General features: G+C 42.2%; 3 protein-coding genes and 2 pseudogenes across 13 annotated transcripts in view; 1 reads left to right on the top strand and 4 right to left on the bottom strand.

The window, feature by feature from the left end:
- Positions 1-5530, bottom strand: part of LOC112825775 (general transcription factor IIF subunit 2 pseudogene) — a 7039-nt pseudogene extending 1509 nt beyond the window's left edge.
- Positions 5531-47213: 41683 nt separating this feature from the next.
- On the top strand, positions 47214-219704 carry ZNF827 (zinc finger protein 827). Of its 5 annotated transcripts, none has more exons than XM_025874262.2 (14): positions 47214-47702; positions 77741-78796; positions 87851-88023; positions 93581-94061; positions 109807-110040; positions 135804-136043; positions 138408-138465; positions 162076-162179; positions 200204-200341; positions 201809-201980; positions 203044-203210; positions 211374-211565; positions 211926-212103; positions 215700-219704. In XM_025874262.2, the coding sequence occupies exons 1-14, from the start codon at positions 47660-47662 to the stop codon at positions 216520-216522; spliced, it is 4059 nt and encodes a 1352-aa protein (XP_025730047.1). In that variant the 5' UTR covers positions 47214-47659; the 3' UTR covers positions 216523-219704. The 5 variants fall into 5 exon arrangements, with proteins under 5 accessions (XP_025730047.1, XP_073748408.1, XP_073748411.1 ...); XM_073892307.1 differs by lacking the exon at positions 47214-47702 and adding an exon at positions 49966-50056; XM_073892310.1 differs by lacking the exon at positions 47214-47702 and adding an exon at positions 49966-50056 and having other exon boundaries at positions 211926-212112; positions 215700-215804.
- On the bottom strand, positions 126302-127174 carry LOC112826109 (MICOS complex subunit MIC26 pseudogene; annotated as a pseudogene).
- CUNH4orf51 (chromosome unknown C4orf51 homolog) lies at positions 188762-265291 on the bottom strand. 6 transcript variants are annotated; one of them, XM_073892317.1, is made up of 6 exons: positions 264651-265291; positions 241304-241370; positions 239339-239396; positions 238834-238907; positions 236173-236339; positions 231386-233270 (listed from the first exon to the last, which is right to left on the bottom strand). In XM_073892317.1, exons 1-5 carry the CDS (start codon positions 264881-264883, stop codon positions 236232-236234), a joined length of 540 nt encoding a protein of 179 aa, XP_073748418.1. In that variant the 5' UTR covers positions 264884-265291; the 3' UTR covers positions 231386-233270; positions 236173-236231. The 6 variants fall into 6 exon arrangements, with proteins under 6 accessions (XP_073748419.1, XP_073748422.1, XP_073748421.1 ...); XM_073892318.1 differs by lacking the exons at positions 231386-233270; positions 236173-236339 and adding an exon at positions 188762-188864; XM_073892321.1 differs by lacking the exons at positions 231386-233270; positions 236173-236339 and adding an exon at positions 191885-192073.
- A 17323-nt stretch (positions 265292-282614) lies between these two features.
- Positions 282615-288358, bottom strand: part of MMAA (metabolism of cobalamin associated A) — a 22906-nt gene continuing 17162 nt past the window's right edge. For both annotated transcript variants that reach the window (XM_025874260.2, XM_073892316.1), the window contains 4 exons: positions 287843-288013; positions 285441-285526; positions 284249-284398; positions 282615-282978 (listed from right to left, as the gene is read on the bottom strand). In XM_025874260.2, coding sequence (XP_025730045.1) covers positions 282691-282978; positions 284249-284398; positions 285441-285526; positions 287843-288013 — 695 coding nt within the window. In that variant the 3' untranslated portion in view covers positions 282615-282690. The remainder of the gene's footprint in view (positions 282979-284248; positions 284399-285440; positions 285527-287842; positions 288014-288358) is intronic.

The following is a 288358-nucleotide window of genomic DNA, read 5'->3' as shown; positions in this document are numbered from 1 at the left end:
GCCAGATTAAGGCACTTCCCTTCTTTAGGATTAGGGCATATCCCTTAGGCTCTGATAATACCCCAGCAGATTAGGTTAACCAGTTTCTCCTGAGGGCAGGTATGGTTAAGAAGAATAAGATACTCTGGCATTATTTCAAAATCATTCCTTTTACCTTTCCTCTGCAGGAAGGATGAGGGGACTTTTTTCCACCCCGTACTTTCTATGAGAATTTGGTCAGGCTCTTGGAGGTAAAACGCACAGTATTGCGGAGGCCTCCTCATGACTGGGTACCCCTGGAGTATTTTAAGTCCGGTGCTTCCGACAGTTGGCAATTACAACTCGGGTTTTCTGGTTCCCGCTGAGGTTCCCACTCACTGGTGAATCTCTGCTCTGGTGAGCTGTATTTGCTCGTCTGACTCTCCAGTTATCGGGGTTTGCCTGGGGTCCTCTTCTCTCTTATGTATCCAAGAGGAGTTGTTGATATTTTAGCCTATTCGGCTTTTTACTTATTGTTAGGTTGGACTGGCAACTTCCAACCTCCTTATATGTGGAACCAGAAACCAGAAGTCTCCCCAGCTTTATTCTTAATTGTCAAAACTTGGAAGCAACCAAGATGTCCTTGAGTAGGTGAATGGATAAATAAACTATGGTACATCCGGACAATGGAATATTATTCTGTGCTAAAAAGAAATGAGCTATCAAGCCATGAAAAGACATGAGGAACCTTAAATGCATATTACTAAGTGAGAGAAGACAATCTTGAAAAGGCTATACACTGTGTGATTCCAACTATATGACATTCTGGAGAAGCAAAACTATAGAGACAGTAAAAAGATCAGTGGTTGCCAGGAGCTGGAGGAATGAGTAGGCAGAGCACAGAGGATTTTTTAGAGCAGTGAATCTATCCTGCATGATATAGAGTGGTGGAGACATGTCATTAGACATTTGTCCAAACCCACAGAAGGTACAACACCAAGAGTGAACCCTAATGTAATATGCAGACTATAGGTGATAATGACGTGCCAATGTAGGTTCTTCGATTATGACAATGACCCACTGTGCTTCACAATGTCTATGGTGAGGGAGATTGAACATGTATGGGGACAGGGGCTGTAGGGGAACTCTCTGTACTTTCTGCTTGATTTTGCTGGGAAACAAAAATCCTCTGAAAAATAAAGTTTAGTAATAAAAAAAATATCTAGAAGGTCATAACTAAATGGTTAACAGTGGTTCTCTCTAAGGAGCAGAATTCAATGGTGGGGAAGCAGAGAAGTTGTTGGATGGTGGATTTCCACTTTCTGTTTTAATTACCTCCTCATTATTTGAATGACTTTTTTTTTTTAAAGAGCATGCATTGCTTTTATAATGAAAATTCTCATTTTAGAAAAATCCAAAGGATGAAAAACAAATGGATGAAGAAATAAAGGAGACTTTCCATGCAGGCCTCTTTGGGGTCTCCATTGTTTTTGTTTTTATATTCTCTTGTCAGGAAGAAATAAGGTCTTGCAGGTAGTAAAAGTTAAGTGACATGATCTATGTAAATCAATTCCCCCAGTGCCTTGAATGAGCCACTTTTAATTCCTTCTTGCCCATTTCCAGTTTTTTCCCAGGCTCCATCTTCACCTTCCCTCCAATTCCTCCCCTTTGCTGAGCAGAAGCCTGAGTAAGTTTCGAAAACCCTCTTGCCCTCTTTTCAATATCTTGTCTGCCCTCCATTCCGCCACCATCACCCTCACCCCACCCCATCCCCACTGTACATTTTATGCGAAGAATGTATTCCTGGAGACCTCCTATAATTCAAAACTTCCATAATTCAATCCTGGTTTCCCCACAGGACTGAATATAAAGTGTATGCGGGGCCGGGGGGGGGGGGGGGAGGGGGGCGGAATGCAATCTTGGAGTGCATAAATCTGCAAATGTTGTAATGTATATTTGCTTTAAGATGGCTTTTTATTTTCCCTGTATTTTCTCTAATATTTTGAAGTGCTCTCTCTTAAATTAACACCACAGAGCATCATGGTGGTTGTTTGGCCTTCTCGATGGAGATTTAGCACATCTAAGTTCTGTTCCAAAGTCCCCGACTTGCCGAGTGTTTTACAGCTCTACCGCTTAATGAACTCTTGGGTGACCTTGTTATGGGCTTATAGGTAGGATATAAAGAAGATTTTAAATTATAATGGCAGCAAATGTTCAAATAAGAGAGGAGAAACAATCAGGTCTCTCCTAGGGGTTCCCACGCAGGTAAACAGCTGTGGTTCACCAGGCATTTACAAAGGACGGCGGTGGCTAAGGTGGGGCTGCTGTGTGGCCACAGAGCAAACCCCGTTCCCGACTACTCCGCCCACCTGCAAGGATAGTGTGTGATTCTGGAGGACGGTTTTTAATGGGGGGTGGGGAGGATTTAAGTTACCTTCAATTTGGAACGTAAAGTGAGACTGTTAATATTTTATACAGCACTAGTTCCATTTTACATAACTTCAATAAAATGCCCCACATGGGGAGAAAATGTCTTGTTTCTTAGCTTAGCATTCAAGACGCTTCTGGCTTCTACCTACATCTCCAACTTTGTCTCCTTGCCACTCCCATCCCCAGCCATGCTGACCCTCATTTTCACGCACCTCACTACATTTGCATTAATTTCAAATAGTTCCGTTTAGAAATGAAGATAATACAAATAAGCAAAAATAAAATAAAATCACCCATAATTTCATCTCACAGAGGTAATCATCATTGATATTTGGATGTGTTTCTTTGTGGTTTGGTGCTATCTACATGTACACAGAAATGAAAGAAATGTGTGTATGTGTACTGTGTGCATAATTTTTTTTGGCCGAAACAGGATGATTTGGTAAATATTGTTCTGGAGCATATTTCTCTCATCTTATAATGTAATTAACTATTCTTCATTATTTTGTTTAAAACTTGATAGGCTTCCACGATGTAAGTAAATGTTCCATAATAGATTGAAATAATGCTGGGTTTTTGACCACTTACTGTTTACGAATGTGAGCTTTTGTGACCAATGCTGAAATGAATATTCTTGTTGCTAAATCTTTGCAATCTCCATGACTATTTTTTAAAAAACAAATCCTTGGACCAAAAGGAGTGAAGATTTTCAAGGCTTTAAATACCCACTGCCAAACTGCCCCAGGAAGTTGGAAACAATCTGTACTCGCCTCAGTGATATCTGTGAGTCTCCGCGTACTTATCTGATGGGAGCATTCTTATTCATCTACCTGCCTATTTCAGAGTGTGATATAAGAAAACCCATAAAAGACACCCATAGTCACTTTTTATGTTTAAAAAAATCACTTCCTATAGGTAGGTATAGCATGCCTCAACGGACTCTGCTCAGTTGTCTTTCTTAGCCCAGAAGCTCTGAGAATGCACAGATTATGTATGCGTAAATCTTTCTTGGTACAGGACCACATAGAAACAGGCTCTTAAATGTCAAAAAGCATTTATTAAGTGGGCTGATAAATGTATTTCACTTGCAGGCCTGATGTAAGTTATTTGTCTTTCCTTGGTCTCCCGTTGATGGCTTATTTATAGAAATGGATAGCATGATTGAGTTCGTGTGTGTGTGTATTGTTTTGCCTTGATTGTTTAATTTTTAATTGATGGATATATGCTCCTAGCCTTTTGATGGGTGTATTTTATAAAATATTTAAAATCAATGAATTAATCTATGGTGGCTCAGGGACTGGATATATCAGTCTATTCTGGTGAAATGTAAAAAAAAAAAATGACACTCAATTATTTCTCATATCATTCAGTACTAAGTGACAGTGGCAAGGTCACGGTAAATACACACACTACAGGACTCAAGTTCATGTGGGAGATAATTGTCTCTTTTGATAGCCTGTTGCTGTGTCTTCTAGTTAAGGTTGTTGGCATTTTGCAATGAGTCTCACTCCAAATTCTTTTCCCTTTCAGGCATATTACTCACGTGTATTTTGCCCTGTGACTTCCAGGCAAGGAACAACAACAAGCAAGACAACAACAGTTCTTCTCTCCCTCCACCTCTCCCTCCTGGGATATCTGGCATTCTGTTAAGAGATAGTTAATCCATTAAGGGATAGATCCATCTGTTCCTCTAAGTCATCCACTTAGAAAATGGCCAGTTAGTTAATGAATATCTCATACTAAGAGTCTAGGAAAAAGTCATGTGGCAAAGAGTCACGACAATTACTATAAAATCACATTAGCAAGTATATATGCTCCTCCCTTTGGACACGTCTGAATCCTTCCTTCAAGTGCCAAAGGAAAACCCCTATGGGACGCCATTCTCTACACTGGGGCTATTTTTTCAAGGTGTTGGCTGCTGCCTCAGGCTCTTGGGAGGTGATTATTGCTTTCTCCTAGGTGGGAGGGACCGAGGGGCTGATAACTTCACAGCTGTAAGAGGAAAGGGAAAGAATTTAAGTGAATAACCCTTTCTCTCGGGCTCATTCAAATGGAAGAGGTCGCTACCTAGAAGATGTTACCCCTTCCTCACTCACACCATATTTGACGGAAATCTTCCCATCAAATGTGGCTTCTGGCCAGTTTGTCTCTGAGTTATTATAAATATTCTGTTCCTTTCCTTGGACTTTTTGCAGGTCAAGCCTAGTAGCTGCAAAGGGTGACAGTGAACAAGAAATTTAATTTCTGCACGGTGAAAGCAATAATGTGATTGGAGTTTTGTCATAAAAATCCCAGCACGGATCATGGCACCAGCCATGATCCTCTCTGCATATAAACATGTCAACATACCAACATGGGATCTGAACACCCTGCAGGTCCAAAGCCCGCCCCCCCACATCCTGAATTCTTAATCAATTATAGAGCGGTTGAAATTGATGATAGACAAACCATTAAAACAAAAATCCACCTTCACCTGAAAGTGCACTAAACACGGGCTGAAGAACTCCATATTTGCTCCTGTCTGGGCTCCATTGCTCTGGCCGTTTGCCAGAACTAACATATGCCCATCTTAGATGGAATATACTGCTTCCTCTCTTTACCTTTTTTTTTTTTCTATTTTGTTTTTTCTGGAAGTATCAAACATCTTTAGACTTGTTCTCCTTACCTATAAATCAAATGTTTGATTTAAAAAGCACCTGTGCCAGGTTAAAGGACTTGATAATGTGTTGAGGGAAGATGATGCTTGTGGTGAGGTGGCAGGGGAAGCAAATACAGCTGCCATTCTGAGCCAGCAAGTGTTACAGATGCCACCCTGACCAGTGAGACTTAGGTTTGCACTGCCGGATGAACTTGACTTCCCAGAAATAAAGCAGCGTTGGACAATTCATTGCCTACAAATGATCCTCTCTCAAAGAAGACTTTCATTCAATTACTGTTTCTTTTTCAGAAATGAGATTCACCATATCCAAGAATTTTTCTGAAGATCAACGATTCAATCGAAACAGGAATACACATTCCACTCAGGTCACAACATAGAGCTGGAGCCAAAGGTTAGGTACCAGTGAGTATGTACCATGGGCTTACCTTTTGTATTATTGAACGGACTCTGCTTCTGGATCTGTTCTGTCCAAGGTAGAGCCATCTTTTGTGAAATACATCACCACCAGAGCGCTTTGTTCTGATAATGTATTACTCTAATACATCTGTTGCTTTAATGATATATTAATGTAATACATTATCAGAGCAAGGACAACTGATGATATATTATGAGAAGTAATGGTGCCATTCAGAAAATGAAGGATTCAAGAAAAGATTCATTAGAATTACAGGATAATAGCCAACATATGGGACTCTGGAAACTGCAATCTTGGTCTGTTTTCTACTGGTTAGATAAACAGCTCCCTTGTTCCAGAGGCTGCCTCCCCCGCCCCCCCCCCTCCGCCCTTTCCATTCAGGCACCAAATTCCATAAAACATTGGTTGCTACATATTTTATAAACTCTTTATACATACTAACAATGTCTCCCATGAACCTGGGGTCACTGCAGGCTCATTGTATCCAGTTACATTGTTTTTACTAGGAAGTCCTCCTTATTTACCCCTAACCATAGGAAACCAAGTAACATTGACCTCTGGACAGTTAGAACAGCCTATCATCTCTCATTACAATAATCTGAACTCCAGTCATTGTTCAACATTAATTATTGCCAAGGCTATAGCATTTTCTTGCTACTTGACAGTTGATCTTCATCCTATCATTAACCTTAGGTCAATTTAATCCCAACCTCCATTTTCAGCACTATACAAACAATTTATTTTTGCATTTTTTTTCAACCACACAAAGACAAACAATGTCAGACTGCTCCACATTGTTTTATGCATTATGATGATTAAACATTTTTAAAGATATCCAGACATCAAAATTTGGAAAACACCAATCAACGAGAGTTCTGGAAATGAGATGTCATAGTGGTTTATTTTCCTGTAGACGAATTATATAAGGAAGGACTCGAGAGTATGTAAGTTCAGGACTTAAAATATATTTTCTTTGAAGATAATTCTCTAATATGAACCAAGAAGATTTATAGTCAGTGTCTACTACACAGAACTATCCACTAGAGTATAGAATACTATGCATTCAGTGTTCTTAAAGCCATGAACAGAAATGATAGCCGAATTCAGACAATTTTATCTGCCTATAAGGTTTCTTTTTTTCTCCTGGAAATCAGAAGTATGACTATAGGAGAAAGGAAGCTGGAATTCCTGCTGAGAAATTTATTTGGTGTTCTCTATTCTTCTTGACCTGATGCTTATATTGAAATGCCAGAAATAACAGTTTGACACAGCAAGGGCCATTGAAACAATAGTATTTAATGCATTTAACTGAAAAATAAGTAAGCTTTGAATAATCACAACCAATTGAAAATTAAAGAAATGCTTTGCAGAACTTCGGTGAGCTTTCCTCTGCAAAGTAAAATATAAAGCTAAAAAAGCTGCTGAAATATATAAGACTCAGGAAAGCATTAATTTTAAAATTTCTTCCAGGGGATAGACACTTTCACTTACAAAAGAGCTGTTTTATTTCCACATATAAGATGTTATATAAGAAAATGGTTAAAATCAAACAAGCAAACAAATAAAGTTGTATACATCAATATACCTTTATATGAATTTTAATTATTTCTGTGGCTTATCAAAGAGTTAAGATAAAACATCCAATGTTCTCTGTTATGACTTAGCAGGATGACAGGGTAATGGCTTTAAGTATAGATTTGTTAACAACTCTCCAGGCTGAACACTGGGCCCTTCCTTTGTCTCTCGCTGCCTTTACCACAAAGGAAAAACTGAAACACTTTGCCCTTGGCAGAAAGAGTGAAAACATGTACCTTTTCCAAAAGCACTTTTTTTTTTTTTTTGCAAGACTTAAAATGTGGCATATGAAATTCGAAATTCCAATTTGTTTCCACACAACTCTTAATGCAGAATGTAGGGTGACAGTACTTTACACGTGCAGGTGGGTATTAGCGTCAGGTATGTCTCATTATCCTGACCTTGAACAATAAAGGGTCTAATTTCAAATCTGCCTCAGTGCTTCAGAGTGATTCCCAGGGCAAGTTCTGTGACTACCTTCTGGACCATCGGTTATCACAAGACTCAAGGAAAGCGGGCTGCCCTTGTTCTGAATGTGTGTACTATTGCCAACAGCCTGCTCACTTCCAGGAAGGAATGAGGTCCAGGGACAGAGCGGAAAGGTCCCCTTTGTTGTTGAACTTAGGAATTGACAACAAAAGCAGGTAGGTAATAGGAAGTCTCCCTGCCATGCTGGCAGGCCAGAATTCTGCATCATGACCCAGTGGCCAGATTCGTCTGCAGTTCTGTGGGGGCTCATGCACAAAGGGACATAAGGCCAAGGCTTCCCGGAACCCTAAAGAGTCTGGAATGGGGAGATAAGCCTACAATTCCCCCCTTAGCCTTGGGAGAAAAGGCCTCTGCACACTAAGGTCTAGAACTAACCGGATGCTGGAAGACTCATCCTGTCACTCTATCATCAGTTCTTAGAAAATACAAATTTTAGAGGCATCTGGCTGGCTCAGTCAATGGAGCATGCGACTCTTGATCTCAGGGTTGTGAGTTCAAGCCCCATGTTGGGTTAGGGATAACTTAAAAATAAAAATCTTGAAAAAAAATAAAATACAAACATTAGCAGGAAATCCTGGGAAATGAGTTAGAAATATAATTGAAATACTGATATTAAATTGATCTACAACAACTCACCTTTATGCTGATTTTTGGCAGGGGCCTCCTCAAAACTTCTATTTCACAGCCAATATAGGCAAAATCATAGTCTGCTTTTCTTCTCTCCTCACAAATTCTCCGGCACCCTCAAAATTCAATCTAACCTGCTTTTTTGTAACATACTGGTGTGGGTATCTTGATGAGAAAGAAATACACATATGAAATCTGCAGCAGCCTTTCATAAAATATTCTTTAGTATAGATCATGCAAACCTGCCAGAAGCAGGTAGCACTTCTCACGACAGATGTTGTTAACAATTTCACCGGAATCTCAGAAACCTAATAAAAAAAAAAACTCTGAGTTCAGTTAATACTGAATTTTTAAGTTATTTAAGTAATTTCACAGTCAAATGCTGAGTTCTTCTATTCAGTGATGAACTTCCACATGGCATTAAAATATCTAAATTCAACATGTCAAATAAAAAATGCTACTACCAGGCATATGTCTGTGTCTGCACACCCTTGAAGTATGGGGATTTCAAGTGAGATTTGTCATCTAAGAAGTACAGGCAGCAGTCTACTTGAGCTTGTCTACAAGGGGGAAGCAGAATATTGGCATTCACCAATCCCCACTGCTGTCTTGGAAGCAACACTCTTAAAGTAAACAAGGAGTGATCTACACCTTGATGCGTGCAACCAGAATGTGTTATGACAAATTCTCTCCAAGATCAGGGACCACTTTTGTGCAATTCTGTAAAATGACACCCAGAACCAGGTGAGAAGAACTTCTGCTGACAGATTGGTGGTTGCCAGTTGCAGGAGGTGGGGGAGAGGGGTGGGTAAAATGGGGGAAGGTAGTCAAAAGGTAAAAACTTCCAGTTAAAAGATGAATAAGTTCTGGGGATATGATGTACAGCATAGTGACCACAGTTAACAATCCTGCATTGTGTGTTTGAAAGCTACTAAGAGACTAAATCTCAGTTCTCATCACAAGAAAACTAATTTGTAACTATATGAGGGGATAGATGTTAACTAAATTTATGATGATGATCATTTCACAATGTATACCTATGTCAAACCATCACATGCTTTACCTAAAACTCCTACAATGTTATATGTTAATTCTATCTCCAAAAAAAAAAAAAAAAATGGTGGGGAAAAAAGATCTCCCGCTGTACTAGCCCTCCTGGAAGGACCAACCTGTGATCTCACTCCTGGATGACTTCATAAATAAAAATTCCATACGCACAGCTTGGTTTAGGTAGACACTATAAAATATGATGGAATGGGAGTGGGAAAAGGGGAGGAGTTCTCAAGCCTATAGCTTTAAGGATCTATCACACTACAGGGCCTTCTTGCCAACTGTTGACAAAGAGCCAGTGTTGAAGGAAAGAGATGGCCCTCTTGCACATTGGGTAAGGTGATGAGTTCTGGCTGCCAATGAAACTGAGGTGAGCCAGACCAACAAAATTCTGGGATGGTGAAATTTCACTCAAGAGCGGACATAATAAAAACTCAACCTCTCATCAGTGCCCTTTCCCCACATTTACCCTCAGTCATCACATCCTAAAGCTCACATTATAAACCTGTATTCACAGGCCAACTTGGACACAAAGCTCCCCTTTCGTGCAGTCTATATCCCATTGTACAAATTGCAGGCACACAGTTTAACCTGCTTTCACAAATGTTGTTCTATTCGTTCAAACATAAGTTTGATATGCCATACACAGTAAAGCAAGTTAAACAGAAAAGCATGAAAGGACATGACGTAAAAAGCAAATTAAATGTAAGCTAATCTCTCAACAAGCTTTCACTGAGCACCAACTATGTAACCAGTTCAAATAAGCCTCAAACCGAATTCAAAATGAAGTTATGGACCCATTAAGGGTCTTGATACACATGTCCAAATTGCCCTCTAAAAGGATTCTGACACTTGGCACTCCCACAAGCAGGGTAAGAAAGTCCCTGTTTCACTGTACGTGTTGTATTAAATTAAAACCTTGAGTAAAAAGGATGTCACACAAACTGTATATTGCATAAACCCAATGTTCTGTAGCTTTAAATCCCTAACATTTTAGATGGTAGAGTATCTAGTTTATAGCCTAGAGGACAGACCCTCACAACTTAAAACAAGAGGAATAAGTTAGGTGAATGGTAAACGTAACTATTTTGGTTATCTTCACATATAAGCCAAGGTTCTTACGCCCACCTTTCATTTAACTCCAAAATCTATTGATTTGAAAAATTCCCTACCCATCCATGATTTTCATACAATGACAAGCATTATCTCCTCCCCCCACCCATATTCAGAGACCATAGCTCCATCCATACCCTGATGAAGTGAGTGTCTGTGTCCATGTTTTATTTAGCTGACCCAAACTCTATGGCCAAATCTGTTTGGACAAAGAGGAAATGCCTAAGCCCAGCTGAACCAATCAGATTTCTCCTACCAAAGTTTGTAATTGGAACACTTTAAGAATAAGTCTGAGCAATGGGTAACAGCCAAACTGAGTTCAAATTTGGCTCCCTGAAAAGTCCAAGCTGAAACTATGGGGGAGCAGAAGTTGAAGGGCAAGTGGGAAGATCTGCAATTAGATGAAGTGGAGAGACATGCAGAGAGAAGACAAAGCCAGCACTGGAGATCTTGGTGCCTGGTGACCTCTTGGTTCTTGTGAAGTCTTCCTGTACTTCCTGCACACCCCATCTAGATCTTTCTGTGTCCTTAAAATAAATGCCTTTTTTTTTTTTTTTTTAGTGAACCAATTTGGTAAGAACAGACCCTCTCCAAGTTTTCATCTTTCTACCCAATTTTAAGATACACGTCGCCCTCCTCCTCCCAGCCACTTTACAAAATTTCTAATATCATAGGATTTATCATACAATTGGTATGTATATTAAATATAATAAGAGTTTTCCCCCTTGAAAGGTTATTAGACCGATGGTGCATCTTGCATATAACAGCATCTCAGAACCTAAGCTTATAGAACATAAGCTTTAGGAAGTAAGCCAGGTTGGTCAGCTGCATGCTGTTTATTTACCCCCCTGCTCCCCAGCTAAAGAGATCCTAACACCTTCTAGACAGAGATATCTAGAGTTTATATATATATATATATCACAAATGGCCAGGTAATTTTAAAGATTTATTTATTTATTTGAGAGAGAGAGCGAAAACTCCATGAGGAGGGGCAGCGGGAGAGGGAGAGAGACTCCTAAGCAGACTCCCCTATAGACTTGATCTCACCACCCTGAGATCACAACTTGAGCCAAAACCAAGAGTTGGAAGCCCAACCAACTGTGCCACCCAGGTGCCCACCTCCTGCCTTTTCTTTAAAGATTTACTTACTTATTTTAGAGAGAGAGAGCCCAGGTAATTTTAAAGAATCAAATGGAAAGACAAGGCTTATTATGTTCATTTGAGTCCAACATTTTTGAGCTGAACCCACTTGTCACAAAAAGGTCTATAGAGATTCTCCCACCTTAAACTTAGTTAGGTATTACCATCACCATACCTAATTATATAATGAATTTTTTAAATCCTTTTTTTTTTTTAGATTTTGAGAAATTGAAACTTTCTACTTCGACCAACTGTAACCCATAGAAAACAGTAAAATGAAGAAATAAAGTTAGCTAGTTTTGACTATCATGAGAATTTGCCTTAGAAACATGGCGCTTTCCAGGTAGATAGACAAGGGATCTGAATTAGGAACTGAGTGCCACTCCATTATTAATACAAAAACCACACCCTCAGACACCCCTTCTTCTTTTAGCCCATCTTCCTCTTTCCCACTGCATTAAGAGGTCAAGAAGCCTGCTTTAATCTAAGGGTCCAGGAGTTGGACAGAGAGGACTGTCAGAAGCATGGAGAACACTCCACAGAAGATCATTCTTAAAGGGAACCACATGCGTCTGGCGTCTGTTTGCCATCTCTGTGGTAACTGGGTTTTATGAGTCCTAATTTCTGATGGGAACAAACAAAACTCTGAATGCACTCAGGGAATCCACCTGGTGAGTACTTTTGTTATTTCTTCATTTCTGTTTGCCTGCTTGTTGTGCTTCTTAATTTGTCAAACCCTCTAAAGATGTGTGGCGAAAGAACATAATTACATTTTTTTAATTACCAAAAAAAAAAAAAAAAGCATTCATACAGTATTGGCAGAATCATGCAAATCCATTTGCTCATTTCTATTTGAGCTAAAGTTTGATGTTTATTCACATAACCAAAAAGCTTTTTAATTATGGTAACAGAACGTTGTTTTCTACCCTGATGGATTGGGATAATCATATACAGTGATGGTGCTTCTTCATTTGCTTGCTCGCTGTCCTAAGGCTTGCAGACCTGAAACAAATGGAATCAGCCAGCACCAAAGTTAGAAAAAGCTCACCTTTTATTTCACAACCCACCAAAAGGCATAATTAAACAGAATATGCCGTCAAGTCCAAACATTTAAGATCACCACTTTCCCAAAGAAGATGAAAGAAACTTTCAAGTCATTTTTCCCTTTGGAACTTTCCTCTAAAAGATATATGACCTGGGATCATATGAAAATGAGCATTCCAGATTATACTGTTTGAGCTCGGAAACATTCCAAGTTGTCCTGAACCCCTAACCAGTGCTTTCCAATGTCTGTCTGCGTTTCCCTCGGTGGAATTTAGGTTGGTGCCACGGTTCCTGTTGAAAGCTCAGAGTTGAGCAATCTACAGCAGAGACCTTAAGATAATGTGATAGGTGCTATTTTAGGGTTCTGAATGGAGCCTTGATGAGGTAAAAGTCACAAAATAAGGCTTCAAGAGAGATGGGTGTTGAAAGTTGCCAGATGTGGAGGGCTCCATGATGAGCTGCAGAGAAGGCTCCACCTGAAGGATACACGTTCGCCCTTCCAGAAACCTCTGTGTCGGCCAGACAAAATACTCTGGAGGCCAGATTTAGTGTGTGGGCCTTCCAATTTATGTCCTCTACTTTAAAGATGGTTTCGGCCGTGGGGACAGCAGGCATAGAGACAGGAAGTTAAGGAGGGGAGGTTGAGAGGTCTGGGCAGCTGACTGTAGTTTCTCAGGAGGGGCAGAGGGTAAGATGACTCAGGGTTGGTTAGGCTGCAGGAGGCTTAGAAAACTCCTCGACTAACACTAGACTTTATGCCGGGCACCCTGGGAACCGGACACTCACTCTAAGCAGAGGGATGACTTGAAGGTTCACTTTTAGTAAGATAATTGCCGGCAGGCCTGTAGAGGAGACAGGCCAGATGCAAGAAGGCTGGTTGGTGATGTGAGAGACCAAAAAACTGAGAGATATTTCTGAGGCAGAGGAGATAAAGCTTAGATACGGGAGTAAGAGAGGGGAGAGATTAAGAATGATGCCAAGGTTTCCGGCTTTAGTAAGTGCTTAGGTAAAAATACGCTCATCAAAACTGAGGATCAGAAAAGCACTTGGAAGAGTGATCATTTCTGCTTGAGCTATACTAAATTTTAAATACCTGTGGTTTTAACCAGTTGGCAATATTTCTTCTCTTTCTCTTTGTGTTCTTTTGAATTTTGGAATGTTCCAAACTTCTAGAAAAGTTGGAAATAGAATAAAAAAAAAAAAAAAGACACACTTTATACCCCTAAGCCCTACTATGTCTAAGTAAGTCGCTGACCTGATACCCCATTACCTCCTAATTCTCCAGTGTATATTTCCTACAAACAAGAAAATTCTCCCACACAATTGGAAGATAAGCACAAGATTAGGAAATTAGCTTGATACACCACTACCACCTAAAGCCTCAAACCTCAGTCAAGTTTTGCCAAACGTCTCGTCAGTCTTTCTCAGCACAAGATTCCCGCGCAGAATCACAGGCTGTGCTCAGTTGCCGGGTCGCCTTCACCCCCTCCAGTCAGGAACAGGGCCCCTGTCTTTGCTCACTTTTCCTGTCCTTGACTCTTTTGAAGATTGCAGGTCATTTTGTTATATGTCCCTCAGTTTGGGTTTGTCTGGTGTTTCCTCATGATTAGATTCAGGTTATGCATCTTTGGCAGGAAAATCAATGAAATGATGCTACCTTCTTACTGCATCTTATCAGGTGACACATGATTTCAGTGTATCCCGTTACCGATGATGTTTGCTTTGATTGCTTGATTAAAGTGGTATCTGCCAGTTTTCTTCATTTTAACGTTACTCTTTTGCTTATATAATTAATAAGTAAATTTGCTGTTGCTCATCAAACTTGCAATTTATTCATTCGCCAGTTTATATCAGAATGGATTTGGGATTTCTTTATTCAATTGGTTATAATCCATTGCTATCATTATTTATTTATGTGCTTAAACTGTTCTAGATTTGGCCACTGGGATCCCCTTCAGGCTGGTTTCTGTGTCCTTTTGACATGTTCTTATCGTTCTTTGAACACTTCCTTGCTTTCTGGCATAAATACGATGTTCCAGACTCATCTTGTACTTTTCCTACCAGCCTTGAAATCAGTCATTTCTCTAAGGAGCCTTGTTTCCTTTTAGTGGAAAATAATATTTAGAAGCTGCATTCTGGGAGCTGGATGTGCTCATATTATTGCAATGTCACTGTTCCAGGCCCTCTCAAAGGACAGAGCTAGGGAATGTATTTGTGTATACACATCTATACACACATACAAACATAGAGATTCACACACACATTTATTTCTTTATAAGTCTACTTACATATATTGAAAACCATGAGTTCATACTGCCAACCCTAACATCATAGGGTTTGTTCTAATTTTCTCTTTCTCCATACCTCTAAATTCAATTTCCAATAGTGAAAAAGCTGGCTTTCTGGTTACTTGTGACCAAACCACCATATATAACCATACCCCAGCTCTCCTGCTCTTCCCTCCCTGGTGCAGATGCCCTCCCCAGGCCACTCAGCCTCTGACACTTCCTGCAGGACCACCCCTCCCCCATACTGGTGCCCTCCTCACCCCCAGGCTCTGATAGCCCATTCTGGAATGCAACAAATCCTTCCCCAACCCCTTCCCCCACCTTAGGTTCAGACACTGACCTTGTTCTGCCCCACCTAACAGCTTTAGGACCAAATTGTTCAGGAAAGGAAAGGAAGAGAAAAGAAGATAATGGAAAAGAAAGGAACAGAGGGGAAGGGAAGAGAGAGGAAGACAGGAGTGTTAAATAGATACACTGAGAAGCACTATGGCGTAGGGGATAAGACAAAAGGCTGGGTTCCAACAGGCTCTGCCATTTGTTTTCTGTGACCTTGAGTGAGCTCCTGTATTTTATTAGATATAAGATGTACATTTTTTAATTAAAAATTTTTGGTTAATTGGTTAATTGTAGATTCCCATGTAGTTTTGAGAAATAATACAGAAAAATCCCATGTACCTTTTACCCAGTTTCCCCTAATGATAGCACCTTATAAAAATTACAACCAGGATATTGACATTGGTACAATCAAGATACAGCACATTTCCCTCACCGTGGAAGTCTTTCATGTTGCCCATTCATAGCCACACCTAGTTCGCCCCACTTGTGGAGAATTTGTTAAAAATTGAATTAAACCTGTATGTCAGTTTGGGGGATATTTATATCTTTACTACATGGAAGACTTTCAGTCCATAAACACAGCCAGTCCCTCTATTAGTTAGGGTTTCTCCCCCTGTCATCAGCATTGTGTGCCTGTTGTCATATAAGTTCTGTTGGTGTTTGTTAGATTTATGCCTAAGTATTTATTTTTTAAGCTATTTTATATGGTATTGTATTTTAATTTTAGTGCCCACATACTCATTACTAGTATACAGAAACTACACTGTTGGTGGGAATGCAAGCTGGTGCAGCCACCCTGGAAAACAGTGTGGAGGTTCCTCAAAAGGTTGAAAATAGAGCTACCATACAATCCAGCAATTGCACTACTGGGTATTTACCCCAAAGATACAAATGTAGGGATCCGAAGGGTACGTGTACCCCGATGTTTATAGCAGCAATGTCCACAATAGCCAAACTATGGAAAGAGCCAAGATATCCGTCAACAGATGAATGGATAAAGAAGATGTGTGTATATATACAATGGAATATTATGCAGCCATCAAAAAGAACGAAATCTTGCCATTTGCAACGATGTGGATGAAACTAGAGGGTATTATGCTGAGCAAAATAAGTCAATCAGAGAAAGACATGTATCATATGATCTCACTGATATGAGGAATTCTTAATCTCAGGAAACAAACTGAGGGTTGCTGGAGTGGTGGGGGTTGGGAGGGATGGGGTGGCAGGTGATAGACATTGGGGAGGGTATGTGCTATGGTGAGTGCTGTGAATTGTGCAAGACTGTTGAATCACAGACCTGTACCTCTGAAACAAATAATACATTATATGTTAAAAAAAAAAAAAAAAGAGGAGGGTAGGAAGGGAAAAATGAAGGGGAGAGAAACCGTGAGAGACTATGGACTCTGCGAAACAAACTGAGGGTTCTAGAGGGGAGGGGGTGGGGGGATGGGTTAGCCTGGGGATGGGTATTAAAGAGGGTACACAGTGAATGGAGCACTGGGTGTTATACACAATGAATCATGGAACACTACATCAAAAACTAATGATGTAATGTATGGTGATTAACATAACATAATAAAATAAAATTTAAAAAAGAAAGAAACATAATTGATTTTTGTACATTTATGTTGTATCCTAATTCACTTATTCTTGTAGCTTGAATCTAAATTCACTTATTCTAGGAAGTTTTTTTGTACAGTCTTGGGATTTTTCTATGCAGACATTTATGTCATTTGTCAGTTAGGTGGTTTTATTTCTTCCTTCCTGATGGCTATGCCTTTTATTTCCTTTTCTTCCCTTATTGCACTGGCTAGAAATTCTAGCACTGTGTTGAATAAGAGTGGTGAAAGAGACATCTTTGTTCCCAACCTGGGGGGAAGAATTCAGTCTTTCATTATTAAATATAGTGTTAGCTATTTTTTGTTTTAGATGGGTTTGGGGTTTTTTGTTGTATATGTTTCCCATTAAGTTGAGGCAGTTTCCCCTATTCTATTTTTTTTAGAGTTTTTATCACGAGCAGGTGGTTGAATTTTGTTAAATGTTTTTCCCACAATTGATATGCTCATGTAACCTTTCTTCTTTAGCCTTGGAATGTGGTGGATTACACTGATTTATTTTCAAATACTGAATCAACCTCACCCCTAGAATAAACCACACTTAGTCATGGTGTATAATTCTTCTTATGTATCACTAAATTTTATTTACTAATGTTTTGTTATGGATTTTTGCATCTGCATTCATGAGAGGTATTTGTCTGTATTTTTATTTTTGTATTATTTTTGTCTGGTTTTGGTATCAGGATAATATTAGCTTCATAAAATAAACTGGATAATGATCCCTTCTCTTCTATTTTCTGGAAAAGATTGTGCAAAATAGGTGTTAATTCTTCTTTAAACTTTTGGTAGACTTCTATGGTGAAACCATCTGGGCCTGGAGCTTTCTTTTTTGGGAGTTTTAGAATTATTAATCACACTTCCTTAATAATTGCAGGACTATTCAAATTATCTTTTTCATGTTGGATAAGTTATAATAGTTTGTGCTTTTTTGTGGAAATGGTCTATTTCACCTAAGTTATCAAATTTATGTATGTGGAGTTGTTTGTAGCATTCCCTTATTCTCCTCTTAATGTCTGCAGGGTCTGTAATGATACCCCATTTCAATCATATATTGGTGATTTTTGGCATTTCTCTTTTTTTCATTGTCAGTCTAGCTGGACATTTGTTACTTTTATGGATTTTTTTAAAACCCACTGTTGTTTCTTTGATTTTTCTTCACTGTTTTTCTTTTCAATTTCATTCATTTATACTCTGTTATTTCCTTCCTTCTGCTTGCTTTAGGTTACTTTTGCTCTTTCTCTAGTTCTTGAAGTAGGAGCTTGGATTATTGATTTGAAACTTTTCCTCTCTTATAAAGTGTACATTTAGTGCTATACATTTCTCTCTCAGTATGTGCTATGTCCACAAAATTTTAACATGTTCTATTTTATATCAATTAAACATATTTTTAAAATTTCCCTTGAGACCTCCTCTTTGACCCACAGATTATTTAGTAGCATGTTGTTTAGTTTCCAAGTGTTTGAAGATTTTTTTGTTATTCTGTTATTGATTTCTAATTTGATTCCATTGTGGTTGAGAACCTACACTATATGATTTCAATTTTTAAAAATTTGTTGAGGTTTGTTTTAGAACCCAAAACATGGTCTGCCTTGGTATCTAATTTATGCACATACAAAAAGAATGTGTATTACACTGTTTTGGGGGGGAGTGTTCTATAAGTTTTTATTAGAGGTTGTTGGTTGTGACGTGGTTGAGCCCTGCCAAATCCTTGCTAATTTCCGTCTAGTTGTTCTATCAAGTGTTGAGAGAGAAGTGTTAAAGTCTTCAACTACAGTTGAGGATTTGTCTATTTTTCCTTTTAGTTCTATTGGTTTTTGCTTCATATATTTTGCAACTCTGTTGTTTGGTGCATATGCATTTAAGATTGTTAAGTCTTCTTAGTGGATTGACTCTTTTATCATTATGTAATGTCCTTCTCTGTTTTTGGAAATTTTCTTTGGGTTAAAGTCTACTTTATTTAATATAAATATAGCCACTTATGCTTTCCTTTGATTAATGTTTACATTATATATATATATGTATATTTTATATCTTTTTACTTTCAACCTGCCCACGTTATTATAGTTGAAGTAAGTTTCTTATGGACAGCATATAGTTGGGTCATGTTTTTTAATCCACTCTGCCATCTGCTGTTTTTTAATTGGTATATTTAGACCACGTGCATTAATGTGGCTATTGATATGTTAGGGCTTATATCTGCTGTTTTATTTTTTTCTTTCTCTTCGTTCATTCTTTTTTATTTCTTTTTCCTTTTTTGAGACTTACTGTGGATTACTTAAACATGTTCTTAGAATTCGACTTTGGTTTATCTAAAGCATTCAGAGCACATCTCTTTGTCTAGGCTTTTCAGTGGTTGCTCAGGGTATTACACTATATATACATAACTTAAGACAGTCATCATTGGTATATCATCATCGTACCACTTCAAGTGAAGTATAAAAACTTCAACCCCCTTTAAATCCTTTCTCCCTCCCCTGTTTATAATATAATTGTCTTAAAATTTCCTCTGTATACATTCAGAATTACATCAGAGAGTGTTATAATTCTTGCTTCAACCATCGAACATAATTTAGAAAATTCAAGGAGAGAAGGAAAGCCTGTTATATATACCCCTATTTTTTCCTTATGATGCTCTTTCTTACCTCCTGATGTTCTAACTTCCTTCTTTCACGGTTGTCTTTCTGTTTAGAGAAATTCCCCATTCTTTTAGGGCAGGTCTGCTGTGTTTGTTTTATAGTGTCCAGGATTTTTAGCTATACTAAGCAGGAGGAGTAGGAAAAATTAGGTCTAATCTACTCCATATCCCTAGAAGCAGAAGTCTTGAGATAGACATTTTAACCTTTCTAAATGAGGAGCTGTGTTTCTATTGTCATTTTTCACAGTGCTGCAGTCACAACATAGTGGTTTCAGTCTCTGTATGTGCAAGTGTGATCAGAGCTATTTATATTGATTCATTTTAATTGAGTTGGGTACCTTGCTTAAGCACAGGCTTTGCCTTTAAGAGAAAGGAAGTCACAGACCTAAAAGGTCCTCTCGGGGCACCTGGGTGGCTCAGTTGGTTAAGCGACTGCCTTCGGCTCAGGTCATGATCCTGGAGTCCCGGGATCGAGTCCCACATCGGGCTCCCTGCTCGGCAGGGAGTCTGCTTCTCCCTCTGACCCTCTTCCCTCTCGTGCTCTCTATCTCTCATTCTCCCTCTCTCAAATAAATAAATAAAATCTTTAAAAAAAATAAAATAAAAAAAAAATAAAAGGTCCTCTCAAAGAAAGTTGAAGGCAAGAGGATTTCTCCTCGTCCAAAGGTCCCTCCAAGAAGAGGAAAGGAAAGGAGTGGTAGACACTAAATGTCATCTGGAATAGCCCTCCATGAACTCCACACCACCCACCCAGTATACTCTTGATGTATTTTATGGACTTGTATAATAAAGAGGAGCTTGCTAGAAAGTATGGTAATATGATTGTTATTTCAGGTGTCATGAATGGACAACAACATCCTTTTGACATTTCAGTCAACAAATCATTTAAAGACCATCTGAGGAAAAAAATATGAACCCTTAGAGTTGTCAGAAACCTTCCATTGAGACTCTCTGGTCGGATCAATAAAGTGTCAGCATCAAAACTTGAAGAATGGGTGTCATTATCTTATCAGAAAATACAGAGACAATAGTGGTGTTCTCTCCTAAAACATGCTACATTACCAGTGCTATGGATAGCCCAGAGGATAACTTTATGTGGAAAACCATGGATATCAAGGATTCAGCTTTGAAAAGTAATTCAGGAAATTCAGACACTTATTACAATCAAATTCTTTTATTTATATATTCACAAGTGTGCTATGTAATAAAAATTACACCTAAATAAGTCTCTAAGAGCTCTTTCAATAAATATAAAATACAAATTCTAAGTGATAGGAAATCATTGTGCTATTGTTTAATTGGTGTCATTATTTTTCCCTAGTGATATATAAAATAAGGATGTATTTTATACTCGATAGCATCTTTTTTCGGTATCATGTTAAGAAATACAGGAAGTGGCAACCGTGAGGAAGACTGAGAAAAGAGCCCTGTAAGGTATGAAATAAGAGAACCAAAGCTGCAAGGATGGGAGTTTGTAGTCTAAAAAGAGAACAGTGGAGTCTCAAAAGTGGGGGATTTTTGACGATAACAAACTCTAAGGTACGGTCTTGGTAAAGGTTTGGGGAAATAGAGACCAAGGTCACTGACCTACAAGAGATTAAGAAGCTGTAAGGAAGGTATGGTGTTTAGTGGATCCTCACATGGACATTATTGCAACCCAGGTAGATGGCAGGAATTGGGATGGAGAGGAAGATAGCAGATAGGAATTCCAACTGCTTTACAAGAGCAGGAGAGTCATTTGGGGGTTGGAAGACTGAAACAGATAATGATGGGGAGAATTGGTAAGGTTGTTATAAATTTAGTTATGAATCTTCAGATTCGTAGGAGAAAATTTTAACACTGGCTGTATTATGGTAGACTAAATACACTGCAATGAAAAATCTATTTGATAGTCATTCATTTCGATACCAAATGAGATTCCTGTTGATAAAGAATCATGGATTATACTGAAAAGTTTTATCCAAACATCTGAGTTTAGCTATTTCAAAACTCCATATAATTAATATCTTGGACTGTTTTCTGGGTAAATGTGGAATTCAGCAGATAGCTTAGTATCTCAATGTAATCTATTGCCATTAGAAATGCCCAGATGGATGAAGATATATTTGCATATTGAACAATCATGCCAGATAGTGACTTATTGACTTGATGGTTGATATTTAAAGCCATAAAAAAGAAGATAAATATAGCATTTGAAAGTTTAAGACCATTCTATACTTACATAATATTCCCTTGCCACGATGAAAAATTAAACCATTGTGGGCTGGTAAGGAGATAACAAGTTAGTTGGACACATCATAAATTCACTTCAAACAGCAAAGCCGAATAAGTAAACTCAACTTTAGAAATGATCTCTTGGCTCAGACTTCAATAAACAGAGAAATGGCAGCGGGTTAATCCTTCACTTGTTGTAAGCCAAAGATAGAGATGTGGCCGTGATTGTTCCAGAAAGCATGTGAAAAAGTGTGCTTGTGTGAGGGTATTCATAATAAATAAATAAGGAGGGCATAGTCACCAAGATCAGGACAAATTAAATTACAGCATGAGGACAAAGGCAATAATTTAAGGAAATCCATTACTTATTAGAATAATCACAACTACTCAAAGCGTAGTAAGAGCTGGGGGCTCGGGCTCACTAGCTGTGGAACCTAAATCCTCCTCTTCATATGATTTCACTGGCTCTAGGGCAGGTTGCAAGGCAGACGACCTTTGGGAGAATCTAGCCATTGTATGCCCTTAGCATCAAGGGAAAGGTGGTCAGAAGAGAGATCTTGCTTCTCCAGAAAGAAAGCTGCACAGGAAATACAAGTTGAAAATGACACACGATGTAGTAAATGGATATTGAAGAAGAGCCATTAATGCCACATATTTTAGCACTATAGGAATAATCTTAGGGTGGGGAGATTTTTTTCCCCCAAAGAGTAATAAAAGATCCACTAAAAAAAACCATTATTGGTCACATGGAAATGAAAACACTCTCGGTATTAATTTTTTTTTTGAGAGAGAGAAAGACAGAGTATTCAACTTCAAAGCTTTTAAAGTAATACTGAACTCAATAAATACAAGTAATAAGACTAATGCCTTTAAGCTGGCTATACTGTGGTCAGTTGAGGAGAAAAGAGGAGACATGACAAAGATGGGGAAATGAAAGAAGGAAGAGAAAATAAGATGATCATGTTCAGTTGTGGCTTTTCCTCCCAAACTCTGCTCCCTTCTCAGCGCCATGTGGATACCTGGTGTGTGTGTGTGGGGGGGGGTCTATCTTATTCACTTATCCCACAAACAGCTCCCAGTCTCTTCCCCTGCCACCCACCACTGCACTTGTGTTAATAAAAGAAAGTTAGTCCACTTTAATACCCATCATCCGGCTAAGGGCACGTATTGAATGGAGCACTGGGTGTTATACGCATACAGTGAATCATGGAACACGACACCAAAGACTAATGATGTAACGTATGGTGATTAATATAACATAATAAAATAAAAAAATAAAAAGAAAGTTAGTCCAAACACTCTTCAGGGGCTTGCAGCTCCTAGTGTCCTAAGTTTGAGCAGACAACACTATTTTTAACTTTCCTGAGAAGTTCAAAGTGGTTAGATTTAACCTCCCCAACTCAGTCTGTTTTCATCTCTTCATGGCGCCTTTCGTTCTCCCCTCCCTTCTCAGGAAAGACTGCCCTCTCTCGTGTTCTAGCCTCACCGCTCCACCTTTGTCCTGAAGAGTTCCTCTGTGGCTCTAGCCTTTCAACCAGCTCCTTTCTCTCTCAACATGCACATAATGTCGTAGAAGCAACAATCAGAGAAAACATTTGTGTGGTATTTTTAGTATACAAAACGCTCTTGCTACATAATTTCCTTTGAATCCTTACAATCGGGCTAGAAAATAGGTATTATTGTTTTCCCACTTTTAGTTCCCTGAGAGGTGAGCTGACTCACCAACACTCACACAAGGAATGAGTGGCAGAGAGGGGACTCCAGCTCGAGTCTTCCAGCTTCAGACCCAGCGTGCTAGCCAGACCACCTCCTCCCTGGGATTGCTATTAGCGTGGCTTCCCAACTGGTGAGTACAGACACACTTTCCCAGCCTGGCCAGAAGACAGCTCCCTTGGTAAATCCTTGTGGAGTCCCTATAGGGTCCCTATGGGGCTGAGGGGTTGAGAGCCCCCAGGCCATCTCCTGCCAAGGCTGGTCTCACCCATCACCCCAGGATGCTTTACAAATATTACCATTTTCCACACGCCATGACTTGAACAAGGCTGGAAAAGGCTATCGGTGACCCGTCATCCTGTATTTTAGCGCTGAAAGTTCAACACCCCTGGCAAATCGAGACTGTCGATCCTGGGGAGAAAGTTCTGATCAGCTCTGTGTCCCTCCCAGGGTGCTTCCTAGATGCATCTTTTATTACCGTGTTTCAAATTCACTCAGTAAACACTTATTGAGCCCCTGCTGAAGTCAAGAGCACTACACCAGGCATCAGTACATAAAGATGAACGATCTGTGTCTCTGTTTTCAGGAGCTTGCAGTCAAGTGGGGAAGATGGTGTGTATTCAAATGAGCACACAAAGTGAAATGTGATAAAACAAAACAAAACAAAACAAAACCCTGAGTATTATAACAGCCAAAGGAGGAGAGAATTTCAGGGAAGAGATGGCAACCAATAGAATCAAATGCTGTGGGAACACGCAGAAGGATAAAGCCTATGAAGAGCCCACTGGATTTGGTGCCTAGAACGGAAATGAAAGCAATTCAGCTAAGACAGCAAGCACAGAAATTAGCAGGAATTGAGAACAGCAGCCAAACCATCCCCTAAAATGTAAGCCAGAAGACTCCCACTTTCAATCATGAAGAAGTAACAAGTACCAGACTAGTCCTCCCACCATAAACAACTAGAAAACTGGACAAAACATACAAATCAACATCAGCCATGGCACCACTGGCAGTTGGCATCACTAGAAGAAGTAAGTCCAGTAGAGCCCGAGCTTTCTGCCTGTAGGCATTTACTGGACCCTTGCTCAGGGAAGGGAACCTAAGCAAGACACGGTGCTCACACTAAGCCGAGGAAATGAAGATCAGGACCCAGGGTGATGGCTTCCTTACCTCCCTGCCTTTATTACACTTTTCCTCCAGAGCATGAATCACCACCTGACATTATAAATTTGACTTTTTCATTGTTGTTATCATCCACCTCCTTGGATAACTCCCTCCCCAGAATGTCATCTTCACAAAGACTGGGCAGAGATACTATCTATTTTATTCAGTGTTTTATCTCTGAAACAGTGTATGTGGTGGGTGCTCAAAAACTATTGTTGAATGATTGAAACAAAAAGGAAGTAGGTAGGGGTGCCTAGGTGGCTCAATCAGTTAAGCATCTGCCTTTGGCTCAGGTCATGATCCCAGGGTCCTGGGATCAAGCCCCGCATTGGGCTCCCTGCTCGGGGGGGAGTCTGCTTCTCCCTCTCCCACTCCCAGCTCATGCTTTCTCTCTTGTTCTCTCCGTCTCAAATAAATAAATAAATAAATAAATAAATAAATAAATAAATAAATAAATAAAAATTTAAAACGAAACAAAAAACAAAAAGGGAGTAGGCAATGAGGAAATACAGTCAGGAAAAACAGACAACTCTTTCAAGAAATGTATAGCTGAGGGAAGATGAGAGATAAGTTGGAACCACACAATGTCACAGAGTTTAAGGAAGGGAATCTTGTAGAGAAAGGGGATATCTAAAATATGAACATGTTTGAGGGATCCAGGTTGCATACGGTAGCAGGCTGATGGGCTGTAACCTCTAAAGAACCCTCTGAAGACTGGTGGCTGAGACGTTTGGTCGCGATGAAATTGTGGGAGACCTGGAAATTGCAATATGGCTGGAGAGAAACTTTGTAACTCCAGATGGTTTGGGTTGTCCACTGCTACATAACAAATCACCCCACATTTAGTGGCTTTAATTCATAATAACGTATTGTTTCCCACACTTCCTAATTTGGGTTGGGGAATGTCTAAGATGGCTTCCTCACTGATATGTCTAGAGCCTCAGCTGGGATCGTTGGAAGAGCTGGGAGTAGGCCAGGCCTCTCTTTCCCCACATGGGCTCTCATACGGCTAGCTTGAGCTTCCTCACAGCATGGTGGGCTCAGAGTAGTCAGACGTCTGGCTGATTTCTAAAAGGGAGGAAGTAGAAGCTTCCAGTGGTCTTGAGGCCTGGGTTCAAAGATCACAGATGTCACTTCCACCACACTCTATTTACCAAAGTAAGTTACTGCCAGCCCAGATTCCAGATGAGAATAAATAAATTGTACATCTTTGTGTGTAGGGCAATTTGAGTGTACATGGAGGAAAAACTTATTGGGAGCCATTTTTGGAGGCTGGCCACTATGAAGGCTTAGAAAAGAGCAGTCCTAAATGAAAACACAGTCCAAGATTAAGATGAGGTCACATCAGTGGTTCAGTAAAGAGTGGAGATTATAGTCTTCAGAGCCCAAGAGGTCAAGAAACTGAAGGGTTGTTGTATCATTAATGTGAATACCAGAATACCAATGGATGTTGGACATATATGGGACACAGATCTGAAGTCATTGAGGAAGATAGAAGTTTTCTCTAAAATGAGAAATGATGGCGGAAAGAATAGACAGAGGCTGGTGTATGTGAAAGGTAGACTCCAGAAGAGAAAGTAGTGGAGCTGTTGCCTGCAATTACCAGAGTTCAGGGAGGGGATCCCTTCTTCTCAGCCCATAAGCAAGAAGAGTGACTTCTGGTGGAGAGAGTTGATAAGAGATTGCATCATGACAGAAATCCTGGTTTCAGTTAAACTGATGAAATGGGGGACCAAATTAAAAATGTAAAAGAGATCAAGGGACTCCCCATGGTAAAAGGCACATGGTAGACAGATGCAATTGGATGAAAGGTAGTACTGGAATCCTGCTAATGGATGTGGGAATAGAGATTTGCTGCGAAAGCTGTGTAGGGAAGTATTTATTAGAGGGATAACATTAGCAAATAGGAAGATCCCTCACTCTTGCACTCATTCATTCATTCATTCATTCAAGGGAGAAGAGAAGGGTCGATGCTGGCTGGTGCGGATTGGTGTTAAGATTTTCCATCCTGTTGCTTCCAAGCTGGGAACCATCACTTTGCCTCCTTAGCTTCCTTTGGTTTGGGGCCGAGGGCAGGGGTAAAGGTGGAGGACAGGAGAGAACGTAAAAGACAAGGAAGCTTTGTCTCAGAAGTTTGTCACAGAACTTAATAGCAGATGCTTACGTCGTGATATCAGACTATGAATCCATGTCTAAAATTCTGAACACTATTTTCCTCCTGAGGAAGAGGATATCAGTATTTAGTACATAAAGTTTGTCAGTTAATTAAAGATGCACACTCTCTTTCAAGTGGAGGAAGAAAGCGAGGAAGAAGAAAGAAAGCAAGGAAGTAAGACATTCTGTGGCATTTTAGCTGGCCAAAACAAAGCAGAACTAATGTAGTGTCATTTCAAAGGTTTGGTTGGTTGATTGGTTGGTTGGTTATGTAATTTGAGCCAAAGGATTGCCAAGTATTTTACGTACATGTTGCTCTCTTACCCTGTGAGATAAATCAGCAGAAAACACAGCTCCTCACCTGGCACCTCCCACTCTCTAAAAAGGACATACTTACCAAGATCTTTTTTTTAAAGTAGGCTCCACACCCAGCATGGAGCCCAGTGCGGGGCTTGAATGCATGACCCTTGAGATCAACACCTGAGCTGAGATCAAGAGTCGGAGGCTTTACCTACCGACTGAGCCACCCAGGGGCCCCCATACTTAACAAATTCTAAGTTTTTTGTTTTTACAATGATATTTAAGTTTGGAATAGAAAGGACACCTTTTTTTTTTTTCATTAGGGAAAAAAGAAGATGACCATGAAATAGGGTATTTGCAATCTGAATTGAATTAAATGTTCGCATTTATTTTGATTTGTGTTTCTCTTTTTTTTTCTAAAGAGGCAAAATACTCTGATAATGGCTTCGTGGAACTTGTTCCTGCCTGGAACAGCCATTTGTAGGGTTGAGGGAAAACGCATGGGGCGATCATCTGTTTGATCTGATCTTAAGTGGTGTTCTGACTTAGAGTACACAGAGAGGTGAGCAGACCTCTCAATTCGATGTGGCCTGTGATTCAATGGATTTTCAGAAAACTTCAGTGACACAAACATTCTCTCTTCTCTGACCCCAACAACATAAGCTGAGAGGAAGGCAGGTTTGCTCCTGGAAGTGGGCTGTGGCTACCAGGGGAGCTGGGGAGAACCTGTCTCCCCTCTGAAAATGTAATAAAACAAGACACATACCAAGCTCCCTTGTCTAACACTTAAGCCCAGATAGAAAGTCATCTGGCATTTACCCAACTTCTCTAAGACATAGAAGTGACTTACTTAAGATAGTCCAGTCAGAAGTAGCTGTAGAAAAATCACCTACTCCTCCTCTAAAGCAGCGTCCCGGGAGGACCGACTCTTTCCCTTTCGTGAAGAAAGGGAATTCACTCCCCACCCATACCCACAACCAGGGCGCAAGCTGAAGCTGAAGCTGGGTTAAAACAAAATTCTTTCTTTCTTTCTTTTTTTTTAAATGTTTCAACAAAATGAACTTCTCCCTCCTCGTGTCTTAAATCATAGGAATTGCTTACATAACAGGACACAAGAATTGTGAGGAAGGAAATCTAATTTTCCTCCACATTTGCTAATGATCTTTTCTCATTGTCCCTGGGGAATCCAATACTTAGCATACTTCCCTGCAACCTCTTAGATCAAGTCCAGGCCTTTTATGCCAAACCAATCCATTATACTTTCCTTCTGGAGCCAGGAGCAATGGACATTTTTTTTTTTTTTTTTTTTGGCCACTCAGCGTCCATACACCCTATTTCTTAAAACTGTGATCAGGGGAGCCCACTCCACTCACTCTTGGTCCCTGTAGCTCAGGAGCATCCCACTGCCCTCCCCAGCACCCCAAGTCACTCTATGAGCTGACCCAGGCCAAAGATGGTGACTGCACCATCACACACTCTGCAGAGGTGCTGTGATTCAGCCAAAGGCAAGTAAATGGCCCAATCAGAGCGAATGAAACACAATGAGACCTAACAGATACTTCTGGGAAAGAGACTCTCTTTCTGCTCATGCCGGATTTGAGAGGACAAAGAGGTTAGAGCTGTGCCTCCACTTTGCTATGAGGGGGAGCTTAGATGAAAGCCACCCCATCAGGAGGAAGGAGCTGAGGAGAGAGAGCAACCCAGCCCGAGGACACCGCTGGAGCCGGGACTCCAGGAAGGCTTGAAGCAAGCGTATCCCTGGACTTTTCAAAGAGCCATTAAGTCTCTTTTGTCCTGAAAAGAAAATTTTGCAACCCAAAAGTCAGACCTGCTACTCCCAGCATCATTTCAGGCACCTGTTTCTGGATGCCTGCTACATTGATAAGCTCTCTGTCTTGCACACTAAAATTATTCTCTTGTCCTATCCGACAAATGTCCCCTGGAAAGAGCTCTGCATTTTGTTGAAGCCATCCTCATTCATTCTGTGCAATTCAATGTTGCAACATAAACTCTTTACACTTTTGCAGAATCCTCTGTATCTTTCTTTTTTTTCTTTTCATTCACTTTCAATTCAGGAACGATTTATTGAGTACTCGGTACGTGCCTGTAGAAGTCAGCAGGTGCACAGTAGGGGAAATGAGCAACAGAATAAAAAAAGACCAGTGGAATGGGAGAAAATATTTGCCAACTATCTGTCTGATAATAGCTAATAGTCAAAATATATAAAGAACTTCTAAAGCTCAATAGCAAAAAAATCTAATAACTAAATTAAAAAATAGGCTAAAAACTTAAATAGACATTTCTTCAAAGGAAACATAGAAATAGCCAATGGACATACGTAAAGACTCTTAATGTTGCTAAACATGAGGGAAATGCAAATCAAAACTACAATGGGGTATCACCTTACATCTGTTGGAATGGCCATTATAAAATAAAGCAAAACAAAACAAAACAAACGTAACAAGTGTGGGTAAGGACGTGAAGAAATCGAAACCTTTGCACACTGTTGGTGGACATGTAAAGTGGCACAGCCTCTGTGGAAAACAATATTGAGTTTCCTCAAAAAATTAAAAATGGAGCTACTGTATGACCCAGCAATCCCACTTCTGGTTGTTTATCCAAAAGAATTGAAATCAGGACCTTGAAAAGATATCTGCACTCTCATGTTCATTGTAGCATTATTCACAACAGCCGAGATGTAGAAACAACCTAATGTCTGTCAACAGTTGGATGGATAAAGAAAATGTGGCATGTACATGGAATGGAATTCAGTCTTTAAAAAGAAGGAAATTCTACAATATGTGACAACATGAATGAATCTTGAAGTTATCATGCTGAGTGGAAAAAGCCAGTTACAGAAGGACAAATACTGCATAATTCCACTCACGTGAGGTATCTAAAATAGGCAAATTCATCGAATTAGATAGAAATGAATTGCTCATCAACCCACTTCAGTTAAGCAAGATGAATAAGTTCTAGAGATCAGTTGTACAACATTATACCTATAGTTAATAATACTGTTTTTTACACTTAAAGATTAAAAGGGTAAATCTCATGTTAAGTATTCTTACTAAAATAAGAGGAAATAAGGTGTGAGGGATATGAAGCCTCAGCAACTGTGCAAGATCACAGAACAAGGTGTTGTGTACTAGGATCAGAGAATGTAAAAAGTGATAGAGGACACAGAGCAGGGGGGTGTGGTTGGAAGAGACAGGGCCTCCCAGCATTGTCACAAGCCTTTCTAAGATCTTCAGAAGGTCAGATATTTGAGCAAGAAAACATTTTCCTACTTCCTTCATGCTCACTGTTCAATCTCTTTGTACAGTGGAAGATGAAGTTTTGGAATATAGAAGAAATGTCTCAGATGCAAAATCCTTCACCACGGAGCAAACATTTATGAGCATCTACGGTGTGCCTGACAATGTGCTGGGCCCTGGGGACAGAGTACCTCAGCGTCAGAAAACTTATATTCTAGTGAGAGAAACAGACCAGAAACAAGTAAAACATCAGTAAATATCTAATATGATGTTAGATGCTTACACCAAAAGTAGAGCCAGTTTAAGGGATGAAAATGATTGGAGTTGAGGTGGTGACCTGTTTTAGATAAGATGACTAGAAAAAGCCTCTCTCAAAAAATACTGCTTTTGCAGAAACGTGAATTCAGTGAGGTTATAGGTTGGGTGGTGATCTGGGGGAAGAGCATTTCAAACAGTCGGAACAGCAATGCAAAGATCTTGACAAGGCCAAGTGCTTCATCGGCTTGACAAACTTTGAGGGGACCACAAAATGTTTTCATTTCTTTTAAAATCAGAAGGAAAGAAAAGAACTTTCAGATCAAAGGAAATGTTTTCATGTATAACATTAATATATTTATCTTTATAATGAAGTAGTGAAATAAAATTTATTATTTTATTTTTTTTTCAGTGGGAGAGCAGGCCCACAAAAGTCACAGAGCAGCCCTGGGCCCTGGAGCAGGAAAGAGCTGGACCTGCTGGAAGAAGAAAGGGACTGTGTGAGCAGAGGCGTCAGAGTGGAGGGACGAGGCAGGAAGTGACTTCAGAGAGGTAGGGTATCAGGGTAGGGGGGGCTCCGTGGGGATGGCAGGGAGCTGATATGCCAGAGACAGCCTCAGGTCCTGGTTTGGACTTGGGAGTTGGGGAGTGGGTAGCTAAAAGGGAAAGGGGGAGCAAAAAAAAGCCCCAGTGCTCAGAATTTCTGACACTTTGTTGAAGTCCACAATTGGAACACGGAACATTTCTGGCCATTTCGAGCAAGGGACGTCTATTGACTTTCTAACTTTTCAGCAATATAAACGAGTGACTTCAGATGGGTTACCAGTTCCTCCTGCATCCTGAAATCAGCTTCTGCTGCATCTAAGCTTGTTGCTTTCCTCCTGACTTTCTACCTGCTCCACGGTGGGGCACGGATAACTTCGAACAACGCGGAAGCACTTGGCAGTACTCAAACGCCATCAGATCGCATATTGTTATTATTCCAGTGAATACTAATAAGTAATAATGCTTCTGTCCACGGATGGACTTTGGCTTAGAGACGAATGACCTTTCTTGCTGGCTTACCTACCTTGTGTCCGTATCCAGCACTATCAGGAATCCCTCAGCTACAACCAATATTTCAAGAAGGATTTGTCACGCTGTGTTGTGAACTCATAAAGTTTATTGCACTGCTCGTGGTTGCTCCTTTACTAACACCAGTGATATTTAAAGCTGTTAACAGTGAAGGCCTGGCCCAGGCCTTGCTTCATCGCCCCTCTGCTGTCCTACATCCTGTTGAGACAATTGAGGTCATCTCCCTTCGTTAGTGCGCATTCTCATGTTTAACATGACCCAGCAGAACCGGAGCCTGGGCCGGCAAGCTAGGCACTCCCCACACCCCCCAGACTTTTCAAGGTCCTTTGCAAAGCTAGCCATTTGAGCAAGGAAGCCTTTTTTTCCACCTCCCTTCTTAGAAGGAAATCAGTTGGGATGCGTTAAGGCAGCGAGGTCAAAGGGCTCATGGATTTTGTCAGAGCTTCTTTAGGAAGTCACTTTTTATTGTGTTCTATATGGGCAAATACCAAGTGAGAAATAATATAAAAGGACCCCTGTATTTTGGGATTAGGGAGGGCTTTATAGGAAGAAGGACAGTTGGTTGTGTTGATACCTAAAGGTGGGAGGAGCCCTTCTTGGAAATTTAACTTTTAAGCTTTTAAGTCTACATTTATTGTTTAGTAGTAAAAGTGTCAGAAAAGGTGGTGGCAAAGCACAGAGGGGGGGAAAAAAGTTTTGTCTTAACTTTTCAATGCCTCTCATCTTTGAGCCTCATCTGATTTCTGATGGGCACAGCTTCCAAACAGAACAGTCCATGGATGAACCAGAAAACTCCCTTTGGTGCCTTTGTCAATTACAGATGAATTTTCAGAGAAAATGCAAATCCGCTCATGCCTGCAGTTCCAGAACCCGGAAAGAAATGGAAGTATTTCTTATAGATCAGTTTTGAAGACACCTGATCAGGGAGTCACGGTCCTGGAGGTCTCCCTTTCTCTGCCTTTCTCCTTGGAGGCAAGTAAGTGAGCCATACTAGTGATGCTGGAGACACAAACTCTGAGAGCCCAAAGAGAGTGAGATAAAACCTAACACTCGTGCCATGCCATGGGAGGCAGCCTCCGGAAAGTCTGCATTTGGAGCAGGGGAAGCAAGCTTCCTGCTCACCTGTGCACATGCACTGTGTTCTGGCCGGTGTGCAGGGCCCAGACAGACTGGAAGGACTCCAGGGGAGAGCTGAAAGGAAGACCGGCTGCTCTCGGCCAACATTTGGAGGATAGTCATGAAAAAGAGCAGACTGATGGAGTCCGGCTTCAGATGGCAGAAGCAAGAGCAGAGGGCAGAAATGCTAGGTTTCTTTTTCACATTTTTTATGGTAGTAAAATATACATACATAAAATTCACCATCTTCACCAATTTTAAGTGTGCAGTTCAGTGGCATTAAATACATTCGCATGGTCCATGCAACCATCACCACCAAATGTCTCCAGAATCTTTTCATCTTCCCAAATTAAAATGCTGTGCCCATTAGATGAAAACTTCCCATTCCCCCCTCCTCACAATGCTGAGCACTCACCATTCTACTTTCTGTCTCTATGCATTTGACTACTCTAGGCCCCTTATATAATATAAGTCAAATCGTACAATATCTGTCCTTTTGTGTCTGGCTTATTTCACTTAACAGAATGTCTTTAAGGTTCATCCATGTTGTAGCACATGTCAGAATTTCCTTCCTCTGTAAGGTTGAATAATATTCCGTTGTATGTCTATACCACCATTCAATCATCAATGGATGTTTGGATTGTTTCTACTTTTTGGCCACTGCAGATAATGCTGCTATGAATATGATGGTTCAAATATCTGCTGAGTCCCTGCTTTCAATTGTCCTGGATATATATCCAGAAATGGAAATGCTGGAGTATCTAATAATTTTAAATCAATTATTTGAGGATCTACCATATTGTTTTCCACAGTGGCTCCACTATTTTATATTCATACTATCAAAGCACAAGGGTTCCAATTTCTCCACATCCTCATCAACACTTGTTATTTTCTGTTTGTTGGGTAAAGGCCATCCTAATGGGTGTGAAGGGAAATGCCAGATTTTGATGGACTCTAAGAAGGAACTATTTCACAATAAGATCTGATTAGAGTCTGCCCCTTATTTAGGGTTGATAAGTCAGAAGCTAGCCTCGAGAAGTGCTAACCCACTTCCAGAATTGAGGGTCTATGAATCTGTAACATACAATAGTACTTGACGGCCTCATTTATTTTTGGGTTTGAGATATATGAGTAATGTATGAATTACAAGGATTTCTTGGGGGTTTTGTATAGACAGAGGGTAGATCACAAACTGGTGATCCCCAGATCTGATCCACAGATGTACTTTGTTTAGTACATATGTCCCCAAACTTGGAGATTTCTCAATAAATTGAGATTTCCTGCTTCTCCTGGGACATGGGAAGATATGGCAACAATGGGTCTGTAGTCCCTGGAGTGGAGACGCAGGAGGTGCCCTGGCTGCCCTGTTCAACAGCGCGCAGCCCACTCCCACACCAGCCCCTGTTGTCCATTGAGACAAGCTACTTAATCACAAATGAATGGTGAATTAAGTGATTTCTGTACTTAAAGAACTTTCAGTAAGTATACTTTGGTATATTTCAGTAAGTATACAAGCTCTTTGGCCAAAGCATGTGAAATGAGACATTACTGCATTTATTATTTTTTTCCAGTATTCATATGTTTAACTATTTTGTTAAATTTTAAAGCAAATTAACAGGATAAAGTCTAAGGTACTAGCATTAACATGTTAACAGAAAGGATCATGACTTGTCATTGTGGTATTTGTTCTGTGACAGCAAGGGCCAAGTTTCTTTTTTCATGCTTGTACGCCCAAAGCATACTTGGTGTAGGTAGATATTAGCCATACTATGCACGCAATGTTATTATTAAGTACTGAGTGTATTTTGGGGTGAGTTGAATGCAGTTGTCCAACATAGTAACTAACAGAGTGACATAGGTATGTAAAACAGTGTGTAATTAAAAGCATTCATTTAAGGGCACCTGGGTGGCTCAGTTGGTTAAGTTTTGGACTCATGATTTTGGCTCAGGCAGATCTCAGGGTCCTGAGATGGAGCCCTGCCTCTGGCTCTGCGCTCAGCAGGGAGTCTGCTGGAGATTCTCTTCTTCCTCTCTCTCCGCCCCTCCCCCTGCTCATGCTCACTGCTCACGCTCTCTCTCTAAAGTAAATGAATAAATCTTAAATAAAAAAAAGCATTCATTTATTCAAAGTACATTGAGACAACTACATTTGTCTCCTGACTTTAGTCCTTTCAAGGATAAAATTCCAAACTAGGATTTGGTTAAACGTTATCAAAATGTATATATATGAGCTTTGTTTAGTTTGGTTTTTTTTTTAATTAAATTTTATTTATTTATTTTTAGTCTAAAAATCCTTTTTCTGAATTCAGAGAAATTCCAAGTTTATAAATTTTTTTACTTTGTTCTTTCTTATTAGTTTTAAAAAATTTTTGCTTGCTTATCTGTTTGTTTTGGACACAAAGAAGTGTTAAAAGGGAAAGGGTAGTGCTCATTCAGAACTATACTTTTCCGTAAGACTGTAATGTAGACTTGAAAGTAATCCAATGTGGGTTATGATTTATGTCAGATGAATGCCAAATAATACTGGGTCATTTATTTTGTTTCAGGCACAACAATGGGGGTGGAGGAGGGAGAATAGGTTGGTTTAAAACAAATCAAATCATGAAAACCTCAATAAATGTTTTATAAGTGAAATTTATAACCGAATGAATGCCACAGTGCCTAAAATTCCTGCTATTAAAGTCACTGCTCTGGGATGAAGCATGGGGAATCCAGAAAGCAGAGGTAATATATTCAAACTTTGCCTCTAGTAGCCAAAGAAAATGAAAACTTATCCCATGGGAGTCTAGGGGGTAGAGCTTGAAGAGGTTTCCGGCAAAACTTCTTTGAGACCTTGCATTTTGACTTAAAGTTTATGCAGAGTTTGGACCTCATATAGCCCATGCCATCAGGAGTAGTTACTGTGCTTGGGGCTTCACACACCGGATTCATTGAAATCCCACACCAACCTCATAAGGTAAGGAATTTGCCGTCATTATCCCCATTTTCCATGAGAAAAACCAAGATACTTGATATATCCAAACATATCTTAATAAAAGTATGTCTAAAATTATTTGAATGTGAAATTAGTTAATTTCTCCCCAACAAATATTTGAGTAAAAGGAGCATTCCAGAAAGACGGCCGTGTTTATTCTATGATATCTTAGACTCTCTGGCCACTTTATATATATATTCCTCTTTGAAAAAACATGATAGCAAGCTATTTGTATTGCTGAAGACATCAGCATTAAGTAGCTAATATATTATTGTTAATGTCTTTATTTTTATTATTTTTTAATTTTATTTAAAGATTTTTATTTATTTATTTGACAGAGAGAGACACAGCGAGAGAGGGAACACAAGCAGGGGGTAGTGGGAGAGGGAGAAGCAGGCTTCCCGCGGAGCAGGGAGCCCGATGGCTGGGCTCGATCCCAGGACCCCGGGATCATGACCTGAGCCAAAGGCCAACGCTTAACTGACTGAGCCACCCAGGCACCCCCGTTACTGTTTTTAAATGCTTACATTTTAAATTAAAAGAATTATAGCTATATGTTTCAATATTGCAGACAATAAAAGAGAAAAAAAATGAACAGCTCTCATTATCCCATTGGCTATCATTTTTGGAGAATGAAAGCATCAGGAGGCCCTAGGAAAAGGGAGAAAACAGGAACAGGGATATTTTGAATGTAGGAAGGTGATGAGCCCGACCTGCTGGGAGAGGGTGGGTTTGATGGGCAGTGCAGCGGTTATTCTAGATGCTGAAAGGAACAGTGCTGCTGAGAGCACAGGGGGGCACCGAACATGCTGCTGGGGGGAGGGGAGAAGGACAGAGGGGGCAAGGGTATTGGGCCTGGTGGAAACCTTTCCCGCTTAGCAGTTTTGCTAAGAGCATGGGACTGAGATGGTCCTAGATCCTGGCGGACTGGGGGACGAAGACTTTTCTTTAGGCAGCTAATTCTGCTTGCTTTTTTTTTTTTTTTTTTTTTTTACATTTTTATCATCTGCTATATTGGTCAGCTAGAGTTGCCATGACAAAATACCATTGACTGGGTGGCTTAAACAATAGAAATTTATTTTCTCACAGTTCTGGTGACTGAAAGTCTGAATTCAGGGTGTCAGCATGGTCAAGTTCTGGTGAGGGTCTCTTCCTGGCTTTGACTGATTGATTGATTGATTGATTGATTTTTAAGTAATCTCTACACCCAACCTATGTCTAAACTCATGACCCCAAGATTAAGAGTCACATGCTCTACTGACTGAGGCAGCCAGGTGCCATTTTTTTCTGGCTTTTAGATGGTGGCCATCTCCCTATATCCTCACAGGGCCTTTCTCAGAGAGAAAGAGAGAGAGAGAGCTTTTCAGTATCTCTTCTTATAAAGGCACTAATTGCATCATGTGGGCCCCATCTTCATGACTCATGTAAATCTAATTACCTTCCAAAGGCCCCATCCCCAAATACTATCATATTGGGGGGTAGGGTTTCAACAAATGAATTTTGGAGGGACACAAACATTCGGCCTATAGCATTTAGTAATTATTTGCTTCATATTGGTCTGGGTCTATTATTCCTTCTCACATAGCTTCATTTCCTGTTCCCAGAGTTCTTAGCTGACCTGGAGAATTTCTGTACTTTAAAAGTTAAAAAAAAAAATCATCTCAGTTTTTTTTTTTTTTTAAGATTTTTAAAATTTGTTTGAGAGAGAGAGAGAGAGAGATAGTGAGAGAAAGCACAAGCAGGGAGGGAGAGGTAGAAGCCGACTCCCTGCTGAGCAGGGAGCCCAATGAGGGGCTCGATCCCAGGACCTTGAGATCAGGACCTGAGCCAAAGGCAGACGTTTAACCAACTGAGCCACGCAGGTGCCCCTCAGTTTTTGTTTTGTTTTTTTTTAATCATTTCAGTTTTATGGGAAATGACAAATAAGGGTTAATTAAAATAAGCCTTGGAGTTCTGTAAAATCTACAGTCAGGGATAATATTACTATTTGCTCAGCATGGTATTCCCAGTGGTTTGCGCAACGTTTTGCACACTGTAGTGCTTATTAAATAGTTGGTGAATGAATGAATGAATGAATGAATGAAAGAAAAGAGTTTGATCAGTCTATGTTCAGTCAGTGAACAGAATTCACCTCCTATGTGTCAAATAAAGAACCTCTAACGAAGGGACTACTTACAGAGGTATGGGTAAGGTTATGAGGAATAAACGAGGACTGGTGAGACCTCTAGAGACTAGTTATGGTGGGAAGCCATTACCACCTCTAGGACTGAAGGAACAAGGAGTGGAAATACTATATCCCAAGTCCAGTGAAGTCTGAGCTGTGCTCAGAAGCCATATTCATGGAAGGACAGAATTACAGCGAAGGCATCAAAGCTGGGAAAGAGGAAAGAAGAAATATCCCTATCCTCTTCCCCACCCCCCGTCTTTTTCCTACTACGAGTACCCCCTGCTGGCTGGACCGAACTGTAGATCAAGCCAACCAGGAGCTTGGGTGGTGCAGTCGCTTGAGGTCAGTTCCCGGGGCACAGAACAGGGCAGAGGAGGGAGGAGAATTGAGAGAAACAAAGGTAGAGGAACCAACCCGCAGAGGAACCAACCCGCAAGGTTGAACCACCCACCAACAATGTCCATTTCTGCCTGTCCCTGTTCTGGTTACTTTTAGAAATTACTTTGTTCTCTTTAGTAACGTAACAATTCCTATCTCCATGGGAGCTCACACTCTTTCAGGCGACTGGAAGCAACATTTCCTGGGGAGAGAAGCAGGGCATCTGGGTTTACTCCTTCCCTATTAGATAAAAGCTGGGAGTCTCTTGGCCTCTAGGGCATGATACATGGCCCATCTGTTCCTTAGACTTCTGCCTGATTGATATAGAGAGATCATTAAGGGCTGAAGTAGAATACTAGTCATTGAATTCAAATATCTATAGCTCCAAGTGTAAGTGGTCAAATAACAAGGTTTTGAGCAATTTCTTGCCTGAACCACGCCTCAGCTTCCCCAGCCATAGAAATGGTTTAAAAAGTTAATGTGAAAATGAATTAGGGAGCCCTTGCTGATACACTATGTTCTCCCCCGACCCCATATGTAACTATGTTGACACTCAGACAGAAATACTGCTGAACAAACCACTTACATTATGAAAAAGTCACAACAAAGCTTCCCATGGACGCCCTACAAAGAAGCAAACTCTCCAAGCACTTGGGATATGTAAAAAACCAGTCAGCAACCTAAACTTCTCTAAAACAACAAACGACCTGGCACAAATGAAGCTTGAACCTCCTGGGGTGCAAATTTCTAAAGGCATGACCTTTGGAAATTAAGTAATTCCTGCCATGCCCGTTTTCTGTTTTTTAGGACATCCAATAGGAACTAGATGGCCGCCAGTCCTCCGTGCTCCTTGAGAACCAGACAGATGCCAAAGGGAGTCTTGGTCTGTGAAGCTTTTACAAATAGAATGTCCATGGAGCAGCTCCTCTCTCTGGGTGTAACTCCACACTAATTTGTTAATCCATTCACCAGCATCTGTTTACCAAAAGGACACTTGCTGAACCAGTTGTGCTCAGATCCAGGGACAAGCTTGTATGTTGTAGTTTATCCATTCTGTTCCTTCCTGTTGTTCTCAGTGGTTTGTAGGTATAATTTTTTTTTTTTTGTCCTGAACATTGCACGAAGCTCCATTTTCCCCAGTGTCCCTCAGGTATGTAATTGTGAATGCAACGTGAAGAAGGATGAGGTTACAGGAGCAGCTGCTCTTAAGAGTGCCCATCCTTCCAACGTGAATATGACCCTGCTGACTTGCTGTCAGGGAGCGGGGGTTGGGTGACTCATGGTTTCTGCTTTAAGAGTAACAGATTTGAACGGATACATTGACATTCTTCCAAGGTACCTATGAACTCCACTGAAAGACTTTTGTAAGACAATTGGCCAAGGCTAAGTGTACCGCTGGCTATCACTGGAATGGGATCAAAAGTTGGGCTTCATAAACGCTCTTTTCATGAAGGTATAGACATTTTATTTTGAAATGTCTGCGGTGTTTCTGCTCAGAAGATGTGGCACCTCCTCTCTCCTGCTTTTTTTAAAGGGTTTTCGGTTTTTAATCAATAGTATCTATATTCTCAGGGCACCTGGGTGGCTCAGTCGGATTAAGCGTCTAACTTTGGCTCAGGTCATGATCTCAGGGTCCTGGGATCGCGCCCTGAGTCAACTCCCTGCTCAGCGGGGACTCTGCTTGTCCATCTGCTCCTTCCCCTGCACTCTCCCTCTCTCTCAAATAAATAAATAAAATCTTTAATAAAATAAAATAAATTTATTGAAAAAATAGTATTTATATTCTCAACACGGTTTATTTCTAAGGTCTGGGAATTTTTTTTTTTTTTTGGTAATTTTTAGTTTCTTTCTAGCCCCCAAAGTTACCCTTTGTTCATATTTAAAAGAACCTTCCAGAAGCTAGTTAAATAATAGCAAACCAAGTCTAATTTACCATGTCCAATATTTAAACACCCTAAATTTTTATGTTGTTATATCAAATGCTTCTACGTGCTGGTTTGCAAAATTGGTTTGTTTAAATCCAATAGGATGCGTCAATATGCTTCCACATTATCCTATGTTTGAGCTCTAGTTTTCTGAAATAGCAAACAGTCACTAGTCTGAGCCCAGCTGGCAGCATCATCCAACAATTCAGTCCCTCTAGTTCCCATCTGTGAAATACCAGGGCTAAACCATGTGATCTGCTAGGTACCTTCTGACCATAAAGTTCTGTGATTTTAATTTGAAGCTCTAATTTTCCCTCCTTATTATAGATATTAAAATACATGGGTAAATGATTGAAGAGAGGGAGCATATTAGCTAACTCCCATGGCATTATCATGTGCTGTTGTCTATGAAAGGACTTTTAATCCAATAAAAAAAAGGCATAGCCAACCGCTCAGCTATGGAAAAGACACCTTTGGAGCTCAAGGTAACTTGGCCTTATCTTCTGTGAGGTATCAAACCACATAAAATCTGGCAAAAAAATGGATGGAGGCCAACTGACATGACTACAGATGGAAGAGCTGGGAATCACGGAGGAAAGAGTATATAAGGGAAACCCACAGGAAGCTTTTTGATTGGCTTCTGTCACCAAAAATTACGATACTTGGTGTGTTATAGTTCTGCTTTCTGTTATTCTGATAGCATTATACCACACAATGCCATGGTCAAAAGTTGCTTGGCATGTGGGTTGGGCAAATAACCTTGCCAAGATGTCCCAGTGGGTGCCCCACTGTGGGTAGAGGGGGTAGGGGAACAGAATAGACAAAAGGAAAGATAGACATTGTGGTAGAGAAATTGAATCAGAGCTGATCATAGCCAGAGAGAGGGGCTAGGAAAAAAGCCCTAATGCACGAGGGGACTTGCAAGGAGACAGCAGTATGATTTGAGGCAGGTCAGAAGGTGACTGGGTCAGGCAACAAAGAAGTACATTAAGCAACCAGACAAATCAGTTGGAAAAATGCATGAAAGTGGGGAGCAGCTGCTTAGGGGAGTTTTCATCCGTATAGATTAAAAAAAAAAAAAAAAAAAGGACCCAGAGAAGCTAAATTGATAGAGATGCTAAGAATCCTGGCAAATAAGGCTTTAGAGACAAGAGATTTGGTCCCAATTGGGGTTCAAGTTTTGGCATGAATAAGGAAGGACTGAGCGACCCAATCATTAATGCTGACAGGAGGGACTAGGTGAGGGAAACTTAGATCCCAGGGATCAGGAATTTACCTAATCTAAATATGACTTGTACTCTGAGATGGTGCAGGGTTGAAAAACAATTGGTAAGATATTTAAGGGAAAGATCCCAAGTACATGAACTTGGACGAAAGACACCCAAAATGCTCAGAAGTGTTTCCTGTGCCAGGTTCTCTGTCAGGTCATATGCTTTTGAAAGCATGGTTTATCCAAATTGTGACAAAATTTGCTGATCCCAGCCAGGCCCTGGCCTCCTAAGAACACAAGTACAGATTACAGCAAATGCTTCTCTCTCTGTAAATGAGGGCTGGTCATCGTCACTAGACACTGATTTACAACACGTGAGGTCCAGGCCAGGAGAGACGCCAGACCCATTTCTCTGCTTTGGGACAAGCACTAATTATTTAAAATGTCAAATGTGGAGCACTTTTGGGGTAAAGAGTGTCCTAAGGCAGATAGCTCAGGCCCTGGGAAAGAGAGAGAGAGAGAGAGACCCTAGTGGTTTCACTTTCCTAAAGGGCCTGAGGCCAGAACAGGCTTGGACCCTGTGTTCAGGATAACCAGCTTCTCCACATGGCTGGACATATTCCAATAGGACTTACTGAACACCTAATTCTCCTCTGTGATGGTTGATGTTATATGTCAACTGGGTTGACTAAGGGATGCCCAAAGAGCCGGTAAAACATTACGCCTGGGGGTGTCTGTGAGGGTTTTTCCAAAAGAGATTACCATTTGAATCTGTAGATCAGCTTCACAAATAAAGGTGGACATTAACTATTTGTTGAGGGCCCCCAAAATAGAACAAAGTCAGAAGAAGGGTGAATTCCCTCTCTCTCTGATTGAGCTGGGACACCCATCTTCCACGGTGCTCACACATAGGTTCCTGTGGTTCTCAGCCCTTTTGGACTTGGACTGAATTGCACCATCGTTTTTCCTGGTTTTCATCTTGCAAACAGCAGGATCATGGGATTTCTTGGCCTCCATAACCATATGAACAGATTCCTATAATTCCTATAATAAATCTCCTCTTTTTTAATTTATTTTTTTGAAAGATTTTATTTATTTATTTGACAGAGAGAGACACAGTGAGAGAGGGAACACAAGCAGGGGGCGTGGGAGAGGGAGAGGGAGAAGCAGGCTTCCCGCCGAGCAGAGAGCCCGATGTGGGACTCGATCCCAGGACCCCGGGATCATGACCTGAGCCGAAGGCAGACGTTTAACGACTGAGCCACCCAGGCGCCCCTAAATCTCCTCTTTTATATACTTATATATATCCTAGTGATTCTGTTACTCTAGACAACCCTGTCTGATATAGCCGCTCTGTGTCTCAGAAGGGAGCTAGCTGGTCAAGAGGAGCCAGTCTTGGGGCACACAAAACCAACTCTCAGCTCCTGAAGCTAAGTGTGCTTCACTTTATGAGAAGTTGAAACATACTTACAATTCGATCCCCAGGCCTCTAGTAGAACACCCAGAGAAGGTCTTTAACTGCATCTTAATTAAATTCTAGGGCAGAAGTTCTCAAACTCTTTGGAATCAGGACTCCTTTATACCCTTAAAAGTTATCGAGGGCTCCAAAGAAGTTTTGTTTATGTGGGTTATGTCTATTGATGTTCACTATATTATGCATCACAACTGCAGAATTTAGAAAATATTTACTTATTAATTCACATATAATAGCAATAATAAACTCAATATAAGATAACACCTATTTACGAAAAATAACTATGTTTTTCAAAACAAAATTTCAGTGAGAAGAGTAGCCTTGTGTTTTATTTCTACAAATCTCTATAATGTCTGGCTTAGTAGAAGAGAGCTGGATTCTCATATCTGCTTCCACATTCAATCTGTTGTGATATGTTGCTTCGGTTAAAGATGCACATGAAGAAAAACAAACTTCATACGGATATGTAGTTGGAGGAAGGGAAGAGTATTTTAATAATCTTTTCAGATGATTGTGGATATTCTTCTTTGACACTACACCAAAACTTGATGAGTGGCTAGTTCTTAAAAATTACTTATGGTGTCGAATCTGAAACCATATCAATGAACTTTTTATACTCCTACACTAAAATTCATTGGTCTACCTTGTACATTGAATGGATCCTTTACTACACCATGAATTTGTAACACCACGTATTGGTCATTTGGAAAATATTGGTTCACTGAGTTATGCTGTTCCTCCAAAATGTTGACACAATATATAAAAGTCATATTCATTAACATCACCATGGATCACGTCAGAAAAGTCTATATTAGGAAGCTGTTAAACTCACAGTGATGGATACAAGTTATCTAAAATTCTGATTTTCACTCATAAGTACAAATATTGTCATTGCCAAAAAGCTCTGTGCATTGTTGTCCTTGAAGTTATAGGATTACTTTATTCATTTTTCTGAGGAATATCCAACTCTGCATAACTGCAGTTTGTCATTCTTTCAAGTAAAAATAATATTCCATGAAAAACGCAGCCATATCAAACAATCTCAGAAGTGATTTTCCTTGAGACAACTGATGTATGTCAGTATGCACCAAAAGTATGTTCTATGTACCTACCATTTTGTCACAAAGAATATTTAAAAGTCTTGTACTCAAGGGTCGAGATTTAATAAAATTAGTAAATTTTACTGCTCCATCAAGGAGACTTTTAAATGAATCTTCCTTTTTTCTCCCTCTAAGTGCATGGTCGTGGAGAATGACTACGAATACGTTTTGGTGCCATTGCCTTGATTCGAGCTGCTAAGTTGTCAGCATTTGATTCCCATTGCTTTTGCATCATCAGTAGAAATATGAACACAGATAAAAGGGCAAATAACATCTTAGTATTATTATGAAAATACTCAAGGACCCCTCTAGAGAGCACACACCATTCTAGGGGAAGTGCTCCCTCTGTCTACCCTCTCCAGCAATACTTGGGCTAGGATAGAATGTACTCCTGTGAGAGCGACCATTTATGAAACATCTTAAAATGCACAATTCTGAGAAAATCGATTCTAATCTCACATTTGAGAGGTGATGTAGATGGGGGTGGAGAGAGTACTGTAATTATTAAGATAAAATATTCTTTTTAAAAAAGATTTTATCTATCCATTTGTCAGAGAGAGAGAGAGAGCACAAGCAGGGGGAGCAGCAGGCAGAGGGAGAGGGAGAAGCAGGCTCCCCGCTGAGCCGGGAGCCCGATGTGGGGCTCGATCCCAGGACCCCGGGATCATGACCTGAGCCGAAGGCAGCCGCTTAACTGACTGAGCTGCCCAGACGCCCCAATAAAATATTCTTTTAAAAAGCTTGGACTGTGGGGGTGAACCAAGTGGAATATTCCAAGGTAATGACTGTGGTCAACAATAATCCAAGTTAAAAGTTCATGGCTATGTGCGTCCAAAAGGCAGGCATTCCCAGAATCATTTATTCATTTGATTTTGAAATCCATCATAGCAACTTCCAGCCATTTATCATCCGAATATTGTAGATTGGCCTAACATTAAAATTAGTTTGTGTTCTCTGAACATAGAGCCATTGAGGGTGAGATGCCAGTGCCCTTGAGGAGTGGTGAGGAGCAGACAGATACCACACTGAGATTTAAACAGAAATCGTTCTGTCCTTATTTCCATTTTCTATTGTTGTGTACTACTTCAAATAATTTTTGGAAAGTGGTAGAGGTATGAATAAATTCAATTAAAAATGCTTTTGGCTGTTGATAGAATACCCATATAATTAAATGTTGACAGCGTTTGCCCGCATGCCTTTAAAAGGCCGCAGGAAATGTACTCTCCTTTGAGGAAAGGCCTAAAGTGTGTCTTCGATTATAGTGTACCAAGCATTGTAAAGAGTCACAGCAATTCAGGAAAATAGTGGTGGTGAGTCTATGCAGAGTAATTGTCCTTCAAATCCTAGCCAGAAGTTCAGAGCATGCAGTGGTAGAGTGTTGTGACCGTTCTGTTTGCCCTGTTAGGTTTAAAGATCCTGCCTACTCAGGGCAATGAGTCTACTTGGAATGGATGGGCTCTGACTTATCATCCATATATTAATTTCAAGTCCAATGCTACTGACAATAGTCAAAGTCATGGTAAGTTGAGTTTGATTAGAGTTGGACGATCGTTCCATTTCAAATTATAACCCAAGGAAACTTAGATAACCAGTTTACTTAAGCCAACACTCAGGGAAGAATTGGTTTAAGAATGATGCTCCATTTTAAACTTGACTGCTCTCTGTTTTAGTTTTAGATTGAATTCAAGCAGGTGTTTCAAAACCTGCTTCGGATAGCATTACCGGTCACACACTGAAGGTGGATCTTTCCGGGAGTTGGCAGAGAGGGTTTAATCCTGATATTTCATTATCAATGGAAAACATTTTATGGGAGATACAACACTCTTTAAGCTTCTTGAACAAAAGTATGCAATATAAAGACTTATTGTTATTTTTAAGGGGGAAGTAGGGATTTATCCACCATGGCTGTTGTTAACACCACTCAAGTTGTAAGAATTAGCCTAGAACCTTCAAGAGGCATTAGCTAACTGTATAAGCTTACAGAGTGTCATTTTAACGTTCTGTATCTCCACCATGCCTCCACCTTCTTTGATGAAAAAGTCTATTTTAAAATTGGTAAGAAAATATTTAACATAATAAGATGATGAGTCAGAGTTTTTAAAAAGCTAAAAACGGAAGATGTAGTTAAATAATTCACCTTTTTATTTTTTAGCTACATCTGACTCATGACATATAATGTATTCTGCTAAGTTCAAAGTTTCCTCTTACAAAGAGAGTTTTATGAAACAACTCTTCTTCAGACCATTTTTACTTCAATTATAGTAGCAGGTTTTGGAGTTTAAATCATTAACAACCTCTGAGTGAACTTTTATCCAAATGACTGCAAGTCACAAAGAGAACAGTCCTCTTTTCACCAAGTACCTTTTGTGCTAGAGTGAGACCCATCCTTTTCTATTTTTCCCCTTTATGTCTCTCTTTGAAGACAGATGTGTGATTTGTAAAGTAATGAAAGTGTGTATCAGTTGATGAAAACTGCTATATTTGGGTTTATAATGCAAACTAGAATTGCTTCAGGGTAGCTTCACATACCTGCACTACAGTAGCAAAAAAAAAAGTAAATTTCAGAAGTCAAGATCTCTCTGCACTGTAGGAGTATCATGTAGCAGTTAAATCAACCACGGGGGTGACCGAATCTTATTTTTCTCCCCCTTCGTCAAGGGGATGTAATTTTCATTTCGGCAGCGTGTTTCAGTTTTAACTCCACTGAACATTCCAAAACTGGGCACTTATTCCATCAACCTCGTTATCGATTTCACCATATGCTATCTTTTTATTTTTTTTAAATTATTTTTATTGGAACGTTTTTGGAAGAGTGTGTGGGAAAGTGTAACCTCCACAAACTTAAGGTGATGGGGTGAGAGAGTAATTCTTGCAGTGAAAAAGCCTGAAGAATTTTATACAGAACAAAATGTAGTTTAATAAACAAAAGAAAGTTAAGAGAAAAATCTGTTTTCTTAAAAAAAAAAATGAGCCAGCGTAATGGGCTAATCGTTGTTTAAAGAGTGGGGAAAACTTTTTTCCCCCTAGATTTGGCGAATAGCGGGATAAATTCGAAGAACTCCATCCCACCCCCACACGCGCGCCCCCCATTCTTTCCAGACCGAGCGGTTGCAAATCCCAGGCTGAGTCCGCCCTGGGAGCCTTAGGGCACCTTCCTCTTTGCTCTGCGTGTGTGTGTGTGTGTGTGTGTGTGTGTGTGTGTGTGTGTGTAGCTCTCGCTCTTTCCCTCAGTCTGTGCCTCTGTGTATGTGTGTGTGTGTGTGTGTGACAGAGAGAGAGAGAGAGAGAGAGAGAGAGAGAGAGAGCGCGAGAGGAGAGAGAGAGCGAGAAAGAGAGAGAGCGAGAGAGCGAGCTGTGAGCTGTACCGCCGCCGCCGCTGCCCTTTGATCCCGACATTAGTGTTAGGGGCTCGGAGACACAGAGCGCGGCCATAGACACCGCCGCACCGGCACTCATTTATTTATACCTCCCATCACACACGCGAGCATAGGACACACACACACTCACACCTATTAGATCCGTTTCCATTGAAGAATATTACGCTCGGGGACAAGCCAGGTGCACGACCAAAAATTAAAAAAAAAAAAAAAAGGAAAAAAAGAAGGGAAAGAAAAGAAGAGAACCCCTCATCTGGCTCCAGGAAACAAGCTTCAACCCATTGCACACACCGGAGAGAAGGGGTTTCCCCCTGCCCGCCCGCCCGCCCCCCAACTACCTCCCCGCTCCTGCCAGTGTCTGCCTCTCTGCCCCCACGGGGGTTTATTTGATCTCACATTAACCAAGGAGGAGAATGTGAGAAAAGGGGGAAAATGCCCAGGAGGAAGCAGGAGCAGCCCAAGCGCCTTCCCTCACGTAAGTCATCCCTTCTCCACCTCCTCTCGTGCCATTTTCTCGCCCTCCCTCTCCTCTTTCCCCTCCGCAGCCTCCTCCGTTGTTTTCTGCATTAGTTTAGGGTTACAGAGGTGAAACTGACAAAGACACAGCCCGGGTTACTCCTCGTTTAGGTCTATGCTGAGGCAGCCATGTTGGTGATGATCAGCCCCGTGCCCTTTCTATTCTCTCTCTCTTTTTCTTTCTTTCTCTCACCCCCCCCTCTTTTTTTCCTTGAGATCGGGCTTTTTTCCCTTTTCCCTCCCCCTCCCCCTCCTCACTCCGGGTTGCTGGGGGGAGGGGGCAAGAGACGGGAGGAGGGGAGTAGTGTGGATGCCGGGTTTTTTTTTTTTTTAAATCGGGTAGTGGGGGGGGAAGGAGGTGGGAGAGGTTGGAATCTTTAAAAAAAAAAAAATTCCTTGTGGATCCTAGTGCCTGAGGGTGCGGGGGTCGGGGCGTGCGGAGGGCTGGGGGCCGTGACATGGCGTTTGGGGGTGTCGGGGCGAGGGCGCGCGGCCGCCCGCCGGGTACAGGATCCAGGGAGAGGTCCGTCTCCGGCTAAAGGTTGCGCCGGGGTTGGTCGGCCCCGGGGCCGCCGGCGGCAGCGGCGGCGGCAGGAGCAGGAGGAGGTGGAGGAGGCGGCGGCGGAGGAGGGGAGTCGGGGGCGGGCGAGGCGGGAGCGGCTGGGGAGGGTGTGGGGGCACCGCACACAAACACACCGGTACACACGCGCCGCCGGGCGGCTGCTCCCGCGGCGCCCAGGCGAGGGGGTGCGCCGGGGCGCGGAGGGCGCGGGGCGGCCGGGCGGGGGGCGAGGCCGGGCAGCGGCGGGCGGATGTGGGGTGCGGGAGCTGCGCCGAGGCGGAGGCAGGAGCAGGGCGGCTCGCGGCGCGCGAGGTCCCTGCAGAGCCGAGGGGAGGGAGGAGCAGGGCTCCTGGCCGCAATAAAATGCGGGGTCAGTCGGAGCAGACGGAGCCAGGCGAGACTCGGGCTCTCAGACCCCCCTCCCCGGCAAGCCTGAGCAGAGTCCAGGACTAAAGTGCATCACAACCCTCCCCGGCTGCAGCCACACACACCAACTGGAGACACACACCCGCCGGCACGGCCCGGTCCCCTTCCCCTCCTCCACCCGCGCCCCCGTCCCTCTCCGCCCTCCCTCCGGCTTTTCTTTGCTAGACTCTTAACTTTTCCCCCACTCCCTCTCCAGCTCCCGCCCCCCCCCACCCCAATCCTTCTCCGCTTTGAGTGTTCCGAGATGCTGCTAAAGCTAAAAGTGAAGGAGAAAGAAGCAACTAAAAATATCCCCCGGGGCCGCCCGGCTCCTTGAATGCAGGGAGGAGGGGGCAGGGGAGAAGGCGTGGGGCGGGGTGACGGGGAGGAGGGGACGCCGGAGGCGCCGGAGGGAGGGGTCGGGGGAGACTGAGGGTCAATTTCTCCTCTCTCCCCCCCCCTCACTGCTCCCCTCTCCCGGCGGTTTGGCGCTGCTTGGATCCCGATCCTGCAAAACCCGGGCTGGGGGCGGGAGCGGAGCCGGAGCGCCCGCCCGCCTGGGTGTCAGGCCGACGTGGTCGGTCACCTGAAGTTCACGGAGGGTGGGGGAAGGGTTAAGGTTATGGTGTCTCGGGCTCGGGTTGTGTGTGAGCTTGTGCGTTTCCGCTGCAGACAGCGCGATCGATCTCCCCCTCGCGAAATATCCGCGGCGGTGCCTGCCCGGGGGGACGGGCAGGGGGCGCGGGTTGCTCAGGCCGAGCGCCCCGGCGGCTCCGTGTCACCCGGGCCGCGGCCGAAGTGGCGAGCAAGGGCACTTGCAGGCAGCCCGCTCCGTAAACATTCCTCTTTCTTTCCCCTTCCCGGTACGCAGGAGTCGACGCACAGGGCTTGGGTTGTGCTTTTTTCCCCTTCCTTTAGAAAAAAAAAAAAAAAATGCCCCTGTGCAGTCCTTTCTTCGCCTGCCCGCTAGAGGTTCTGAGGATAATATCACATATGTAATATATATGCACATAAAATCACTCGCAGGCGGCTGCGTGTGTAGGGAAATTTTGTGCGAGGAAAGAGAAGGCGGTGGAGTCGGGGAGGGCGAGTTGGGAGGCTCCGCGCTGCGATTCACAGAAAACTCGCAGCAGTTGGTGGAAGAGTGTGTGCGTGCACATGGCCGGCCGGCCAGTTCCCAGCTCTTTTCGGGGGCGTGTGGCGGGGGAGGGAGAGGAGGCAGGAATCCTGGGGGGGTCGGGGGAGGCTTGCCCTGCTCGGACAAAATGGGCTTCAGTGTTCTCTGCGAACTTGCCCTTAGATGGCAACTTTGGGAGCTGATGAGCTTGTGTGCGAAAACCAGGGCGGTGAGGTTATTTGGTCATTTTCCTTTCTTCTCTTCTCCCCCTGCTTAAAAAAAAATGTTGGCGGGGTTAGAGGGAGGGTAGGAGAGGAGAAGGGATTTATCTGTTTTCGGCTCTGACGGAGATGGAGCGCCTTCCCTCCCGTTGTGTGTAGCGCTTTCGGGCAGCTGCAGGCTGCCCTGCTGGTGACCTTGACCCTGACCTCGTGCGACTACCCTCTCAGTCTGAGAGGAAATTCAGGCTCCATTTTAGCTCGTATGCTTGGTGGGCCTCTCCTGCTTGCTGGTGCCTGGTGATTAAGTTATATTTTAAGAGTGGGCTCTCCCACCCTGTTCTCTAATTGAATACTGTTATCCACTCACTTAAAAAAAAAAAAAATCAACTCCTTCCAGTCACATAAAGCCACTTTTACTGAAGTAAGAAGCAATTACCTTTTGGAAACACCGCAAATGTCCCTCCAGTTTTTAAAGGAAGCCTAATTTGCAAAGCTTTTCCACTTACCTTTGCATTGAATGGATTTTTGTGGATGTGTGCTGCCTGTTCTAAGCATGGTTTACACATGTTTTGTAAGCAATTTGCATTTGGACTAAGAGCAATTTCTGGGCAAATGGTGTGTTTTGCAATTCAGGCACAGTAACCTAAGGCTTCCTAACTGCTGAGTGAGTCTTAAAGAAACTTGCAGTCGCGGGGAGAGGTAATAAATACTGACTTCGGTAAAATTAGTGTAAATTAGTATTTAATGTAGAATATACTTGTAGTCTTAAATCTCAGTTTTAACGCTAAATTCTTTATTTGTTTATTTATATGTAGGGAAAGGTTTTTTTCTTAACCTGGAGAACCTTTTTGTATACAGTTAAAAAAATTTAACTCCGGGGATTATGGTTGCCCTAATAGATCATCTCAGAGTTTTAAGAAGTTATATACAGCATTAGATTTTAAACTTGACCCTAATAAAAGAAAGGAGAGATGTGTATAATTTTTTTTGGCGGGGGGGGGGGTAGAATTGGATGAGGAATGAGATGGGGAAACTTGCTTTTGAAACCAAAGAACCCTTCTGAGTAAACACAAAAGTGGCTAATAGCCACTATTGATCTAGAGAACCTGTGAGCACATTTAAAATTAGAAGTAGAATACAAATTAGATTACAAAAAAGAAACTTGTGAAAACTGAATCTATTGAAACTTCAGAGTGCTTTCTACTTTCCCATAGCCCCCCCGCCCCTTGCCTTTGCACTCCCTCATAAACCATAGACTTTATGTGTGGAATCTATTTTTTCTGTTATAAAATATAATACTAGCCAGGCACAGTGTGGATGGACAAAGTCCTCCCACTCTACAACACAGACACCAGGGAACCTGGAAGTTCCAGCCTCGAGTAGATTAGTCCTGGAAATCCAGACGAGCACTTGGTATTATCTGATACCGAGTCTGGGGTGCACCTCAGCCCCTGGCACGGAGTTTCAACAATTCCCCAGGCTGGGCTTCGGCCTGCTAAGGTTTCCTAGCTCCTTCTGTTCCACGAGACACCCATGGGACTGTTCAGGACCGAATTAGCTTTGGGGATGGGCGAGCCTTTAACCTGACACTACTAACTTTAAGCGTTAGATTTCTGATTTAAAATTCTACCTAGTCATTTCCTCCTGGGCCTCTGAAGTAAGAAAGAGAGAGAAAGAGAGAGAGAGAGAGAGAGAGAGAGAGAGAGAGTGTGTGTGTGTGTGTGTGTGTGTGTGTGTGTGTGTGTGTTATATGGGCCTCATACATATGCAGAAAAGAAAATGGCCTGTCCTTTAAAGCTGCGTGGTGATTCCACTGGCCACAAATCAAAAAGAAGTTTTGAACTAGTTTTTGGAGGAGACCTCCAACAAAGGGTGTTAAACCTAAACTATTTTTTGAGAAGTGGCTTTAAAAATTATTACTCCAAATAAAGCCTTTTCTTCTCGGCCTAGAGCAATATTATCATCTGGGAATTTAAATATGATTCTGCTGCTGTTGGTGGCTCTTTTCTAAAAGTTCTTTCTATCAACAAGGTCCAATTCCATGTTCAAAAAAATGTCCTAGAGACCCTTTGAACTATACCATGTGCTTGTCTGTAGCAGAATCCCAAACAGCATAGCTTAAAAATGTTTGTCAGTCTAAGAAAAAGGAAGAGGGGGAAAATGATACTGGGTCTGTTTGCCAGGCCTGGGGCTCAGCACTTTATGAACATGGTTACATTTGGGATCACTAACTGAGGAGGGAAAGGGTCAGGAAGGGCTTTCCCCTGTGTTTGTTACATCTGTAAAGCCTTTTACCTTTGACGCCATCAGCACTTTTAAGATTTCCTCATTAGCTGCAACTTACCCATGAACATGTATGAGTTCAGATCCTATTATATTTATCATTGGAAATCTGCCTGATGCCTATTCCCAAGGGGGAGCACAAAGGAAAAGTTAATAGAATAGTTGTTTTGCTATTCTCGTATTTTCATTGTTGACTCAGTTGTGGGTCAAGACCAGAACAGGTTATTGTGTTCTTCATTAACAAAACTTTAAAAACCTTCTCTTGCTTTCTAGTAAATGTGGGAAGCAAAATGACAGGAAAGCCACAGGAGCCCTTATATTTATATTTTTCCATGTCTTTATATATCTGTTAGAAGAGAAAGGGTCCAAGGTTTAACTCTTTCCCCTACTTACTCTTACTAATTTTTCCAGTGCCAAGGAACTTCCTCCTGACTATGACAGGAACCACAGGGAAAAATCTTGAGTCTGAAGCAATAAAATATTTCACTGTTCCTGTCAGGCAGAGCTAGATGATTCTGAAGTACCACGTAGCAAGCCAGGTTGATACTGAGTAATAAACGCTCATCTGTTCTCCTAAAAGAAATCCGTATATTCCTAATATAGTAGGTAGGGAACACTGAACTTTCCTGTTAAAATAAGGAAGAGAGTTCAAAATCACATTCCTTCTAATGCTTCAAAATGGTTTCTAATAAAAAAATTGATTTTTAATTTATCTATGTGCTGCCATCTCGCTCTGGGGATTACACAGCTGGTGTGAGTTGACCAGTCTCTGGCACAAAGTGTTAATAAATCATGCTGGAGAAGTATAAATTGGACAGCTTTCGGCCCGTATGAGGGCTGACTGTGCATTCGAGTTTTTAGAGCCTTTGAGTGGGCTCTATTAGGAGAGGTCCAAGGGAGGTGTGGAAAATCTCTGTCTTGTGGGGCTTGTAAAATTAGATGGACAAAGGCCTTGGAAACACCCAAGGGACGGTGTTGTGTTGGTGGAGCAACCAGGCAGGCTTCTCTTAGGGTCAAAAGGTGGCTGAAAATACAAGGAGCCCTATTAATGTCAAGAAGGTCCTGTAGGGAAGATTGGGTTTGAAATGTGTGCTGCCTGGCTGGGTTGGTAAGCCAGTTAGTGATCCCGGTCGTTGCGGTTCAGACTGTGTCTGGATGAATCAGTTTGACAAAAGAGAAAAACTCACCCAGGATCACTCACCCTGGTCACTTGCACGCCAAGTGGCGTCTTTGGATGCACCGGTGATAAGGTGTGGTGGAAACGGGGGACCCCCCAGTATCACTGTGTGAAGAAGTTCTGTTGGTTTCCGGGACGGTCGGCAGTGCCGTCTTTGAGAGCTGAAGGGCTGCAGGCTTCCGTGTGTGAAGTTGCCTCGTCCCTACTCCATCCTTTCTTAAGTATCCACTGGGGCGTTGGGACAGGAGGACCGAAATGCAGACACAACAGGCTGGAACTGATCTCTCTGTTCTGAGTGATGTATTAGTAATTTTCTATAATTTAATCAGACCGATCGCAGAACAAGGTAATGATGGTATGACCTACAAAAGAGGACGTTTGGGGGCGTTAAAGGCTTTCTAGCATAAGGTTTTATAACGCCATGGGCTTTGTGGCGAAGGAATGGATTCTGAGTCTTCTCTTGTTGCAAAGAAATCCAGACCAGGCCTCGTTATGGAGAAACATGTGGGGATTTTTTTTTTTTCCATCACACTTTATTACTACTGTATTTTGGCTCAGTTAAAGTACTCGAGAATCACATTTGAGAGATAGAGGTTATAAATGAAGACACTGTGTCCGGTTTCTGATGTATTCTTTTCTGTTCCCTACTTTGCTAGGTGTAGCTCAGTAATTCATACCATCTAGGGCCAAGTGTACAAAATACTTTATGGTTCATGGTCGCTGAAATGTCTTCTGTCATATTTTATAAGAAGCTAATGTGCATAGTACAGACCTTAGAAAGAGCTAAGAGTACTTGGGCCGAAGTTACTAGCAGCTTTCCCTCTTCTGTGGAGGAGCAAGTTTTGTATTTCTAACCTCTGTTTGTAAATTAGATTTTTTTTTTATGATATCAAAGAATAGTGTATGACTAGGTGCTGAAGCAGGGGCCTCTCAGATGACTCTTATCATTCCCTGAGGACCCACCTTTGGGATAGAATTGCTGTAGTAACAAGGTAGTTTCATAAAGTAAAATCAGACTGTGGCTTGAGACTAATCTTTAGCTTGCATGGGTGCATATTGCTGTTTATTTTATAAAAGTCAGCTTCACAGCCATGTACACACACACACACACACACACACACACACACACACACACACGGAGGCTGCACTGTAGCTAATTTTATAAAATGTACAGTGATACATGCCCACGGTCTGAGATCAGCATGTGGCCTTTAGCAACTCTGCTTTTGACCTAGGGTTATACTAAATGCAGCAGATTCTGTGTGCCTAAAAAGGATATTGTTTCCAGCCATCCATTCCCTTCTTATTAAAAAACAACCTCCACCACTGAAGTTCTGTCTCTAGAGTTCTTAAATGACTAAGGCTGAGGTGCTCATGGCTTCTGATGTTGAGAAAGTCCAAATTCAGCCAAGTTCTATCTATCAGCAAGGAAGAAATGCATGGGCCTTCTCTGAAACTTGAGCCTGAAAAAGCAGACCCTAAAATTATCTCTCTTTCTCTCTCTCTTGTAATTTCTGCATGGGTCAGACAAGTGGTTAGACCCCATTAGAAATGTGGTGTGGAGGAAAAAAGACAAGCAGGGAGAGAGAGGAGGGTCCCAGGCTGAGTTGTTCTGAGTGCTCTGAAGAAGTTGGCCTTCAAAGGGGACTGGAGAAGGCCAGAGGAGAATGATCGTTTACAAGATTGATCAGCAACACTCTGCTTCTGGGCTTTGGAGACAGGCTGCTATACTAGTGGAGGGTGATAGATTTTTCTAACGGTATATAGTGCTGGTGTCTTCAGTTGTCTGATAGTATATTTTAAAAAGCTTTTGTTGTTTGTAATGAGAGGGAGGAAAATATCATGTGATTTAGCATGATATTTTCACTATGTCTACTGTATATGGTACGACTTAAGTGAAAACAGAGAGCACACATACTTTTTAAGTTCATAGTGGTTAAGTGCACGGACTCTGGCACCAGGCTGTTCGTAACCCAGCTCTGGCACTCACTTGCTGTGTGACCTTGGGGAAATTACTGAACTTCCCTGTCTTTGCTTTCTTCATCTCTCAATGGTGATAATAGTTCCTCTACCATAGGGTTATTGTAAAGCTTGGTTGATAAATATCGGTATCGACATTGATAAATATCAATAATATATATCCACATAAAACCATGCCTAATTAGTGCCTGCTGCATAGAAAGAGCTGAAGAAATATTAACTCTTACTATGTATATGAAATAAGTTTCCATTTGCTTGGGTTGTGATTAGACTGCAGGCTTTTCTGACCCAGGATGTTTTGGTGATTTCTGTGTTTAAACATTTTTTTTTCCATATCTCTCATTAGAATGATGAGTAATAATATGATATGGTAAAATTCTTTTATAAGACTGTTAAAATAGGGCTTGACTAATACTTGTTTCTTAGGCCAACAATATTACACTAGACTTTTACTATCGGAACATGTTCTGTGTTTGTGATTTGACCTGAATTATGTCTAAACTGTGTAATAATCATATGAATTATGACTGGGTTTTACTGTAAAGTGAGGACAATAAATCCATGCTCACAGACTTATAGTGAGATTGAAATGAGAGAATAGGTATTTAATAAATGTTTATTTATTCATTTATTCAACAGTCAGTCTGCTGATTAAAATTACCCAGGGGAAATTTATATTGGTTTTTCCATGTGTTGTTTAGGTAATAGTTTAAATTTTGCACCAAAGAAGGAAAGGCAGGGTCTGCTGTTTCTAATTGCAGAGAACCAGTCCAAGAGAACACATTAAATTAATTTTAAATGGAGGATTCAGGGGTGTGTGTTTGTGTGTATGTGTGTTATGTTGTCTGTGTGTGAGATAGATCATATCAGAGGTTACAAGCTAGTGGCCTACTGATGTGTTTTGCCCTACACAGTATGTTTAAAAACTTGAGACAGCATTTGGAAAGGGGCAGTTTCACATAAAAATCCAAATTTCTAGTTTCTTTTGAAAACTTGGAAGAGCCAGCAGCACGGGGCCCACCTCCCCACATGGCAGCAATCTGCTGTCGTCGGTAGCGGCTGTCTCCCTTCCCCAGGCATGTGCTCGTCAGTCTGCCACAGTTCCTACCACTCTGCTGCCACGTCCCCGTCTGCATATACACCTGCCCACCTCCCTCATGTATATTACCTCCTGGCCCCAGCGTGCATTTGGATTAGAAACCGTTCTACATTTTCCAACATTCTGTGAGCTTTTAATTCATCGTTGAGGCTAAGGTATTGTAAACCTCATTCTGTGGCAGTATTAAGCAGTAGAGGGTGGGGATTAAGATCCTGGTACCAGATGCATGAGACCCGTCCTGGCTGCATCACATTTTAGCCGTGACCTTGGCAAGTGACTGCAAGTTGTCTGCCTGTTTTCACATCCGTACAATGGGGGAACATGTAGGCTCGTGTCTGGCACATACTTTGTGCGTGGTAAATGCCGGCCACGTTCATAGATGTGAGGTGTAAATTCATTTCAACTAAGGATCTCAGTAGGATTGCTCTAACTGCTGTGTAATCAATCAGAGACAACTATTGCTGCCTATAAGTTTCTGATCACCATTAGGCAGCACAGTGATTCTCAACCCTGGCTGCACATTAGAATCACCTAGGAGATTAAAAAAATGAAGACACCCCCCTCCCCCCAGCAATTTAAATTTGATGGCTCAGAATGGGTCCTGAGCATGGACATTCTTAAAAAGCTCCCTGAATTATTTGAATGGATAGCCAGGGTTGAGGACCCCTGAACTTACTGGAACTCCCACTCGGGGCTGATGCCATTTCCTCCCAAAAATAAAGACATGTCATGTTGAGCCTGGGCAGCTTATCGACGATAATTTGTTTGACTTTTAAAACCCTAGAAATAGCTCATTGACTCCCACTCCTCCAAGTTGAAACCGAGGAGAGGCTCAGGGAGGGACGTGCCTTAGGCAGGGGGCATGGACGCCAGTCTTTTCTCTAACCCTCTCCCTCCATGATCACGAGGGTTTCTCACTCGCTTTGTGACTTTGGGCCGGCCAGTGAACCTCTCCGTGCTTAATAACACCATCTTGTAAAATGGGTAATAGTAGGTTACCCACACCGTCTGTTTACTTTATCCTGTCTTGTTCACAAAGCATTTTCACCGATCTCATCTGCCTGTAAGCAGGCAGGAAGGACTCCTTTTCCCACCACTTGGACGGAAGTAGAAACTGAGCCGTGGAGAGGAAGAAACTAGCTTGAGGTCACCAGTGTCAGCACTGTCCAGGGTTGGACCACCTGCTGGTCTCCTGAGGCCTGCTGCGAAGCCTTCATGGGGCCCCGCACGTGGAGGACATGCCTGCACCACCTGCCCCTTTCTGAGACCTTCCCGCTTTAGGAGGAACCCTTAGGTGCTGATGGAGCATGTTGCTCTGTGATTCATGAGAACTTGTGCCACCAATAATATAGTTCTTTCCTCAAAGATTTATTTGACCTCAGGCTAAGCTGAGGGTAAGAGAATTAGAGTCACATGCAATGACACTTTCTGGGGTCTGAATTACGTGCTCCATATGGAGAACACTGTTTTCGTGTAATGGCCTAGAATTATAGTTGTCTTCTAATCTGGGCTTGTTTGGCCCTACTTGTTAACCCAACAGTCCTCTCCAGAGCATGAAACACAGCTGTATTTGGAAGGAAACAAAGTGTGGGACACCCTCTGCTTCAGGAAATGTTCCTGAAATGTGCTACATGATTTCTCTCTTCTAGGGGAAAGCAAACCTCAAATAATCACGTACTGGATTTTAATCTGACCTTAAGAAAGAGAGGAACCAAATTATAGTGAGCTGTTTTCTGACATCGCTAGGAAGAGAGTAATGTCACAATCTAGAAGTGGGGTTTGGGTTGGCTAGACCACTAGATCATATTTAGAAAGAAATGCTATGCACCAAAGGCTACTCGAATACTTGCTGAGAGGTGAGAAAATATATACAAAAAAAAAAAAAAAAAGAAGTACAAGTATTTTAAATAGGACTTGAGTGTACTCCATGAGACTGGAACCTAGAAATCACAGATATGAATTCTGGTTATTCATTCATTTGTAAAAGTCTATATTGGCTCTTAATGGCAAACATAGTGCATGCTTCGTATAAATAATGAAAACTATATAGAAGTGTTTAAAGTAAAACGTGAAAGCCCCCTTCCCCAACTTGCATCCGCAGAGATAACCACATTCATAGACAACAAGCAGAAAGATAACAAGCAGCATTGAAAATTCCGCCTTCATTCGAAAAATGGATGCATTTCAGCAGAGTTGGCTGAGTTAATGCAAGTGCTGAATTCAGAACAGGGGTGGCAACACTGGTCTTGTAAACTGATCAGATCACATCTGTACCTTGAATGCCAGATTGGGTGCCCTGATTTAAGGGGGGAAATTGATAAAACTACTCACCAGGAGAGAGGCAACTAGAATCTAGGCTTTTGAAATCATCATCAGAGGAATTAATTATTGTGACAATTGGGAGTTCTTCATTTGAAGCTAAGTGTGAAGAGAGATAACAGTCATGCCTGGTAACTACATTCAAATATATAAAGTCTGTCAAGGGATAAAGGGAGTAAACTTACTCTGAATTGTCATTCCTCCTAAATTTGTAGTTTGTGTCTGATAACTGATACTTCATTGATTGATTGATTGATTGATTGATTCACTCATTCGGCAGTAACTGAGGGCTTCTGTACCAGGGAGTAGGGACCAGTGGAATTAAGGAGAGCACGGTCCCTATTTGCGAGGGGCTCGAGCCAAGGGGGCAGAGAAAGAGATGGAAACAAATAATTAAAATTTGGCTTGAAAGGTATTTTCGTAGATTTATGAAATGCTGAGCAGGAAGCAGGGACTAGGACCAAGAGGGTAGAAGTTATAGGGAAGTAACTGATTTTTTTTTTTGAAGATAAGGGACTATTGAGTAAATACAATTGTGCAAAAAATGAAACAGAAGATCTTGTGTTTACAGAGAAGCTGGTTCAACCACCGGCAGGGGTGATTTTCTGAGGACTTCAGGTAAATAGGGTGGGATGGAAGGAGATATGTTGAACTTTGAAATCACTTAATATTATGATAAAGAATCCCATAAAGCAAATGTTGCTTTGCTTTGTTTCTGTCACAAGGTCAGAGATCCGTTCCTACCACAGAGGAAAAGCGCTCTCGAGACACTGAACTGAGAGCCTTTTCAGGGAATAAGGGTATATGTCAACATACGTGGTGTTCCATTAGCACAGTGAGGACATGATCCCCTGAGAGTTGTAGTCCCTACTGGGTGCTCATTCATTAAGAAGAAGTTTTGAGCATTTACCTGACTGGTAGAAATTGTAGAGAAGGCAGTCCCTGCTGACAGTTCTTTCAAATGTTGACACAAAACAATCACAGAGGATAAGCACAAATCAATATGCTAACAAGTGCACGACAATATAATATGAATTAGATGTGTAAATGTTCGAGGAAAGTCGGAGTGAGAGCGATGGGGAAAAGATTCCTGGAGAGAGGTGACACTTCAAACGTCCTCGAGGAAGGGATGGATTTAGATCTTGAGACTAGAGGAGCGAACATTGCAAGCAGAAGAAATGGCATTAGCCAAAAGAGGTTGAAATAAGCCAAAAGTATGTGGGAGACACTAAGAGAAGAAACGTAGCTGAATCAGAAGGGTTATATTGTTGGTGGAAGGATAGGAGGTAGGAAAAATGTAGTAGGAGCTGGTCCAGATGATCAGAGATTATGCTTACTAAATTTCGTAGTTTGGGTACAATACAAAATCAACTGTGAAATGTAGTAGTTTCTTTCAGTGTGATAACAAAGGAGATGGAGGATGGTGGCTTGAAAGGGGGGGGAGCTTTTTTAAGTGGGGAGGGCTGTTCAAAAACCAAAAATGGATGAATGGTACGGATGCCGCCTTGAAGGTGTCTCGGAAGACCTGCCAGTGATGGGCTTCTCTGGGGCCAGTGCTCAGTGCTCAGTGCTGCAGACCCTCAGCCTGGGCTGCCCTGTGCCTCTTGCCCCTTCCTCACTTCTTTGGTTTTCCTTGGCAAGGAGAGCTCTAATGCAGTGGCCTCCCTTTGGAGGTCGTAAAGTAGGTGCTATTTACAAAAAAATAACACGGCTAACATTTATACACAGATAATGAAGCATAATGGTAAAAGGGACATCTGTAAACCGACTGCCCAATCTAACACATTTCAACTCTGTCGAACTTCTAAGGTGCTCTTCTCCTGCTACCTGTTCCCGTTATGCTCAATTTTCTGTTTATCATTCCCCTCGCTTTACCCTATTTGGTTTTGCTCGTCTTTGGGATTTGTAAAAATGGTAGCACACGGCACGCATTCTGCACCTTGGTTTTTCACTCAACCGTTATCTTGGTGAGCTACAGCCGCACTGACGCTTGTAGCTGTGGTCTCCCTGGCCCTGCTCTTGGGTGGTACACAGAAGAAACACACTACAATGGACGCACGGTCCGTTTCTCCTTCTTGCTGTGATGAACAGTGCTGCTGTGCACGGGCACGTGCAGATCACTTTGTCCTGAGGGACTGTTAAGTTCATAGGGTAGGGGATATGGGTTTTCTAAAATTTTAGTTCTTACTTGCAAGCTTGAATTTTATCATTGGCTACAAGTACGGTCAGTCTTTTCTTAAAGTATCAGCCTTACTTTGTTCGTTTCCAAGAAATAGTGTGCCAGATACCCAAATTTGAATGACCATAGTTCACCGGTTATTCTTTCATTAAAAGTGATGTTCCCTGAAAAGAGTGGCTAGTTCAGCTCCCAACTGAATCACAGATTGGCTTTTCCTCGAGATAGCCATCACACTTCAGTAATGGTAGAAGTGCTTCGTGGACACATTTCATTATGTATCATATTAAAAAGATGTTTACTCAGGGTCAGTCTTTAATAAAATTAGTAATTTTCACCGCTGCTTCATCAAAGTCATTCTTAAGTGAAATGGACAGGGCTGCTTACTTTGGGGGCCATGCGCGAGCGTGCGTGCGTGCGTGTGTGTTTCACTGTGAGTTTGTGGCAGTGAAGAATACAGTGATTACTAGGATGGTTTGGTGCCACTGCCTTGATTCAAGCTAAGTTGCCAGCATTTCACCCGTCATTGCTTTTGTATCATCGTTGCAAATGTCAATAGAGTGAAAAGGGCAAATGACATCCTAGAGTTATTATGAAAACAGTTTTGCTCTTGAGGACACTTAAAAGGGTCTCAGAGACCACTAGGGGTCCGCAGACCACACTTCGAGAACCAGTATCTAAGCTGTCTACATAGGAATGGAAACGCAACTCTTGGTGCTTGTCTCTCTTCAGCTTTACTTGATAATGTTGTAATGCCACACTTCGTGAATACTGGCACCAAACAACCCAAAAGGCAGAGAGCCCTGAAGACAGGGAACCCTTTGCTCACAAGTGTTCTCAGCTTCTGTGCGATTCCTTTGAAGTCTCTTGTTCTGTCTGCAAATGGGAATGAAAATATGTATCTTGCTGTATAATAAATCTGTTTTGAAATAAAAGTAATGTTTTAAATAAAATTAGCAGTTAATATTTTTCTTCCTCACACAGACATCTGTACAACATCGTTGGTCTGTGGAGACGCTTGAGGCTTCCCCTGTGACTTGCTGGCATCCCTGTTAGGGAAGGAGCGCTCCACTGGGTGCCACGGCTAGCACGCCTTATCGTGGCGGGTGCATCGCTGCGTACGACAGATGGTCATGGGTTTTGGGAGTATTTCTGGGCTTCTTGTGTTCTCTCCCTGGGCTGATCTCCTCACCAACCATTAACCCCCTTACCCAGGACAGAAAGCTGAGTGCGATCCTAGGTGCCATGTTCTGCCTTTCCTCCCCCATCGGACCAAGGCTGTTGGCTCTGCTGTCGATGTGTTTCTGGAATCCATCATGCCCGCTCCCTGCCGCTGCTGTAGTTTATACCCCTAGTTTCTTCTGTGAGGATTCATATTGTTTTTCTTCTTTTTGCCTCAGTGTCCTGTCCCCTGCCCTCTACCCTGGCCTCTGTGGAGCCCCGTGTTCACACTGTTACCACAGTGGGCTTTTGGAAACACTCACATATTTATTTAATATCTTTTATTTTTTTTAAAGATTTTATTTATTTATTTGAGAGAGAGAGAGAATGAGAGATAGAGAGCACGAGAGGGTGGAGGGTCAGAGGGAGAAGCAGCCTCCCCGCTGAGCAGGGAGCCCGATGCGGGACTCGATCCCGGGACTCCAGGATCATGACCTGAGCCGAAGGCAGTCGCTTCACCACCTGAGCCACCCAGGCGCCCTATTTATTTAATATCTTTTAGACATCTCCTCAAGGGATAAAGTTTGCTCTTCTTAGCAAAGTATAGAAGGTGCTTCATCAGCTGAGCCTCCCTTTTTTGGCCCTGCTATATACCCTTTGTTTCACTCATACTGAATTATCTGTTTTACAGACCACCATGTTTGTATTTCCTTATTTTGGAACTTTTTCTCCATTTCTGGGATGTTTTCAACCCATCAGATTTGCCTGATTACCTTCTACTTATCCATTAACACTCAGTTTTGGGGGAAGCCTTTCCTGCCTCCCCTCCTCCCCAGCTGTTGTCCGACCTACTGGGCAGTTTAGGCATCCCCTCCTCTGGTTCCCATTGGTCTCTCATAATACCTCCCATGCCACACTGTAATTCCTTATTCTCTATGTTCTTATTGACCATGAGCTTTCTAAGGGCGTGGACTCTTCCTTACTCATTTTTGTACATTCTTGCATGTAACAGTACCTGGTATATAGTAGGTGGTCAAATATTGTTGAATAAATGAATGAATGAAATTAAGAATGGGTCACAGGATCAAACAAATAGGTGGTGTCCCATAAACATTGTTGAATGAATGAATGAGTTGAACGAATGAAGTTCAGAGTGGGTCCCGGAGTCAAAGGGTTTCAGAGGTAGAAGGGACCTTAGAGAACATCTCCTGTTGTCATCCTCTCTCAGAAATGAGAACATGATTTGCCTAAACTGTACAACTGGGCCGAGTGGGAGGTGATGAACAGTGCCACAGACATTCACATGGATGTGGCCTAGAGATGCCTCAGGAAAGTCATGTGCTTCCAGAGGACACTTGCCAAGGAGAGCAGAGGCCATGGCCTACACCACAGGGGGATACCACAGTCGAAGTGCAGAGAGAACTTTTGTGGTTGGAAGTCTGTGGCACATTCCAGACGGTAGAGTCTCCCCTCAGCTATTGGCTGGTGCTTTCTCTCTGTCCTCAAACTGTGCCAAGACTGTAAGATTTTCCTGATGACTGGGCATATTCTACATCTGGATTCCATGGTCCTAACAACCAGAAGTTTCCTGTCCTCTTTGGTTGAGGTGATTGTGATATAGAGCTGGGTAGCAATATCAACAATTTTGAGGTAAGCCCTACCATTTAAAATCTAATGTTCTCTCATCTGAGATTTCTAGGTGCCTGGGAAGGAGGGCAAGGGGCCACTATTATTCACTAAGTGCTAACTCTGTGCCAGGTGCTTTACTTACATAATTCTGATTTACCTTTGCAATAACCCCATGAAATAAGAGGGAGAGATTACTTCTCTCTATTCTATAATATTCTATAAATGAGAGAATAGGCCGTGGATGGATGTCGGGCGGGTCTATTAGGAAGCAGAGTGGGAGTGTCTGGTGTCTAAGCTTGTGCCTTCTCTGTTTTGTCATGTTGCTTCAGCTTCTAGAAATGGTGTTTTGCTCTGCAAAACCTATCGTGGCCTTATTTTATTAATTTGGTGAATTCTTGAAGTTGCATTTATTTTATGTACTTAAAAGGAGGAGAAATCGTAGTTTGCTAGTTTAATGTTGTCTGTGCTTTGCAGTTCACAAATGCTTTGCCATCTCTGCAGGACCACGAGGTACAGGAGAGGGAATATGTGTTATTACCCAGCTTTACAGATGAGGGATGGAGTGATGGGAGGCAGAACGTTCCACATCTATCTGGTTCATCTCCATATTCCTAACACTCGCTCTATGGGTTAGCATTTAGTAGGCTTTCCTGTTTTTGTTAATTAAACATGAGGAGTTATATAGCTGGTAAGTTCCAAATTCAGACGGGAATCCAGGTCTCCGAGTCTGAACTCCGAGCTCTTTCCACTGCTAAACCATTCTGTTTTTCCTGAAGCCCTGATCTGCGGGACTCTGGAACACTCTGGTAGGGCTATCTGGTGGATTTCCACAAATCTAAAAAAGTACAGTTGGACCCTTAGAAGAGCTCTCTTGTTCTTGTTTCTTTGCCTTTAAATACTTCAACAAAGGATTTTAAATAATTTCCTATCTACCTGACACTTCCTAATAAAATGACTTGAAAAGGATTGATTATCCAATAATGGATTCATAGAGGATTAACAGCAGGAGAATACCTGAGATCATTTAATACAGTATTTTTCAAAATTTAAAAAAAAAACAACAACAGCAGAACCCTTGTCTTTAAGGGGAGCCCCAGTATACAGATAAGAGCAAAGCCAGGTTGTGCTGCTTAAATGTATACTAAGGTGGGAGGTAGGGGTTGATCCATGGTACCATGCTCTTCCTGGAGTTCTCGAGTTTGTTGACAGTATGGTTTATAAATCACTGATCTGTTCTTACCCCTCATATTATAGTGAAGAAACTGAGACACAGAGGTGCTCAGTGACTCACAGAGGTGGTTGGATTAAGATGATGATGAAGCTTGTCGCTATGTATCAGAATGCCCAATATTGTTTTAAGCACCGTTCTGCTTTTATTATAAAGAAAAAGTAAAGTACCTATTCTTTCGAGTGGGGGTCAAACTCTGACCTGTTTTTGTGCAGCCCCTTGAGCTAAGAATGGTTCTTACATTTTTTAAAACAATGATTAAGACAAAAAATAAGCAACAACAAAAAAACAAAGAATATAGGACAGAGACCATACGTGCCCTATAAAGCCTAAAATATTTGCTGTCTGTCCGTTCTCAGAAAAAGATTGCCGACCCTGCTTTATTGGATTCTCTACTGCTGACAGTAACATGGAAATACCAAAGGAATTTGGCTTTCTCTAACTTCAAAATATGTAGATTTAAAAACAAAGCCTGATTAGTTGAGTGTATTTAACTAAAAGCTTTTCAAACTTGTATTCCTCAAATGAACTTCTTTAAATCACCCAACACATTTTCATCCTTCTTTTCAAATACCAGGTTTTGGTGGAGAATAGGCTAGTTAACTAAGTTCTTCAAACATGCAGGAAACATTGCAGCCCGAGGGCTGCCTACAATTGTATGAAAAGGAAGTGGTGTGCACATTTAAATACAAAATTAGTGCATTTTATAGACCCCCCCAAAAAAGTTCAGAACAAGAGGAACAAGAGTATGAGTGATGTGAATTCCTCCTGGTCACTTCGGGGCCATCCTTATGCATGCCAGAGGGATTTTTATTGTCTTGAGCCTCTACCTTAGAGTTGAGCCTCTACCTTGGAGTTGAGCCTCTGTTTTGTTTTTGTCTTTTTTTCTTTTGTTGTTGTTATTTTTTGAATTATTTTTTTTTCTTTTTTTAAATTTAAATTCAATTAGCCAGCATATAATACATCATTACTTTTGGATATAATGTTCAGTGAGCCTCTGTTTGAAGGAAGGATCAGTAGAGCACATTTCCTAACCTCATCCTTACTACTCGATGCATTTCTGGAAGCATCCGAGCTTTGTTGGGAAGAGGAATGGATATTAGAATATGGCTTATGGGGATAGACAGCTAGAAAGCAGTGCCAGGTCTTTCAAGTGAAAGATCTAGGGAAGGTTTCTTGGTGAAACCCCAAGTGGACATGCCTGTGGAAAGCTCCCACCCCTGGGAGTCGTCAAAGAGAATTAAGTGGGTGAAACCATAGGACTCCCAGCTGTTGAGGTGAGGGTCATCTAGCTACAGGGGACCCTTGGAATTGCCCCGGTGTGTTGGTTGGTTGTGATATTTGTTGTTTTCATTGTCTTTGGCATCATTCACTTCTTGTGTGTGTGCCAGGAGGTGGGCAGGAAAATAAAAGGAGGTAACAGATAAGAATACATTTGACCACTTGATAGCAGCTGTAGCACAAAGCCTGGTCAGAGTAAAGGTTAAAATTGTTGGCCTAAATCAGTGTTCAAAGTTAATTGAGTTAGGGTTGTCATTGTCATCAGTGTCATGGATTCGTGTGGTTAACTAAAAAAAAAAAAAAAACAACACAAAAAACTCCCAGTTCATTACCCCAATATCCTTTTGCGAAAATGTGGTGGGAACGGGGCAGGGTGGGTGTTGGAGGCTGCTTTCTCTATAGCTTTTGTTTTATATGTACTTATGCACTAAATAAAAAGCAATTTATGTCCTCTCCTTTGGTAAATCTCTCATCCCCAAAGGCTCATTTTCTTCCAGTATAGACACATATTTTTAGTAAATAAAGGACTTACTGTGTGAAATTTTCCTTTGGCAGGCAGAATGATTATGAGCATAATCTGTTTCATTACAAGGTACGTGATGTCAACGCTTGGCAAATGTGCAGGGGAAGAAATGTATCATTTTATGTATAAGCTAAGATTTCAATAAGTAGCCATTTATCTCTCTATAGAGTGCTGTTCATAGACGACAGAGTGCATTATTATGTTATTAGGGCTTTTTTTGTAGTTAAGTTCTTTTTTGATCTATTAAGAATTTCCTGGTGATTTCAGTAGTTTGGTAATATATTGTTCATCTTATAACAGGTATTGGTAATGTCGGGATGAAAACATTTATACAAGAGGAAATAAAAGTCGAGGAAGCAGATAATCGACCAATTTATCAGCCTTAACAGACAATTTTTCTGATAACGCCATGGTAGCCATGGTAAATTTACTTCTGATTGCTTGAGGGGACAGATTCTATATGCTTTTTGTAACATGGAGGCGCACGCAAGGGTGAAGGAGCAAAGGAATCAATCCGTGGACTAACCAGTAGTGTTTTGGTCTCCAGGTTGGCCTTTTGGCCAGTGGATTCATGCTGTATTTTGAACTATCCCTTTCTTACTAATTTGCCACAACATAGGTGGTGATGAGTGTCTTTTTTTGTCTGGAGATTTTGAAGTAGGTCTAGTAACAGAAGCCTTCTCTTACCTAATGTCTTTCTCAAAATCTTTCCTTTGAACAAAATTTGGTTAACATGTAGAGGTAGGTAAAAATAACTTAACAGTCTGCTCACCGTCCTTGCAGCCTCAGAGGACTTCACGCTGAGCAGCAGGGTGGTCAGTTTTGTGCGGTAATAACCAGCTTGGATAAAAACTACAGCACTAACCAAGGCTACAGTTTAGAATCCGGAGGTGAGCAAATCCAGAAAAAAAAAAAAGTTTCAGGCCTTCATTCAGGCTTACCTATATATTAGTTTTCAGGGGCTGCCGTAACAAAGTATCATGAACTGGGTGGCTACAGAAATTTATTGTCTTACTGTTCTAGAAGCCAGAAGTCCCAGGTCAAGGTGCCGGCAGAGACACAAGGAAGACACCGGAAGGATCTGTTCCAGGCCTTTCTCTTCCTTGGCTGTGACAGTGTCACTCCAGTCTTCCCTGCGTGCATGTCTGTCTCTGTGTCCATATTTCCCTTTTTTATAAGGACACCAGTCATAGGGGATTAGGGTCCACTCTAATGACCTCATCTTAACTTGATCATCTGCGAAGGCCATCTTTCCAAATAAGGTCACAGTCACAGGTCCTGGGGGTTGGACTTCACCGTTTTTTCCCAGGGGCACAATTCAAGGCATGACACCAGGTTTTCATCCTTAGTTTGCACACATTGTTAATAAGCTGGGTGATTGTTATTACAGCTATGACAGACAAAGAGCCACACATTTAGAAGGAAGGGACTCAGCTCTGAGGGTGTATATATTTTGAAATCCCATCAAAATAAAACTTAAAATGTTGATGATTTGAAGGTACTGTGGTACTTTTTGGTCACCTGAAAAATTACTTTTTTGTCAAGCTACTCGTACTGTTAGATTTCCTGAAGATTTGGGTTTGAACCTTGCTTTGTCACTCATTAAGTGTGTATGTTGGGTAAGCCATTAACCTGTGGAATCTTGGTTTCCTGGTCTGTAAAATGAAGAGACTATGGTCTACCACATAAAATCATTGTGAGGATAACATTTGCTGATGAATATTAAAGCATCTTTAATAAAGCACCCTGTATATTTTTAGTGCTTTATGCATGATTGTTCGTTCATTCAACAGATGTTTGTTGGGAGGCTCCTGTGTTCCACGGCTGGTTCTAGAATTCACTCGTTCACTTCATGATGATTATACCATGATTTAGTAGTAAAAGTACTGGCCTTTGTAGTGAGACATCTGAGCTCAAGTCCTGTCTATGTTAGTAAATCAACCATGGGACCATGGGCTAATCACTGGATCTTTCTAGGCCTCTGCCTAGAGACTAGCCATATTGACTAAGATAAATTTCCAAGGCTTTTCCATCTCCAATTCAGACACAAAAATTCAAATTTAGCAAATAGAGTTACAGTTCTGAGTCTCTTCCAGATCCATGGTGCAGTCCAGGGAAGTTACCTTCTGTGATTTAGCTTTTCTTTCTGAAGTGAGGGCAACAGGACTAGTACTCTCTGTTTTCTGTTAGTAATAATAGTAGCAAAGATAGCCACCCTTTACTGAGCTCTTGACACTGTGCTAGATACTTTTCATAGATCCTTGCTTCCCTCCATAGGGTACATGTTTCTCCAGAGCAGGTGGGAATCCGGAGAAACGTGGTGCATCCCTGCAGAGAAGAAATTGTCCTCAGTGGCTTGTAAGACACACCCGCCCGTAGTATTTAGTAAGAACAAGCGTGGCTATAGCATAGAGTAGAACGCGGGATTCACTTGAAATGTTAAGCCAAGAGTCAAAAGAAATTGGGGGCTTCCTGGAGGGGGCTTCAGCTTGGGTCCCTCGTTCCCCTGGGCTCTTTTCTTGGCCGCTAGGGAGACTGGTGGAAAAGTTTGCAAAACACGCTCTTTTCCCTATTTCATGTTTGACTCATGTGAGACAAACAGGATTATCATTTGTAATTTTGAAAATCGTTCTCGTTTCCAGTACTGACAAGTGCTGCCTTTCTGATGGTTAAGTGCATTCTTCTTTCTCATTCATACATTTGACAAATAATAACTGAGCACCTGCTCTGTGCTCCATACCATTCTAAGTGCTGGGCATACAGCAGCAAACAAAACTGTCTCTTGTGGAGCTTTTAGTCTAATAAACAGTGATGTTGGAGGCGAGACCTGAGGAAGTAAAGGAGTCAGCCCTGTGGCTATTCGGGGGAAATTTTGCTATTTATTTATTATTTATTAGCAAGGCAGAACAGTAGGAGATGAGGTCAGAGGCATACAGATTATGTAGGACCCTGAGGGCAAGGTAAGGGTTTTAGATGTTATTCTGAGAACCCTGAGAAGCCATTTTGGAGGCTTTGAGGATGAGGGTCCTGCAGTGTGATAGAGATTTCTAAAAGCTTACTGCGGCTGCTGGCTGAGCAGAGTGGGGCAAGAATAGGAAGGAAGGAGGCCAACTGGAAGGCTACTGCCTCACCCCCAGGTGAGGGATGGCGGTGCTGTATATCAGGGTGGGAATGGTAGACATGGTGAGAAGTGGCAAGATTTGGGGTGTATATGGAAGGCAGAACCAACAGAATCTGCAAACGAATTTGATGAGGGGTATAAGAGAAAGGGAAGAGTCAAGGCTGGCTTCGGGGGCTTTTTGCTCGAAGCAGTCATAGGGATGGAGGAGTTGCCATTTGTGTTGAGATGGGCAGTTTTTGTTTTTTGTTTTTTTTTTGAAGATCTTATTTATTTATTTGTCAGAGAGAGAGCGAGAGAGGACGAGCAAGCACAAGCAGGGGGAGTGGCAGGCAGAGGGAGAAGCAGGCTCCCCCTGAGCAAGGACTCTGACATGGGACTCGATCCCAGGACCCTGGGATCATGAACTGAGCCGAAGGCAGATGCTTAACCGACTGAGCCACCCAGGTGCCCCAAGAGATGGGCAGTTTGAGGTTGGGTAGCTCCTCGGTCACTGGAAGATCTGGCAACTTTATGTAAGGATACTGAAACCGGCTCAGATACTGTTGGCAACTCCCTTTGAAGATAAGGAGTGATGTGTTCATTTGTGTTACCTTTGTTTTGCTCGGGGACCTTTACAACAATACTTGGAAAATACTGTTGGGTGCAAAGTGTGCGTCTTGACCCAGAGGGCCTCTCGGTGCTATCTCAGTCTGCGGACTCTTACCCTCTCCAGACTTCCTCCCGTTTCCCCCGTGCCCTCACGGCACCTTTTCCCCAGCTGGACTGGTGACAGGAGTCTGGTTGTCTTTTCCACCCTGGCAGTTTTAAATAACTAGCTGTTCTTAAGTTTTTCTCCTGGCCCTGCTGACAGGTTGGGTACCCTGGGCATTGCGATATTTTGCTAATTGTGATCCCTGAGGTTCTGGCCTGGGGGGCCGATTGCCCACCCGTGTGTTTCACTCACACCGTGGCCTTGGAGCCCCGAATCCTTGAGAGGTCTCTTAGTGTGGGGGATGTGCTGAGGCTTTCAGGCTTCAAAGGGACAATTTAAAAATTGGCAGGTAGGACCAGCCTAAATGAGGCTATGTTTTATGCTTAAAATCATCAAATTGGTTCAGAACAGCCTGATGTGCAGCTTGCCAAACCTTTATTAAACAATACAGAGGGCATCGTTCTTGTGTTCCTGGTGCTTCTTCCCTCTTCTTTCTTCTGTGACTCACATTAAGCCAATCATAGAACCCACCCTCTGGCTTCAGTGTTAAGTCCGGAGAGAGCGGAACCTGACCTCCAGCAGGCTCATCCAAGGGAAAAGACCTTTCTCTAGGTGGTACGTGGTTGAGAGTAAAAACCCAGAACCTGTACAGCCAGGTTTTGGGCCTCCAGGGGAAGGTGGCCTGAGAGGAGGAGGTTAAGCTCTGAGAAGAGATGAGAAGCAACAAGAGAGAGAGCCCTCATGGTGCGTTGACGTCCTCTCAGCTGCTACCTTCATTGTGCGCCTCTCTGGCTTTGGTATAGGGGCTGAAAGCCCTACCTGTTGCTTCATGCAGTCCTAGTAATCACTACAACCACAGGGGACCTAATGCCCTACTCTGGACAGATCATCGAGCAAGCAATGACCAACTCATGGTCCCACCTCAGGCATTCATAATCTAATGGTCCGATTTCAAAACGAGCGGGTATGGTAAGAAAATTGGTAAAGTCTGCCCTCTAACAAATCAGTAGATGGTCTGGTTTTTAAATGTGAAGAATTAAGAATGTAAAAACCGTTTCATGAGGTTAGTTTCACTAACATATGTCATGTGAATATTAGCTTATTCCATGACAGGGCTATTTCCTGTTTGATAGATTCGGAAGAGCAAGCCCTCCAATACGTGAATTTCCAGTGTCACCTTTAAAATCTTCTTCATCCCTTCGAGGTCCATTTCCAAAGCCATCTGCACCATTGGAATTCATTTATGAATACACAGGTCTTTCTCAGACGCTTTGTGACGGCACCAGCCATTGTGCTTCGGATGCTTGGGCAACCCTCGCTCCCTGATGATTACAAGCCGTTGGGCAAGAGACTGCTACATCCTGAGGCTCCCTGTCGCGGAGAACAGCTCCCTGAACCATTGTAAATGCTCAGGAAATGTTTGTCAGATTAAGTCAATTATTAGCATTGGTTTTGCTCATAGCTTCTATACAGAGCTCCTCAAATCACTTTTTTTACACACCGCTTTTGTATAAAATTGCATGGAAGAGTTGGTTGTACGATTTGAAGTAGGTATTACAGGTACAAGTGGTTAATACCGATAGAGATGCGTGACCTTAAAATTAAATATAGATACTTAGCTATCCATGTGTGCTAGCTGCGAAGGAAGGGCACTTGGAAGAATTTTAGGTGTAAATGAGCCAGACAGTTAGTTGGTAGGTCAATGAACACACCTGTTGTCACAAGAAGGTGTTGACTGCCAGAGGATGGACCATGAGTCAACGCCATCCCAGGCGAGTCCTAAGAATTTAAACCTTGTTCTCCTCAAACCCTGCTGGTTAGATTCACGGTGGACCGACTGGTGGGATGGGTTGTGGGTAGCTTTAGAAACGGGGCTTTTAGATTTCCATCTCCACTTACTTGAACCTCAGCCAAAAGGCATGAAAATTAATAGGTGTCTCTTTCTTGCGTTTTTTTTTCTCCCTCTTTTCGCTCCCTATCTCTCTGATCGAGGATCTTCTGAGTTGATTATTTGTCCAATTAAATGCATCTGATTAAAACTGTCAAACCGAAAAGGAAGTGATTTGGGGGGAAAAAAAACAACAAAAACGCAGCAAGAGCTGTGGATATCGAGTTACTGATTTTCTGCTTGAGAACTGAATTATAAATAAATGTGTTAGGTAGTGGAATTTTGTTTTGTTTTCCCCAAAGGAGAAATATTCACCACATGGAAACATAATTTATTCAGCATAATTTCATTCTGTAATTGTACCATTTCTATTCTTAATTCTTTGAGTTTATGATTTAAAGTGAAAAACACCCAAACAGACTGTTGTGTAAAATTGACAGGAATGAGTGTGAACCTGGCTGTCAGAGACATAGGTTGTTGTAAAGTTAGCAATGGAAATAGCTTCCTATTCTGGAGGTTAAAAATAATGTATTTAGAAGGAAGTTATTTACATTGGCCGTTGAGAGGCTTCCCCCGGAGCCTGAGTTGGGAAAGCTGTGAACCGCACAGTCGGTGTGCGCAGGAAGCGTTTCCGGGACGGCGGCGGCGTGTGGGGCGTTCTGCGGTGAGGGGGCCATGATTCGGCGCTGGGGACAGGCAGGAACGTGGAGCTGTCTCGCTGACCAGGGGCTTCTCGAATGGTGAAAGAGAGTCCAAAGTCAAGCCCAGCTTGTTCTGGGAAAGTTTGTGGTGGCCAACAAAGTAATCCCCTCGATTGCAGGAATGCTTTGTTTTGAGCTTCTCCAATGAGACCATCTTTCCTCAGAATGTAGTGCGGAAGGTGCTAGGGGGTCCCTGCCCACCCCGCTGAAGCGGAGCTCCCGGTAACTGGACCAGTGCAGCCTTCAAGGACGTCTCCTGCTTGAAATCGAATGTGAAGTACAGAGCCGCCCAGCAGGGGGAAGAGAATTCGTATTTGTGGGAGGGAAAAGCCTTGCGGCTGCTGTAAGAACAGCATTATTTGTTTGAGCCTCTTAGGACAGTGCGGCAACCTCTGCAAGTCTCCACTTCTCTTGCATTCATTTCTCTGAAAGCTTTCCCCCCCTCCTTCCGCTTGACCTCAGGTGGTGCCGGAATAATTTCAAAAGTGGTTCTCCTCGGGTTTCTGGTCTGGCTCCTCCTAGGCCATGCGTTAACATTATTTGGTGATTTATTACTTGAATAGCCTCAATTGTAGTAGCAGCGTCTTCAGAAAAGCAATTAATAGAGTGTTAGGAGTTTAAAAATATTCTTTACGGACCCGAGTTTTCTTGCGTTCCAGAAGAGAGTGTTATCTCGGCCGTGTCTGCAAAGGACCGAGGATTGGATGGTTGAGAAACATCCAGGTATTTTAGAGGACGTCAACTGGTCTGTTTTTAAGAAATGCTTCCGTTGGCGTGTTTGGGGCTGCTGTTTGGCAGGGTTGGGAAAGTTGCTCTAGATGCAGATATCAGCTGTTTGTATCATTCAAGAACGTTTGGATCTCCTTATCGCGGCTTGATAGGATTAGAGCCTGAATGGACGACTTTAGTGTTTTGACGCACTCAGCTCCACCTGAGCACGTTGGGAGGGGGAATATTCTTGCTCACTGAGGCTGTCCAGGGGGTAGGAAATTGAGCTTTGCATTTGGGGCTTTGCCAGTAGATGTGCTGAATTCTTGAGGCATTTCAGTCAGTATTTGACCACTGCAACAAAGAAGCTGCAGGGAGGGAATGGAGAGATTAGAGTATGGGAATAATGGATACTTACCTCTTCATGGTGTATCTCAAGATAAAGAGTGAATACTGTCCTTATCTCTGAGAATTCTCTCGCTTCTTTCTGTTTCCAGACAGGGGAAGGATGGATGACTGCTGGGGGTGGGAGGGCTGCTGCTCCAAGTTCACTAGAAGTTGCCATTCAGAGGGCATCTGGCAGTTGGGGCAGTGGGGCAGTGCAGAGAAGCACTGGCCGGGTGTTGTGAGATTTGGGTTCTTGGTTCAGACATTAGCAGTAGGTAGCTTTGTGTCTTTGATCCCAGCAGGTAGTCCCTCAGAGTGTTTAATAGTCTCAGTGAAATGACAAGCCTGGCCAAGTCGTTATGATTTTTTTTTTTTTTTGGTTCTGAAAACCCCGGTTTTATGTACCCTGTTCTCTGACACTTATCACATTGGTTCTAGACCAGTCTTGACTATCTAGAGCTTTTCTTGTATGACAGGAATGTAAGCTGAAAGTATTTACTTTCGAATCCTTTATTTTCCTATGTTCATTTAGTGTCAATAAAGATCAGAGAAAGAGACTCTTTGAGGAGCTAGTCACCTGCTCTTACTGTAGTGATTTTTAAATCTTTTACTTTTCTTACTATTTACAGGATAGTTCCCATGTGATTTTTCTGAAGGATGAGATATTTAAACTGAAATCAGGAAAGGTGGTTTGCCAAAGGAACTTAAAATTAGCCCTGTTGTTGAAATTGATGTTGACGGCTTGGTGTTTGGTAAAAAGCATCTCTTCGAGAAGCCATTGGGGAGATAAGTAGTTCAGGGTCCTACCGGTTTGAGCAAAGATGAAAAATGTTGAAATCGAGTGGGAAGAAGGAAATGTGGCAAATCACAAGGAACCAGACTGTTTTTAACAGAGAAAATTCAATTTTATCTGCCTTTTTTCAGCAAATTCCATTTGATATTTTACATTTTCTTGATAATTTAATAAAGAATCTCAGGAAGGAGTTGCAGAACTTTAGCTCAGTGAAAGAGAATTTGTCATTTGTGACATTTCGTCTCTAAATAGCATGGGAAGATCAATGTATTAGCTTGTAGCTCAGGCATTACTAGTTCTAGCTATTTCTATTCAGAAAAGAAACAGCATGTTATATAGCAAAACTTGACACAATGGGGAGTTTGGGCTCAGTCCCTAAACATCACTGAACTCTGCTGGGGTCCAGGCATTGTGCTAGGCACAGTGGGGGACATGTGGATGATAAAACTCCATTCCCTGCCTCCAAGGAATACCACCACTTACTTACCTTTTAGAAGATACACCGATAGTAGACAGGTAATTGAGAGTGATATGTAATCAATAGAAACAAAACACAAGAATGTGGGCTCTGCATTCAGAAGATGCACAGAATCTGGCCGCTTCTCGCTGCCGGCAGTCACCTTGAGCTGAACTTCACACTGTCATCCTTCACCTGGGTTCCAGCCTCATATCTGGTCTCCCTGCTCCCACCCTTGTGTCTGCAGCCTCTTTTCCACACAGCAACCAGAAGAGTCCTTTGAAAATGTAAGCTACATCATATCAAAGCCCTCCGTAGTTCCCAATTTCACCAGATGCAAAAGACCTTTCAACAGTTTACAGCCTTGTGCGGGTCTGCATAGCCTCGCTGCCTCACCACACACTCCCAGCCACCCTCGCTCTCCCCCCCCCCCTCACGTTATTTCTCTGACTTCCTCTCCTCCTGCTTTGCCTGCTTTGACCCTTACTCTTTCCACTCAGCCCACACTGGCCTCCTTGCTGCATCACAAACACACCAGGCATGTTCCCACATCAGGGATTTTACAGAGACTCCCTCTGCCCGGAACGTTCTCCCAGAGGTAGCTGCCTGAACAACTGCTCACTTCTTCCATCTTTGCTCAGATGTCACCACCTCTGTGAAGCCCCATTCTGACCACCCTGTTTAAGATTGAAACTCACCTCCTACCGTTACCCCCCAAACCCCCTTGTCCTGCTGTGTATCTTTTTCCGTAGCACTTATCACCCTCTGGCTTACTCTATGACGTACTAGTTTCTAAGTTTTGTGTGACATCTATCATCCTCCACTGGGATGTAAGCTTCAAGAAGGCTGGATCTTTGTTTTGTTCAGTGTGGTTCAATCTAGAATGATCTAGAACAATGCCTGGCATGCTGCAGGTACTTCACAATTATTTGTTGAATAAGTGAATGAATGAATGAGAAGGAAAGATTAATTTTGAGAGTTCCAGGGAGAATCACAAGGAGGAAACTTTTTAGGTAGGAAGTTGAAGGATAAATAGACAGTCAGGTTTTCTGGGGGAAAGAAAGACATTCCTGATAGAAGGACTATCTTGAGCAAAGGTGGAAAAATGACAGAGCTCATGGGTGCTCTTGGATGGCAGGGAGTCCCAACTGAGCAGTGCTTGGGGGGCAGTTAGACTGGTAGTGGTGGATAGATAAATTAATGGATGGCAAATCATTAAAGGGGACTCTCAGTAGAGTGAGGGAACAAATCCCTAATCATTGCCTGTGTCAGGATGGCAAGCATGTTGGTAATTGGAATCCACGACTCTCAAGGAAGTAGCATGTATAACATGGGAGACATCATCAGTTTAGGGAATCAGTTATGTGACTAGTGTTTGCTAATGAGGTCTGACTTTTGTATAGAACTTGACTGTCTGCGAATCACAGTCACACGCTTCTTACGATTTAATCTTCCTAACAACCGGGTGAAGTTGTAATATATAACAGCAGGTATTATTTACATTTTTGGATGAACTTTTCAAAAAAATCAGTTGCATCTTCTATCACGCCAGCTAAGCGACTTGCCTGAGGTCATGGAATCAGAAAGTGGGGAAGCAGCTTCCCACTGTCTTGTGCCTCACAGACAACATTTTCCCACCCTGCCAGGCCAGCTCTCTAATTGTGATGCGACACTAAAGATATCACGCTGGGTTTTTTTGTTTTTGTTTTTTTTTAACAAGGGAGCAAAGCTTCTTTCCATTTCCCCCACCACTGAGAATAACGGTCTCTTCGTGCAGTTACTTTTTTACAGATGCATTCCGCCCCCCCCCCCCCGCCATTTCAGCTTGTCTGGAATAATTATAGAAAGATGAATATGTTTCGTAGGTGGGTATGTTTTTACCTTTGCTTGTTTAGTATTTTACCTTCTTTCAGGCTAATGCCAAGACCGTCTGACTCAGCACCTGACATTCTAGTAAGGTTGTTGCTGTCTTTCTTGTGGTTGTTGCGGGGGGAGGGGAAGAGGAAGCATGTTCAACAACGCCATTTGAATGTCTTCAGACTTGCTCAGTGCTCACTGGGGAGTAAACCTGATCTTCTTACTTCCCCCAGATGTTAGTAGGCTGGAAGAGGCTGAGGGAGAGCTCAGTGAAGGAGAGCACTGGTATGGAAACTCTTCAGAGACTCCGTCAGAAGCATCCTATGGAGAAGTCCAGGAGAACTATAAGTTGTCTCTGGAGGACCGGATCCAGGAGCAGTCCACTTCCCCTGACACCTCCTTGGGAAGTGCGACCCCCAGCAGCCACACCTTGGAGCTGGTGGGACTTGACGGTGAGGTCCTGCGAGACTCGCTGCAGTGTCAAGACCACCTCTCCCCTGGCGTGTCTTCTTTGTGTGAAGATGACCCCCCAGGCTCCACGAAACCCTTGAGCAGCAACCTGAGGCGGCTGCTGGAGGCCGGTTCCCTCAAACTCGACGCCACAGCCACGGCCAATGGCAGGGTGGAGTCCCCGGTAAACGTGGGCTCGAATCTCTCCTTTTCGCCACCGTCCCACCATGCCCAGCAGCTCAGTGTTCTTGCCAGGAAGCTGGCTGAGAAGCAGGAACAGAATGACCAGTACGCTCCAAGTAACCGTTTTATATGGAATCAAGGTAAGTGGTTGTCCACCTCAACCACCACCTGTGGCCTGTCCCCGGATTCAGCCATCCTCAAACTGAAAGCTGCAGCCAATGCTGTTCTGCAGGACAAATCTCTCACCAGGACTGAGGAGACCATGCGATTTGAGTCCTTTTCCTCCCCTTTTAGCTCGCAGTCTGCCAGTTCCACCTTGGCAGCCTTATCCAAGAAAGTCAGCGAGAGAAGCTTGACTCCTGGTCAGGAGCACCCACCTCCGGCCTGCTCTTTCCTTTCCCTGGCTTCCATGACCTCCTCGGCCGCCCTCCTGAAAGAGGTAGCAGCAAGGGCTGCTGGGAGTCTTCTGGCTGAGAAATCGTCACTGGTGCCTGAGGACCCTCTACCGCCACCGCCTTCGGAGAAGAAGCAAGAAAAGGTCACCCCGCCGCCTCCGCCGCCGCCTCCCCCGCCACCTCCCCCTCCACCGCCACAGTCCTTGGAATTATTGTTACTCCCAGTTCCTAAGGGAAGAGTTTCTAAACCCTCCAATTCAGGTATGGAATCTTTTATTTCGGTCATCATGTACATTTTTGTTTTTTTTTTTCTTTTTTACTGTAAATTGCCATGTCTTCTTCACTGCTTTATTCGGTTGGGCTCCCCATCGGATCTGAGGCAGGAATAAAAAAGCAGGAGCACAAGAAAATACTTTAAGTAAGCAGTGTAGTGGGCTTTCATGTATGTATTACACAAAGACTTCACAAATAGCTTCATTTTTGAAAGGTAATGAATAATCTTAAGAGACGTACAGTACTCCTCCCTTTCATATAAATGATCTTTTTTTTTTTTTTCTTACCAAGTGCAGGCTAGGTCCATACAAGACATATTTAATGGGAGAAGATCAAAGCAGCTCTGTCATGGAGTGCATGGCATCACTGAACATAGGGGGAGAAAAAACCCCGCTGCTTTTGAAACAGTGGACAAGGGAGAGCCCACCCTCCTGCTGCCTCCCATCACAAATGGACTTTTGTATACAGTAACTACTCTGCCCTAATTTATCACACTATACACTTTTATGTTAGCATTTTTATTATTTTTGTGTGTGTGTGGAATTTCAGCCTTTCCCACTTATCCTGTTCTTCTGTAATTTCTTGTCATATAAGAACTCTAAAGAATATTGTCATTCAGACATAATCAAAGCATTTCCTGCAAATGCTTTTTTTAAAAAATTCAAATCCAATCAGATTCTGAAGGAATGTGCATGTGGAAAATTTGAATCATAAGTTTTTCTTGTGAGGGCAGTCTTTCCAAAGGAGAAGTCACTTGTCTTACGGAGCCTTGACATTCACAAGTTACTCATCTGAGGGAGAAATTTAGTCACTTGTGTTCTCACGGTGGAAGCATCACTTCTTGTACTGGTTTGTTTTTAAATTGTGTGTATGATAAATTCATGGTACTGGGATGGATGTATGGAGCTTCAGATGTCTCCTGAGGATATCCTGTCAGATTGGAACAGGAAGTAGGCTATGTGTGTCCTCATCAGTATAAACACTGCCGTTGTGTGTGTCTAGCCAACTCTTGATTATTTGCAGCCACATTGATGAAGAGTGCTTAGAATGGCAAATAATTGAACGATCGCAGCTAGCATCAATTTGATGCACTTATGACAAATTTCCATTTAAGTTGCTGAGTGGGCTATATGGACTAATTCTAATTATTTTAAAAATTTGTGTAAACAGCAGAATAGAACTAGGAGAATGGATATCAGGAACTTTTATGACTGTGCGTGATCCAGACCATTCACTACAGAGTTTCTGAAGTGTCCATAAAAATCCTGAAATGTTTATCAATTCTGAGTTTCATGTCTCCTCAGTTCTTACCTGCCATCTGGTGAAATAGAGAGAGAAATGGCTAAAATTAGGAAACCAGGAGGAGAGCAAAGGGAGCTGGGTAATTTTGCAATGGAATAAATCACTCCTCATTTAGAGAAGTTTCATTTAGGGGTAGCAGCAGAAAGAGAGGTATGGCTGTATATAACATGTAATTTTATAAATATTCTCCGTATCTGGTTATTGAATGAACGTATTTATGGTGTTTACACTATAAATCCATCCGGACATTAGTTACTTGGAAGAGCTTATACAAAATTAATAATCAATGTTAGTTGTCTGAAGACTCGGAAAGAGGTAACTGATTAAACTGTGGCTCCTGAAGGCAAATCATAGCAGCTTGATCATTGTGAAGTGTCTTGGGTATAATGAGCAGCATCGGTGAAGTATAATTTTTTTTTTTTTTCACTCAAGTGCTTAGATGCATGTAAAGATGTTAAAGAGGTCATGAACTTCCGGTGCACAGGAGACTTTCTGCCTGTTTTGTTGTAGGATATATACCCAAAGGAAAAGGTATCTTCCCTTTATGGTTTAAGTGCACTTAATTCATGCCAACATCTCAACGAGCTTCTCAGCAGGATTTTACATGGAGACCTATCAACAATCATTTTTTTCTTTTCTTTTTACTGAATTTCTTCTACTACCGAAACCCTTATATATTTTAATCGACGAGTGTTCAAAATGATCAGATTGAAAGAGGGGAGAAAGGAACTTTCTGGATTGCGTCTCTGCAACCCCCTGCTGGCTGACTGGTACCCCTGGCCACTGTTCTCCATGTGCCTCTGGGCACCATCCCAGAGTTGGTGAAGCAGCTCCACTGACGAGTCACTCATTTTGTAAAGCTCACACACACGGGAAGAGCGCTGTGAGGACAAACACGAGGGCTCTTGACATAGTCCCCCCAAAAATGTTCCATGTATCCATGTGGACACATCCTAAATTCCAGTTCTGTGTCTGACCACGTGGGTTGTTAGTAGGGAGTAGGGTGGCTCTTTGTACTTCTCAGTTAAAGCGAAAGTTAGCTTCACAGTGTGCTAGCTAGATGATGGGTTAAGGAGAAGTTGATGGACTACTTCCATTCTGTTATTTATCTTCATATCGTGGAGAGATGATTTGGTGGCTGTTACCGATTTTTGAATCTGAGGAGTGGAAGGAAAGGTGGGTCTTCTCCATCTGCCCCCCCCTTCCCTTTGTACACACTATACTGTTGGTTTCAGGGCAACCCGGGGCTAGATTCAGATGTAATTTGGCTTTACCGAGAAAGTATTATGAGAATGTGGTGAGAGCTGTCACCCATGTTTCTAAACATCTCTCTCTTTACTGTTTTTTTCCTTTGCCTTAGAAAGAAATCTTCGTTGAATTCGAAATAGATAGGTAGGCTGGCTTCTTGCAGCAGAGAAAGGGTGTCTGTCACCTAATCATTTAAATAAACAAATAATAATTTGCAAAAAAGAACCTTAAAAATAACAACACACCATCCTGATTTCAAGCAGGGCTTACATTTTAAAGCTGTTTCCCAAAATGTTGCAAAAAGGGCACAGAAAGTGGATTCTGGAGTTACAAAGAGATATGTGCTCGAAAAGCCAATCCTGTATTGAGTAATTTAGACACCAGCATTTCTCTGACCTTCTTTAGGTCAAGGGAAGTCCAAACCATGGGGAAAAAAAAAAGTGTCTTTTAGGTCTGACCTTATTCCTCCTTTTTGAACAGGATTCAGTTGTTGCCAGGTCATGGTGTATTTAATTCCTTTAAAGAGTCCACCACTCAGTAGCCTTTCCCCCCTGCAAGAGAGACGTGACACTTGAGGAGGAGGTTTCTTTCATGTGACCCCGCGCCCCAGCACATGCCACACTGTTCCTCTGAAAGGGGATGTGAGAGAGAGAAGATTATGTCCGTTTGCTATAAAGATAAATGTCACACATTGACTCAATTCTCTTTGAAGCTACTGTTTGTTGCCTCTCAGAATAAAATAAATGGTTTTTATTTTAAAGACAAAGTTTCTTGTAAACGGCCACCAAGATTCCCAGGATGCCAGGCTCCTAGTTAAAAGAAATAACAAGGAGAGTTTCAAGAGAGAGGGTCTCTGAAACATCTTATTTTACTGAGTAAAATTTAGATATGCTTAGAAGCAAGCTGGTGTCATACAACTGAAGGCTAAGAATATTTCCTGGGTCAATAGAGAGAGAAGTTTTCTGGGTACTGTTTTCCTTCATATTTACGTGATGCTATTAAAATTTATTGCAAAGCCATAGAAAGTCCAGAAAGTGAGGTAACCTCCTCCTCTACTCCCGTTAGGTCCATGGTTACTAGAGCCATAATCTGGGAATGATCACAAGACAGGAACTTGTTTAGAAAATTCACTTTTTAATCAAGATTCAGAACTCTCTGTCACTGACCTCAGTTCTATTTTCCCAGCGATTTAAACTTAGACTGCCTCTAGTCTAGATATACAGCTATCGAAAACTTCTTAGTTTTATTGAATACTTAGCAATCATTAAAATATGCATTAATAACATCAAAGTCAATAACAACAGATAAATCCAGTGATATCCATTGCTAATCCATAGTTTTTTACACCCTGAAATAGCATTTGAGAGACATGCCCATGAAATTCTATTAAAAGATATTAATTCCCTATATCTTGTTTGGAAGGAGGATGGATTATCCTACACAGATGTGCACTGGTGGGTTGATAGGCCTGGAGTGGAGTTGGTGATGAGGGTTATGCATACCCAGGGTCACCTGGCATCTTGAATTCCTTTGATGTGTATGGTAAGGTGTATATGCAGATACTACCTGCAGAGGACTTGCAAATTAGCTCGATTTTCTGCGAATTGCTACATAGGATCTAATAAGAGAAAGTTTAATTTCAAGGCCTACAAAACAGTTACATTGGTTTTAAAAATTCCTACCTTGAGTTCAAGCAAGTAAGTTAATGAAAGCCTCCATGACTTCCCTGCCCCCCCGCCGCAGTGATATGTGTTGTTGTTGTTTTATGGATTTATATATAACAGCAGGGTAGAAGACCAAACCAGAAGTGAAGATACTGGCTCTAATCCCAATTCTGCCACTAACTAGCAGAGGGATTTTAAGCCTACACCTTAGTTCAGCTTCCTCATCTATAAACTGAGCTAGTTGGGACTGATCTCCAAGAGTCCTTCCTGTATTAAGATTCCTTGCTTTTCCTTTCTTATTCTTGAACTCTGTCTGTCAACTCAAAACAAACGTAATTTTTTTTTCCTATTTTTTGAATTAAGTATCTTGCTTCTTAAAATTCACCTTCAAACCTCCCACAAGATTATCTCTGCCTTGGGTAGATCTTGTCCATTGTAAATAGTCTAAACATTTTCCATTGTACCTTACTAATGGTGTAGTCATACTGCCTGCATTTTAAATATCAGCTGCTCCAAATTCATTTTGGAAATAGGTGAGATGTAAGTACATGAACATCTCTCCACACCCATTCATTTGAGACATGTATCGGTGTGCTATGTGAAAAGCATGCACTCTTGGGCTGACACTGCATCCACTGGGACTTGCTGGCAGCTTCCTGTACCCTTTTCTTCCATTTCCAGCACTCATTTCACTTTTTGATACTCTCTTGACCAAGCCCTTTCCAATTACTCTCATTACAGTCCAACACAGATTTATTGAATTGCACATCATACCCAGCACTGTCTGGGTGCTGGAGACACACAGGTTAAGACCTCTAGCCTTGCCCCAGCCAATCCCCCCTCCCGCCCCCTTCCTCCCCTTCTGTCTTTTCCACCTCTCTCTTTTCCCTGCTGAGCTGAATTTGACCATCAGAGTTGTGCCTAGTCTGAGCTGGACTCTACCTGAGGAGCACAGTGGACTCCTGCTCCTTTATTTTCTCCAGGCTCCTGTGACAAACCACCATTTTGGGCCAGGCCCTGAGCTCCCTATTTATGTGATGTCAGTTGTTTAAATTTACATCTGCTCTCCTGTGAGAGCTTTGGAAGGTATGACTAGAGCCTATCATCACTACTATTATTGCAACAGCTACTACCAGTAGCTTTCATTTACTGTGTGACAGGCATTTTACACACATTTATTATCTCTCTTATTCCAATAATACTGTTGTCTGTGAGGAGAATGTATATTCTCCAAAGAAGCAAAGTAGCAACTATCCATGCCACTGGGTCTGTTAGCATTTGGTGGGATTTAGTTTTGTTTGTGGTGATATTAACCAGATAGTGATCTATTTGGGGGAAATTGTTTATCAGACAGTTGTAAACTAGGTGAAATAATGAACATTTCAATCCTATTGCCTTAAGAATGTGTGGTTCAGTCTGAGGAAGTGGTCATATTTCCTTAGGCTCTAAATTTGAGTGAAATTTACAGCTGTCAGTTCCTTGAAAATAGTTTGGCATACAAACTAGAATACATCCTTACTTCCTCCCTTAGACAGGGAGGGCATCCTACTAAAATACCAAAAAATGTTTAATAAATAAAAATGCAGATGTACCAGGAGAGATTAATGGCCAACTTTGAAAATCGATCATTGTATTATGGTTATTTTTAGCATTTGGCTTCTGTCTTCTTCTGTTCCTGCTGTGATCAGTTAAAATTTTCAAACAGTTATAATAGTGTAGTGCTTCGACACATATCTTGCTGTTAGTTTCTCTTCATTATGAGTATTCTAATTCTTTTCCCAGTCAATGCAAGGACACCCTAATTTGTACATGATTCGTGTGTCTTTTGGTATTAATTAAAACAAAGGAAGAATAGCTCCAAAATAAAATAGATTTACATGAAATGCTAATATGCAGGATTTAATGTAGTGTGCTCTGTAATACACACTAGAGGGCGGGGGGGGTTGTCAGAAAAATAAGGAAGATATTGGTCATATTAAGCAAAGTGGGGTGTCCGGGGGGTGCTGGCCATGTTCCTTTTGTCAGTTAATGCCTTTTTATTGCCTTCCTGTGAGGTGCCATGAAACCTCAGATTAGTGGAGGACATCTCCGTTTTTCTGTCCTCTCCCAGACAATTCTGTAAAATTAGGCAGCTTGCAGGTTGAAAATGGGGATTAGGGGCAGCCTGTTTGTGTATGTCTTTCTTACTATTTTGATGTTCTTATAACCCCAAAGAGACATCATTATCATTTTCCCCCCTCTGGTTTATGACAATAATCTCACCTAGAGGCCTGGTTCAGCTTTTTCCCTCAGATCTATTGTTCAATGTGTAGTCTTTGTGATCAAGATACCAGAGTGGAAGAAACGACAATGAAGGATAGAAAATGAGAGGCCAAATTAGGGGTAGGACTCCAGGTCAGCAAAAGCAATCAACAAAAAACAGCAGGAAAGCTAAAGGCAGGTTAATTAAAAAAAAAAAAAAAAATGTTTATAGGCCTCTACAAAGTGTGTTTGTCCTAGAGCGAAAGAACCCTCCATCCCCCCCCATCCCCCAATCAGAAAAGGAAATGCTTGGGACGGAAACATCACAAGTAGAATTTCCAGACTTGAAGGTATATTTTTAGCAGATTCTTTTTCAGGTTGCTTGTTTAGGGTAACCAATATTGCTTATTATACCTGTCATAGTAAAACAGAATTTTTGGAATGCCCTAAGTGTATTCCAGAACCCTTCTGGTGTGAGCCATGATAAGTGGTCCTTTGCATACAGAGACTCAGTTGACTCGATGAATAAATAATAAGATGATTTTAAAGTTTACACATGAGAATATATCCTTTTAAAATTATAAAAGTAATGTGCACGTTAAAAAATCCAGTGAGTATAGAAGAATATAAAATAAAAACAAAAGTTTCCCTCTCTGACCCCTTCCTTTTAATCCCCAGTTCTTCAAAGGTAACTGCTTAATGGTTTCTTGGGTATGCTTCTGGAGCGTTTTCATACAAATAAAAGGATATCATTTTTTGTTTCATTTACTCATCCCGTTCTTTCTACTCTGTCTTTTTTTGCTCAAGCATTTAAAAGCAAATCCCAGACCTCTATCCATTTGCCTGTATTACCATGTATATTATCTCCAAAAGAGAAGAACTTTAAAAAATAATAACCACAGTACCTATTATCACATCAAACGGGATCAGCGATGGTTTCATGATTTTGTGGAACACCTGGGTTACAATCAGTATTCCTTCAGTTATCTCGGAAGTGTCTTTTCATAATTGCTTTGTTCGTGTCAGGATCAAAATCAGCTTCACACCTTGTATTTGCTTGATATGTCTCCATAACCACGTCCCTTTCCCTAGCGCCATTTCCTTGAAGAGACTGTCATCTGTCTTGTAGAATTTCCCACATTCTGGATTTGGCTGATTCTGTCCCCTGGGCATGTGGGTTTACTCTGTTGTTGCTATTTTAACCACCTGTATTTCTGGTAAACTTCTAGTTATATAGAGTCTTGATTAAATTTTTTGTATTCCTAGGAATACAGGAATACAAAAAATTTCATAGGTGGCTTATCAGAAAGCCCACGATGTCTGTCCCCTTTTCAGTGATGTTAAACTTAATGAGTGGCATTAAGTGTTGTCAGCTTGATCCATCCTTTATAAAGTTTTCTATCAGCCTGTCACCTCACTGTATTAGCAACAATTGATTCTCATTTTTTTAGAAAACAAAAATAGAATCTGCCTAAATATAGGTTCCTATCTTGCTTTATCCACTAACTCTAATATCTTGGGTGTGTTTCTATGTCAGCATCTATAGATCTAGTTCATTTTTAAAAATGGCCTCATATATATTTTTTTATGAGTGTATTACGACTTATTTAATCAGTTTGGAAATATTTCTGATCCCTCATGATGAAGGAAGGAAAGTCTGAGTCTTCAACTCTATTGTTTTGATTTATTGTATCCCCCAATTGCAGAAGCTAGTGTGGCACTGAGCAATAGAAATTGATGAACCAGAGGGTAGCAACACAGTGTCACAGTGGAGACCCTTTCCTGTGGGAATGGAGAAGGAGAGAGTTATCTTAGCTTTCCTTGGGGGAAGTAGTTGGTTTGTTTGCTTTCCTGAAAAATTGAAGCACTTGTGACTGCCTTGTTGTAGCTCTTCCCCAAGCGGGTGGGTGGTGGGGCCCAGGGCAGAAGAAGGCAATGGATCTTGTTAGTGACAACCAGAGGGACAGAAATAAGTGGGTGAAAAACCCTGACCTTAAGAGCCCTTGATGGCCAAATTGGCAGTAGCGTTTGCTCAAGACGTAACTAAACAAGTCAACAGAGGGATCCTAAAATTTGTCTCCGTTGGAGTTTGGTTTGTGAGGCTTATGATGGCTGTTTGGTTTTCAGTGTGGTGCAGTGCATCATTCCCTGTCCCATTTGATTTGTCTTTATTTCTTGCTGTTTTCTAAGTTTAGGAATTCAAATATGGCCTCAAGTCTGGAGGTTTCCTTCAGGAAACAAAGCCCCTGAAGTCAGGCTTTTCTGGGCTGAACTAGACCAGGCCAGGCAAAGCCCCTTTGCAGACACCTTCCTAGGTGTGGGATGGCCTTTGAAAGTAAGACCGTCACATGGCAGCATGGTCAGATTTTGAAAGATGGAACCCACATGGAAGTAATGAGATGAACGTGGGTTTCTACTTGAAGAAAAGCAGTGATAAAACTTCCTGGTGGATAAAGTCTTGGAATTGCCCAGGGAAAACACCAGATCATTTTTAGTGCTCTTTACATGGCAATGCATGTGAATTAGTGCTGGATGCAGTGTACCTTTTTGTTTTCCTCAATTTTTCTTTCTTTCTCCCTCTCCCAAGCTTCAGAAGAGGAAAGCGGAAAGCCTTTCCAGTGTCCGATATGTGGTTTGGTTATCAAAAGGAAGAGTTACTGGAAGCGGCACATGGTGATTCACACAGGTTTAAAAAGTCATCAATGTCCTCTCTGTCCATTCCGCTGTGCTCGCAAGGACAATCTCAAATCCCACATGAAGGTAAGCCACCTGCGGACGGGCCTCCCAGAGAGGCAGGCACAGCCTGAGCTCTTGCACACGGTCGAGTGCAGGAGGCTTCGAGGCAGGAGAGGGGCCATCGGTGGATCCTACGGAATGTAGTGCTCACTGTCTCGAGGTCGGGTGCCCGATGAAGCATGTGGCGAAGGGTCTACCTTTTAATGCTACTCCCGTCCTTTTTAAAGGCAAAGAGAAGCTTTGGTATCCAAACAATAGACGTAATGTAGGGCCCTTTCCTATTGGGGAGCAGCAGCCTACCTTGGCCTTGCATGGCAATGCGTGTCTGGGACACTGGGAGGAAGACTTAGGGAAGAGCAAGGAGCAGGAAAGACCAGTGCAGGACAGGCTGCTGGACCCGTGCCCCAGAGAGGGGTCCACCCTCTTCTGCTGTTGCTTTGCTCTCCAGCTGACAAACCCACAGGAACACCCAGAGGCTCCTTATAGGAGGTGTGAGGACCTTGAAAGACACCTGGGCTCTAGCTTTCGCCCTGTGTGAGGCTTGGGGGGCTATTCCTGACAAGACTGGGTCCTCCCAAGGCTGTCTGTGTGTGTGTGCTGTCCTAACTCCCAGGATCACAGTTACCAAACATTTAAGGACGTTGTTTTCAGTGTCTTATTAAAAACAACTCTGTTTCACTCTTACGTGAGATGGAGAAAACTTAGTCATCTCGAAATCTTTCTGGCAGACCCCATTACTAATAAAGGTTTTCTCTGAAATCCAAGGAAGAAAATCACGAGATCAAAAGAGCATGGGCTCTTGAATTTGATAGACCTGCATTTAAATATTATTGTGCAACTTACTAGCTAAGTGGCCTTGAGCAAATGAACTTTGGGCTCTCAATTTTCTCATCTGTTCAATGAGAATGATAATGTTTATCTGGAAGCGTTGTCATGAGTATTTTAGGAGATAATGTTAGCAAAGTTATCTGACACAGAAATGTTCAATAGTAGTCATTTAATTTTGATAACTGTCTTTGAACACTTTTATTTTCCCATTGATATTTTCAGTACGGCTTGGCTGTTGACATTGTTTATAACGTTTTTACTTTCCTGCCATAAGAAGCGTAGTGTATGTACGTAATCAAGATATTTGCTTTTATTCAAAACCTTGTAGTCTACTCCGTCTGAATAGATCAGTGATGACTGTATAGAATTGTAGTTCTAAAAAAGTGTGCTCAGACAGAACCTCTCCTGATTTTAGGTGATAGCTTAGAAGATTAAAAAGAAAAATTAAATCCATGATGTAATTTGTATTCTGTCATTTGCCTTTTTCTCCTGGGATTAGCTTGCCCTTCATCTTCAGAATCCATTGAACACCAGGAGTTCTGGTTGGTTGGATTTTACTGAGCCTACTTAGTTTTTCCATTCCCCTCCTCATCCTCTATCACCTCTTCCCAAAGCAAAATCTCGTATTTTATACCTGCAAAATGGATTTCATTAGCAGGGTGAGACTTCAAAAGGAATGCCTTTAAAACTAAAATTTGTTTTCGTTCCTGTGTCCTACGCTGTGTTTAGAAATCAGGTCTGGCAAATTTAAAGCTTCAGTGAGCAGAAAACTTGCATCTAGCCTGACACCTTGTAAGCTTGGTTTCAGCTCAGGGTCACATAAAACAACCTATTTATAAACCCATGGAAAAAAAAAAAAAGCTGGGTTTTCAATAGCAGGAAGTACTGACCCTGAAACTACAGGGAGATGAGTTGGGTGCCTTGATGATACAGACGGTCGGCCATGACAGTGTTACAGATGAGAGCTGCAAGGGCTTTGCGGGTCGCGGGGTCTCAGAATGCTTTCAGAACAAATCAATAACCGGTACAATAAAGCAGTTGTGTGAAATTACTACTTTATTCAGACTCATAGTGTCCTAACCTGTTGAGCTACGACTCTGAGCTTTTGATAAGGGAAGTGTGAGAAGGGCTCATGCAAGTTTAATTTTATCAAATGGTGTACTCTTTCTTTTCTCTGTTCTCCACCTCACCGATGGGCCGTTTTCTTTCTTTAAAGAACCCATGCTTTTGTTTTGATTGGACGTACTTTAATTTTGAGACATTTTGTAAACACAGTCTACGTAGGGGTAGAGTTGTGGTGGTCTTGTGACTAGACATCTTCTGCTGCATTCACCAGGGACTAAAAATATGAATGGATTTTCTACAACGAATCCAGCCTGTGAAGTGGGGGCAGTGTCACCTATAGATTAAGATCTCACACTGAGTGCGGGGTCAGAAAGACCTCAGTTAGAATCTCAGTACCACGACTTTTAGTAGCTGGGAGACTTGGGGTGAATCATTTAACCTCTCCCAGCCTTCATTTCCACTCGTGGAGATAATCATCCAATCTGTCGCCTGGAGTGCGGAGTCGTTATAAGGGTTAAATGAGATAATGGACATAAAGCAACTGAATACAGTGCCCAGCACAGAGCACACCCAGGAAATGCAGCTAACTCGGTCATTTTCATCCAAGAGTTCTCGGAGTTAGCGTTTACATTTGGAAATAGAGTAATGACGTGGGATAAAAAATTATTCTAAATTTTATTGCCTTTTTCTTTTCATGATAAATCTTTAATGGTGACAATTTAGGAAAACCGGTAAATGGCAAGAATATAAAATTGACCCTCGATCCCATCACACAGAAATAACCATTATCATTCTAAGGGATATCCTTCCATATTGATGCTATCGACTTAGTTAAGACGAATTGGGATTCTACTTCATTTGTTCAACAAGGACAGTATTTACTGTGTCCCCACTAGGTGCTGGGCACTGTACATTTTTTTTTTTTTTTAAACCCGCCTTTTCCTCCTCCGTATATCTCGCCAGCGTTTTTATGGGCAGCTGAGGAAGGAGCTTGTAAATGCCTCCAGCTTCCTCAGGGTTATCTTAGATTTCCATTAAGTCTTTTACAACTTTCCTGGATGAGTGAGCATATAGGAATTAAATACGAAATTCATAAGCCAAGATGGAACAGAAAAGGTGGGGACTGTTAAAGTAAAGCACAGTGGTGAAGTAATGGCAAGAAACTGGGCAAGGGTCAGAGCGCTGAGTCCTGCTGGTCTGGGGCCTGCCACTTAAGGGCCTGTGACTCCTGAGGAGGCTCCTTCCCTGCCCAGCCCGGTCCCCTAAGGGGGTGGAGCAGGTGTGTGCCAAAGCTTCCTCCTGTTCATCCCACCACCACTGAGAGATGGACCTTATGATGTAACAGTGCCTTCTATTTCCCACCCCTTAGGTGCTCTCGCTGCAAAATGACCAGTCCATCAGCATATCTCTGTGTGGCCTGGAGAGAATGATATACTTTAGATAAGCGTTTCTTCACGTTAGCGGACTTCAGAGGGTTTTAAAGCCAATGTTAGGTTAAAGAGATTAAAAATCATCACAGAAAGTGCTTTTCTGTCAGGACAGAGGGAAGAAACTCAGCAGTAGGACATAGGGAATACTTCTCTCAAAGGCCCAATGAGACATCTCGCCCCTTTGGGAAGGTGCAGCTCACATAAAATGACAAGTTCGAGAATCAACACCATGGCCCCTATTCCTCCTTTAAACCTTTAAACTGATTTTTCCACAACTAAATATAGCAAGGCCAGGATCTGGTGGAAAAGAAGCCACGTAAAAATACTTGCGCACAGACGCTTTTCAGTCCAGGGCTCCCTTTCGACTTTAGAACTTGGGCTCCCTCTCTGTCCTTTTCCCTCTTCCGGAAGCTGTTTCCGGAGCTTCTGTTCTCGGATTAGCTCCTCTCCTCTCCCGGGTCCATAGATGTAAGGACACTTCTGAAATGGAATCTGCCCTACCGCACTGCTCCCGGGACGACGGAAGCGTTCCGCCTCGTGACCTTTACCACCTGGTTCCGGGCATGCTCTAGGCAGCACCTGTCAGGGTCCTGTGGGGCTGTGACCCGAGCCCCCAAGGTGCCCTGCTCCTGCGGGAATTGGGTGGAGGAGATGGTGGGGAATCTTCACGATTCTGTGAGAAAGCAAAATGAAATGATCAGCTCCAGACTGAAATCCCTTTGTTGTGAAAGAACAGAGAGAGGTGATGTTAACGACCAGTGACAAACGCGTCCCGAACCCCCCAACCCCTCCCGACCTGGCAGAGGGGAAGCCTTTTAATGAGCAAGGCCTTGCTGCAACTGAATTGAAGTTTATATGGTTATTTCTGAGAAATGCATGCTTTGGGGGACCCAGAATCTCTTCGGCTGTTTTTTTCAAAAAGCCACAGTGGGGTGCTGTAGCGACAGGATCTCACCATTAACTTTTAATTTCTTTGCTTTTGTTGGTCACTCAACATTATTTAAAAGTATGTTTTGGCTGGTGAATAATGCTTTTGGATTGCATTCAGAATGCGTAAACAGCTGTAGTAAAACTTGCTCTCTTGGAAAGGAAGCCTACGCAGAGGGGCCAGGTGGTGCGGTGAATTAACGAACTAGCCTTTAACCTTCGTTAGACCTGGGTTCAAATCCCGCCTAGGTCACCCCTGGAAGATGAGGTGTCAGTTCTGTTTTGGTTTTGAATCCCAGTCACTTGCTTGTCCAGATCCCACAGCTCCCCGAATCATTTGGCCCAAATCTACACAATTGGCAGTTTCTACGCAAGGGAGGGGCAGTCCTGAAATAGCAGGGTGTAGCAGGTCAGCACTGAAGTACATTGGCAGAGCTCAATGGGGAAGTTACGAGCTGACGAGCACCTGCCAGCTCGAAGCCTGGCTCAGTCTAGTGATTGATTTCCTCACTTTTTCAAGCACTACATTTGGTAGGGACAGGAAGGAAAAAGCTTCTTCCAATTTTTTACAGGTACTGTGCCTGCAAGACTGGAACTGGATTTAAAAGTCTGCACTCTTTCATTGCAGACAGCAGAATCTGGAGCCCGATAGGACCACATTTGGAAACATTGGTTTCATCTTGCCGAGAGTACTTGGTGGGGATCAGACCTTGGTTTTTCTCGCACTCTACTTTGCTTGCTTCGTATGTGATTTTGCTCAAGCCACTTACTCTGGGGTCTCAGTCTCCCTGTCTATGAAACGGGAATACCCCGGAGACCTCATTTTCCACATTCTTAATTACCTAGAGAAGCGTTTTGAAAATTGAAATTACGTTTGCAAAACAACTAATTCTCTGAGTGACAATAATCGGGTATGTGCAACTTATTATTACCGTGAGAGGAATTACTTGACAGGTTGCCTCTTTTGACCCCCAACTGGTAATTATGTAAGTTCGCACTGTGCTGGGTTTATATTTTCTCTGAAGACCCACCAAGATGAGATGACTAGAATACTAGGAGGATTCTCCTGAAAACAGCCTCCATTGGCAGACAACATCCTCCGTTGTGAGTGTGGCTCTAATCATGGGCTCTTAAGCTACGTGGACCCGCGTTATGTTTAGGGACGGACCTCATTACCTGGAGCACGGTAACAAAATGCTGCTCTGGTGATTCTGTTTCCTGGGCCAGCCCTTGGTACTGTGAGGAAATGGTTGTTGAGTAGTCTGGATATACAACAAGGCATTTTCCGTAAGCACATGGTGGAGAGCTCATTCTTCTTGCTTCTTCGTCAGGTTCATCAGCACCAGGACCGGGGAGAGACCTTTCAGTGCCAGCTATGCCCTTTCACTTCCTCACGCCACTTCAGCCTGAAACTCCACATGCGTTGCCATCAGCATTTCCTGAGGACAGAAGCCAAGGTGAAGGAGGAGATCCCAGACCCAGATGTCAAGGGATCTCCCCACCTCAGTGACAGTGCCTGCCTGGGGCAGCAAAGGGAAGGAGGAGGGACAGAGCTAGTGGGGACCATGATGACGTCCAACACTCCAGAGAGGACTAGCCAGGGTGGGGCTGGCGTCTCGCCTTTGCTGGTGAAGGAGGAACCCAAGGAAGATAACGGCCTGCCAACCTCCTTTACTCTGAATGCTGCCGACAGGCCGGCCAACCACACAAAGCTGAAAGACCCCTCCGAGTATGTGGCCAACAGTGCGTCAGCATTGTTCAGCCAGGACATCTCTGTTAAGATGGCGTCTGATTTTCTCATGAAGCTGTCAGGTACTTCAATAGGGTTGTATTCTCTCTCACTCTCTTTCTCTCTTTCTCTACCAGGAGTCTCATCTGTAAAGTGAGCTGGTAGTACTAGATGATTTCAAGGTCTCTTTAAATTCTAATCGTTTGCACTTTCATAAATTTTCTCCTTGACTTTTTTTGTTTTTGTTTTTGTTTTTCCCGGTCCTTTGGAAGTAGGCATTGCTGTGGTTTGGGGCTAGAAACAACAGGGCTTGTTGATTTCCTTCCGGTTTTTCCCCTTTATGGGTTCTTGTTGTGGGGGACAGGTCACATGGTGAGCCAAGTTGGTGAGAGTTCTTTGTGTGACCTTGGGCCATATTTAACTTGTCTCTGCATTTGGTTCTTTTAAAGTGCTCGTATGGAACGTCTCATTTTGCATTATGCAAGTTTTTTATTGCCTTAATTTGAAAGAGTTTTAAAGGATATATATACAGAGACTACTGTTAGGAATTATAGTTTTAAAATTTGTGCAAATGATAAAGATTATCTTTACATTATTTTTTCCACTAGAAAAATTTTTATTGTAACAAAATATGCCTAACATGAAATTTACCATTTTAACCATTTTTAAGTATACAGTTCTTTGGCATTAAGTACATTCCTGTTGTGTAACCGTTACCACCATCAATCTCCAGAACTTTTTCATCATCCCAAACCGAACCTCATACCCATTAAACAAGAATTCCCCATTCCGCCCTCCCCACAGCCCCTGGGTCTACTTTCTGCTTAGGCCCCACTAGTCTACTTTCTGCTTCTATGAATTTAACTACTTTAGGTGCCTCATGTAAAGTGAAATTAAAAAAAATGAACAAACAACTTTTTAAAAAAATATTCTTTCCCATCTACCCCACTGCCTTTTGGAAAGAAGATGAAATATGTTATAAAAATTTATTATTAATTGACCTCACGTTCATCATCAGATTACACATGGTGTTTCTTTTTGTTTTTGTCCTTTATTTTTCCCCAATTTCTCTGATTAAGTTGTGGAGTTGAATAGGGGGTGTGGCAATCCTGAGGGAGCGCTGTTTTTCCTGACTGTTTGGGAATGATAAAACATGACATGGGATTGTGCTGCTACATGTTACATTTTTAAAAGTATGATTTTAAATTGTAAAAGAGATGCGGTGGGTGGGGAAAGGTCGGCTGAGAGTTGGTTCTGTCTTTCAGTGAAGATGGCAGTCCCCACGATGATTTCCAAATGCCATTTCAGCTCTTTGGAGATTGACAATACCCTTTTAAATGGAGAATAATTGGTCACCGCCTTCCTTTAAATGGACTGTGAGTCGCATTTCACTAAATGTCATTGCCAGGTGAATTAGAGGTTCAGCTTCACTCGCTTGGGAGTCCCTTTGCTCAGTGACACTTCAGTCAGGTCTCTTGGAATGTCCCCAGCACCCTAGATCTTTGCCCCTCAGGAGCACACAACACGAGTTGGAAGAAATGAGGAAAGGTAGGGGACAGGAAATGAGGTGTCAGAAATGACCTGGGGAGTCAACTGGGGCAGGAAATGTTACAGCCAGGAGCTCCATCCCGCCAGCCCACAGCGTGAGTGCAGAGTCCTGCGCTGGAAATGGTCAGATCACGGGAAGGGAAGTGGATCTCCCTGTGGCCTTGAAGAACATGGGAGGGTGGCTCTCTCCTCTCCTCCTCTCCACCCCTCCGCCTACCTTCTCCCACCCCAATCTAGGGGAAAATGTGCTTGTAGAGTCTTCGAGTTTTATATTTAAACATTTTTGAAAATGTAGGGAAATGCATGATTCTAGTTTTCCTTTCGCTGCTGATCCTTTAGGCTTCACCTCCGGCAGGGGAGGGGGCGTGCAGGGTGTGCATCTCTGATTTTTCCTGGATGGTCTCTCTCAGCAGTATTGTAGCAAAAAGGGCTCCTTTTCTGGGCTCTTCTAGTGCACTCCCAAGGGAGGGAATGCAAATGGTGTATTCAACTGGTGTGGTTTAATCATGGGATGTTTCCTTACTTAACAGACCGGGGGAGACTAAGGGGGGGGGGGGGGAGGGACAGTGAGTAGCTCTTAGTATGGGGTTACTGCCCTTGCTCCAGGACTGTAAGAAGTTTTTAAATCTGGAGGAAGGGGAGAGAGGATGAAGGAAGGATTGGTCTTCGTATAAGATTACTTGGTGTATGATACACTACTCCTGCTGGGCTCAGGCTGTAATTAGCTCCCGACCCAATCTCAGGGAGCATAGATAAGGCCTGCTGAGAGCCCGCACTGCAAGCAGGAGAGACTCAAGAGAAGCCAGTCGGGTAGGTTGGGGTGAAAGACTGCACCAAAGCCTCACACTGTGATCTGTTTTCTCAGTTAGTTATTGATGGGACTTGTTTACAGTTTGGCAGTGGGAGTATTTACTGACTGATCAATTGGCATAAGAAAACAGATAACAAATGCACACTATTTATGCAAAAGGCCCATGCAGCTATTTTCTGGTGGCTTAGTAGAGGTCCTGAAACCTGACTTGTATGCACTGTTACCTAGCAACCTGTTACAAAGTCACCGGGGAGTGAGATGCATCGGTAATTTTTTTTGTGTGTGCATATTTGGATGTAAATGTAAACTTGGTGACTGTGGCGGTGCAGCCCACAGGAGGAGAAGATATGTTAAAAGGAAAGGAATACATTTTCTGGAGGGATTTTTTTTTTCTTCTTTAATTTCCACCAACTCTCTGGTTGGTCGGGCCTTATCATTTATAGCTGCTGTCACTGGGGTGCCCTACGTGGCCGTGTCTGTGAATATGATCCTGGGACCCAAAGGCCAGATCCCAGGGAGCTGTGGCTGAGTTTCTAGCTCTTGCCATCCTCAGCTGCAGTACAGTATGTGCTTAGTATCAGGCCTTGTCCCTCGGCGTCATAACGGCGCCATTGTTCTTGCAATGAATTTTTGAGCTGGGCTCTGTGCGTGCACCTGCTGGGACCGTAGGGTGCAGCTGTTTGTGGGCACCAAGTCTGCAAATCTCTGTGCCAGCCACATGACTGCAGAATTGGAGCACAGTGACAGATTCAAGCGTGCACATACCTACTTGTTTCCCAAAGAGAGAGACGGAAAACACTTGATTCTTTCTTGCTTGGTTATTAAGGGAAGTCTTTCTTGCTCCTTCGACTAAAACTAAGCATCGAGATGACTTCATGGAACCCAGTGGGATTAAAAAATCGCCGGTAGAATGCTGTTTTCAACAGACTCTAAATCCTTCTCCCACCCACCCACCCCCCAACCTCCGTTTTAAGGTTTTTCCCAGCCTGTGTGATTGTGAAATCAAACCCCTTCCCCGATCTATCAACTATTCCTCTGCTGAGCCCACACTTAACATTCTGTAGTCCTTCAAGATTGATGGTGCTCCCCGAGAGCCGAGGCTCCCAGGCTCAGCACCGGAGTTGATTCAGGGAAGAGGATGAGGAAGCCCCGGCTGCTGGCGTTCTGGGCTGATGGAAAAAATAATTTTGTAAACTTCGCTCAGGGTTTCAGCCTTGCAGGCAGGCCTTGGAGGGCTGCGGCCCTGTGCATTTGCATATTTCTTTCTTGGGAGCCAGAAGACCCCGGGGCGGATGGTGGAATGTCAGAGCAGGTGATCCAGTGGTCACATGACCGGGGCATGGGGGTGGGGGAGGCACTCAGCCGTGGAGCACCTAAGTTCCGGCTGCTTCTGAGCCTTCTCTCCCGTAACTAGCAGCAAGTGTAAATTCAGCGGCCCATTATACTTACCTGGGGAGTTCCTTAAAAATGTCAGGGGCCCAGCCCCATTCCCAGAAGTTAGGATTTCATTGGTCTAGGAAAGGGCCTAGTGCCTAGTGATTGGCATTTTCTTTAAAATCCTCAATGATTCTCATACGCAGCTGGGACTGAGGCCCGCTGATGTGGAATACGCACTTGGTACCTGATACAGTTTTTTCGGTGCAGCTGTGGTGGTGTGGTACTTTGGGGTTTTGTTTTTGTTTTTTTCAGTACAGCTCTCCTTCCTTACTTTCTATTTCAGACCATGAAAAGGGGCCTAGTGGGTGGTGTGAGATGAGTCTGAGGCATTCACCATAGGTCAAGGTTGACATGAATAAGAGGCCTGGTTGAGTCATGGCCACTGAGCCCCTTGTTTTTCCTTGTGGGGCCTCATGACAGGAGAATTAGAAGAAGCATCTTAGTGTGTTCTCCCGTTAGAACCAGAAAGTCTCAAGACTCATCTAGAACATCAAGGGGCTGGGAGTGTCATCATCAGATGCCTGACTAAAAGTTGCTTGCAACGGCCTTTACATCATCTCTCTTCCTCAAAGCTACACTTTTCAAGATAGAAAATTTAATTCTAACTCTCCACATTGTAACCAAGCAGTTGACAGAAACTTGGCGCCTCCGTTGTAGGCTGGGAATATCTTTTTGTCCCTGGTTTTCCAAAATAAAAGATACAAGTCATTTCAACTATTTTTAATTTGGAAGCTGGCAAAAAAAAAAAAATTCATACTGTCTCCCACATTATATTAATTTTGTAAAATGAAGTCCAGAATAATTTTAACTAGAAGAGATGGCATTTTTAAAGGAGTGACTTACAAATGGGTACAGGCCGAACCGTTTCTGATTTATTAGGAGCTCTGCTGTAACACAGCAGTGGCTTTCTTGGGCCAAGACAGGTGAGTTGGGAACCGTGTTTGTGTGCTGTCTTGCAGTTTCCTGCGGGCCTTTGTTCTTCACCTTCCATCTATTTCACACAGTTTTTGCATCTGCAGTTACAATACAGTGAGTCTGTAAATGGCAGCTGCCCTATCTGGTGAAGTTTGTTTGGCCGCTGGAGAAGGAGGGATAAGATGCGCTGTAAACCAGGTAGCCCATATTGCCTGGGGGCTGGGGCTCTGACTGGCTTTCAGTACAGCATCTTTCCACATGAGCCTTCTTGTAAGTAAATGCCAGCCAGTCATGCCGTAAGACTCCCATGCCAGTAGCCAGGGGCTCCCACTTCCCTTCCCTAAATGTACCTTCCCCAGTGGTTTTATTTTTAACAACCTCCCTTTACACCTTCAGTTGGCCCCTCTATTTTATCTTATTCTTACTGTTTTTTTAAACATTTTATTTTATTTTTTTAAGTAATCTCCACACCCAACATGGGCCTCAAACTTACCACCCCGAGATCAAGAGTTGCATGCTCCCCTGACTGAACCAGCCAGGTGCCCGTCTTTCTAACCCTGCCCTGCTTTTCTCATGATGGGCACGCACTGATCACGTGACTGGAATTCCTGGTGTCGGAAGCAGCCTTTAGGGCCTTATCCATGCGGGCAAGCCTGAATGCCCTTTTGAAATCCTGGATTTTATTGACCCCAGTGGCGATTCATAGGAGAGGGAGTGTGACTCCTGTTTTTCAATGACTTGCTACTCCCTGAGACAGGGACTGATCTGAGTTCACAAAAGGAGCGGGACAATGGGGCTTGGGGGTGTACACCCCTGTACTGAAACTTCTGGGGGCCCTTGGTGACATCTACTCATTGTTGGTTATTTTTCCTTAACAATCACTCATATGGATATAGTGCTTACTCGGTGTCACGTTAGGATTAGCATTCCCAGTTTACAGATGGAAACCGAGAAACAGAGGTTAAGAGACTTGCCCAAGTTTGTGCTGCTAATAAGTGGCGGAACTGGGATTCTAATCCAGGGGGCCTGGTTCCAACATTCCCTCCTCCCCCAGGCTGCCTGTACCCCAGATCACAAAATAAGGAGGCAGCGCGACTGAACTTGGCTCTGTTCTTTGCCCTGGTGTGCTGGTGCGGAGTTAAGAGTCCCCAGCATGGAGCCATTCTCTGAATGCTGTATGTTAGACACCATTGAAATTTGCATTAATTCTTTTAGGCTTTTCAGGAATTACTTAGTGCAAATAGTAATAACAGTAAGGCCAACTAATAGTTCCGTAGGGCTTTACAGCGTATGGCATATTTCCAAATACATTGCCTCATGACAAGCATGTAGACAAAGACCAAGACTCAACGAGATTAGCTGTAAAAAGGTCATGACTGGAATTCAGATCTTTTTTCCTCGCTGTGTTGGATAGAGTACACCTCATTCTAGAATTGGGCTGAGAATAATTTTTGATCTTGACAGATCCCTGGGAAGATTTATCAGAGTCTATGTTCCTGCAAACCTGAATCCAAGTCATTTCCTTCCTTCCCTCATTAGTATATTTTCTTCTACTTATTGCTGTTTGTTACTACTGTTACCACTTACTAATCAAATGTGTCTATAGCAAGCCGGGCGCTGTGCCCACAGCTTCATGTAATTTCTCATTTAACCCTCTTAAAAGCCCTAAGGGGTCACTAATATTAAACCTGTTTTACAGATGAGGAAGTTGAGGCTTCAAAGGTTATAGCCACAAGGGAGAGAGCAAAGATTCATCTCTGCCGAGCTGCACAACCTTGGCTCATGACCACTTAATTAGCTATTACTTAATTTTTTTTTCTCAGTTGAGCGAACTGTCTTTTGACCTCCGTCTACTTCACTGTTTATTTTCCTTGGCTTCAAACCATGGCATCATTTCTAATGCATGCTAATTTGGTCACTAATCTGGTTAAATTTTTTGTATCTTGAAAATATATCTATAATCCAGCCCTCTGATGCAGCCTCTCCTGGCCGTCAGCTCACACCTAGCAGCTTGCCTCTTTAGCTCCCTCCCTGGTGCCTTCTCCACCCCAGCGTCCCCCTCAGGCCCTCCAATGCATTCTAATGGACTCTTCTTCTGATACCTCTTGTATCAGGCTCTGCCCCTGCCTGGCTCATTCTTCCAGAGGAACTGTATCCTCACTGCTCTCCAGAAAAATGTTTACCGTCTTCACCAGCTCGAACCCACACCCTCTCATCACTGTTTCTCTGCCTTTACTCATGTCGTTCCGGGGGTCTGGTCATTTGAACTGTGGAGTTCCATGCAGCTTCCTCTTGTTAGGTAAAATGGGGGGAAATCAGAACTTTTCGAAAAAGAGGAATAATGTTCTTAAAACTAAATGAACTGTTTTCAGGCTCCTGTGACCCACAAGCGGTTCTGTATCTTTGTAGGGAATTTCTAGCAATGTTGGGGCCCATTCCCGTGACACCCTCTCCGACTGTTTGGCCCTATGCAAATGCTGGTCATCCTTCAAAGAATATTTTGGTTCCCACTGCTTCAGTAAAACCTTTTCCTATTAGTCTGGTCTTTACTGACAACTCTCTCACCCCCTGTGAATTCCAGTGATATTTAGAGTCTTTATCACCCAGGCTGGTGGTTGTATTATTGCATAGTTCATTCTATTCCTTGTGTATGATTAGTCTGGTCTCTTGAGCTATTTCAGGTAGCTATGGTGTGTATGCGGGGTGGCAGATAATGTTTCTTTTGTAACATCTTTATCTTTATGCCATCCACAGTGCATTCCATGATGGATTATAAAAAAGATAAGCCTTTAGTCATATTCTGGGAGTCAGGTTGTCTGAGGTTGTGATATTACTTCACTTAAAATTTGCAAGTGGCTCCTTAGTGCTATAAGAAAGAAGATGAAGGAGAGTGGTGGTCTGTGGAAAGTAAGCAGGCTGTTCAAAGGGCACCTTGATGGCAGAGTCCCTTGATGTCTTCTCATGTCCCATGTTCCAAGCCCTCAGCTTGGAGGGCCTAGTCTAGGAACTGGAGTCTGTCACACTGTTAGTTAAGTAACAAACCACTCCACAGTTTAGCAGCTTAAATTAATAGCCATTGATTGAGCTTATGAATTTGTGGACTGGCATTTTGGGCCAAGAAGCATAGGGTGCTTCTTTGGGTCTCTCCAGGCATAAATCTCAAATCCGTTTCGACATGGGCTAGGGGCAGACTGGTCTAGGATAGCCTCAGCTAGGGATGGCTTCTCCCTGTTCTCTATGGTCTCTCATCTTCAGTGGGCTAGCCCAGGCTCATTCATATGACAGCCGGGCAGGGTTCCAAAGGAGAGAGCAGAAGTGCACGAGGCCTCTGGAGGCTAGACTGAGGCCCAACATCATTTCCACCACCTTCTATGGACCAAAGCAAGCCACAACTCCAGCCAAGATTCAGGGAGTGGGAAAATGTACTCCACCTCTTGATGGGAGGAGCTGGGAAGTCACATTACAAAGGGGTGGGGCTTCAGGGAGGGGAATTGCTATGGCTTTTTTTTTTTTTAACTAAGCTCTACGCCCAATATGGGGCTTGAACTCACAACTCCAAGATCAAGAGTCGCATGTTCTACCGGCTGAGCCAGCCAGGCGACCCCTGTTACAGCCATTTTATAGCCTACCACAGCTCAAGAGTTCTTCAGGCTCTCTGGGTGTTCCACAATGACAAAAATCATTTAAAAACTGATGTATAAACCAGAATGTCGGCATGGTAATTTAAAATGACAAGTGTAACAATCAAGAGGAGATGTCATTTGGGGCAGATGGTCACCAACTTCCCCGAAAAGTGTTGGAAATATATTATCCAATCTTTAGGTTTTCTTTTTTCTAGTCTCAAATCACTTCATGCTGTTCATACATACAAATCACTTCACTGCTGTTCATACATTTCATTCGTTGTACGTGTTAATAGAATGAATTTAAAATACAGCTTTCTTTCGCATTTACTCATGACTTGATTGGTTTTCCAGGACTTGTCCTTCCTGCTTTTGACAAGGGAGATATCCTGTCTGTTAAGCGGATTGCTACAGATAGTGACTTTTGCTCATTATGTGTTGATTTTGCTAGTTTAGTTCACGGAGGAAAACCTTATTTATTTATTTTACAGTTCTGGAGACACCGCTCATTGTTATTACCCCCGATCCTGCCCTGTTTTGTTTTCCCTTTGTCACTGTGTATACAGTGATGGTAGCTGTGTTCAGGGACCTGTGTGGTCCTGATTGGAGGACATTGATACTGAAATGTGGCCAAAGATTAGCCCAGGTGGGGATTAGTGAGAAATAGGAGATGGTTCAAACTTCACCAAACACTAATTATAAAACTACTTAAGGCAAGTTAAGTAGGTTACCTTATTAGAGAGCAAGATTTAAAAATTATTTAGCTAATGTTTTAAACATTCTATTTGAATATAATATGCTTAACATCTAAAAGCAATGCTCTACTCTAATTATTATTTAATTACATCTTGGCTTTCCTTATAATTTAGAAGGCAATTTATGTTTTTTCTCACCTAAAGTGTATCAGGTTGTCAGATAACCCCCCGGTCCTGCCAGATCATACGTATTTACATAGACTTACAAGGGAACTTGTGTAGTTATTTGTAATATGGGAAGTTGAGCTCCGATTCCGGTTCCATCATCAATGAACTGTGTGATTTTAAACAGGTCGTATCATTCTCTGAGCCTGTGTTTACTTATCGTGAAATGAGAGAAGTAAAAACAATAATGGTTTTCACTTCGTTTTTTTAAACGATAAACTCATTTTTCCAAACAAAATCTTAAGTGCCGACTCAATATATAAAACATATAAAATGTGTAGTTTTAATGGAACTTTGTTTTTTATAAGTTCACGTTTGTTGTATTTATTTATTCAAAAAATCCAGCAATCAGAGCAAAGTTGCTATTTGATAAGCACAAAGCATGGGATTAGCGTTATGATGGGGGGAGGTCGTATAGCAGCATCAGCCTCTAGTATATTTCTAAATTTATTTTGCCGATCACAGTTTCCAGAAATACCATTTATACGGGGATGTTGTAGCAAAGAAGAGTAGATTTGTAACAATTCACCTTGTAATCTCAAGATGCCTTTAATTAAATTTATTCAGCTGCTCGAAAGAAGAGCACAATAATGAAAAGTTTTTGCTTCAAAGTCGACAACATTTAGCAACTGCTCTCATTCCTTGTCATATGATCAGAAGCACACAAAACGAGCAATATGCAGTAAACCCCCCTGTCATCCTTTTTTTTTTTTTAAAGATTTTATTTATTTATTTGACAGAGAGAGACACAGCGAGAGAGGGAACACAAGCAGGGGGAGTGGGAGAGGGAGAAGCAGGCTTCCCGCCGAGCAGGGAGCCCGATGTGGGGCTCGATCCCAGGACCCTGAGGTCATGACCTGAGCCGAAGGCAGTCGCTTAACCAACTGAGCCACCCAGGCGCCCCGCCCCCTGTCATCCTATAGTAACTACTTCAGTATTGCTCCATTAACTGGTATTTGGACATTTATTTACTCTCTCTAGTCTCAGATTCCTCAACTGCAAAATAGGGGTAAGAGTAGGGTTGTTGTGAGGATCAAATAGATTAATTCAAACAAGTTAACACTTAGCATACTTCCTGGCCCCTATTAAGTGCTTTATAAATGATAGACCCAGACAGAACTATATATCTGCATCTGTCTGCCGGTCTGTCCGCCATGATGAGAAGCTTCACCAAAGCAGTTCCACTTGAACCCACCCTGACATTTAATGGAAGGTAGTGGTTCTCAACCACAGGTGTGCCTAGGACACAGCTGGCGGTGTCTAGAGAGATTTTTTTGTTTTCATGATGGGGCAGTGCTGTTGGCAGCTAATGGGGCGAGCCCAGGGATGCTGCTAAACATCCTATGATGCACAGGACAGTCCTCCATAGCAATTTATCCTGCCCAGAATGTCAGTGGTGCTGAGGTTGAGAAAGCCTGATTTAAGGCACGCATGTCGACTCTGGTAGGACCACAATTGTACAGTTGTTCATGGACACACATACACAGGCCTAAATTTTTTGAAAGATCAGTGCATAGCCAACCACCTCCTTATTAATGACATATTACTAGAATTCTAGCACTCCTGTGATAACAGGAGGAACTGCATTACAGGTGAAACCAACTGAATTAACTTGTCAACCCAAGTAAATGTTAGTGGTCTCCATTAGAGCACACATGAGGGTACATATTTTTAAATTAAATTTTCGATTGCCTTAAATAATCTTAAAAACTTAAATTTGAAACAGAACATTTGTTGGGACCCCGGAAGCTTATCCTAGGATTTTTGGAAACACTGTTTGAGAACCACCCATCTGTGGCCCCTTCCAGGTCCAAGAGTCTTTGGCTCTGCTTTAGGGTGAGGTAGGAAATAACATGCTTAGTGGCCTACCTTTTTCATGTAGCATTTCAGCATTCACAAAATTGCTGGATTCTGAGCTGAAAGAGGTCTCTGTCTTATTAAATGTCAGGAAAGTGTCATCTTCCTTTACCAGAGGGAACGGACGGAACAGAGCAGAACAGCCACGGTGCGGCCCGTTCTTCCTCTTTTACCTTTTTAGTCAGATCTTCACAAAACTCCTTCCTACAGAAAAGGGACGTTTTCTGCCCTTTACCTCCAGGTTATGTCCCACCTTTCCCTTTCTCACTAACAAAGGCTGGTTCACTCCATATCACTTATTTCCAAAGCCCATAGTCCAACTGCTTAGGGTAGCATCCCTCTCAAAGGCTCTTGGAGAGAAAGGAGAGAGGCTGGGTGCATTTTCAGCCAGAAACCCTGAAGTCTGTGTCTCTGTGATTGGGGAGGGGTTGGTCTGTTAACCTCTTGGGACCTTAGTTCCCTCACTCATAAAATGAAGATAGTAGTAATACCTATCTCCTGTGATCTATGGTAGGATCTATGTTAACTATGCAAATGCTAGGTGTGTGCATTATTTTTAAGGAGGTTTATAGAATAATCCTGGGGGGAGGGGGTACTTAAAAGGGATCTCAGCATGAACTGATGACACTTTGCTCTAAAGAGGGCTTTTTTTTTTTATCAATTAATTAATCCTTCCCCATATTTAGAATTGGAAACTTGGAGTCATTTTATCCCAGTGGCTTTCCCATTTGTTTCCCATACGAGCCTTTATCTTGCATCCTGTATAAATCCTCAAAAAGTTGATTTGTTTCCTTTAAATGGCAGCCCAGCTTCATTGAGTGCGTGAACTTACAGATATACATAATTTATAATCAAAGTGGCTCAGGTCCTAAAATGTTTGAAACAAACAGAGAAGGGGCCTCTTGATTAGTGGGGTTTCCTCCTTGTGTTGAAAGTGGAGTATCTGGAAACTTGAAAGAGACATAAACAGAAGTCAAAGTAAGGGCTGGGAAAGTCTCTTACAAATGGAACTCCATATGTGCACAGATCTTTGTGTTAGTAAGAATGAAGTAAAGACTAGGCTGTGAATTGTAATTGGTTCCTTTTTTCTTAGCAGTTTCCCCAAAGAAAAAAGAAAACATCTTTAATTCCACCTTTTTCTGTAGAAAGAGAATGGGTTTTTTTTAAAAGTAAGATAACAAAAACTATGACAATTATTCAGTCATATTAATCTTAAAATATAGGCTTTATGCACTGTTTTTAGTGTAAATATTTCTGGTATTTAGACCCAGAGTGTTTGGGAAATTAAAACTTGGGCAAATGAGTGTTTCCCACAGGTTTTTTTGTGATCCGTTATTAGCTATATTTACATTTCCCCAGCACATTAGTAGTTTTATGTCATTCTTGACATTGTCAGAACGAAAACCAGGTATGACATGCCTGCAAATTTATAATCCAGCAACATGCTAGCTTGCTAGCTTGCCTCTTGTTTTTTTAAGTGTCTTATTGAAGTTCTGTTAAGTCTGGTTGTACTAACAATGCTGAATTTTTTTCTCAAATCTTATGTAACATTTATTGTGACGAATACTTCTAGAAGCTACTTATATCTTCAGAGAGCATCAGCTTAAGGTTGCTCTCTCTAGAAATTGGGATTTGCTTCTAGGGCTTCAGTAGTTTCTTATCTCTTTCCTAGCCTCACCTTAGAATTTTAAAAAAGTTTTAAAATAAAAGATACAGAAGCATTTTAAAAAGTACATAACTTTCTATTATTCCTTCCCAAAGAATCAAAGTTTCAGGCTTAACAGAAAACACACCACTTAATTATTCTGTTGTGACTAACTAGGATGCTTTTGGAAGAGGATTTTATAAAGGGTCTGGAAGAAAGGCATAGGGCGAGAGAAGCTTTAGGAGGTGGCCAGCAACACCCGCCACCCTGCACCCCCACCACCTCCAGGAAATGGTTGAAAGGGGAGAAATATGCTAAATAAACAAAGTCCTCTTAGGATCTACCTTCCTTGCTGAGGTCAGAATTACATGATGATTGCTCCAGAGACCATCATTATTCTCTTTGGTTCAGATTCTGATGGCACTGTCCCCAAAGGGCCAAATTTTATTTTATTTTATTTATTTTTAATTTTTTTAAAGTAATCTCTGTGCCCAACGTGGGGCTCGAACTCATGACCCTGAGATCAGTAGTTGCATGTTGTACTGACTGAGCTGGCCAGGCACCCCGAAGGGCCAGATTTTAAGCACTTTTCTGAAATGTACTCCTCCTTTAGTAATGGCACAGTCCAAATGAATAATTATCACAGACACCTCAGCAAGTGCTATGGTGTAGATAGCAAAGCTTTTATCTCCAGGCCTTATTCCCAGTCTGAGGATCAGATCCAGGAAAAACACTTCTGATTGCCTTTGGTGGAATATTTTGGGATTCGTAGTTTTTGTTTCCCACGGGTAATAGTAAAGCACCATCAGATGTCACTTAATTTGTAGACAACATATTTTATTCATGCCATAGATATATATTGAGTGCCTGCAATGTGCCAGGCACTGTTCTAGGCACTCAAGGTACATCAGTGTTAAAACAAAGATCATTGCCTTCTTGAAGCCTACCTTTGAGTTGGGGGAACAGATCATAATGGTTAACATAATAAATAAGAAAATTATATGGTATGTAACTAGTCTGCTTGGGCTGCCATGACAAAATACCAAAGATGTGGTGGCTTGAACAAAAGAAATTTACTTCTCACAGTTCTGGAGGCTGGAAGTCTGATAAGGTGTTGGGAGGATTGGTTTCTCCTGAGGCTTCTCTTTTTGGCTTGAAGATGGCCACCTTCTTGCTGGGTCCTCCCACAATCTTTCTTCCGTCTGCATGCATCCCTGGTATCTCTTATAGGACATCCATCATACTGGATTAGGGCCCCACCCTCATGGCCTCACTGAACTGTAATTACCTCCCTGTCTCCAAATGTAGCCGCATTGTGGGTTAGGGTTTCAACATAAGAATTGGTGGGAATGGGCACAATTCAGTCCTTAACCAGAAGTTACCAGGTGGTAAGTTTTTTGGAAAAAAAGGAAGATAAGAGTAAGGTAAGAGAGATTGGGAGCGTCATGGGGTGGGAATTGCAGTTCTGAACAGGATGGTCAGGATAGACTTCATTGAGAAGGTGGCACTTGAAGGTCAAGTTTACATTCAAGTGTTGTTATAGCAGAGGGACCAGAAGTGGAGGACTGGTGTGGTGGAAGTAGGTAAGGTGGAGGCACAGAGCGGGCAGCTCGTGGAACTAGTTCTAGTCCCAGCTCTGCATCTTTCTGGTGGTAAAACTTCCAAATGTCACCTCAGCCCTCCAGAGTCCAATTTCTAAATATGCTGGTCTGTGTGAACTTGTGATTCCAGAATGTACACCTTTAGAGGGCACAAGGGAGAAAGGACTTCGTGCTTGGGTACAGGCTAGGGTAGGTGGTGAGCAACAAGTTAGAAGTGCTTACTTTGGAGATTTATTTTCATCTTCTTATTTGTTAAGCAGGAATGGGCTTTGGGTTCACTCTCATGAGTGTTCCTAAGAATTCTGTATTAGGATGAGATCTTCTTTCTCAAAAGACATCTGATATAACCAACCTAAAGTTCCTACTGCATGGCCCATTAAAGGGGAGCAAGCTGCCCGGGAAAGTGGCCGGCGGTGGCAGAGGATACTTGTCCTCCTTCATGGTCTTTCCCAGGGAGTGTGTAGCTCAGTGGGTGAAGGCCTGCTATGGTGTAGCCAAGCCACAGAAGCCATCCCATAATAGGCCAGTTAGCTCTGCCCTGACCACATACTCCACACCAACCAACCATGCTAAAAATGGAAAAAGGACATTAGTGGAAAAACTGGTGAAATCTGAATAAAATCTGGAGTTTAGCTCATAGCAATGTGAATTTCTTAGTTCTGACAAACGCACCATGCTTGTGTAAGATGTGAACATCCGAGAGCCCTGGGCAAAGAATATATGGGAACTCCTTGAGCCATCTTTCCAACATTTCTGTAAGTCTAAACTGATTTCAAAATAAAAGATTTTCTTTAAAAAAAAAAAAGTGCCCATCATGGTCTCAGAGATGACTTGAGCTACAGATACGGGTTTATTCACAGTGACTGGAAAAATAGTTCCAAGTGCATGCCCCAGTGTTCGTGGGTCAGGAGTGTCAGTTCACAATAAGGCAAAGTGGGATATCTCTAGTCTGAGCTTCTCTCTGGCGAATTCTTCATCACCTTACCACCCCACCCCAGGTTTTTGCTTTGGGTATTGCGTCTGACTCATGTTTATATTGAGTATTTTATGGCAGAATAATTGCCGGAAAGCATTATTTTATAATAGGGTTAAGTGGGGGAGAAGCCTCATAGGTCAGGGAGGCCGCAGCATATACAGGAAAGAAGATACTTAGGGAAACCAGAGAGAAAAATGTCCACTTTGTAGAGGCAGCACTTCTTAAAATATGATAGCTTCCAAAGATTCAGAAGCCCACATTCTCAGAGCCGCGTGCTCATGGAGTGTATTGTATTTTTTTCTGCCCAGGTCCCAGCCTGTTTTGATCGGGTTGTGGTCCCTCCTGCTGTCAGCACAGTGTGATGGTGCATTCCGTATTTCATTAAGTCCGGGGGCAGCTAAGAGGGGGAGTGGCCTTTTGTATATGTATATATATATATATATATATATATATATATATATATATATATACACAATACCTTTCTTCTTTTGACAGCTGCAAATCAGAAGGAGCCCATGAATCTTAATTTTAAAGTGAAAGAGGAGCCCAAGGAAGAGGAGGCCTTAAGTGCCACTTTGCCTCGGTCCAGCTATGTGTTCAGCCCGGAATCGGAAGTGCCAGCCCCGAGCATCTCTGAGGACACCCTTAAGCCCCAGGAAGGGAAGGGGAATGTGCTAAGGCGGGATATGTCTGTCAAAGCAGCATCTGAACTTCTCATGAAACTATCAGGTACTTGATTTATTCTAAAATATTCATGTTCTGATCATTTCATTTGCAGCCAACTGGGCTGCTTCCTGCATGGGTTATAATTAGGCTCACGGTAGCAGTATCGCATTATTGAGGCGAATTCAGGAATGATTGGGTGGCTTGGCTTGCATTCCTGCGTTGTGTGTACGAGTTTGTTTGCAGATGTTGTCTGTGTACCTGTCTTGTTAAATACAGCCTTCTTTTCCTGGAAATTGTTGGAAAACACTGCTGCTTTCTAAGATGTTGCAGGTCATAATCTTAAGAGCATTCTAACGACATTCAAAGCACTTCTGCTAATTGATCAAAATATCTATTCTTTCTTAATAGAAGACCTTTCTTTTTGTGTGTATTTATGCTGTATTCTTTAGGAACCATTAAAAATATTTTTCTTAATAAATAGTTGAGATGGCGCTTGTAGTAATTAGCAATAGAGTAGCAATAAGAGATTTTACAAAGAGAAAATTTCATAGTGGACTATTACAATAATTAATCTAAGTTCTTAAGATGAATGGATAATTTTTTAGTAGTATTTAAATGTAATCTGCCTGTCAGAGAAGGAAAATTGATTATAATTTGGAATTCATATATTCTGGGTTCTTTTCCAGTCTCCCATCTGCCCCTTCAGAACAGGTAAAAATTTAGTGTCTTTTAAATTCAAGAGTATGACTTTTAGAGCATGGGAAGAAAAGTCGTATCAATAATAATATACTTACCAAGTCATATCCCAGCCTCAGTTAAAAGGTAATTTTTTAGAAACTATATTCAAAATGCTAATATGAATCAAAAGGTGTTTTCAGTTTGTAACTCCCTGTGTTTGGAAGATGAAAGCAAGAGATACATTAGGGATGCTCCTTCCCTATAATTTCCTCGGCAATTCTGACTGTGCTTCTGGTTGACCAATAGGTTGGAAAGCAAGAAATTAATAGTGATTTACTTAGAGCCTTATATCAGAACAGTTGAAATTCCTGTATTTGCCAGCTGGTGGGGTTAAGAATTCTTTCCTTTGATGTGAATTTAGAACACACTGGAACTTCAAGGGTACATGATTTATGGTAGATAAAGCAGAGTGCAGTTATGACATCCTTATCATAGCCCCCTTTTTCTAAACTTCACAGTGTTAGAACAGCTTCCCTTTAGCAGATGGGAGGCCTAGCAGGACTGTGCTGATTGCTGAAAGCTGAAAGTTTAAAAATATGATGTTCAGGCCAACGTATTTTCTTATACTCAAGCCCTCCTTCCTGTGTCAAAAGGTCTCAGTGACATAGAGTAATATGTCTGTTGTTTTTCCAGTCAATTCAAAGGGGTCACAGAGCTCTCTGATTCTTCTTCCATAGCACAGGCTTTCACATTGCAGTGACCCTCTTCCAACAGTGACTCCGGTCGGTAGGATCCCAGTGTATGCTATTTCTGTTTCAGAGTTTGCTGGGCAACCAGTATTGTGAGCAGAGAGAGATGGGGTGGCAACAGAAGACAATATGCAAAAATGAGATTTCAGGGAAGATTTTCTTTAAGGAAAACATTTTCTCCTAATCCTTCTAGGTGATATGATTTTGGACACTGAAGTATGAAATCATTTCCTAGATAATAATGAGATCCCTCAAATAGAATATGGTCATACAGCCATGCACATTTAATGATACTTGTGGACAGCAATGGTCCTTCTAAACGTTTATGTTGACTTTTGTCGAGTTTATGTGCTGTGGAGTTCAACGACAGTTGATTGGATGACATAGTCATATTTCCAAAGGGCACCTATCCTGCTTCCTAGTGTGGAATGAACACTTGTTTGAAAGACTAAGATAACTAATTTTTTTTTTGCCTTGAAAAAAATCCCCCAACGTTCTTTGTGTGAGAGACTTCAGTTGAAGAAATAGCATCCCGGCCCCTCTCCTCTAGATTCACATGGTCTAGTCGGAAGTAGTCCAGGGCAATGGAATCCATTCAGTAAACGTTTTGCACTTCGAACTCTGTACTTCTACATTCTAGCAGACTATGTTCAGGTAAACTGTGAAGAAGTTTCCAAGTTAGTCCTAGAAATAAACATGTGACTTAAAAAAAAAAGTGCCTTTTCATTCCTAAGCCCCAAGGTAAAGGGGACTCACCCTTTATTGGATTTACAGTGGATATTAGAGTTTCTGATCATGGATGGATCGGTGCTCTTGGAAGAAGGATGTGAGGGAAAAACTTCCTATGCTCTCTTTCCTCAAGCTGCAATTTAGCAATTTCAATATTAATGTCCTGAAAGACACCCACGTAAAGAACTTGTCAGTGTCTTCAAGTCCCCCTTTCCATGATAGTTCCTGTCCCTCTATAGACAAGAGGGGTAATTCATCTCCCAAAGCAGCCATGCAGGTTAGTCAGGGATGCCTTAGGTTCACCTGAGCTGATACCCCAAAGACTGGCTGTGGGCACTCTCATGAACACGAGTCCCTATTGCTTCCTGCCTTGTAAATTTCCATGTATAGTCTTCTGCCACACTGAGGAAAATCCTTTTGGCCAGGAAGAGTTGGGTGAGTGAGACAAGTATGCCCCATGCATTATCACACATTTTGTTTCTTCTTCCAGTTTTGGCCAAAGGAATAGCTAAGATGTGGAATAAAAGGATTTTTCTTGTTTGTTGTTTCTTTCCTTGAGATTAGAAGCTTTGATCTGTAGTGTAGGCTATCCTCTTAGTCTTTTCACTGAATTAATAAGGGGAAACTGGTCAACAATTTTGGCAGGTTCATTTCCAGTTTTAAATTAATTTATGTTAACTCCTTAATGATGGATGTTGGGCACGGGGCCCAGTCAAACATCATGTGAAACCTTCCCGGGTGGAGAAACATCTGTAGGTATATTGTTTTCCAAATTGACATTTACATTTTATGGGAAAAACACAGATGAGGTAGAGGCTAGGCTAAGTTTTTCATTCACTGTGTGTTTGGGAAAATCTGAGTTTTCTTCCTTCCTGCGGCTCAAATTCTACTTCCAGTTGTTAATTGGGAAGTCAAGTGCCTGACAGCTGGGCCAAGTAAATTGATTACCATAAAGAAAGCAACCCACTCTGAGGAAACCGCTGGATGTCTGTGACTACCTATTGTTATGTGACACAAGGCAGCCAAAACAATCAGACTTTTTTGCTGAAGCACAGAGTTGCCAAAGATAATTCCCAGAAGCCTTGATTCAAGGAGGCCAAAATCCTGAAGTTCATTACAGAGGATCTGTAACATTAGACAGACGAAGAGAATCCTGTCACTATGAAACCCTGGTTTTGCAACGTCGAGTGACCTCACCAACTTGTGGAATAGATGTGTTATCACAGACGTGATGCAATGCTGAAGGTGACACAAAACTTGATCTGTTTTGTCTCTGTCGTACTGTAAGAGGAGTGGGTAGACACACAGAGATAAAGAAATGCCCCTTCTCCTTTTGGGAAGCCACATGTTTGCGTGGGAATGAATACATAAAATGTACCATGTAGGTGGTTGAACCTAGAAGTAGCAGGTTAAGAATACCATTTTAAACATGTAAATTCCACAAAAATAAAAGCTGAAGTTATTTCAGTAACATTAATGAAAAATTAAGCACTTAAGTATATCTAACATGGTAAATAAAATTTCATATTAGATCTCAATTTGAGACACCTCTATAGGTTTTCTTATTTCCGTGCACAAGAAACAAAACCAAGTGGATTTCTCTTCATTTCTGATTTATATTCATTTATCCCAGTCTAGTCTTGGAGAGAAATATAAATTATAATTGCCTCATGTAGAAAAATCTAAGCAGGCATGGATTTGAAATACACAGAGATGTGTAGGGTTCAGGGAATCTCCTGAGTAAGATAGGGCTTCAGCTGTGAAATATATATATATATAATAATTATGTGTTATAATTATTATATATATATAATAATTTTTCTTTTAAAGTAGTGTCTGTCCCCAATGTGGGGCTTAAACTCACAACCCCGAAATCAAGAGTCACAGGCTCCACCAGCTGAGCCAGCCAGGCTCCCCATGGCTATGAAATATTTAGAAGCAGGTAAACTTGGGTAGGATGAAGTTTAAGGTGAGGTTACTCTCTTCAGTGAACTGAAACAGAGAGGAAAGAGACCCCAAAATTGACTTTATTAACAGTTTTAATTAGGGCCCTTTGGGTTGTACATAATAAATCCTCTCTGCCAGTTTAGGCAAGCGAGGGGAATTTAATAGAAGGTACAGGTTTGGGGTTAACTTATGGAACCCCAGGGCAGGGATATAGAAGGGTGTGAGTCCTTCACTGAAACCAGGGTCTGGAGGACCACGTGGAAACCAGGAAGCTCTCACTCCCTACCTCATCCCTGCTTCTCTGCACGTACAGATGGACCTTTTCTGTTACATAGCTCACATGGTGGAAAATGGCAATTTCTTGCAGCTTCTGAGTTTGCCTCTTGTTCAAAAGAGGAATTCCAAATTCCAGTTGATTGCCTCAGCTGCAGTTGGGATCCACCAGTGGACACTTGTACTGTCACTAGGGATAAGGGCATCTGGGGCAGACATGGCTGCGGTCATATAGGATGGCTGCGAGGGAGAAGAACAGCCAGAAATGCATCTTGGGTGGGCAAGAATGAGGGTGGCATGAAACCAGGAAGATAAACAATATGTATGAACCAGAAAAGTTTGAGGAGCAGATTATGGTAATTGCTGTTATTTAAGTATTGAATGTAAATGTGTTTTGGCCTTTGGATGACTTTTACCTTTCTTTTCCGGTAGAGTCTTGGGGGAGACCTGCCCAGCCAGTACTTTGCCTAGCCAGCCTCTCAACTCTGTAGGTACTGAAGCAGGGTTTCTCAAAGTGTGGTCCTCAGATTGGCAGAATCAGCATGGGTGGGGGAGAATAGGGAAATGTTCAAAATGCAAATTCTTGAGCTCTACTCTGGACCTCATTGACACTCTGAGGTTGGAGGCCCAGCTGTCTGTGTTTTTGCAAGCACTTCATGTGATCCTGATGGCTAAGTTTTGAAAAGCACCGTGCTGAGGAAATGGTTAATTAAAGAAATAAGTTTTGTCCGTCTGAGAATACCACCTTAGGTTAAAGCTGACAGAGGACAGTGCTCTATCAAATGTGCATTTTACTTTTTAAAAAGAGCATCTCTTCAGTAGAGATTCTTTCTAACTTATTATGAAGTATGGTATCTGGAAAACCTTTTTTTGGAAGGGCACATGTACCTAATAAACCAAGATAGTGTTCCTTGTGAGCCTCAGATTAATACTGCTTTTTTCAGTGTTAAATTTCGTGATTATTCCTGGGCGATATTGGCTTTTGTTTTCTTTTCTTTTGTTTTGTTTTTAAGAGGAAAGAGTTCCTCCTCTCCCCCTCCCCAGCAAATCAAAGACCATGTCAGAGACTGTTCTATTCTAAAGAATTCCAGGAGATAAATAAGAGATTTTAGCTAACCATTTCTTAGGGCAATAACTATTCACTGTTCTATTTAGGATTTCTCCTTTGGAAAATTGTAGTCTATCAGACTTGATAAGCAAGATGGCTTCAGTAATAACCTACAAGGATGGAAAGTAGGTGTGTTAGTTTTTCTATTAATGTCAGCTCACACTGGCCTCCTTCGAACCTACACGTTATCTAATTAAGTGGTGGAAAGAACATGGGAGGCCCAGTCACACATAGCACCTGGTGGTTCTACGTCCTCACTCAGTCCTAAAGCGAACAGGTAGACATGGTAGCAAAGTTATGGAAAAGATGTAATGAATAATTGTGAAGTATTGGTTGAAAAGCATTTTGTTTATTTATTTCATTAATATTGTCTATTTATCACCTTGTCAAATGCATGGTACTAAAGAATCTGAGAGCATAAAAATGTCAAGTGGCATAGTCTACTCAGCTGAAATGAGTTCTCTTTTTCACTTCAACTTTTTTGAGCACCTGGAGAAATTGGTTGAATCCAGTGGTCTACTACTTTTCTAAGAATTTATATATGTTGCATTGTTATGTTTTCGAGGGGACTTCTAGACTGATTTTTAAGCACCATTTCATTTTTAAAAACATCTTTATTGGGAGATAATTCACATACCATGAAATTTACCAATTTAAAGTGTACAATTCAGTGGTTTTCAGTATATTCACAGAGTTGTGCAACCATCGTCACATCTAGTTATGAAACATTTTCATCACCCCAAAAAGAACTCCGTACCCATTAGCAGTCATTCCTTACCCATCCCCATGTCACCCCCACCCTAGGCAACCACTAATCTGCTATCTCTCTCTGTAGATTTGCCTGTTCTGTACATTTCATATGAATGAAAACATACAACATTCTTTTGTAACTGGCTTCTTTCACTTAGCATAATGTTTTTAAAGTTCATCTCCGGGGGCGCCTGGGTGACTCAGTCAGTAAGCGTCTGCCTTCAGCTCAGGTCATGATCCCAGGTCCCTGGGATCGAGTCCTACATTGGGCTCCCTGCTCCGCGGGGAGCCTGCTTCTGCCCCTCTCCCACTTGTGCTCTCCCTCCCTCTCTCTCTCTCTCTCTCTCTCTCTCTGTCAAATAAATAAATAAAATCTTAAAAAAAATAAAAAAAATAAAGTTCATCTGTGTTGTTCCTCTATGTATCAGTACTTTATTCCTTTTTGTGGCTGAATAATATTCCATTGGATATTATTGGAATAAATACACCAATAATGTAATGTTAATTTTATATGTGGTATAAAATGGATATATACCACATTTTGTTTATCAGGTCATCTGCTGAGGAACATTTGGTTGTTGCCCAACTTATGGCTGCTGTGAACGTTCATGTACAAGTTTTTTTGTGGACATATGTTTAGTTTCTCTTGGGTATATACCTAGGAGTGGAACTGCTGAATCAAATGGTAACTCTATGTTTAACATTTTGAGGAACTGCCAAGCTGTTTGCCAAAGCAGCTGCACCATTTTACATCCCCACCAGCAATGTATGAGAGTTCTAATTTTTCCGTATCCTTGCCAAAACTTAATAAATTATTGTCTGTCTTTTTTATTATAGCCATCATACCAGGTAGGAACTAGTATCTCACTGTGGTTTCGATTTGCCTTTCCCTGATGACTTAAGATGCTGAGCATTTTTTCATGTGCTTATTGGCCATTTGTGTATCTTCTTTGGAGAAATGTCTGTTCAAGTCCTTTTCCTGCTTTTTGAGTTATTTTCCTTTTATTCTTGAGTTGTAAAAGTTCCTTAGGTATGCTGAATATACGCCTCTTAGCAGATGTATGATTTGCAAATATTTTCTCCTATTCTGCTGATTGTCTTTTCATTTTCTTAATGGTATTATTTGTAGCACAATGGGTTTTAATTTTGATATAGTCCAGTTTATCTCTTTTCCTTTGTTGCTTGTGAGCACCATCACATTTTCCATAATTCCAGAAATTAAGTAAAAATGCAGACTTGTTCAATATTAAAATGAAAGCCTGTCTTTACTTATATGAGGGCAGCGTTTAATTTGCAGATATAAAGCCTATGAAAACTAATTTATTGACTACAGGCCTCCTAGTGGAATTGAGCTGTCTGATTTCTGTATTTGCAATAGCATTCTGTAGTTCAGCTGATGGCAAAGTATTTGTATGTCAACTTTTTTTCTAAAGATTTACTTATTTATTTTAGAGACAGAGAGAGAGCAGGGGGAGGGGCAGAGAGAGAGAGAGGGAGAGAGAGAATCTCGAGCAGACTCCCCGCTGAGCACAGAACCCTCTGTGGAGCTCGATGTCATGACCCTGTGGTCATGACCTGAGCCAAAATCAAGAATCAGATGCTTAAGTGACTGAGCCACCCAGGTACCCTGTATGTCAACTTTTTAAATGACTTATAACGAATGTGACTAGTAATGGGCTTCCAACTAATGGCCAGATCACTTTCCTCATGCCATATATATCCTAAGCAACTCCCGGGATATGCATGTGTATGTATATGTATATGAATATGTATGTGTATATGAATATGTGTGTGTACATGTATATGTATGTACACACACATACAAAGAAATCCCATAACTGGGGGAGTTAAATCTTAAATAAGGAATTAGACGCTTCTTTTAGTACTTGAAAACTCAGTGAGAATTGAAGGTGTATGGAGTGTGAAAACCATGTCTTATACAAACAGGGACTAGATCACTTTAATAAGATAAAAATATGACATGTTTATATACTAAAAAGAATCCTTTTCTTGAAGGTCTAGATCTTGTTAAACTCAACGGAGATACAGTGGTATTATTTACCTGAGTGAGGGGTTTGACCACAGCTGGAAGGGTTGAGGGTAGATGATGTGGAGGTGTTCCAGATTTTCCTTGATAATACTGAGGGAAGAAAATGAAGAATGACACCTAGAAAATGTGCTTGCAGTTGGGATAGTGTGCCCTCTTGATTCCTGTGTTGTTTTTGGTTTCCTGGTATAAATAACTACAGATGTTATCCACAACACAAACTGTGGCACAGAGAGACCACTAACAAATACTATTCGATGGTGACAACTCTACAAAGAAGCTTTATTGTCTGAGGGATCCAGTTGCAGTGTGGATGCAAATAGTTGAGCAATCAAACACATTCTATTCCATTTTTCACACAGAGGACAAAGGTCCCTGCCAGGTAAAAGCCGTGTACCCTACCACTGCTTTCGGATCTCCTCTACTGCTCTAGTTTTTTATGGTTCTTACCTGGCCTTTTTACTATATGTTACCATAGTTATAGTCTTGTGAGGAAGAGCACGACCATTATTTCCCTCAACAAGAGCTCTAAAACATTCTCATTCCACAGTAGTTTTTCTCTGCATTGCCATATTAACCTTTCACCTTTCACTTATCCGTGTCAAGGATCGGGAACATTCACATGTATGGATAAACCCCATGGATTCTGTGCTCATCTGGGTACAAACTGGTATCACAGATCTAGCTCTGGAGAAGGGAACTCTTTCTCCACTGCCAGGAAGCCTGTCCACTGCTGAGTGGCCACATCACCCACTGAACAGGCTCAAGTGGTAGTGCCTGGGCCACTCACTGCACTGAGCACCGGAAGATACCCACAGTCTGAGAGCGATGGGCTCTGTTTCCCTTGGGTTAGGGGAGTGTCCAGAATGGCCCAAGAATGGGAGACTTCTGTGAAGCGAACGATTTCTCCTTTATGGCTTCTGTTCTTCTTTTTAAAAATTTTTTCCCTAAATTTAAAAAATTTTAGTGTTATATTAGTTTTAGGTGTACAATTTAATGATTCAGTAATTTTGTATATTACTCAGTGCTCATCGAGATAGGTGTACTCTTAATCTTTATCTGTTTCACCCATACCCCCACTCACTTTCCCTCTGGCAAGCACCAGTTTGTTCTCTGTATTTAAGAGTCTGATTTTTTTCTTTGTCTCTTTCTTTCTTTGTTTATTCATTTGTTTCTTAAATTCCACACATGAGTAAAACCATATGGTATTTGTCTTTCTCTGACTGACTTATTTTACTTAGCATTATACCCTCTAGGTCCATCCGTGTTGTTACAAATGGCAAGATCTCATTCTTTTTTATGGCTGAGTCGTATTCTATTGTGTGTATGTGCGTGTGTGTCTGTGTGTGTATACACACACATCACATCTTATTTATCCATTCATCTGTGGATGGACACTTGGGTTGCTTCCATATCTGAGCTATTGTAAATAACATAGGGGTGCATATGTATTTTTGAATTAGTGATTTCATTTCCTTTGGGTAAATACCCAGTAGTAGTGGTAATTCTATTTTTAGTCTTTTGAGGAACCTCCATACTCTTTTCCACAATGACTGCACCAGTTTGCATTCCCACCAACAGTGCAAGAGGGTTCCTTTTTCTCCAAATCGTCACGAACATCTGTTGTTTCTTGTGTTGTTGATTTTAGCCATTTTGACAGAAGGTATTATCTCATTGTGGTTTTGATTTGCATCTCCCTGATGAGTAGTGATGTTGAGCATCTTTTCATGTGTCCGTTGGCCATCTGTATGTCTATTTTGGAAAAATATTCATGTCTTCAGCCCATTTTTAATTGGATTATTGATTTTTTGGTGTTGAGTTGTGTAAGTTCTTTATATATTTTGGATAGTAATCCCTCACTGAATGTATTATTTGCAAACATTTTCTCCCGTTCAGTAGGTTGCCTTTTTGTTTTGTTGATGTTTCCTTCCCTGCACAAAAGCTTTTTATTTTGGTGTAGTCCCAGTAGTTTACTTTTGCTTTTATTTCCCTTGCTTCAGCAGACATATCTAAAAAAATGTTTCTATAGCCAGTGTTAAAGAAATTACTGTCTATGTTTTCTTCTAGGAGTTTTTTGGTTTCAGATCTCATATTTAGGTCTTTAATCCATTTTGAGTTTATTTTTGTGTATGGTGTAAAAAAATGATTCAGTTTCATTCTTTTGCATGTAGCTGTTCAGTTTTCCCAACACCATTTATTTCCCAACACCATTTCCCATTGTGTATTCTTGCCTTCTTTGTTGTAGATTAATTGATGATATAAGCATGGGTTTATTTTGGGGCTCTCTGTCCTGTTCTGTTGATCTATGTGTCTGTTTTGGGCCAGTACCATACTGTTTTGATTACTACAGCTTTGTAGTATATCTTGAAATCTGGGATTGTGATACCTCCAGCTTTGTTCTTCTTTCTCAGTACTGTTTTGGCTATTCAGGGTCTTCTGTGGTTCTGTACAAATCTTAGTATTATTTGTTCTAGTTATGTGAAGAGTATTGTTGGTATTTTAATAAGAATTGCCTTAAATCTGTAGATTGCTTTGGGTAGTATGGGCATTTTAACGATACTACTTCTTCTAATCCATGAGCATGGAATATCTTTCCATTTGTTTCTGTCATCTTCAATTTCTTTCATCAATGTTTTATAGTTTTTGGAGTACAAGCCTTTTACCTCCTTTGTTAGGTGTATTCCTAGGTATTTTATTATTTTTGTACAGTTATAAATAGGATGGTTTGCTTAATTTCTCTTTCTGTTACTTCATTATTAGTGTATAGAAATGCAGTGGGTTTCTGTATATTAATTTTGTATCCTGTGACTTTACTGAATTCATATTTCAGTTCTAGTTGTTTTTTGGTAGAGTTTTTAGAGTTTTCTATATATAGTATCATGTCATCTGCAGATAGTGAAAGTATTACTTCTTCCTCACCAATGTGAATGCTTTTTATTCCTTTTTGTTGTCTGATTGCCGTGGCTAGGACTTCTAGTACTGTGTTGAATAAATGTGGTGAGAGTGGACATCTCTGTCTTGTTCTTGATCTTAAAGGAAAAGCTGTCAGTTTTTCACCATTGAGTATGGTGTTAGCTGTGGGGTTTTTATGAATGGCCTTTATTATGTTGAGGTATGCTCCCTCTAAGCCTGCTTTGTTGAGAGCTTTGATCATGAATAGATGTTGTACTTTGCTTTTGCTGTATCTACTGAGATGATCAGATGGTTTTAATCTTTTCTCCTATTAATGTGATGTATCATGTTGATTAATTTGCAAATATTGAACCACCCTTGCATCCTTGAAATAAATCCCACTTGATTGTGGCGAATGGTTTTTGAATGCGTTGTTGAATCAGTTTGCTAATATTTTTTTGAAGATTTTTGCATCTATGTTCATCAAAGATATTGGCCTATAGTTTTATTTTTGTAATGTTTTTCTCTGGTTCTGGTATCACGGTAATGCTGGCCCTGTAGAATGAATTTGGAAGCTTTCCTTCCTCTTCTATATTTTGGAATAGTTTTGAGAACAATAGGTATTAACTCTTCTTTAAATGTTTGGTAGAATTCACCTATGAAGCCGTCTTGTCCTGGACTTTTGTTTGTTGGAAGTTTTTGATTACTGATTTAGTTTCATTACTAGTAATCAGTCTGTTCAAATTTTCTATTTGGTCCTGATCCAGTGTTAGAAGGTTGTATGTTTCTAGGAATTTATCCATTTCTTCTAGGTTATCCAATTTGTTGGTGTACAATTTTTCATAATCTCTTATAATCCTTTGTATTTCTGTAGTGTCAGTTACTATTTCTCCTTCATTTCTGATTTCATTTGAGTCCTCTTTCTTCCTTGGTGAGTCTGGCTAAAAGTTTATCAATTTTGTTTATCTTTTCAAAGAACCAGCTCCTGGTTTCATTGATCTGTTCTATTGTTTTTTTAGTCTCTATTTCATTTATTTCTGCTCTAATCTTTATTATTTCCTTCCTCCTACTCACTTTAGGCTTTGTTTCTATTTCTCCCTTACGGCATCTGTTATTCTTACATGAAGATGAAGGATTGAGAGGGGCATTTTTCCTTTATCCAAATGCGAGGGCCAATGCCATTCTTTCCAAAGGGATCTTGGTCTTCCCTCCTCATAATTCTATTTACGCCACCCATGTATCTATTTTTCCCAAATCTGAACCATCCTGGGTTTGTGCTGTGAGGTGATTTACTTCCTATTTTCTAAATTGGGGACAGCAGCTGGATTCCAGCACATTTCCTGGTTTCCCGTGACTTGCCATGTGCTTGGATCACTTATGTCCCCAGCTGGAGAAATGGGGGGAAGTGATAGAATATAGTTGTGACCCACCATATTTCATCTTAGGGCCAAAATCAGGTGGTGAGGGTCGTTGTCTAAAGAATGAATTATGAACTCTTTCCTTACTTCCTGCTACTATCATCCTTATCCCTATAAACTTACCTGCTGATAGACACACAGTACCGTTGCTACCAGAAATTCTTCCTAGTGTTCTGGGGTAGGGGAATTCAAGGAGATAGCCTTATTGGATGCTTTCTGTGGTCCACATATATGTAGCCAAAGGTACGTTTCATAGCCCCTGTGGTCGAGAGGGAAAGAGGCTCTCAGCAGAGCCAGAAGATTAATGAGAACGAAAGGGGAGAGTACAGTGATTTGCGGGACTTACTTTGAGGGTGGAATCGTCCTGCCTCACTCTGTACATTTGAATATTGGTACTCGTCTTCAGTTGGCATTCATCGATGCTTATTTAGCTCACAGATTGGATAATATGTAGATAATACCTTTTTGCCTCTACTTTGTTTTAAAGAGCTGTGGAAAAGAAAAAAGAAAACTGGGGGCTAGGAGGAGGGTAGTTTAACCAGGACAGATGGTGGTCTCTTCTCAGTTACTTGCGCTAAAGCCTTTGCGCCCTGTTTATCCCATTTTAATGCTGTTTAAAATATATTCTCCTAACACATTGTTTATGTTAGAAAGCTCTTCCTATATGACTCTTTCTCGGCTTTCCAGGAGACATCCAGAGCTAAAGTGTTCATCCTGTGGTAACAGTGAGTGTTCAAGCGTTAGGCCTCATTGTCTGATTTGGGGTTACCACCCCCTTCTCCCTCGCGGGCTGTTTCGTTGCTCCTCAGCACCTGCACAGGAGAGGACACAGAGAGAAGAAGGGAGAGTCAAATGACTCATTTATTGCTACTTGTAAGTAGCTTTGATTTCGAAAAACATTTGGAAGAGAAGGTTGAAACACAGCCAGAATACATCATGAGGATACCCATGCACTCATGTCTCCAAGAACTAAGGGGAATTAAGAGCCCAGAGGGACCATTTTCCACCATCAGATGGTCTCACCCCGGTCTAAAGATTCCCGCAAGCATGGTGCTAGGGACAGTGCCCTAGCAAAAGCAAATGCTCATTTATCATTGGCTATGAGGGATTTGATTTCTGGCACAAGTACGTAAAGATTTCTTGGGTTTAAGTGAACTCTGTACTTTAGTTCTCCCTTATCTTTCCACTTCTTCTTTATGGTCTTCCTTCTTTCTTCTTATTTTTGTTTGTTTGTTTTTTCTTTCACTTATTCATTTTTTCAACAAATATTTACTGAGCTCCGACTATTTTCTAAGCCCTGCTTTAGGTCCTAAAGGGGACCTAGGGGAATAAAACAGTGCCCTCTCCTGCACAGGTCCTGCATTCTCTTCCCACCCCATCTGTTGCTACCCATACCTCACTCCCTCACTCTAGTTAGTTAGTGCCTGGGTTAATATCTCTCTTGTTATGGGTTGTTCTGCTCTCTGCACCATGCTTACCAGCCCTTCCCTGCCTGCTGGAAACATCAACCTATGGAAGAAAAATAGTCAAGGCTTCTCAACAGAGATAGCCTGGGGACAGGATTCAGTAATATTTAGTACCACCCAAGGAAAACATGTTAAACTTGTCTGTATATACTTATATCCTGGTACCATCTTTTAGTGGAAAATACTTAAAAGTTTAGAGAACTCTCAGCTATTGAGATAAAACTCTTCACTTGCTCCTTCCTGTCTTTGGGTATTAGGGACTCTCTCTGTCCTTCTCCCTCCTCTTTGGGCATAAAGCAGTGGCCAACTGATCACTTGACAGAGATGGACCTTGCTTTTTGGTTATTTTCATGTCAGCAGGAATTTTACTGAATCTTGCAAGGACGCTGTTTAAAACCTAAGCGTGCACCTTCTCCCCTCCCCCACCCCCAGCCAGCATTCAGGTTCAGAGAAGGATATATAAAGGCCTATTAATCACAGCAGATGAGGTGGACAGGGCTTAGATTTATTAAATGGCAAAGGATAATAGTGTTAAATAGATTTAAGGTTAGATCAGATGCTTTAATTGACCCTTTTTCTTTCTTCCTTTTTTTAAATGTGAGACAAGTGAAGTGTATTCTGGACATTAGATGAAAAATAGGTTAATTTTTAAAAAATGAGATCATTTGGAATGTTACCAGATGGTGGACGTACAGTTTAAATGTGCCTCTTTAGCTAATTTCTAGTGAAATCATCAAATGAAAAGAAAACAAGATGACTGGGAGAGGTTTTACGTTAACACCGGGACACTCAGAGGTCACCAGATAATGACTGAGCACTCCACGTCATCTGCTGGTTGGAGAAACTGATCTCCTGGAGCCCCCAGTGACCGAAGGATTTTCATTCTTGATTGTCATTGGACACAAGTGAAATTGTGCAGAATTTGTTTAGTGTGATGGACATATCCTGACTTGTGATCATCTTCTGCGTGACCACAGAGGGACTTCCTTTTCGTCACGTGAGCCTCCTGTGTCATCTAACACTAGGCAACATCAGACCCAGAATCAAGTCCAAAACTTGTGCTACAACCATGGGCCCGGTTTGGTGGCCAATCTGAAAACACCAGCAAATGCCCAGCTGAGCTATCTCAGGCAAGGACCTGTTGCATTGCTTGCTGGTCTGGAGGATGTAAAGGCAAGTTAAAAATCGACCAAGGGATAAAACCTCAACTACTTTGCTCTGATGGAAAATAATGTTTCTTGGACCCCAGAAAGAGAACTTCCAGGGCTCACTAACTCTTTATTACCTTTAAAGTTCAAGTTCCATTTTTGAGGGCATATTTGTTCCTTGCAGATTCAGATAGAACACCTGGTATTCCTCATTGTAGGTTTTTATTTTATTTTTAAAATATTTATTTATTTATTTATTTGAGCGAGAGAGAGAGAGAGAGAGCATGAGCAGGGGTGGGGGAAAGGGAGAAGCAGAGTCCCCACTGAACAAGGAGCCCTATGTGAGGCTTGATCCCAGGACCCTGAGATCATGACCTGAACTGAAAGCAGACTCTTAACCAACTGAGCCACCCAGGCGCCCTGTAGGTTTTTAAAAACTTGATTCTAAGTTGACCCCCTGCTTACCTCTGTCTAGTGAACTGTGATTTCTAGTGTGCATAGCTAAATCTTCAGATGTTTGTGACTTCTTCCTGAGTTGCCAAGTAGTATATGATAGAGGGGAAATAACTCACAATTTTGGGGGGCCAATTCAAAAGGCCAATTCTGATAACATGTCTTTGAAATTGTTTTAGGAATCGAAAGTGTGTGTGTGTGTACTGTAGGTCACTGTGGGGCTCTTCTGTTAGAATATACTGTTCTCAGAGATTCTCGTATATTATTAGAAGAACCAGAGCTGCCCCTCTGTTTTGTTTCACAGAGAGCATTTGCTCTCGTTTTCCCCAGGAGCAGATGAACAGTGTGTCCATAGGGAGAGTAGGAAACTGATCAGAGTGTGTGTTTTGCCTCTCTGGGGTGTGGAGCACCCATGGAAAAGCCACAGCCTTGTATTTCGTTCCTCAGAGCAGGAATGGGGAGCTTCTCCCTGCTGAGGCCCGCTGCACTCTAGGCATTGTGGAAATGAACCAAGGGCTACGCCGTGGAGAAAAATGAAACTTAGGATGAACTTCCCATGGAGAAGCCTCTACCGATCTGGTCCCCTAAAGAAGGGAAAATTGTGTCAGGATGCTTGTGCTTGTGTTCCGTGTGATCACTACTTTATTTTTTTTTTAATTTGGAATTTTAATTATGTACATAAATAGCAACTTGAGAACGAGGAGTTCTAAGGCTAGACATTATCTCTAGGTGAAAGGATTTCCGATTAGTCCACTTGCAGTATGGCATCACCCAAGATAACAAAGAAGCCTAGTATAGTTTGTCCTGAAGAAGAAAGCCAATTTACTATATTCAGTACTGGCTTCTCTGCCATTTTTCTGTAGAAATACTGGTTTACTGCATGGAGTTTCCAATGTTTACCTATAACTGATTAAAATGGGCAGAGCATGGAGCATTCTATTTATTTCCAGGTGAATTCTTCACATTTCTTGGCTTTTGAAAGTTCTTCCACAAATCTTCTACGACTATGTATCCTCGTAAACCCCAGTCATATAATTTCTCCCCACTGACCTGGACAAATATGATGGCTTGTTGTGGATAATAAAGAGAGGCAGCAAGTCCCATGAATCCAGGTGGATACACCAGCTTCTTTATTTTTGAACCTCTAGCCAAAAGAAGTCCAACAATGCCAGCAAAACCAGTAACACCAAGTCTTGGAAAAAGTCCAGGAGGTGCATTTTGGAGATATTCATAGCTGCCTAACCCCCATTGAACCAAGCTCTGCATCCTGGGCTTAGTTTGTGAGTACATTTCCTGACACCAACTTGTATATGGCTCGCAGTAACGTCGGAGATGTGAAATGCTTTCTTCAAGTGGGGTCCTTGGCTCCTCCACATATTTAGATTGACCCTCAGGGACGGAGTAGAGTGAAAGCTCATTAACCTTCACAGAAGTTTTGTGAGGTGAGTCCTTTTTAGGTGATGCAGAGACTCTGAAGGTGAGCAGACTCAGGCTGGCTGGCCCCACAGACCTCTGAATTACCTTGAACATGCTGCTGGCAGAGGTCCGTGTGAACACTACTTTAGAGAGACAGGGTAGGCTAAGAAAGAAGAAAGGAAGAATACCATTCAGTGTGTGAGACTCAGATTCCTCATTCCCATATGAAGAGTGGGGCCAGGTTTCTCTCCACTTCACTGGGGACCCAGCTCCAGTCACAAGGTGAGGGCATGGCCGCCGGGCCAAGGCTGCCTCACTCCCACATTGCTTCCCTCTGAGGACAAAGAGTCCGACGGGTGGTGTCAGACTTCTGCGGAATAACATTTCCACTTCGGCCTCCATCCTTGTCTCAGAGGCTCAGGGAGAGGCCTGGGGCTCCGTCTTTCACCGAGCCACCAAGGAAACCCACCCCAACTCTTCATTCCATTTTGATTTTGGCAAGGGCAAAGTCAAGCAAGAGAAAGCAAAGGTGGAGAGCAACCGCCTTGATCAGATGCCTGCGGGTGCCAGGCCCTGTGATAGGATGCCACCGTGTGAGCTCATTTCTTGTCCCTGGTTGTTCCTTTTACTTCACCTGGGCCCCTTGCCCTGCACTGTTGTTCACAGAGTGCTAGTAATAAACCCACAGCCTACAGGAATTGGGTTTCACACCTGGATGGTGTTTTTAGGACCAATGAGAACCCCGTATCTTTGAGGATGGCCAGCTGGAGATGACAGATTTTTAATTTATCTAATTGACACGAATATCACTCTAAAAAGTGTACTGTTTCCACATGGCATCATTGGTGTTGCTTCCACATGCATTCTTTGAAGCCTCTTGTTATTCTAAAATGCTAGTTCAGGGTCACGATCGTGAACCAGCTGGAGAGAGAAGGGGCAATTTTTATTGTCTGTTTCAGTGCCATTGTCAATGTTTCATCCTTTCATATTTTGTTTTTTGGGGATTTTTTTTAAAGATCTTATTTATTTATTTGACAGAGAGAAAGCACAAGCAGAGGGAGAGGGAAAGGGAGAAGCAGGCTCTCGCTGAGCAGGGAGCCCGATGCGGAGCTCGATCCCAGGACCCTGGGATCATGACCTGAGCCAAAGGCAGACATTTACCCGACTAGCTACCCAGGCGCCCCTCCTGTTTTGTTTTTAAGCTCATAGCATGTATGAATTCATAGCATCTATGGCAGATCGAGGAATCAAGAGAAAGACACGAGCATCACACACGTGCCGTGTGCTGTGCTTCAGGTGACTCATGTGACAAATACACATTAAGAATATCGAATGTGCCAGGCCCTGTGAGACATCTCGGGAGTGAAAGATGAATAAGAATCTCGCTCACCCCCAAGAGTTCGGTGCAGAGGGGAAAACGTGGGTGTGAATAATAATTGCAGAGCGCTCTAGGGTTTGCAGGGCTGAACGACCTAGAGGTAGGATCGAGCGGGGAGAGAGAGGGTCACTAGATGCAGATAAAGGAATGCTGCTCACAGAGGGAAGACCTGAATACAGATGACACTTGAACAACATGGGTTGGAATTAGGCGGGTCCGCTTCTGGGCGGGTCCACAGGATTTTCGGGTCCACGTAGACGTGGATTTTTTTCGATAAATACAGTACAGTGCCTTAAATGTCTCTTCCTTATGATTTTCTGACATTTTCTTTTCTCTAGCTTACTTTATTGTAAGAATACTGTTTGTGATACATACAACAGACAAACTACGTGCTCATTGGCTGTTTATGTGATCAGTCAGGCTTCTGGTCAGCAGTAGGCTATTATCAGTAGTTAAGTTTTGGGGGAGTCAAAAGTTACATGTGAATTTTCGACTGTGTGGGGGAAGGAGGGGTCACCACCCCTGACCCCCGCATTGTTCAAGGGCCAGGTGTACTTTTGAAATCTGAACAGGATGTCACCGGGGTGTTTTAGAAGGGAATAGGGTGAGGAACAGCATGGCATGCTGAAGCCACTGGAATACTGCAGTTTTGCAGGAGCACAGAGGCCTCTGGAGGCATGCTGAGGGATGATGCAGGGGGGTGGGCCTGGGGCTTTACAGGGGACAGAAACTAAGGGAAGGAATCATCTAAGGGTGCAGGAGCCCAAGGGCAGGAATGCAGTGGGCCTCGACAGGCCTGGAGGCTAGAAGCAGGAGGCTTTCATGAAGGTACCTTCATGAAAAGGGTGTCTCTCTCCTTCTCTCTGGGTTTCCAGGAACACACCGTGCTGGGCCACTCCCTTGCTCCCTCTCTTCCTCACTCTTTCTTCGTCCTCCGGTCTAAGAGTAGAGGTAACAGTCCCACCGCATCCTCTGCTCTCTACTCACCTTCCCTTGGATCTCACCACGTCCTCTGGAGTTGGATGACCTCTGGTCTGTGTGTCACTGGTGACTCTCCTCTTACTGCCCACAGCCATCCCGACCTGCACTCCTAAGTACTTATCCCAAACAGAACTGAAAATGTCCCTCCATATTTCTCCACCACCCAACTTTTCTGTCTTTCCTACTCGTATTGAGGGCATCTCCCAAAACTCAAGCTTAGAAGTCATAGACTCATTTTTTTAATCATGCCACCCCACGCCGTGTATGAACTTTCTTTGTAATTTCTCTCACATTGGTCTCTTCATTTTTTATTCAGACTCCTAGCCAGTCAGTCGCCTCCAGTTCCTCCCCATTCAACTTCTAGAATATCCTATGAATCTTCTCTCCCCGTGACCTTTAGTTCAGGCCCTCAGCGTCTCCTTGCTTGGATTACCACCATGAGCTCCGAACAAGCGCCCCCATTTTCACTTCCCCCTAGGCCTTCCAAGTGCCACTGCCAGGTTGGCCTTTGTGCTCCTCCCCTGTGCAAACCTCCCAAACGCTGGCTCCTCGCTCACCCCCCATTCTGTGTAGGCTTCTGGGCCCCCACTGAAGACTCCACATTCTGCCCCTACCTACCTCTCCAGGTTTATTTCTCTGGAATATAATATGCCTCTCTTTGTTAAGCGGCTGTTCATTAGAGGATTTGACTTCAGCACCAAGGTTCCAACATGAAGGATTTTAAGGGAAGGGAGGGAAGGAAGGAGGGAGAGGGAAGGGGAGGGAAGGAAAGAAAGGAAGGGAGGGATGGTAGGGGAGTGAGGGAGGAGGGAAGGAAGGGGAGGGAGGCAGGAAGAAACAGGAAGGAAGGAAGGAAGGAAGGGGTAGGGAGGGAAAGAACAGGAGGGAGGAAGGAAGGGGTAGGGAGGGGAAGAACAGGAGGGAGGAAGGGGAAGGAAGAGAAAGGAGAGGGAGAGGGGGGAGGGAGGGAGAAGACTCTTGCCCTGGAGCCAGAAAATAGGAAGGTGGTTACTGTTCTGGGAAAAGGGGGGAATGGGGAGTTAGTGTTGAATGGGTAGAGCTTCAGTAGGGACGATGAAAAATTCTGGAGATGGATGGAGATGATGGTACAACAATGTGAATGTACTTAATGCTGCTGAACAGGACACTTAAAAATGACTAAAGTGATGCATTTTACCACACACACAACAACTCTTGGACCTCTTGGCCAAATTGAGAGTATAAAAGTGAGAGGCGATTGAAGATGGGGGTGAGGGTATCTCGGAGACAACTGTGCTGTGCTCCCCCCAACTGCAGGGTGGCAGGGATGAGGGAAGGGGTACCAGCCTCACCCCAAATCTAGAGAGCACAGCTTATGGGACGCCCCCTGGGCGTTTGTCATGTGTTTTCCTCGGTGGGGAGCCTTGTGCACTGGTGTTCCATGACTCTGCCTGGGAAGGCTAGAGGGTGGGAAATGGCGAGCTGCTTTGGGGACTGCATGCACAGGAAATGCTTCTGTGCTATGAGGGGGCTGAGCTTGCGCTGTTCGTCCAGTCAAGTACAGAGGAGCTGTCAACCATGGCCCCGGTGTTGACCATTTTCCCACAGGAGGGCTAGTCTAGGTATGGCCTTAAATGCCTTCCGGTGGAGTCGCCTAGATGATTGGTGGTTGCACAATGATAAAGGGGGATGGACAGGCAGATTCCTAGGGCAGTGGAGGGAATACGGGACCCCAGACAAGAGGGAGTTCAGTCGCGTAAAGGGAACTTCAGGGGAAAGATCAGTTCGAAATTAAAGATCTCTGAAGACCCCATGCTTGAATTCCATGAGAGAAATGCCTGCTGGCCTAAACAGGGTGAAACCATTCTAGAACGGGGTAGCGAAGAGCTTTCCATCCTCTCTCCTTCTCTCCCTCCCCCCTGCTCCTCTGGCTCTTTTCTAGGGTCTGAAAAGACAGCTAGTGTGCTGGGGAGAAGGCAACGAGAGAGGGAGAAGGAGCGGATTCCTTCCCCCACAAAAGGCTACCTGGAGACCCTTCCAGGAAGGACTCCCCTCCCAGGAGGTGGAACTGTAGACTAACACGTGGGCTGGACCTTCTGGATTCTGAATCAAGACCGTTTTGCTGTTTAAAGGACTATACGGCTTTGTAGTATCTAAGAATTATCAAGTTATGGGCCTGCCTGAGTTTTCACCCAGGGACGGTAGAGGGACTCTTCCTACAGGGCCGACTTCAAGGGACAGTGGAATACAGAAGGAGAGTTGCTTTTATGTTTATACCCTGTGAGTCTCACTTACTCAAGGTGCCACTTCCATCTCTCAATTCTGGCCCTCCAGCCAAAGCAGCCAACATGGTATTACCCGAACACCCCAAGAAGACTACAATCCACCTTTTGTGCTTTGGTTCCTGGTCTTCCTTGACTCCTCTTCCCACACTGTATTTTAATTTTACCTCTTTTATTAGAGGGCTGTTTACACTTGTCTGATCATTCGTGTAGATTTAAAATGCTTGGGGTCATGAGCCATGTCTTCTTTGCCGTTGTAACCCACGTCTCCTCTGTCCTCGTACATAGTACCTAGTAGACGTGTTGTAAAATGATGGGATGACCAAATGACTGATGAATGAAATAATACTAATTGATAATTACTTATGTCTACTGTGTTCGCAAAAGTAGGAAAGACCGTGTTAGGATATTCTCATGGCTTTTTCCCCTGCGGTTGCCAAGCAGAGTTTGAATCGGACTTATCTGATTTGCAAACCCACTCTTCCGATGCCACCAGATACACAGTGTTCTAAATGCTTCTAAAAGAGGAAATAATCGTCTTCTTATGGGCATATGTAGTCATTATTTTATTTTTTAAAAAGTACGTAAATGACAGAATATCTGTATTGATCATAGAAAAATTACAAGATACAAATGAGCATTGCAATGAACAGTCGCCTACAACCCACCTCCCAGGCATAACCTTACTGTTAACACTGTCTCTCATCTTTTCCCATGTGCCAGTTTTTTTTTCTTGGAATAGCAGTATAGGCCACTTGGGGTAAAATTAGTACTTGTCCTATTATTTTAGGAAGAGATTCTAAAGGGATTTACGATATGTGTGGAGAGGGAAGGTGATGGGAAAGAGTAAACCCTGGATGGGTAAACATGTCCCTGGGTGTGGGAGTCAAAGCTAAGAGTGAATGAAATGATTAATTCAACCACTGTTTTGTCAGGACACCTCAGGCAAAGGGGAGAGAGGACCAGTGGGATCTCTGGCCGACTTAAGATCTGTTTCCAGATCAACCTGCCTCCTGCCTCCTAGGCCAGCCTGTCCAGGCACCAGGCTGAGATGGTGATTAATATGTGGGGGAGCGTTAAACTAGAACTTAAGAGGAGCTTTTCTTTCTTATTTGCCTTGGGTTCTGATAAAATTTGGGGGAAGGGGGTTGAAAACCCAAGTGTAGCAAAAACTTCACAGCAGTGGTTTTCGGTTGGGGGATTTTGCCCCCAGAGGATATTGGCAACATCTGGAGTTATTCCAGGTTGTCATACCTGGAGGATGGGTGCTGAAACCAGGGATGTTGCTAACCATCCTACAATGCACAGCACAGCCTCCCCAAATAAAGGATCTGGCCCCACATGTTAACAGTGCTGAGGTTAAGAAACCTTGCTTTAACAACAACAAAAAAAGGCAAGAGAACAGTTGGCAAATATTTTCTTATATATTTCTTATATTATGTCTCACTTGTCCATTGAGATGTCAGCTTGAAAACTCTGTGAGTCTGGAGTCTATCAGGTAGACTAAAAATGTTAAAGGTTTTTTTAATCAATAATCAGTGTTTTGTGCATTTGTGAAAGGTCAAGAGTTGTCATAAGAAAGGACAGAAAGCACTTCATGTAAATCATACTTGAAATTATCCCAAGTAGCTTTCAAAACCTGATACCGTTCAAGCCAGTGGTGCACATAGCCAGATGATTTTTAACCTAGGGGCAAAGCTGGGGAAAGGAGATGGAAAAAGATAAAGATAATGGAGCTTCGTTCTCGCTTTGCTCTTCGTATCACTGAAATTTTTGTGGAATTAAGTGAGTCCTTTTCAGTATGTTTTTGTGTTTGTCTTCAAGCCTTGGAATGACTTGCAGGGTTCAGAGACATCATTACATACCTGTGTCACTGACCCCACTGTTTATTTTCCAAATGTTACGTACTTTGAGGGAGCACAAAGAGGGAAATGTGTGTTGCGACTGCACCTATGGGTGAGGTAGCTAGAGGTCAGGGTGGCTGTCAGGTCATCAAATCCCTTAAGAGGTTGCAAGGAGTGCAGTCTGCACTCCAGAAACAATCAGGTGGACTACAAATCAAGGCAAAGAAGCTAGACGTGTAACTTTGAAAGCTTCATATTCTTTTCTTTTCTCTTTCTTTTTTTCTTTTTTTTAGCATGATTGAATCAACTTGGTTTTTATGAGCCTCACAGATAGGCGGAGAAACAACAGCTTGGCAGGAATAGGGAAAGGGGGAAGGGATCTAAATTAAATATAACAGTTGCTTGGCAGTTTAGTTGCTGACAAAAAAAACAAGTCATTTACCCTGAAAACCATGTGTAATATGTCGGGAAGGAGAAAAGAACAATTAGCCCACTTCTTATATAGCTTTTATTGACAGCACTATATTAATTGTAATCATTTAATTCAAAATGCTCTTCCGTCTTCTTTACTACAGCTCAATAAACTACACATGTGCTTGGCTCTCACCCTGTCTCCTGCTTTGTAAGGAACGCGTAGTTTTCTCTAACCACCCAGCTTACAGCAGTGAGGTTCCCCTTTCACATCTGTCCCGTCCGCTTCCTACTGCTTCTTATTGCTATATCCATCCATCCATCACAAATTACCACAAACCTGGTAACCTGAAACAACAGAAATTTATTCCTTCACAGCCTGGAGGCCAGAAGTCTGAAATCCAAAGGCTCTAGGGGAGCTCTTTTCTTTACCTCTCCCAGTTTCTGGTGGCTCTGGGAAATCCTTAGCCTGTGTCCACCATGACTCCAGTTTCTTGTCTTGCTCCGGTCAGGCTGCTATAACAGAATCCATTGACTGGGTGGCTTATTAATGACAAAAATGTATTTCTCACAGATCTGGAGGCTGGCAAGGCCAAAATCAAAGAGCCCAAATATTTGCTGTCTGGGAGCTCTCTGGGGTCTTTTTTATAGGGGCACTAATCCATTCATGAGGGCTCCATCCTCATGACTAGTCACCTCAAATATTATTACATCGGGTATGAGGTTTTAGCGTATCAGTTTTGGGACAGAGGGTGGAACACATGTTCAGTCCTCTTTTCACACACCCTTCCCCTGTCGTCCTTATCTATTCTAAGGACACTTATAATTGGTTTTAGGGCTTACCTGGGTAATCTAGAATGATCTCATCTTGAGATCCTTAACTGAATCACATCTGCAGATCACACTTTTTCCGAATAAGGTGACATTCACACGTTCCTGGGGTTAGGACATAGACAGATTTTGAGGGGTCCCGTTCAACCCACTATTCTCTGTATGTCCTCCCCCCCCCAAATGTTGAGTACACTATAGTTACTAATAAATGCTTATTGATTTGAAAGAGTGCTCATTTTAAAGTGACCCAAATTAATGGCCGGGCTGATTGCCCCACCCCTTGTTTCAAAGATGCTCTGTCATTAGCTCTACAGAATGCATGGACATAAAAACAGTCCGACTTTGCAAGGTGAATGTATGTTTCAGACTAAAGATCAAACACCTAATAGTCACACCTAAAGCAACAACAGCCTGTAAGATTGCTGTTTTTCTAAGCATTGGTCCTTGTGGGCTGCAATTAACTTCCTAGGTGGTCTTGAGGATTACTAGCTCCCAGCAAGGTATAAATGTCTCAGTTGAATCGACCCTGTTTACCCTTTATTAATTTAGGTGCCCTAGAAGAGCGAGAAGAAAAAACTGATCAGAACTTTAAAAATAGAGGGAGACAATCGTCATATTAAAATGTTCGCTTTAATTTGATTCGCTGAAATTGAGTAAGTTCTGAAACAAGGACAGATGTTCACCATGTTCTCCGTTAGTTCTGGAAGCAGCATAGCAGAGAGCATGGAGCACATGGGGGAGTGCCCGGGAGACCCTGGTCACTGGACCCCTAGCGCTAGATTCAGAGACCTGGCTGGGCCTGGATCTGCTGCCACGGGTATGGCCTTGGGCAAGTCACGTTCTTTGTCTGGGCTTCAGTTCCCTACCTTTTCAGGAAAGGTGGGCTGAACTAGTAATTTTTCCATCTGTTTTCCCCTGTGCTGTGGCACTCTTCTCACCTGCTCCCAGACATGATCCTCGTGGTTCTCTCTGTGATTAGAAACTGGGTTTGGTTCAGAATTTTAAAACCGTGGTGTTCTGGTTTCTCCTCGTTCACCTGCTTGCAGCGGAGAGCTACAAGGAAACTCAGATGGTGAAGATTAAAGAGGAGCCCATGGAGGTTGACATCCAGGACTCGCATGTCTCGGTATCACCCAGCCGGAATGTTGGCTATAGCACTTTAATCGGGCGAGAGAAAACCGAACCCTTACAGAAGATGCCAGAGGGCAGAGTGCCCCCAGAGAGAAACCTCTTCAGTCAGGATATCTCTGTGAAGATGGCTTCCGAGCTTCTCTTTCAACTGTCAGGTACGTTTCTGTGCAGAAAAATGTCAATAATTGGGAATAATTGGAAGGAAAGCCACTCTAACAAAGTAAAAACACCCGCATTATAGGATTTTTCAGGCAGAAATCAATTTTGTTACTTTAACATGCATACTGCCACTCAAACTAACAGTTAATAAAATGTTGCCAAGTGGAACTCCTGCCAAACTTTCTTTAATAAATAGTTAAGAATCATTTGAAATTAGAACTCTATTCAATTCTGTGCAGATGATCCCTGTTGACTAGGCTAAACATCTCACCTCTGCTTTTGCTTAGGCAGTTGATCTGATTAACAGCCTTTTTTCTTTTTTTTCTAATGTTCAAAAGATAAACTTCCATTTACTCCAACAGTGACTGAATTACCATGAATTCCAAATTAGTGTGGTTTGAATTAAGATTTTACTGTATCTTGCCAAAAAAAAATCAAGGAAAGGGAGATGAAAATGGGAGGACTCTTGCCAACTATCCCCTTGCAGAGCATTGTTCTGTAAACCAATTGTTTCCACTTTGAATACTTGGAATTCACAGGTGTAGGAATTACCAGCTCAGCTAAGAGTCTTGATAGAACAGTTGAGGGTCCTCTTGGTTACCTTTGTTAACTCTTTCAAGCTGCATAATGTTTGTCCTTAACAAATATAACATGCTGTTATTATCTGAACATGATTGAGATTGAAGGTATGTACTGACATATAAGATTCAGGTTCATATGAAATACGCACAGCTTGTCTGTACTCAAGCATTGGCCTACATATGGAAGTTCATGCATCAGTAAAGTTTGTTACTAATGTTTGATAAACTCTGTTTTGTTATGGATAACATATTCAAAATGCCATGAGATGCCTCATTACTTAAGTATTCACTTGCTTTCCCTGCTAAGAAAAATATCAGGGAAAAGAAGCTGGAATCTGTGTACCATCATAATGGTTCACCTTCTTGTTGGCCTGGTGACACACCCCAGAGCTTGAAACTATCAGTTGTTCCCGAAAACAGTGGCCTCCTAATACTCAAACAAGGATTGTTCTTTGTGCAAAGCCCTGTAGTAATGGAAATAGTTAATTCTGTAAATTTCAGAGGATACGTGGATCTTTGCAAGCTCCCCAAAGCTCCAAATCCTACAAGATGCTTTAAAAAAAAGAAAGAAAAGAAAACAGGCTGAAAGCATATCTAAAAACAATATACCTTTGAAAATTACTTAGCAGTTAAAATTTGCAAAAGTGAGGCCAGGGTGGTTCTTTTCAGAAAGTCTCTGTCTCTCACAGTACAGCTGTCTGCTGTCAGTGACAAACTTTGTGTCTGAGAGTTCTTACCCTGGCATGGTCACTTACTGCCTGGGTGACCTCAGGCAAGTCTTTTAGCCCCGATTTCCTGCTCTCTGAAAGAATACTGCCTCTGAATCCAAATTCAGCCTCGTTGTCATTGTCCAGGGGACAGAAAGCAACCGTCCCCACCAACTTGCATGCAGCCATTTCAGACAAGTGTTAACCAAGTACTGGGCCGATGTTGGAAGCCTTTCGTTTTTCCAGATATCTGTTTAAATTTGTTCAGAAATTCCTAAAATCAGGAGTTTTTTACTTGCCCTGCCATGGAAATCTGAAACCCTGGTGGAGTTGGCCAGGTTTTCTCTGCATGCTGAAGCCATTGAGAGCCGTAACAGTCAGGGCAGAATCCTCACATTTGGACTGGATTGGGAAGGCCGGAGTTCAACTTTTGTGTTCTTGAAAGCTAATTAAATAATTTCTGACAGCTGGTAGATACAGACCTCAAGACAGAGTAAGGGAGGGTTTACCTCTGCTTGTCTAATGATATTTTTTTTTGTCCCTGGTGACATTTATCAGAATAAGTGCTCGATGACTGCAGAACCCAGAGGTCTTATGGCTGTTTTTGTATCTCCTCTCACAAAGGGGCCTGACAATACAGAATGCTTAAAGGTTGTCATCAAAGTCAGAAGCGGAACAGTTGCAACAACCGCAATTTTCATGCTGAATCAGAGGAGAGCAGAAATTTTCAGCCGGGGAAAGATGTGGTAGAAATAGCGGGTTCTGGGCACATCTCCCTGTGCGTATGTGTACTTATTAAGGCCTCATTAAAATCAGACATCACACTTGAAATTTGTCAGTGATTGTTTCCCTTTGATTGGTTTTTACTAAAATATTTTTGTGGATGCTGTCTATATGCTTTTAATGATTGTCTTTACGAATAAGCCAGGGAGGGTTTGAATATATAAAAAGGAAACCAAAAGAAAACCACAAGAGAGAAAAAGAAACGTTGAGGGAGTTTCTGTTTAAGCCTTAGAGACACAAATTGAATAAGAACGACCTAAAAGGGATGTTTCATTCTTTCTTCTTACAGAAAAAGTGAGCAAAGAGCACAATCACACAAAAGAAAACACCATTCGGACGACCACCAGGTAGGCCATTTTATGGGGGGGGGGCGTCCCCTCAGAGCGCCCCTGTGTGGGCCCTCAGGCCCCAATCGCGTGTTGCACATTGTTCCCCAAACTATTTTCTCCCGCTGGGTTCAAAGGAGTCATGCCTTTTGCCCCTAGTTTGTGTTAGACATTTTGTGGAAACAATACAGAAAGCAAGAGCGCCAAGGGGGAAGACCACTAATATTTATCAAACATCTAATAGCTGTTACTTGGCTGGAGAATTTTCCAGATGTTCTTATTTTTTATTCCTTTATAATAGTTTTGTGAAGTAGGTCATGTTATTATTCTCTTTGCAAAAGTTTCTTGACTTGGGAGTTTAAACGGGTGGCACAGCTGGGATCGGGAGCTGGGTCCGTATCTCAGGAAGGCTTCACCCAGTCAGGAGACCAAGATTCTGACTGCAGCTGTGTTCCTGAGTAGCTCCGCAGGTGTGGACGGATCACTGGTCATCAAGGATAGCCCAACTTTTTGCTCCATGGCACTGTTAGGAGGACAGAACACCTTAAAGCGAGAGAAAATGCTTTAAAAGGCTGCAGGAAAACCTTTGTCATTAACAGCTGTAGATAAGGATGCTGTACATTTGCCAAAGGCAGCTTGAGGAGGTCAGCCAGGGTGGGCTGCCCATCCGTTTGCCAGATGGAAGGAGGAGGACTGGCCCGTGCGGCCACTCATCCCCAGCCTGGAAGGCCGTCCGGACCGCAACTGTGGTATGCACACTCCACTAGCGTATACCCCACCGCTGTGAAAAAGGCACCCCGGGGGAGATAGGAGCTCTAGCTTTCAAGGACTGTCCCCCACCCTCAGACCACCCTCCAGTCCCTGAGTTAGCCCCAGACGCAGGCTTTACCGGACAAAATAGAAACAGGGAGAACGAGATGTGAGCTCCCCAGAAGGCTTTATATCAAGGAACTAAGCTTTCCCGAGCAAACTTAGATTCGATTCTTCCTAATGGGAGCAGTTGACTGGTTTGGTGTTTTTCCTTCCTGCAAAGAAAGATAAATGATGTTTTTCTCTTTGAGGTGGTATAAGTCGACCTCAGAGCATCATCAGGCAGTGAACAGTGCTCATCTGAACCTTAACCCGAGTTGGTTTTTTTCTTTTTAATTTTATGAATTGGAATTTGGGATATCAAATGTCAAACAGTAATTAAAACAGAGCCAGCTGGCATCATACAAAGTTCATATAGTAATAGGAAAATGAAACCTGCTATAACAGAACAGAAGAGTGGTACCAGCCTTGTCTCTGTGTATTAAGTACACAGATGGAAAATGGGTCTTGCAATCTGGGCTGCACAGTTTTGGGAAATGGGTCTGGGGACTGGGCGGGTTATTTGTCTATTAAGTTGGATGCCCGAATAGGCGATGTTACCTACTACAGATGCCAGTGGACCTTCCACATGTAATCTTAAGACTATTTAGTATCTATGCTTGTGTTCCTGGGTCTGAGCACACGAAATTGTCCTGATTGGGAGACCATGAAAGACAGCAGATTAAAAATAATACATGTTAATTTTGATTTGCTTCCTTAGGTTTCTTGAAGTGTCCTGGGTCAGGTTTCCTAGACGCAGAGCCTGAGACAGGGATTCCTGTGAAGGGGCTGTACTGAGGGAGTACTTTCAGAGGACTCTGCTGGGAAATGAAGGGGGCAGGAGAGGGGAGAGGAAGTTGTGGAGCAAGGATGTAGTTTTTGCTGGATTCCAGCTTTAGCTCCATCCCACAGAGAATTCTGGAGCATGAATTGCACCACAGGGTAAATCCCGCCTGGAGGCAAAGGGGCCAGCTCTTTGGACCCCCATGCTATTCACTAGCTTCGGGTCACCCCCAGCAGGGGATATGGAGCCTTCTAGTTGCAGGAGCTCCAAAGGTGAAGGCAGCTCTTGCTCACCGTGCACAGCCAGCACCGCCAGCCACTCGCTCACTCTCTCACTTGCTTGCTCGTGGTGAGCACCCTAATGCAGTGAAGGAGTTCTGGGCAGGACCCGACAGCACCCCCTGCGGTGGTTTTCTGCTGGATCTTTAAGATCACATAATAATACTTATATAACAGACAGGTTTGCTATGAAGCCATGTTATTTTATGCTTTTCAGGTGTTCTCTGGGAAGACTAAGAGGAGGTTTGAACTAGCCCCAAACGAGTGAAATGCGTCTCAGAGCCTAAATTGCCTTGGCTGGAGCTAGAACATAATTATAGAATAGAAGAGAAATTTTTTTAGCCATTTGGCAAAAATGAGGCAATCTTTAAATTCTTCTCTTGCTGGGAGATTATGAGTAAGAAGAAATCCAAATCAGATTTTTTGCCCAAAGCAGAGAAAGAGGTGCTTGCTGTGAGCCCCCAACGTGGTACAGTGTTCATAAAGCAGTGTTACAGAATTCTGGGTTTATTCTCCTTCTATAGAATCCTTGGTGTGTTTTTATTCTTCCTTTGAGTAGCAACTTGTTCAATTAGCCTCTCCTCAAACAGATCTCTTTTTTACCTTCTCACCTCATTACTTCAGGTGGAATAGAATCAAGCGCCTTCATGCCAAGAAATCCTCTTTAACCTTAGTTAACTGATAGCAGGGACAGGAAAAAAAATGCCTCTCTTTTTTGATTCCTGTTTTAGAAGGAACTCTTATTTTGTATGCACAAGGTCAGCTCAGGGGGCTTACGTTTTAAGGTAGGATTTGCGATACTTTTCAAAAAGATTGACATCAAGCCTCCGAATTTCCTTATCTCTGGATCTTCAGGTACTTAGTGGGATCTTCTTCTAGGTTTTCCAAAAGAAGCTGGCTGTCCAGAATGATGGCTCATGTTTGCAGTCAGGTCCAGAATCTGCCATGTTTGAGAGTTGCTAGGTACACTAAAGATAGTTTAATTCTGAAGGGCGGGCCTTGGTACCCTGGCCGTAGCACCGTACTGAGGTCAAACTCTTCCAGATGCCAGGGGGTGTCTGAGCTCCTCCACTCAGTGAGATCTCCTGCCCCTAGAGTCTGGATATCCAGGGGATTGAGAGCAGAGAAGAGATGTGCAATCCTGGAAGAAAGCAGCTGATTCTCTCTCCCTGTCCTGTATAAACCCACAACTTTCTCCACAGTTGTTTGTCATTTTTTGGTCTTGACTCTCATTCCAACCACAAGAACTAAGGAAAAGTGTAGCAGCCTAGGAAGGAACACTGTAGCTTGGCATTCCAGTATGTGTTTACCAACGAGAGGAGATGTGGGGTGCGGATTTCCATGCCTGGGCCCCAGGAGAGCGTGAAGGATGTGTGTACAGCTCACCATCCATCCCATACAGACTGATAGTTGCACGTCCCTCCTCGTCAAATCCTTTCCATTGGCAATTCTGCTATTTGTTAATATCTCCATTATAAGATGGGCAGATATGGAGAGAGAAAATGATGTTAGAGAGTGTTCCTTGTTAACAATTTAAAAAAAAAAGGTTTAGGTGAGGCTAAAGGTTGAAACGAGTAACTAGCAAGTTTCTGGATCATTGAGTCTCTGCCTTATTTAAAAATTAAAAAAAAAAAACCCTCTTTCAATGGAAAATTTCAAACATATACAAAAGTAGAGAAAGTACCCATCATTCAGTCTGAACAATGATCATCTCATGACCCTTGTTGAGAGGTCCCCTCCTTTTGTTCTCCCTCCGCCTAACTTATTTTAAAGCAAATCCCGGGCATCATTTTAAGAACTTGTTTGAGAATGCTTTTTCTTTCACCCCAAGAACTGAGACTCAGCTGCTTAGATTAGTATCACCTTCCCAAAAGTTAAGGAGAAAAACAGTCTACCAAAGTGCACCGTGTAGCCAGGCAGAGAAATCAATCTACTCAACAACTGGAATGATTGGATCATGTGGTCCTGCTCACCAATGCCTTGATCTTAACCCTTCCACCCTTGTTTGTGCCCTCATAGGGGCACCTCCACTGAATCAGTCCTTTAGTTGGAACTTCACTGTAAATGCTAAAAGAGCAGTTCTTTTGCCTCTTTAACCTCAGAGTCTAGCAAATTCAGTCTAAGTGTAAAGAAGGCTGTGCATCTCCTTTGAGATGGTATGTGGACAGAGTGTTCTTAACGCCATTCTACCTGATAAATGAGATGAGGAGACAGTCAGCCAGACCCAGGAGAACAGAAGGACTGAACACTTAAGAGACTAATAAAAATCCTGATTTTTTATTTCCTTTCCTAGCACAACCCTAGATTCTGCAGAGAATAGATACCCAGCTAATATGATCATTTGTTGATGAAAATATATGAGGCATGATATCATAACCAGATCCCAAAGTTTAATGGAATAAAAAGAAGATCTACATCTTCTGACATGGACCATCACCCCGCCAGATGCTGGATAAGATCGAAATAGGAAAATGGAACCCTAGAGTAAGAATCAGATAGCTCCTGGCAGGTGAATTGGACATGCTCAATGTTGTGTAACACCATGAACGCCAAACAATGGCTGCCAAGAACCCTCTCTTGGTTATTTGTTCTCTCTTTTACCCATTAATAATTCAGTGTCCATGGGGATATAAGATTGCAGGCCTTAAGAAAAACTTCTCACACCTGGCTTGCTTTATTCCAAAAGTAAGGAAGTGTTTACCCGAATTGTCCTTTTCGCCATTACAAGATAAAAAGCAGAAGTGGGAAAATCAGAGAAAGGTAGACTCATAGCATGCCGTGCCAGCCGACATTTAATTTGCCCAATTTTCTCAACTTGAAATGCGGGCTTTTTGTTACGATTTAGGTAATGGCACTTACAGTGCTCACTAAAAGACGTATGCACTTGGAAGTGTCCAATATAGAATTTTCCTGTGTGATCGTCTGGATTCTTGTCCTTAAATATTTATGATTCAGTAATAGAAATTGCACACATTTGGAAAAGCATCAATTTGTACAATTTCCTCTTTTCATTTTTTGGAAGGCCAAAGAGAATAATGCTCTATTACCTTAAAAAGTAAAAGGTTACTTACAAAGAACATTGGCTTAGACAAAAGCAATTAAGAAAATAAACAAGAAACAGAGCACATGAAATTGGTCATTTTTGATTAGCTCTCCACATATTTTCATTACCCATTAAATTTTAGGACTTTAAAATTAAATGCATTGAGATTCCATTTCTAAAAAATGGAAATTGCTACTAATTTCATGGAGTCCCTTCAGTTAAGACATTCGGTGCTATTTTTGGTGAAGTCAAGGCTCTCGGAGAGCCATATGGTGCCATTGCAAATTTTAAGACATCTTTCCCCAAGATACTGCCATCTCCTGGAATACTGTCACAATAAATACATAAATCTTTGATATCTGTGATTAAGCAGGCCCCCCCTAGATGTGGTACCTTTGTGCAGTGCACAACCTGCACCACTGTCTGCAGCTGCTCTGACACAAATGTTGACTTGAGTGTCTTTTCATTGGCAATACATCCTTTTCAACTTACCTTTTGAGTTTTCAGTTTTCAAAGAAATTAAACTCATCTTTGAAAACAGTAGGGTTTTTTGTTTGTTTGCTCTACATATAGCCTGAAATTATTCTGTCCATTGCTGCCACTTGGGTTTTTTTCCTTCTTATTTCACCAGACCTTCCTCAGTACTTTTTATTCCTGCACTCTATTGTCCTATAAGTATCACCCCTGCCATTTTTCTTTCCATCTGTGATGCCTATCTTGAACTGTTATAGTTGAAACAATATGCTTCCAGAACCATTTGGTATTGTGTTATTGTAAAGAGAGAAGTTTAAATCTCCCTTTGAGGATCTAAAGAGGGCTGTGCCTTTTCTTCATTTCCCATGAGCTCTGCCGCCTTTCCTTCTACCGGCTTGCAACAGAGGTCCATCTTGTTTGTGTAACTCAGAATAGCCAGGGATGAAGTATAAATGTGTCAGTCTCTCTAAGTAGACATCTAGCTTTCTCCCTTAGCCACCTTTGACAAGTTATGTAGGGGTGACATGACCAAAAGGTGTATGTGGTTTAGGTGCTAGCTTCATCCTGTTCTTATCTGGGATTTTCTCTCAAGACTGTCTCCATGGTTGTTACTAGAAGCATATCAGAGATAGAAGGGTTGACCTCTGTTGAGGGGTGAAAAGCCCTCTTGGGTGATGCAGCAGGCCAGGGAGTATCCACATCTCACTGGTGTCACCTACAGCTTCCACAGGACAGAGTCTTATGTCACTACAGGGAAGACTGAGTTCATCTGTTCCCAGCTCACCTCAGCCGAAAACCAATCGTCCTTGTTTATGCATAAAGCCAGAGTCCCGTGGGAGATCCAGGTCCCTCACAAGCTGACATTTCGTGGATCCGGACATGCAGGTTCACTTCCTTGGCCTGCGGTTGGCTCCAGCTCCCCGGGTCTGGCCTCCCTGCCACAGCAGCCCTTCACAAGGCCTGGCATTGTGCTCCTTGTCCTGAGAAGTTTCCTGGCCCCACAGTGGATGAATGCTCGAGTTGCAGGAGCAGGAATTGTTCCTTGAAAACTTGGTGTTAGCTTGTACAGACTGGCCCGCCTCTGAGACAACCCTATATAGAAGGCGTTTGTGCTGTTGAAAGAAGAAAATTAAAAAAAAAAAAATTACCAATATATATTTCTTCATAAGATGCTCTATTGTTTTTTAATATTTTCAATGGCCTCTCCCTTCCATAGCTTTTGGCCTTTCTCCAGCTGAGGTTGACCAATCCTGGTGGAATCCTAATTTACATACAGTTGTGCCCTCCTAGGTCTTAACATTGCCTTAGAATTATATCATCCCTCAGCTTACTCTTTAAAAGACTAAGAGTCTCTTTAAAAATAAAGGATCCTACACTGCAAAACTTAGTCTTTTTTTAAGTTTTAAAAATAACTTTTATTGGTGGAGAATATAGGAGAACATAAAGAAGAAAAAAAATAATCATTTATAATCAGTCCTGCTACTTAGAGACAGCCACTGCTAAGTTGGTGGTGGGTGATTCTCCTGGCTGAATTTTTGTCTATTTATATACGTATACTTTCCTATAAAAATTGGATCCTACTATATATACACTTTTGCAGGCTTCCCTTTTCACCTAGTGATATACTGAGAACTTCTTTCCATATCAATAAACATAATTCAGTATTATTCTTTTAATGTTTACATAGTATTTGATGTTTACATGTGTCATAATGTATTTAATCAGTCCCCTGTTATTTGCTATCAAGGGTTTGGTTTTGTTTTGTTTTCCCAAGTTGTTGCTAATATAAACAAACCGGGGATAAATTGACTTAAAAAAAAAAAAGCATTCACGGTTTTCAGGCTTTTGCATGATTTGTCTAATGGACTTTCGAAAAAGCTGAATCTATAATTCCACCAGAAGCTAATAGGAGATAGAGAGAGAGAATATTTCAAAGGTCTTGTGCTTTATCATTAAAAAAATTTTTTTTACCAATTGGGAGGTTATAAATTCTATTTTATAGTTAAAATCTTTTTATTTATTGATTCTTAGTGATGCCAGGCATTTTGTTCATAGGGAGGCATTTGTATTTGTTCTTTTGTATATTTTCTTTTACTGCCATTTATTCTTCTCTATGGTGGTTTGTCTGGGTTGGAATTTTCATTTGATTGTTGTTATTGATTTTTTTATTATGAAAAGTTTCAAAACACAGTAGAAGGAATAATGAAACCACCACGTTCCCATCACCCACTGAGAAGACATTTGCCACGCTTTACTTCATGACCCTTTTCTTCCCTCCAATTTAAATCACATCCCAGGGCACCTGGGTGGCTCAGTCGTTAAGCGTCTGCCTTTGGCTCAGGTCATGATCCCAGGGTCCTGGGATCGAGTCCTGCATCGGGCTCCCTGCTCAGCCTCCTTCTCCCTCTCCCTCTGCTGCTCCCCGTGCTTGTGTTCTTTTGCTCTTTCAAATAAATAAATAAAATCTTTAAAAAATATATTTAAATCACATCCCAGACATCATAACATTCACTCTCAAATTCTTTGATATATATCTCTAAAAAATAAGAATGTTTTCCACAATGCCATTGTACATCGTACAGAATCAACACATTTGAATGTTTTTAATTGCTGAGAAGGTTCTGTTTGATCGGCACCAGCCAAGTATGCAGTCATATCAATGGACTAGGAGGAGGAGACACAGCTTTCTTGTCAACTCTGAAAATTAAAGATGAAAATCTGGTGCCCATATGAGTAGTACAATGACCTTGGTTCTCCATCTGCCCACAAGCCCCATTTAGAAACCCACTGAGTCTGCAGTGCCAGCCTCCATTTGTAGATAAATGTCCTGGCTGCCAATGTATAGTGATTAATTCACGTTTTATTCAGTACAGTCCTTCTTTCTTTGAAAATGTGTGCACCCAACATGATCAACAACTGGGTTTCTAGGCCTGCCCATTGGGGTTGTAGGTGGTCTCCTCTGTTGTGTCCCTTTCAAGCTTGCATAGGGAACGTGCTGTTTTGGATGGTTAGAGTTGTCTTTAGGTCAGAGGCTTGCAATCAGTTTTAGTCTTGAGCACTCTTCCCCACCCCCATATTCAAATTCTTGTATTAAAATATATTAAAATCATTCAAGAATAAGGGGTCCTTATTTCTGTGGTGTTGCGAAGAGAAGGGCAGTTAAAACTGTTTTCTTTCATTATAGATGATTATCTTTTTAACAGACTGCTAGAATGTTCATAGGAAAATTGGCACTGACTGCTGTACCTAAAATGTTAATATCTGGGCCCATTTCAGAAGAAGCAGCTAATCTCCCGTCCAAAATGAAATTGAGGGCCCAAGCTGGAAGTTGGGAGGACAACATAGAGTTGAAGGTGACAAAGAGCGATTGCTATACCATAACAAAATGACCTAACCAGGGTTTTGTAAAGTACTAAAAATTCTTAAAAAAAAAAAAAAACAAAACTGCTTTTTAAAAATTTCTTTAATATTTTTTAAGATTTTATTTATCTATTTGAGAGAGAGAGAGAGCACAAGTAGGGGAGAGGGGCAGAGGAAGAGGGAGAAGGAGGCTCCACACTGAGCAGGGAGCCCGACATGGGGTTCGATCCCAGGACCCTGGGATCATGACCTGAGCTGAAGGCAGACGCTTAATGACTGAGCCACCCAGGCATCCCAGTCCTAAAAATTCTTTTACAGAGATCTGTAGAACTGAGCGTTTAATGTATTTCAAATACAATCATTTATGAATGTTACAAAACACGTAGATATGTAAATATATAAAAAATATATTAAGCATCTATTATTCCACTTTAAATTATTAGCAAGGAAATTAACCAAGGCCAGTGATGTCTGAGATAAAAAATAAGCACTTCCTAAAAATTCATGTGTTAATCATGAAAATTAAGTGAATGAAAATGAAAATGAAATAATGTTACTTGACCTTTTATAAAAAATGAAATATCAAAAATAGTGTGGTGATGTTTTGTTGTTCAGTTGTGGGCATATTTTCACACAAGCTACTTCAGCTTCTCAGAAAGTTTCTTTTTTTTTTAGGATTTTTTTATTCTTATGTTAATCACCATACATTACATCATTAATTTTGGATGTAGTGTTCCATGATTCATTGTTTGTGCATAATACCCAGTACTCCACGCAGAACGTGCCCTCTTTAATACCCATCACCAGGCTAACCCATCCCCCCACCCCCCTCCCCTCTAGAACCCTCAGTTTGTTTTTCAGAGTCCATCGTCTCTCATGGTTCGTCTCCCACTCTGATTTACTCCCCTTCATTCTTCCCCTCCTGCTATCTTCTTCTTTTTTTCTTAATGTATATTGCATTATTTGTTTCAGAGGTACAGATCTGTGATTCAACAGTCTTGCACAATTCACAGCACTCACCATAGCGCATACCCTCCCCAATGTCTATAACCCCACCAACCCATCCCTCCCACCCCCCCACCACTCCAGCAACCCTCAGTTTGTTTCCTGAGATTAAGAATTCCTCATATCAGTGAGGTCATATGAGACATGTCTTTCTCTGATTGACTTATTTCACTCAGCATAATACCCTCCAGTTCCATCCACGTTGTTGCAAATGCCAAGATCTCATTCCTTTTGATGGCTGCATAATATTCCATTGTGTATATATACCACATCTTCTTTATCCATTCATCTGTCATTGGACATCTTGACTCTTTCCACAGTTTGGCTATTGTGGACATTGCTGCTATAAACATTGGGGTGCACGTACCCCTTCGGATCCCTACATTTGTATCTTTGTGGTAAATACCCAGTAGTGCAATTGCTGGATCGTATGGTAGCTCTATTTTCAACTGTTTGAGGAACCTCCATACTGTTTTCCAGAGTGGCTGCACCAGCTTGCATTCCCACCAACAGTGTAGGAGGGTTCCCCTTTCTCCGCATCCCCGCCAACATCTGTCATTTCCTGACTTGTTAATTTTAGCCATTCTGACTGGTGTGAGGAGGTATCTCATTGAGGTTTTGATTTGGATTTCCCTGATGCCGAGCGATGTGGAGCACTTTTTCATTTGTCTGTTGGCCATTTGGATGTCGTCTTTGGAAAAATGTCTGTTCATGTCTTCTGCCCATTTCTTGATTGGATTATTTGTTCTTTCAGTGTTGAGTTTGATAAGTTCTTTATAGATTTTGGATACTAGCCCTTTATCTGATATGTCATTTGCAAATATTTTCTCCCATTCTGTCGGTTGTCTTTTGGTTTTGTGGACTGTTTCTTTTGCTGTGCAAAAGCTTTTTATCTTGATGAAATCCCAATAGTTCATTTTTGCCCTTGCTTCCCTTGCCTTTGGCGATGTTTCTAGGAAGAAGTTGCTGTGGCTGAGGTCGAAGAGGTTGCTACCTGTGTTCTCCTTTAGGATTTTGATGGACTCCTGTCTCACGTTTAGGTCTTTCAACCATTTGGAGTATTTTTTTTTTTTTAATGGAGTCTATTTTTGTGTGTGGTGTAAGGATATGGTCCAGTTTCATTCTTCTGCATGTGTCTGTCCAATTTTCCCAACACCATTTGTTGAAGAGACTGTCTTTTTTTCCATTGGACATTCTTTCCTACTTTGTCAAAGATTAGTTGACCATAGAGTTGAGGGTCAATTTCTGAGCTCTTTATTCTGTTCCATTGATCTATGTGTCTGTTTTCCTGCCAGTACCATACTGTCTTGATGATGACAGCTTTGTAATAGAGCTGGAAGTCCGGAATTGTGATGCCGCCAGCTTTGCTTTTCTTTTTCAACATTCCTCTGGCTATTCGGGGTCTCTTCTGATTCCAGACAAATTTTAGGATTATTTGTTCCATTTCCTTGAAAAAAGTGGATGCTATTTTGATGGGGATTGCATTGAATGTGTAGATTGCTCTAGGTAGCATTGACATCTTCAAAATGTTTGTTCTTCCAATCCATGCGCATGGAACGTTTTTCCATTTCTTTGTGTGTTCCTCAATTTCTTTCATGAGTATTTTATAGTTTTCTGAGTACAGATCCTTTGCCTCTTTGGTTAGATTTATTCCTAGGTATCTTATGGTTTTGGGTGCAGTTGTAAATGAGATCGACTCCTTAATTTGTCTCTCTCTGTCTTGTTGTTGGTGTATAGGAATGCCACTGATTTCTGTGCATTGATTTTATATCCTGCCACTTTACTGAATTCCTGTATGAGTTCTAGCAGTTTTGGGGTGGAGTCTTTTGGGTTTTCCACATAAAGTATCATATCATCTGCAAAGAGTGAGAGTTTGACTTCCTCTTTGCCAATTTGGATGCCTTTGATTTCTTTTTGTTGTCTGATTGCTGTGGCTAGGACTTCTAATACTCTGTTGAATAGCAGTGGTGATAGTGGACATCCCTGCCGCGTTCCTGACCTTAGAGGGAAAGCTCTCAGCTTTTCCCCATTGAGAATGATATTCGCTGTAGGTTTTACATAGATGGCTTTTATGATATTGAGGTACGTACCGTCTATCCCTATACTCTGAAGAGTTTTGATCAAGAAAGGATGGTGTACTTTGTCAAATGCTTTTTCTGCATCTATTGAGAGGATCCTATGATTCTTGTTCTTTCTTTTGTTAATATATTGTATCACGTTGATTGATTTGCGGATGTTGAACCAACCTTGCAGCCCAGGGATAAATCCCACTTGGTCATGATGAATCATCCTTTTAATGTACTGTTGGATCCTATTGGCTAGTATTTTGGTGAGAATTTTTGCATCCATGTTCATCAAGGATATTGGTCTGTAATTCTCCTTTTTGATGCGGTCTTTGTCTGGTTTTGGGATCAAGGGAATGGTGGCCTCATAAAATGAGTTTGGAAGTTTTCCTTCCATTTCTATTTTTTGGAACAGTTTCAGGAGAATAGGTATTCATTCTTCTTTAAATGTTTGGCAGATTTCCCCTGGGAAGCCATCTGGCCCTGGGCTTTTGTTTGTTGGGAGATTTTTGATGACTGCTTCAATTTCCTTAGTGGTTATAGGTCTGTTCAGGTTTTCTATTTCTTCCTGGTTCAGTTTTGGTAGTTGATACATCTCTAGGAATGCATCCCTTTCTTCCAGGTTGTCTAATTTGCTGGCATACAGTTGCTCATAATATGTTCTTATAATTGTTTGTATTTCTTTGGTGTTGGTTGTGATCTCTCCTCTTTCATTCATGATTTTGTTGATTTGGGTCCTTTCTCTTTTCTTTTTGATCAGTCTGGCCAGGGGTTTATCAATCTCGTTAATTCTTTCAAAGAACCAACTCCTAGTTTCGTTGATCTGTTCTACTGTTCTTTTGGTTTCTAGTTCATTGATTTCTGCTCTGATCTTTATTATTTCTCTTCTCCTGCTGGGTTTAGGCTTTATTTCCTGTTTTTTCTCTAGCTCCTCTGGGTGTAGGGTTAGGTTGTATATTTGAGACCTTTCTTGTTTCTTGAGAAAGGCTTGTATTGCTATATACTTTCCTCTTAGGACTGCCTTTGCTGCATCCCAAAGATTTTGAACAGTTGTGTTTTCATTTTCATTGGTTTCCATGAATTTTTTAATTCTTCTTTAATTTCCTGGTTGACCCATTCATTCTTTAGTAGGATGCTCTTTAGCCTCCATGTATTTGAGTTTTTTGCGACTTTCTTCCTGTGATTGAGTTCTAGTTTCAAAGCATTGTGGTCTGAAAATACGCAGGGAATAATCCCAGTCTTTTGGCACCAGTTGAGACCTGATTTGTGGCCTAGGATGTGATCTATTCTGGATAATGTTCCATGGGCACTAGAGAAGAATGTGTATTCCATTGCTTTGGGCTGGAATGTTCTGAATATGTCTGTAAAGTCCATTTGGTCCAGTGTGTCATTTAAAGTCTTTATTTCCTTGTTGATCTTTTGCTTTGATGATCTGTCCATTTCAGTCAGGGGGGTGTTAAAGTCCCCCACTATTATTGTATTGTTGTCAATGTGTTTCTTCGCTTTTGTTATTAATTGCCTTATATAATTGGCTGCTCCCATGTTAGGGGCATAGATATTTACAATTGTTAGATCTTCTTGTCGGATAGACCCTTTAAGTAGGATATAGTGTCCTTCCTCATCTCTTATTGGTCTTTGTTTTAAAATCAAATTTGTCTGATATAAGGATTGCCACTGCAGCTTTCTTTTGGTGTCCATTAGCATGGTAAATAGTTTTCCACCCCCTCACTTTCAATGTGGGGGTATCTTTGGGTCTAAAATGAGTCTCTTGCAGACAGCATATTGATGGGTCTTGTATTTTAATCCAGTCTGATAGCCTGTGTCTTTTGATTGGGGCATTTAGCCCATTTACATTCAGGGTAACTATTGAAAGATATGAATTTAGTGCCATTGTATTGCCTGTAAGGTGACTGTTACTGTATATTGTCTGTGTTCCTTTCTGGTCTATGCTGCTTTTAGGCTCTCTCTTTGCTTAGAGGACCCCTTTCAATATTTCTTGGAGGGCTGGTTTCGTGTTTGCAAATTCCTTTAGTTTTTGTTTGTCCTGGAAGCTTCTTATCTCTCCTTCTATTTTCAATGACAGCCTAGCTGGATATAGTATTCTTGGCTGCATATTTTTCTCGTTTAGTGCTCTGAAGATATCGTGCCAGTCCTTTCTGGCCTGCCAGGTCTCTGTGGATAGGTCTGTTGCCAGTCTAATGTTTCCACCATTATAGGTTACATATCTCTTCTCCTGAGCTGCTTTCAAGATTTTCTCTTTGTCTCTGAGACTCGTAAGTTTTACTATTAGAGGTCGGGGTGTTGACCTATTTTTATTGATTTTGAGAGGGGTTCTCTGTGCCTCCTGGATTTTGATGCCTGTTTCCTTCCCCACATTAGGGAAGTTCTCTGCTATAATTTGCTCCAATATACCTTCTGCCCCTCTCTCTCTTTCTTCTTCTTCTGAGATCCCAATTATTCTAATGTTGTTTCATCTTATCCTATCACTTATCTCTCGAATTCTGCCCTCGTGATCCAGTAGTTGTTTATCTCTCTTTTTCTCAGCTTCTTTATTTTCCATCATTTGGTCTTCTATATTGCTGATTCTCTCTTCTGCCTCATTTATCCTAGCAGTTAGTGCCCCCATTTTTTATTGCACCTCATTAATAGCCTTTTTGATTTCGACTTGGTTAGATTTTAGTTCTTTTATTTCTCCAGGAAGGGTTTCTCTAATAACTTCCATGCTTTTTTCAAGCCCAGCTAGTATCTTTAAAATCATGATTCTGAACTCTAGGTCTGACATCGTACTAATGTCCATATTGAGTAGGTCCCTGGCAGACGGTACTACCTCTTGTTCTTTTTGTTGAGGTGGTTTTTTTCATCTTGTCATTTTGTCCAGAGGAGAATAGATGAATGAGAGAACAAAATGCTAACAGGTTAACAATGTCCCTAGAAAATATACTCTAAACAAATCAGAAAAGACCCGAAACCAGGGGAAAGGAAAGGGAAAGAAAGAAAAAAAAGAAAAAGAAAGAAAAAGAAAAACATAAAAACAAACAAAAACAGAACAAAACAAAAAAAAACAGAATATGATCAAATATGATAAGGCTGGTGCATAGATCAGTGCCACACACTAGATTTTGGGTGTATTTTGGTCTGTTAGAAGAACGTGCCTCCTAAAATTTTAAAGAAAGAAAGACTTATACATGTACAAAATAAGGGTTGATAAAATGAAGGGATGGAATATGACTCTAAAGATGAAAAATATAAGAAATTTTAAAAAAGGAATTGATCAGGTGCTTGAAAAAAGAAAGAAGAGGATTAAAAAAGAAAGAAAGAAAAAAAGGGGAGAGAGAATGTGATCAGGCAGGAGACTAGAACTAAGCCATACACTAGAGATTTAGGGTATGTTTTGATCTGTTAGAAGAAACTGTATCTGAAAATTTTAAAGAGAGAACAACTTATATATATATATATGCCAAAAATAAGGGTAACTACTATGAAGGGATAGAATATGACTCTAAAAATGAAAAATAAAAGTTTTTTTAAAAAAGGGATTGATAAGATGTTGGTTGAAAAAGGGAAGGAGAAAAATTAAAAAAAACAATTTTAAAAATTAACTTTGAAAGACTAACGAATCATGGTAAAAAAGCCATGAATTCTATGTGCAGTATTCCCCTAGCGCTGGAGTTCTCACGTTCTCCTTGATCGGTAAACTTGGTCTTGGCGGGCTGTTCGCGCTGATCTTCTGGGGGAGGGGCCTGTTGCCGTGGTTCCCAAATGTCTTTGCCGGAGGCGGAATTGCCCCACCCTTGTGGTCTGGGCTAAGTAATCTGCTCCGGTTTGCTCTCGGGAGCTTTTGTTCCCTGCAAGCTTTCCATACAGCTTTGGAGGACAAGAGTGAAAATGGCGGTCTCCCAGTCTCCAACCGGGAGGAGCTGAGAACTCGGGCCCCGCTCCTCAGTGCACCCCCAGAGAAAAGCAGCCAGTCACTCCCGTCTCCCCGGTCTCCGGCCGCACTCCATGCTCACCCGGCCTGTGACCAAGCATTTCTCTCTCTGGTACCCTATTTGGTGTGGAGTCTCCAAACCCAGCAGATCCTTGTGGTGCGCTCCCGTGCCGCTCCCCCCCGGGGAGGAAGGGGAGTCTCCCCGGATCTGCTGCTTGTTGGGTCCCTGCTGGAGGAGCAGTGGCCCGAATGTGCCGCGGATCACAGTTTATGGCAACCCCGAGCTGAGAGCCTGCGCCTCGGCTCCGTCTCTGCAGCCGGCTTCCCCGCTCTGATACCTGTGAGCTCTGCCGCACTCAGGCACCCCCGGTCTTTCTGTGACCCCGAGGGTCCTGAGACCACACTGTCCTGCGAGGGTTCCACCCCCCGCTTAGCCACTGGAGTGACGTCCCTCAGCGGAGCCGACTTCTAAAAGTTCTGATTTTGTGCTCTGCTGATCTATTACTTGCCAGAAGCGGCCGACGGAGGCCCCCTCCCCCGCCGTCTATCCTCCGGATCGCCCCGGATTCACTTCACCGCACGCCCTACCTTCCAGAAAGTGGTCGCTTTTCTGTTCAGAGAGTTGTTGGTATTCTTTTCTTCGATCTCCTGTTGAGTTCGTAGGAGTTCAGAATGGTTTGATCCCTATGCAGCTGAATTCCTGAGACCAGACAAAATCCAGGTCTCCTACTCCTCCGCCGTCTTGGTCCGCCCCCTCCAGAAAGTTTCTTCTGACCTTAAAGTATTTGAGGAAATGTTGAGAAGATAGTTATAACTAATCCAAATAGTTGCCCTATTCCTTATCTTAGAATAATCCTGTCTTTTGTATTTGATATGTGGGAAAAGCTTTAACAAAAAACCAAACAAACAAAAAACACATTTTCGTTCTTCAGCAAGGATGGACTTCTGTTTTCATTAGCCAGGTCTAGGTTTTGTTCAAAGAAAACATTTCCAGTTTGTTGTCATTTCCTTTAGTGTCATCTATGCGTGGAGATTCCTGGTAACTTCCAGGAAGTTACCTGTATCCATTTCAGTCTGTCACATTCATATTCCACACAGGCAGAAAGTCCTTGAGTGAGAGTTAAGATTTATTCTTGGAGTCACTTTGTTCTCTTGCCTATCTTTTCTTTAGGCTTCTGGAGACATGGAAGATTGTTTTTGCAGCCAGTGCTTCCTGTCACTTCAAGATGTTCATGTGGTGTGTCACTCTGGGGGCATGTCTCAAGGTCGAAGTGATTTGGAGGTCAAGTTTTAAAAAGACCACTACAATGGTTTTAGATTAATATATGGAACTTCAGTCCTTTAAAAATAACAGTATATATCAATAGAGAAAACTCGTATTTTACTGACTTGAGTTAATAGCTGGGGTTTAGTGGAGATTGAGGCAAACTCTGTAAACAGGGCCATTTGGTGAGGCGGCCCAGGGACTGGGGTCTGCTGGGGAGTGGGTAGCAGCTAGAAAGAGAGAAGACGTTGACCCCCACAGAACTTTTCCACTCCAGAATGGGACTTCTGGCTCTCCTTTCACAATATATAACTTCTCAGAAATATCTGAGTTGGATCACTTATTCTTAAGATTTCCTTAAAATAAAACAAAACAAAACAAAAATTAACCCAGATTCTTTTGGACTTATATTATGCAGCTCTTGGAAAAAATCCTGAGGCCCTGTTAAGTTGTATGATACATAGCCGAATACATAATCAAGTACTTCTACTTGAAAACACACCATCTTTTTTTATTCATTAAAGAAAAATTTGTAAATGTGCAAATGATATCAGAATATCACATCAGCGTGGTTTGTCTGAAACTCTTACATTAATAGAATTTCATTCTACCCTGAAGTATATAGATCCTTGTGGGTTCTGAGTAAAAACTCACTACAGAGCAAAATCTCTTTCCCTTGTTTAATCTTTCTTTTCTGTTGGCCATTCCCAAGTTCAGTCTTAAGAGTTATTATTGTCTTTTAGAAGGGGAAAAAATGTATATTTCTTCTCCATTGCTCCTTTGAAATAGTTGTGTCATTATTTAAAGTACTTTTTCCTGGGGCACCTGGGTGGCTCAGTTGGTTAAGTGTCTGCCTTCAGCTCAGGTCATGATCTCAGGGTCCTGGGACTGCCCCCCCCAAAATCAGGCTCCCTGCTCAGCAGGGAGTCTGCTTCTCCCTCTCCATCTGTCCCCCCAATTCGTGCTTTTTTGCTCTCTCTCTCTCAAAAAAATAAATAAAATCTTAAAAAAAATAAAGTACTTTTCCAACTTTTTCTTATATACTGTATCCACCTTCTTTTCCTTTTCCTTCTTGTTTTATTTTGCTAGTGTCATCAACAGGAGAATTCCTGTAATGCGTTGGTTTTAACGCTGGTGCACAGGGAGGGATGGTTTCTAAGTAGATGGGCTTCTGTTCTGCATGAAACACGGCTCCCCGTTGGCACTCAGATGTTAAAGGTGGAAATATTTGTGCCACAATCGGCACTTAGCAAAATGTATCATTAGTTACAGCCATAATCTTTTACAAACTGTTTTATTATTTATTGTAAATCTTTCCTTCTTGCAGCCCCGTGCTGTTGACCCTATGGTTCGTGCCGTCTGATGCCTGGAATTGTCCAGCCACTGTGACAGCGGTGCCCCCTCATCGTTTAACCCTTAGATTTTCTACAAGAGAAAAATGAAAATACACATTCAATGTTCATTGCGCTTTTATCCAGAAAAGAAACTTGAATAGATAAACGTTTTGTCTCTTCTAAGTAGCAAAAGGCAAGAAGAGTAATGGAGGAGTCTATACGGGTAGCTTCCAGATGCTGCTTCTGAACATTTATACGCATTAACTAAGTCTTCCAGGTAGCCTGTCTCTGTCCGGGGCCCAAAGGGATATGCTGTGGCAGGTGGGGATTTTGTTAGATGAGGACAGGAGATGCCCTCTCCTATTGGCTGTTTGTTTCAACCTCCTCCATTACCAACTTTTCACCACAAATGTTAACCAGAAAGAAATCACTTTGTGTCAGTTTTTCCCTTTTTCCACTTCTTCAGCTCACTTTCTGTTGGAGAGGTTTTTTCACAGTGAAATGACTAAAATTCAGGCAGCTGGAGAGTCTGGAAGCGAGAGCCATGCAGCAGTCACAAGCTGGCTGCGTTTCTGGAAGAACTGGGGACCAACTAAGTGACTAGTTGAAGGACAGTACCAATGTGCTTTGGAGTCGAGCATATCAGAAAGTCTGTGTTTCATTTCTTGTTCTCCTCCCTGGGGAGATGCAGACCTGGTTCATTTTGTGCCGGGCACATCCTGGAGCTTCCCATATCTGCCCCCTCCTCCCACCACTGGCCATCCCTGCAGCGTGAACGCAGGGCTGGCATTGTCCACGGCAGACCTGGGCCTCTGCTGAGAGCGGGTGGGCTTCTGCACTTTACAAACGCATGAGGCACGGGAGAAGACTAGCTTAAGGAATACCATCTTGGCATCCTGAAAATTACATCGCAAGTGCAGTGTCTTCTGTCCTCAGAACATCGGCAGAGTTGAAGATGACCAACGTCACTGGAGATGTAATCTCATTAAGCAAGCACGTGCTATGTAGGGCATGTTCCAAGTTTAGTTTTTTCTCCTCCTCTTCCTGAAACATAAATGCCAATCTAGGTAGCTGCAAGATTAATATACAGATGTCTGTGTAGCCATAGTGCCACCAGGAGCTTTGTATCTGTGCTGAAATAGAGGCTTCTCGTTACTCTGACCTCTTCATTTAGGCTTAATAACAGAGATGAGCTTGCCCTCAAAAGCAGTGCATGCGGGCAGTGGGGAATGTTTTGGATTGCAAATTGACCTCAGGGTTGCAGAAGTTTTAGAGAATTGGGGCATATCTTCTACAGGGAAGTAAAAACTAAATCATTTTCACTTGCTCTATTTCTCCGTTGAAAAAGTTCTCCTTTAGTTACCTGGGATCCCGCATCCTGAAATGGCTGCTCCCATACCCCCTTCAGCCCTCCTTCCTTTATCTCTTCCTTTTGCTGTATTCATTGCAAGGAGGATCTGCGGTCTATACTGTCCGTGAGCTGCCTGGATGTTAAGGGATCACAAGAGAGGCAGTGTAGCTTAGTGGGTAAGAGTGCAGACTGCGATGCCAACCTGCCTGTATTCAAATCTGGGCTCAGCTCATAGGCATGGGCAGTCACTTCACTTCTCTGTGCCTGCATCTCTTCATCCCTAAAATAGGGGTAATAATAATGATAGTAGGGCCCTTGTGAGGATTAAGTGAAGTTAAAGTCCACAACTACTTTAGAACAGTGCCAGATACTTAGTAGCAATTTATGTGCCAGTTGCTATGTTTTATTGAGCATGTACTATGTACTAAGGACTTCACCTTGAAATACCTTACTTAACCCTTGCAGCACCCTTAGAAAGAAGGCATTTTTTAAACCTTTTTCCAGTGATGAAACTGAGGCTAGAGAGGTTATTGACCTGACCAGAAGGCATTTAACTATTAAATGGCCAATATGGAATTCAGACTCAGATCTTTCTGATGCCAAACCGTGTGCCAAACCACTGCACTCCCCCAGAATGAACGCATACGAATGCAGAGCATTGCAGCCGCGCATGTGACCTAAGACTCATGCTCTCTGTTAACCTAATATCGTCTCTTTCTACGATCTCCTGTTGAGTTCGTAGGTGTTCAGAATGGTTTGATCCCTATCCAGCTGAATTCCTGGGACCACACGACTTCCAGGTCTCTACTCCTCTGCCATCTTGCTCCTCCCCAATCTGTCTCTTTCTAGATAAGACCTCATGTCAGGCTTATGCTACCTTGACTTATGAAAGTGTCTTCATTGATTCTTTGCCCCGTAACATTGCTCGTCCTTTTGTGCCTTTTTAGTATTCAGCGTGACTTCCTCTCCCTCAGAAGAAACCTTTTCTGTTCTACGCAGGATAAAGCTGCATCCGGGGTGGAAAATTATTTGGAGTGTTCTTGCCCTCTGTGATTGTCTCCCTTTTGACTCAATTTCTTCTGAATGGCTTGGTGATAATAGGGCTCCTCTCCTCCCATCAGTGGAAATCTGTGCTGTTGCAGAGAACACGTGAGGATGCAGAGCTAGCCCACTTCCACTTCTTAGCAAAACCTAGGAGGATCTTCCCAGCATGTAGCACGGCAGCCTCGGCCTGGTTCACCTGGAAACCTGAGGGTTGGTTTTAAATACCTGTGGTCTTTACCTGCTCTTAAATGTTATCCAACCTGCATATGTCACTGCTGGTTTGAAGCATTGGCCACCAGCGTCACAGTGTCCCACATGGACTGCTACTCTGGCCACCTGACTTGTCTTCTGCAAGCCCCCCCGCGGCCCCGCCCCGGCAGAGCTTCCTGGAGCTGGAATCTTATGCCATCCCCCACTTTCCTAAAGTACCACGGGCTTCCTGCTGCTGGTGGGACAAAGTCATGATCCCTGCATGCAGTGTGCCTGCCCGAGGTTTTGGCCTCATGTCCCTCCTCAATGTGCCTTCTGCCAGCCCCGCAGACTGGCTGTGAGTTCGGGCTGTGCAGGGGACACGTCCCCAGCCTCTTGGAACCCGACCACCCTACTCCCCTTCAGGTCTCAGCTCAGTTTCGGCTTCTGCAGTTCTTGGGCTTCCCTGAACTCTCAGATTTCCAGTGCTTTCTATAGCCAGGGTCCCAGTAACATGCAGGCCCATTGCCTGACATTTACCCCGTGCCCGGGGATCAGCTCTTGGTGTTTCCCTTGTGAACCATCCGCTCAGACACAAGGATAGCTACACCCCCTTGTCTGGAAGCTCCAGAGCTAATGAGGTGGGGATCAAGAAACCTTACCCTCTGGGTTTGACCCGCAATTCCCCACGGTCTCTATGTCCTTAAAAGTCCTTTGATAGTAAACAGTTTTCTTACTGGAAGAGTTGGAAATTAACCTCATCACCCAGAAGTCAGCGACTCTTCAAAATCAGAGTGACTTTTTCTTCATTCATTTTATACAAGAAAACTTTACACTTTCAGTCACCTCGTAAGGAAAAGGTTCATTTATGCTGCTTTTTGAGTTAGACTGAAGTACACATAAAAAATAGCTCACATTTATTGAACACTTCGTGTTTGCCAGGCACTAGGAAAGCATATTCTATGGACCATCTTACTCATTGCTGACAGCTTCTCTATGAGCTGTGGATGCTGAGATCATCCCACTTTATAGACAAGAAACGGAGGCTCAGAGAAGCTAAGTCATATGTGTCGGGTCACACAGCCAAACGTGGTAGAGCTGGAATTTGAACTCAGAGCTGCCCACCTATGAGCACATGCCATTAGCCACCATACTGCATTGCCTTGTCCTATTGACTATTCTGTATCACTTGCAGGTGATGAGCTGTGTGGCATAAAACAATGTTTCCCCATTTCCCATCACCTACTAGCCTATAGCCGGTTCACTCTCTAAGCCTATTTAAATGGTTTTATGTTTAAGATAGAATGAAAAGCATGCCACACAAAGTTGCATTAAATCTAGCGTAAGAGTCATATAAAATCATATTGTTAATTATGCTTTACTTTTTTATAAATATATGTCTCCCATTTTTATCTTAATATTTCCTTTTAAGATTTAGTGGCAGTAACCGTAGCCTTGAGGCATGTTTAGAAAAGCAACACCAGTCATGGTGGTCCTCGGCTTGGTATGCCTTTGGATCTTTTCCTTCCCCTGATGGGCAGTTTTGCAGGGGACTCCATCCCTGCAGGCTGCCTCTTCCTGGCTTCAGGGAAGGTTGTGCTAATCAAGAGGCCCTGGTGGGAGATGAGGGTGGGGCTTAAGGAAGACTACTCCTTTTCTGTCTCCTGATCTTCGTGGCTCTGGGCTGCGTTACTGCCCGCTATGGACCTTCTGCCACCTGTGTACCCAGTTCCCTCCATTAAATTTCCTACTTTGTAAATAAATTGGGCTTTCTGTTCTCCAGGTCTGACTTTACTGACAACTGCGGTATTCTCACATGCGATCACAATACTTATTTACAGTTTACTTTGGAGGTATGGACGGTGGATGCTGCCATTGGGTTAAAATCCTCTGATTTAAAACATCCAGAGCCTTTGTGTTCGGAGTTGCAGTGGTAGTAACAGAGCAAAACCCTAGCTGGGTGTCTGACATCCCTGATTCTAGTTCTAACTGAGTCACTCAAGGAACTTAGAATCACTCAAGTCAGAGCCGCAGTTTCATGGGAAATAAAGGGCTCCCCAGTTAGCCAGCTTAACTCCTTGCAAACCAAGACATTTCTAGGATGTGGTCTCAGTTTCCGTGGGGACCAGTGAGTTGTGTCCTTCAGTGCAATGGCCCCTTGACTCTGGCCTGCGTGCTGTCCTTCTGATGTGTGCTGTTGGTCCTGAGGGCTCAGGTGACAGAATGTGGGTGAGCCAGGGCAGATCTCTCGCCCCTCTGGGAAGAACCTCAGATAGGCCTTTCTGATTCTGAGTCGGGCAGTTGGTCTTCATTTGGGCGCAACACACTGGCAGGACACGGAGTACAAGAGTAAAATTTACTGCTCAGCTGTCCTGACTGTGGGTTTAACAATGTTTCAAAGATGAGGTTTTGTTATAGTCACCTTAAATATAAAACCAACCAGTAGAATATACAGATGGTACTCCTCTGATGTCATAGATTTTCTCTTTCTCCATTTTAAGCCACAATCTTCTTATATTCTCTAAACACCGTTAAAAAAACAAAACTTATTCCGTATATGTGTGTGTTTATGTGTGTGTGTATATATATATATTTGGGGCCAGATGCTCTGGGTAATGTAAATAACTTTAATTTACTAAACTTGACCCCCCTCCCCCCACCCCAGCCCTTTCTTTTCAGAAGATACATTTAGACAATCACCATTCACCTCTAATTCAAAAGACCTGCTACCCAGTGAATCTGTGCTTCACGGAAGAATATCAACACCAGGTATGGAAACATTATTTGACTTTGCTGCTACTGTTGGTTGCTTAAAATGACTTTTCTGAAATGTGTAAATGTTCAGATACTTTCAGCTTAGATGTGGACGTTTTTCATATGAAGCTAGGCTTTTTAAAAAGAGGAGAAACTCGATTTAAACAGCCACAAAAGTTTATTAAAATAAAGTGTGGTCAGTAATAAAGTGCTTCATTTTTTGCTTTAGGAGCTTATTGTTCTTTACCTGCTGATGTTTCATTCATATATCAAATTTCCTTTTCTTTGAAATAGCAAAGTATAACTTGAACATAATTTGCTTTACACACTGTTAGTATTTCAGGCAGGCAGCCAGGAAGATATAGGAGGGCAGTGGTGAGAACTAATCGTCAGCAGGGAAGGTCGTGACCCTGGTGGGGTGTGGGTGGCCACAAAGACCACTTTGGTTTCCATGGAAGCAGCACAACTCATTAAGATAATCTTGCCACCCGGATTCCGCCTCTCTTCTTAATCAGAGTATCTGCATATATCCATCTAAGGCTCCTTTTTGCAATCTCAGCATCAATACATAATTAATTTATTATCCACTCTTCCTTTTTCGTTTCTCCTTTCCAGAGTAGAGGGCAAGATGTGTTTTCTGTCCCCTTATCAACAGCATGGCCAACCCTCAGGGCTGTGTGTGTGTTCTCAGAGTTATATGAAATGAGAACATTTGAGAACCACTGCACTGTATCCCATACTCCTCACCGGCGTCCCACCCCCACCCCAATACCAGTATAGCAGCCAGGAAGCTTCCTGCTGTTGTAACCTTAGTTCCAGTCATTGAGAGAATTTCAGAAGCTCTCCGTGGCCTCTCCACCCATTCACTTGTCCAGGAGAGTGTGGGAGACCAGGGTTACGAGGGTTCAGGAGAAGCTCATAGCAGGGCTGTTGGCCAGGAACCGCTGCAATAATAAAGTCCAAGTGTCCTCCACACACCCAAGGAGACTGGTGTCACAGATGGCTGGGAGATCTGAGTATTTTGCAATTTGGAAAAAGCCAAGTGGCATTTTATGAAATATTGGCGTGGGGGTATCACAGGTCACTGGAAGTAGTTTGTGACAAACAGTGGGAGGAAAGGCAGCTCTTTGTCACCCTTTAGTCTTGTGATGACAGATCCATTTCTTCTCATCCCCAAAGAGTCCAGATACCTACACACTTTTTAGCTTTGCAGGACTTTTCTATTCAAACACCATAAATAACGTGCTTACACAAAAACACATTACATAATATCTGGTTCTAGAGGTGGAAAGAAATTCTGCTTGGTCAATATCTTCATTCTCAAACAGGGACTATTTGAACTACTGTTTACTTCCCACAGTGTCATTTTGAATAGCCATCTCCCAGGTCCCCAAATTATCACCCTGCTGTTAAGTTGATGGATTGTGACTTTCTAATGTCAAAATAACTGCCTGGGAACTGCCTGTCAGAGTGCTGTGACCCATACAGCCAGCATCCCGTGATGTATATACAAACCCTGCACTGCTGGCTTAATGTTTGGCTTGGCTATATTTTAAGAAGGGTTTATTGGTCAAGTTACAACCCGACCTCAAAGAGTGATATCAGTGTATGTTTAACTGCATATAGAGGGTGTTTCTGTGGTTTGCTTGACAGACGCATTACAAATTAGATAAACTCACACTTAAAAAGTTAACTTTTATTTTGGGTGGGAAGTCAGCATAACTGGGATTTTTAAAATGTAAATCTACCGTTCTGAGAGATAATCACTCTATACTCCAAAAAGCCTTTAGGCAGAGGACAAGCAAAATGACTGTATTTACATTTTGCTAAAAGAGACAACTAAAAAGAGATTTTTAAAAAAAATAAGGTGAGGGTCGCCTGAGTGGCTCAGTCGTTAGGCATCTGCCTTTGGCTCAGGTCATGATCTCAGGTTCCTGGGTTCAAGCCCTGCATCAGGCTCCCTGCTCGGCGGGAAGCCTGCTTCTCCCTCTCCCACTCCCCCTGCTTGTGTTCCTGCTCTCGCTGTGTCTCTTTCTGTCAAATAAATAAAATCTTAAAAAAAAAAAAAGGTGAAAATGCTTTAGAAATGGAATCAAAATTAGAAAAATTAAAAATGACAAGGACAACTTTGTAATCACAAAGTTCTCATAATCTGAACACATGTTTTGTAAGGAAAGCCTCAATAATTTGGACGAATTGTGGAGAAGACCAATCTGAATTAACAAAGGACTGCAATACGGAGACTTTTCAAGAAAACATCTCTTTCAGGTCTGGATAGCAATAGATGGCCCTTGTATTCCTACTGCAGCTCCCCAGTCCCTTACCCACAACTCTGAAATCCGAAAAGCTCTTCCAACCACAATTTTTTAAATAAGTTACTTGGTGGCAAAACTTAATGGGAGGCTATTTATAGCCCATATGTACCGCCAAGCATGAAATTCATCCATTTCGTTACAGAAATATCAACATGTTTGATTATGAAGGCCCACTGGAGTGTTATGTAAAATATGTCTTAGGCACCATATTAGCATTCTGAAATAAGAAAAAGTATGAATCCCCAAATACATCAGAGCCCAGGGGTCTCAGATAGACACTGTGGACCTATAGGTATTCCAGTACTCTGCTAAATGCCGTGCTGGAAGCAAAGAAATTAAAGCTACAGTTGAGGATCTTAAGGTTCAAAGGCGTAAGAGTCAAGGATTCTTATAGAAAAATTTCAGAAGACTTAGTGGGCAGCAGATTGCTAAATCACTGGAGATGTGGCAAGCAAGAAGAGTCCAGTGGGGATGTTCTCATGCTGAGGCGGGGTTATTAACAAGGGTCTGGGTTAAAGAGAAAAGGAAGAGGTGGGTAGGAGAGGCAGACAAAGGGCTAGTTCACTGGTTTGGGAGACTGGTGAACTTTGCGAGAAGCAGGTTGAATTAGGGAGGAATAGTGTTTGTGCAGAAACGGGGAAGCCAGGAAGGAGACAGGTAGTGACTAGGCAGAAAATAATGTGTGGTTAGTGTGTAAATAAAAGCCTCAGAGTCCTTAGAAATCCCTTCAGTAGTTTGAACATTACCATTAAAATATTATTTCTGTTCTTTATTTACTTAGCAAATTTCTTCTTTCGAGAGATAATGCAAAGATAAATATCAGCCCAAAGAATTGTCTCAGATTCCCAATTAGGAGAGACCCTAATTAATGAGATTTAACAAGCCTGGTTCCGATCTAAGAAGTCCCTTGCAAATGCTGAAGACCCATAGCATTAATTGAGCAGTATATATTGGCATGTGTTTATATACCTTCTCTCAATGGGATGAAACTCTCTTCTAAACACCTGTGGAGTCAGACCGTGGGGCAGAGGAGGTGCGCCATATGAGAGCACCCAAACAGCTCCAGACCAAAGGGATCCAACCTGCACATTGCGAATGTGTCTCAGGCCTGTGGAGAAGGAAGCAAGCGGTACGGGGGATAGCAAAGTGGGGAGAGGTGGGTAGGACTGTGGACTGTGAAGAAATCGAGAATAGCACAGTTAACTAGGCATTTGCCTTCGGCAGATGGTATCTGAGACACACAGCTGCCACCATCCCAGAGAAACAGAATAAACACAGAGCTTCACAGTGTCCTGGCCTTCGTTGCTGCCACTATTTCTAGACTGACTTCCCTGAGAACCAAAGAATGTTCACGTGCCAAGACCTAACATTTTTACTTGCTGTGACTGTCTTAGACAGAGGTAACAGCAGGAATGCTTAATAAAATGATGAGTTCAAACCTGCTGTCCCCTTCTGCTGGAGGGATGGGGGGACCAGATATCCTGGAAGCCATGAATAGATGATGGAGTGTACCCTGGGTGGTGGTGGTGCTGATGGTGATTTCCCAAAAGAAATAAAAGCGCTTTCCCATTATGGGGGAGATAGAAATTACCAGCCGTGTAGAATCTAAGCTACTTTGTCTAATTTGTAGTGGTCTCACTTTGTAGAAGGTTTACATTCATAGAGGAAAGAGCGTGGGGTCAGGTGTTTCGCAGGGCACCGCAGGCTGATCTGTATGCAGAGTGGATGTGGGACCGTCCCACCTGCAGCCGCTCCCTGTTGGCCTGGCATCCTTCCGGAAGCAAAGACTCTCAAGAGGAGAAACTTCTACCCCCTTCAGACAATGTGGAGCTTCCATCCTGTTTGATGATGATTTTGAAGGCACAGTATGTTTGCTCTGTGTTAAGCCGGAAAACAAAAACACAACCAGAGCGGGTGCGAAGGGAAATGTGGGTCTCTCTGGAATTCTCTCTCGCAGTTTGGAGGTACACATGCTTCTGTTTGATATTTCAGAGGGAGCTCAGAGCTAGACAATGCAAAATGTACCAACAATTACATTTGTCCACCCCCACCCTCTATTTGCCAGCGCCCCTGAAAAAGAAAACGGCACCTTTCGTCGTCCTTGTGGTTTACAGAACACGGAAACAAGACGTAAAGAACTCAGGGAAAGTCGAGTCCTTTACAGAGCGTGCTCTGCCCATCAGGATCTGCTGTTAAGTTAAAAAGACTGGTTTGGAGTGGCCGGCCTTGTCACCAGACCAATTCTCGATTTGTTTTCCTCCCTCTGTTCTGCCCATCAATCTAATACAAGGGGTATCATCTCATATACTTGGCTGAGATCTAGATGAAGCATGCCTTGCATTGACTGACTCCCCTCGACACCGCCCCCCGCCCCGCAGCTGACTGTCAGCCAGCCCAACTCCTGGCCGGTTAGGGATGACCTCTTTCAGACTGCTGGCTTAGAAGATGTGCACGTCACCTTCCTTTACGTTAACCCTTACCAGCTCAGAGAGAGAGAGAGATAGACAGGCAGACAGACAGAGCTGTCCTGGATTATAGCAAAGTGTTTTCTTTAATCCTTTTTCAAACACAGCAGATTCATTTTAAATTCAGACTAAGTCACGGATAAAGAGTAGAACGTTGAGTGTTGTTGGTGTGTATCACTTTGTAGCTTAAGGTCCTTTTTGATTCCACAAATTCCTTGGGCACGGGAAAGGAAGCTAATATGGATCCACTTACATGCAGCTTTTTTTTTTCGATAAATACAGTACGGTACTATAAATATATTTTCTCTTCCTTATGATTTTCTTTTCTCTAGCTGACTTTATTGTAAGAATACAGTATGCAGGGATGCCTGGGTGGCTCAGTCAGTTAAGCAGCTGTCTTCAGCTCAGGTCATGATCCCGGGGTCCTGGGATAGAGTCCTGCATTGGGCTCCCTTCTCGGCGGGGAGCCTGCTTCTCCCTCTCCCTCTGCCTGCCACTCCCCCTGCTTGTGCTCTCTCTCTCTGTCAAATAAATAAATAAAGTCTTAAAAAAAAAAGAATACACTATACAGTGCATACAACATATAAAACGTGTTAATTGACTCTATATTATTGGTAAGGCTACTGGTCAACAGTATGATATTAGTACTTCAGTTTTGGGGGAGTCAGAAGTTATATGCAGATTTTCGACTGCATGGGGTTGGTACCCCTAACACCCCCATGTTGTTCAAGGTCAAATGTAGTTATTAGGGCACAGGACCTACGTCATCCCATTTAATCCTGAAGACAACTCATTGAGACACAGGAATTATGCTTCCTTTACAAATGAGTGACTGGAGGTTCAGAAAGATTTAATAACTTCCCCCCATTTTATTGAGATATGATTGACATATAAGATTCTGTTAAAGGTATACAACATAGTGATTGGATACATATATTGTAAAATGATTACCACAGTAAGTTTAGGTAATACCCACCATCATACATAGTTACAAATTTTTTTTCTCATGATGAGAACTTTTTAAGATCTACTCTCGTAGCAGCTTAAAGATTAGCAATACCAGGGGCACCTGGGTGGCTCAGTTGGTTAAGCGACTGCCTTCAGCTCAGGTCATGATCCTGGAGTCCCGGGACCGAGTCCCATATCGGGCTCCCTGCTCAGCGGGGAGTCTGCTTCTCCCTCTGACCCTCTTCCCTCTTGTGCTCTCTGTCTCTCATTCTCTCTCTCTCAAATAAATAAATAAAATCTTTAAAAAAAAAAAGATTAGCAATACGATAACGTTAACTATAGTCACCATGCCTTCGTTACATCCCCATGACTTAATTTGTCTTGTCACTGGAAGTTTGTACCTTTTGCAGAGAGATGTAATAGCTTGTACAAAGTCCTGCCGTTGGTGAGAGGCAGGCAGCACTGGAATTCAAACCCAGAACTGCACAGTACATTGTCTTTCTGGCCCGTCATCACTGCCTGCTAAGTCAGGTGGGGTGTCCCTGGCAATGAGCCAAGGGCATGCGTCTCTGCAGTGTTTGCTCCCAGGGACCCACACTTGGCGTTTGAAGTCTCACTGATGGATTGCCCTCTTTTGGCCAGGAATAAAAAGTGGCCCTCCTTGTAAGATATTGCAAAGAAGTTACTAGATAAGAATATACTGTTTATTCGTGTAATTCTAATTTTGTCTTCTTCTGTTTCCCTCCTTTCTTTCTTCCTTTAATATACTTAGATACCAAGTAGTCATCATCCCTTAAAATGTTTCTTTCAGTTAAGAAAACTAAAGAAAGTGTTCATGTTTATTTTCCATAATTTTTAAAGGTCATCTAAGCCATAGACATCATTTCAGGAAACTCTAAAAATCTCCTGATGAAATAAAATGCGGAGTGCTGAAGGTAGTGGGGATCTGGTCAGCAGTACAGAAGAAAAGGTTCTAGACTGGGAATCAGGAGAACCCCCGTGTAATTCTAGTGCGGTTTCCAGTAGAAAGAGAATAGAAGGCCTCCAAGACTTTTTCCATATCCCCTCTTTGTCAAAGACTCTGCCATCAGGCACGTCAGCCCCGGTGCCTTTATTTTCTTTGCAGGGCCCAAACTAGAGTGCTGGGATTCCACCACCTGAAATTCCACCACCCCCACTAAGAGTTGGGGGAGGGACAGTCGCCATAAGTAATTCAGTACTGGGGATGGTAGAGGCTGGGAAGGGGTGCAAGAAGGGTTTCTAGGAAGCTAGGATGTTCTGTTTCTCTATCTGGCTGCTGATTGCATGCATATGTAATTTTGTGAAAATTCACCAGGCTGTGTACCATGACAGTATTTCTGCGTTTGTTAGGGCTAATTGGCTTATTCACAAATGGGTGGGTCTAGATGCCAAGAGGTCACCTCCAAGCCATGAATCTGAGTGCGCGTTCACTTCAGAGACTACGGCAGTGATGATGAGGACAGCGGTCTTTCAATTATCCACCTTTTAGTCTGCAGGAACGTTTCCATTTGTAGCACAAACTTATTGCCCTGAACTAAATGACATGTAGGCTGATAGATCTGATTCCTGTTGTGTTTCAAATTGGAAAGCTATTCTGTACCGCTTATAGCATTTCTTTGATGTCCTTGCTGTAGATGAGCTGTAGTCTGTCCAGCTGTTTACCAGAGGGGGGAAGTTTTCATTGTGCTGGGTCTTCCTGATCCAGATAATGTTATTTGAGGCTAAAAAAAATGTGCTCACAACTGGCCCCATCTGCCCTTCGCCTGCCTACTTTGGTCTTAGAGCATAGGCAAGTTCCAAAAGAGCTGTTGACTCCTTTCAAAACTCCTTGTAGACAAAGTGCTTGCATCAGGCACGGTCAACTTGGTGTCCAAGTTAGCCCTTCTCAAAACTGTCACTAATAGGGTCTCTGCAGACCAAGAATTATGGGCTTCACACACTGAAGTGCACACTTTTTTTTAAGGGTGGTGAGCTTTGCCAAGGAGAAACTTGTATCCAGTTTGGATGCCTCACTTGAGCTCTCTATGAAGAGCCACGAAAACCGGGGGCGGGGGGAACCCAACTGGTTGTTTGGCTAAGCCTCTTGATCTCTGCCCAGATGGCACAGGGGTTGAATCGCTTGGTACTGAAGATAATCATCAACACTTTCATGTTTGTTCTTTGTGGGGAATGTAACATCCAGAAGCCTGGGGGGCTGTGTCCACTTTGGCCCTGGCCCAGTATCTTCCTGTGAGCACAGCAAATACGTATGTGCTCACATAAAATTTTCTGCACACCATTTACAAGGCCTTAGCAGTGCCTGTGATCATGATTTTACTTTTGCAAAGACTATTGAGGTGCCTCGAGAATGAATAAAAGGCCAAATTCTCAAGTATGGGTAATGGATGATGAGGAGTATTTGTTTGAAAATTGGAATGTGGTAACCTCTGGCTTCAGTTTGGGACTGGCTAATTCAATCTACAAGGCCTTTTCTGTATATACAATATGTTCTTCCATTCCTTTACTATCAAAAATACATATTCTCATTTCATGCAATTTCTTCTTTGTGTTTATTCCCTTTCAGGGCAGCCACTGCCCTCCAGTAACCAGGGTAGAAAAAAAGAAAAGTCATTACAAACTAGACCATCTATTTTCATTTAAACAAACGCATTCTGGATTCCCATCTGTAGGCCAAATGAGTGCTTCTCCCCTGGTAAGAAAGATACCCCCGCGTCACACCACAGCCCTTTCTTGATGTCGTTATAGGAAGGACAGTCAGGGGCTTCATTTTTTGGCAGCTCTCCCTCATGCAGCATCTTTCCTTTTCGGCGTACTTATCATTTCTGTCCTCAATGTATCATCCAGAAAAGAAAAGTTAACTAAAAGCATGAAAGTATGGGCAGTCTTTGAATTTGCTTAGTGATATTTAGTTCCCCGTACCATCTGCTGGAGTTCTATTGAGATATCCCATGCAGAAGTCCATCAAGCTCTTTCAATTCAACAGGTCCCCAAACTAAGCATAATATTTCCCCCACCATCCCCTGTCCCTTCCAAAACTAATTAATTGTTGATTGATTAATTGATTAAAGCCTCCTCTCTCTTCTGCTGTTTTCTATCCTAGTGGATGGCATCATCATCATCACCCACCATGACATAAACTTTAAGGTTGGACACGATTTGTTTGGGTTTCCTTAGGAGGAGATCCTGAGACAAAGATTTGAGTGCGTTTAGTTTTTTAGGAAGTGACACAGGAAACACCGGGAGAGGAACGGGGAAGTGAGCCAAGGAAAAGAAGGCAGCCAGTAAAGGGAATGTCATCCAACAGGTCACTTGCTGTGAACAGTTGGAGGCTAATTTCACTGGGAAGCAGTGGAGGGTGCACACCTCAGATTTTCCTACCTGAGAGGTCAGAGAGCTGGGACGTTTATGCGGTCAGTCATCGATCAGTCAAACCTGCTCTCAAGAGTCAATTCCCCAATACTCTGGCCTCCTGCACAGGTGGACAAAGCAGGCTTCAGTGGCCAGAGAGAGCCCTTGGGAACCATATGCAGGTGCTGGTAGCGGGAAGGTGGCGTTGAAGTAATAAAGGCCAGGTGACCACTGAAGATCAGTGAGGATGACGCATTTGCTGCCTGTCTTTCATGATTCCCTCTTCCTCCCCCTCCACTTCCGCTCAGTTACCTTTCCTCCCAAGCTGATTCTCCCCCCCACCCCGCCCACTTCCCCCCAGCTCTCTCCTAAATGCATTCTTTTCTTTCGGTCCTAACTGCCAATAACTTCATTCAGGTCTCCATCGTTGGTCCCCTGGATTACAAAACAGCCTCTGGCAGGTCTCCCCATGTCCAAGGTCACCCCCACCAGGCCCTTCTCTCCATCCTGCAGTCATAACCTTTTTAGAAGGCAGATCTCATCATGTCCCCTTTGGCCCTGCTGGCTTCCCATTGCCCTTTGGATAAAGTCTAAACTTTGCACATGCATTCTCTTATACACTACCTGTTGGTTTGGGGTGGTTGGTTTTTGGTTTTGTCTTTTGATAGTCTGTGTTTTCTTTGGACATCGTTCCCTGCCACTCCCAAACTGGATTAGCCACCACTTTCTTTGAGGCCCTTGGATATTCAGAATTCCTGTTTACTCATCACTTTCTTAATTAACTGGAAGCTCTTTGGTGGGCATAAACAGTCTTGTTGATCATTCTATCTCCCAGAAGCTAGCACCTAATATAGTTGCCCATCAAATCTTGGGACGAAAGCATATTGTTGAAAACCACGTTGTTTTTAAGAACTAGTGTTAAATGTCTAATGAGGGATCTGATAAGGCTTTGATTATAACACAGATCTGTTTTTGACTACAGATAAAAATGGATCCCTTTATAAATATAAGATGTGCAGTAAAGCCCTTTCCAAATATAGTTGGTCTCTCTATCTAATGTGAGTAGCACACTACCATGATGTAACTCTCTTTTTTAGAATTAAATGGCTTAGCTTGACAAGAGAAAGATTGCCGGGCTGTTGTGTTCATTTTTTTTTCACCTTAGATATGGATCTAACTGCCAACCACCAAAGAAACTCTAGGGCAGCATTTCCGAAGTCAGAGAGTATAAAATGGAAGTACAAGAAAAGTTGAGGCAGTATGATGTGAAAGGCCAGTAGCTGAATTACTGTTATTATTACACTGATTTTCATGTGTAATAATAAACTTCCCAGGCATAAAAGCCCCTAGGTCATTAATCTCATATTAAAAAGCTTGGAATTATTTCATACAGAATTTGTTCCCATCCGTGAGCCAACTGCTTTATCAAACGAGCTTCTCTTTTAATGTAAATTATTTTATTAAAGGACAGTGTTATGTTTTGATCCAAATAGGGCAAAAGTTCACATAGGAGTTTCATAAATACAAAAGAGGGGGCGCCTGGGTGGCTCAGTCAGTTAGGCGACTGCCTTCTGCTCAGGTCATGATCCCGGAGTCCCGGGATTGAGCCCTGAGTGGGACTCTCCACTCAGCGGGGAGTCTGCTTCTCCCTCTCCCTCTGCTCTCCCTGCCGCCCCCACTCATGCGCACTCTCTCTCTCAAATAAATAAAATCTTGAAAAAAATTACTAAAGAGAAACTTTGTGTGAGACAGATTTGAATACAGGCCTGAATCTCTCTGGAAATGAAAACATCTTTTTTTTTTCCTTTCAAATCATTAAAAAATTATATATGGCTTTTTCCTCTCGGTTGGGAAACATGTTCCACAAATCCTCTGACACTTCCTCAGTTGCTTCTTAACGTGTGAAAGAGAGAAGCCGTTTTCTCCAGCTGTCAGGCTACACAGCTCCCTTGTCTTACACCTCTCTCCTCACCTCTACAAGAGACAACGGAGTCGGCCCTGTTAGAGCTGGAAATGAACTCACATGCATAGCCGTTCTTGCCCTCCGCTCCCTGTGCTCTCAGCACTTCTGCATTCTATCTCATCTCAACTTTTCCTTCCCTTTTTTCTATTATGAGCCATTGTGGGGCTTACATGTGGCAAGATTTCCATTAAATGCTCTATTAAACACGTAAATGAGAAATGAGTTCTCTAAGTTACAGAGAAATACGATGCTCCGTGTTATTTTGTGAGCTTCGAACCTGATGTTCTAGGAATTTAATCTACAAATAGACTTGAACAAGTAATACGAAAGTATATGGGCAGAGATGCACTTTGCTGCATAGAGATTTGAAACAAATTCAATGTCCATAGGTAGGGAGTGGATGAAATGAGCCATGGGACGTTGCATGGAAAACTCCACAGCCAATAAAAAGGATGAAGGAAATCTATAGGAATTTATTTAAAAAGATGTCCAAGAGATAATGTTAGATTTACAGAACACCAAAAAAACTGGCTACAGACAGCATGTGTAACAGGATCACATTTGTGTTAAAAAAAAAAAAAGGCGATGCATTTATGTGCACATAATATGCTTGCATGTGCATAGATAATTTCTCAACAGATAAACTGTTAACGGTGATTTCCACCAAGGAGTGAAAGGGACTGGGATTGGGAGGAGAGGGGTAGTAAGGAAGAGGTATTCTTTTATTTTTAAGTTTATATCCTTTGTTCTAGTTTTTTAACCATTAATTTGCGTTACTTTTATAACTTCTCAAAATTAAAAAAGGTAAAGTGTATGTTCAAATCACTTTTCTTTTTTAGAATCTGTCATTTACACATATGATGACTCGGAGCCTTAATGAATAATCTGTAAATTAAGTGAACTACTAAAAATATAGACAAAGCAGGGATTGTTAGCCATCTTCCTTCAGTGAGCAACCCCAGCTGGAAGCCAGTTCAGTGACTGTTTTGTACAGTTCCTGAGAACGTAAAGCAGGTTCCAAATCCCCTTGAATGGGTATGATCCCATCGTTTATAAAATATGTGCATACAGGAAAAAAATCACGAAGGATAGATATAGAAATATTAACTGCTGTCTCTGTTACTTAGGATTTCAAGTGATTTTTACTTGTATTTTATGGACTTCCATTTCACAATAAGCATATATTATTTTTATAATCAGAAAACATCAACAAGCTCCCTTCATTTTGAACAAAGGAGAAATTATCTTGTACACTCTGGTGCTGAATGCTTGACACCAGATCTTTCTGGAAGTTTCTGTCATGAGGATATGCCTGGAGCTTTGGACAAGATCAGCTTCCACAGAACCACATTTAAATATGACCCCAGAAAAAAATGGTAGACTTACCAAAAGCAACAAATGTGAATGGAAATATTTTCAGCTAGAAGAGATGAAAATGTCAGGGAAAAAAAACCTTGTAAGCGGTGTTTGGAAAGTAGAACCCATCTTAAGATATCAAAGTACCTCAGACTAAGACATACTGTTTTCATGCCTTGTGTTTATTGGCACCTACTACCTTCATGATTTCCCCATCCTCTGTTACACGCACCCTCGGGTACTTTTTCCCATCCAGGCTTCCCAGTCAGAATGACTCATCCATCTGCAGAATCTAGTTCCTGCCTTAAGTATCCAGGAATGAGTCACTCAATCAGTTGCTTCTCTTTTAACTTGAATGGAATTAGGCTCAGGGACGTTCAATCGAAAGATTCATGAATGGGTGGGTCCCGGGGAAGGCAGGGGTGAGGTTATCTGGGAAATCAGCAGTATTATAGGAAGGGAGAAAGGCTGGGGAAACAGAATAATTAGGGAGGCAGATAGCTCAAAGAAGGACAATTTACAAAAAAAAGATTAGGTCCAAACTCCGGCTGTCAGTCTTTGCTAGAGTATGGCGGCAAGAATTAATTGGCTATATGGATTTTAGGTAACTATTTTGTCTTTCAGGCAAAATGACTCATACCAATTATTTTCTTGCTCACTAATTTTGTATGTACTGTGTAGGTACTTGCCAAAAGAAAAGCAGGGGAAAATTTTACTCAGAAAAAAAAAAAAATGTGTACTCTTGCAAATGCTTTTAACATGTAGGCATGCTTTCGGTATGGGAAAGTTATTTTTGACACTATTTTTGGCCAAATTGGTTTTCATTTTTATGAAAAATGTTAATTTTTAAAGCACTCCGGTCTATCTCCCAACTGTTACTTTTATCACTCGAAAATGTGGTATTTTAAAAATACCATCTCTGGTGTCATACTAAGACTTGCCTTGAATTACATGTCTTTCATAGTAATTAATGTTTTTTTAAAAAGGCATTTGGACATGAAAAAGGAATAAAAATGAAAGTTCACCAAAATGTTCGTAGCAGTTGTCTTTGAGTGGTGACGGATCTGTGGTTGTGTTTCTTTTTTTTTCCCACTTGTCTCTGTTCTTCTCGTTTTCTATCATGACCATGGAACACTTTTATAAAGAAAGAAAACTAATTTATTAGAGGGAGAAAGGTATTAAGGAGCAAAGATAAGGTTCACCATGATTTAAGTTACACTGTAATAATTATTACGGTCACACGCAAGATGGGTCTTTTGTTGAGGGCTCCTAAACGTCTTGTCTTACCATGAACAAATGTTGGCAGAGACATTTCTAAAATTTTCTGTTAAATCCTGCAAGTTACTAACAAAGGGCTGTGAAACCCTCATGTGAAATACAAATATGACCACACTCGTTTAAATATATATTTCAGTTTGGGTTCTTACTCAGCTCACTTGAGGAACGGTTGAAGCTTCACGATGGTTACTTATTTTGAACTTTATAAAGGAGATTAAATTTACCTTAGGGCACCCGCTGCTAGAGGACTGAACACCATCGTATTTAACTTGGTCGTGGAAATAGTGTTTTAGTAAACACTCCGCTGTACGATTGCATTGCACCACTGGTCTCATAAACGACCTTCATTTAGGAATAATTAATAAAATGATAGCTGCTCTGGAGGATATTTTCCATAGTTCTATCAAAAAAAATAATGAGTATTCACATTTCTGCTGCATCTTTTTAGTTTCCTAATAGAAGAGGTCAATTACAAGGACTCTCTGCGGCTACAGACGGGTTCACTGACTCCCCCTTCGATTGTCTGCATTTTACTCCATTAGGGTTGGGGGACACTGAGATGTTATGTGATTAGGATTAAGTATAAAAGGATCTGAGTTAGGGACACCCGGGGGCTCAGTCAGTTAAGCGTCTGACTCCTGATCTCAGCTCAGGTCGTGAAGTTCAGTCCCCTGCAAGGAGCCTACTTCAAAAAAAATAACAATAATAAAAATAAAATAAAAACAAAAGGATCTGAGTATCATTAAATATCTGATGAACAGTGTGAAAAGCCATGGTGAGGTGTGTGTACCAATGGGATGAAAAGACAATTCATTCACTCATCCAACAAATACTTAAATGAGCAGCTATCATATACCAGGTACTTTTTAGGTCCTGGGGAACAGCAGTGAACAAAATGAAATCTCTGTCCTTATGGGGTTTACGCTTGAGGGAGAAAGGCAGACAAACAAATAGTTATACAGAATGTTTATAATATGTACACACGCACACACACACACATATATATACATATATGTAATAATATCCTAAGAACATGTTATATATATTTATATGTACTATATAATAACATCATGGGAAAACTAAGCGGGGGGGGGTCACTAAGGTAGGGTGGTGGAGAAAGCTAAGAGAGGTAAAAGGTATGGAGCAGATACCTCGAGCTGGTCTTGTTGCACCATACACCACGGAGGGGGGAAGGGGGCGGTGGTTAGAGTGTTCTGGGCAAAGGGAGGAGTAACTACAAGGCCTGAGGTGAGGGTGAATTTGGCCTGAGGATGTGATGGCCAGAGGGAAATAAAGAATAGCTTATAGGGCTTCGTGGTGAAGAGCAGGGACTTGGGGTTTTACTGCAAGTATGCCAGGAACCAGTGGAATGTTTCGAGCAGAGAAATGGCATAATCTCGCTTCCATTTTAAAAAGTTAATCTGACTCTTTCTTATTTAATCTTTAAAGCCCGAATAAAGTCCCCTGAAAGGCTTAATGGAAACAGAGAAGCCGTGCATAAAGATAAGAGAGGCAAAGAAAGTTAATTTAATTTGCTGAATATTATTTTTATTAAGTGGAGGGAATCTGTTTTACTTAAGGGATGCGTATCCCTTTAATAATTAATTATTGGTTGTAAGTGTTGCCCAATATTTGTCTCTTTTAATTTTTCTTACTATTGAGTTATTTTAAAAAAGATTATATTTTTACTGTTAAGTTGAAATTTTGATTTTTCTTTCTCAGTTATTTAAAAATGGCTATCTAGATATTTAACTGAATATTTATGGAAAAAGGTCTGACAATTCAACCTAATAAAAAGGCTTAAAACTTACAGAATTTGAGATCAGAAATTTTTTAAAACAACAAGACAAATTCATTATTTAGAATTCATTGTAGAAAAGTGAATGCCTTCATAAGAAGAGTGACTTTAGCTTCACACAAGAATTGCTCCAGTATTATTTGTAAAGAGTTCTGTCAGGGAACTATGAATTCGCCAATAAAATTGCAAATTACTCTAACAGATGCTTACAAAGCGTGCCTAGAGGCTATTGTATATGTGTGTTTTGCCAGTTCTGGCAATGAAAAGGTGATTTACAATCCTAAAACCACTAATGATGGCATTTTACAAATGTTATACCCAATTATATTGTGTACGACAATAAAATTCATTATTTACAACAGAATTCCTAAATATTTGTTACATACATGCATTACTGACAATCAGAAGGACTCATATTTGCTAGCACATACTATGAATCTTTTGGAGTGGGGGATTCGCCTTTGCCCCATTCATGGAAATAGTACTGAATAAGGAGTTTCTTTGCCTTCCATACTGAGAAAGACCAGCAAGTACTAAATTATCGAAAACCTAGTTACTAAGTAAGATTGCTACCATCACTGATGGATTCAGGTTCAAGACAACCCTTTGGCATATATGCCGCATCCCACATATCGCCAATAATCCTCAGATGTTGAAATCCCTTTAAAAAAAATATTTTGTTACCCATAATATCTGAGGAAACGTAGCTTCTTCATAGACTTTTCAAGAGTTGCATTATACAAATATATATTTTTAGCTGCTACATTTTTAAGTGGTTGTTTTGTTTTGTTTTGGCCACCAGAATAGAGTAGGTGATTCTCTAGTCTAGACCTGTTACCGTATCATTTTTCAGCCAAGCCATTCAGAGGCAGTTTGCTAAGATAGGGAGTGAGATAATATGTTTCAATGATAAAATAAATAGTCCACTCCTTGTTGGCAAGCTGTGAGGTTGACTACTTAATATTGAGCTGGAGAGTGAGTGTGAATTACAGTTTCCTCCAGGATGATGCAAGCTTCAAAATTCGCTGGGGTAAGGGGCGAGGGTGGAGAGACAGACCTTTACCAGTGGTCCAATGATATCCATTTTCACTTGTGTGTGTGTGTGTGTGTGTGTGTGTTCGTTTCCTTGCTGCATGTGAAAGCACGCTGGTCAAAAATCTCTAAAAGGGCTTTGCAATTTTTTTTTTTTAAGATTTTATTTATTTATTTGACAGAGACACAGTGAGAGAGGGAACACAAGCAGGGGGCAGTGAAAGAGGGAGAAGCAGGCTTCCCGCGGAGCAGGGAGCCCGATGCGGGGCTCGATCCCAGGACCCCGGGATCATGACCTGAGCCGAAGGCAGACGCTTAACGACTGAGCCACCCAGGCGCCCCGGCTTTGCAATTTTAAACAGAAATCTCCACTTAAGGGATTTTATAGTTAAAAAAAAAAGTTCTTAAGTCAACTAATTGTTCCCTAGCAATAGTGGCTGCTCTTCAGAGTAGCACACCGCATATTAGAACAAGTTATAAAAAAAGAAATGAATTTAAGGAAAACTGCATCCATTTTGAGAAAGTGGATTTTTTTTTATGCATAAATAACCCAACCAGGATGTTCCTGTGTGTGTAGCACACTGAACGCTTTGAAGTCATTTTTGTTTTATTGGGGAACTGGGATAAACCTGCAGTTAGACCTTTGGGAAATCATTACTGGTTCAAGCTAAATGATACTGCTGACTTTATTACGTTCTTAGAGTTTTGGGGAGTCATATACGCTGATTCATAAGGAATCCTTTGATCAATTGGAAAAACCTCTCTGCTCAGAAGGAAGGCAGAGACGACGTCTCATAGGTCAGATTGTGTGGTTGACATTCTAGAGATGATGATATTAACTCCTCCCAAATTACCTCCATAACACTTTCCAGATTCTTTTGCAAACAGCTGGATTCCAACATGACTCTTGGTTTGTGCAAATGAAGAACTAGGAAGTGATTCTGTTACCCTGCTCACTAGCAAAGAAGTGATTTTCTTACCCTCTTGCAGGTGGTAACAAGCTTGGGCTCATTTTTTTTTTTTTTTTTTATTGCTGAGATGGGTGGGATTAAAGAAGTTTCTGGAAGAAAGAGTTGTAAGTCTGCACTAGGAAAAGGGTATTTGTTGTTGTTTTATGTACTGGTTTTGATAGAGTTGGACTCTTAAGAGACTTTATCATAATAAAGTGGAATGATGTACTGAGTTGGTATATCTTTCAAGCTTTCTTGACAAAAACCTAGAGTAAATTTCACATTTATATATGAATATGTGTTTGTGTGTGCTAAATGACGATATAAAATATACAGAGAGGTTGTATAGAAGTTGACTGATGGATACAGATGAATGAAACAATCTTCACACATGTACCATATCTAATATTTTCTAATCTATCCAGTTTTATTTCATCTTTTTTTAAATGCTGGTCAAGACCCTCTAAGTTCATTTCATGATCCGCCAGTGGGTCACAACTGGACATTTGGACATCACTGGGCTAATGGATAGGGATCCCTGGAGTCTTTTCCCACCTTTGAGTTCCCTTCTGGCAAATCCAAGAACTACCATCTTTGGATTTGACTCAGCAGGATGGTTAGTGTCAAGCACCTTGTGGATCCAAATTCCCATTCGGATTGAAATAATCAGATCACTCCAGAACCAGACCTTTGAAGCTGTGCCCTACTGTACTAAAAAAAACAAACAAAACAAAAGAAACCAAACCCTTGCCCAGTGTGGTCTGGTAATATTTGTCTTTGTATCTAGGTAAGAAAGAGAAAGTAACAATGTTTTACATTTGAGTGAATTTCATTGAAGAACAAAGGTCTCTGAATGGCTTTTCAAAATCTTAAGTAATGGCAAAGTGAACTTAAGTGGGAAGAAAAAGATAGAAGAAATTTTTAAAGTTCTGCCTTTAATTGAACTATTAGGGTCCTTAATACCTGAAACTAGTCTTTGGTTTTGCACCTTCTTGGATATAGGTAGCTGTGACAATGCCCAGTCTTCATTCTTATTCAGCGTGTTAGATAAGGGATAATAACCCTCTCTCCCCAGTGTGTTGCCTTTAATTTCCATTTTTGGAAATAATCTCTTCCTCTGAATAGATCACCCTTCCTGCTCTCCAACCCCCTGCCCCCCCACCCACCCACCACCACCTCCATGAAGGGTAAAATGCTCAGATTAAAGTAATAGAGGTTTTTGGTTGCTGGAAATGATGGATTGCAGTAATGAGCTAAGCTTTTAAAAGCATATGTAATACTCAAAGAGAAAAGAAGATATGTCTTGGATTCCACCCACTCCAGAAATCAGCAAAGAGAGAATTCTCTCAATTAAAACATGTCATTTTCATCCCACCCTTGGAGCATTACTTCTGCTTTGTTGATGAAAATGAACATCACATTGATTGGCTTCCCACACCCTGACAATCAGTAATTATGCCAAAGGTGCTGGGGACCTTCCTGATGAGTGTAGTGATCCAAAAGAAATGCAAGGTGACAGCTTTTCCCTCACCTCACCCCCAGAGTTCCATCTCAGGACAGGTGACAGGCCTGACGGATCATTTCAGAGTACACTTCTTCCCCCACTCTTTCTAATAGGAGAGAGATTTTGAAGATACTATTTGCTTTGAATGAGCAGATCCCATGGAACATAGAACAGTTCCATTCACCAAAATAGATTCAACGCTAAGTATTGTGAGAGGTGTCAGGGTAGAAGAACTTGACGGGTGGGGCTAAAAAAGCTTACATGTTTGAAAATACCTGCAAATCATTCTCACTTATTACACATATATAATATCCAAATGTCTGAAAATATGGTGCTAGCAACATATGAAGGCTAAAAGGAACTGGAAGTTGAATAGGGCAATGCTCTCAATTCTGATGGGTCAGATTTTCTACTATCATTAGAGTTTCTGTAAAAGAATTCTATTCATACACAGAGGGTTATTATTTATTTATTTTTATTTACTTCACACAGACAATGATTTTCATCTTAACCTTGGATAGAGGAAGTTGGACTAAGAGTTAAATGTGCTTGGAATTATGCCTATGACTTTTTTACTACCCTGTGAATTTTCTTATTAAAAGCTTGGTGAACTTCTTAATTTAAAAAACAAGAATCCGCTCATTCTCCTTGCCCCTGGTAATCACCGGGGCACCACTATCATGGAACAGTATATTAAGGATCTACCTGTCTGTATCCCTGCTAGAATTTAAATAGTCACAACCTCTGTTTCCCCAAAAGCTGCCACCTGGGATACATGAAACATAGGGTTCTCAACTGGGGGGTGATTTTGCCTCCTAGGGAACATTTAGCAGTGTCTGTGATATTTTTCATTGTCATGACTAAAGGGAAAGATGCTACTAAACATCCTACAATGCATGGAACAGACCCTACAACAAAGAATTATCTGGTCCAAAATATCAATAGTGCTGAGGTAGAGACTGCCTTAGGCAGATGTATACCAAGGGCATGCTGAAAGCTAAAACTCATAGACCAGATATACAAATTAAATAATACGACTTCAACTGTGTGTAAACATATATTTCTAGAAAATTTTTCAAGTTTCTAAGAGACAGTTTGGTTATTTAATAGCTCTATTAACACTTGCATTTGTTTCATAATAAACAACTGGTCAATTCTGACACTATTTCAGTAGAACAGTGGTCTAAAAACAAGCATTAAACAAGCATTAAACATGACAGAATCATGCACATGAATTATTAAAATCTCAGGAAACAGAATATGCATTATAGAATGAGAGTCCTACACCCCAAAAACTAACTGAACATCCTTTAAATGACACAAGAAATTACATGTTTTTATTAGGATAACGTTTTGGCTGTAAAAAAAAAAAAAAAAGCCAGAATAACAGTGGCTTAAAATCAGTAGAAGTTTCTCTTTCTCTTATATAGCAGCCAGAGTACAAACAGTGTGGGATTCCTGTGGTGGCTTCAGGCTGCTCAGGCTCTTTCTTTCTGTCTTGTTCTGCCATCCTTGGCAGATGGTTTCCATCTCGTGGCCCAATATGACAGCGCCAGTACCCACCATCCTATCCACATGCTAAATAGCAGGGAAGCAAGAAGGAAGTCGAGGGCATGACCCCCTTTGAAGGGCAAGATCGGAGGCTGTACATCACTTCTGCTCATCATCTTGTCCGGAACTTGGTCACGTGGCTACGGCTACCAGTTAGGGCGACTGACAGTGTCTTGTCATGGAGCCCCGTGTCCAGCTAAAACTCGAGGTGCCTTTATTAAAGAAAGAAGAAACCCATGGGTGTTGGAGGACAGCTAGCTGTCTCTACCTCAAATATCTTGTCTTAGGTTAATTCAAGGTCAAGGAACCGAAAGACTGCTTAGAAATTCTAGTTGGCCTTCGGTGAGGATAGAGGTCAGAGACTATGATGGCATCTACCATGGCCTGTTTTTTCACTCTGTTACATTAATCCAAAATCACATGAGAGGCAGCACTGGGGCAGGAGCTAAACCACCAGGGTTCAAATCTTAGCTCTGCCACTTGCTCACGGAGTTGATTGTAAGCAAGTTTTCTTCCACTCTCTGTGCCTGAACTTCCTCCTTTTGTAAATTGCTAAAGATGATAATATCTAACTCATAGGGTTATAATAAGGATGACTGAAGTAATACATGTAAAACACTCAGAATAGTCCTTAACATAGCACCTTAGACTAAGAGCTCTAAACATTGTTATTGTGGGGGTTCCTGCACCTGACTGATTTCATATCAGCTGATTTGAGACTTAATTTTTTTTGAGCCGTATCTTATTAAGCACATAAATCTGTTAATTTCATTTGGTTTTAAAATCTCAATAAATATGGGTTGCTTTGATCTAATCTTGAGTCATAACCCTTACCCCCAATAAAGTATCAAAATGTGGGATTTGACAAAACAAATGAATAAACAAACAAACAAACAAAAAGCAGAATCAGACCTATAAATATAGAGAACAAATAGCCGGTTGCCAGAGGAGAGGGAGAGCGGGAGATGGGCAAAGTGGGGGAAGGGCTGGCCGTGGGAGATACAGGCTTCCAGTTATGGAATGAGTAAGTCGTGGGGGCAGAAGGCCCAGCTCAGAGAATATAGTCAGTGGTATTGTAACAGCCTTGCATGGTGACAGATGGGAGCTGAGGAGGGTAGCATAATTCACAGAGTTGCAGAATCTCTATGTTGTATCCCTATAACTAATGTAACATTGTATGTCCACTATACTTCAATAAAAAAGAAAGTAGGATTTGATCTGAAATGAAGATAAGGCTAAACTGGGATTGATGTAGACCTGAGCTAACTCATGAACCAGCGGATTGCCGACTTCTTACAATGAAGCCACATCAGAGGACAAGCTAGTCAGTGTAGACAAGGAATGCTCCAGCTGCTTTGTCAATAGATAACCTTGCCTCACATTAGTTGATTTCTCAGCAGATGTCAGAGATTTCTGGTTTGATCTAAGAAAGTTCACTAAACTTGATAATTTTTTTTACTCCTCCGTAAAGGAATTTAAGAACTCACAGTAAAAACGTTGAAACTCAGAAGATCTACGAATGGCTGTAGTTGTCTTACTTTCTACACTATTTTATATTTCAACATCTTGTAGCAGATATCCTTCCCTGACATTCTGCCTCTTCAGCTCTAATAAGCAAATGACTAAAAATAAGGTTAGAATATCTTTAAAGCTGCAAACATGCTTGTGTGTGTGTGTGTGTGTGTGTGTGTGTGTGTCTTAAAGAAAATCCTATATTGATGATAGTATAGTGTGGCCCCTAAAACACCCATGTTCTTTGTTTGGTCATTGCATACTTTTTACTAGTGTAAAGTTTGAAAGCAGGTCACTATCTTACCGCTATACGAAGTGATAGAAATGCAAATCATGTATATTGCTGTACCGAGGGCAGGAGGTATTTTCTACAGGCCGTAACATACTCTGGGGCGAATGTGAAGTTAGTGCGAGCAGCCAAATTCCAGTACACAAACCTTTGTCTTGATTTCCTTCTCAGTCCCTTTGGTCCTCACAACATAAAACTTAACAGGATGATTCTCTGTCCATTTCATCTTAAATTCAGGGAAGAAGGATGATAGTGACTCCATGGCAATTATTATTATTTTACCAACAGAAAGTGATAAAGAAAATTTCATACGGTCATATGGAAATGAAAACCTATGCCAAAATATTTAGTAGGTTGGCTAGTAAGCACTCAAAAGTCGTATGAGTTTAACAACAGTACAATGGGAATTTTCAGATAAATCATTTCCATTTCTACCACAGAAGCTTTGATCTCTTAAAACTCAACATATTATAGTATAAGCTGAAAATTATTCATGACTTGAAGAAACAGGTCTTAGGGTGTTAATTCCTCCAAACAGAAAAAGAAACATTCCACTCCTTACCTCTTTCTTTTTTAAAATAAATGAGTACAGGAAACAAAGGCATTGAAGGAGCCCAAGGGAATGGAGACTAGTTGCCTTACCTGGTGAACAAGCTCCAATGAAAGGGGACAAAGTCCATTTCCTGTAAGGCAGCATTTGTGAGTTGGGGGGCTATAAGGAATAATCTAAAAGTTTAGGGACTTCACAAATCTTTTCTTGGCCATCTTGAACAAAGCATAAGACTCGTGAGTGACCAGGTAAACAGTTGTAACTTGATAAAAAGATAATCCCCTGGCTACTATTATATAAGAGCAGTAGAGGGAGTGTCTGTAAAGGTCAACGTGAAGCTTTTGAAAATAATTTTACGTAAAGCCAAAGAGTTTGCCTTTAAGGGCAAGATCTGTACTTACTCTGTTCTCTAGGGTCTCTCTTCTCCAACAGAGACTCCTACTCTGACTTGAACCAAGTATGATTTGTTTGTGGGAGACTCTTCAACACCTCAGTGTTTGTTTTGGAATATGAGATCATACTAGGATTCCATTGATTAATCATCATTGCAAAGGTAGTCCCAGAATTGTGTAACTCAGGGCTGTCCTTGGAAGGACACTCCCAGCATGTCCACTTCTGATCCACGTGTGTGGTTTGGTTCAGGATCTGTGAAAAGGGGACAGCACCTACCATGGAGGTTGTTGGGAAAAGCAATGATATAACTTACACCAGGTACTTTACAGAGTGCCTGGCACATCATTAACTCTCAGTAGATTTTATTATTGGTGCTGTTGCCATATTTCCTGCACAGGTGTTAAGAGGGCAAATGGAGAGATAATACCAGATCTTTAGGGTTGGTTAGAAATTCAGTTTGCAAGTGCTGAAATAAAGTGTACCTCCCGCCCTTCTTCCTACCACCAGTTCACTACTCCTGGCTCCTACCATCCTCCCCCTCCACCCTTCTCTCCCCCACCCTCCAAACAGAAAAAGAAACTTCTCTCCCCCTTCTCTGCCACTCAACCAGTGTTACCAGTTTTCATGGCATCCTTCCAGAGATACTGTATATACAGACAAGTGAAAACATATCTGTGTATATTGATATTTATTTTTGGAACATTTATCTTAAGCAGCCCTCCACTTGAAAGAGTAGAAAACCTCCTTTCAAGCTGATAATTAAAATGGGAAATGAAGTGGTAGTCTCTTCCCTCCATGGTTGCAAATGGCAAGTTTTTCTACCCTGTGGAATCAATGGTTATGTCCTTCCCCATTGAACAGGATATAGAGGATGTTAGCGTCCTTTTGATAGGGTGCACATCAAGGCCCAAAGAAGTGGTTCAGTGGAATCACATTGGAGCATATTACTGCATTCAGTAGGCCATTTTATCTCCATATAGAGACAAGATTATTTAACTACTAGGCCAAATATATGGGTGCCCAGAATTGACAACCAGTTCTTTCTTTTACACATTTTTATATGATGTTAGTTGACTGGCTCCCAACTGAAAGGAAGTTGGAAGCCTTAACTGAGGTGCCACTTGTATAAGACACCCTACTCTAGCTGAACAGGTACAGCAAAGAACTTCAGAAAAATGGAAGCTGCTTCTGCTTCTCTTCCTTTAAACATGCCCATTGCCCTGCATACTTGGACCTAATCAAATTGTGACTCTGCACTTCCGCATTCTGTCCCTTAGGACAAAAAGGGTTAGAAGGGCAAAGTTACAATTATCATGATGCCTTAGTAATGTGGTAATATTATCTATAAGTAATACAATGAGGGAAGAAGAAGCAGACGCGGTCACTCCCCGTAAGCAGCTATTGGTGATTGATGTCGTTTGGCAGGTACACGTGTGTGGTTAACGGACCTTGCGTAGGTATCGTGGTTTGCCATTTGGGTTAAGCCTTCACTTGGGAAGAATAGGTGTGCCTGTCTGTTTGAAAACCTTCCCTTTGGAAACTCACTTTTTACCCAGGATTACCTGCCAGGCAAGTATTTGGGGTTTCGTGTTACTCGGTGGTCTGTTCTGCTGAGGATGTTATTGGTCTCCTTAACAGTAGAAATAGCTCTGTGGATTTGGTCTTGATAAGTAAAGAGCTTTTCCATTGGCCTTTATGGACCGTGTCGGGTATGTGTGTGCCTTTTAACTGAGAAATGGAGATATCTCTAGGAGTTTCACCTGACATTATCTCCTGTAAGATTAGAATGTGACCACATTTTCAGCTCCGAACACACCACCAGGACCTTGAGGCAAATTCATACGCTGAAAAAACATCCATACGCTGCTCATCAGAATGTGGCAGCATTCCAATTCGAGGAGCATTTGTGAGTCCCCATATTAATATTAAATGCTAGAATCTTTGTTTATGCAACGTGAAGGTTACAAATGTGCACGTGCCAAAATTGGGAAATAGCAGAAAATAAGATTCTCACGGTGACATCTGTTCTCCACTATAATACATGTTCTATAATACAGTGTACAGTTTGGAGAATGATTAGTTATGCAAAGCCTTCGGTCTGTGGTGTGTTTAAGAACCTGAACTTCAGCATGTGGGGAAGCAGGGGGGAGGAGGTGAAGAGGGCACTAAGCTAAGACTGGTTCACTGCCAGTGAGGATTTTACTGTATGACACTAGGCAATTAGCTCACCCACATCTCAGGCTCTCTTGAAACTAGAAGGAATAATGTGCCTTCTTTTTAGTTCTCCCTAGTTCACAGAATGTGAGGCAAAGATTCTGCTGAGGGGAAGTCTCCAAAGAATGTTGAACTTTCATCATCAAAGTTAGAGGTAGTGGCTTTCTGTTATGGGGTGGGAAGAGGAACCACAGAGACGGGGACTTCTCAGTTTTGTCTATTTGCACGTGATTTATTTGAATTTACATCTGTCATACATCAATGCATATGTTCCCTCCTTTGCCTATAATTAGTGAAATCTTAATCAAATCAACAAGTATTTATTGTCTCCTATATTTAAGATCTGTGTAAAGATAGAGGAGAAGTAGAGATGCTTTCAAAGATGACCAAATCAGAATATATAAGTAAAGTACATATATACCACCTACAGTAATACAGGACACATAGCTGGAATATATTGCATTTTCAGGGCAGTGGAAGGAAGTGCCAGTTTGTCCAAATCTGTTATTTGATTTTTTAATAGTTTGGTCCATAGCTGAAATATTACAATTGATATTTTTATATTTAATTTATTTGATTTCCATTCAATTTTCAAATTGAAATGGAAGATACTTTTTTTTTTTTTTTTAGATTTCGCCTGTTGCTGAACTACTTTGGAGTTGTGTCATTAAGTATTATCTGTTTCTTCACATATTTTCAGGCCAATAGATATTTACATGTCTGGTTTGTGAGCCAAAAATCCATTTTTTTATTCTTTCAATCCTGAAATGATTAACTAGAAGTGGCTTAGATTTTCCATTTATTTCTGTTGATAATGATAATGCCCTAACTTTCATATACAAGCTCAATTCTTCAGACCCCTTGTGGTTAGGATACCTGTTTGGAATAGGATTAAATTTACTTTAGGGACGCCTGGGTGGCTCAGTCGTTAAGCGTCTGCCTTCGGCTCAGGTCATGATCCCAGGATCCTGGGATCGAGCCCCGCATCAGGCTCCCTGCTCTGCGGGAAGCCTGCTTCTCCCTCTCCCGCTCCCCCTGCTTGTGTTCCCTCTCTCGCTGTGTCTCTCTCTGTCAAATAAATAAAATCTTTAAAAAAAAAAAAAAAATTTACTTTAAACCTTCCGCAGTGTATTCAACAGGGACACTGGTGTTCAAGGCAGCTGATAAGACTGTGTTTTCTTCTGAGACCATAGAATGCAGTGACACTTGCCACCTAGGAAAGAGAAAAATGAAACACATGACCCTGGCCTCCATAAGACCTGGTCCAAATCAAGGTCATCAGCCTATGAAAATCTCCAAGCCAGCAGCTGTCAGCCTTTTTCTACTTTGTTACAGAGACTAAAGATCCTTCACAAAAAGGAGTGACACACCCCGTGGACACACCCAGAGGGTTACTGCAGTGTAAGGGAAGCCAGAGATTACACGTTCCTCTAGGTTGAGTATCTTGGGTTCAGATCCTGGCTCTACCTCCGAGCAGCTCTGTGAAAACAGGCTGATTCCTTAATGGTTCTGAGCTTTGATTTCTCTCATCTATAAAATGAAGATAATAATGAGACCAATCTTAATGTATTGTCGTGAAGATTCAGTGAAATAATGCAAGCAAAGGACTTAGCCTCCGCACCGTACCTGGTACAAAGTAAGTGCTAAGTAAACCTTAGCCTGAGATATGCGAACTTTTGACAATGATATTATTATGGAGATGGCCTGATATGTTTATTTTAAAAATAAAACATTTGCCAACTCTGTTACTTATTATTCTTGGTAACAAATTACCAGTGCTGCCAATCACTATGGCATACTTTCATAGGAAAATACTAACAATCTTTTCCCTTCTCTCCTGGCTAACAAGGTATTTCCCGATCCTCTTCTTGATCCCCACCTGGGGGGAAAATCATTAAATAAACCAACAAACAGAAATCTCCACCATTTGAAAACACATAACTCTGTTTAATCAAATAGCATTTCTGGGTCAAGGAGAAAAATATTTGTGATCAGTGTTGCCTTAAGATGTTAAAGCTGACATCAACTAACATAAATTTTATAATGTGCTAAAGCCCAAGGTCAAGAAAAAGGCAAAATAGAAGAGTTATATTTTCTATTAATACAGAATTGAATAGATTAGGAGCAGAGAGAGAAGAAGACTAAAAATTTGAAACTGGATGCAGTCACACAAGAATATTAGTGTCTGGGAGCTGATAAGGGCTTTAAGGAAATTTAGAAATCTTTAAAGGAATGGATGATATGATCAAGGCTTGTCCATAAGAAAAGAGGACTAGAATAATTGAGAATACCAGTGGATTCCAATCTTAGTGAAGAGAAGTGCAGAATCCCTAGAGGCTTACTTGAATAATATTTGGAAATGGCTGTGACTCGAATTTTAAAAGAAACATACTAAATATTTTTAAAGTACTGTAGAAGTGTGATGCATAGCACATCATATAATTTTAGGAGTAAGTGGACGTTAAAATCTTCGTACCTTAGGAGGTATTTTGAAAGTCTGAATTTTCATATTTTATCGTATTCTGCTGTTTTCCTTTAGTTTATTCATCCCCACATCTATTCAGTAAATACATACTGAGCACCTAGTTCAACACTAAACAAGAGAAAAAAGATCCCTCTTTTTGCCCAATTCTATTTGCCCAGACAAGGATAATGTCTTTTTCTCAAGATGTTCTCATATGGGCCCATACTTCCTAATAATTCATAGAAGAAAACTCTTTCAGAGTTAAAGATTTGCCATCACCTAATACTCAGTGGGCTAGCTCCACACTTGAGTGCCTGTTTTTTCCTTCCCTGGGAAAAGTTGGAAGAATAGTCATTATAGGGTCTTATTCTGGGGCAAGTGAAAGCTGACCTAAAAGGAATTTGGTAATTAAAATCTACGTAATCGGTGCTCAGAGTTTTGATATGCAGCAAGCCGCCAGCAGTCAAGAGCTAGGAAGGAGCTGGAGGAAGTGGGCAAGAGAAATGAGGTGGAAGCTCTGAGTCCATCATTCTGTCCATTTAGATCCTGGGGGAAGTGTGTGGGTTGCCCCAATAAAGACAGACTTGTGTTTGCGATAGGCTGTCCCTTACTAGCTGGGTGACCTTGAATCCATTCTTTGACCTCCTTAAGCCTGCTACTCCTTTTTTTTTTTTTTTTTTTGGTAAAATGGGAATGGTAATATCAGCAACTAATGCATAGTGCTGTTATAAGGTTCAATATAATATGTGTAACCTGCATAGTACAGTAGCTCACACATGGTAAATCCTCCATAAATGTAAGCTATTGTGTTAATTATGCATTATCTCCTTGATATACTTTTTACAAACTCTGATACTGTTTTGCATAATGGAGATAAATGGCCAAAATGGGGTGAAACTAGTTATACAGTTTAAGCCTTTATCTGTTACAGTTATGTTCAGCTTACCACAGTGACAACCAAATGGGCATCTGGGATTTTTGCACATAATAAGGAATTCCGAAATAGACAGGATAGGGCTGGGGTGGCTGTTTGAGGACCCAGCCTCCTTCTAATTTTCTGCTGTACCAACCTTTATTAGATGCCTTTCATCTGTATGGTTGAAAGAGGGCTGCTTTACCTCCAGACATCTGAGGAAGAAGAGCCCAGGGTGAATGGCCTTTTTACAAGACTGTCATTTTTTCAGGGAGTGGGGGAATGTCAGAGACTCTCTACCCAGGAACTCCTACCTATATCGCATCGGCCCAAACTCTGTTTCCTGCCTAGCCCCTAACTGCAATGGAGGCTGGGAAGGGAAGAGCATGTTTTTAACTGGGCACATAACCACCCTAAAAATAAAATAATTTGTAGCTCTGTTAGATATTACATAAGCAATCAGCAGGGTCTGTTACAAAACCACAAGACGGACATAGCTCCCAGACCTGATGGTTTTCTAACAAGGATTTAAAAATGTCCTCAACATTAGGACATTCTGACAACATCTGCTGAGACTTTAAGTCCTACTACCGTCATGAAGAAGAGAGATGATTGCTGATCTATGGATTTGGCAAGATAATAACCGAAGTCCTTTAGATGTGACTCCTGAATCAATATTGTCTGTTTGCCTTCACATTGCAATGTAGAATCAGGTTGCCATTTAGTTCAACAATCATGATCTTGGTGATGTGACTGTCTCATGTATTCAGTAAGCACTTGTTGAGGACCCACTGACCTTAGAAATGCAAGTAAGGGGAAAATGCAGACGCAGCATCCAAATTCCCAATGGATTTTTTTAAAGGTTAAGTTAGACAGAGGTGACAGAAGCTGGCAGTGATGCTCCATGTTTGGATGCTTAGAGAAGTTCCCTGAAGTGCTCAAGTTCTGTGTGATCAGCCTCACTGGAATTAGGGGTACCAAGTCCAAGCCGTTTTTGATCACCAGAGGATTCAAGGTCCAGTTTTCTTCTATTGACTTAAATGCCCTGCACAAACAAACAAACAAACAAACAAACAGATTTAGGAAGCATTTATGATTCTTTACCAGCTTAAGAGATTACAAGTCAACCAGTAAGAATTTCATTGAGGCTAACTGTTGCCCAGCACTAAGCAAAAAATGTCATCCAACTTTTTCTGAGTTGTTCCCAGGATGTTTACTAAGAACCAGTTTCACAAACCGTTCATGGTTATAGACTTTGGCATTGATTTCTCAAGGCTGAAAGGAGCCTGAGTGAGACTGTGGGGCGATTGCTTAAGTACTTTGGGCTTCAGTTTCCTTAAAATGTAAGAAGAGAACTTTGGAGAAGAAGATCCTTAAGGTTCTTCCCTGACCTAAGGTTTGAGGCAGGATGGAGCCTTCATAACTATGGAAGTCTTGATTCTGGTTCTCAACCTTGATTCAGGTACAAGTTGTGGGGTGCCCTGGGGTGGGAGAAGGCCTAGAATTTAGGCCTTGGTTTCTTCGTCATGGAAATGTAAGAGCTGGATTCGAAGGAATCTGTATCCTCTACTTGATCTAATGTTGATCTAATATTGAGTAGAGTAGAGTTTGATAGAACTCCCTCCCAAATTCTACCAGCTGGGTTTATTTCATGGAGAGTTTTGGAGAAATGCTTGATGGGTTTCATCTTCCCAGGGCCTGTGCATGGGCTCTCCTAAGTTTGTTAAGCAGTAAAGTTGGAAATGAGCCTACAGAAGGTCAAGCCTGTGAACTCCTATGCTTAAGAAGCACCACCCAGTGTTTTTAACTGGTCACAGATTGACCAAAACCATCACTAAATTCTGCTGTCCTAGCTGATCATTGAATTGAAGTCTTGACGGGCAGAAAATCCCATGCTTCGGGAGAATGTTTGCAATGGTCCTTAAAGGGGATTTGGTTACACAAAGACCTGCAGAGAGGTGACCCTGGGGAACCTAATAGATCTGGTAGGACTAAGTTACCCTAAGTTGAAGGGACCTTTAAAGAAGAAGAAGAAAAACAAACAAACAAACAAACATTAAGGCTATAGAAGAACTGCAAGCACTAGAGCAAAGATGTCACCTCCCCCAAAGAGTCCTTCACCACAGCTGACTCCTTAATTCACAAGCAGCCCGCAGAAGGTGGCAGCTTGTTTTAAGCAGAGGCCTGCAGAGCTCATGAAACCAAAGGATGGAACCCAGAGGGCCCGGATCTAACCAGATAATCACCTATCCAGGATTCTGACTCTAAATGCACAGGATTTCAGAATTTCAGTTGAGATCGGCCTTGAAACTTCAGGCTTGACAATGAAAGAAAGAAATGATCAAAATACCATCTGTCATAATGGAAAACGCAGGCGGCCCCAGAGCCTCTTCCTGATGCAGCCGCCAATGCAGATTTAGTCAATCTGGACAGTTCTTTATGCCTTGAGGTCACATTTTGGCCAATCTTTTGCTTACGGCTTTAACCAAAGAAAGCCTTCTCCTCTCTGCATTTCTCTTGCCAAAGTCAGGTTGAGAGATGGTTCTTTGAGAAGATTGTTTTGGCAGGAGATACAGAGATCTTCTCACACAGCAAAACGCACCAACAAAGCCAAACAGTTCACCAGTCGGGGGCCAACTGATGTTCAAATGGAAAAGAAGCAAACTCAAGTCCTTTCCTTTGCCCTGCTTGTTCTTTTTTTGGTATGGTTTGCTGAGGGGGGGGGGGGGGGGGGGCTTCTTTGTTTGTTTGTTTGTTTACCAAAAATGTGCCTCAAGTGTCAGTGAAAAGCCCAAGGGAATTTTCTTCAGGAATAACTAGTTTACCTCAGAGGGAAATGGCTTTTAGGATTTTCCCATCTGATCTTCCTCGTGTTCCTTCTTTATTCTGACTCTCGACATACTACAGTTTCTAACTTCTCTGTGGCTGGAAATATTCTAGGCTGACACTTTCAAAAAGAAAAACGGAAAGAAATCCTAGTGTCTGTGAATTGTTGCTAAATCTGCACATGTCCACTTGTAACCAAGAATATTAAACTCAGAGCCAAAGAACAGGAGGAGAAGAAAAATCCCTTCCTTGTTTGTTGTAGACTTTGGCATGGATCCCATAAGCCTTGGAGGAGCTTCAGTGAGCCCGCGGGCCTGAAGTCTCTGCTCTCCCAGAGGCATGAGCCAGATTACCTGCGGTAATTCACTTCCCTAGGCCTCAGTTTCCTTATAAGTAAAAAGAGAACACTGAAGGAGAAGATCCTTAAGGCTCCTCCCTGAACTAAGGTTTGGGGCAGGATGGACCCTTCTTTGCCAGGGAAACCTTGACGCTGGTACTCAACCCTATACAATTTGTGGGAGAGGGACTGGAATGTATGCCTTGGTTTCTTCCTCTTGGAAACGAAAGAGATGGATTCGAAGGAATCGGAGTCATGTACTTGAGCTAATGTTCCTTGGAGTCTGTCAGGCTCCCTCCCAGAGTCTAGCAGCTGGATTTATTTCATGGAAATTTTTCGAGAAACACTTGCTGGGGTTCGTCATCCCAGGACCCGTGCATGAAATGAAATGGTGTGTCCCCTTGGATCACTAGGTCATAAGAGGCACAGTTTGGCATACCGTCTCTTGGCCATTAGGCCTCATTATGAATGAGGGACCGCAAACAGGAAGAGCCAAGAGCCTCGTATTGGGACTGCTAAGATGGTGACTCTCCTTTCACTCGGATCCTGTTTTTCCAACTGTACCATGGGGATAAAAGGGCTTGCTGCTATGTATGTATTTATGTCATGTAAAACAGAAACCATTTTAAGAAAGAGGGAAAGTCCCAAATGATATTCAAGACAAAAGTCACATGTGGGAAAGTAGAGAGAAAAACATCTGATCAGATAAAACTGAGTAGTCAGGAATTTGTGGAAATAATTAATGGATATCCTAGGAATCAGAGCCTAAGACGATGAAGAGAAATAAAATGCTTTGTAGGAGACAAAATCCTCTAAGACTCTCTATAGAAAAAGGTATCATTAAAGGACGATTTTGCTCTAAAAGAAATGAAGAAAATCATTAGTCACAGCTACTTAAGATAATGAAACAAATGCTAAGGGATATGGGAGTAAAGATGAAGAAGAGCAAAAAGTGTTTTAAAATAATACCTATATTCCAACAGTTTAAAAGAACAGTTACTATCATGTGGAATTTTCTGCTAAATGTTATATTTCAATAAAAAGTTTTATAAAGCAAATTCCTTATGAATCTAAAAGAAGCTAAGTTCTGTTTTTTAGCAGAATAGAAGAAGATAATTGAGGTGGGAATGTGCTCAGCTGGCTGTATGCTTGTTGCTACTAATAATGAATGTGAAGAGTTCTTCATAGGGTGCTAGGCTTCTGGGTTAACTGATCAACAAAGTCTGCCAGAGAGTTTGTCTTGAAAAGAATAATCTTCTGGCTTATTATTATTGGGAGGAAGTAAGGATATAGAACCTCTGGGGTATGGCTCAGACCCACAGATATTTTCACTAATAAAATCCTTAAGTCAGTGTTCTTGGGTTGAGTTAAAACACCTATTCAAAAGGCAAGTAGCCTTATTTTCACCCTGAATTGGCCATAAACCTTAACAAATGCTGTCTCCAGGCCTCAGTCTTTCCCACTATAAAAGAGTAGTGTTTATTCCCTGCCTCACTTAGATGTTTTCATTCAGTCATTCAGTTAGTCAGCACATCTGTACTACACACTTGTTATGTATCAGGCACTGTGCTATTGCTGAGGACACAGAAGTCAATCACGTAGAACCCCTTCTGCTCGATGACTCACGTTCTGATAGGGAAGGGGGGCATTTACCGAGCGCTGCTGCGTGTTGGACTCACTGGCTGCTGTATGTGAGAAAGATGTATGTAATATAGAAGATATGTCAACAAATAATATAATAGGTAAAGTGGTGCAATGAAAGTATTCTTAAAAGTGCTTTGGGACAGAGGAGAGGAGACGAGTCATTCTGCCCAGGGCCTGGGGAATTGGGGAAGGTTTTACCGAGGAGATGAAATCTGCACGGGGCTTGACAACGAGGCAGACTTGGTTGTCCAGAACAAGGGCTGGGATGGGGAGGGGTTTCTGGTGCAACTGAGTCAAAAGCACTGAGGGCTTCAAAGGGACTGGTTCATTTTCCAAAAGGACAAGCGGCTCACTCTGCTGAACATTTGGGTGTTTGGGGGTGAAGTGGGGAGCTGAAGGCGGGAGTTGGTTGGAGAAGGATTGTGAAGGATTCTGACGCTCTTCAGAAGGCACTCGAAGGAGCCTGGCCTGGAGGGGCCATTGGAATACAGGATAAGACACATCAGATTTGTGCCTCCGAAAGACCATTCTGGAACCAGTGAGGGGGGCTATTGGAATGGAGAGGGGCTGTTCAGGAGGCTTTAGCAGCAATCCTGGTGAGAGGTGATGACTCGGTTCCGGCAGAACTGAGATCCCAGAAACATCTTTGAGATATTTGAGATCTTTCGTTTGTTCGTTTCCAGAGTTTTTAAAAAATCAAATAATAGAAAAACTTTACATAAAAATATGTCAATCTTAACATAATAAAATTTAAAAAAATATGTCAGTCTTAGCTTCCACAGTGTTGTACACACACACACAAATCAGAACATGAAATCTTTTTGTTAAACTTGCAGCCTATGACCGCAGTGATAGCCACGCCAAGTCAGTCGGGTCCCAGGACAGCGATGGAGCTGGGTGTCTGCATCTATGAACCAGGGTACCCACTGCTGCTGTCCCCACAGTGGTCTCCCTAATGTGGGGTTACAGTCACTATTGCTAATTCACAGAGACTAGTACAGGCCTACGTATCCGTTTTTATACATATTTCTTTATCAATAGGCTCAGAATTTAAGTATCGTAAAATATTTTTTTAAAGATTTTTTTCTTGTATTCATTTGAGAGAGAGAGAGAGCGTGCCAGTGAGGGCACGAGCAGGAGGGAGGGTCAGAGGCAGAGGGAGAAGCAGGCTCCCCGCTGAGCAGGGAGCCCGATGCGGGGCTCGATCCCAGGACCCTGGGGTCATGACCTGAGCCGAAGGCAGATGCTTAACCGACTGAGCCACCCAGGCGCCCCAGGATCATGAACTATTTCTGATCATGGTCAATCATCAAGAACAAGAGACAGAAGGAGCTACTCTGTTCTGGCATACCCCTTGAGAGCCTGCTGACAATTCTCAGGGGTAATGCGGGCCAGTCCTGCTTCGGAAAGGCAGACCGTAGACCTTCCCAAGCTTGTCCTTGCTAGGTGCTCATCACATTCAGATCTCCATCTAGAACCAGAGGGACAGCTTTTGGTGACTGACTGTGACAAAAGAGAGGGAAGCAGGAATCCAAAAAGATTCTGCAGTTTCTCACGTGGTATTGGAGTGGCCCCTTGCACAAGCTTCCTTGCAGTTCCATGAGGAGAGGAGCAGGCCCATTACCTTGGTGCTTGTTTTGTCAAAATAATGCTCCCCTCTGCACTGCCCTCCACCACCTGGAGCCTCACCTGGCTATGATTTCCAGGTCATGTTGTGGGCCAGCTGCAAAGGGCCTGTGGTTCCTTGTTCCCACCTGTGAAGTGGAAACAGGTGGCTGCTCGTGGGGAGAGGAGCTGGTGTAGACAAGGCTCGGTTCCCGGCCGGGTCCTGAAGCCTCTGGCGGCTTCACTGTGACTGGAGGGTGTGCTTCCCACCTTCGCTGCAGCACATATTCATAGTTTTAGTAGTTTTCTAAGGCCCGTGGAGGGAAGTGGCCTTCTTATGATGCGTCAACTTCTCAAGTGTGTGACTTGATACTTGAAAGAATTATTAGGAGACTTCTTTATTTTTAATTGCATCAACTTGTTTGGTACGTGACCCAATTAATTCATCCTTGTTGTGAATGTTGTTGGAAGACCCGGTACCCTCTTGACCTCTCCTTATAAGTATGACTGGTGCCCTCCTTTGAAGCACCATTTTGATTACACACTTAAAAGGAACTACTAAAATACCCTCTCATGGCTGAAATGGCCACTGCTTGCTTGGGCTCAAGGACGGTCATCTGAGAGTGGTTCTTGTGTCCTCCACAGCTCAGTGGCCAGGACCTCACTTTTCGTCTACCCCCTTCCCCCCCGGATTCTGCCCCTTATCCCCCGCCCCCGGGAGGGTTTTAGTCCCACCGTCCTGCTTTAAGAAGACTGGCTGTTCTCCCTGAGGCCCAAAGAGCTGTGTTTTAAGAAACACAGATAAATCAGTAAATGTGCCTTATCAGCGTTGGGATTGTTGGCAGGTGCCTCAGAGCAAACAGGACTGCGATGCCCCCATCATCCCCCACCCCCCTCCCCGCCAGACATACTCGTATTGGTTTCTGCTCATCCTTAGATTACACTATCTGGCAAATCCGCATTCGAACAAAACCTGGTCCCGCCCACTCGCCCAAATGCAGGTGCAAGCCTGTATCTGGGGTGCAGTTTTAACCAAACTGTGGGAAATAAAGTTCTCCCTTCTGAGGTCTCTGTCCGGTAGTCTGAGCATTTTCATCTGCATGGATCTTCCGAAAAGTTCTTTCTACCATTTAATTATCGCCGCTTGGCATCCGGTTCCATAAAGCAACATCTGGTGTGCTTTAAAGAGATTCACGATCATTTACCGAGGTAAAGGACAAGCTATCAACTCAGTAAATTGTCTTGTTCTTCAGAGTGAGACCTTTAAAGGCCTCTTAGTGGCCCAGACAAGGGTCCCCTTCAGTCCTTTTTGGTATTCTCTCTGACACCTGTCTCCTTATATTACTGTAGAAGTTATGTCTGTGCAGCCCATTTAGAGTTCAGTGGGAAGAAACAGAGATGAGAAAATCGGAAGGAACCCTGCGGATGATGATGAGAAAATAAAAACTTTTTAAGATGACAAGAGGATGTATTAATGTCCACACATCTCAGTCATGGCTGTGCATTATGTACAGATAACTGGCAGCACTCATCACTTTCCCTAATTGGATGAGACCTTCGGGGAAATTCTAGTTGTGCCCTCCTGCCTTGGGGAGTGTTAGGTGGAGTAGCGTCTGCGTCCATTGAGTTTGCTATGACAAAATACCACAGGCAGGCTAGCTTGTAGTAACAGTAGAAGTCTATTGTTCACAGTTCTGGAGGCCAGAAGTCTGAAATCAGGGTGCCAGCACGGTGGGGTAGGGCCCTCCTCCAGGCCCCACACTGCCCACTGCTCGCTGGGTCTTCACATGGCAAAAGGGGCCGGAGAGTTCTCTGGGGGCCTCCTTTATAAGAGGCTCACCCCCATTCATGAGGCTCACCCTCGCGACCCCGTCATTTCCCAGGGTGTGACCTCCTAATACCCGCACCTTGGGCATTAGGGTCTCAACATATGAATTTGGGCGGGGGCGGGACACAAACATAGCAAGTAGGACGCAGTTGTCATCACCGAGTCTGTGTAACATTAGGTTCCTCGTTAAGGATTTGGCACAACCCAGAACATAGGGCAAAACTTTTCTTCAGAAAGGGCAGTGGAAGTGCATTTCCTTCAAAGGATTGAACTATTTGTTTTCCCATCAGAATCCGAGATTTAGGGGCGCCTGGGTGGCTCAGTCATTGGGCGTCTGCCTTCGGCTCGAGCCGTGATCCCAGGGTCCTGGGATCGAGCCCCGCGTCGGGCTCCCTGCTCCGCGGGAAGCCTGCTTCTCCCTCGCCCGCTCCCCCTGCTTGTGTTCCCTCTCTCGCTATCACTCTCTCTCTGTCAAATAAATAAATAAAATCTTAAAAAAAAAAAAAAGAATCCAAGATTTGGCACTCTCTATTTACCATCTTGTGGCAAGAGTGTGCATGTCTGGAGTTTTAACATGCCACTCAACCATTCGCTCACTTAGCAAATATTGAGTACCGACTGTATACTGCACACAGTGCTAAAGCATGCTACCAACCTACTGGGGGGTTTGGTTGGCTGACCTTTAGTGACAGAGAGAGAAAACACTGGAGACTCGGCTAGAACTGGAATCCATTTGCCACCACAACTTTCAAGAACAGCCTTCTTAGAAACAGGAAATGAACACAAAGACCAGAGGTTACTGGGACTTACTGGCAGTTACCAGCCACATTCTTCAGAAGGAAGCCTCTGCTAAAGTTCTGAAGAATATTGACTAAAATGAAATTTGTTCATGATGCCTTGTTTACCCCTCATGATGCTTTGCTCTTTTGGCCCAGACACAGAAAAAATAGTACTAGAGGCAGGAAACGGATTGCCATCCTGGAAATTCAATGACCAGCTTTTCCCGTGTGACGTGTGTGGAAAAGTGTTTGGCCGGCAGCAGACGTTGTCCCGACACCTCTCGCTGCACACAGGTGAGTCAGGAACTCACTCGGATGCCTTTGACACTCTGGATCACCAGCTTCTCTCTTCTCAAGAAGTTGAGTTTCTCTGAGAGAATTATAACAGGAAGTGGCGGAAATGTTTCTGTCCTGACCATTCAAGCCACTATACCTGGCCCGTTCAAAGAAGGCCCTGGAAACGGTTTTTATTTATATTGAAAGTAGGATTGGTGAGAAAAGAGACACATGTAGGTGTATCCGGGTAAAATTCCGGCACTCTAAGCACCATACCGCTCTCATCTTGAGGGTGCGGGGGATGGGGCCGCCCCCCCCCCCCCCGCCCCGGTCTCATCGGTTTCATCTTAGCGTGGTAAATGGGAGCCGCTGATGGGGAAACAGTTGCTATCTTTACCTTCATGTAATAGTAGAGAAATGTGCTTGATTCTGCGTGTTGCGAAAGGGAAGGCAACCAAATTAAGGAAGGATAAAGGTGGAATAAATAGTAACTTAATTAATGCAACGAAAATCAGTTCCTTCTTCCCGGAAAGAAAGAACTGTACTTTATCTGCACCGCAGGGCTCCTCCCCTAACCCCACCAAGTCCCGGGCCGCCAGCACTTCAAATGTGGGGGACTATCTGTAGGAATAATGCTGATGCCTTATATTTTGTTGGAGAAAAACTTCATTCCTCATTCTCTGCTGTGAAGTAGATAAGACTGGGTATTCTTTAAAGCCAAGCCTAGTAATACAAAGTAAGAATCAGGGATAGAAAATGAACTTGCTCTTGGCTTTTTCTGCCCCCGTCGGCCACCTTTATCTGCACAATGAAAGCAAAGCCTGCTCCTTTTACTGTAATTTGCTTGATGAATCGAATGAATTCAGAATGCCACTCTGCAGAGAGTCGTGAAACGTTGTCAGTTTTACGAGAGGGTTTTCATTAAGAAATAAATTGGAATTTTTAATTTTAAAATGAAAATTTCCCATTAAATTATTTCACATGAGTCATTTTTTGCCACCTTTAATTTCATTAGTTTTTGATTTCTTGGCTGCTGTAGGCCTGGAGCTTAGGGAAAATGATGGGGCTTCTCTTACACCAGTCCCAGAAAGGCTGTGTTACCCTCCCCTTTCTCCAGCCAAGCACCCATCCTCGGCTGACACATGGGGAGTATGTGCGCGCACACACACTCACACATACACAATATTCTTTTAGCCCCCGTGGGGCTCCCCTTAGCAGGAAGAAGGACCTGTGAATGTCTAAGAAAAAGCAGATGGTCCAGTTGTCCTGGGACTTGCTTTAATCTTTGAAAGTGCTGATAAATACAGCAGTGACCTGCTGGATAGAGACTGTTAGATACTTATAATTCCTAGGGGTTCCCTTGGTCCCCATGTGAAATGAGATTTGAACCCTCCTTTCCTGGAGAGCTCTAAGCGGCCGCTTGCAAGGTGTTGGGTGTTCATTTTGAAGAGCAGTTTGGGTTGTTTCCCTTTCCTTCCCCCGCAGAGGAAAGAAAATACAAATGCCACTTGTGCCCGTATGCGGCCAAGTGCCGTGCAAACCTGAACCAGCACCTGACCGTCCACTCGGTGAAGCTGGTGAGCACGGACACGGAGGACATCGTCAGCGCCGTCACCTCTGAAGGCAGTGATGGGAAGAAGCACCCTTATTATTACAGGTGAGCGGTGAATGGAACTGTGCCCAACTTTCTGGGAACACTCCCCGCCCGTGTCTAGGGCCTACGTGATGAGATGTCTCTCCTCAGTCTCAGTGCAAACCTTCGTTGTAATATTTGCTCTGCTTAGACTGAACCCAGAAGCTGCGCTGACTCCTCTCTTAGCCTGGGTGGCCCTAGTAGAATTAATTGAAAGGGAAATGGTCTCGGAGGTGGCTCTCTGGGCTGGAGCTCCAGAGAGTGGCAGGGCTCCTGGGATTATGAGCTTTTAGGTTTGTGCAGCTGGGAAGTTTCCATCTTTGTAACAGAGCACCTTGCTGCTCCCTGAGAATTGTCCTACGGAGAAAAAGAGTAGGAAAAATAAATCTGAAAACTCAGGGGAAATCGCTCTGAAAGCATTGCATATTTTCCCTTGGTCGTGTTGTCTTCAGTACCTGGAATTTTATGTTTCCCTTTCACATTTGACCATGAATCAGTATTTGGTTTGGTTCCTATAAAATCCCAAGGGTCAGCATCTTGCCCAAGAGGCAGGCCATACAGATTGGGGGAAACTTGCTTTTGTGTGGAACGTCTCCACGGATGGATGGCTTCTATTGGGAACTGTCATAGACAGGACTTGCTCCTGCTTGCAGTGCCATCTGAGGACCTGCATGTGCCTTCATTGCTACACCGAAGGTTTCCAGAGCCAGAGAGAGGCTCACTGGGTATGCTGGGTGCTCCGAATTTATCAGTGTGTCAGCACCGCTAATATCTTGGCAAAGCTGCACCGCATCTCTTTGCCCGAAGGAATCAGTAAGGTGATGTGTGGCATCTGGAATCTGTAATTTTTAATTAACTTTATGATTATGATTATAGCGTGTATGGGATTGTTATGTTATGCCGGCACTTAATCCGTTTGGCACGGTGACTACTGCAGAGGCATCCCAGAAAGCCGAAGAATTTTCTAATGCAAAACGTTTAGGCGGGAGGAAAAACGTGTGTTAGAGTCCAGTTTTCTGAGTGGACCGCAAAGTATCACTCTTCTCTCTCCCCCCCACCCTTTTTTTTTTGTCGTCCCCTCATATAGCTGTCATGTGTGTGGATTTGAGACCGAGCTCAATGTCCAGTTTGTCAGCCACATGTCACTCCACGTGGACAAGGAGCAGTGGATGTTTTCCATCTGCTGCACCGCCTGTGACTTTGTCACCATGGAGGAAGCAGAGATAAAGGCTCACATTGGCACCAAGCACACAGGTGACCATCACTGTCGGTCCTTCTCTCCTCCATCCCCAACCACCCCAGGGTGCTTGCCCACCTGGCAGATGCATCATCATCACCGGGCGACACGGACCTCTCCTTCCTCCGAAGGAAGGACTTTCCCAGGGTAGCAGAGCCACGTTGCCCAGGGTTCGCCTTTCATTTAAGGCTCTTGCCATTCTGGTTAACGTCTTCCTTTTCATAATGTTAACATTGTGACTTCACCATGCAATTATCCTCTCACAACTGAGGGTTACAAATGACACCAGTGTGGAGTCATTAAGTGAGAATGAGGAGGAGCCCCTCCACTCCCCCCTCCCCCCCCCCCCCCCCCCCCCACCCCCGCATTTTGTGGTGCTTACAGATTACAAGCTGATGTTGCTAACGGCCAGCCCTGGGTGTTGGCTCAGCCACTGGCATGATTGGTACTTGAAGGATTTGGGTAAGGGGAGTTTCCCGGACAGTTGTGCTGACCACATGCTCGGCCTAGAAGGAGCTCTCTGTGCTTTAACCAGCCGCCTTGGTTCCGTGGTGCCAACAGCAATAAAAGCTTGCTTTTGTCGTAAGTTGAGCAGCTATGACTTGGAGGTCTGCAGAGAGCCCTTATGCTGGGTGAGAAGGTGCCATTTTTACAGTTGGTTATCTGGCTTTAACCACATTAGCACCGTGGGCAGCAGGTGAGCTGGGAAAGCCATGTCAAAGACAAACCAAATTCAACATTTCTGGAGTGGCTAATGAAGGGAAAGGCCAGCCTCTCTTCCATTTCCACTGGCTTTTCAGATATTCTTTTTTCCCCTTTTTTCTGTGACTCTCCTATTCTTCTAACCCTCTCCACCCCAAGTGTGTCTAAACCCAGTCAAGAACCTTCTCTCCAGGCCACAGCCCCCCTACCACCACCCCACCTCAAGGAAACCATAGAAACCATAATGGCTGGAAAGCAGTTGGATATAGAATCACTTCATTGTCATCGATAGAAACTTCACATTCACAAATACCCAATGCAAACACATTCACTGCCACTGGGAACACAGATCTTGTTCCCTCTGAGGTGGAGGGGCTCCTTGTCTACCTGGGAAGAATATTCCCATTTGTTACCACAGAGAGCCAGAATGAAATGCATTAAGGAAGTTGCTTTTTTAATACAGTAGAAGCCTTTAACACTGCTGCTATTAGGGAATAAGGTTATAACCTTTTTATAGGCTTTTTTTAGCCAGGGAAACTAACAGAGCTTGGTGGTTTTTTGTTTTGTTTTGTTTTGTTTTGTTTTTCGTAAGGGCCAGATAGTGAATATTTTAGGCTTTCAGGCCATACAGTTTCTGTCACTACATTCATTGGAATGAGCTGAAATTTGAAAGTAGAGTAGACAGTACACAAAAAAAGCGGGCCTGGCAGTGTTCCAATAAAACTTGATTTACAAAAGCAGCAGGCCAGATTTGGCCAAAGGACCCCTTTTAGAAGCTAATGGTCTTCACAGCGAGGATTTCTTGCATGCAGTTGCTGTTCTGAAGTGTTTGAATTTGACCCAAGATATGTCCATCTAAATCTGTTAATTAATAAGCTGTATAGTTATAAAGTTATGATATAAAGCAGTATATATGCTATGTGATACATATTATACTATACGTCCCCGAGAATAGGAAGCTTATCTAAGTTGCCATTGTCTCTTGAGCACCTGGGCCAGTGCCTGCACCGTGTAAGTGGGGAGTAAACGTTCATCCGGTAAATGATTATATGTGTGCAAGCACATTTTCACACATCTGTGTGTGTTAAGCAAGAAAATTATTCCAACATGGCCCTTACTGAACCCTGAGAGTCTGCTGACTTATGCATGTAATCTATGTGGAAGAAGTTACTTGGGATGGAGGGAAACACACTTTGAATTCTAGATCCTAGTTCTAGACCCCATGTTACCATAAATAGCACTGCAAATGTAGAAACTCATTTAACTTCCCTGGGCCTTCATCCATTCCTTGACTTTTTGAACGTGCAGGAGATGCCCAACAGGCATAAGGTTCTCTAATTCTGTGGACCTTGTTCTCTGATATGATTTACCTGTCATAGGAATGGGCACCTTTTATTTCAGTCGCCTAGGAAATCTGCAGTGCTTTCTTGTTATAGATGTGAAGTTGTGATCTACAGAATGAGCTTTGTCTCCCACAGAATCCCTGTGCTTTCTATACTTCCTTCCCGGCTACTCTTACGCGGGGCACACTTGTGAGCAGGGTGCTGGGTGGGTATCTGAGGAACTGCCCTCTGTTTAGGTAGTTTCTTCCCAGTGACCCCTCCTTACCCTCTTGCTCCCACTCCCTCGCTCTTTGTGTCTGCAGAGAACAAGGGAAAAATATTCCCTCTGGTGCTCCTGATGTCCTCGATGCAAATTTTGCTGCAATGTTTAAATGCTGCAGTAACAGCACTGAGGAACCTGAATAGCTATTTGGAAAATACAACCATCAATACTTTACCTCACACCGACACCAAAATAGATATCAGACGACTTACATAATCCCCGTTAACAAATCAGCCCTAGAAAAGTTTGAAGAAAATAGAATGTTTATCAGACTTCCAGAGTGAGGATTTGTGAAAGCTTAAGTGATTCAAGAAATGGCAAAAGAGAAGAATCAAGAGATTTGAGGCATAAGAATATCTTCTTCTCTTTGCAAAAGAAAAGGAAAAGAGAAGAAAAACAAAACCAAAAAACCAGTCTGAAAAGTGTGTTTGTAAAAATGACAAAGGCTGATACATTTACTGCATAGAAAATTTGTATAAACTGGTAAGAAACCCTTCAGGTCTCTAAGTGAAGAATTTATAAAGGACATAAACAGTCAATACACAAATAAAGAAATAAAAGCTAACCACTCGACAAAAGGAAAAGTATTTGACCTCACTAGCCATCAAATTAAAACTCAAGAGTGGCTTACGTTTCACCGATTGCATTAGGAGTGTGTTTTACAGCATTACCCATGGTCACTGGATGCTGCTGATACTTTTATGACCATGACCCTACAGAGTGGGAGAACTTTTGAAAACTACTTAGGTAGTATAGACCAAGAGGCTTGAAAATGCCTGTAACTCCGTAATCCTTCTTCTGCGAGTATCTCCATAGGGAAAAAAATCAACCAATGGAACATTAATTTTCTTTTTTTTTTAAGAGTTACATATGATTTGTAACTTTCTTTTCTTAAGATTCATTTATTTATTTTAGAGAGAGCGAGCGTGCGAGTGAACAGGGGGAGGAGCAGAGGGAGAGAATCCCAAGCAGACTCCCCACTGAGTGCAGAGCCGGACACGGGGCTCAAACTCACAACCCTGAGATCATGACCTGATCTGAAACCAAGAGTCAGACACTTAACTGACTGAGCCACCCAGGTGCCCCTAATACTATCATTTAAAACCATTAATTAATAATTGTTTTCATAAATTTTGAGAGCCAACTATGTACCAGCATGGGAAAATACAGTGTTAGTGATTGTTATTATTATTTATAAATATTATATATTATATTTTATTATTATAATAATAATAATACATTCTTCTATAATGCATGCAATGAGCCAGGCATTGTTCTTGGTGCTTTATATATAAAAACCTATTTAACCCCCACAACAAACATATGAGGCTGCTGATATTAACCCCATTTTTAAGATGAGATCACTGAAGCACTAAATTAAATCCTTTCTCTTAAGTCATTCAGCCATCAAATGATACAGGTGGCATTCAGACTCAGGTATTCTGGGGGCTCCTGGGTGGCTCAGTCGGTTAAGCTGCTGCCTTCGGCTCAGGTCATGATCCCAGGGTCCTGGGATCAAGCCCCACGTAGGGCACCCTGCTCAGTGGGGAGTCTGCTTCTCCCTCTCTCTCCCCCTCCCCCCCAGCTTGTGCTCTCTTGTTCACTGTCTCTCTCTCTCTCTCTCTCTCTCTCTCAAATAAATAAAATCTTAAAAAAACAAATCAGGGTGCCTGGGTGGCTCAGTCGTTAAGCGTCTGCCTTCAGCTCAGGTCATGATCCCGGGGTCCTGGGATCGAGCCCCACATCGGGCTCCCTGCTCCGCAGGAAGCCTGCTTCTCCCGCTACCCCTGCTTGTGTTCCCTCTCGCTGTGTCTCTCTCTGTCAAATAAATAAATAAAATCTTTAAAAAAAAAATCAAACTCAGGTACTCTGGATCTGAAGTCCTTATTCTTAACTACTATGCAATTAGCGACAACAATTTTAAAATAGATATGCTTACTTCTAAAAAAATTAAAAGTACATCAAAAATGTAATGGTGTTTATATTGAGGCAGCGAGACAACTGGTAATTTTTATGGTCTCAATTTATCATTTTGTGTCATGTTAGATTATGAAATATTTAGGTTTTTTTCAAGTTCTCTTTAGCTGGCTGTCCTAATGTATGAGGTTGCATTACCTGAGCACGGATGTCCTTCACCAAGAATCTTTGTGCTGCTGAAAGTGAATGACCCCTTGGATCACAGTGAGCCATGGACTGAGTTGACAAGGGCACCCTGGCTCACTCCCTACAGAGCCAAGGGAGATGAGGACTGAGAGCAGAGGAAGCGGTGTGGGGTAGAGATCACAGCTTGAGTGGACTGGGCTATTTCCCCACACCGGCTCACAGAGCAGCTGCACTGGCACTTGTATGGTTTATACATTTATTAACGTAGACAGCTCTTCCCAGTGTCTTAAGCCTCAGGGTACTTGACACTATTGTTAAAGATGGTAATTAAAATGATAGGTTTTAACTCTAAAAACTAATTTAAAATAATCACTTGCAAGATTCTATGGATAAGACCCACCTTAGAGGATGGATTTGGTGAAGCAATAGACTCAGGGCCCCTACTGAACATATTCTGTTTGTCTACAAAATGTGACTAACCTGGTTAAATATTTAGATAAGAGACTGGCAAGGATGGTGCTAGCTTTCACTAGCTTCCTTGTACCAAGGGGGGTCTATACTTTAAAGGCATATTCCCTCCCTCCTTGGTCAGTGAGTGAGGTCACATAGTGTCTTTCCAGGAACCAAGTTCAGTCCTGCTAGGAACAAGATTTTTAAAATTGTAAACTGAAGTAAGCACTGTCTTCCCTGGATATAAGTGCAGTTTTGCCGAGAGCAAGACTTGGAAACATTGCAAGAGGGTAAATATTTCTTCCCTTCTCTTTTAAAAAAAATTTTTAAATTGGACAAGTAATTTATGGTCACTTTAGAAAATTCTGAAAACCAAATAAAAGAAAACAAACATACCGCTGATAATTTCACCCACTAGCTGTCACCACCATTACAGCTTTGTTTACTTCTGGACTTTTTTATGCTTATATATAATATATGATTTGTTTTTTTAAATCTCCTGATAAAGAAAGTTCATTTCTAGAGTTTACAATCACTAGATTACTTAATTGACTGATTTGAAGGGAACTGACACACAGTCTCCCTGTATTTCCTACCCTAACCTAAAACGATGGGGCTACTTCAGTCTTGTTTGGGGAGAAATGACATCTTAACAGTATCAAGTCTCCCAAACCATGAACAGCATAGAACCTTCCAGTTATTTGGGGTGTGTAATGTACATCGTTAATTTATTACAGTACATGTTCGAGTGCTACTGTACCTTTTCATGTGCAGTGTAAGATCCTCACAATAGCATACTTCCCTGTCTCCTCTCCCAGCCTTTATGCTATCACTGTAATATTTTACTTATTTATGTTATAAACCCTCTATGACATTATTCTTTTTTAACAAAATTACTTTGATTCTCTTTTAGAGAGATTTAAATAAGAAAACTCAGGTATTTGGCCATGGAGTTGACATTTCCTGTGCTCTTCTTTTGTGTAGATCCATTTTTACTTTTGGTGTCATTTTCCTTCTGCCTCAAGAATTTCTATTTTTTTTCTTAATTATTTATTTATTTATTTGACAGAGAGAGACACAGCCAGAGAGGGAACACAGGCAGGGGGAGTGGGAGAGGGAGAAGCAGGCTTCCCACGGAGCAGGGAGCCCGATGCGGGGCTCGATCCCAGGGCCCTGGGATCATGACCTGAGCCGAAGGCAGACGCCCAATGACTGACCCACCCAGGGGCCCTCAAGACTTTCTTTTAACATTTTTTGTAATTCTCGTCTGCTGGCGATGAATTCTTTCCCCCTTTTGGGTGGGGAGGGAAGCTTCGTTTTTGAAATCCATTTTTACAGAGTATGAGATCTCAGATTGACAGCTGTTCCCTTCAGCACTTTAAAGATGGCACTCCACTACTTCTTGCTCACATTGTTTCCCGTGAGAAATCTGCTGTCATCCTTATTTTTGTTCCTCTACACAGAATGTATCCTTTTTCCTTAGGCTGCCTTTAGGGATTTTTTTTTTTTCTTTATCACTGGTTTTGATATCCCTTGGTATAGATTTCTTCATCTTTCTTATGCATGTGGTTCATTTTGCTTCTTGGATCTGTGGGTTTATGGTTTTCCCCAGTTTGAAAAAGCTTTGGCCTTCTCAGATTTTTCTGCCCTTCCCACCCCATCAGGGACTGCAGTTAAATTTACATTAAGCTACCTGAAGGCATCCCACAATCCACTGATGCTCTTTTCATTTTTATGATTCTTTTTTCCCTCTGTTTCATTGCAGATAATTTCTATTATTATTACCTTCAAGGTTCACTAATCTTCTGCCATGTCTAAATTGCTGGTAATCCCATCTGGTGTATTTTTCATCTCAGACGTTGTAATTTTCATCTCTAGAAATTTGATTTGGATCTTTTTTATATCTTTCATATCTCTATTTAACTTTTTCAATATATGGACTATAGTTATAATAACATTATGTCCTTATCTGCAAATTCTAACAGCTGTGTCAGTTCTGGGTCAGTTTTGACTGGTTAATTATTCTCCCCATTTTAGGTTGTGTTTTCTTGTTTCTTGGCATGCCTGCTAATTTTTGTTTGGATGTCAGACATTGTGATTAGCCTTGCTGGGTGCTGGATATTTTATATTCCCATAAAAATTCTTGACCTTTGTTTTAGGATGCAGTTAATTACTTGGAAAATTTGACTCCTTTGAGTCTTGCTTTTGTGACTTGTCAGGCAGGTCTGAAGCAGTGGTCCAACTAGGGCCAATCATTACCCACTCCTAAGAGATCTTCTTCAGTTTCCTACCCAATGCCCTGGGAATTGTGAGTGTTTCTAATCTGGCCAGTGGAAATAGCAGTGTTTTCTGAGCCTTTCACATGGCTTTTTTTCCCTCCAGTCTTGGGGGGTTTTCTCACACATGTGCTCTGATCCCTACTCTGCTGAATGAATACTCATGGGGGACCCCCTGCAGGTCTTTGAGTTTTTCCTCTGTACTGCTCGCCCCCCTCTGGCACCCTGCCCCGCCAAGTCCAGCAATGTTGATCTCCCCAGACCCTTAGCGCTCTCTCCTCAATTCAGTGAGCCTGATGGGCAGTTCCCCACCCCTGCACTGCACCCTGAGAAGTAAACTCTCTGAAGGCAGGGAGTGGGCCACCTCTTTTCTTTCTTGTCTCCCAGGGATCACTCTTCAGAGCCTGATGTCCAATGTTGTAAAAACTATTTTGGGGAAAAAACGACGACAACAACGACTATTGTTTGATATATTTTGCCCGGTTTTGTTTTAGTTGTTTCGGTAGCAGTGGTAAATCCAGTCTCTTGACACTTCATCTTGAGTGGAAGCATTAGTCTCCTGACACTGAATTTTAATGGCCTCCCAACTGGTTTACTCCTGGGTTTGAGGGAGAGTCCAGTCCATGAAGAGCATGGATCCTGGAGTAGGACCAACTGAAATCTCTGCTCCACCACTTCCTAGTGTGTGACTTAGGCCGAGTTACCCTGACTGTGCGTCCCTCCCCTCATCTGTGAACCAGGAGTGCTAACAGTTGTGTCTCATTGGATTTTTGAGAAGATAAAATGAGATACTGTGTTCAAAGCATGACAGAGTTCCCAAGTCCCACAAGTCATCATTGTAGATGAGGGGACCTGGGATCCCAGTAGGTGCCCTGGGAGAGCTGGGAACCTCACCCTGTCTTCCCTGAATGATGATGTAGCCGCGAGACCCCCCCCACCACCCCCACCCCTACTTGCTCTTATTCGAGGGTTATCATCTCCTAAATAACAGACCTGGGTTTTTTGGGGGGGGTTGTTTGTTTGTTTGTTTGTTTGTTTTTTCAGGAGAAGACAGGAAGACCCCCAGTGAATCGAATAGCCCCTCTTCCTCCTCCCTCTCAGCTCTGAGTGATTCGGCCAACAGCAAAGACGATTCAGACAGCTCTCAGAAAAACAAGAGTGGGAATAACCTGCTGGTCATCTCTGTCGTGCCTGGGAGTCAGCCCTCAGTGAACAGTGAGGAAAAGCCAGAGAAAGGTGAGGGAGAAGTGGGTTGGCCTGCTTAAAAATAAGCCCTCAAGGGGGGTGACGTTGGGAAACAGGCAGTAGGCCTGGGAACAGTATAATGTTATCATCGCCTCAAATTTGTATTTCTTTTGGCTTGATTTGCATCCAAATATGGGGTGGATGGATGGGCAGTGTGACACTGATTCTGGAGCTGTACGTTTGACATTGATTCTGGAGCTGTACACTTAACTCCTTTGGCCACAGAGATGCAGGGAACGGTGCCTGAAAGGGTATAGCTGGGGAAGAGGAGAAACAGGGGGTGTCTGTCCCCCTCCTGCCCTCCTACCCCTCTGCCCCATGCACCCGTACACCCAGCTCCCGTCCTTTCAGGGTTCGAATGTGTTTTTTGCAACTTTGTCTGCAAGACGAAGAACATGTTTGAGCGCCATCTGCAGATACACCTCATCACCCGGATGTTTGAGTGTGACGTGTGCCACAAGTTCATGAAGACACCTGAACAGCTGCTGGAGCATAAGAAATGCCACACTGTCCCCACCGGTGGGCTCAAGTAAGGAAAGCAAGTACAGAACCTTTTACTGTGTTGTTATTAAACACCCTTCCCCGCCCCTCCCCCTCCCCCCTCCCCTGAAGATTTTGGGGTCATGGAGAGGGAGAGCTTGGCATGGGGCTAGTCAGTCAGGCACCTCTGCTACCTTTAGCCGGATATGAATCAGACCTGTTCCCTGGGGGGGTCAGCAGACGCAGCAGGAGAATCCATTTCACAAATTCCCCAGGATTCCTGGCAAGCAAGAAGACATGTTGGAACAGCTCAGCATGCAGGGGGTAGACTCATCCTACACTGCTTGACTTTGGTTCGGACTGGATTTTATGGACTTGGGGCTTAGTGTCCCCGAGCGTAAATCATTACACTCTCACAGCCCTTCACTACCTGTGACTTATTTTTTTTAGATGATTTGCCATGTATCTTTTAAACCAGCATCACAACAAGCCCACCTGCACCCTACCCCCAAATATTGGATCCTTGCCTTTTTGAACAGACAGGAGGCAGTGTTTTTCAGATAGAGATCACGTGCCTCATGTCTTCCTGCAAACATGCCTTATTCCTTCCCAGGAACTGCGATTGGGATCTCCCTGGCTAGCCTTCATGAGATCTGACATTTCCAGTCACATGTTACTCACAGATCCCCAAAGACCTAGACAACAAGCACCATCATTAACTACTATTTGCAAGAGGCCCTCTGGTCTGAAGTGAGACCCATCAGTTATTACCGAACGCATGGTGTGTCTGGCTTGATAATAGGCGCTGAAGGGCAAACGAGGAATAAAATATAATTTCTACCCTCAGGAAATGTATGTCCTAGCACTACCAGAATTTAATCTTTCCGGTGATTCTGAAATCAGCCCCTGTTCACAAGGCACTTAGGACCTAGTAGAGAAAGAAGCATATGTCGTTGAATACAGAAAGACACACAAGTTTCAAGGCATAATTATTCATGTTTAGCTGAAATAATCATGTCATTAAAAGAATGAAAATTTATATTTTACTTGACACAAGGGGAAAAAAAAACCCTCTTGTTTTTAAACATTTTTATCTTTGAAACTCACAAATTGCCAGAGAGGTTGGCATGACTCTCCTGAATGGGCAAGGGATGGAGAGACCCAAAGGGACCCTGGGGGTCAAGTGTTGGAGGTAGTCCAGGGTTGACCCCTCTGCAGGCTCCTGCCTGGTCAGAGGCACCTTCCTCAAAAACTTTCCCAAACAGAGGAGTCAGGGAGCAGCACACCTACTGTCAAATTCCATTTTGTTTCACTCTTGGGGCACTTAAGTGGGAGGGGGAGGGGATGCCTGTAGGGATGGGGGAGGGGAGATTATAATTCAAGACAACCAGTAAATGGGAAATGCCCAGCAAGAGCTTATTTGGGAATTGGATTTGGTTTGTTCCCACTGTCCCTTTCTAAATACTTGTATACTCTTATTTAAAAAAAAAGAAAAAAAAAGCCATGTATTTCTGTGGTTGGACTAGTGCTCATTGCCTTTCCCAGTAGCCCAGTCACACCCATTAACTCTGCGGCCCCTGCCGGTTGTCGCTTTGTCAGTTAGCCTTGCCTTGGGGACCTACGGAGTCCCAAGCCTCCGACCCACTGGGGAGAATGCACAGTGAATGCTGATGCTTTTTGCCGGTCCAGACACTTCCCGTGTGGTGCTAACGGTCCCCTGTGTAATAGTTTATGTTCTAGGATGACCAAGTAGAAGAATACTTTGAAAAAAATTGATAATGCCTTCTGGCTATACAGTGAGTCTTTGTTTTGTTTTGTTTTGTTTTCCCTTTGCCATATCAGAGAATTGATTTGCCTGAGAGAGTGTCTTTACGATAAATAACGGGAGCACGGAAAACCCTTAGCACTTTGCCTGAGCAGCGAAAGAAAGATTGAGCTGTGGGTCACAGAAATGTTCTTAAAATGAAACAGACTGCCGATGTCTAAATTGCTTTTCTGTGATGGAACTGCTTGTACTCTATATCCTGTTCATAATGCAGATCAAATAAGATTATACTATTATTTTTCTTTTGCCGTAGCTCAGGACAGTGGTGAGTTTCAGACTCCTCTAGGTAAGGCCCAGCTTGGCGTAGGGGTTGTGTGTGCACCTGACCTGGGAATGGGCTTTATATTTCTCTCGTGTGCACTCTTCTGTGAGCTGAGGTTCAAAGGCTAACGGCGAGCTTGGCGCTGAGGAGCAGTGCACGGTGCACTTGGTTGTGTTGGGCTCTGCTGAACACCTCTCCAAACCCTCAGAGGACAATTCACTCCAGGGCCCTGCCCTGGCAGGTGCCAAGCCAGAGCTGAGGCAGCCACTTTTGCATTTGCATTCTTTTGGGAAAGAGAGCAAACACGCTACAGCTATCATTTCAGCCACCAACTTGAGCCTTGCAGCTTCCAAAAGAGAAGCTCAACAGAATTTGTAAACATGCCCTCACTGCTCCTCCTAGCCCCTCTGGACAGCCAGGAGGCTGGGGGGTGGCATAGCCTCCCTGCATAGGATGGAGAAACCGAGCCACGGAGAGGCCCAAGCTTTGTCCCGGGGCATATCCAGCTATGGCCCGATAAAGGTGACGGAGCTGGGACCAGAATCTGCCAAAATTCTGTGTAGAGACCAATCCAGTAACGAATCAGTGCCTACCAAGCACTGCAGAGAACGCAGAAGAAATATAAGATATGGTCCTGCCCACCGAGAATTTATGATCCAGTTGGATTACAATTATTTCTGCGATGGAATAATGTTTTCCTAATGTCTTCGAACTCCAGAGAGCAGTTGCCTCCCTCCCTCCTTATCCCTCATTCGTGATGGGCTGGTGGGTGGGCCTCCCTCTCCCAAGCCCCGTGCTGGTCCTCATCTGCCTCCCCTGATGGAGAACCAGGGCTGTAGGAGACAGGATTTATGAGTACAGATCTCTGTATACACACACACACACACACACACACAAACACACACACACTCACACTCACACAGAGAGACACACACACAGGCCTTCTCATCCTAACCACCCTGTAATAAGCACGATTCTGACCCCTACAACTTTCTGTTTGCTGGAGGTAGCTCTCCCCCTATAAGCTGTTCTTCAAAACTCTTAGCCTTTCTGCGTGTGCTTGGTGTGGTGCATGAAAAGTCGATTCTTTGTGTGGCTCCCATCAGGAGGGGAGGTCAGGAGGTTTAGACCTCTGCTATGTCTGGCGGGGAGCGGGGAGGGCTCCAAGGGGAACGGGTGGGGAGGACGGAGGGGAGCAACCGCTTATGTATTCCTCGCCCTTTCTGTGCTCCCCTTCCCGTGGGCTGGTGCTCACTAATCCAGCCAGGAGACCCCCAGTAGGCTGAGCGTACCTTGCCGGAGCTCCTCCTCAGCGGGGACAGCTCTGTCAGCAGAGAGAGCCCAGAGGGTCATCTTAACCCCCCGGAGAGGCGGCAGGGCAGGGCTGGGCTGGGCAGGGGCAGGCCAGGCCTTCCAGAGTGGTGGGGTGGGGCGGGGCGGGGGGGGGGGGGGGGGGCGGAGCGAGGGGAGGCTGGTGAGGAGGGTAGAAGCAGGGCCGCCGCCGAGCCTGTCCGGCTGACCCTCCCTGTCATTGCTTTCCCCCCCTACCCCCCGGCAGGTGCCCATTCTGCATTTATTCCACCAACCGCCCCGCTGCCATGGAGTGCCACCTCAAGACCCACTACAAGATGGAGTACAAGTGCCGGATCTGCCAGACGGTGAAGGCCAACCAGCTGGAGCTGGAGACGCACACCCGGGAGCATCGCCTCGGCAACCACTACAAGTGCGACCAGTGCGGCTACCTGTCCAAGACCGCCAACAAGCTCATCGAGCACGTGCGCGTCCACACCGGCGAGAGGCCCTTCCACTGTGACCAGTGCAGCTACAGCTGCAAGCGCAAGGACAATCTCAACCTGCACAAGAAGCTGAAGCACGCCCCCCGCCAGACCTTCAGCTGCGAAGAGTGCCTGTTCAAGACCACACACCCTTTCGTCTTCAGCCGCCACGTCAAGAAGCACCAGAGTGGGGACTGTCCCGAGGAGGACAAGAAGGGCCTGGGCCCAGCGACCCCCAAGGAGCCAGCCGGCCCCGGGGCCCCGCTCCTCGTCGTCGGGAGCCCCCGGAATCTCCTGTCTCCCCTGTCGGTCATGTCCGCCTCCCAGGCTCTGCAGACCGTGGCCCTGTCGGCCGCCCACGGCAGTAGCTCCGAGCCCAACCTGGCACTCAAGGCTTTGGCCTTCAACGGCTCCCCTTTGCGCTTTGACAAGTACCGGAACTCGGATTTTGCCCATCTCATTCCCTTGACAATGTTGTACCCCAAGAACCACTTGGATCTCACATTCCACCCTCCCCGACCTCAGACTGCGCCTCCCAGCATCCCCTCACCCAAACACTCCTTCCTCGCCTATCTCGGACTAAGAGAACGAGCAGAGACTGTCTGAGGGCAGCCATGTTCTGTACCAAAAACAAAGAGACAAAGACAAAAACAAAAACAAAAACCCACAAAACTTAAACACAACCCCAGCAGGTGTACGTTGCTGCAAAACCTACAGACCCCCGGGGTCTGAACCACGTGTACTGTATATCTTTAGTAAGGAATAGAGAATTGGCTCTGTGTGTATACCTATTGCATTGACCTGAAAGCTGCTTTATCCAGTCTTCAGAGAGGTGACCTACTGCATACTTCTACCTTCAGAGGCATGCCTCCCCACCACCCACTCCCACTCTCAGCCCTTCTCCGTACTTTTATCTGGAAGGAATTTTGTCTTGTTAAACCCTAAAGAGAGTGTCCTTAATAGCAATCAGCACTTGTACGCTTATAGACTGGTGCATTTTGTTTTCTGTTGGGTGAATGGGGTGTGTGGGTGTCGTGGATTCTGAAAGAGAAAGCCGTGTGTCGTGTGCCATGCCATTTCTGTTGCACATTTCTTCGTGCTGGCTTCTTTAACAGCGATGAACATTCTTTTCCCTCCCGGGTTGTTCATCCGTTACAGTCTCTCCCCGAGCTCCTTCATCACCTTTCCCTCTCTCTTTTATGGCTACAGAGTGGTAGGGCCTGGTGCTTAAGTCGATGAAGGACTGGTAGACACCCACAGTGCTGCTTGAGATTTCCGGCCAGGTGGTCAGATCTTCTCGTTATGCTCAGATCTTCTTGGTTATGAAGATGCGAGAACCGAGAGTCCACTCTGGAAGAAATCTCTCACAGCACTGCAGCCAATATAAAACTTAAGTGTGTTTGGTGTGTGTGTCCATACGTATACAATGTGTATGGTGCACACACACAGTGCATCATTCTTTTAAGGGCAGATCATATATATATGTGTGTGTATACAGATACACACACATATATGTATTAATTCAGTGGTTACCATTCATTTGCAGGAAAAAAATTGTATGAGTGAAAAATTTTATGGTTGATAAATCCAGCCAAGGAGATTAAAGGGGTTTGGATAAATTCTGGGTATAAATGCTCAGACTAAAAAAAAAAAACAAAAAAAAACAAAAAAACAAAAAAAAAACGGCAGTTTTGCACAGTGCTTTGGTCTTGCACTAGTTTTTGTTTCTCATCTGCAAAAAAAAAAAGGTAAAATAAAAGGAAGAAAATGTACCTTTTCTATGGAATGAGTAGACTGTGTGTTTGAAAATTTTGTCACAACCTCTTTGACTTATAACGACCCAACAAAAAGGTGCTGTTTTAGTCCTACGGTTCAATTCATGCCCCTGAGAAGTTTCCCTTGTGTTTGCAGATCGTCTGGCTACAGCGGTATTCTCCATGTTATTAATAATTCTGTATTCCATTTTGTTAACGCCTGGTAGATATAACCTGCTAGGAGGCTAACTTTATACTTATTTATGGCTTTTATTTTGTGGTCATTAAAATGGCAACTTATGTGCAGCACTTTATTGCAGCAAGAAGCAGATGTGGATTGGTTGCATAGCCCTTTGCGAATCTTAAAAAAGTAATGGGTGATTTAAAAAAGAAAAGGAAAAGAAATCTTTGGCCGAGTATCTTAATTGCTTGTATTTGTAAGACAACAGAATTTCCAGTATGAAACAGGCTGAAAGGGCAGGAAGAAATGTGCTTTGTATAATAATGGAACGTTTGGAATATAAAAGTTTATATATTATTTATCTATTGAAGAACTGGTGTACAAGAGGAATGCTTTCTTACTGCATTGCTGTTTTCCATCATGTGTTATCCTAGAGTGGGGATTTTTCTTTTCATCTGTTTCACCAGGGGAAAATAAAAGCATCCCTGATTTTCTTCCTCTAGTCAGTTTGCTTCACTGAAAGCCCCCTCGAACTTGGTACAGTTCTCACAGGAAGCCAGAAGACTGTACCGTCGGTCCACACCATGGACTCCCCCACCCCCATACCCACCCTTCTTCCCCCAGACCTAGCAGGTGTGCTACACTTCCCTTTGCCAGTACTCCAGCCCTGGCAAACCTGTTTACACTAAGGAGATGTGCCCAGGGGCAGGGAGGCTGAGCCAGCTAGGGCAGGAAGGCCCCCGAACCCTCGGTCATCCTCCAGCAGAGACATTTGTTCTTGGCTATGTTAGAAGCATCGTTCAACCTCGCCATGTCAATGTCTCGATAAAAGACACTATAGACAGTTATGGACAATACACTCCAAGAATACTGGGCATATGGGTGGATTGGTTTTTTTTTAAAAAGTCCTGTCTTTATCCCCATATAATGGAGACTGTGCCACTTGGCTAATAATGTGCTTTCAAAATTACAAGTTCAGTGATGACAGAAGAGGGCCCCGGTGATCCCACGGAGGCTGGCAGAACAGGCTAATCGCACGGAAGCACCAGCAGGTTAAAAACCTGACAGGGTGGCCCTGACAGTTAGGACTGCAGGTTTTACAGCATGCCACGTGTGCAATATGAGGTCCTCGGTTGAAACTTGCAAGATCGAGAGGGGTGTTGGAAGGAGATGTTTACTGCTCAAATGCCATGCATTTCACTGCTTGCCACTGAACTTGTATTTGAATGACTTAGTTATGCTTAATGTAATTGGGCAACTTTTTTAGCACTTTGGAAAGAGTCATCAATCTTTCTGGTAAATTATAAAAAGTTTTCTGAGTGAGAAAGGTGTGTTTGGAGTTTGTTTGACTTTTTATATTATTATTATTGTTATTAATAAAGAAAAATCTACAGCATTTTTCAGACTCCACCGAGATAATATATACCCCCGAATTTGGTTTGCAGTTCGATACTCAGGGAAGGATTATTCCATAGATATCCTTTCCGTGTAAAACACTAACGTCTTTGAGAAATTCACCTGCCAACTAACTTCAATTCTGTTTTCACTATGCATTCTTCAATGAAAGCTAGCTTATTTGTCCATATAGTACTGCAGTTAGAATTCTCAGCACTTTCTTGCTTCTATCCTTTTTTTAACTCCTCATATTATGTTCAGATGATCATACTGTCAAGGTTTGTGTACATTACTGAAAATTTGTATTGTATAAAGCTTTTTGCATTACAAGGCTGTACAGGGTCATTTTGACAGTAACTGGTATATTTCTTTGCATCTTATGTTGCATTGCCAATTTCTAGTGTATCCAGTTTGGAAGTATAATATACTCTAATTAAAACAAAAAAAGGTTGGCTATACTCTTCGTTTCTTTTTTTTTTTCTTTCTCCCCCCCACCCCTCCTTGGTTGCCATCCTTGACTACTTGGTAGTCTCGGGGTTTTATTTGTCTTGCTTTGTTCCCATTTTAACTTCTCAGCGTATTTTAAATAAGTTTAGGAAATGTCCACGACTAGTTATAGCTGTTGCAAAATGCAAGTTTTGAACAGCCATGGTTATAATACAAACTGTCATTATGTAAGTCATTAATAGCCATTAAGGCTGAGAGCATATCCATCATTCAGTACAGTTGCAGACTGGCTCCTTCCTGAAATTACTTAGTGACATTTTAAAGTGTTCACCAGCCTTACCCTCTCCTGCTTAACATCATTTTACTGACCCCATAGCCAAAGGGCAGGGGGGAAACAGATGAATAATTCCATTTATCCTAATGAAGTTTGGCAACTATGAGATTTTAATGAGGGGGGAAATGGTCTATTTTGTAAGCTAAATACTAATCTATCCAAATGCAAGTAATGATTTGCCATTCAAAGGAAGGTACCAGAGGAAGAAACTGAGGCCAAAACAAAAGATGACAAGCACACTTAAGTTCAAACAATATTTTTTTTAAATCCATTTTAAAGTTCCGTTCCTTAAAGATTTTCCCTATTAATCTGCGATGGTTGATAAAAAATATAAAGCAGCAAAAGAGAATGTTCTACCTAGTTCACAGCTTGCATGCTTATAAATATAATGTCCTTTGCCCCTTGTAAGAAATTATGAACTGATTCACTCTAACACTGAAAAAGATCAAATTTACTTTTCATAAAATGAGATGATATAGGAGGAGCCACTTTGAAAATGACCAGTCACTAATCAGACACTATTTTCCCCTTCACTTTTTCATCCAATAGCTATTTTTCGGTGATTGAATCGAGTTCTCATACTTGATTCAACACCGGTTTTGTTTGGGGGTGGCTGATATTTACACTGAAAATATTAAGTCAGACTTCCTTGGCTTTTGCCAGCACTATAGGCCGGAGTGGCTTTTCATTTTGTATACATTTTTTTTTTCTTAGATCCCACACCTACCTCCCATGGGCCCTGTGATTGAGAAAAGCCCAAAATACAAAGAAAATAGTCATCAGTTTCATAATGGTCTCCCGTTAATGGGCTTCCAGTGACTGAGAAACGACTGGATGGGAGCCATCCATGATGGAACAGACCACGGCCACCACTCCTCTGCTTACCTAGATTGCAACAGGTGCACCGGGGCGGCTCCAAGCCAGTCATGTGGCCCCTTCCTGAATTTAATCTGAAATCAGATATACTTTTCCCACTGTCATGTTAAATAAATACACTTGAAGTTAAGACTCAAGGCCTCCTTTTCTTGGCCACCAAAAACTCCCTGATGATTTAACAGAGCCCCAGGGCTGGTCACAGACAGAAGCGTGGGGAGAAATATCAGAGTTTGATGAGCACAGGTACCTCCTGACCCACAGAAGCACCATATTAGAACCCCTGCCTGCCGAAGGTGATGTGGGGCTTGTGAATGATTTGAAGGAGAAGGCACATCTCATTAGTTGCTGAAACAGAACTCAAAGTACCCCCCACCCCTCCACCCGCCCCTGCTGTCAGTCTTCAGGGAGGAAGGAGACCCAAGAGGAGTTCTAGGCATACAAAAGGGGAGAGAGGGAAGAAAGGGGAGAGCAGCTGGGTGACCACATCGTGCTTGCAGAAAGAAGACTGGAATCCTTCCCAAGGGTGCCTTAGAACCTGTAAGCAAAATCACAGGAAAAAAGAATGCCCTTGGGGATTTGGACTCCATTCTAAAGAGCCATCAACCACAAATATTCCAGAGACCCCAGCCAACATTCTTACTTATACCACTCTCTCAAAACAGAACAGTCCTACACAAAATGAGGTCTATTGTGCAAATAACTACCATTAACTAACAAAGCAGGTATACATAAAGCAGTCCCTGGGGTAAATCAAGTGTGGTGACTGTGGGGACTGAGGGGACCCATTCTTCCCCGGTCTGGGGTCTGAGTGGCCTCAAGTTATCAATCAAGACCTCTTCTTTATGAGGTAGCAGATCTCCTATTCATAATTCTTTCTTGATAGCTGGGTCTATAAAACAGGACATGCAAATGTTGCTCACATTGGTCAGAGCTGCAAAGGGGGGGAAAAAAGTCAACTTCCAAGAATTCCCTTTGGACTTCTATTTTGATAAGAGTTTGGGTAAGTATTCATTAATTAGTTCTTAGTTTTCAATAGAATTATTGACCCAGACCAGAGTCCACCTCAATTCACATTTCAAACTTATTTTCCCCTGTGCCACGCCCTAACAGGTAGCTTTCTACCCTAGTTAGTGAGGCTATCTGGATTACAGATAGTCTTTTCCAGCCCTGAAGGCCATTGCCATGGAATCAGATCACCTGAGTTTGAGGCCTGATTCAGAAGCGATAGGTTGAACTAAATGATCTATAAGACCCCTTCCCCGCCCCCAGCAGGTAACATAAAATAAACAATGATTCTGTCACTCTTTCTAAGCAAGCAAAAGTCAGCCTCAGAAATAAAAGCGGGCACAAAGCAGAATCCTTGCAAGGTAGTCATAGCAAAAATGACATCTCAACGTTTTCAAACAACAGACTCAATGGGGTTAAGAAAAATGGCTAAAAATATTTTTCTGCCCACTTCAGAGTTTGGGAGGTCTAAAATGTTTCTTTTCTGATTAAACACAAAATCATCATGCTTGGATCACCTGCGGTCATCTGGAGGGTGGCTTCAACATCTTTTACCAAACTGTGGGTACTTAGTTTGGTTAGATGAGTTAGAGGTAACCAGATGGGGCTGGAAAGGACTAGCCTGCATTCCTCTAACTTCGCCCCCTTCTTCTGCCCACTGGCTGTTTCCAGCCTCCGCCAGGTGACTTAGCAAGACTGTGACTGCTGAGCTCTCTGCCACCACGGTTCAACTATTTTCTGTAGAACAGCAAACAGTTGCTTGTGACAAGTAAAAACATATTTTAGATTTAATGCAATGAAAGAATATACTAAATATGCTTATACTGCCACTTGTTTAAGAAGACTCTCAGCCCCCGGGAAGCCTGAGTGGCTCCCGTCCGTTGAGTGTCTGACTCTTGATTTTGGCTCAGGTCATGATCTCAGGGTCCGGTCACCATCTCAGGGTCGTGAGACGGAGCCCCATGTCGGGCTCTGTGCTAGGCATGAAGTCTGCTTGAGATTCTCTCTCTCTCTCTAAAAACAAAACAAAACAAAACAAACAACAACAACAACAAAAATCCAAGAAACTCTTAGCCCCCAAACTCTAAACACATTATGAAAGCTCCCAGGGACTTCCACTGGATGGAAAGGCTCCATGTGTTTACAGAGACACAGGGAAATAACTGATCTATCCCCATCAGCAGACAATTAAAGCCAAGAGAAAACACTGGTCTAGGATCAGGGAAATTTATCTAGCCATCTTCTGGCTTGAATGTAGGGCTCCACCCACACCACCCCAGAATGAGCAATGTGTTTCAGATCTTAAAAGATTTCTAGACAGGGGATGCCATCACTTGGTTTCAGTGTGCTCTTATTTTAATTTTAAATGAAATTCCTAATTAGTGGTCCACAGACTTTTCAGTGTGTATTATAAAGGACCAACAAACCCCTGTCCTCTTACGTCCCACTTCAAATAGAATGTCTGTTACAACATTCTCCATGCAATGGGTTTGATCGCATTTGTAGGCTCCCCCCACCAATCTATTTTCTAGATCCCCCTAAAAAGCAGAACCCTGAGATTTATTTTGGGAAGCAATTCCAGAAACAAAATGGGGTACTAGAAAGAGTGAAGCAAGTAAGAAGGGAAAGCCAACCCCAGATGTATTGGCCAGCTGGTCACTGCTGTGAACCAGGGGGATGCAATCCCTCCAGAAACTCTCATGAGAAGCCGTGTAAATGTATCTCAGAATTGACAGCCCAAGAGATGGAAGAAAGAAGGGGCTAGAGTAGCCCCAGAGTGTTAACTGCCTTGCACTTCCAGGTTTGGCCATGATTTAGGATGGCTGAGTAGGTTCCCAAAGGCAGCCACAAAGGTGACAAAGAAGCCAATGGTTCAGAACTCGAGAGGCACATGGTGAAGATAAGGTCAGGGGCTGTCAATTATACCTGACCATAGCTGGTTACTGTAGCAGAGGCTGGCTTAAGAAGGTGAGTTTGTGAGATGGGGAACAATAGGTATCCAATGAAATTACCATATTTGGCAAGAATATTGCCATCACTTTGGCCTCTAAACTAATGTTGGCTACATATCCAACCTACTGAGTTAGCTCAAAGCTCCTCTCTTTCCCCCTGGTTGGAGTTGGGCAGAGCCAAGGACAGTGCTGGGTCATGATGCTACGGAATGGAAGGGGTCGCACATGAGAAGCAGGTGAAGGCTCTATATGATAGAGTCTGCCCTCTGGGGTTTGCTTTTTGATTTCTGTGATGGGATTGAGCTCTTCTAGGACTCCATTAGGGGGAAGTCACTTGACAGGGACATTGGCTGCTTCCCACCTCAGAGAGCCTCCTTGACCTGGGGAAGCCACAGGAGAGCCCAAATGAGGCCAGAAGAGAGGAGTCATCCCTCAGCCTTCTGAGGTGCCTGGTATCTCTCAGAGGTACCAACTTACCATGAATGAGGGTCCAACAAAGGGGTCGACAGCCAGACCTCAGAGAAGAACAAAATGATTACATTTGGTTTGCCTGGAGTTGTTTTCATACATGTATCTTTTGTACATATATCTCCCAGGGATCTGGCGCTCAACAGGGAAGTGTGTGTCCTCATGGAAAACAGCTGATTGAAAGTAAAAATAGGATATGGGTGATCTCTGTTTCTTTCTATCTCTGACCCACAGCCAGCAGTCAGTCCTTTTGCTAATGAGGACGGGGCTAAGCATGGACCAATGGATAGTTACACAGATACCTAGAAAATACATATAAAGAATGCATACAGTGTATACATAATATAGATATAAACATAATAGATATGTATTTGTGTGAGAGCATCCAGAAGGAAGGCCATGAATTTTATTATTCTGGGATTCACATTATTAAAAGATAATTTTTTTTTACATTTTTCCTTTGTGCTGCTGAAAATAAATACAGGTTGATCAAAGAGTAACATATGAAAAGAATAATTAAGGGTCAAAGAAATCCCATTAATCAGAATATCCCCCTGCCCATCTTTTCTACAATTAAATAAATGGGCACAGCAATGGGTCATCACCATACTATCAGTCAAGGTCCCATCTCTTTATTGCATCAGACAATAGACCTAGCAGCTCCCAAGAGCCAAATATGTGGGAGTCTCCGTTACACAAAAAGACCATGTATCTTTTTAAATGGGCAGAATAATAATTTCCTGCTGATGAAGGACTTTACAATTTCGCTCGTCTCCTGTGAGTAGGGCTAAATTGTATACATGCATGACTTCATGTCACAAGATCCTGTCTTTAAATATGAGCCCCTCACATTACCCAGGATCCATTGCCTCCCTCATTATTATTCCCCACAACTGTTCTTCACACACAGAGTGTCCGTCCCAGTTGGCCATATTCTAAAGCAAGTCCACGTCTATCCTACCGATCACTTCTCCCGCCCAACCAAAGTCCCCTTCATTCTGACCTTGACCAATTTCTCTGCTTCACATTCATTACTTAATGAGCAACAAATATGTGGGAAGTCATGTGTAAGCAGCCGGTATGAAAGAGAGACATAGAAGATACGTTTCCCAGCTTGGAAGAGTTTATCAACCAACAGAAGAAATGCATATTTGAGCAAATGCATTCTAATAACAGGAAAAATACACATACATTGCCGTGGAAAAACTGAATAAAGAGTTACTAATCCCATCCAGGGTGAGAGGAGGCTTTATGAGGGATGTAATCCCATGCAAACTGCAATCTAAATGATGAGTGAAATTTTCTAGGCAGAAGAGGGGAGGGCATTCCAGATTGAGAGAACAGCTTGAGAAAAGGCAAGAAGGTGAGAAATTGCATGGTGGGTTCTGTTGTGCTAGAAGATTATAATGAAACCAAACAAAGCCAGCTTGCACAGGGCTTCAAACCCCTTGTTAAGGAGACTAAATGTCTAAACTAACTCTGTGGTTAATAAGCGCTAAGAAAAAAATTTGAGGAGGAGAATGGCATGATCTGACCTTTGTTTTAGGAAGATAATTCTAGCAGCCCTACCAAAGGAAGATTTGATTGACAAAAAAGGCAGAGAGATGTGATATGTTCAGAATGTCCTAAAGGGAAGCCATCATCCTCTCCCTCAGACCTGCCCCTGCCCCTGCCGGCAGCCATGTATTCCTTAGCTCAATAAGGGCACACCGTCCTCCAAATGACCCAAACTATAACACCTGGGCTCAACTTTGCCCCCTTTTCTCTCTCCTCCTCTTTTCTCTTCCTCCCTTTCTTTGGCCAGCCAATCCATCAGAGTTGTGTTTATCTGCCAAGTCTTTCACGAATCAATCCAGTCTTTCCACACTTAACGTACTGGTGCATGTCCTTTGCATCCTTGCCAGGTGTCTTGCAATAGCTCCCTGTGTGAATCGGATATTTTTCGTAGGAAAGACTGTAAACAATTTATTCCAGAGCTCAGAAGAAAGTTCATGATCAGATCTGTGGATGCAAAGATGAGAGGTGGGGCCAGCGGACAAGGTGATGACATCGGGGTAGCAATGGCACCACCCAAACAATGGCAGAGGCGCCAAAGGCAGGATGTTGGGAGATGCCAACTTAGTGGAGATGCAGGAGGAAGCAACTCGGGAGACTTAGAAGAAACCGGCAGAGAAGTCATAGACAAAGGCAATATTTCAGAGAAGCCAAGGATAGAGAGACTTTTATATGACATCGGACAGAGGGATGAGTAGGGTGAATTTGGATTTTAGCTTTTACCAACTTGATGATCTTTGAGGATGCGGTTTCAGTGATAGGTTGGGGATGGAAACCGAACTCCTATACGTAAAAGAATGAATTGACAGCGAGGATCTGGTGACAAGGAGAGAAGACTGCTCTTGTATTAAGTTTGGTAGTGAGAAAAAAAATCATGGATGCCTGGCCATTGCCAAAAGATGCCCAGTCTTCCCTTCTCTCTCAAGGAAATCTACCCTTTCCCCTTTCCCTACTTCACATGCCTTCAAAGAGGAGAAGCGTAAGCTGCTGACATTACAATCCCCAGCCACACTCCACACCAATTTTCCATATCACTTTTGATATAACTCATCCTTTGAAGTGCATGAAGTCTGTCTTCACACCATGCTGAGTCTGCCTGGACCAGTTTCTGTTAGCCAAAGACATCGGTAGGAAATGGGCTGCACGGATAAAATTTAGTAGCACTTCTTTTAAACATGAGAATCTAGAAAAATGCAAAAAAGATGGTCAAGAGATGGAAAGTCAGTCCCCAGCCCCCCTCTACTGGGGCTAGAATAATAAAATAAGGATTTCGGTGTGGAAAGATGAAGGCTTAGAAGGGAATATGATAGGTCTCTTAAAAAAAAAAACAAAACGTGATGGATATGGCCAGAGAACACAGACTTAGTCACCAAATTCCAGAATATTAGACCCAGGGGGTAAATCTTGAAGCTTAAGAGAGGTTGTTTATGTTGGAGCCCTGACTAACTGTCCCTTCCTAAGGCTTTGCAAACCCGACCTTTGTGGAGAGCAACGGATCTCAAATCCTTCTAGGTTGCACACCACTTCTTCAGCTGGGGAAAAAGAGCTACAGCTCAATTATTCTATCCCTGCTTGCTGTCATCCCCCCAAGGGGAGAAAAATCACCCTCATCAGACATAATGGGAAGAAAGGTACTGGATTTTATGAGATAGAAATGAAATAATCTGTTTTTTATTAAATATCATGAGAAAATTATTAATTCATGCCAGAAACACAAATATATAAACATTATCATATTGAAAGCATTTATTCTGAAGGAGACCATCTGGCAGAGCCTCGCAGACCACACTTTGAGAAGCAGAGGGTATGTGTCACCATGGCGGGCTCTTCCATTAAAGCAGCCAGTCCAGAGGAAGTGAAAATTTAAGGGTTTTTAGGGGAATGCTTTGCAGTAATGACATCTGCTAGATACTTGTCACGTGTTTCTTGAGAGGTGGGCCTGCTTTTACAAACGTTGTTATATGAAAACCTACATTTTCAAGACAAGGGGTGGGTATTATTTCAGAATCTCTCCCTTTAAAAATGGATGCTTTCCTCGGGCACCAAATTCCAGAAGAGCATTTAAATACAAATGTATAGAGCACACTTGTTGAACGTAAAGACTAGACAGAAGATGAAGGAGAACGGAGGAAGTCTAAGGAGTTAGGAACCATGATCCATTATAGATTAACCCAAAATTGAAAATACCGTACAGCATCATGAGATTATAAAGTAAATAAGTGGTTGTTTTTTTGTGAAACGGAGTCTTAAAAAACTTACACCATCACACTTTTTGTAGAAGGGCAGGAATATCTATAATTTGGAAAGCACATACCCTCTCTGGAGATGGACAGAGCACTGGGTACACACAATGTAGAGAAAACCTTGCATTCCAGAAAAGAAGAAATGCTGATGGCAACTTGAAGAAATACCCAATTCCCTTGAAGATCCAAGTGAACCGCTTTCACTTGGCTGCCCTCTATTTTCATAGGATTCCTGAACTTAATGTTGTGTGCATCTTCTGCCTTGCCTTCAGAGATGCTTTTGTCGGATGAACATGAGTTGTTTCCCTTTTCCAAATCTCTCTCCTCTATGTCCCACATCAACTCCAATGGGTGCACCTAGAGAATCTATGGAACAAATTCCTCAGTCTAGACTCGGGAGAGCCAGCAGAGCTTGACCTTGATAGTCTCAGCACTTGAGAGTTCATTCCCATCACCATCTCCCAACCTACCCAAGACCATCAGGCTCCCACCTGCCAACACTCAATCGCTATGTATTGAGTCATCTGAAAAGGGTCACACCACACATCAAAATGGTATTAATATGATACACTGCACTCCTACTTAGGCATGTCTCAAATTCTAATGAGAATAGCCACGTCTATCAACTCGGCACTCAGTATTTGTCAGGGGTGGTGGGGCTGCAGCTACTCAAGCCCTAATTACTGTTTAGCTCAGAGAGTAATTCAGATTATACAGGCTACATATGTTTACTGTCTCTTCATATCAAACACTTTAATGTGTATATTTAGAAGTGGAAGAAATAGCCATCTTGCAATCCAAATCTCCTAGAATTTGGACCCTTGATGATGACTCCTATATCCCTCACACTTTTAAAAGTTTAATAACTATTTTTAGTGCTGTTTAAGAGGAAAGACATGCGCGTGATAAAATACAAATGGATTCAATGATTAGGTTTCAAGAAGAATAACTTTAATTTTGTTGGCATCTTCTGCCTTTGTTTGCTCAGAGATGCTGTTACAAGTTGAGCCTTTCCCTAATCTCTCCTCTATGCCACTTATCAACTCCAATGGGTGGACCGAGAGAATCAATGGAATGAATTTCTCGGTCCAGAGCAGTAGCTACTGGGGAGGTTGGCAGAGCTTCACACGCCAGACATTATACAGGAGTCCTAACCTGCTATAAGCTTGGTCAGGTGCTGTCTTCTCTGTCCAAATCTATAATCAGCTCATTTGGTGACTAATCACATTACAGAATGAGTGAACAAACTATTTGTCTATGCTTCTTATAAGCTATTAGCCATTAAAAAATGTTTAAGTAGATAAATGAAAGATGAGGAAGAAAGAGGGAATGAGAGTCGGAGAAATGGCAGAACTTCAAAGCATCTAATTCCATTTCCTCATCATATAAAAGAAGAACCTGTGGTCTGGAGAGAAGTTAAGAGAGGAGAGAGAGAGAAAGATACTTGCTTAATGATTAATAATAATTGTTTCTATAACTAATTAATCCAAGGCAGTCTTCTGGTTCAGTCTCAGCATCAAATCACAGAAGAAACAGTACCACAGAAAAAGCAGAAACAGCAATTCACGTCTTAGCCTCTCCATAGAACACCAAAGAGGGGGATATACTCTTGATGTACATGTAAAATCTTAAAAATCTTCTGAGGACATTTTCTTCACCTTACTGGCAACGAATCCCTCCAAATCTTACTCTTCTCCCTCTCTCTAGAACCCCTTAAAATTCCCCCTCCAATACTCAGGCCACCCAGTCCATTTCCTCCCCTTCCTTAGCACTCTGGTATATAGATCCATGTAACTTTTCCGGTTTTTTCCTTACTGCCCCACATCCTAGAACTAAAGAAAGACTGGAGCTCTCTGACTGAAAGAGCCTATCAGTCCCAAGGAGGAAAAACTTTAAAAATAAACTGACACATAGAGATATCATAATAAAACTCCAGAACATCAAGGTGGAAAAGATGTGAAAAAGAAAACTCCAAAACATCAAAATGAAAAAGTCCTAAAAGGTAAATAAAACAGGATACAGATAGATTACCTATGAAGGAGTGAAATTCAGATCAACCATAGAAGGTTCAAGAAAATAATGGAACGACAGCTTAGAAAGGTTCAGGAAAAATAAATTCAAACTCAGAATTGTGTAACAAGCCAAACTCACACTCAAAAGAGAGATTAAACTATATTCTCAGACATACAAGCCCTCAAAATTATCCACAAGATACTTTCTAGCAGAGAAAAGAGAACAAAACAATAACCTACCAAAGGATATACTCCAGCAAAAAGAAATATGAATATAAAAGGTAGTCAAATGGCAAAAAAGAATGTATTCATTTTTTTTTTTTTAAGTTAAGCTCTATGCCCACCCTGGGGCTCAAACTCATGACCCCAAGATCAAGAGTCACATGCTCTACCAACTGAGTCAGCCGGATGTATGTGTTTTTAACTTCTGTGAAATTAAAAGGTTATTTTTGTGGTGGTTGCCATGGTGGGGTGGGGAAAGATGAGCAAAATGAGTGGAAGGAGAGGTACAGGCTTCCAGTTATGGAATGAATACATTACGGGGATGAAAGATACGGCATGGGGAGTATAGTCAGTGGTATTGCAATAGAGACAATTGGTATGGAGACAGATGGTAACTACACTTGTGATGAACACAGCATAACAGGCAGACTTGTCAAGTCACTGTGTTGTACATTTGCAGCTAATGCAACATTGTGTGCCAACTATACTTCAATGAAGAAAAAGTAATTTTTGAAAAGGTTGGAGAGAGGGGAAGGTAGAAAACAGTTCTTGGGGAGCCTGGGTGGCTCAGTCGTTAAGCATCTGCCTTCGGCTCAGGTGGAGCCCCGCATCGGGCTCCCTGCTCCGCGGGAAGCCTGCTTCTCCCTCTCCCGCTCCCCCTGCTTGTGTTCCCTCTCTCGCTGTGTCCCTCTCTGTCAAATAAATAAATAAAATCTTAGAAAAAAAGAAAATTCTTTACTTTTTAAAAACTTTATTATGGAAGTATAATTTACATACAATGTTGTGTCAGTTTCAAGTGTACAACATAGTGATTTGGCAATTCTATAAGTTACTCGGTGCTCACCATGGTAAGTGTACTCACCATCTGTCACCACACAGAGTTATCACAATATTATTGACTACATTCCCTAGGCTGTACTTTTCATCTCCATGATTTATTTTAGATCTGGAAGTTTGCACCTCTCAATTCTCTTCCCCTATTTCACTCATCCCCCCCCCACCCCCTCCTCCTCCAGCAACCACCAGTTCCTTCTCTGTATTTGTGATTCTGTTTCTGGTTTTTCCTTTCTATTCCACTTCACCCTTGCTTAGTATGTCATTACAGTTTACAAGAGGCTTTCAGATAAATCGTCAGTAGCTAGAATCACAGGACCTGCAAAAATATGTTTTAAGAGACTGTGTTGGGGCAAATAGTAATTCCAATAAAACACGGAAATGCACTCTCTGAGTGTAGCGATGTGCTTCGTGCCATGGAAGCTGGCTGCTTTGCACCAGTCATCATGACAACAATGACAGTGGGTCTGAGGAGGGGGGACAAACATTGGGTTCGGCAGGCTGATTGGCCTTCTTACTCTGTCCACCGAGTTGGACTACATTATGAATTGGTCGGGAAGGAAATGAACGGAGGTAAGAACTACAAAATCTCAGACCAGCTGAGCGCACCGCAAAGGGGCTCGTTAGATGTCCAGTCCGTGGGGTCTGTGGACGAGAGGCCTCTTGCTGCCCCAGGGGAGCCAGCGGAACTCACTCTGCGCGAGAGGCCTGCTAATGAAAGGTTTAGCTCCACAAAGACTCCTGTTGAGAGGTTCGTGGGACTGTTGCCTATGTCATATGCTATGAGTTTAAGGCTTGGAATCTCTCACTTGAACTTTTTTACACCATCCTGGAGTATGCCAAAAAGAAAAAAAAAAAGAAAAAAGAAAAAAAAAAAGCAGCTGCCAAAAAGCAAACATTTTCCTGTCTCTAAAAATAAAATGCTGGCAACACTTCAGGCCTCTGTGCCAAGACCTGGCCCTTCCCAGGATAAACAATAGGTGGCCAAGCTGATCACAGGGAGCACGGAGCCCGGGAGCGGGCCCGGGGCCAGCCTGGAATGCCTACTCCGGGGCATGTGCAGCTGTAAAGCTAGAAGCCAAAGGTGGCCCTCCCTCCTCCCCAGCTGATGAAGGGCAACTGCCAGCCCCCAGCCAGGGGCCAGGTGTGGCTGAGCGGGGACAGCCTCGGGTTACACCAGAAACCTTGACCCAGCGGAGGTCACAGAGCTCCTACATCCCCTGCCCCCAGAGCCCCAGGTGCACAGTGACAGATCTGAGGGTTGTGAGAGCCTGTCCAGAGAAAGCTCCCTGGGAAGGAAAGTTTCCGAAGGATCCATCTGCATCCGTCACTCGGGCTTGCGCCCATCACCTGTCAAGCGCTTTCTGCCCAGCTAAGGGCCCTCGCGTGCTAGACGCAGGCCCAGCACAAGCACCTTAGTTGTACGAATGCTCTAATAACGGCCGTCGCTCCTGCTCTAATTGCCTCCCGGCTCCCGCTGCATTTGTTCAAGCCCCTGCGCCTTGTCACTAGGGTTCAAATCTTCCCTGGACCACAAGCTTGGCTTTTGGCTGGTGTGGGGAGTTGAAAGGGCTAAGAGGGGGTTAGGGGAGGAGAGGGGCTAAATATAGCAAATATCTGCAGGCATAATCACTCCATAAACATGCTTCAGTGGAACAGAGCGGAGGACCGACCCAGATGACGGATGTCACTCACCCGAGTGTCACATCATAAATAAAACTGAATGAGCCCATTCTCCTGCAGAACCAGAGTTCTGCTCACACTATAAATAAATATTTATGAAGTCATGGTCCTTAAAAGACTTTCTTTTTCCCAGTAAGTAGACTTTAATGAAAAAGTGGAGCAGGGCTTCTCCTGCAATTATGGAATGGTCACTGTAGCTTTTCAACGGGTATTCCATGGAAAGGGAAAAGAGAAAAAGGAAAGAAGAAAGGGAAAAATAAGGTCCCACTCTAAGAGGCTGCCGCACGGAGAACTCATTTATGCCAGGCAAGATTCATTCTCATTCCAAAAGTGACAGCCTTCTCTGAGGTGGCGGAAACCAGAAGCAGCACGATCGGTCCCATTCCAGCCAGGCCTGTGTAATGAAGGAAGCACAAACACATCCTTGTCACCCAAGTTCAGACCCCTCCCACCACCTCTGCCAGGAGAGACATTCTCCTGAGAGCTCTCAGCCTGTCTCTTAGTAACCGAAAAAATGTGCACCTCACCCCATTACTATGCTCATGTGCAAAGAATTCCCAGAATGTGCCGAAGCGTGCCTGGGTGTCTCTCGGATGTTTATGTAGAGCCCCCCCCCCCCACTCCTGCTCTTACTCCTGATTGCATTAGCAATGTCACCCACAAACGGTGCCCGAATCCGACCAGCTTTTCCTGCGCTCTTCATCTCACGTTACTGCAAAGAGAGCAAACACCCCTTGGGCTCCCAGCAGCTCGGCCACATTCCCCTCCTCCAAGGCAGTGTGACAATCCTGTGTCACCTGGAGCTCCCAAGCCACTGCCTCCAGTACTATACAAGCTAACTTTTATGTCACTTTGCAGCACACACGTTACTCAGCACTTCAGTGCACCAAAACCCTTGCCCAAGTCCAGCAAGCCTGTTTTCTTTCCCGGGGGAAGGCCTTCTGCCCGGGCTCCCTTCCCCTGCAAACCTCAAGGTGGCCCCTGCTAGGTCAGGCTGAACGGGCCCCATAGGGAAAAGCCTGAAGGTCCTTTGGCTCTAGCCTCCAGGAAGTCTTGTCCCACAAGGAACAGGAGTCTCTGGTTTTATGAAAATGAGTCACAGGCTGCCTTGACCGTGCCTATCTGGGGAGGCCAGGGCTGCCATGTATGGTCCGAGCTCTGTGCCACCCACCTCTCCATGTAAGTCGGAGTTCTTTGCCAGGACAGCCTGAGTCATAAAACTCAGCACATTCCTTAGGCGTTGGATAGTCTTTCCTTGTTATTACTTTGCTTTTGTTTTAGGCAGCACCTGGTTTCATTTTAAAAAACCCAAATAAAATCTCATAGTCAGGGCTCGGGTGGGGTGGGGAGATAGGAAGGGAAGAAAAAGAGCAAGAAGGGAGTGAAGCCTAGGTTAGGGGAGGCAAGAAAGGGCTGTAACTCCCCACAGGCGAGAGCCAGAGCAGAGCACACAGGGAAAACTGCAGAGGGAAGAGCAGGGGAAACAGGATGTCCTACAACTGAATTGAGCTTGATCAAAGTCCTTTTTGCAGTATATGATAAGGCACTTGATGTCTCGGGCTCCTCCCCGAATTAGGCCACAGTACTGAAAGCCCAGTGACCTCTGAGCCCCTACACTTTCTGAGTCTTCTCAATAAACCAACAGGCTTATTTTTGGTGAATTCTAAGGAACTTTGCAATTATGACACTATGATTTTATGAACCTGGCTGGTTCCTTTTCTCTTGGACCACAAACCCCAATTCATGTGTAAGGGAATATTTTCCCACAAGCTAATATTTGTTTTTTTGTCTGTGGCGGGTGGTGGAATGGGAGACAACAAAGGAAAAGGTGTAAACCCAACCACACAAATGTTGCTGGTCGAACTCAATTTCTGTGGCCAGGTTATTGTGTAAACTCATCTGTAAAGCTGTTAACATAAGAGTTTTAGAATTAAAACAGAATTCTAATAAGCAATGCTTCGCATATAGCAAACAAATAATGAATGAATGAATCAATGAATGAATGATACCAGTTAACATGCAGAACTGTATTTCCTCTGAGTAGTAAAGCATATTAATTACAGCATAAGACCAGGACCATAGGGTACTGGACTCAGAACTTAAACAGAGGCTTTTACCTCCCTCTGCCTGAGATTTCTCTAAACGAGGCTGGAAAAGGCAAAAATCCTGGAGGTTCCTGAGAGGCTCCAAGGCTGCATTTTCAATGCACGGTTTGGCGAGCTTAATGGAAACCATACGAAGGGATCCCGGGAACCAGACCAGATGGCTTCCCGGGAATGTATTTAGCTTAACCTGGGCTAAAGAACAAAAATAACCACAAGGAGTTTCGGAGCGGGGCGCCGGGGGGGCGGGGCGCAGGGCCGCGGTGGTGGTACGACTTTTAATGAATTACCTTTCCTATTCAGCAGGAATCATGAAAAGACGGTCTGGGTAAATGGAAGTAAATGGAGCTGGGGCCAGAGGGCGGGGCGGGAGGCGGGGAGGAAGGGGTAGGAGGCAGCTACTTTCGTTACCACACAGTTCCGCCTGCCCTCAGAGGACACCAGCCGCTGGGGCCCTTTGCCGCCCGAGACCACGGCGGGTTCCTTCCCGCGCGCCGGGTCTCCGCACCGCCTCCACGGCCGCCGGCCCCGGGCCCCGCCTCCAGCGCGCTCCGCACCGGAGGGCGCGCGGCGGACGGGACGCGGGGGGAGGGCTGCGGAGGCGGGGCGCAGCGCGGAGGGAGGCGGGGGCAGAGGGAGTGGGAGAGGAAGCTCGCGGCGGACAGAGGGGCGGGCCGTGGGCGGGGCTTCGGGGCCGCGAGGCCCCTCCGGGGAGAGCCGGGGCGTGAAAGGCCGCGATCTCCCCGCCCCCAGCTCCCAGTCCGACGCGCCTCGCGTCGCCCCCGCCGGCCCGACGGCGCGGGCGCAGCTGCTATGCCGCGGCACCCCGCGCGGAGGGAAGGCCGGCCGAAGAAGCCTGCGGCTCCCCTGGGCTAGTGCTCTGAATACAAAAAAGCCTTTCTCACGCCCCTGCGGCCCTACCCATCCCGGGTCTCCCAGATGGAAGGGACTGGCTCCTCCACGCTGCAGCCCACAGCTGTCGGGGCCACAGCACCATTTCTGTGGCTCTTGTGGAGAAGTGTGACTCCCAAGTATTTCCTTTTAAAAAATCGGTACTGATTATAACGATAACTTTTGCTCCCGCCTCCAATTTAAGAGAGAGAGAAAATTGAGGGCTGGGGGTGTTGGAAGCCCGGGAAAGTGTCCCAGAAAGCCAGCCTGTGAGGGTCTAGATAGTAGCGGGCCCTCTCCTACCTCGGAGTGGTTAATTAAGCAAACTGCAGGCCTCCACCTTTGGGACTTGGTTTTGCGACTCAGCTAGGTGACGATACCGGTGCTCCCAGACTGTAATCGGAGTACTGATCCCCTTGTGAGTCTTCAGACGAGCCCGCCTTGCTTGAGGAATTACCCTGTTCCTGAAGCTGGAGGAAGATGGCGGCGTTGTTAGCCCTCGTCCGTCCGCAGAGGTTACTTTTTGCACGGCACTGGGAATGCATTGCAAAGACCTCATTCTTGAGGAGGAGTTGGGATTATCCCTGCATCTTCTTCCATCTCCGTTAACCTTCCTGTTAACATATATCGTGCCTCTGTCAGGAAGGCCAGTCAATAAGCAGGAGAGAGAGAAAAAAATGCAGGGACTCTGGAATCACAACCGAACTACCACTGCTTCTGGCCTTGCTTAATCATCCCTTAGTGGTTAAGATTCTTTCCCTGTCTTCCCTACTGTTCCTTAAGGCTGGAATTCCTGGGTGTGATTGCTCTGCTTTCCAGTTTTACAACGTGAGTTTCTTGAAGATAGGACCCAGAAATACCGACAGTAAGAAGATGGTTACCAAGGCATTAGCCACCGGGCAAATACTTTTTAAAAAGTGAGAACATTGTTAATGGTGGGTGAACATTTCAACCATCCAATCCTTACCGGTTGCTGAAAATTACCTTCAATCCCTACTTGTTGCCGATGACGCGGGGAATTTGTGCATTTTACATCTCGATGCTTGTTCTCCTCCCCCAAAATACAGCACCTCTAAAAATAATTAAGATTTTGCCTTGTCTAATAAATTAAAGGTCATGATTTATTTTTGTGGTCAGAACTTCAGGCCCAAGGTTTCCCAAACAAGTGCACCATATTCACGGTGTGAACTCGGGCGGAGGTGGGGGAGGTGGGCTGGGGGGAATACTTTCAGCCTGTTGTACCATAAAAACAAGAGTAGGATGTAACGCCACTAATTTGTCAGGAATTGTTGACTGAAAAGAGGCTACTGTGAGGATAGGAAACTCACTTTAGGGGTGGGGGCCGGGAAGTACCTCAAAGAGAAAGGCAACTGTTCCCCGCAACAGCTGCAGCCACTGGCAGTGGAATTGCTTGGCGCCAGTACAGCTCCGTGCAGCAAGAGGGATTTATTTATTTAGCAATAGTTAATGATTCTCCCAAGCAACCCCCAGGAGGCCCAGCTAGCAGTAATATATACTTTCAGGAAATCATCTACCCTTCCTAGAAGGATGCCGCAACCCTACGGTGAAGGGATGCCCCTGGACCCTCGCACAATGTTTCTTTTAGTAGACTGCCCACCTCCAAACGCCCCCAAAGAACTCCCCCTCCACAGCCTACCACGGCCCTGCCTCCTCGTGCTGGCCATACTCCCGAGGAAAGTTATCAATTCCTAAAGCAGAAAAATCAAGAAACAGTTTCTGGAAGGCCATCATTCAGTGGACTAGTTACCTGGGAGCCCAGGTGGGCTGTCCAAACCTGCCCCATTAGCTAACTTTGTCAGATTAGCTAGTTGGTGCCCATAGACTAGCATTTTCCAAAGTGCTATGTGTATATAACCAGTGGTTCTTGTGATGATGTTAAGTGGTACTTGAGTAACACTTCTTTTAATGGTCAGGTTTTTGTGGGTTTTTTTTTTCCTAATACACATAACTAGAATACCAAATCCATGGTGTCACAAATATAATTACTTAAGGTGAGGCTGGGATTTTTTTTTTTTTGAGTCAGTTTAAAGATAAATCTTAATAAACAAAAGTAAGAGGAAAGCAAGAATAATTGTAACTTTTATATTAAATGAGGTGAAGTCAGTGGAGTGCTTGCAGAAACTAGTTTTTATTCCTTTTTTCAACTCATTGTTTAGGAATCTCTGCCAGAACTCTTAAGACATAAAAAGAATTCCATTTTAGGGGCACCTGGGTGGCTCAGTCATTAGGTGTCTGCCTTCAGCTCAGGTCATGATCCCAGGGTCCTGGGATCGAGCCCCACATTGGGCTCCCTGCTCCATGGGAAGCCTGCTTCTCCCTCTCCCACTCCCCCTGCTTGTGTTCCTGCTCTCGCTGTCTCTCTCTGTCAAATAAATAAGTAAAATCTAAAAAAAAAAAAAAAAAAAATCCATTTTAGCATCCTGTTAAAAAAATTACTGGATCTTGAGAAAGTCTGATCAGGCAAGACAAAGCCCCTGCTCTGGAGGGCCATGTGAAGGGGAACAGAGATGATAGATAGTGGATGGCAGAACAAGCATCTGAGGAGAGAGAGCCCCGGACAGTGGGCACCCAGGGTGGGTCCCAGGAAGGAAGGACAATCTGAGAACTCATTGCCTTTTTTGCAAGAGGCAGAATCCAGCAAATCACTGATATCGCTAATGAAAAATTGGGCAGTACAAGAGAAATTTCCAATTCCCGTAAGCCTCTTTGAGGCTTGTTTCCACAACAACTGGAGAGAGCTATACACGAATGTTCATGATGCTTTAAGAAAGAATGCTCATCAGAGCAATCTACTTTTCTATTCGTCACTTGATTGTAAATTTGGGATCACCTTCATACCAACTCTGCACATACACACACCACTGTCCTCACTGCCACACTATGCACACTTATGGACACCACCCCAGGGATCCACTGTTGGGTGACAAGCAAAAAGATTCTTACATGCTTCAGAAAGTCTTTCTTTAGTTGATTATAGTTCATCAGATTCTTAGATACTGGCTTCTTAATTCCCATACCTAGTAGAAAGAGACAGGCAATGTGTAAATGCTTGTGGTAGAATCTACCATGAGATGAATAAAAGAAATTCACTAATATTCCTTAATCACTTTTAATCAGTAGCTCCAAACACTCAGATCCATACGAACCCCCAGCCCCACCCAACTTCTGCTACCACCACAACCTTCTCACACAGATGCTCTTTTTCAGAGATGCTGCTGGCAAATGTCTCTCTGGGATTTCTCCCTCCTTTTATTTCTGCATCCTGTCACCCTTACTGTTTAGGAGAGGTACAACAAAGTAACCAGGTGCATGACAGGAGGAAAGAAGCAGAAATGCAAAAGGCCTTCAATGGCCTCAGACTCTCGAAGGGAGGAAAATAACAGATGAAGACCATAATTAAAATGAAGGCAGAACATGATATAAAGTGATAGTTTAGGACAGGACTTACATGATTTTCCATAATTTGGAGGTGCTGGAGAAAAATCACCAAACAGAATTTGGTGTGTCTATAAAAAAGAGAGATAAAAATAAATACCAACTACCTTCACAACAAGAGAAATTTAATTAAATTCCTTTTCCAGTGTTGTGCTTCTTCATTCAAAAGGCAGTTTTTGATACTGCTGTCAAAAGCCATTGTAATAACAGACACTAACGGTAAAATAGACAAAATTGGGGGAAATATTGATAAAATAGGATAAGCAAAAGAGTACTATCCTAATATGGAAATAGCATACACAAATCAATGTAGTAAAGCTAAACACCCTAATAGACATATGGGCAAAGGAAATGAATATAATCAATCCTCATTATTCATGGATTCCAGATTTTCCAGTTTTCTTACTCAATAAAATTTATTTGTAACACCAACATCAATATATGCAGCATTTTTGAGGCATTCAAGGACATTCAGAGAGCAGAAAACAATTTGAGTCACCTGACATGCATATTCTCAGTCGAGGTCAGACAAGAGGACACTTTACCTTCTTATTTCAGCTCTCATCTTTAAACAAGTGTCCTTTGAGGGGCCTATTTAGTGCCACATTTTCTGCATTTTTATGTGTTTTGTTAGTAATTTCACTGTTTAAAATGGCCCCCAGTGTAGTGCTGACTTGCTGTGTGACGCTCCTAAGCACAAGAAGACTTTGATGTGCCTTATGGGGAAAATACACTTGTTAGGTAAACTTCATTTAGGCATGAGTTAGAGTGCTGCTGGCTGTAAGTACAACGTTAATGAATCAACTATAGTTACGAAATAAGGTATCTTCAAACAGAAACACACATAAACACAAATTTATAGTTGATGAAAATGTTGTGACCAGAGGCCCACAGGAACCTGGCCCTATATTTCTCCTAGGTGCAATGGTCCAGTAATTCGGTGTTAGTAGGGATTTTAGAAAACATAACTACCTCTATGAATAACGAATAAACAGAAGATGCTCAAACTCACTGATAATCAAGGAAATTAAAATATCTTCATCTATCCAATTGGGAAATAACAAAATTACTTTTTAAAGCCAGTGTTAGAGAAAATATGGGAAAACAGGCACTGTTGAGGACTGCTGGTGCATGAGGCCAGTTTTCTAGAAGGCAATTTGGCCATATATCAAAATTTAAAATAAGCATAAATCCTGATCCCAGAAGTCTACTTATGAGAAAGTACCCTGAGGAGATAATTGTGCAATTGCAAAAATTTATATTTAAATTTATTCATCACTGCATTGTTTATAATAGTTGCCAATTTGAAAAACCTAAATGCCTGGCAATATGGGATATTTTTAAGTTGTGATATATCTAGTCAATGGAATCTTACATATCCATTAAAATGATAAGTATTATTGCTAACACTGAAAGAATATGTCCATGAAAATATTCAGTGATTAAAGCAGATCAGAGGACAGTAGATCCCATCAATGCATTCTGTGTCTGTGTCTGTGTGCGTGTGTGCATCTTTACGTATGCATAACTATAGAGAGACATTTCTAAGGAGATTCACTAAAATGTTCACGATGATTATCCCTGGGGGGAGGGCAAGGATTTCAGATAATTTTTACCTTTGTTTCTATTCCTCTGTATTATTTGAAAGTTTAAAATCTGAGAAAAGCTGTTTTTGTTTTTAAACTGTCAATATAATATATACAGTTACTGTCTCACATGGGAAAGAGAAGTTGGTGACTCTGAAGAAGATACAACATCATCAGTTAACAATTTATAATCTTGGTTGTTTATCTTTGTATCCCCATCACCTAAAAGAAAGCTATGTGCACAATAAATAAGCCCTCATTAATAAGTGTTTGATGAATAAATAATTTTAAACAATAACTCCAACCCCCTCTAGTTTGTTTTTTATGAAATACACAGGGTACAATGATTTAAGCTCTCTGTGTAAATGATGGCTGAGCAATATTGGACTTACCACACTGTGCTTGACATTAGGTGAATTTTTAAAAGAACTGCTTATTTGAGGAAATAGTCCTGCATGCCTGTAAAGAGGGAAAACCAGGATTAAACCCAGTGTTAGAATAAAATCTCTTACACTCCCAATTATACTATACAAACAAATTGTACACACATGCCTTATTCCCCTTTAGAATTTGACCAACAGAAAAGTAAGAGTCAGTCAGGTAAAATGAAACTGTGACTAAAAGTTAACTCATGGTAAATACTTTGGAGCGTTTGAGGGTGGAGGTAACTTTTTTTATGGTACACATTTCAATTTTATTTTAAAAAGAAAACCATACTGATAACAGCTAAGGGGACATCAAAATTACATGTCTATAATTTAAAAATGTTATCAAAATAATTCAGTTTTACATGTCCTTTGGCTTTCTCAATGAGGTTTTTCTGAAGTAAGCCTAAAGTAGAGGCTGCGTTTCAGTCTCTGTTAATTTTCTTGAGTTTTAATCCAGCTAAAAATAATTATCTATGTCCCCTTTCCCATCTAAAAATAGTTAACCTTTCAAATGCTGCTCTTTTTTTTTTTAAAGACTTTATTTTTCTAGAGCAGTTTTAGGTTCACAGGACCATTGAAAGATACATAGAGTTCCTATATACTCCTGCCCCCCCACAGGCATAGCCTCCCATTATCAACATTCCCCCACCAGAGTGGGACATTTGTTACAACTGAGAAACCTACACTGACACATCATAATCACCGTTCCCATCACAGTTTACTCCTGGTGTTGTACAATCTATACGTTTGGACAAATGTATAATGACATGTGTCCATCATTATTATATCATACAGAGTATTTTCACTGCTCTAAAAATCCTTTGTGCTCTGCCTATTCATCCCTCTTCTTTACCAGCCCTGGCAACCTCTGATCTCTTTACTGCATCCATGGTTTTGCCTTTTCCAGAATGTCAGGTAGTTGGAATCATATAGTATGTAGCTTTTCCAGATTGGCTTCTTTCATTTAGTAATACACTTCAGATTCCTCCATGTCCTTCCATAGCTTGATAGCTCATTATTTTTAGTGCTGAATAAATCTTGCATTGTCTGGATGTACCACAGTTCATTTATCCATTCACCTACTAAAGAATGTCTACATATATATATATATATATATATATATATACTTTTTTTTTTTAAGGAGGCTCCATGCCCAGCGCAGAGCCCAGTGTGGTGCTTGAACTTAACGACCCTGAGATCAAGACCTCAGCTAAAATCATGAGTTGGATGCTTAACCAACTGGGCCACCCAGGTGCCCCAATTATTTGCTATATATATTTTCCTTAGTGAGGTGTTTGTTGAAGTCTTTGGCTCATTTTTTAGTCATTTTTTGTTTCTTGTCGTTGAGTTTTAAGACTTCTTTGTATATTTAGAATAATGGTTCCTTATCAAAAGTGTCTTTTGCAAATATTTTCTCCCGATCTGTGGCTTCTCACTCTCTCGACATCATCTTTTGCAGAGCAGAAGTTTTTAATTTTAATAAAGTCCAACTTATCTATTATTTCTTTCATGGATCATGCCTTTGGTGTTCTATCTAAAAAGTCATTGCCATAGCCAAGGTCATCTAGGTTTTTCCTATGTTATATTTTAGGAGTTTTACACTTTTGCATTTACATTTAGGTCCATGATCCATCTTGAGTTAATTTTTGTGAAGGGTGTAAGGTCTATGTTTAGATTTTTTTTTTTTTTTGACATGTGGATGTCCAGTTGTTCCAACAAAATTTGTTGAAAAGACCCTTTTCTCCATTGTATTGCCTTTGTTCCTCTGTCAAAGATACATTGCCTATATTTATGTGGGTCTGTTTCTGGGCTCTCTATTCTGTTCCATTGATCTATATGTCTATTCTTTCACCAATACCACATTGTCTTAATTACTGTAGCTTTTTGTAAGTATTGAAGTTGGGTAGTGTCAGTCCTCCAATTTTGTTCTTGTTCCCCAATATTGTATTGGCCACTTTGGCTCTTTTGCCTCCCCAAACAAATTTTAGAATCACTTTGTCGATATCTACAAAATAACTTGTGGGGATTAAGTGATTGCACTGAATTTAATTTTAAATTTCACTTGTCCATTCTGGTATATAGGAAACTTTTGTATATTAATCTTGTATCTTGCAAACTTACTATAATCATTAATTAGTTCCAGGAGAGGTGTTTTGTTTTTTTTTAATCAATTCTTTTGGATTTTCTTCATAAACAATATGTCATATATAAACAAAGACAGTTTCATTTCTTCCTTTCCAATCTCTAAAACGTTTTCTTTTCTTGTCTTACTGCATTAGCTAGTACTTTCAGTATGCTGTTGAAAGAAGTGGTGAGAGGAGAACACTTTATCTGATCTTAGTGGGAAAGCTTTATGTTTCTCATTATCAACCATGATGTTATAGGTTTTTTGTAGATTTTCTTTTTAAGTTGAGGAAGTTCTCTATTTTTGTTTCTGAGAGTTTTTTTTATCATGAATGGGTGTTGGATTTTGTTAAATGCTTTTTCTGCATCTATTGATATGATCATGCGATTTTTTTTCTTTTTTTAGCTTCTTGATATGATGGATTACATCAGTTGATTTCTAAATATTGAACCAACCTTGCATGCCTGGGATAATCCCACTTGGTCATGGTGTAGAATTATTTTTATACATTGTTGGATTTATGTGATAATATTTTGTTGAAGATTTTTGCATTATATTCATGAGATATAGATGTCTGTAGTTTTCTTTTTTTGTAGTCTTTGCCTGGCTTTGGTATTACAGTAATGCTGGCTTCATAGAATGAGTTAGGAAGGATTTCCTCACCTTCTATCCTCTGAAAGAGATTGTGGAGAATTGGTATAATTTCTCCCTCCAATGTTTGGTAAAATTCACCAGCAAACCCATCTGGCCCTAGTGCTATCTGTTTGGGAAGGTTATTAATTATTGATTTAATTTCTTTCATAGATATAAGCCTATTCGGACTGTTTTTTCTTGTGTGAGTTTTGGCAGCTTGTGTCTTCAAGGAAGACATCATTTTGATTACCCAATTTGGGGGCATAAAGTTATACATAATATTTCTTTATTATTCTTTTAATGTCCATGGGGTCTGTAGTGATGTCCTCTCTTTCATTTCTGAAATTAGATAATTAATGCCTTTTTTTTCTTAGTTAGAAATTCTTCATCTTTTCATCCAAAGAATCAGCTTCTGATTTCCTTAATTTTCTCTGTTGACTTCCTGTTTTCAAGGTGATTTCTGCTCTAATTCTTACAATTTCTTCTGCTTACTTTGGATTTGATTTGCTCTTCTTTTTCTAGTATTCTAATGTAGAAACTAGATTGATTTTAGATCTTTCTTCTTTTCTAATATATACAATCAATGCTATATATTTCCCTCTAAGCACTGCTTTTATTACATTCCACAAATTGGTAAGTTGTATTTTCATTTAGTTCAAAATATTTCTTTAGCTTCTCCAGATTTCTTCTTTGACTCATGTTATTTAGAAGTGTGTTGTTTACTTATTTGGGGATTTTCCACTTATCCTTCTGTTATTGATTTCTAATTTAATTCCATTGTGGTCTGAGAGCAAATATTCTCTGATTGCTATTCTCTTAAATTTTAGATGTGTTTTATGTCCCAGAAGGTAGTCTAACTACCTATATTTACTTCTACATCTTTCCAATGTTGGGAGCAGCTGTTTGCCCTGGGACCTCACTTCTCTTATGAATCCAAGAAGAGTTGTTGATTTTTAATTCTGTTCAGCTTTTTACCTGTTGTTAGAATGGAGGGGCATCTTCTAAGCTCCTTAGAAGCAGAACCAGAAACCAGAAGTTGAGATAAACATTTTTATTCCTGGAACATTCTATAATACACAGCTTGTACTTTTATTTTATTTTATTTTATTTTATTTTTAAAGATTTCATTTATTTATTTGAGAGAGAGAGAGAGAGAAACAGCATGAGAGGGGAGAGGGCCAGAGGGAGAAGCAGGCTCCCTGCCGAGCCGGGAGCCTGATGCGGGACTCGATCTCAAGACTCCGGGACCATGACCTGAGCCGAAGACAGTCGTCCAACCAACTGAGCCACCCAGGCACCCCACAGCTTGTACTTTTAGAATCAGAGGGAACCATGGCTATGCTGAAATTCTAAGGTTATAAATTTTTCTCAAGGTCTAAAGAAGCTCTGGTATATTTTTTAACAATTTTATTGAAGAAAATTTTATTGAGATATAACTTACATATCATAAAATTGACCCACTTTAAGTACATAGTTAATGACTTCAAGTATATTTATTGAGTTATACAACCATCATTATAATACCACAATCTAGTAGTAGAGCATTTTCATTATCCCAATAAGATTTCTCATGCCCATTTATGGCTAATCTCCTTTTCTGCCCTCAGCCCCAGAAAACCACTAACCTACTTTCTCTATAGATTTGCCTTTATTGGACATTGCACATAAATGGAATCATATACTAGATGGTTTTTTTATGTCTGCCTTCTCTTAGCGTAATGTTTTTAGGTTCATCCACATTGCAGCTGTTTGGTATTTGTTCCTTCTTATTGATGAGCCGTATTCCATTGTATGAATATACCAAATTTTGTTGTCCATTCACCAGTTGATAGACATAAGGGTTATTTCCCATTTTGGCTATTATGGATAATGCTGCAGTGACCATTCATGTGCAAGTCTTTGTGTGGACATATGTTTTCATTTCTCTTGGGTATATACCAATATGTGGAATTCTTAAGTCCTATGATAAATTTATATTTCACTTAAAAAAATTGTCAAAGTGTTTTCCAAAGTAGCTGTACTATTTTACCTTCCCATTAGCAATGAGTGAAGGTTCTAGCTTCTCCACATCCTCTCCCACATTTGTTATTGTCAGTCTTTATGGATATAGCCATTCTCATGGGTGTGAAGTGGTATCTCACTGGTTTTAATTTACATTTCCCTAATGATTAATCATGTTGAGTTCTCTGGTATATTTTGATTAAAAAAATAAGAGAAAAAATTTTAATTTGATTAAAAATAAGATCAGGGCATCTGGGTGGCACAGTCGGTTAAGCATCTGACTCTTGGTTTTGGTTCAGGTCGTGATCTTAGGGTCATCCCCCACATCAGGCTCCACGCTCAACACAGAGTCTGCTTGAGATTCTCTCTCCCTCTCCCTCTGCCCTTCCCACTTGTGTTCTCTCTCTTTCTCAAAAATAAATAAATAAACCTCTTAAAATAAATAAATAAATAACTATTGATTTAAAGGAAGAAATAGTGCCTTGCTTGGCATAATATGATGGGGTCTCTTCATTAGGAATGAGTCAAGGGAGAGGAACAGTTTTTGCCAAATGCTCATTGTTATTTGTGCAATTTTATGCTGATAAACTTTTAAAGACAAGATTTCTTAAGCTAAAGTCAAATACAGAGTCCAACAATTACTTAGTTAAATTGAAGAAAAGCTCACTTTTTCACAGCTAAAGTAAAAGCAGGTGGATAAGTTTATCCTGCACAAATAGTTCTGAGTACTCCATTGGCTGTGAATCCTCAGCCTTTCAAAACTCTAAAAGACTTTTGTAAATCCCACAGGCCTGCCAGAGGCTTTAACTAGTTTTATGTCACCCTTCCTTTCAAGAATTATACGAGATAATCAGTAATTAGTAAATGATATGATTCTATAATATTAAAATTTTATGGCAAGTATTTTTGAGGCATTTGGTGGATTATGGGAAAAAACAGTCATTAGAATTTGTGCTAGACCGTGTGTGAGGGATTTACACGTATATGTCCATCTTCTACCCAAATTTGGTCATTCTTCTGAGCTAGAAATGTCTATTCTTTTCTTTAGTCTGTCTATGGAGAGGAGGACCAGCAAGCCCACATATGTTGGCATAGGGTTAGCTAGTGATTTTTTTCTTTGTGAGTTCACAGTTGACAAAATGGAGCCCACAGTGCAACTTGACAGTGGTAGTTTTAACCAGCCTTTTAATTAAGGACATTTAATGTTACCCTGAGTGTGTATCCACCTCCCTGCTTCTTTTTCCCAGTCCTAGAACTATAACCAAATTGAGTAATTTTGTTGATGAAACTAACAATGTTAGTAATATCCAACAAATTCCACCTTTACATATTAGGTCCTTAAATGTTGTGCCAATACTAATGGAATGCTCCAGGTTATTTGGTTTCTAACAGCATGTTGTCAAGAAAGCAAGTGTAGGATTGTGAGCATCAGTGTTTTCAGGATCAGAGATGCTCAAGTTTGGAAGTATTCTTTTAGGTCTTCTAATCATTTAGTCCACCTACTGTGTGTCTGTCATAATATAACTCTCAGCCGTATTTCTGATTGAGTTTCCTTTTCCTAGATTGAGATAAGATCATCTCCTACCTACCCATCTCTGAATTTCTTGAAACTCTTAGTTTCTCGAAACGAAGACTCCTGAACGCAAAACAATGTTGGAAGGTGAAGACAAACTGTTTTTAACTTTTTCTGAGAACTATGGTCTTAAATTGTCTGTACACAAAAGAGGAGCATTTAGATCAAAGATGAAGAACACTTAACCTAGAGTCCATGGACACCATAGAAGGATCCAAGATATATGCACTGTTGGCTGGCAGAACTGTCTTTATGGATGTTTTTCTGAAGATAGGGCCCAGAGCTTTCATGAGATTTTTCAAAGTGCCTCAAAAATATGAAGTGTCTTGAAGAAAGAGTTGCTAACCGTTGGGATAGATGACAGAGCAGGTCTTTTCCTGACAGATTTTTAAGAATAAGGCATGTCATGGTTTGTTTATTAGGTAAAAATTATCCTATCAATATTAAGTTTCTTGAGTGTGATAATAGTATGATGGTTATGTAAGAGAACATTCTTACTCTTAGGTAAGTGCTGAAGTATTTAAGGATATACTGTTATGATATCTGTAATGTACTCCCAAAAGTTCAGCAAAGAAGTGTATATAAGTATCAGTATAAAGAGACAGAGATAAAGCTACATGTTAACAAATGTGGCAAAACCTTAACAACTGATGCATCTAGGCAAGAGTAAGTGAATATTGATTGTGCTATTCCTTCAACTTCTTTAGAGATAAAAAAAAATGAAGCTGTAAATAAAAGGATAAGGCATTCTTTATCTACCTTACTTTCATAAAAATAGGTAAAGAGGGAGTGCTATGATCGTATTTTATAAATGGCTAAAAAGATTTGGAAAACCAGCGAGTATCATCCCAAAATTACATTTGAGCCATAACCATAGGCAGACAACATGGTTTGTTCACACAAGCCCACTAAAATCACCGTGGTGCCCACTGCAGTGCTGACTTTTACGTTCACAGGCAAAATCTATTGCAGCCACCTCCTAGCTGATGTTATGCTTGAACAGTAAAGTGCACAGGGAACAGATGGCATCTTGTGACCTTCTTAATAACAGCCTTGGCTGCCAATGTTCCTTTGTGTCCAGTCTCTGCAGGGAATTTGGAAACTGTTGCCTTACACTTGAATATGTTATGGCAAACTCGTTTAACTATTTATTAGACTGGTTCCTAATTTAACACGGTCAGAGAGAGCGCAACAAAATTCCCAACTCCTGAAAGGGACATTGGTATTTCCAGGGCCCATTCCTGGGATTCTTTGGGGGTGAGCTGGCCATCACTCAGCATAGCTGTCATGTTTAATGTGAGGACGTCAATCCCAGGCAAACTGCTTCTCAGGCTTATCTAGATTTATTGGTGGCCCATGTGAGATTTTTTTTCTTTCTGTAGTTTAAAAGAAGTGCACTTCCCCCAGCAAGGCATGCAAATGAGCCAGAAAACAGACTAACTCCCAGTATCACAAGGTCCTGCTGCTGTGACAGCTCACACCAGGAGTGAACGTGGGAACCCTGAGATGAGTGAGCCTTGTTCTCAGTCACCCTGCTCCCTCCGTTGCACACCCTGGGCAGCCAGTGGCTGTCGAGCTCCAGGCTCCGCAGTGAGAGGAGGACGGAGGAGGAGGAGGGCACCAGGTGATTAGGTGAGGGGGCGGTCTGCCAGCCTGGCCCTCCTTGAGTCCTCGACTATCCCACACGGGCAGCTTTCCTCTGGCAACAGTGGGAGGCAAACAAGGAGGGCCCTAAGAAAAGACAATGAAGACATTCACACCAAAGCCCGAGCAGTCTCCTTCCCCCAACAGAATGAATCTGGAAGGGCTGTACCAGGAGAAAAATGGTAGTCAGTCCCCGTCAGGCAACAGGTGTGGGGGGTGGGGGGAGGGGAAGGGCAGAAAGGCCACTGCCGGTGCATAGGGTAGGGGTGAAAAGCATGGGATCTCAGGGTAGAAGCCGCTCAGCTGACAGGCACGGGACTGTGTGGAAGAGACACAAGAACCAAGTTTCTGTTTGCGGGGGGTGGGGAGGCTTCATTCCAGGGTTTCTCCAGGTGGCTGAGGGGGAGGTGAGACTCCTTCCTGTTGGCCCCACTTCTGCACTTCCAAGGCTGCCTTGGAGCAGGGAGGTTCTCCCTGAGGCCTCCTCTACCTGGGAGAAGCTGGCCTGGCTGTGAAGGAGACTTGACTGGGGAGCTGTGAGTCTCTCCTGGGAAAGCAGGGGGCAGCTTGCCTGATTTGGCTGCTGTTTACCCCTTTCTTATTCCATCCCAGGGCCAGCCTCTCGCCCCTTTCTCAGGTAGACTAGAAAACTTGTGGAAAAGGCCTCTTCTGTTGGGACATGCCCTAACCCAACTGCTTCCACCCTCATTCTGGGGCCCCAGCCTCCAGGACCAATAAGCTTTGGAAATGACCCCAAAACGGGACCAGGGGCATATGGAAACAAGATTAGCAAAGCCTGGAAGCCACCAGACACCAACATTACCAAGAAATGGAAGGTAATTCCCCTGCTTTAGGCTCTACGGGTACCACTGACTCTTCTCTCTCCTCTCTCCATCTTATCCCCAGTCATGCTTGCCATATCATTATACTCCTGCACATGTATTGTCAGATTTGGGGTTTGCCTAGCTGTATCTCCTTCAGCCCACTGCAGATCTGGGGTGGGGGATGGAGGAGTGTGTATAACTGAAATCATGTATACATGCAACAGTGCCAGATGCTATTTATTTACTCCATGTTTAGAGTCTTACCATTTTAGGTGCTACAGCACAGGATTCTAAAGACTGCCATTGGAAACAAGTTTTTGAAAGGTTGCTTCTGTAAAAACTACATTCTGATTTTTAAGAGCACTTTGTAAACTCCCTTTTGGAAGACAAATGGCAAATAAGAAGCTGCCTGTATAAGAAATATGTTGGGGGGGAGGGAAGTCTACAATGGAAGGCCATAAAAACTATTGTCCAACACACAACATCGGGCATCTGGTTTATGTTGAGCCCTGTCCCAGGTGCTGGAGATACAGAAGCAAACAGGACAGACAGGTCTCTGCTCTCATGACGCTTATGTTCTAGAAAAGGAAAGAGAAAATAAACAAGTGAACTAATACAATAGTACATAAAAAGCAAGCAAGGCGCCAAGAGAGAAATTAAGAGGGAAAGAGCGTGAAGAAATTACTTTAAATATGGTGGGCTGGGAAGGCCCCTCTGAAGACGTGACATTTAAATTCACACCTGAAGAACACACCTCAGCAGAGCTGGGATAATTGCATTCCAACAAAAAGAACGTATGTGCAAAGGCCCTGAGGTAGGAAATGGCTTAGCATTTTCAAGTTACTAAAGGAAGCCAATGTAACTGGAATAGCAAGTAAGCAAAAGGGAGGAGCTATGCAATGAAACCGGAAAGATAGGCAGGGTCCCATTCATGCAAGACTTTATACAGGTTTTGGTAAGGAATTGGAATTTTATCGCAAGTATAATAGGAAACAGAGAAGTGATATCATCCTGTTTATGCTTTAAGCTCTCCATGTGTGAAGACACGACTTATAGGGTAGTCTGGTGAGTTCTTACTGCTTTTAGAAGCCTTCCAAGGTTTGGAGAAGGCTTCACAGAATAAAAGTGAGAGTAAAAGAATAGGTAAAAAAAGAAGGATGTTAAACATGGACACAAATACTCTTGAACTAACATGACAAACTATCTTCATGGTGCCCTCTTAAAATATTAATGTTCTCCTAAACACTGCCATCCTTATAAGAGGCTACATACCATACAAACAGTTCCCATTCCAGAGAACTGCTTCAGGGACTTGGAATTTGTTATAGGTGGCCAGGGACTATCCCAAGGAGATCTCACACATGTTGTCACATCTGGGCTTTGATGTGGTCATACTATATAAAACCTCTTCCCTAGTATATATTATGTCTCCTGGAAGGGCAAGAATCAAAGAGGCCAGTGTACCCTTTTGCAAGGGTACCTTGGGCACATCCTAGAGGGGTACGGGGGTAGGACACAGGTGTGGTGCTAAGAACAAGAGAAGGGAAAGAGAGAGCTGATGAGTGTGGCCCTATAGTCCGTCTTCCACCATGGAATAAATTGTTTCCACCAGAGAGAAGCTTTAGTTTAAAAAAAGATTTGCTAGTGTCTGCCTTAGAGTGTAAATGGAGAGAAAGTGGAATTGTTTAACAATTTCTGTGTGTTGTACTGCAGTTTTTTTTTTTTAACTTTTTATTTATTTATTCATGAGGGACAGAGAGGCAGAGGGAGAAGCAGGCTCCCAAGGAGCAGGGAGCCCGATGCGGGACTCGATCCCAGGACCCCGGGATCATGGGCTGAGCCAAAGGCAGCTGCTTAGCCATCTGAGCCACCCAGGCGCCCGTGTACTGCAGCTTTATAGTGCTTGATCCTTATCAGCCCACACATGTATAGGTGATTAGTTTTTAACAAAGAAGCCAAGAAGGAAAAGGACAGTCTCTTCAATAAATGGTGTTGGGAAAACTGGCAACCACACACAACAGAATAAAACTAGCCCACTCTCTTACACTAGACACAAAAATTACCTCAAAATGGATTAAAGACTTGAATGTAAAACCTGAAGCCATAAAACTCCTAGGTGAACACATAGGTGGTAAACTCCTTGACGTTGGTCCTAGTGATACTTCTTGGATCTGATTCCAAACGCAAGAGAAGCAAAAGCAAAAATAAACAAATGGGACCACATCAAACTTAAAAAGCTTCTGCACAATGAAGGAAACCATCAACAAAACAAAAAGACAGCCTACTGAATGGGAGAAGATATTTGCAAATGATATATCCGATAAGTGATTAATATCCAAAATATATAAAGAGCTCATGCAACTTAACAACAACAACAACAACAACAACAAAAACCCCCAAACAACCCAATTAAATAATGGGCAGAGGATCTGAATAGACATTTTCCAAAGAAGACATACGGATAACTAATATGTACATGAAAAGATGCTCAACATCACTAATCAGGGAAATGCAGATCAAAACCACAATGAGATATCACCTCACACCTGTTAGAATGGTCATCATCAAAAAAGACAAGAACAACAAGTGTTGGCAAGGATGTAGAGAAAAAGGAACACTTGTGCACTGTTAGTGGGAATGCAAACTGGTGCAGCCACTATGGAGACCAGTATGGATATTCTTCAAAAAATTAAAAATAGAACTACCATATGATCCAGCTATTCCACTTCTGGGTATTTATCTGAAGAATAATAAAAACACAAATTTGAAAAGATATATGCACACCTATGTCCACTGCAGCATTATTTATAATAGCCAAGATATGGAAACAACCTAAGTATCCATTGATGGATTATCCACTGAATGGATAAAGAAGATGTGGTATTTATATAGTGGATACTACTCAGCCATAACAGGCAGTGAAATCTTGCCATTTGTGACAATATGGATGTAAGTGAAATAAGTCCGATGGAGAAAAACAAATACAATATGATTTCAATTCTGTGTGGAATCTAAACAACAAAACAGACAAAGCAAAACAAAAACAAACTCATAGTTACAGAGAATAGACTGGTAATTACCAGAGGGGGAGAGAAATGGGGGTGGGCAAAATGAGTAAGGGGCCCAACTGTATGGTGATGGGAGATAAAACGAGGCATATGGTGGTGATCATATTGTAGTACATACAAATATCGAATTATAATGTTGTACACCTGAAACTTATATACTAGTTATATGCCAATTTTACTTCAATAAGAAAAAAAGATTTTAACTTTCAGGAGCTATTGCTTTGTTCTTCTTTGAACATGAGAGACGAGCACATGATGGGCCATAGGAGGGAAAGCCATAACCAAATCAAACACTTGGAAAGAAAACTAATAGTAATGCAAAAGGAAAACCACCTTAGTGTAGGTAGAACAAGTAAGACTGAATGAACTCTTTGAAAGGCAGTTGTGAAAAAAAATTTGAGAATACATTTCCTATGATGATCATAGATCACACTTAAGAACAGCCCACCTGATTTGCATATCTACGAAGGGATATATATCTACAAAGAGACAATCAACAGACCCATGTTCACTTGACTTAATGTTTTAACTCCTGTTAGTGGCTTCTAGCACAATTACACTTGATAATCCAAAAATTAAGCATGGAAACTGAAAAGCACTAGAAGAAGTTATAACAAGAAGAAGTTATTACTTGGCCAAATTAAGTAATTCTACCTTGATGCACTGCCACCTCTTAAGGAAGAGAGGAGTCATCAGTTAAGTTAAAATGACCATGGGAGGAGAGGGAAAGAGGCAACATGGGCCAAGTCCCTTAAGAAGTCCTCATCGTGGGGGCGCCTGGGTGGCTCAGTCAGTTAAGCGGCTGCCCTCAGCTCAGGTCATGATCCCAGGGTCCTGGGATCGAATCCCACGTTGAGCTCCCTGCTCAGCGGGGAGCATTTTTCTCTCTCTGCTCCTCCCTCCTGCTCTGCTCTCTCTTGTGATCTCTCTCTCTCAAATAAATAAATAAAATCTTAAAAAAAGAAGTCATCATCATGATATACACTGATGTCGTCTGTATTTTTCCTCCTACCAGTATTGTACCATAACAATAGTGCAGGAGGTAGGAAAATACAGTAATACTATCATGTAGGAAATGATTGCTTTTGCTGCTCATGTTACCACCCCTCAAGAACTTCCACCCATCCAGCTCTGGGACTGCTCAGCTACCAGCACTCACGGGCCGCCGGTGATTAGCCTGGTTCATCAGCATTCTGAAGGGTACAGATAGCAGCATAACTGCAATAGGCCTGGACTCTGTGCCACTCAGATCAGATGCACTGTCACCTTAACTTACTGCGAAGGACGTGATCAGGCTGTTTAATTCCCCGTGCCCTAGTTCAGACTTGTCTCCCAGCTATGCAGTGTGTTTTAATTTTCTGTTCATTACTGCAAAGGGGAAAAAGAAAGTCTTTCCTGATTTTAACAATAGCACAAATGGTTAGCTGCCCTGTCCTCTTGCCTCAACAAACCTTAGAAGAACACAGAAAACCCACCTCAATTGCACTATTCCGATAAAGCCAGATTTTATTAGGAAAGCCAGCGGAAAACTGACTGCCCCAGGCAGCGATGAAAAACTTTTGTATCCATTATCTAGGAAAACCCATAAGGCTGCACGATACTTCCTTTTACCGTCCACCCTCCCCACCCAACACATGCATACACATTAAACCTTTAAGTACAACAGCAAAACAAATGACCAGAATATTTTATAAAGTACTAAAAAGTCCTAATGTGAGATTTCAATCATGAGTCTTATTAAACCTTCGAAGATGGAACTCTCTAAGAGGTGGAAGTTATATGGGAAAAATCTATTGCGTTTCTTCCTCAAAATCAGCACGTGTGGTGGATGACCAGTTGTCCCCTTCCATAGTGTGCCGTTTTGTTACCAGGAAGTGGCTGCCCAGCCCAGGAACCCACTTCTGAATGCTCTGGAATCTAGGTGGAGCCTTGTGGCTACTTGTGCCGTTGGAATGTGGGCATGAGAGCCACGGGTCATTTCCAGGCTAAAGTGGTAGGAAAGCAGGTGTGCCTTCCCTACCCTTTATCCCGACGGAAGCAAAGGACTCTGGCACCCCAGGGGATGGTGTAACCCCAAGCTAAAGGACATCTGTGTCCCTGAATCATCATGTGGAATGTCTGCCTGCAAAACACCCACCTTGGCCTTTATATGAAGGAAAAAAATGAACTTTTATTGTGTTAAGCAACTAGAATTTAAGATTTGTATTATAGCAGCTAGTGTTATTCTAGTTTAATCAAAACAGGGTAGAGGTGGTTGTAGATTAGTAAATACAGTTTACTAGTTGGTGGTTTATAGCTTTGGTTTCTCTTGTTAGTTAGTTTTTTGATGTACCCAGTGAAGTTCAGATGACATTGCCTAAAACTCCAAACTCTGGCAGAAACAACATTCTGGGACTTGACTAATAAGGAGCAGGACATTTTGGCCCTGGAATAATTCATTTTTAAGAGTGACAGATCCAGGGGCGCCTGGGTGGCTCAGGCGTTGAGCATCTGCCTTCGGCTCAGGTCATGATCCCAGGGTCCTGGGATCGAGCCCCGCATCGGGCTCCCCGCTCAGCGGGAAGCCTGCTTCTCCCTCTCCCGCTCCTCCTGCTTGTGTTCCCTCTCTCTCTGTGAAATAAATAAATAAAATCTTAAAAAAAAAAAAAAAAAAAAGAGTGACAGATCCAGAGGGCAACACACTCGTTTTCTTGCTAAAGACACCTTGCCTTTACCAGGCATAATGGAAATGGATGGACTACAGTCAAGAACCTACACGTTACAAAGCCAGCAACCCTGGCAAAAAGGCTGTGCTCACAACTGACTTCGCATCCGTAGTCTCTCGGGAGCCAGCCCTGCAGACTGTGGGACTGAAGGCAGAATTTGGTGATGATATCCTGAAGCAAGTAGAGGAAACAAGTTAGGAGTTCATGGGTCTATAAGCCACAGCCTGTGGACTTAGAGGGATTTTCAGTTATCCTCTCATTTGACTTCGTAAACTTTTGCTTCTCCTCTCCTCTTTTCACACTCCCAACCACAGCCCCAAACTCCCATTAAATCAACCCGACTTGGACTTTTTCATCGTCCTTAGTGATTTGTTTGTTCCGTTTTGTCATAAAAGGGTAAAATGTTCAGCTTTTATACATGAAAAGCTCAAACACTGAGTTCATAATTGTTTTAACAGGATTTGTGAGTCTTTCTCTAGGGAGTTGTTTTCAGAATAAGCGAAGTGCTATGAACGGAACAAGAAATATCACAGTGAGTGTGTTGATTTCCCAGGAAAGTGTAGGACTGAATAGCAGAGGAGTAATTCAGGAACTTATAGATGCTGTGTCTATCCTTCAAAACACATCTCTATCTCGGTTTCCCCGAATCCAGATACGATACTCTTTTAAGGCAAGCAGGGTCTTGGTGGGAAGCGCTGTTATTTTGTATGGAATGGACAGTCCTCAATTTCTAGTGTGCAGCACATTGTTTCTGGCCTCTGATTAACGGGACAAGAGGGTCTCCCAGCTCCAGAGACCTGGAACTGTGTGCGTGAAGTAGGGGGAAGAGTGGAATTGATGTCAGCCTAGGGAGTCCCAAAATGCTCCCAGACATGCATTCAGCCAACAAACTAGCCCTAATCATCCCTGAGACAAGGGCTGCTAATCCACTCTGCTTCTTTCTTCTCCCAACCTACAACAGCAGATGAGTCAAGAGAGGATATTAATTTTAAAATGCAGATTTCTGAGCCTGATCCCAGTAATTAATTTTCAATAGATTTAGGGCAGGTGGTCCGATACAGATAGGCAGTGGACCAGTTTACTGACTTCTATAGAAATCTTCTTTGCTTCTCTTTATATTTTTTATCACCTAAGCAGACACACCCAAACACTATGACTTGGGCTATTTAATTTAAGTATATGGAATTATACAATATGTATTGCAGCTGGCTCACATTATGTTTGTGCTCAACATTATGTTTGTGACATTACTGGGTGTAACCACAGTTTGTTCATATTCATTGACATTGTATGAATATACCACTGTCTATCCATTCTGCTGTATAGTACTAATTCTACCTTTTGGCCTTTTAGAATTTTTACTATTATGAAAAATGCTTCAATGAACATACTTGCATATACATGTCTCTTGGTGCACATGTGAAATGCATTTCAGCTGTGCATACACTTAGAAGTGGAATTGCTAAGTTTTAGGGTACCCAGAGCATCAACTTTAGATGATAAGACAAACTGATTTTCTTTTCTTTCTTTTTTTTGAGTAGGCTCCACATCCAGTGTGAAGCCCAGTGTGGGGCTTGAACTCACAACCTGGAGATCAAGTCCTGAGCTGAGATCAAGAGTTGGAGAGTTGGACGCTTAACTGACTGAGTCACCCCAGTACCCCAAGACCAAACTGGTTTTCTAAAGAGTTATATCAATGTCCCTTCCCATCAGCTGTATATGAGAGATCTCCTTGTTCTACAACCTCACCAACACTTAGCATTGATGGTCTTTTTAATTTTAACCTTTCTGGAGGGTTGTTTACATGAGTAAGCTTGTTGGGGTTTTAATTTGTATTTCCTGATTATTTATGCAGTTAAGTACCTTTTGATACATTTATTCATCACTTGGATATCTTGGTTTGTGAATTTTGTTTTTTTTTTAAATCTCTTTCCCATTTTTCTAATGGGTTGTCTTTTTCCTACTAGTCTGTAGGACCTCTTTATACTCTATCATATTTACGAGCCCTCTGTCAGTCACTGAGTTAAAAATATCTTCATCCTCCTGTGTCTCACCTTTTCATACCTTTAATGTGTATTTTTTACCAGAACTTTTTAATTTTAAGGTAGTTCAATTTATCTAACTTCTTTGTGCTTAGTGGTTTCTGTGTTCTGTTGAAGAAATCTTTGCCAACCTCAAGATCATCAAGAAATTCTCTGTCATCTAATGGTTTTATTGTTTTGCCTTTCATACTTAGATCATTAATTCACCTGGAATTAATCTACCTAGAATTGAAAACATGGATTTTCTCTACTGCTCTGCCACCTTTTTCATAAATAAGTGTCCCTATATGCACAGGTCTGTTTCTGGGCTCCTTATTCTGTTCCATTGGTCTATTTGTCTATCCTTGTGCCATAATACCATCTTGCTTTAATTACTGAGGCTGTATAGGAAGTTTTGTTATCTGTAGCAATCCCTCTAACCTTGTTTTCTTTTGAGAGTGTCCTGACTATTTCCTGGCCTTGAATCATCTTGCCAAGTTCCACAAAAACACCTATTGGAATTGCGTTGAATCTATAGGTCAATTTGTGGAGAACTAATATTTTTACAATTTTCAATCTTCCAATCCAAGAACGTGGTTTATCTCTCCATTTACTTAGATCATTTTTATTTTCTCTCAGTAATGTTTTATAGTTTTCAGTGTGGAGATCTTGCACATCTTTGATTACATTTATTCCTAGAAATTTGACATACTTTAGCAATGTAAGTGGCATTTTTAAAAATTTTTTATTGTTATGTTAATCACCATACATTACATCATTAGTTTGTTTTTTTTTAAAGATTTTATTTATTTATTTAATTGACAGAGAGAGAGAGAGAGAGAGACAGCGAGAGAGGGAACACAAGCAGGGGGAGTGGGAGAAGGAAAAGCAGGCTTCCCTCGGAGCAGGGAGCCTGATGCGGGGCTGGATCCCAGGACCCTGGGATCACGACCTGAGCTGAAGGCAGTCGCTTAACCGAATGAGCCACCCAGGCGCCCCTACATCAGTTTTTTTTTTAATTTTTTATTGTTATGTTAATCACCATATATTACATCATTTGTTTTTGACGTAGTGTTCCATGATTCATTGTTTGTGCATAACACCCAGTGCTCCACGCAGAATGTGCCCTCCTTAATACCCATCACCAGGCTAACCCATCCCCCCACACCCCTCCCCTCTAGAACCTTCCGTTGGTTTTTCAGAGTCCATCATCTCTCATGGTTCGTCTCCCCCTCTGACTTATTCCCCTTCATTCTTCCCCTCCTTCCCCTGCTATCTTCTTCTTCTTCTTCTTCTTTTTTCTTAACATATATTGTGTTATTTGTTTCAGAAGTACAGATCTGTGATTCAACAGTCTTGCACAATTCACAGCGCTCACCATAGCACATACCCTCCCCACTGTCTATCACCCAGCCACCCCATCCCTCCCACCCCCCCACCACTCCAGCAACCCCCAGTTTGTTTCCTGAGATTAAGAATTCCTCATATCAGTGAGGTCATATGATACATGTGTTTCTCTGATTGACTTATTTCACTCAGCATAACACCCTCCAGTTCCATCCACGTCGTTGCAAATGGCAAGATCTCATTCCTTTTGATGGCTGCATAATATTCCATTGTGTATATATACCACCTCTTCTTTATCCATTCATCTGTCATTGGACATCTTGGCTCTTTCCACAGTTTGGCTATTGTGGACATTGCTGCTATAAACATTGGGGTGCACGTACCCCTTCGGATCCCTACATTTGTATCTTTGTGGTAAATACCCAGTAGTGCAATTGCTGGATCATATGGTAGCTCTATTTTCAACTGTTTGAGGAACCTCCATACTGTTTTCCAGAGCGGTTGCACCAGCTTGCATTCCCATAAGTGGCATTTTTTAAAAAAAATCATTTTAAAACTTACTTTTAGGCACTAATTTTCTTTTCTATTTCCTATTTTAATTTAAACAGTTACGACAATTCTGTATTGTTATCCTTTCCTTTGTCATAAAATTCATTTATACATTCCTTCAGTTTAAAAACATTTCTCCTCTCTGTTCCACCTGTATTAGTTTTATATGGCTGTTATAACAAACTAATGCTCCCTCTTTGTCTTGTGGCTTTCGGGAAGACCTGGCCTCATGCCTCTTTACTTCAGAAGCATGGTCCAATGTGCTGCTGCTTCTTCATAAAGGGATTTGTCTCTGTAAGAGACACCCTAGGGCAATGCTTGCTTTCTTATCTCAACCTTGGACTCCCATGTGGCCTCACTGTTGCTCAGGAGGAATACAAGCCCCCAGAAGATGAAAGCTGTGGTAACTCTGACTGGGCCTTGCAGAATAATCCTGAAGTATTTGGAAAGCAGTGATTTTCCTGAAGACCTATGGTCAGTCCTTAAAAATGTTCCACATGCTTTTGAAAAGAATGTATATTCTTCAGTTGGTGGGTTCACTACTCTAGATATGTCACCCAGGACAAGTGTCTTAATCATGTTCAAATGTGGTGTGTTTTTGCTGATTATTTGCTTGTTCCACCAGTGATTGAGAGACGTGGGTTAAAATGTTCAACTGTGATTGTGCATTTGCTTATTTCTCCTCTTAGCTCCTCCAGTGCTACCCTTCTTAAGTAAAAATTTAACTTGAAAATGCTTTTAGATTAACAGAATTATTGTGAAGAGAGTACAGAGTTCTCATATACTCCACACCCAGTTACCCCTATTATTAGCATCTTTCATTAGAATGGTATGTTTGTAACAATTAATGAACCAATATTGACACATTATTAACTAGAGTCCATACTTATTCAGATGTCCTCAGTATTTTCCCTAAGGTTCTTTTTCTGTTCCAGGATCCCATCTAGGATATGACATTACATTTAGTCATCATGTCTTCTTAGGCTTGTCCTAGTAGCGACAGTTTCTCAGACTTTCCTTGGTTTGATGACTTTGACAGTGTTAAGGATTATTGGTCAGGTATTTTGTAGAATGTCCCTCTATTGGGAATTATCTGATTTTTTTTCATGATTAGATGAGGGTAATGTATTTTGAGGGAGAAAACCACAGAGGTAAAATACTATTCTCATAGTAAGGGTGAAGACTTAAGTATGGCTTATCATGGTTGACATTCATTAAACTTGATCGGCCAGCTTGAAGTAATATTTGTCAGGCTTCCCCACTTTTCACTTTCTATATTCAATGGAAGAAAGTCACTATGCACAGCTCTCACTTAAGTGGTAGTGAGTTGTGCTCCACCTCTTTGAGTACAATGTAGCTACATGAATTATGAAAATGTTTTGCATGGGAGATGTGTCCTTTGTCCCTCATTAATGAATTTATTCAATCACTTATTTATAACACTATGGCTTGTGGTTATTTTATACTTTGGGCTATAATCCAATACTACTTTATTTTGTTGCTCAAATTTTCCAGCTTTAGTCATTGGGAGCTCTTTCAGATGGTTCCATCTTTGTTTTTTTATTTGTTTTGTTTTGTTGGACACTTTCTTACTTTCTGGCACTATAAGATACTCCAAACTCATCTTGTATATCTCTTGCTCCAGTCTGAGAATCAGCATTTCTCCAAGAAACTCTGATCCCATTACTGGAGAATAGTACCGGAAACTAAACTTTGGGTACTCGGTGTGCTTGCTCTCCCAAAGTATTGCTCCTCTCAGCTGATGTCCCATGCTGATATGGGCTGCACATAGGACTTTCCTCCAAACAGTAAGGAAGTACATGTGTGCATACTAATCTATGTATATACACAAACCAATAAATGTTTCTTTACATAACCATCTATATTTATATTAATATATAATGCATGAGTTCATGCTGTTGTATTCAATTCTAATCCATTACCACGTGGATCATTCTCACCTCTTAGTTTTGCTTTTCCAAAATATCATATAGTTGAATATGCAATATGTGATTGTCCGACCAGCTTCTTTCAGTTAGGGCTAGGGAGCTAAGATTCATCCATGTCTCTACTTAAAAAAAGAAAGGGCGGGGGCGGCTCCTGGCTGGCTCAGTCAATGGAGCATCCGACTCTTGATCTCGGGGTCATGAGCTGGGCCCCCACACTGGGCATTGGAGCCTACCCACTTAAAAAAAAAAAAATCCATCCATGTTTTTTTGTGGCTTAATACCTCATTTCCTTTTATTGCTGAATAATATTACACTGTATATATGTGACACAGTTGTTTGTTTGTTTGTTTTCAATTTATTCACCTGTTGAAGGACATTTTGTTTCCTTCCACTTTGGGGCAATTATGAATAAAGTGGCATTAACATTCATGTGCAGGTTTTTTTGCAGACATAAGTTTGCAAATCAGTTAGGTAAATATCTAGGAACATGCTGCGAGATCACCAGTAAGACTATGTTTAGTTTTGTAATTTTTTTTTAATGAAGTTTCCTGTTTGTTTCCTTCAAACACAAATGGCTTGTTTCCCTGCTGATTGTTTCCCTCACCAGACTATACGCTCCATGAAGACAAGGGCTGTGTATATGCTCCCAACACTGATGTAGCCCCGGCACCCATCCTAAAAGACCTTACATATAGTAGGATCTTAATAAATATATGATGAATGGATGAATGAATGAATGAATGATTTAATAAATAAACAAAGCATCAAGACTTAGAACTTTATACTGAGCCATATCCCTGTCTGAGAAATTCCAAAGTGCAACTCTTTTTTTTGATTGATGTACAGTTGATACACAATGTTACATTAGTTGCAGATGTCAAAATGTAGCTCTTATTTTAACTTTGGCAGATAAGTGGGATTGATAGACAGTCTAAGCTCTGTACCACACTCATCTCCCAGTGCGGGATCTTTCTTTTTGCATGCTGGTAAATTTTACATATTTGCTGTTAAAACTGACTCAGAACCAAATGATTAAGACTTTTCCCAAATTTCTTCTTTTCACTCTATGGGTATTCAATGTATGTGGTGAATAGGTAAGGTGAATAAAAGGTATTGTGTTTTGTACACCTTGATGTTTTCCCGACTTAACACATTTTAAATAATCGGTCGTTTTATATTTTATTCAATAATCCCCCTTTGGACCATTTTGGTTTTATAGCAGTGTAAAAATGTCTGCTTATAGCTTTACAAAATTTCAATCAGTTTTCGCCCAGAACTTAAGACATTTGCCTTGGGGCTAAAATTAACCAAGACAAAGATTAAAAACAAAAGCAAATTTAGAATACAATCAGTGTTTTCAAAATGAGCTAAATCTGCCCTTCATCTTCATTTATAACGCTGACTGGCTTCTTAACCTATAATAGAATAAGCTGTAGTTGTGCCAAGATTATATTTACTTTTCTGAGGTCCCAAAAAACAGACAGATCTCGCAAGCTTTGGGTCTCCTATGGTTTGCAATGTCACAAGGGGCATTGGTTGGAAGGATGCACCTAATGATCACAATCTAAATAGGACACAAATTTATATTTCTGGACATTTTCACCAGATGTCATATTTCTGCACTTTTTTTTAGTGATTAAACATTTTTTTCTACTCTGGTGAGTGGATCTGTTTGGATACCAGATTTCAAACACTATTTTCAGGGAGGACCCTGGCAGCGCTTAAAGATTCCCCCTAATTGGCCAAAATGTACTTCAAAATTCATGGAATTTGCAAAGGGATTTCCAAAATTAACTGAAGTGTCAACATACTTGAGAGCCATTAAAAATGCAGAGACTATAGTTTGTTGGAATAAACTAGACAAGGCATCCAATAGAAAAGTCATTCTGAGATATTTCAGCTTTAAGCACCGTTTTGATGATTTGGAAAGACCTGGAAGGCAATATAATTAATAATTATTAGGGCATTATTTGAGTTATTACTCACATCTCAAGTTGGAGCCAAAAATCCAATTGATTTTCAAATAAATTTCCAGAATTTGGACAAAGATATTAGACAATTAATATCCAGAGGGACATATTTCATAACAGGTCCTCATATTTTTCCACATTTCTACTTACGCTTTCACTGAGCTATTTGTGGTTCTCTGATAATGCTTGGGATTAAACACTTCTTTGCCTTTGTGCATATTCTCTAGTCCATGCACTGTGCTTTTCCTTTCCCCACCTAAGCCAGCTCAGAGGAAACCTGCTTTACTGAATCTTTCCAGAAACACAATACACCACCCCCCTCCCCGCCACAGACACTGATAAAATCTCCTTCGTTTGCGACTACTTATTTCTATAGTTTCAGTTACCATACTAAACGAATTAATTTTTTTCTGTGGGCCTATTAGAAGACTTAGCTTAAAGTGAACACCCAGAAAATGTCCTTCAGGCCCTCACCGCTTGCCTTTACTGATAGACAACACAAGGTGGGGAAAGAGGAGGATTTAGTCCACTTTCTTCCGGCTCTGAGGGAATTTTTCAACTTCTGAAAGTGGAAAAACTAGACCAGAAACAAAGAGAAATTCTAAGGAGCACCTCTTTGCCGAGCAGACAATACAAAATACCTACAATTTAATCAAATACTCACATTTTTATCTTTAGAAGAGTAGGTAGTTATATATAATGTTAGGACTAAAAGAGAATATAATCATAATTTCAGCTGGTAACTGACATTTAGCTCTTCTTCCCACTGACATTTACACAGGAAAATATACAGAGTTAAAGTCTATGAAGTCTCTCAGGGTCCACAATACCCTCTTCCTCTTAAGAGCATTCTTGTCTATTTATAGTGACACATCCAGGTGCAAATTACAAAGAAATCTTACTGGTTACACTCAGGCCGATGCTGTCCTGCTTTAAAAGAAAATCGGCTGCTCGTGGACTTATCCAATTGTTTTTTCCAGTAACTGCCTGTGTATGTTGTTACAGAAGAGTCCGACCATCTTGTTTCCTTCTGCCAGGATGCTCCAGCCTTGCGTCTGATCAGATCGAACTCTCGAGAGGTGAGAGGGCTAAGGGGCAGAACGATCTGTGGAGTCAAGTAGAAGAAGTGTGACATAGCTATGGATGGCCTGCTCCGGATGCCAACTTTTCAAGCCCTCTGCATAATGGACAATTAATTTCCTTTTGGTTGCAAGAGGTAATTGACTGGGCTCACCAAACTTTGTAATTCTGACTCTCACAGAATGCAGAAGTTTAAGTCTCTTGAAGTTGCCAAGCAACAGATCACAGAATTCCACAAATACTAGCCCCTCCCCCCAAAAAATTTTAACTAGAAAATGTGTAAGGTATGTAAGTTTCTGGCCTTTGTTCTGAGCAACATACGGCTACAAGTGATGGCAAGAAAGCAGGTGGCTACTGCTTTTATAAATAAAACAGTGAATCCTAATGATGCTGGTTTAAGAGGTGGGAACAAGAGATAAAAGAACAGTGCCAAGCATTCATTTCTTCTGAAGACTGGGCTCCAAGGGTCTGGAAGCAAAACGAACCGTTTGTGATGTCAGCAAGAGCAAGTGACTCAAACAGTTTCTCATATGTCATAGAGCAATGGTGCTTGAGCTGGCTGCACAAGAAAGTCATCCCAGGAGCTGTTAAAATCAGCAGAAGCTCAGACCTCACCCACACCCCCAGGCCACCCCCATAGATTCTGATTTAACTGGTCTGGAGTAGGGCCCAGGCACTGGTATATTTTAAAAGCCGACTCCTGGAGAATTCTAAAGACAGCCAGGGTTCAGAATTAAGGTCGTTGAAATATCACTGTGAGCCTTTTTTAGGCTGAGGGATGATAGTATTCAATCTTCCATTCACATGATTTCCTCCATCCCTCACTAATAAATACTCTAAATCTGTGTCATTTTTTTGCCTGTCCTTCTCTGCAATAACCAACAATTCGCTGACAAATCAACTAGATCTTTCAACATTATCAGCTCTTGGAGCAGTTCTCAACCTTCAGTGCTCATGCACATAACCTGTGGAATTCTTTATAAATGCGGGATGTCATGCCTCATCTGGATCAGCAACTCTGCCAGTAGATCTATCATCATCATTTTAAAAAAAGCCGTCTCCAGAGGAGTTTGGATCAGCACCTATGGGCCTGTTAACCATGCAAAGACCTCAGTCCTGCCTTCGCAGACTACGTAGGTGTGAGGAAAAGCCCAGGAATCAGCATAAGAACATTGTTGTGTGATTCCGATGCAACCAATCTTTTGAATACTGGGAATACTGCTCCAGGAGCTGAATTCAAACAATCCTTTATAGTGAGGCTGACACACTACAGTCCATGTTTCTTTGAGAATAAAATTATTTATAAATAATTGGCAGTATTGGGGAGCCTGGGTGGCTCAGTCGGTTAAGCGTCTGCCTTCGGCTCAGGTCATGATCCCGGGGTCCTGGGATTGAGCCCCGCATCGGGCTGCCTGCTCAACGGGAAGCCTGCTTCTCCCTCTCCCACTCCCCCTGCTTGTGGTCCTTCTCTTGCTGTGTCTCTCTCTGTCAAATAAATAAAATCTTAAAAAAAATAATAATAATTGGCAGTATTTAAAATTAGGAGTTTCTTTCCTTAAAACTTTGCAATTTGGCACATAAGCACCTTCACCCTTGAAGAATTAGGCAGAGGTTTCAGATCCCAGCTGCTTTTTCCCATGGAATTGGGGCTCCTTAGAGAAATCCAGATCAGATAAGAAGATGGAGATGCAGAGGGAAGGAGGGGCCCCAAAACCCAGCTGCCCAGCTCTTTTAAACCCACCCAGTGTCAGGTAATAACAGTGCATATGCTCCAACCGTTAGCCATTCCAGCAAAAATCATGGTTTTAGAGAAATCTCTGCTAGCAATATATATTACTTTGAGACAGGAACACATATAGAACAGATTGTGAAAGATTATTTGTAGAAAACATTTTAAAATCTTCTTCTTAGGTTGTGTGGCAGTCTATAAACAAATATGTGATAAAATAAGCTATTTAAAAAATAAGTTATGGCATAAGTGTACTTTATCATCACATTCCTCTCCTTTATATTATTTTTATTTCTTCTTCCCAAATCAATTATGGCATCACTTTAACAACTATAACCTCAAGAACCAAGCGTAGTGAGGGGCGCCTGGGTGGCTCAGTCGGTTAAGTGTCCGAGTCTTGATTTTGGCTCAGGTCATGATCTCAAGGTCATGAGATTGAGCCCCACATCAGGCTTTGCACTCTGCGTGGAGTCTGCTTAAGATTCTCTCTCTCTCCCTCCCCACCCTCCACCCCTCCCCCACTCACACACGTGCGCTCTTTCTCTCTCTCTCAAAAAAAAAAATGACTCATTGGGTTTAGGTGGAATTATAGCTTACTTCATCAGATGTTGAACAAGCCTGTTAAAAATAAGTCCAACTTCAAATTAGAGAATAAACAGAACAGATTGACTGAATTTTTTATCATAAGTATTTAATCTGTAAAATCCTAGAATTCTAAAGAACTTTGCACTCATTCTATGTTCTCATTTGATCAGACGCTTCACTCCTCTTGGACATTGATACTCAGCGCTGATTTGTATGGTCTGACTTCCAAGTTGAGAGTCTAAATCCTCTAAAAGCCTCCTTTTGGAACTGAATTATGGCAAGCTATGTTGTTCAGTCCCTGGTATTTCAATGTGAAGAAAAACTAATCAAGAGCACTAGGACAATGAACTCTGGATTGTGAGTGAGATTTAGTGAAAACAAGCTTCCTGAGAGTGACCTCATACTCAATAAAACCAGCAGGTGGCGCACTGGCTGGTGGGTAGGCCTTGACCAGGCTTTCAAGCATAAGCTGATTATTCTAACGAGGTGTTAATAGGTATTAATTAAAAGAGTGACATGGTTAAATAAGTTTAGGATGAGTTGGAATAAACGTGTTTCTTTGCTGTAAGATTTAGAGCCTTTGATATTTCAATGTGCACTCTGAATCTTTCAAAGGGGCCTGGATAATGAGGCACTTCCTAAACTTACCTGACCACAAAACTCCTTTTGTGGGGTGGGAGAGCATCTCTGGGTATTGCCCTTCTATGCAACGGTCCAGGAACTGAAAAGGCTAGTGGTCTCTACAGCTAAGACAATGGCTGGTCTGTAGTCTCTGGAATTCACTAAATATTGACTAGATCTCCAGCTAAACCACAGACAACCTCACAAGAGGGTAGATCAAGGCAGTATTTTTCTTTTTTAATTGAGATATAACATCAAACAGGAAGGTACACAAAAATACATATGTGTACATCCATGTAATTCTTGTCCCTTTCCAGTCAAAACAGTAACGCATGCGCGGGTGCGCGCACACGCCCCTGTAACCACTCTTCCCATTTCGATCACCGCGGACTAGATGTATCAGCTGTGTTCTGTGGAGGCAGAAACGTACTGATGCCATTCCAAGATGAAACCAGGAGGAAAACAAGTAGTATAAAGGCCAGAAAAAGCAGAATTCCCTTGAGAAAAAAGATCCCATATGAAGCTAAAGCTTCCATCTCAGCAAAAATCTGTCTCCTCCCCACAAGGTGCCAAACTGTGATATTTGGATAAGTGTAGCCAACAGCTGAATGAGCATGCATAATGTGTTATAGTTAATAACTGTTTGAGTCTGTCAGTTATAATAATATTAATTCTCAGTCCTTGATCTTGGAATACTTTCTTCATATTTATCAATTCTGTGATTTGGAAATTTTTATTAACTTACTCATCAAAAACCTGGTCTAAAAGACACAGGAAACCAGTTGCAACAGGACTAGATGGAAATAAAAGAAGGGTAAAGTGCAAAGGAACAGGAAAATAAAATGGATAAAATTAGTGAGGAGAAGCCTAAAAGGAATGCTCTTTTGTCTTTCCTGAAATTTATTTTTGGTTATGTTTATTGTTTGAAAACTGAAACTGATTGCAAACAATGTATACACTGTGATCCTGGTTTGTTTAATAAAAATTATATAGGTGTGTATATTATTTATAAGAAAAGGCTTAGGGGGCTATATATAAAAATGTTAATACTTATAGCTGAGTGGGAGGATTACATGTGATTTTTATATTCTACATTGCTTTCTTTATTGTCTAAACTTTTTACAATGCATATATGTAACTCATAATCAGAGCCCAGATGTTATTTCACAAAAACAAAAACAAAGGGAATACATCCATATATAATCAACCTCTAAATCTGGCAAAGAATCTCTTTCAGGTTTACAATGATTTTTCTCTTCCACTTTTCTCTAGAGTCCAGGCCATTAAAACAAACAAAGAAACAAACAACTCTAGAGCAAAGAGATTGGAGTCAATTCAGTCAAATAGGACGTTTCTTAAACTTCCTCTTCTTCTAGTTCTGGGTCCAGTAATCAGAGGTAGGGAAAAAATAAGACCTATAGCTCTTTTAAGGGTGTGTATGGGGGGGGGGTGGAATAGTGGGTAAGAAAATAGGAACAGGAAAAGAGCATTTACATAGTAGACCCCAAAGTGATGAAACTTGAATTGATGGTTTCTGTTCTCCAAGGAAACCCTCTCTACACATAGGTACCCATAAGGAGGTAATTTAGAGAGTGTGCCCACACTAACAAACAAACAAAAAGACTCATGATAATTGAAACAAAAAAATGAGCCATAACAATGGCCAAGATTTTTTTGATATCCCAGTGGTACCTCCTGGGATCAATATCATATAATGATCCCTGATTTCTTCAGCTCGTTGAAGGAGAGGTGGGGCGGGGGGTAAGTAGACACAAGCTGAACTGGCCCATCTTTCCAATCCTACAAAATTAAGACTTCTCTGTATAATTCTGCTTGGACGACACTCTTCGTCTTAAATAGAACACATTATCAGGATAATCAAAAGTCATTTAGAAGAATATCCCAAAGGCATTTCAAACTTCTATTCTTGCTTAAGTAACCTGAGTCTTAGGAGAGTCTCATGTATATACTCGTAACTGGTGACAAGAGAGGCAAATTACTATGTTCTAGACCCTTTTCTCGGCCCTTTACACACAATCCTTTAATCCGCACAATGCTGTGATGAAAGTACAGGTTTATCTCCTCTTTGCAGATGAGGAAACCAATCCACAGTTTGTCCACTGTCACACTGCGAGGAAATGGCAGAACTAGAGCTGAAAGTCATGCAGTCTGAGACCTGTTGAGACTATTTTAGGCTACTCAAAACTACATCTCTAATGAGCTTTACTGTCTTCACCTGTTGTCCTCTACCCGTCTCTGCCCAACACCCCCTTCTTGCCCATTGTCTGGTCCCACACCTGCTGACTGCTTCCCTTCTCGTGAGTTCTGTCCGAAAGCATCCACAACAACCTGTATATTACTGACTTTCGTATTCAAAGTAACTTCTACTCAGAGACCCAATAAATGTACCCTGAAAAGAAAGACCAAAAAACCATAGTCTTCATTTTTTAAATGAACTATCTTATGTTCCTAAGCTGAGATCATAGACTTGTTTATAAGGAAAGAAGTGAACGGCCTCCTGTTACACACATTATTTAAATACCTTGAAGATTCTGAAGTCAAGTTTAAGAACTATACATCAAATCTTGTCAATTAAGTATTAACATGCAGTGGGGCGCCTGGGTGGCTCAGTCGGTTAAGAGTCCGACTCTTGGTTTTGGCTCAGGTCATGATCTCAGGCTTGTGGGACTGAGCCCTGCGGGCAGGCTCTGTACTCAGCGAGAAGTCTGCTTGTCTGTTCTCTTGGCTCCTCCCGCCCCCCCACCCCACCCCCGCTCTAAGTAAGTAAGTAAGTAAGTAAGTAAGTAAGTAAGTAAGTAAATGAATGAATGAATAAATAAATAAATAAAATCTTTAAATAAGATATTAACATGCAAAGCCCTCACAGCCTCAGAAATATTCCAAGCTAAGAAGAGGGCTTTTAGGAAGATACCAGCTATGCATATTTCCTAACTAGGGTTCTAAAATATTCTCTGTTAGGGGTGCCCGGGTGGCTCAGTCGTTAAGCGTCTGCCTTCGGCTCAGGTCATGATCCCGGGGTCCTGGGATCGAGTCCCACATCGGGCTCCCTGCTCCGCGGGAGGCCTGCTTCTCCCTCTCCCACTCCCCCTGCTTGCGTTCCCTCTCTCGCTGTGTCTCTCTCTGTCAAATAAATAAATAAAATCTTTAAAAAAAAAATCTCTGTTAAGAAGAAATTAATCTTAGTGTATTCTAGTTCCTAAATGTTTGGAAACAAATAATAAGTAGATGAACTCAGAGCTTAAAAAAAAAAAAAAATGAATTCTACCTGGAAGGTCATGACAGGTATAGGGGGATGGGTACAAAATAAAGTTACTAAGATGATCGGTTAATAAAAGCATGTTGGTGAACAAAGACCGGAAGAGAAATCCTCTAAAGATTTAATTGACAGATCTTCTTCCCTCCCTGTTCAACAAAGGGAATTTATTTGCTTATGTTGTTGACTTAGTCAAATATGAATCCGAGTTCTACTTCCTTTTCCCTGTTACTAAATCTCAGTACGTGCTGATTTGGGGTCCTCAGGTTTAGAGATACACAGGAAGGAATGTACACAAGACCTGAGAACTGACTACCCTAGAACAATCAAGATTAATACTCCAGCCCACCTCCTTTGGACACTTAATCTGCATGATGGCAGATTTGTAATGTGCACAAGTATTTACATGCCTGTTTCTGCATTTCTGGGGTTATGCTGAGAAATGCTTTGAGCTAAGAGACATACAATATTTAGTCCTACAGAAATGTGGGTATCCTGACAGATGCAATTTTAGGGTATGCTGGATAATTGGATTAATTCAATATATTCCTGCCCTTTGATTTGGTTCCTGCCCATTCTTTGTAGAGGCTGTTCAACATATGTCTTTGCCTCTCTGTCTCTGTGGCTATATACGAGGTTTACTCAGAATTTGTTCATTTATCTATTCATTCAGGGAATATTTATTGTGCACGCACTTGGGCCCCTGAACAACACCATTTATTATTTCATGCCATATTGGTTTATTCCCTACAGACACAATGATATGCACTACAACTACGGCATTCTTCCTGTCACCCTGGTTAGGATTTGTTCACTGATCAAGAGAGATTTCAGTAGGGAACTATGTGAAAAGGCAGCGTAAACCTCATACAAATTTAGTTGGGTTCACCTTCTAAATACTGGAAAGTTGGGAGGTGGGGGGGGATGGGTGAAATAGATGACGGGGAATAAGGAGTGCACTTGTGATGAGCACCCTGTGATGTACGGAGGCGTTGGATCACTCTCTTGTACACCTGAAACTAATATTTCACTGTATGGTAACTAACTGGAATTTAAATAAAAACAATAATGAAAATAAATAAATAAATAAATGTTGGAAAGTAGGTAGACCATGTGCAGTAAGGTAACTTTTGTTGTTTAGAGATACAAATACCTATTATAATTTCTCAGCAAATTATTAAGGCTAAATTATTTTGAGCTAAAAATTTGTATTGCCAATGCCATGATAGGACTTGATGCCAGAGAAGCTTAGTACACATTATAAAAAGCTGACTAGAACCAGAGAGAGTTTTATAATGGCAGAACACTTTTTATATACTCTAGCCCGTCCCCACACTCTGGTGAAGATCAGACGTTATCTCCTCAGGGCAGAGAAGGCTAGACTGGCTAGACATTTCAGATGGCTTTCCTGTTGCTCACGAGGCTAATCGCCTCAGAATGCCTCGGTACTTTCCTGAATCCCTCTTAAAGGACCCAACCTCCCAGACTTGTGAAATTTAGGTCCTTTGGGATAATCAAAGCCAATACTGAGTTAATTGCCAAGGCATGGCAGAAATTGTGGAACACCAACAGAAGCAAGTTACCTTCACAAGAGAAACACGAGGAATCTCTGGTGTTCCTTTTGTTTTATGGGTTTTCAAGGTATTGAGGGAAGGCAGAATTGGGAGGTCAAAGAACACATTATTTGGGGTGGGAGGAGTGTAATAAATATTTTCAAAGAAGTTTCCCAGTTTGAGTTAGACTCAGACAGTGGTTGACAATAGTTTCCTTGGGCTGCCCTAAGAGAGTACCATAGACTGGGTGGCTTAAAACAATGGAAACTTACTGTCTCACAGTTCTGGAGGCCAGGAGTCTGAAATCAAGGTGTCAGCAGGGCCCATGCTCCATCTGAATCCTCCCTCACCTCTTCCCAGCATCTTGTGGTTTTCTGGCAATCTTTGGCACTCTTGGGTGTGCAGCTGCATCACACCAGCCTCTGCCTCCACCATCGCATAGTGTTCTTCCTGTGTGACTTTGTCTTCACATGACTCTCTTCTTATAAGGACATCAGTCGTATTGGATCAAGGCCCATCCAACTTTAACATGACCTCAGCCTAGCTAATCACATCTGCAGCAACCTGATTTCCAAATAGGATCACATTCTGAGATCCTGGGGATCAGCACTTCAACATACCTTTTTAGGTGGCAAATCCAAACTATAACAATGATGGGATGTGATGGATACTATATACGGACAACGAAGTGTTCTGAGATTCACTGAGTAAAATAGTCCCTATTTCTCTATTATTCCAAGAGAGCCCCAAGTGACTAAACCTAGTTGGGAAAGAAAGCTTCCAGAACCAGCAATATCACTGGTTTTTAAAAGAGGTGGTATGATTTCTAAAATTCTTATTCTACCTAAAGATGTAGTATGTGTAGCAGATTTCTGCTAAATAATAACATTTCTAGAATTAAGTAAACTGATTACTAAGGATGAGCAGGAATAATTTAAAAGATTATGGTCAACAGGCAATATATTTTTCTTAACAGCTTGTTTCTAATCCATATAATAGAGATCACTCAGTAAAGAAGTAAGGTAGGTTTGAGTCTGAGTCATACTGGCTACTTAAGCAAGTCACCTCACCCCTCTGAAACTCATTTTCCACGTAAGTGATATATATCATTTGTTCTGCAGTAGAAGTAGACATCACTGCCTGGCCCATCCCAAAACCCCAAGAAACCATGCCTTACAAACTGTTCTTGATGAAAAAAGGAACCGTATTTATACTTTATTCCACCCGCCTGAAACAGAGGTTGAGGTGGACAACTGATTCTGGGAAACTCACCCTTAGGTTTCCTTCACTGACATCTGTTGCTTCCAAAAGATGAACAGGCCAATCACGTTTCTATCAGGAATTTGAAATTGGGAACCAAGAAACTATGAAGTGTTAATGTGGGAAATAGAACTATGAAATAGTGAGATAAAATTGGAAGGGCCTTGGTGGTCTGTGTGAGACAACAGTTATGGAAAAGTGAAGTCTAGAATGGTACAGAAAAAAAAGAGAAGTGGAAGTGCCTGAGATTTTCTAGCTCATGTATGAGAGTTGCCTTCATTCTTTTTGTCTTTGGTCCTCTGCTGTTTGAATACGATACAGCTATATGCGGGTTTTTCTTTTCGTTTTTGGCATTTATCCTGTTCAGTGTTCTCCGAGCTTCCTAAATCTGTGGTTTGGTGTCCACCATTAACTTTGGATAGTTCTCAGGTATTATTACTTGAAACATCTCTTCTCTCTCTCCTCCTTCTAGTATTCCAATGGCTTGTAAATTGTATCTTTCGAAATGGTTCTTGAATATTCTGGGTTTTTTCATCCTTTTTATCTTGCATTTCAGTTTGGAAAGTTGCTCACAGCCTGTTTTTAAGCTTACCGATCTTTTTTCTTGGTCACGTTGAGTCTACTGAGGAGCCCATTGAAGGCATTCTTCATTTCTGTTAGAGTGTTCTTTTTTTCCTAGCATATCCTTTTGATACTTTCATAGAGTTTCCATTTCTCTGCTTACATTACCCATCTGTTCTTATCTGTTGTCTATTTTTCCCTTAGAGCCTTTATTATCATAGTTATCTTAAATTCTCTGTTTGATAATTCCAACATTTGTGCATATTTGAGTCTGATTCTGATGACTGCTTTGTCTCTACAAACTGTTTTATTCTTGCCTTTTGGCATGTCTTGTAATTGCTGAAATCCAGCATGCTGTACTGAATAACAGGAACTGAGGTAAACAGACATTTCCTGGGAGGATGTTTGTTAATCTGGCTAAGTCTTGGGATAGATTTCATGCATGCTGTCGCCGTCGGAGCCAGAGGCTACAGATTCCTCTAGTGCCCTTGTTTTTGCCTCCTCTCTTGAGTCTGGGCTTCTCTAGGTATTCCTCCTCAGAGTCTGTATCTTGCAACTCTTTCAACTGTAATTCACTGTTATTATACCAAAGCCCTGTTGGCATGACAATAATGTGGGGGGAGGCGAGAGTGTTCTATAATCTTATGATTAAATATCAGTCTTTTAAATATTTAAATATCAGTCTGATATTTACTGATTTAAATAATCAGTCTCCTGTGTCCTTGGGCTGTGACCTTTACCAGTGTTTCTCCTGTAGTGTAGCTTCTCCTACCCCCACACCCTACTCCATTCACTGGCTACAGGGTTTCCAATCTATTTCCTTGAAGACCTGACCCCTGTTGTCTATGTTCCCCTTCCCATATTAGATGAGGAGAAACAAAACACAACAAAACCAAACCTGATCCCTGTTGTCTACATTCCCCTTCCCACGTTAGATGAGGAGAAACAAAACAAAACTAAACAAAAATGAACACTAGGAGTTGGGAGGAATGTCCTTATCCTAGCTAGGATAAGACCCCAGCTAAGTCTTTTCTCCTGGAGAGTAGGCCTTACAGAGAAGATCCTGGGTGTACTACACACAATTACTCATCCCTTCCTCCTGCCAGAGCTATGAGGGATTTTTCTTGGGTCTGCACTGTGACAACACAGTTCCTACAGGTAAAGTCCATGAAAGTGTGTGGGCCCCCATAAGCCTGCAGCCCCAGGAATTTCTCACTCTCCCATTGGTTCACACTCAGACTTCAGTAACTCTTCAGAGTCACCACTAAAGTGTTCCTACCAGTTTATGGCTCTAACAGTCTCTGCTCCAGATAAGCAGACCCTGGCTCTCACTCTGTGGATATACCTGTATCTCCAGATTTCTGGGTGGTTGTCTCTCCATAGGTCCAAGAAAAGTAATTAATTTTCAGTCTGACCAGCCTTTTCTAAGTTGTAAGGATGAGAGTGAAGATTTCCAAGTCCTTTACATGTCAGAGTTTAAATGTAAGTCCTTGTCATTGCCTCCTTTCCTGAAGGGTGAACTTTGAGTTCTGTCTTTGGACTATCTTTGGATTTTCGAGAAATTTCCATATTTAAAATAAATCTATCTTCCCTTGAGTTGTCTTGTGTAGGTCAACTGTGCAATCAAAAGACCCCTGTCCAAAATTTATTGCCTGCCATGAGTTGCAGCTTCTCCAACTGTATAAAGGGGTACTTAGGCTAAAATAACTCTAAAATCTCCTATTAATCAGTTAGACATAATAAAAGGGAAATAATACCTAAAAGATACTATACGTTTTAATACCATCCCTCTTCAGGGTACTGATCCTTTCTTGTTTTCAGATACATCTTCACTATAAGGATGAGTAAAATAACCTAGTGGTCGGGGTGGGGGAATACTCTACTTATAAAACTGGATTAGGGAAAGATATTTTCAATAAATAAGAGTGGCACAGCCACGAGTTTGAATATAAGTGGCAGCTGCCTACATGAACGTCACTTGTGTGTTCTGGGGATATATTACCAACAATTGGGTTAATAATCATTTTCACAAAAATTACATCTTTTAATAAAACACATCAATAACATTTATTTATATCTCACCTTAGTCCAAAACAGACAAAACAGATGAAAGCATCTGTAGTAGGGGCGCCTGCTCAGTCGGCTAAGCTTCCGACTCTTGGTTTCAGCTCAGGTCATGATCTTGGGGTCATGGGATAAAGCCCTGTGTTGGGCTCTGCACACAGTGCAGAGTCAGCTTGAGATTCTCTCTATCCCTCTGCCCCTCCCCCAGCTCATGCACGCACTCTCTCTCTCAGATAAATAAAATCTTTTAAAAAAATTAAAAAAATAAATCATCTGTAGTAGACATGTTTTTGCTCTGCCTGGCATCCTTTGCCACAGAGATGAATCTATGGTCTTTCAGGCAGGTCAGTCTGAGTGCTTCCCTGAGACTTTCAGAATTGGATCTATGGAGAGAAGGGACGTTCTTCCCCTGAACCCAAGTGTAGCTGGTTGCCACATCTCCAGCTCTGTGGAGGAAGCTGGGAGAAGGGAGTCAATACGCAGAGGGGAAGAAAAGAGACACGGAGAATCCTAGCATCATTTATGTCCCTGAACAGCTTGCTGAACCCCTACCCTTCTCCATGTACGATTGGATGAGCCAATAAATAACTTTTTGCCCAAACTAGTAGCTTTCTATTATTTCTGGCCAAGAATCCTGGCTAACATAAAAGTTGATATTAAGTGTCATTTTGGTTTGGTTTTTAAGGTCTAAAATATTATCCTCAAACATAAGCAGAAAAGTCTACAGGAAAATAATACCTTGAGGCACCAGTTTCCAAAAGAGTAAAATCTAAGGTAGTAGGTTAAGAAAGGCCTTAAAGATCAAACACTGAGCATGATCTTACCATCTGGATTAATGTACCAATCCACCCTATACCACAGAGGTATTTATAAATGAAAATGATATCTGTCATAAAACTATCTTATAGAAAGTACGAAATGAAGTTCCTAAAGTGCTTTGAACAACTTGGAAAATAGTATTTTTAAGATCTAATGTATATGTCAAATGTAGGAACAATAAATTTAGATAAATTTCTTAATATTCCTATTGCTCAATTTCTTTTTCTATAAAATGGGGATAATAATACCTCTCTTGAGGGGTTGTTGACAGAGTTAGCAATCATATATATGTGAAGCTGGAAGATTATGACTCAACCAAAGGTTGATCTGCAAGAAAAGGAGGGACTGCCAACTACCCAGGCCTCTTTTGCAGGAGTTGATAGACATTTTGGAAAGGGGACTTGTGAGGAGCAAGTTTTTTGCAGAGATTACATGCTTAAGTCCTGGGGGAGGAGACAGGAGAGCTAAGTACAATGAGAAATGGTATGGTTAATTGGTCTCTACCCCAGCCCACGGACCCTATGAGGAGAGAGGCAAGGATCCTGTTCTCTGGGAACACAGCACTCTTTGGGGAACCTAAAGAGTTTCACAGTTTGGGAACATCTAAGCAAGGCGGCATTCTCCTATAGGCACAGCAGCAACTAAAATAGTGGAAGCCTAACAGAAGCCTGGGAGGGGCACGCTGCGCCCAAGAGTGTGAGCTTGTTTGTAGATCAGTGAGGAACCCCTGGGACTTCCAAAAATATGTGAGAAGAGGACTTTCCAGGGGACTAAGATCCTGCGTGATATGATGGAATCTCAAGTCAGCAAAATTTGAGTGTAAACCTAATATGATTTTATCCATAAGAAAAGAGAGTTAATCCTTGAAATAGTTGGGTTGTATACGTAACAAGATTTGGCATTGAAGTATGAGCCCGGTAAATGGCTTTATCGTCATCCTAAGATCTCTCTCTATGGACTTCTAACCACACCTTACAATTGACCAGGCAGATGTTACAGAGCTTTGAAGAAGAGGTCACATGATTTCCTCTGTGTTAGTTAAAAGCAACAGTAATTGAGATTAAGCATTAAGCCCTGCTGTGGATAAAATAGTTCACTGACTTTCATGTGCCCTCACCTCACTCCCATCAAGAAGCAGAGGTGGCTTAGCAAAGTAAATTGCCCTGGGCCGCCTAGGTGCTCAGTGGGTTAAGCATCTGCCTTCGGCTCAGGTCATGATCCCAGGGTCCTGGGATCGAGCCCCGCATCGGGCTCCCTGCTCAAGCGGGGAGTCTGCTTCTTCCTCTCCCACTCGCCTTACTTGTGTTCCCTCGTGCTGTGTCTCTGTCAAATAAATAAACAAATCTTAAAAAAAAAAATAATGGAAAGTGGGGCTCTTGGGTGGCTCAGTGGGGTTAAGCGTCTGCCTTCGGCTCAGGTCATGATCTCAGGGTCCTGGGATCAAGTTCCACATCAGGCTCCCTGTTCAGTGGCGAATCTGCTTCTCCCTTTGTGTGCCGCTCCCCCTGCTTGTGCACGTGCTCTCTCTCTCTCTCTGGCAACTAAATCAATAAAATCTTTTAAAAAAATGTAAATTGCCCCAAGGTTACCCTTTATGCATCAAATTCTCAGGTAAATATTAATATATTTCGACTCACATTAGCATCATCTACATTTCATAGTATAAAGTTAAATTTTTTTGAAAAAAAATTCAGTATTTTAAAACTGCTTTTGTGCCACTCTAATATTTTGTCATCCAAGCTACCACTAACGACCAAAAAGGTGAACGTATATGAACTTTGTGGAGCAGGAATTGTCACCAAGCATGTATGTCAAGTGGGTTTTAAAAAGTCCATAAATTATAGTGCAAGGAAAGAAAAACAAACAGGATAGTCTCTTTTTGATTTTTCTTTTTCAAGGAAAATTTTGACTTGCTCATTTCCCTAGTTTTACCTGAGTAACGATGCTAACATTTAGCAAGGACTGGTCCCAGCCACCATTCCAACACTCGACATGAGTTAGAGTGGTGCCCTAAATGTACCCCTCAGAGGACGAGAGCTCGGCTTCCCAAGGAGTTATCTAAAGTCTGTCTAAGGAAGCATCTGCGTTTACGAAGTCCCATGTGGGATTCTCAGGCTTCAGGAGCAGCTGAGCTCCACCATCTGCAAAAACGTAGAAATCACAGAAGTTGCTTCGCTTCTCAAATTCCTTGTAGTTTACTAATTTTTAGCAGTAGAGTCATGACTTCTATGATGACAATCTACTGGGTGAGTGGAATGTTACCATTGTTTTCATTGATTTTTTTCTCTTCTCTTTTTTCTGTATTACAGGTTAAACTGCATAAACACTGAGCATCGGATGCGTGTTCCTCTGCTTCTGTTTTCATTGTATACGGGAGCTATAACCGTGACACGTGCTCAGGTCAAGAAGAAAACAGCCATATTATGGGGTGATTATGAAGAGAGAATTCCTTGCTAGGTTCTATTGTGATAGGTAATGTTAACCGCAGCTCTAACTGTACAAGTAATTGTAGTCAACTTAATGAAATTTGGTACTGTTTTAGCAAAATGTCAATTTTGGAGCTCAGTTTAGAACAGAGCACCTTTTTATCTACCTACAGAAATTAATGGTAATTATGCTTTTGACAAAGGCAAAATCAACCTCGGAGGTTTTATTCAGAAAAGAATTATTCTTTTAAGATAGGGGGAGACTAACTCATTTAATCCTTAAAACAACCCTAAGGCGTTAAATATTTTACTCTTTAAATATTTATTTAGCACTTACTACGTCCAGGCACTGTGTGTATATTAACTAAAATAGTCCTTTCAACAACTCTGGGTGGATGCCATCATCAACCCCATTTAATGACGAGGAAACTGGGACATAGGGAGATTAAGTAGTTTGGCCAAATTAAATTGATGCTAGTCTGTTTTATAGAACAACGAGCTGCCACGAGTATCTATGTATGATATTCCCAACACCTACCAATTACTGAGTGTTGGCATTTCCCATACAACCTCTCATTTAATTATTCCAAAAGCCCTGTACAGTAGCTATTCTTACCCTAATTTTAAATACAAGGAAACGGGTGCATACAAAAGAGAAAAAACCTGCCCTGAATCATGTGGCTAGTTAGGACAGTTGAAATCTGACTACGTACATCCAAGTCAATACCTATGCTTTTGTCCAGGTCAAGGGTTTAACGTGGTAGATTCACAGATGGCACGGAAGGATGGCATTTTCAAGCTTAACAAAAAGGAGCACGGATTTTTTTTTTAAGGCCACAAACATTTTAGCCTATTATACAGCTGCCAGTTTAGCAAGTAACAGAAATAAAGGGAACCGGTATCTTAGAAATTGGTCTCTACATTACAGCCAGTGGTACAATAACAACATAAAAGAGGACAAGGGGGGTTTCTAATGCTTTTTATGACTAGATATATAACATTTAAAAGTAATTCAAACTGAAAAGAAATTCATAGCTAAATGGAGGGCTAACGAAAGCCACCCTTCTGCCACCTTCCTCATGAGGCAGTGCGCATGTGCTTGACTGCTACGTACGCTGTGCCACAAATGACAGGTTTGTCATTCCCTGTAGCAGTAGTTTACTAAGGGAAATTATGAAACTCTTTCTCTGGAAGATTCCAAAAACAGTTTTTCATCTGGTTCAATGGTTGTCCTTTCTGAAATTAGGTGAATTGACTGGATAATCTTTTGGTTTCTCCTAGCCCTCATATAAGATGTAAGTATGCCACTAACACAAATCCTTTAAAAAAAAAAGTTATGGGGGTGGGTGCCCGGGTGGCTCAGTTGGTTAATCGGTCTGCCTTCGGCTCAGGTCATGATCCTGGGGTCCTGGGATCAAGTCCCACATTGGGCTCCCTACTCAGTGAGAAGCCTGCTTCTCCCTCTGCCTGCCCCTCCCCCTACTCGTGCTCTCTCACTCTCTCTGTCAAATAAATAATTAAAACAAAAAATAAAGTTGTGGAATGTTTGCTAAAATAATACTCAAGTAATTTAGTTACAGATAGGTAACAGTGAAAGCCGACATACTGTGCAAAATATTCTAAAGGACTCAGAATAGTACAGGTTTGAAATTTCTGGGAAGAAATTTTGTGTAATGAAGAAATTCTATAGTTAGAAATAATTTTATTCAAATGTACATACTTATAATTACCATCAAACTGTGTAAAATATATTCAAGGAATTAACTACAGCAGGTACCTTAAAGACAATCATAAAATATCACAAGAGCATGATGGTAGTCATAAGACCATGAGAGAAAATTCAACGTACATAGAAGACTTATACAGCTTCAGGTATTATTAAATAACATAATAATAATAGCAAGCAGCCTCTGGGTATTTCCTATGTACCACTACGGTAGCAAAAATATTCTCCTGAGTTATCTTATTTATCCTCATCAACCCTATAAAGTTAACATGTCAGTTCTCTTTTAGCAGGGAAGAAACTGACGCTCAGAGGGAGGCTATTTGTCCAAACTGAAACAGCTAATGAGTGACTGATCTATGTTGAAAGTTTAGACCCACCCAGTTCAACCCTAGAACCCAAGGTCTGTGCCATGCCTCCTCTGGGAACAAAACTTTTTCCTCCTCATCAGGAGTAAGGCAGATTTTTAAGATGCTAATATGAAGTCAAATGACCAAGGAGGAAGAGAAGCAAAAGTCTTCGATAATAGTCAAACTGAACAACCCTTGAATCTTTGTGACCTCACTTGGGTCCTTTGAGGGTGTCCTCCAATTCTTGGGGATTAATGGGCTACATGATTTGCAGCTGATTTCTCCCAGCTCCCTTTGGGCTCTCCTACCTATCATGGGGGCGGTCCACAAGTCTAGACAAGTAGACTTTAAAACTACTCACATCACTACACATTCTACTTGTTTTGTTACTCATGTACATGGCCACTTCAGAACTTCCTAGAATAGTCTGGTACACTAAATATCAGTCATGATTTTCAGCTCCTAGAAACCCACTGTGTGTGATTCTGGCCTGAAGTAAGAATTTAGACATGTGGTCACTCTTGCTTACATTTTCTCTGGAAACTCAGAGAATATAGAATCAAAGAAAACATTTTAAGGTACATAAGCTTTTTCCGTTCTCATCAGCCTTCTCTGCTTGTGACTGATGAGAAGGAACTCTCCTACCAGCTACCATGCCAGGGTATAAGAACAGAAAGAAGTGTAAATCAGTAACATGTAACAGGTATCTTGTAAATACTGCCTGGGGCCTGACCTTTGCCGGCCATATCTAACATTCTTCCACTTTTCAAGCACGGTTCACAAACGAGGCCGAGGGCAGCACAAAAGAATTACTGAAAATATAAGCATTCAAGTGACTTTTAATATTAAAATACTTTACGAAATGGTATATAAAATCATTGCATAGGATAAATTTCCTTAGCCTCTGCTTTTAAAAGTTTTCAACAACACATCTGCTGCTAGTCCTGGGGACAGGGCCCCACTGAGAACCTTTTCTTCCAGAACAGGAATCTGTTCCTGGACAGTGGGATGGGTCCTGAAATGTTCTAACACGCTTTCCTGAATGAGATTCCACATCCAAACTTTCTGCTGCCTCTGCCGCTTGGCCATCAGCTCCCCACTGGCGAGCATGAGGTCCTGGAACTCTCTCATCTTATCCCACATTTCAGTGATGCCCTCTCCACTTCTGGCGGAGAGACGAATTACCTATTGAAAAGGGAAGAACCAAAACTGTTTTACTTAAAATGACAGGAAACATCTTCATAGGGACTCTGATATTTGCCGATTAAGTCTTACAGTCTATGAAAATAGGTAAGTGAAAACGGAGACATTTTATCACTGTGTCGAAGTAAACTGTACCCAGAAATAGACTGAGGTCACTTACTACGATCACTAACTCTGTGCAGAAACAAGACACTGATTTCAGGTCAAGATTTTTAGCCCAGAGGTTTATTTTGACGTAGGATTGCTCAGATGGTCCTCAGAGGCCACGTGGAGGAGCTGCGAGAGGGTCATGAGGATGAGAAGGGCAATACTGGGTAGGTTTCCCTGAGGCCTGAGTGCTAGGAAACGAAACGAAACTACGTTGACAAAATAGCCCCATTCCCTGTGTCACAGCCCCCTGATTCATCAAGCGCTAGGAGCCGAGCACCCAGCCCCTGCCCGGAGCAGACAAGGTGACTGCTGGAGCCCGGGAGCGGGCAATAAGGGTAAGGGAGGTCACCGCTGCTCTCATTCGAGTGATTACAGCCTGCTCTTTAATAACTGAGTGGCCTCCTGCACAGAAGGCTGCCCACATCAACAGCGGTGTACCGTTTATTACAGAACTTCTCTTTGTTTTCTCCTTTTTGAAAACAGCGCCCAACAAGCATAATGGGAAGGGAAGCGATCACACCAAAAGCTTCTCTCCTACTCAAACTCTAAGATAGAGAATCAAATCACTAATTGCTCCATAATCTTAAGAATCGTTCCTTTCAGGATAGATTTGCTATCACTTCCGAATGGCTCAAGTCAAGCGTTAAGCAAACTAATCTATGCCCTCGCATCTGGTTTCTGACATCTCGTGCTTGAAGGATTATATTTAAAATCATGACTACCGGGGCACCTGGGTGGCTCAGATGGTTAAGCGTCTGCCTTTGGCTCAGGTCATGATCGCAGGGTCCTGGGATCGAGCCCCACATCGGGCTCCCTGCTCGGCGGGAAGCCTGCTTCTCCCTCTCCCTCTGCCTCTCTCCCTGCTCCTGCTTTCTCTTCTCTCTGTATCTCTGTGTCTCAAATGAATAAATAAAAGCCTTTAAAAAATGAAATAAAAAAATAAAATCATGACTACCTGCTCTGGCTTTGCCATAATGTTTTAAAATTGTGATCTCACATCCAAGCAAAGATTGATTCTAAGTCTACCTTGGGACTCGCACCCTCTCTTCTAATGCGCGCAGTCCACTCAGGGTGGGAAATGCAGAACGGAACGCAAGCTGACCTTTGATCTCCAGACTTCTGAGCGTTTGCGGAGTAACTTCAGTGCACTCACATACTCAGCCTGTATCCTTCGAGCAGGCACAACCAAGTCTCCGTCAGATTTCGTTATAGCCACCAGGTCTGCCATCTCAATGATACCTCTTTTGATACCCTGAAGTGAAAAAGACAGCGATGTATCAGAAACACTTCACTTAATTATAGCAAAAAAAAAAAAAAAAAAAGGGACACCAGTCAATGCTAAGATTTTGAGAGACACACACTTCATTAACTAACTTTTCCTCTGCACCCTCCCAAGCCCTGGGGACTAGGAACCACAATTACTCAATAAAAATTATTCAAAAGCACCAGTTGTTGGGATTATGGACGTCATCTATAAGATCTCTTCCAAATTTAGAGGCTAACATGAGAAAATACATTCACAATTAGAGGAAATACATCATCAGGACACAACATGAATGAGTGGCAGGGGACAAGTCCAGTTGTCTCATGATGGATTCTGTCTCTCCTGAGCTAATGCTACAGGATGCAAAACCGTCCATCATTAAGTGCTTAAAGAGAAAAGACACCTACCGCTAACATCTGCATTTCCATAAACAAAGTCTTTGAAGTTTTCCTCAAGGTTTATAATTTTTTTTTCCAATTTGCATTTGAGGAAAAATAACCTGATAGCTAAAAATGCCCCAATCTCGGTCCTACAAACACCCACACCACAGTGGTCTCTTTTGGCTGGAGCTGTCCCTGTGCCCCGTTCGCTCCCCATGCTGCAGGTGGAAAAATCTAAGTTGTAGGATTAGCTCAAGGTCATAAATTCTATTACTGTAACTTAGGAAAAAACAGAGAATGTGTCTTTGACTCAGGTATTTTAGCCAATATGAATGATATTTCTTTTCTTTTCTTTGAGAGAGACAGAGAGGGCATGCATGTGTACTAGTAGGGGGAGGAGCAGAGGGAGAGGGAGAAGCAAACTTCCGGCTGAGCAGGGAGCCCGATGCAGGGCTCAAGCCCAGGACCCTGAGATCACGACTAGAGCTGAAGGCAGATGCTTAACCGACTGAGCCACCCAGGCGCCCCTGAAATGCTACTTCTTTTACCTACATTAATAGCAACTTAATTTACAGAATACAACACTGGAAATGTGTACTTTCAGTGATGTATACTTTGTGTTTGGGGAGAAAAAAAGTCAACATAATCACCTGCAATTCATCTCCTCCTGCTGGTGGCAGTAGTAAAACAAACATGTCAACCATATCCGCAACGGCAAACTCCGACTGGCCCACACCTGAAATTGTAAACTATTCATAGTGATGAGACTTTCTCAACTACCTTGACCACCATTTCATTTGCTCATACTCACGCTCACACGCTCAAGCTGATCCCACCTTAAACACCCCACCTCTGAAGAATCTATTAAATGCACTGCCTTGCGTATGAGCACACCTGTGACCCTCCCCACACCTCTCTCCCTCGCTTATTCCCAGTAGCCTTCATGGCGGCTAAAGGGAGAACCTCGAGATGTCCAGGGAGTAGCTTGAATAGTGTGGTTCTAATCCTCGACCATGCCTGTCAAGACTTTCAGCTTTCTGGCCTTCTCAGCCTCCGGGGAGCCCTGCAAACCCGCACCGATGGGTCAGTCCGACTACCCGTGGTCTCTCCTCTGTAAGCGTGCCCGAGACCCGGCTCAGGAACAGGCACCACCACAGGGTCGCGGAATCTGCCATCCGCTACCCCCGCTGCACCGCCCAGTAAAAGCAATGCCCCTAAGCCCCCTCAGTCAGCTGCTTTTCCATTCGTCGCCGTGGCTATTACAAACACTCACTGTGCCATGACCTCCCCCACGACGACGACCCCGGTACCTACTTGGCAGAGCTCCCTCAGCGTCCCCCTCAGCCCCTCCACAGATAAGCAGGTCCAAATACCAGCCCTGCTCACTGCCTCCTCTGCAGCCTCTTTCTTTCCCGTTCCCTCTGGGCCCTTGTTCTGCTTTATCTTTAACCTCTCCTTAGTCTACCGGCTCCTGTTGCCCGGCACCTCACAGGAACCGTGCTCTTGCCTTTCTCATCTGAAAACTAAACAAAGCAAGAAAAAAATAAGACAAAAACTCACAACTTCCTCCAATTACCACCATATTTCTCACTTTCTTTTTAGAACTAAGTGTCTAGAAAAACAATCAATGTACGCTCATTTGTCTTCACTTCATTACTTCAATGTCAATCCACTTAAATCTGACTTCCACATCACCCGCTCCACTGAAACTCCTCTCAAGATTCTGTCCTTCATTGGGGTGTCAGAGACTTTTAGTTGTCCATTCCGTATTTATTCTTCCCCATTTCCCTACCCCAATGTTGTCAGGAGCACTGACGTACCAGCTGGAAGCCCACAGTCACCAGACCCAATTTCCACCAGAGATGATCAATGAGTGAAAGCAAAAGCCACCAGATGGGGTCTCCAGTAAGATTCTTCAAAGGGGACTAACCCAGCCAGGAGGTACACCTCTTCTGCCTACCCCTTTCCCCTCCTTCCATACTCTCTCTCTTCCCTCCTCCTCCGGCCTGAAATGTGGATGTGATGGTTAGAGCTTCATCAGCCGTCTTTCACCCACGAGCAACCCTGAGGAGGGAAACTAAGTGCTAAGAATGGAGAGCGGAGACAGAAGCCTGGGACACTGAGGGCACTGTGGAACCACCAGGCCTGCTCGGGACTGCCTGCCTCTGGGCTTCTCCCGTTTATGAGAAAGTAAACCACTTTCTGTTTGAGTCACAATTTTCGAGTCTCTGGGACAAGCAGTCAAATGCAACCTCCAGCCAGTGCACTTGGTTTTCATGGTCCTCTTCTCCCTTGACTTCTCCTACTACCACACGGGCAACCCTTCCTCCATCCATCCCTACAGGGTGGAGTTTCTGATTTCAGGCCCCATCTCTCTTCACCCCCTATGTGCCTCCACATTTTATGGGCTAAGTATCCTGAACAAACCGCAGTTCTGTAAATGGGCCATGTGCTCTCACTCTCTTTATTTCACTCCCAATTCCTCCTTCAACACTGAGCTCAACTGTCACCTCCTCCCAGAAGTCTTCCCTGATCCCTCAAACCTGAGTCAGGTTGTGTCACAAACATTTATCATTCAGTAACAGTATGTTTGTCTCTCCACAGGCCTCGAATTTCTTGGGGTTTCCATGTCAGTATTTTCATTGTGTATAGCTGTGTACTAAGGATATACAGATGAAATAAAACATGGCCCTGTATTAAAGAGGTACCCAACTACATGAATTTTCTTAGTAAATATTATAGACATGTGAAATGTGCTTAAACACAACAGGTGTTAAGTTAATGTGTTGTTTCCAATGCTTACAGTTCTCCTCTGGCATTTACAACATACCACTCTTGTATAACAGTTCTCCAGATACACGGCTTTTCTTTAAAGGTCAGGATTAGAGCCTGTATTTTCATTATCTCCTACAGAACGCGAGATATCTTGTATTTAATTACATCTTTCAAAAATATATGCTGAATGAACAAAATGATACTAGTTGTCACTCATCTTTTTACGGCATTCGTTATAATAGTATTTTATTGTTATGAAATAGAAAATCACACTCACCTACGGTTTCAATAAGAATGATGTCATATCCCCCTCCTTCACACAACAGAATAGCTTCATTTGTGGTCCTTGTCACACCTCCTAAAGTACCGCTGGTAGGAGATGGCCTGATGTATGCATTCATATCTCTTGATAACTCCGTCATTCGGGTTTTATCACCTAAGAGTGATCCTAAAACACAGAGTTAAGATTTTCTAATCATGGAACACCTATAAGCGCCAATTATCAATCAGCTAATTCCCAGGTGAAGTGCTTTATGACATTTCTCCCCAAATCTCAAAATGATTTCATATTATTGAGCTTTAGTGCAACACAGCATGTATGATGCCAAATTAATCGTTTTAACATTTCAAGCCCTTCAAAATTTATAAGGGCTTTCCACTGACTAGACGTTCAAATCTAGATTCTTCAGCCTAGCACTAAAGGCCCTCAGAATGCAGCCCTGCCTTACCTGCCCATTTTCAGCTTCCACTAGTCCCCAAATCAATCTTCCATTCCAGCCAAGATGGGTTCTTT

This window comes from Callorhinus ursinus, unplaced genomic scaffold, assembly GCF_003265705.2.
Source record: "Callorhinus ursinus isolate GAN/ISIS: 27379988/994484 unplaced genomic scaffold, GSC_fseal_2.0 scaffold4, whole genome shotgun sequence".
Classification (NCBI taxonomy): Eukaryota; Metazoa; Chordata; class Mammalia; order Carnivora; family Otariidae; genus Callorhinus; species Callorhinus ursinus.
The sequence above is the reverse complement of the archived record's forward strand: the minus strand, read 5'-3'. Positions and strand labels throughout refer to the sequence as shown.

Excerpts from the sequence above, each read along its gene's own strand:
- ZNF827 (XM_073892307.1), top strand. The coding sequence starts at position 50,011 with ATGGCAACTTTGGGAGCTGATGAGCTTGTGTGCGAAAACCAGGGCG. Across the intron at positions 88,024-93,580 it reads ATCTCAAATCCCACATGAAG|GTTCATCAGCACCAGGACCG; the intron begins GTAAGCCACCTG and ends CTTCTTCGTCAG. Across the intron at positions 203,211-211,373 it reads CATTGGCACCAAGCACACAG|GAGAAGACAGGAAGACCCCC; the intron begins GTGACCATCACT and ends TTGTTTTTTCAG.
- CUNH4orf51 (XM_073892317.1), bottom strand. The coding sequence starts at position 264,883 with ATGTCACACTTCTTCTACTTGACTCCACAGATCGTTCTGCCCCTTAGC. Across the intron at positions 238,908-239,338 it reads TCCAAATTATGGAAAATCAT|GTATGGGAATTAAGAAGCCA; the intron begins GTAAGTCCTGTC and ends TCTTTCTACTAG. Across the intron at positions 236,340-238,833 it reads AGAAAGACTTTCTGAAGCAT|CTTCAGGAACAGGGTAATTC; the intron begins GTAAGAATCTTT and ends ATCTTCCTCCAG.